This window comes from Phoenix dactylifera, chromosome 7, assembly GCF_051530095.1.
Source record: "Phoenix dactylifera cultivar Ajwa chromosome 7, Ajwa_hap1_PhDact_Kaust_v1.1, whole genome shotgun sequence".
NCBI lineage: Eukaryota > Viridiplantae > Streptophyta > Magnoliopsida > Arecales > Arecaceae > Phoenix > Phoenix dactylifera.
This window is the reverse complement of record NC_143196.1, coordinates 28,602,895-28,875,843: the sequence shown is the minus strand read 5'-3', so window position 1 is coordinate 28,875,843 and position 272,949 is coordinate 28,602,895. Positions and strand designations below refer to the sequence as shown.

The following is a 272,949-nucleotide window of genomic DNA, read 5'->3' as shown; positions in this document are numbered from 1 at the left end:
TACCATACCATACCAATTCGATATCGATATCAGTAGCGTATTGACTTTAAGTATATCAAAAAAAATTTATACCATACCGTACCGATATTATACTAGTATGGCATCCGTACGGAATCTAGTATCAGTACGGCGAATCTTTCTGATTCTGAAATATTGTTCGTATATATTTATCTTAAAACTTTTTTTGATGGTGGATAATATGATTCTTTATTTTTACTGGCGCTGTTTTTGTTAATTTTATTATAGTTATTATTCTTGAGGTAAATATTGGATGACGCTACGATGACAGCTTATTATCACTTGTTATGCTGGGCCGTCAACCAGCTAAAGGAGACAATAAAATATATATAGAACACTGTAATTCATGGGATAAAGCAGCTACCTCTAAAGACTGCAAATTCTTTCATGTGCTGGTGCCTTTTGAGAGTGTATCTAGGTTTGTCTGTGATGGAATAGTCAGCTCCAACATTCAATTATTGAGTTTAATAGAATGAAACAGCTCTTCTTGGTATTTTTCTGATAGGAAGGCCTTGCTGGTATGAGAAACAATGGCGTAGGGGACTCTCCCTGGGAGATGCTACCAAACAACTATTTAATTACAGCCTTTGTTTTTGAGAGCCCTATAGTTAGGCATATTTCGACAAATAAGCTGCAACCCGTCTGCCGACTTTGAAGCAAATGGCTCTCCTCTGAGATCAATATATTACAGTTATCTTCTTCTTTAGCTAGGCTACCAAAGAGAGCCCACACGGCATCCAACATATAGGTACATGCTAAAAAGACTAGATCCAATATTTTTAAAATCTTGGCGGGACATGGTGCATTCTAGTTGTTCCATTTCATTTTTGTGATAAAATAGGACTGATAAAGGTTAAGATACTGAACCCATTCATGCAAGAAAAAGTAGAAAAAGGAATAATAATAATAATAAAATTGTATGCCGGGTCATACTCAGAATAGCATGGTTATTCAGGCTAAATATGTATACAGAGAAACTAACAGAGCTGCAGATTAGGTGGCCTTGTATGTGATCAAAGTCTCAATGCCATCTGATGGCCAAAAGAGAAAAAAATAATAATAATATTAATAAAAAATAAAAAATATTAATTTTTTAATATTGAAAACCTCAATATTCTAATAAAAAACGAGCTTTAAGATTCACTCTCAAGGTGCATTGTGGGTTGAAGAGAAGAAGCTATCTAGAGTGTTCCGAAATGTATTGTCTTTTGATTTTTTTTTTAAATATGTTTGTACTAGAATTATATAAATTATCCGTTATAATAATAATAATAATAATAGAAAAAATAAAGGGAAAAAAAAAAGAAGAAAGGCCCGATGATTGTTATATAATTAAATTTAAAAGAAATGCTCTCATGAGGGCGGCTGCTGCTGCTGGTGGCGTGACCGAACAAAGCAAAGCGGGTGATAAACAGAGAAAGCAAACCCCAAAGCTCATAATTTTTTAGGGCTAGATATAGACTTGGAGGAGGAGAGGAAGGAAAGGAGGGCAGCAAGCGAAGGCCAACCAATTTGCGAAGCAGGAGGCTTCTCTCCTTGACAAAGAGGAAAGAAGAAATGGGAAGGCAGGAAAGACCCATTAATAGAAAGGTACAGAGGCTTCTCTCTCCTTCCATTTGTTTGGTCTTCTTTCTCTTCATTTCTAAAGCATGGCATTGCTTCAAAGGAGGCTCTTTTACCTTATCCCCTCTTCTATTGCCTGCAAGACCCACCTCTTCTCTTCCCCCTATCACCTTCTCTTTAGTCTCCTTCACTTCTCTACTACCACCATCCGCAATCCATCTCCCAATCCTCTATTTATTGTAGAATATCTCATCAATTCATGTGGCCTTTCGTCGGACATGGCGGCGCAAGCATCCAAACGCCTCTCCTACCTAAAATCCCTATCCAATCCTGATTCGGTCCTCCATTTCCTCCAACGGAGTGGTTTCGGCGATGCCCACATTGCAAAGCTCGTAACTTTGCACCCCAGATTTCTCTGCGCGAAGGTGGAGAAAAACTTGAGGCCAAAATTCAAGGCGTTGCGGGAAATGGGATTCTCCGAGTCTGATGTCATTGTGTTGGTCCTGGGATGCCCTAAAATCTTTTGGTACGGCGATCTGCAGCCCAAGGTCGAGTTCTGGAGGCGTATCTTTGGGACCAACGAGAACTTGCTTAAAGTCCTCAAGAGGAACTCTCACCTTCTCTCTAGCAGCCTTGGCAAGAAGATCATGCCCAAGATTGCTCTCCTACGAGATTGCGGCATTCCCGACAGCCGGATTGGTAAAATCTTGATGACTTCTACTAGATTCATTGGTCAGAGTGTGGATTCAGTGAAGGCCTACATAGAACGCGCTGAAAACTTGGAGGTGCTGCACTCCTCACGCATGTTCTGGCAGGCATTCATTGCAGTTGTCTGCCACAGCAAAGCCACAGTTGATGCCAAGTTCAGGCTTTACAAGAGCCTTGGATGGTCCGAAGCCGAGGCTTCCTCTGCAATCAGCAAGACTCCGAAGCTCTTGCATCTTTCGGACAAGGTGGTATATGAAAAGATGGATTTCTTGATGAAGGAAGTTGGTTGCAAGTTCTCATACGTCGCCCATCGACCTGCGCTCCTCATGTACAGTTTGGAAGGAGGTTGATTCCCATGTATCATGTACTGAGGATTCTGAAAAAGAATAATGTGCCCGAGGGAGAGCAAGAATTTTTCGCTGCTGTTATGGTGCTTGAGGTTTAGTTCTTAAATAAGTATGTTCTTCGTCATAAGGAGAAGATTCCAGGGATCCATGAAGCTTATGTTGCTGCTTGTGCTGGGAATGTTACAAATTGATGCAGGTTTTAAGGAGAGTCGGAGATGAAACTACCGCATTCTTTTTCTGAAATGATTTTATCAGTTCCTACCCTTTAGTTTCATTTTTACCTACTTTGTTGGATATTAGGAATGGAGCTAGGACGGTGTTAGGCTTCAACAGATAAGTTGAAAGGTTTCAACTGATCAAGCTAAGCAGTATCATGTTCAGTAGTAGTAACAAGATTCCATGAAAATATTCTGTAGATGACTGTGATTGTTTGCTGTTCGAGGGTGTTAAAAATCTGTACTAAAATAGAAATAGGATTTATTAGCAGTGTTCATGGAAAACATTTTCTATCTTTTAGTTTATGCTATCTTCGTTCATTAATTTCATAGTTTTGTAGCAAATCAAGGAGGTTAGTTTTCTCTCCTCACAACTCATATTGAGTTCTCCAACGGATGGATGTCCAAGATGTGGCATTTCCTATAATGATAACATCCTAAAAATGGTTTATTTTTTATAGCTTCTTTCTGTAAGTCATCCATCATTACTCCAAACCATCAATTTTGATGGAAATCCAGCAGCATTCATTGTTGCAGTACAACAAGGCCGTGGGTAGTAGGTTGATGTATGGCTCCTTCTCTGATTCGTCAAAGAAATCATAACTTGTGATAATGATGGACATTCTCCTACTGCAACCTTAGAGGGACATCAAGAAGTTGATTGAAACCCAATCATTTCTGTAACTAAAAAAAAATGACACTACCTGAGACCGCCTCACCAAGAAAATAGAGTGAGGATCTGATTATTCTATCATGGCTATCTCAGTAGATAGGTTTGTCCAATAATCCCATACACATACAATCCTTCCCAAAACAGATGATAAGCCATTTTGATGGGGTTTTTAGCATATTTGATCATTCACAATTACAAAATTGTGGTGCAATATAATAGATGTATAGTAACTTCTTGGTATATGGCTATACGTGGATCTTAAAGGAAAATTCATTCCTTTATCATGCTGCAATACCCTAGCTTTGACAACAACAGTGCTTTCCTATTGGAGGGCAAAATGATGTAGTTGGTTGACTGTCAAGAATAAAATAAAATCAGAAAAATCTTGTCACTATATTAAAAAAATATAGTACTTTTGAATCAAAAATTTTGTAAAGATGTGCAATCATGGTTCGCCGTACCGTTCCGAAACGTACGGTATAGGATGTATCATACCGATTCGGTACCGGTACCTGATATGGGTAGCGTACCGACATTCGATATGCTGAAAAAATTCCGTATTGTACCGTATCAATACAGTGTTAGTGTGGCACTAGTACGGAGTCCGGTATTGTGATGGCAAACTTTGCTTGCAATAGTTGAATATGTTTAAAATCTGTAAGCATAAGTTGTTGTTATGTTCTAGCATTGCAAGTAAATGCCTAACCATAGTTGTTCATGTGGCCTTGTTTTATTTTTCTCTCTCCATCTTGTTAAGATTTTAAGTTTCAGTTGGTGTTTCCCTTCATGTCTATGTGATAGAAAATTGCAGTTTTTATGCTTGCAAGAAAATGTTATCTGATGATACCACTAGTGGATAATGGATGTTCCAATGGAAGACAATATTATAAATATGTGGATGCTTAATTTTCTGTCCTGTAGCAAGTGTATACTTTACATCATCCAAATCTCATTTAGACATTTCCCTTGAGATTTGCTTGGACTCATTAGCTACATTTTCCCCAATTTCATGTCTGCACAATAGCCCACAATCATTTTTCTTGGTTTGGTGGTGGATTACGGGGTATAACTATCAAATGATGGTTCAAGGATAATTCCATCAAGGTGAAGGTTCTCGTATCTTTGATCGACTCCGTGTTCTATAACTCAGTAACAGATGAAAACTTAATCTAGACTCTATTTTAGTGTATTCCAGATTTTGTCTCTGAATTAAGGATTGGAATTTGCAGGCATGGAGTGGAAAGTTCATGACAGATGGGCAATGTATGCCACCTCGTTCAGATTAGTGGAAGAGGCTAAGATCTCCATAATGGCTTTCTACTGGATGAGGAAATAAAAAGAAACCAATACCACCCCCCCTTATACACACACACACACAAGTCCTCTCAATGAAATGGTAGTCAGCTACACATTACAAAGTTGTGATCAATGGAATGGCAGGATCATCATTAATAGCTTCTTGGTCTAGTATGCAGGTCGAAAGCAAACTTGTTTCTCAACACATGATATGTGATCTATGGGAGCCAGCTCAATAGCTGGACGATCCATACCAGTCTAAGGGCTCAGTATAAGTTTTATCTTGACATCATAAAATTTCTTCAATGATGCATATGCTTGTTGCTGCTTTCATGTTCTACTTTGAAAAAATTACCAGTCACTTAATCTAGCGGTCTACTTTATATAATCTGCCCTTTCCTCTGTTATACTCTTACCACTGAACTTTTGTGAAAGCTTTATGATTTTATTTCTGATTTTGTTAACTGTCAGAAGAATTTTATTAGAGAAGTGCAAACTAGCAATTAAAATCTTCAAATGTTATATTGTTTAGTATTGCTCTTTTTTCTTATAGGATCTAATCAGATTTTATTACAGAACTGAAAGATGGCATTATTCAAAATATCTTATAATTTCACTATAATGAGGGAAAACCTTTATTTTTGGTTTCATGTTTAAGTCAAGTGACTAATAATCGGATATATAATGAATATATAACCAGAATTTCAGAAGAATCTAGCTCAGGTGCTCACATAGGTGATTTTCTATATAGCACAGAATTAATATGTTTTGGAACATAAATACTATAGAGATTCACTTTCTAGTTCTTATGCATGCCCTAGATAACTTTATTCAAGAGTAGTGTTTAAAATGAGACACACTGAGTTGGCCATAGCTTTGTGTCATCAAGGATAGTTTTTGAGCATGTTTAACTTATTTTTCTTAATGATACTGTAAATCGAATCCTCTGGTAGATTAGCATTTATAAGAATGAGTCTTGGGGAAAATTGGAAGGTAAATCCCTTGGATCTTACTCTTTGCTATCACACAAAATACAATAAACTACAATTAGACCATATCTAATATGTTGCTTTTTTAAAAAAATAATTTAGATCATATTATCTTAGAGGGTGAGCCTTGGTGCAACAGTAAGGTTGCTCCATTGTGATCTGGAGGTCATGAGTTTGAAATATAGAAATAGTCTCTCTGCATGTGGGGGTAAGGCTGTGTACATCTAATCTTTCCTGGACTCCACAATGGTGGAAGCCTTGTGCACTAGGCCATTCTTTTAGTATCATATTATCTTACCATAAGATGGCAAGTTTAAATCTTTAAAGATATTATTGAGGATTTATCTATACATGTATGTAATCCTAATGAACGGTTTGTCTTGCTTTCATCCATTTGACTATCTTTACTGTACTATGTGTTTATAAATGGCGATGAGAATTAGGAAAATAATCTAGTAAATCTTGAGATTTACATTTTCTATTTGTCTCTTTAACCTGTTGCACAGAGCTGTAGGCCTAAGCTTGTGCATCTAATGAAATGAGATATACACCTATAACCCTTTAATTATATCTGTGCATTTCAATATCTACACCAATACAAAATATATGGTGTTATCAGATTGGCCCAACACTCGAGAAGACAGTGCTTTAAAATTTGCTAAAATCTCCAATGCTACTTTCCCATATTATTGTCATAAAATTGAGAAATTTCAAGCTTGAAGTTTTCAGTGGATTGGTTATTCTTTTTATTTTGACAAATTTTCTTTGTTCTGTGCAATCTTGACTTCTCTGGGTTAGTTGCATTGACATTATGGAATGAGTTCAGAACTTAAGTCATCGATCACCTAAAAGCAAGCAATTTATTGAGGATGTGAATTCCGTAGTTATTCACATGCTAGTTACTCCAAAAAGAAAGACAACAATTAATCTGCATCGATAACTTATGAGACTCCAGTTTTATCTTTGTATATTTCTAGGTTGTGAAGTTTTGTATTCACCTCATCAAACCTGTCATGCCTGTTCATAAACTCTTGACAAGAGTACTTTCACATTAGGCCTTTTCCTGTTAAAATTTAGGTAATTTATGTCAACACCACTTGTACATGAATGTGATGCTTGATCATATCTTCTGTTGGGAAGATGTCTGTTTATCATCTAAATGGTAGTATTGACACTGCCTTTCTTATTTGTAGTTTTCAATATTCTCAGAAGAATGCTTAACTCATCTTCTGTGTAAGCTTCAGTGATTTAAGAAGGGGTTTGGCTCTCAAGGGACATCATTCTTTGAACTTTGAAGATTATCCTGATGAGAAACTGTTCTGTGAGAGTTGATATCCTTCAAGGTAGATCAATTCCTGTGTTGTCTTGCAGAGTCCATCAACAATCACCAAATCCCTTGGTTTTGAAAGTTTTAGTTCAGAAAATATGAGGTAATGGAAAAGTCAGCTAACTTGGCTTTTAATTGTGCTAGAGCCATGAGTCCATTTCTCCGATGGCGCAAAGGTAACAAGGGTTACAGAAGTTTTAGCAAATGGGAATCTCAGGATTTGTTATGGAAGACTCCTAATGACTTCTTTTGTTCTTTTCTCCAATATAAGAAATTTTATAATTATTTATTGAGATCAACTTTGCATGATGAGCTAAAATAAAGCTTTGATGTTTATAAGTTCTAGTGCTCCCTGCTCATGTTGGCCTAATCTACTGGATTGAAAATTGAGCTTCCTTCTTGTTTGTTATTGATAAACTTTCCTTAGGGGTTCCAAGATCTTGATGGTGTTGAACTGTTGATGGAGTTCTCTCAACAGGATAGTTGCAGCCTAATAAGTGTAATATCTTCTAAATGTCCATTGTTTGGTTTTGGTTATGGCAGTGCTGATATTTTCTTTGCATAAACTTATTATCATTTTTTGGGTACAGATACTAGTAAATACAAGTGTAGCCTTCACTTTGGTGAACCTTCCTCCTGGATCACGCCTTTGGGCAAAGATACACACAACATGCTCGACAAAAATAATGCACGGGAAGAGGGGATCAACATTTCTGCGGACATTTGTAAGTTCGCATGCTCAGAATGAAACAGTCAATTGACTTTTGTTGACCTTTCCTCTTTTGAATTGTTGGCCTTCCTCTTTTCAGGAAAAAAAAAACAATTTAAAGAGTGTAGAACCGACTAAACTGGAGTTCTTTCACCTATTATCCAGTAAATGTGGTTGAATTTAAAAGTCTACCCTTTTTTCCCCTCCTTTTAACACGAGGAGGGAAGGGGCAAACCTGCTCCATCTGGACCTCAGTGTGCGTGTGTGTACACACACATATGTAACATACTAAAGTATACTGAACTAGCATATGTAGGCGAATCGGTGGTTTACTGGACCAGTTCAGCTTGTTCGGAACTGATATCGGGCTCATACTAAAACAAATCCAGCCGAAGATGAAGAAGGCGAAGGCCTAGAGAAAACAAGCAGAACAGGAAGGGAAGAGAGGCCTCTGTTGCTCGTGGAGGAGGCAGAGGCCGCATCCGCGTCCCAAAAGAAACAGAGGACGTAACTGCGGAAAAAAATTTGGAATTTTTTAAGTGAAGTAGGTAAATTATTTGTCAGCTTTTTTTTTGATTTTATTGGCACCTGTTGTGTGTTGTGTGGGCGCCGTTGTACCAAAAAAAAAAAAAATCTAAGTAAAACCCAAATAGCATTGACATGGGTTCTCAACTTCTCATCATTGTTAACTTGATTTTAATTTAAATAAAGAAATAAACAAATAGAAAGACAAACAAAGAGACAAAGTCGATCTTACCCCGGCCAAGCATCGGAAACCCTCGCCAAGCGCTTTGGGGGGTTTGTACCAAAGAAAACGCTTTAGGGGGTGGGGAAGAGAGAGAGAGAGAGAGAGAGCGGAAGGTGCCGTCCGTGTGTGTGAGAGATCGAAGGGGCAACAAACAGAGGAGAGAGAGAGCAAGGAAGAGAGAGAGAGCAAGGAAGAGAGAGAGAGAGAGAGAGAGAGAGAGAGAGAGCAAGGAAGGTGCCTTCCGTGTGTGTGAGAGATTAGAGAGGGCAACAAACGGAGGAAGGTGCATTTCAGAGAGAGAGAGAGAGAGAGAGAGGGCAACAAAGGGGAAGCCGACAAGGTGGAAGGCGCCTTCTCTCTTCGCAAAAACTTCTATTGATAACACACCAAGATGCTGCACCAAAGGAGGCTCTTTTACCTTCTCCCCTATTCCGCTCCCCGGATCACCACCCTTGCCCCTTTCTCCCATCACCTCCTCATCAGTATCCTTCGCTTCTCCGCTCCCACAACTCAAACCCCATCTCCTACACCCCCTTTCATCGTAGAATTCCTCCTCAACTCCTGTGGTCTCTCATCGAGCAAGGCGATTGAAGCTTCGAAGCACCTCGCCCACTTCAAATCCCCAGCCCAGCCAACCTCTGTGATCCAATTCTTACAACAGCTAGGTTTGAGTGATTCTCACATCAGAATCTCCATCTCTAAGTGCCCCAGGTTGCTCTGTGCCAACGTGGAGAAGACCCTGAGGCCAAAGATCAGATCTTTGCGAGAGATGGGCTTCTCCGAAGCCGAGCTCGGCCAGCTGATCTCAGCCAATCCCAATGTCCTCCGGGTTCGAAATCCGAGGCCCAAGATCGAATTTTGGAGAGACTTCTTTAGCTCCAACGAGGATTTATTCAAGGCGATCGGAAGAGATGCCTATCTCCTTAGTTCCAGCCTTAGCAAGAGAATAATTCCCAACATATCCCTTCTCAGGGAGTGCTGCATTCCCGATCACCGGATTGCCAAGATGATGCTGTCCACGCGATTCGTTGCTCGGAAGCCGAGTTTGATCCAGGCGGCCGTGAAACGGGCTGATGAATTGGGAGTCCCCCGCAGCTCAGGTTCGTTCCCGCATCTCCTCCAGACTGTCTTTAACATCAGTCAAAGCACTGTCGATGCTAAGCTCAAATTGTTTAAGAGCCTTGGATGGTCGGAAGCTGAGTTCTTGTCTGCAATGCCGAAGAACCCGGTTTTGCTGAGGCTATCCGAGAAGAATGTACGTGACAAAATGGATTTCTTCATGAAAGAAGTTGGATGCGAGCTTGGATATATAGTGCGCCGACCGGTACTTCTATCATACAGCTTGGAGAGGAGGCTGATACCGCGGCATCTCGTCTTGCGGACTCTGAAGCATGAGGGGTTGCCTGGGGGAACGCGCGACCTGTTGACTGCCATCTTATTTAGTGAGAAGTCATTCATTGAGAAGTTTGTGCTCCCATACAGGGAGAATGTTCCAGGGCTCCATGAAGCTTATGTTGTTGCTTGTGCTGGGAAAGCTCCAATTTGATGCAAGCTCAATGGAGGACCGAAGAAGAATTTGTGTGGTTCGTTCTTTCCTTAGGTTTAGCAAAGTAGATGCTTGACAAGTTTTTCCTTTTCCATTAGCTTCACAGAGTAATTGGACTAAATCTCTGGTCACAATTTACAAGTATGAAGGTGAGAAATGATATAATTGTCCCTTGAAGTTCAGATATTTGATGCTAACTTTGCCCGTACAGGCAACAATTTGATCAGCAAATTTTGCTCCAAGTACTTTTGATCTTTTTTGCTATTTTTATGTATGCTTTTACAGATTATTGCATCATTTAAAGTGTTTCTTGCATCTGTCTGTTAAATGTTTCCATGCACTTGTTGGGAATATCAGTAAAGTTTTTTTAACAGGCATTATCTTTATCTGTTTTTTTTTTTTCTTTTCTTACAATCACAAATAGCATATAATTAATGGCGAGCATGCAAGGAGAATAATCTATCTGCTAGCTATAGACCTGAGAATGCTTTAGATCTGTACAGATATTTTGCATTTGCTCTGTTCGCCATGTAATATCAGTTAACGGTACATTTTTACTTATTTTATTAGTTTAGGGGATCAGGATGAAGGATCCACCATATCATACCATAATCTAATGTGGAAAGAGCGATTAGTTGAATATTATCCAGCAAGCCAGAATTCATGTTTATTTTGAACATGCTTGGATCTATTATGATGGGAGGTGGTTTTCCATTTTTCTTCTCGAGAAGCAAAACAATTTGGGTGGCTGTTTGATCTATGTGAGCATTATACTGAAACTATTTATTTACTCTATAATTTTATTCATGAAATTTAAAATAAAATGTTTCAATTAGAAAGAATAGTTTTGTCATTCAAGTTTATAAGAAAGTTTAGACTATTTGCAAGATGAGTTGTATAAAACATTTAGCATCAGAATTTTATAAAAATTCATAAGGCATCAGCTTTATAGCTCTATTGTGGAGTGTCATGTTTGCAAGCTGACTCTCTGCAGTTCATCCCATGTTAGGATACTGAATATTCTCCTTTATGTTTTTCACCAAGGAGAAAGTCCTATGCATGTAACGAGATGCTGAATCAGAAAGAGAAACAGGTTATATTTAAAAGGGATAGCCACCAAAATCATTTAATTTTTAATATGTTGTTATTGGACCATTTTTATAAATTTCAAAATCTCATCCAACAGATGTGTATGAAAAACATAGAGGGTAATATTAATTAGGCATTGGACCAGGAAATTTATAAAATGGTTGGTGCTTTTTAACTATTAGAACGAATAATTGTCATAGCAGTCTTTTTAAGTAGAATTAGTCCTCATAGCTCAATTGTAGAGCATCAGTCTTTTATATCGAAGATCCATGGTTTTATCCTACTTGAGAGCAGTGGATTGTTATTTTGTAAAACCACACAGGGCCATGTAATATCCAATCATCTCCTTCTCATGTCCCTCTCTTTCCCTCTTCTTCTCTCACATTCCTCTTTTCCTTGCATTCTTCCATCTTCTTGTTTACTTTCATTCTTCAGGCGTAAAATCATAATATTTAGTCATGTTCCTACACACACAACTAAACAATAGTTCAGGTGCAATAAGTAGTTGCTAGTTTACTGACACACTTTATATTGTTGAATCCCCATATTTAACTAAATAGTTAGGAACTCTTCCTTGATTCTTCCTTGAATCTTTGAATTATATAGACATAAGCACACGTAAAAACAGTTTCACAAAATGTTGTACTAAAGGCCCTTGGATTTGTCTTATCAGATTTTGTCCCAAAAGCAAATGAATTTTTTGTCACTGAAATCATAGAATCAACTTTGAGAAGTTACTCCCACTAAAGTGTCTCTATAGTTTCTAATATGCTCACATAATAACTAGTCATCCTATAGAAATAACCCAGAGTGCATCCTTGATGTCAATAAAAACAAGATAGATGTAAATGTCTTGTGTTTAGAATATTTTCTCCCACACCTAGACTGGTCTTCTTGATGGATTTAGCTTCTTCTTTATCTTTTCAGAGGAACTAAAGAGATAAAAGGGATCTAATGAGATATTTTACTCATATGTTAAAATAAGTTTGACACCCCACCATCTCTTTTGATATTTCCTCCTTAGATTTCTTTTGCCATGTCTTAAGGCTGGCTATGGTAGCTTTGTAGATTGGAAGAGTTTTTCTGAGATACATTTGTTGGCTAAACTTCTTTGTAAAGTGGAAGCATGCTTTGAAAAGTTATATACGAAATCTTATTATTGTAATCAGTAGGTTGATGGAGCTCACTATATATTGTGGAAAGAATATCCAATTCTTCAAATTTCTCTCTCTGCACCTTCACTGCAAGTGCTTAAATAAGCTACTGCGAAGTTGCTAACTCTAAATAGAGCTCAGGGATTGCCCAACCATATGAGATGCATGTACATGTTTGCAGTCAAAAGCATTTTTTTGCCTGATTACAAATCTATTACTCCATACTTGCAGTTGAAGCATACTAGTCATAGCTCAGCCTCAAACCTTGGGTATGGGAAGACATGGACTTGAGAAGAATATCTCCACTTTAGGTAGTGGTTTGATGCTATACTCCCCTCACAATATACATTGTACATTGGTGTATTGCTGTGGGCTAATTACTGAACCGATGCTAATGCACCACGGCGATTAGTGGCATGCACCATAATTTCTCTTGGGTCTGTCAACTTTAATAAGCAATCAATAAAAAGATGGAAAGATTTTTTTTTTTATTTGAAGTAGCATGATCCACCTCTGGAGACCAACAGATCTCATGTGCCTTGTTTTCTTTTAGGTTTCAGCTCTATTACATCTTTCCAGGCATAATTCGTGTGAGATATTGTTACACAGAAGCCAACAATTTGATCAAGAAGACTTATATGAAGGTGTCAGCTTGTCAAGCTCGTAGAGTCCTTGGAAGTTGGATCAAATGACCCAAGATCACCTTCAACAAGGTTTGGAGAGTTATGAGTATCTGGAAAGGTGTACACCAATTATGTACCTCATTGCCTGTAGTCTTTTCTGTCAATTATGTACCAAACTATTGAATTGCTTTCAACATAAAAGGAGAAAGTCTTAGAGATCAAGTGCCATCTTCACTTTCTACACTGCATTAACAATAAAAGTTTCAAAGCAAGTACCAAGTTGCAACATATGAATTATTCAATTCGTCACCGGTTTTGCAACTCATGGGACAGGCATAGAAGATAAGAAATTGAATAAGGTACACAGATTCCCCATCATATGAGATCCATGCTCATATTTCCAGCAAAAATGATCACAGTCCTGTTACTTTTCTTGGAGTCACAACATGCTAAATCTTTCCTCAAACTTTAAGCCTGCCAAGACATTGTGTCTCCTTGATACTCCACTTTAGCTGCTGGCTTGATGTTATACTGCCTCCTAACGTCATATAGCACAAGAAGGGAAGAAATGGTGCCATCGCCTTGGCAGAACATGTTACAAAGAGAGGATTGTCCACTTTCATAATTTCAGGCAATCTGTAAAAGGCTGCCCAAAAAATACTTGTCACAGGGACTGCACTAACACTGCAAACCTCTGAAGGTTTGAAAAAGTGCAAATGCAGCTTACACCAATGACAGGCTTAAGATTTGGCTTGATCCAGTAGAATGTAGATCCATGAATTTTGGAGATAAGCAGTGGCCACGAGCTGTTTTTCTTTCAGTCTAAGATCCGTAAATCCTGTCAAACACAGTTAAAAATAAGAACTTGTTGCGAAGTAACCAGCCACTTAATCAGAAAATTTACAAGTTCCACATTCACTTAACTAGAATTACCATGAAATTCATGCAATCAATATAAAGTAAATCTAAGGATACTCTTCTTAGCATCACATCTCTTAGGAGCCAGTCCCTTCTTAATTGTCAAAGCTGAAGCACAAACAGGGGCAACTAAATAGGATGAACTTTCCAGCAAATAATCTTCATCCTCACATGGAGAATGCCAAGGGACCTAATTAGAGTCATTGCTGCCAATAGGTTTCCTACTTCCAAGCCTCCAGCATCACGATGAGCTAAAAGTTATAAATTTCTCAGCAGGTCTTATGATGTATTTGAGCACATACATAATGCATAAAACAAAGGTCTGAACCCCTATACGGACAAACCCCATCAATTATAACAATCAAATAATGATAAACCTAAAAATCTTCATAAATCTCAATCAACCTAATGAGTCTATGAGAGTGTCCAAGAGATTAACTGCTATCAAGTATAAAGTAACTACAGCACGAAATCAACATAACTAATTGATTTGCTTCAGCAGTATCATTCTGGAAAAGTTCCTGATTCGTGAAACAGAAAATTTATGCAGCTGAACCAGTCAATTATACTTATCCTCTACAATTGGAACTCACCAAATTTGTCACAATCACAATGCGACAACTGTAGACATGTAATCACAAGTAGGGTTATCAAACTCAATCTTATCTAATTGTAAGGTTCTGCTGAATATTAATTCTGGAGCATTCTAGATTTAGGGTAGTGTTTGCTGACTTCATCTTGACAGAACAAGGTTTGGTTGGTTTTACTATCATGCTCATGACTAGAGAGGTTTGATAATAACAACTACAATAAAATATTATCAGATAAGACATGATTTAAAGTTATCTAGACAGGATAGAAGGTCAAGTTCAAATATGTTGAGAGAAGAATCTAGATCAAGTGTTTAGCTTGCTACATGAGAATCCAGCAAAAAAGCAAGTACAGATAAAGGACTGGACACAAGCTTGTGAAGAAGAAGGATTAAATCATACTAAAATAAAAATTGGAAAAATTCAAAGTTCCCAAGACAATGCACATTTTGTTAGGTAGCTTTAAGCTCAAAGAAAGCAAAATGCAAGGGAAAAAAAATTCTTTTACAGAAATTTGCAGACAGACTCATAAGTTGTTCTTAGATGTTGGATTTGCTTTTGAAGATGGTAATTATGCCCTAAGGGAAAACCTGATTAATGAGGTACTTTAGGGCATTACCAAGATAAATAACTGAAGGCACTTTAAGGACAAGGTCCCATGGACAAAGATTTTTCTTGAAAAGTCAAAAAGTATTTCGTCTCAAGGACCTCTTAAATTATTAGTTTCTTCTACTATAGCCTTCTGGAGTTCTAACATTATTGCAAAGAGATGTGCAGGCTATCTTCATGTGGACAGACATGAGAACCTCCACAGAGTCATCCATTCAAAAAATTTATAATGAAACAACACATAAAAGTTGAACTACACCATATAAATTACTGGATACAATATTCTCAACAATCTTTTCACAGTTTAGTAATAACATTAAAAATTCATGAATGTCCGAAGACTGTTCTGATGGAAAGCTTGCATTTCATGAACAGCTCTCGAGCACGTAGCCATGGACAAATATTGTGGATGAAGAGGTTACCCACTGCATTAGTTAAAAGACTAATGGTCGACATCACATTGTCTAAGAACATAATCTTCAGACTCATGACCATCAGTGCAATCTACTAAGTAAAATTAATTTCTATCACACTTATCTGATGCAATCCTAGGCATAGTACAGTCGACGATCAATGAAAGAATAATTGGTAGAACATTTTTTTAACATGACATACCTCAGATTCATCAAGTTAGCTCATCTAATCTGGAACCGAAATGGGGACTCTGCCAGCACAAGCGGCAACGAACGCTTCCTGAAGCTCAGGGATTGCCTCCTTGTGAAGGAGTAAATATCTCTCAACAAACTTCTGGTCAGATATTGTCATGGCAGACAAAAGGTCCTGCCTTTTGCCCCTCAAACCCTTCAAGCCCAGAACTCGCAAAACATGGTACCTTGGCATCAACCTTTTCTCCAAGCTATACATCATGATCACTGGGTGGGAGGCAATGTAGGCCGGGCTGCACCCCGCTTCCCCAACCAAAAAATCCATTTTTGCGCGGAGATTATCCTTGGAGTTTATAACCATGTAGGGAGCACTCCGGACCGCAGAAAGAAAGTCCCTTTCCGACCACCCATAGCTCTTCAGCAGCTCCATTTTCTTCTCCAGCAACCCTCTGCCGACGTAGGTCAGGGCGACCAATCCATGCAGAAACATCCCCGAGTCTTGCCGGAACCCGAGCTCCTCGGTGCGCTCCACCAATTCTGCAATCGTTTCGATGCTCAGGGTGATCAACCGGCTAGCCTTCTGCACAAGGAAACCAATCTCCTCTGTCGACAGCCCTTGCCGCTGCAAAAGATCGATCTTTGGAGCTATGTTCCTATCGATGTCATGGGTGATGAGACCCTTGTTCTTTTTTAAGGCTCGGAGGAGGGACTTGTCGTTGCCGCCGAAGAAATCTCTCCAGAACTGGATCCTGGGCGCAGCAGAACGTAGGATAAGTGAGTGAGGGCTTGCAACGACGAGCTGGGCGAGGGTGGCATCGGAGAAGCCGATGGCTTTGAGAGCCTGGAAGTTGGGTTCGAGGGAGTTGTCGACGCTGGCGCAGAGCAGGGGAGGGTAAGAGGATATGAGGCGGCGGATGTGGACGTCGTCGAAGCCATGGCGTTTGAGGAAGCGGAGGACGGTGTCGGGATTCAGGGTGGATCTGAGCGTGGAGAGGTGTTTGGAGGCTTTCATGGCTTTGTCTATGGGGAAGCCGCAAGAGTTGACGAGGTACTCCACCATGAAATGGGGCTTGGGAGGTGGGTCCTCCCCCAAGAGGGCGGCGGCGGCGGCGGCGGCGGCTATGGAGAGGCGGCGGAGATGGAAGGAGGGAAGCAGGGACGGAGAAGGAGTGGTCTTGGGGAAAGGGAGGGGGTAAAAGAGGAGGGGGGGCTTGAACGCCAACATGCTTGGAGAGTTGGAGAGGGAGAGAGTGAGCTCGCGAGGTCTCGGCAGGGCTTTGTAGGATAATCTCCTCTTGTTTCTAGTTTTCCACGAGTCTACCAACACGATCCAGAGATTTTTTTTTAAAATCTTTTTGGTAGATGTAGTAATGGGACATGAATGGCTCGTTTGATAATATATTTTTTTAAAACATACTAATTGGATATATAATATCTAAAAAAAATAATTTTTATATATTTAGTCAATTATAGAAAAACAATATATTTCCTAATAACTTATATTTTGTTGAACATTTACTATTCTTAAAAATTAAGTAAAATATCAGCTATATTTTTAATTAAAAAATTTTATTTTATTCTATCTAAAAGTTTTAAAAAAAATTTAAAAAAATTACTCTAATTCTTAGCAGTTGAAAATTAGATTTTTTATATATCTCATATAATTTTTTTTTATGAAATGTAAGAATTTTATTTCTATGAAAAAACTATTTTTCTATTTTTTAAAAAAAATTCAACTTTTCTATTTTTTTTCTTAGCTATACTTTCTCTTTTTATCTTTCTGTGAACCAAAGGAGTCTGAAATTTAAATGACTTAGGAATATAAAAATTGATTAAGTTCATGATGGTTCCAGCAAAGGACATGATTCATAATTGTTCACATGATATATTGATTATGTTCAAATATTTCATGGAAATATCTAAAAGCTAGAGAAGAAGCAGAGATATGAGAATTGAAGAATTTACTTTCAGGCTCCTCTTGATCCTGGATTATCTAATTTAAAAGCAGCCAGGGATTCAGGCAACCACGAGCCAAGGGATTTAATGCTACTGGGAACTATGCAAGCACCAAACTGTAGTCACAGCATTGACCACAAGTATGTGGAATAATGAGTTGAGGCAGAGACAAGGTATCAACATTAAGAAGTATGATGTTCAAACTGTCAACTGAAAATTGCGAATCTTGACAAGATGAACAGAAAATAACAGATTATGTTTAGGACTGGGCCTAGATTTTAATGTTAACTACTTTTAAGAGGAACAGAAATAGAAGCAACAATTTGTTTTCCTAGTCTTATATCAGAAGTTCATGAGGACAGTCAAATATGAACTTTATACATAAAAACTTTTTGCAGAGAGAGAGAGAGAGGGTACAGGAATTTTTTTCATGAATTTTGATTAATACAAGCATGAAAGAACAAGAACTGTAAATTTTCATAGGCCCTTGTGCTGGAATATTTAAGAAGCTGTGAGCCTATAACCAAAAGTAGAAAGATAACAAACTGAAATTGATGAACAAGAGCATCACTAGTATGCAAGTACCCTGAAAAATTTAAGAGTATGAATTGATTACAAGAGAGAATAATTGCAGCCCCCATCCCAGTTAAAAATGCTGAGGAAAAATTCTCTGGAGACCGTAATAATACCCTACTTCCTTCTTACTACAGATATGACATATAAAACCTATCCTGTTTTCTTCCTCGATCTCTAGAAGTCATGAAATGGCCATCATAAACACATTCAGCCATGCAGTTCAAAGGCTTTCTAGCTGCAACATCCTGGAGTTTGGGACTTCCCCAACCCTCAAACTGCGACAAGGTGAATGGTGTTCTTTAAGAGGATTTCCAGCAACTACTTTGACTCTGAACCGGTCAATATGAACTCTCTCTCTCTCTGTGCACAAAATGTTGCTATAATAGTCACAACAAGAGTGGTGGCATTAACTATAAAAATCCTAAGCATGCAAACAATATGCAAATGATCTGTGTCCTGTTAATCTAAGCTGCCACCATCATTGATGATCATGTACAAGCAGCAGGCAACCAAGCCTAATTGTAGAATGAAACCAAGCATCAGAATTAATTAATGAATAATTTAAAAAAAGGAGCTTGGAGATGCAGAGTATCTTGTCAAATTATTGGAGCGAGATCACAAACACGGAAGAAGCAAATAGATGCATAGGCAGCCTGAAAAAACCCAGGCCAAGAAGATAAGAGGTGCTTCACATTAGTGAAGAAATATTCTGAAGACACTAGAACTATACATGCTAAGGTGGTGTGAATGCTACCATTTAGATGCAAAGAAATGTACCAAACCAACAGAAGAAAGTTCATGGTCAAGGATTTCTGTTCCAAGTTTTATAAGGTTACCTTAAAAACTACCAGGAAAAGATAACAGAGCAAAGGCAGCCTAGGCATGAGATTATGATCAGGGCAGTCATAGCATGGTCCATAGCAAACTTCAGAATCTGAGAAAATGCAGACTGCAGAGACGAAGCCAGACTGGAGCCATGAATCCAAGCCAATGAGACCACTCATGACACTAAACAAATTTTTAGTGTTGGCTAATGAAATAGTTAGCTTATAAGGTTTACCAAAAGCATTTCCCATAGAGTTTTTTTTTGATAGCCAGTTGCAAATTTCTGTCATATTGGATATTTAGGCCCTGTTTGGGGGAGCTGTTGGAAGTAGAGCTGTCTGAAATAGAGCTGTTATAAAAAGCTGTTTGCTGTTTGGTAACTACATTCGTAAAGTGTTGTGGTAGTTTGTTTTGTGTTTGGTAAACAAACTGAGAAAGTACTTTTGTATGACAAAATTACTATAAAGGACATTGCATAGTATTATACAACAGAACATAATAAAATATAACATAAATTAATACATAAATATACGATATAATATAATATTATTGTAATATAAAATAATATTATGTTAATATAGCATAATAGTAATATAATTATTAGAGTAAATTAATATTTGGTAATATAACATAATATTAAATTATTTAACATAACATATTAATGTATTATGATATAATGTAATATATATTATATTTATAGTATAATACAATAATAAAAATATAAAATATTATAATTATTAGTATAAATTAATTTCTCATAATATAACATAATATTAAATTATTTAAAATAACATATTAATGTATTATAATGTAATGTAATATAATACAATATTTATAGTATAATACAATAATAAAGGTATAAAATATTATAATTATTATTATAAATTAATTTTTCATAATATAACATAATATTAAATTATTTAAAATAATATATTAATGTATTATAATGTAATGTAATATAATATAATATTTATAGTATAATACAATAATAAAGATATAAAATATTATAATTATTAGTATAAATTAATTTTTCATAATATAACATAATATTAAATTATTTAACATAACATATTAATGTATTATGATATAATATAATATGATATTATATTTATAGTATAATACAAAAATAAAGGTATAAAATATTATAATTATTAGTATAAATTAATTTTCCATAATATAACATAATATTAAATTATTTAACATAACATATTAATGTATTATGATATAATATAATATGATATTATATTTATAGTATAATACAAAAATAAAAGGTATAAAATATTATAATTATTAGTATAAAATAATTTTTCATAATAATTTCCCATAATTTTTCATAAAATAATTTTCTGCGGTCCAGGGGCTCTTCTTCGTGGTCCACGCTCGAGGAGGACCTCAGCGTGGGCCGCGAGGTTGATGATAAAAAAAAACAATAGATTGATTTTGGAAGGTATGGAAAAGGATTAAAATTTTTTTCTTCTAAAATGTGGTTCAAGAGATGCATACAAAAATTGAAAAGAAAAATACCTTTTCTTACGGAAGGGAGTCTGACGGCTAGGGTTCTTGGCTCCAGCAGATTTTTAGGTTTATAATGGGACAAACTATGTAATTATGTTATTTTAATATGGGCATTTTTGTCAAAAATACAACTTTCCGAAAAAGCTGAAACAGCTTCCTCCCAAAAGCTCCAAATTGGAGCTTCCTCTCAAAAGCTGTTTTCAGCTTTCCGCAAAAGCTGAAACAGCTTTTTGAAAAATTTACCAAACACAGTTTTTCATCTAAAAGTACTTTTGAAGGGCCAGAAAGTGCTTTCTGACCCTCCAAAAGCTCCCCCAAACAGGGCCTTAAAGGCGAACGCATCTGTATTTATTGATGTCCAATAGTTCCAAACTCAGTTGGGCTTTGAAAAGAAAGCCCCCCACAAGCCTTTTAATTTCATTAAATTTTCTCTCTCTCTTATAAATTTTTGCACCCATGCTGTCCGACCATCATGAGACGCTAGTGCTTAGCAAGCCATTAAAGTCTTTATTGAGAGAGTCGTTGAATCTTTTATGAAGCTCTCCAGGTATAAAAAAGCTCCAGGTCATGGTCTACTAACCTTTCAATCTCACTAAGTTTTCTCTCTCTATTTTTAACTTGTTTTCTCTTTTTTTGAATTTTTCCTAAGCCTTTATTGCTTCTATTGCTTCCAAGCATCACTTCCTTTCAAATCACTTTTTTGCAATTTGTCTTGTTATTGAATTTTGAAATTATTTATAAATCTTATTTTATGCAATTATTTATCAATTTTATTTATGCAAAGAAATTTTTGAAGTATGAACAGATGAAAATTGAAGGCAAAAAATATCCTTAGGATTTACCCTAGATTTAGGTATTCACTAGCTTTTGGAGGTTCAGAAAAAAAAAAAAAATCCAAGTTACATATTCTAAATTTCATCTAAATATATCCATGCAAATAATCAAATTGAAACTTCTCTTCTAATAAGAAACACATTCAAGAATTGGGAGATGCAACTGCAGTTTGTTGGTCAAGAATATGACCTGAAAGATGAAAGAAATTAAGTTTCTTAGAGCTTTTGGAACTCTAGGCGCCATTCCATTGATTACAGAGTAAAATGTTTAATAAAAGAAGCTAGAACTGACTCAAAGAAGCAGGAGAAATCAAAACCCTTTTTTTTCCATTCATGCTACGTACTAACTAATTATAGAACCTGCAGCTTACTTGCATCAAGCTCCAACACCTCTGACCAATAGAAAATCTTAGTTTCCAGCAAGGTGACACTGATTTCCATTGAACTACCCTTGTTTTCTTGTTATAAACTCTGTATAGCTTGGCAAGAACATTAATACAATGATGCAACTCATTTGAGAGAGCTTCAGGCGATCGAAGCTCCATCTCAAACGTTCAATGAAGCTTGCAAAGCAAGCAATGATATGGTACTACAGCAAACCAATATATCAGCAAATGGAAGGAAACAGATATAAACCAATTTGCTAGCAGAACTCAAACATATCAATATATACAGGTCGGTAAATCCACTGCATACGTATAACAACAAAAAAGTCGCAAAACTGGCCCATTTTTTGTGAGAATCAGCCTAATTAGGCCCATCCCAGATTGAAGTCAGCAATGCCCATCAACGTCAATTGGAAAACTGCAAAAAAAAAAAAAGGTTCGGGGCCTGACATCCTTTACATAAAAAAAAGAAACTTTTCCATCACATGAATTCAATACACAAACACGAAATTATCTCTAATCATGCAAAACATTTCCAAAATAAATAACAGAATTACAAATTATATCAGGCACAACAATTTCATCCATCCTTTTCTCGTTACTACGAAACATGAGAATTTTATACTGCATCCATGCACACTCCAACAGCAAACTCTATTTTCCCCTATGCATAACCACTTCCTTCAAACTGTTAACCCCATAACTTCTTGTTGATTTTTGGGAGGATGATATATAAAAGATAAAATATTCAGAAGAAGATATGTCAGAACAGCAAGCATTTTGTTCATTCAACATATGAGTTTAAATACATAAACATGCCCTTTAGGCTTCTTACATTCAATGTATCTTGATTTCGAAAACATTAAAAGACAAATAATGTTGGGTATATGAATCAGTAGAACTTCCAACAGTTGCTCTCCCCAAGATACATCAACAGTCAACCTCCTTTAATTTCAGCATCTTCTGAATTCCAGCAAAAGGATCACAATTCAACACTCCTCCTTGATACTTTTGCTGGTAATACCCAACTGAAACCTCAAATACTCAAACCTTGCTTTTGGTAAAGCTTTTGTAAAAATATCTGCAAGTTGTTCTTCTGAACTGCAGTAGGTTAGACAAACTTCGTTTTCCTTCTTAGCTTCTCTCACCACATGAAATTTGATGTTGATATGTTTTGTTCTCCCATGACTAACTGGATTCTTGGCAATAGCAACTGTAGATTTGTTATCACAGAAAACTTTAGTAGCTTCCTTTTGCTGAACTCCCAAATCAGTGAAAATTTTCCGCAGCCAAATAGCTTGATTTACTGTTGCTGCTACTGCTAAGTATTTTGCTTCAACAGTAGACTGGGCCACTGTTTCTTGCTTCTTTGAATTCCATGAAAACACACTTGATCCAAGTATAAAAGCATATCCTGAAGTGCTCTTCATGTCATCAATTGAACCTGCCCAGTCGCTATCTGTAAAAGCAACTAATTTCTCTTCTGAACTTGGCTTAAAACATATCTCAAAATCAGTTGTTCCTCTCAAATACCTCAAGACTCTTTTTGCTGCACCCCAATGAGCTTCACTTGGTGCTTGCATGAACCTTGATAGTAGACTGGTTGCAAAGGTTAATTCTGGCCTAGTTGCAGTAAGATACATAAGACTCCCAACTAAGCTTCTGTACACTCTTCCATCAACTAGTTTTCCACCATCATCTTTCAAAAGCTTCACATTTTGCACAAGAGGTGTAGACGCAGGCTTCATTCATTCATTCGAAATTTTTTCAAAACATCTTTTGCATACTTCTCCTATGAGATGAAGATCCCCTCATTTTTCTACTGAATCTCCATGCCCAAAAAATAATTCATGATTCCCATATCAGTCATTTCAAATTGCTTTTGCATCTCCTGTTTAAACCTTTTGATCTCCTGTAAATTGTCTCCTGTAACCAGCAAATCATCAACATATAGAGAGACAATCACAAGACCTGAGCTGCTAGTGCCCTTCACATAAAGAGTTGCTTCATTTTGGCTCCTCCTAAAATCTTGCCTGATGAAGTACGCATCAATCCTACTGTACCAGGCTCTTGGGGCTTGCTTGAGCCCATACAAAACTTTCTTTAATTTATAAACACAATCTTCTTTGCCTTTAACAACAAATCCTTCCGGCTGCTCCACAAATATCTCTTCTTCAAGGTAACCATTAAGAAAGGCTAACTTGACGTCCATCTGAAAAATTTTTCATGCCTTTTGTGCTGCAAGGAAAATCAATAATCTAATGGTGTCATACCTTGCAACAGGAGCAAAAGTATCATTGAAATCAACTCCAGGTTGTTGAGCATAGCCTTTAACCACTAGTCGTACTTTATATTTGTGAACTGAGTTGTTAGGATTTACTTTAGTTCGGTAGACCCATTTTACTCCAACGACTTTCTTCTGTTGAGGCCTTTGAACAAGCTCCCATGTTTCATTTCTTTTGATCATGCGTATCTCCTCTTGCATCGCATCGTTCCATTCATCATACTTAGAGGCTTCAACAAAATCAGTAGGTTCAACTACTACAAAACTGCACCTTTCATATATATCCCCCAGAGACCTGGTTCCTCTGACGGTAGATATTTCTGATAAGCTACTAGAGGTAGCATCCTGCTCCTCTTCAGATGGCTCCTGAATTTCTTCCATCTCAGATTTTTCTGAAACTTCAGAAGGATAATGTGCAGTAAGCTTTCTTTCAACTTTTGAATTTTTCCAGTTTCAGTGAGCATTTTCATCAACCTCTACATCTCCGCTAATCACTATCTTTTGTATATTGAGGTTGAAAACTCTATAGCCTTTTGTTTGTGAGCTATAGCCAAGAAAAATTCCTTTTTCAGCCTTATCTTCCAACTTATGTCTTCTTTCAGCAGGAACATGAACATAGCAAATAGATCCAAACACCTTCAGATGCTCGACAGTAGGCTTATGACTGCTCCATGCTTCAATTGGAGTCACTTCTTTGACTGCTCTTGTAGGCAACTTGTTCAACAAATAAACTGTTGTGTAGACAGCTTCTGCCCAGAAATGCTTTGGCAAGTTCTTCTCTATTAACATACGTCTAGCCATCTCCATAATGATTCTATTTTTCCATTCTGAAACATCATTTTGCTGTGGAGTGTAGCTTGCAGTCAATTGATGTTCCACACCTTCTTCTTCACAGAATTTGTCAAATTCAATAGAGTTATACTCCTTACCTCTGTCAGATCTGATGGTTTTTATCCTGTATCCACTTTGGGTTTCAACAAAAACTTTGAATTTTTTAAAAATAGAAAATACTTCAGATTTTCTTTTCATAAAATAAACCCATGTCATCCTTGTAAAGTCATCAATAAACAGAATAAAGTACTTATTCTCACTAAATGATGGAGTCCTCATTGGTCCACACACATCTGTGTGCACCAGTTCAAGCTTTTTCTTTGCTCTCCAAGAACTTGCAGAAGGAAAAGACTGCCTGTGTTGTTTCCCCAACTTGCACGGCTCACATAACTCATCACAAATGCTGATGACTGGTAAGTCTCTCACCATATTCCTCTTTTTCATAAACTGCAGTGAGTGCAAGTTAAAATGCCCATATCTTTTGTGCCACAAATCAGTTTCATCTACACTACTTTTAAATGCATTAGCAGAAGAAATGTGACAGTTCAAAGGAAAACTATTATTTTGCATAACTATTTAGCAATTTCCACTCCTGAAGGATCATAAATCATGCAACAATTCTTTTGAAAATGCAAAAAATATCCCCTACTTATCATTTGTCCCACACTAAACAGGTTTTGATCTAGAATAGGAACCAACAGAACATCTTTGATGTATTTCGTACCTTTCTTTGTTTCTACTGAAATTGTACTTTTGCCTTCTGATTGAACAACTGCTCCATTCCCCATTTGAACTGAAACTTTGATTGACTTATCAAGTTCACAAAACAACTTGGGGTTGTTGGTCTTGTGACTGGTACAGCCACTGTCGATATACCACAAGTTTCTGCTGTCCGTGGTAGATGAATGATGGACCATGAACAAATAATTCCTTTGCGACTGGTTATCTAAAAAATTAACCTACTGGTTTTGTTCAGTTGGAGAACTCCGAGTCTGCTGCCACCGTTTGGCCCTATAGAATTTTTCAATGTGGCCAAACCTCTTGCAAGATCTACATTGCATTTTTTTTCCAACAATCCTTCTCTAGGTGATTAGTCTTTTGGCATGTTCCACAAGGTGGAAACTTTCCCTTATGTTCTGAAGCAGAATTATGCTTGGTTCCATCGCTTCTGTCACCATCATATCTTCTGTTGCCAAAAATTCTTTTGCCTCCCTTATATGCTGATGAAGATCCTTTATCTTTCTGTCGTGCCTGAAAGGCTCCTTCAGATTCACCTTTGAATCTCTTGTCCATCCGCTGCTCATGCACTAGCAATGATCCCCACAGCTCTATCGCAGTGAGTTTGGACAAATCCTTTGATTCTTCAATCGCAGCAGGAATAACAACATTGGACCTGTTTTGTAAAGTATTCAAAATCTTCAACACTTGATGATCTTCTGGAATTGATTCTCCATAGATCTTCATCTGATTCACAATTTCTGAAAAGCTTGTAGAATAATCTTTGATTGTTTCACCATCTTTCATTTTTAAATTTTCAAAATCTCTTCTCAAAGTTTGCAGTTTCAGAGATCTGACTTTCTCAGATCCTTGAAACTCCTCCTGTAATATATCCCAGGCTTGCTTGGCTGATTTGGCTCCAACAATTCTGGAAAAAATATTTTCTGATACTGCTGAAAAGAGGAATGAAAGAGCTTTGTATTTTTTCTTTGATTCATCCTTGTGAGCTTTTATTTCACCCACTATTGGATTCTCTCTCAAGGACTTTTCATCAAACCCTTTTTCAACAGATTCCCATAGATCACATGCCATCAAGAATGCCTTCATTTTAACTGACCAATAATCATAATTCTCTCCTTAGAATACAGGTGGTGCAGGGAGACCACTTGCTAAAGCCATACTCCAGCTGCTTTAAAGATCCCTTGAGATCAATAAAGCTCTAATACCATTTGTTGATTTTTGGGAGGATGATATATAAAAGATAAAATATTCAGAAGAAGATATGTCAGAACAGCAAGCATTTTGTTCATTCAACATATGAGTTTAAATACATAAACATGCCCTTTAGGCTTCTTACATTCAATGTATCTTGATTTCTAAAACATTAAAAAACAAATAATGCTGGGTATATGAATCAGTAGAACTTCTAACAGTTGCTCTCCCCAAGATACATCAACAGTCAATCTCCTTTAATTTCAGCATCTTCTGAATTCCAGCAAAAGGATCACAGTTCAACACTTCTGCAACAACGTATACATGGTCTAGTCGTTTAACTCTAATCAGCTTAACTGTGGTGGTGGAGGCACGCTTGTTATGTGGTTAGTGTTTGGCTGCGGCGAAGGAGGAAGATGCCCAGGGTCTCTAGATCCCAATCGCCGATGAAGCGCCACACCTCCATGGCTGCCGATGGACTGCCCAGATGTTCCAACAACCTCCCCTGAAAGAATTAATCAACTCTAAGAGAGATCTTCTAAGTAACTTCTACCATCACCTAAAGTTTTTACTAGCAAACTAGTTGGTAATAGGCACCTTCTCGTTAATGAAGGTTGAAAGTTTAATTGGTTACCTGCTACAGTAGCAGTTCTTGGAGAGGAAAGCAGCAGAAGCGAGGTGAAGAAGGTTGGTAGCAGAAGCCTTGAAGAGAGAGTCTCCATGAGTGAGATGAGGGAGATCAGAACTCAGAGAGCAGTATGGATTAAGGCTGCAGGAAGATAGCAATGCCGATCTATAAAACCAGCGAATATATAGATGAGGTCTTTTTTGGTGTGTGTACGGATTGATTAGGTGAAGTCAGTGCCAACAACTTATGTTGAACGTCGTCTAAGATTCATAGGAAACTTCCTTGGTCATGCTATTTATCATTATTTCTAACTCATAACCACTTCCCTTCAAAAAAACTAAATACTAACTGTACTTTTATCTCCCTGCACAAAGTATATTTATACTACCAAGATATATATATACTTTGAGACAATGAATATTACAACAGGAATAATTCTTTAACAAAGAAAATGAAGGTTTAGGATTTTATGAAAGAAATGATCAGGATGCTTGCCAAAGCATTTCATGGTTGTTGGTGGAATCGGAGGTTGCTACCGCAGTGAAAGTGTGAAAGAAATTTAGTTGTGATTTCTAGGTTGGTGTCCCACCTTGATTGGCTCCATAAGCTGTGAGGAGAATTTAGTTCTTTATCCAAGCTACCCTACCAACATCAGTCAGTCAATTCTAAGATCTGATAACAAATCTTATGCATGAGTTCTTCCTCGTGCCTTGATTTATATGACCGTGCTAGTCTTTTCTTGGTGAGACGGCTGGGGCACGGAAGTTTTAGCATATTCTTGGGGGTTGGAAGTCTAGCAACTTCCATGACTTTAAACAAGTCTTTTCGACTTACATGGCCATGTTTAGTTTTTTCGACTTACATAACAGCGTTGCTTTTCTTCTCTTTCTTTCCCTCCTCCTTCCTCTTTCTCTCTCTCTTTTTTTTTTTTTTCCCCCCATACTTTTCTAGCATGAGTACATTTAAAAAATATAAAAAAAAATAAAAAAAAAAAGGATAGAGAAGAGTCGTAGCCTTCGCACAGCTAGCCATCGAAGTGCTGCGCAACGAACGAGATGATCCAATCAACTACGTTATTCGTCTCACGATAAGCCTGAGTGATCTAGAAAGCCACACAGTCCCTCAAAAGATCTCTAATATCATATAGTAGCAAGTGTTTGTCCCTTGCTCTTATGTAATTTTTTATTCATTTGATCACAGTAGCCGAGTCATTGATGCAGGAGCAAGAGCCCGAGTCATCCTAGATGGGCGTCGTGTTTGGATCGTCGCTTGGGTGTGCCCGAATTACAGTGGGTCCAATATTTTCAACACCTAGTTACCTTGAATCCTTAATTTGGGTTTGTAATTTGCTGATTTGTGTTTGATGATTGAGTCCATTTAATTGAGTGCCAAGTGGCAATTAGATGGCATGAAGATTAAAGCATGATGTGAAGACTTTGACTTATTCAAAGTCGAGTTGTCCTAAGAGTCCTAGATTCTCTCTAATGTCAAGAGATTAGGAGGCGTCAAGAGTTCATGAAGAGAAGAACTCCACATGAAGGAAGGAAATTAGATGGCGTGAAGAATTTTTGAAGAGAAGCCTTAGCACAAGAAGGACTCCTCCTTTCACTAGGAAAGCTGCTCGTGTGATGATCAACCCTTGCTGATTTTTAGGGATCCTCATCTCCATGATTTGGCACCCTTTGAGGAGTTCTACTTGAAGAAGGACTCTCATCACGTGAAGAAAATTTAGCATGAAGCCTTGACATGAAATCTCTTGAAGACGTGAATCATCCAACGCATGAAGATCATCCAATGGTTGGGAATCTTAGAGGGCATATTTTCTTGGCATGAAGCCCTTGGAGATTACTTCTTTAGGCATGAAGACTCCTTGAAGATTTTCCTTGGCATGTGGAGTCTTTTGACTTGGTCAAATCCTATTTTGGTTAGAAATCCTATTAAGTCCCTAGTATTTAAATTTAGTCATGAGTCTAAATTTGAGTTTGAGTCATGTAATGAGTTTTCTATTTTGTTCCAACATCCCATCTATTTAAAGGGTGGACGTTGAAAAATAAAGGCAGAATTAATTTTGGTTTTCAATTGCCCTTGAGATTGAGAGGCGTGAGGCTTCTTCTTCCTTCTTTGGTGAGACTTCAAAGGTTTCTTTCTTCCTCGGTGAGACGCCGGAAAATCATTGGGTTTAGAATAGAGGTGAGACTCTTCTATTCAGCCCATAGTTATCATATACTACCCAAACCGCAACACCTTCTATTGATCCTTCTTCCATCCGCCCACTTTCTACACGCAATAGCTCTAATCCTTTGACGCCCTAATCATAACAAAGTCCTTTAAGTTTCAGATCTAAATCGCAGGCCTAATCCCTTTCTCTCACGTCCTAACTGAAATTAGCTTTGGGTCTAATCAATTTCAGCCATCAACCACAAAAATTCAGTAGCGCCCACCCCCATTCCGCATCAGTCACGTTCTAGATGGATGCTTTTCTACCTTGGCTGGCCTATTTTACTTTGTTATTTTTCATGGGCAAATCTAGAGTTTAACACACAAAGAAATTAGAATAACACTTAAGTCTTCCTAACAGCGTTCAAAACAACGGAATTGATATACCAACAAATAAAAAAAATCAAAGAAGTTTAGCAAACTTCTTTATCAGTTTCATTTCACGACTCGTCCATGATTTCACGATGTCATGACTCGTCCATGATTTCACGATGTCCAAGTTTCTTATATGTCTAATTCCATGACTTGAGAGACTTAAACGACCAATATAATGGGATTAAAACCACCCAGACTCACGAATATATTATGAGTGCACCCAAAAATATGTTGGAAATTTAAAAAGTGTCGGCTTTTCCAATAGCGTCGGCAAAAAAGTGTCGGCTTTTTCCAATTTTACTGTAGTGTCAAGAGTGTAGTACTAAAAACAAACTAGTTAAAGCACTACAGGCAATCTCCAAGGAGTCTCAATTGATAGTCAAGCACGAATATGCATTGATACCTACTCACAAGTACCCAAAGAGATCAAATATCTGCAATTTTAGGATGCACCTCTTTTTTTCTTTTCCTTTTTTTTTTAGATGGAGGATTCACATCTGACAAGTACGAATACATCCAATAAAATCTAAAAATAGAATATTTCGGAGTGCCCGAGGTAGCTCCCCATCTTCAGCCCACACGGTACTACCCATATGGCTGGCCACATAGGCGACCACCCAATTGCAGCCTCATTAGCTTCGCGGAAGACATGCTTAGCCTGAAAGGATATTTCAAGAATTCATAAAATACCGTAAAGATAGAACTTCAAGATGAAACCACTTCCACATATTTGTCATCCAGCAAATTTTTCCGATGCAACTTGAACCGCATCAATTGGAGGTTGGATAAGGAGGTTTGTTAGTTTATATAATTATTGCCAGGCACACGGCAGAAATATGTTGACGAAACAGGGAATAGTTACTGGCATGACCTAAAGTCAACGATGGAGAAGACAGCTGGTCAACGGTTACAAAAGGATGTAAATATTAGAATCTATTTCTAGTGAATAGAATCTCTCGGCCAATCAAGCACTTGTTGGTTTGTTTTACTCTATCTCCATCTCTGCCTTTATTTTTATCCTTAGCCCAAAGTTTGTTTAAAATGGCAATCAATGTTTAAAATACCATCTCTTAAGTTCCTCATTAGGTTTCCATCCACTCCATCTGCCATTGCCTGACCTGCTCCTACTTCAGAATAATTAGGGATTAGCTTGATTTTTCAAGAAAATGAACTGTTTCAACATTGGATACCAAAATATGATAGAAGAAAAGGGAGAAGGTCACTGGCTTCCCATCATTTGCAATTCGGCTTACTTTATCGCAGAGAAGAGGGAAGAATGAGGTAAATATTGATCGTTAATTCACCCTTCAAATCATTTCTTGCTACAACCGCTCTAATTTTTTGTTTATTCCTTCAAAATCTAACAGCCCTGATAAATCTGGCAAATATATATATTACCCCATGATTCAACAAGAGACAGGATGGTTTGCTGAAACAGTCCCCATGTACCCACTACAACTTCTCAAGTTCTCATGTCAACACAAATTCACTAATCGTTCTAATGCCCAACACCCGGAGAAGTTGCTTTTTTGGGCGATGGTGGAGCATACATTGGGCTTCTCAAAATTCTGCGCAACCGCCATGGAAGCACACCTCCACAGTTGGTGCAACTGGTAGAATTCATCGAGTTCCCAGGAACATCTCCTGAAAAAGTAAATCAATACGAGAGTCAAGCCAAAGCCAGTGATAAAGTAGGATATATATATATATATATATTGCAGTATAAAGGATTTTAGAGTACTTGCTGCTGCTTCGGCGTTATTCGGAGAGAAAACCAGCAGGCTGAGTAGCATGAGAAGTATTGCTAGCAGAAACCCTGGAGGTAAAGACTTCATGAAGGACAGAGGCAGGGAAGAGTATTGTGAATGAAGTTTTGAGAGTAACTACAAGGATATTTATAAGCAATGGTTGCTTGGAAGAAAGTCCTCTATCGTGTGAATCGTTATTATGACACTTGAAAATGTGAATCATGGACTGAGGAATACTCGTCCATAGGAAATTTCCATCCTCTGTTTTGTTGACTGGAATGCTTTTACTTGTTGACTATAATTAACTACTTTGATTATGAACTACTATGTGATAAGAATTTCTATGTTATGAACACTAATCTTATGCATTTGTTAATGGTCTTACCTTGACCAGTACGGCAAGCAAAACTTGGCAAAGATTCCTGAGACAAAAAAACCATGCAAAAGGACAAAATACCTCAATCAAAATAAAAAGGTTTAAAATCAGCAATATGATGCACGACAGAAGGAGAAAAGAGAAGAAGAGGGTGATGAAAGAGAAGAGAGAAAGGACGGAAAAAAAAGATAAAGATAGGGGTAACTTAATATTTTGTATTCTTAAATCTTAATAATATAAGTTGTATCTTAATTAATATAGTAATGAATTTATAAAGACCCAAAATCTCATAAAGATCTGCAAGGGCAAGGCTTAGCACACTACTACAACAATATCCCCTCATTTATGTTGTTGTTTTTGTTTTTACAAGAAAATATCATTTGATAATTACATACTGCATAACCACATTTTATTGGTGGTTGTAACATATCTATCTTTTTTTTATGAAATAAGATAGGAATTTATTGAATTAATTATCTATTAAATTTCCTAACCAAATTATTCTTACTTTTCCCAAAAAAAAAATAAATCATGTTAATAATGATATCTTCAGAAATTATGAAAAATAATGTGTTTGATTTATTGTTTTTCTTTTTATGAATCACATAATATATTTTTTTATTTTTTCTATCATCTAATTTAAATTTAAATATTTAGAATATTTTCTATAATCCATCAAGACCTTATTCAACTTTCTCCCCAACTTCTTTTTTTTTTTTTCGATTCATATATATATATGGTTACATATCACCAAGACGCTATCTCCAACATTTGCCAAAGCTTGCACTCGGACCAAACATCATCACCCAATTAATTTTAAATTTAAACATTTATTATCTCTTCTTAAACATCTCATCCACTGATTTTTCCACGTGGCTACCTATCATTCACTCAACAATTAGAGGCCGCCAGCCCTCCGGACTCTCAGATAATGCCCATCTCTTCCACCGTCCGATTATCCAGCCCCACAAAATCCCAACCGTCCAAATCTCCACAGAAAGTCCCCTCCCGTCCGTCCCCTCTCTCCACCCCCATAGCCAATCCCGCAATGGCCGCCTTCCTCACCTCTCCGGCCGCCCTCCGCCCCGCCGCCCCTCGCTCCGCTGCCCCCTCCGTCTCCGCCTCCCTCCGCAGACTCCACTTCCACCCCCGCCCCCGTACTCTCAAGCTCTCCTTTCCCCGCTCTTTCCCCTCCCTCCGCCACCCCCGCCGCGGTGCCTCCGGCGCCACTATGGCTGACACCGCCGCCTCCAGCTACGCCTCCGCCCTCTCCGACGTCGCCAAATCCAACGGTACCCTCGAGGCCACCATGGCCGACGTCGAGAAGGTCGAACGCATCTTCTCCGACCCCAACGTCCAGTCCTTCTTCGCCAACCCGACGATCTCGCCGGAGAAGAAGCTGGAGGTGGTGAAAGAGATCGCCTGCTCCTCTGAGCTCCAGAACCATACGGCCAACTTCCTCAACATCCTCGTCGACATGAAGCGGATCGACATCATCAAAGATATCGCCAAAGAGTTTGAGGTGTGCTACAATCGGATCACCGGCACGGAGGTGGCGGTGGTGTCGTCGGTGGTGCAGCTCGAGTCCCAGGACCTCGCCCAGATCGCCCAGGCGGTGCAAAGGCTCACAGGGGCCAAGAATGTGAGGATTAAGACTGTCATTGATCCCTCTCTCGTCGCCGGATTCACTATCCGCTACGGGTCCTCAGGGTCGAAGCTCATTGATATGAGCGTTAAGAAACAGCTCGACGAGATTGCGGCGCAGCTCGACTTCTCCTCCATTGCCCTCGCATGATTCTGAGGTCCATCTTCTTGAATTCCCCTTCTTTTTCTTTCTTGAAATATTCAATCTTGGTATGAATTGTAAGGCTATATGCTGGAATCATGTAATCTGGCGGAGGTTTTCTTTGAATTCTTCTGAAAGATTGCTTTTTGGGCAATTAGCTAGTCTTGGATTCTTTGAATCCTTCATCAAGATTGTTTTCTTCTCATCATCAATTGTGTAGATTATGTAGAGGATGCAAAGTGTGCTGTGTATTATAGAATTGTTGTAATTTTGCAAATCTGATCGAAAGTGTTGATTAAAACTTATGTTATTTATAGCTTAGCTTCTAGTTCATATAATTTAACCTCTAACTTGCTAACATAGCTAAGTTTATCACAAGTTAATAAACATAGAAAAGTCCATAAAGGATGCTCAAATGTGAATTTTACCATGTTGTCACAAGCTTTGTGGACATGATCAGGAGAATGGACTGATGATGATTGCATCTTTTGTTTTTTTTTTTGCTAATTATTTGGCGAATATATCGGTTGGTATACAAGCTGATAAGCACAGCACAATGCAGGAGTGAAGGAATGTGAATTTTACCATATTGTCACAAGCTTCATAGTGATTGTGAGGAGTATTAAGGTTATTGTTATATGATGAAATGCTGACTTTTCTGGCCAGTAATCATGATTTTTTTTGAGCAATTATTTGGTTAATGCAGTTTAAACTCAAGCCCTAAGACTAGTGGACTACTTTTTCGCAAACTGCAATTGTATCCGATTTTCTTAGTTTTCCACCACATTCACCAATTGTTATACTAACAAAATATATTATCAAAAGGGGTGCATATTGAAGTTCAATTATCATGGGTGTTATAGAACTAAGTATTCAGGAATGCAGGTCTGAAATGAGTTGCTGGGATGAGAAATATGTTTAATGTGAAACTAAAATGCAATTTAGAGGATGCCAAGTGAACCGATAAGCTAAATTTACTCATCAGTTGTGTAGTATTGAAGGCATTACGAATATACGTAGTACTTAGAGGATGCCAGGTGAGTTTTCTATTATCGCATTGTTTCATTTTGCGCAAAGATGATTCATAGTGTTGATAAAAAAGTATGCGGTTTGAGGCTTTCTCTAATTCATAGAATTTAGGCTGAAACTTGCAGAATTAGCTAATTTTATAACAAGTTTATAAGCATAACATAGTGCATAAGTGACACAAAGTGGACTTTACCATATTGTCACAAGTTTTGTGGAGATGGTGGGAATATACGTAGTATTTAGAGGATGCTAGGTGAGTTTTCTACTATGGCATTGTTTCATTTTGTGCAAATATGATCCATACTGTTGATAAAAGAGTATGCAGTTTGAGACTTGGTCTAATTCATAGAATTTCAGCTGAAACTTGCTGAATTAGCTAATTTTATAACAAGTTTAGAAGCATAACATAGTGCATAAGTGGCACAGTGTGAACTTTACCATATTGTCACAAGTTTTGTGGAGATGGTGGGAATGTTAAGTAAATGTTACTTGATGAATTCTGGGTTCTCTGGACTAGCAATTGTGACATTTTTTTGCCAATTATTTGGTGAAGCAGTTTAAACTCAAGCCCTAAGACTACCTTCTCACAAATTGCAGCTGTGTCTAATTTTCTTAATTTCAGACTGCATTCACCAAATTGGTTACTAGTAAAATATGTTATCAAAGGAGTGTGTATCAAAGTTAAATTCTTATGTGTTTTATAGAAGTCAGTATTCAAGAATGCAGGTCTGGATGAGTTGTTGGGATGAGAGATGGGCCTAATTTGTAACCAAGAGCTATATTGGGCTTGTTTGACTCATTGAAGGCTTCCTTTATGTTGTAATGCCATTTTCAAATTGATAACGAAGATGACAAAATTGAAGTTATAACATACAAGTAGCACAGAATTCAAAATTTATGTATTGGAGAAAACTTTGGGTGAAAATTTTGATGTATACTTCTAATTTCCAGGAATTTGGCCCAAAATAGAAACAATAGAAGTAACATCCCTCACTCAAACACAGATAAATATGTTAAGCCTCTTGGTTCACGTTTTTGTTTGACAAAAAGTGAAATTCTTCAGTGTCCTCTTTAGGTCACCTGGGTAAAGTTTGCATCATCCCACACCCTTATCTCTATGAAAAGGGCACATTCTTTCATCTATATATTTTTAAAAAGATCCTCTTTTGGCTTCCCTTAAAGAAGCATTTCCATGTATCAATCTACAATGACTACAAGAAGTTATATTTTTCTTACTTATTTCTTTTGTAGGAAATACCAAAAAGGGGAGAAAAATAAGAGAGTTCATTCCTAATTGCAAACATTACCTTATAAAATTTTAGATGGTTATATAGTCTAATATTGAACTTACTGTCTTTTTTTTTTCATTTATCAGAAAGTATTGGACTTTGCTAGGCAAACCTTCTAAGGTATCCTTCAGATGTTAGTCCAAGACATTCTTTTGGATTATGTTTTTACCTCGAGACCATATTGCTCCTAGGTTTGTCTTTGTTCTTCCCATGAAAGAGTACCCCAAGTGAAAATCATCAAGAGTGCAAACTCTCTATTCTATCAAAGAAACATATTCCAGGTCAACTGGACTGCCATACTTTGCTGCTATGTCAATGTTGGTGGAGACGAGTTCATAGTAACAACTGTTTTGCTTGTCATCTAAAATGAGAATTTGGTAAAACTGGCTCAAGGAACACAGGTCCCAAAGCTTATTTCTCTCATATCTTCTCCTCTCTGTTCAACCACTTGTTCTGAAGCTCATAGCTCCTGCTTAGAAAATGTTCTGTAAAAGAAAAGGTTTGTGGCAGCTGAGTTTTCGCACTACTTGTCTGAAATCCATGAAAGAGTACCAAAGAAAAGAATTTCAAGAGACTGCAAACTTTCTCTACTTCTATCAAAAAATATATTCCTGGTTAATTGGACTGCCATAATCTGCCACTCCTTCGATGTTGGTGGAGATGACATCATAGTAACAACTATTGTGCTTGTAATCTGCATTGAGAATTTGGTAATTGATTAAAGAAATACATGCCTCAAAGCTTATTTCTCTCGTATCTTCTCTCTGTTCAACCACTTGTTCTGAAGCTCATAACTCCTGCTTAGAAAATATTGTATGTAAAAGCAAAGGTCTGCGGCAGTTGTGTTCTTAATAGTCAATAGGCACTACTTGTCTGAAATCCAAGACTTCAGAGATTATTGATCAAAACGAGTTTGATACTTTTAAACACTCAAGAGTACTTAAGCCCTTATAGGCTAGCCTTAGTTACCCAAACAGTGACTTGGGCTGGAAATCCCAGTATTAATAATCAAAAACAACTATTCCTAAATCCCAATACCTCTGATTCACATTTCCAGCTTTGACAGGAATATGACCTTTGACTCCACCTGATGAATGGGTACAAATTACAATGGTCGATTTAAGCTAGCATGCTGAGAATGGATTATAGGTCTGATGAACATGGTAGCCTGACTAAGCTATGATCTTATGATTAATGCTTGAAGGGCAGTTGGCGAGCGCTGCTATTGGAAATGGTTTTCTTTTCCTTCGCATCCGAAAACTATTTGAGTTCCTCAAATTGTCATCTACATCCAACTAAATTTGGCTAAATTATTAGGTTGAGTTTCCTTCTCTTGAAAATATCTAAATGCACTTGGTGTATCTCTTTTTTTTTTCTTTTTCTTTTTTTTTTCTTTTTTTTTGTGTACAACGGCGGTTGGTATCTCATTGATGTTGGATATTCCTAAGCTTTCAATGATATATAAATTTAAAACAGGTCAGGTGAGTTTTGTGCTTACCATAAATGAGGAACCATCTTGCCATTTGATCCAAGATAGAGGACTATCATTTAAAAATCTTTCATGAAAATGCTATGAGTTGTTCACATAAAATGTACCTCGTGCTGATGTGGCACTGGCACTCTTTGTGACTATGGTCTATTGGTGCTACTCAACATTTACATGGGTAATCAAGAAGATTTTATTGAAGAGTGGAAGGCCACAGAGTTTTGGGGAAGGATTGGCAGGGTTGAAGGTGAGGAGCATGGGTGCTAACGGTCATGTCAACATGGTCCAAAGGGAGATGCCAGTGTTGATGCTTTTAGGGCTTTATTTTCTGGTCTTCACCCATGGCGTCAAAGAGAGGCCTGCCCAGGCCATCAGGGTAAGCTACATTCTCTACACTAACCTCATCTCAATGGAACAATGATCCAATCATCTAATGTTTAGGTTACATATTGCACTCTATGAGAGGGAGAGAGAGGATGGACAAATAGAGCTAATTGGCATGGAAGACAAGCCTGCACACAAGCATTCTGTAAAGGTCGTCAAGGTAAGCTTCATGCTTTACACCACCTGTCATCTGAGGAGAACAGTGATACAACCATGGGAGGGAGGGAGGGGGAGAGAGAGACCTATGAGTTTATGCATTGCTTAAAAGTTTATCATTAGGATGATTTGGACAGTTGCACTACTAATAGTTTATTTACAGCGGTCGAAATAGGGTTTTCATATAAGTATGTTAGGCATCGCTTCTATTTTCATTTTCTATTTTTTAAAAATAAAATTATAGAAATTATGACAAAAAATATTTTTGGTCATGCTATTTTATTTTTATTTAAAAAATCATTATTTTTTTAAAAAAAAAGTCAAAAATTTTTTTCTATATTTTTTAAAAACAAAGAGCTCATTATTTTTTTTATCAACAACGCCTCTACTACCACTGTCACCACCGCTAATACTGCCATTACTATCATCACTACTGCTACCATATCATTGATGCTATTGTCACTATCTCTACCACGTCGATAACATCTTCAGCGTCGCTAATATTGCAACCACTATCATTACTATCACCATTTTCACCATATCATTGTCATCACTTTTGATCATTGGTGCTATCACCACCATTGCTACCACTGCCCTGCTGTTATGATGACCTTATCCTTCATTGCTTTGTTATACCGCCATTATATCTGTTACTAAGGCCATCAACATTTTCATTATCTTTTGGTATGACAAAATAACCATAATGTTGCCCAGAGATGGTCACCCAAGAGGGGGGTGAATTGGGTGTCTTAAAAACTTTTGACTAAATAAAAATGAAACACACGAATATATGCACTAAAGTAAAGAAGGAGGAATGAGAAAGGTCAATCGCAAACACAAGGTTTTATAGTGGTTCGGAGCTTCCACTACTCCTACATCCACTCCCCAAATCACCTTTGGGAATTTCCACTATAATCCACGATTACAGTACGGTAGTTTTGCGAGTGCACTACCCAACTCGTTGTTTTACACCGGGCTCACAACAAACCCTAAAACCCCTAATTTCACTTAGGCTTGGGACGTCTTTCCCTTGTTCCAAGTCCCTTGACTGGAACAAGCACCACAATGAAAGAGTTTACAAAAGAAAATAAAAGCTCTAAAAAGCAAATATAACAATTATGAACAATTGAACCCGGAAGAATCGTTTTGCCGTTGGAAGCGTGGGAGATATTGATTCTTCCGATGTGGAGCGCGTAGGATTGAGTGTGAGCTTTGAATCCCAAGTGCACGAGAGTGGTTGAGCTTGAAATCACTTAGGAAGCTTGAAAACACTTGATTTCTTCACTTGAATGCACTCACTCCCTTGAACTTTTCTTTCTTACTTCTCTCTTGAATGATCTAGCTTTTGGGTTGGTGAAGAGTTGTTGAGAAGCACTTAAGAGGTCCCTTTTATAGCCCAAAAAGCAAATATAGCCGTTAGAGACAAAGTAAAAAGGATTTGAAATTCAAACCAAACCTGAAAAGCTGTCAGTCGCGTCCCAGGCGCTCCGGGGACGTCTCCGCTTCAACGAGAGACGTCTCGGCTACAAGATTTCACTTTTTACGTTGTCTGGGGTCGACTCGGCACTTTAAGGGGACGTCTCGGCTTGTTTGTACTTTTTGAATAGGGACGACTCCGCTGCTTTGGGGACGACTCCGCTTCTTTATCTCTGAAAAACATATCCTCTGGAATTCCCTGAGAGAGTCGACTCCGCTCCTTCAGGGGACGTCTCGGGTTGTCTGCACTTTATGCATGGGGACGACTCCGCTGTCTCAGGGTCGACTCCGCTTCCTTATCACCGAAAAAACCATTCTCTGGAAAACCCTGAGAGAGCCGTCTCCGCTATCTTGGGGACGACTCGGGAAGTCTCCTTTTTACTTGCGGGGACGACTCCGCGTACAGTGGGGACGTCTCGCGCATATCTCTTGAAAATTGCCTTTCTGCCGCCACTGAGAGAGTCGACTCCGCTACTGAGAGAGTCGACTCCGCTAGCGCGGGGACGACTCGGCAGGTGCCGGGGACGTCTCCAAGTGTCCCAGTTCTTCCTGTTTGTGCCAGAGACGTCTTTGAAACTATCCGGAGACGTCTCGGCTGTCCCTGATCTGTTTTCTTTAACTCAAAATATTCTTCAATAAATTCATAAAAATTATGGAAACTTGCCTAGACATTTCTTAACAATATTCTCAATTAATCACATGAATTCCTCAATTAAATTGTTAAGATAAATGGAATTATACTCTAGTGTTTTGTATTCATCAAAATCCATTAGGGGGTCAACAATCTCCCCCTTTTTGATGATGACAAAACACTGAGTATCTGCAAAAATTTGAAGTTTAAACATATACACAGTATTTGATCAGATGTACAAGTATAATGTTTTGATTAGAGCTAGATACAGTGTGCATAATTGCATGGGATTGAACTTTATAGCTCTTAAGCAATTTTAGCATATCAACTGAATTTGAATCAAGTTAAAATGAAATATTGATGCTGAATTTGAATCAAGTCAATGTTCTTCAATTTTATCTTTTCTAAATCAACTTTGGAGTATGATTATAAATTTTGCATTCCATATTCAATATCCATATTGGTTCTTTCTATATATCTACTCCCCCTTTCAATTATATCTCAATATCCATATTGGTTCTTTCTATATATCTACTCCCCCTTTTTGTCATCAACAATGAAGGGGACAAATTATCATTAGGTGCTTAAAACTCAATTCATAGTATAATATAATTAACCACTCAAGGATATTCAAGTTATCTTTATTAAAGAGTTCAGCATTCATTTTACTCCCCCTTTGATATTCAGGTTGTGCTCCCCCTGTTTCATATGCTTTGATAAGTTGTGCCAAATTTGAATACATAATGTATGTTATGAGATTCTTATGACACATCAAGAGGCACATTCACATTCATAGAAACATATACATAGAGTTGGCAATGTACACAGTTTTCAAAAGGGATTGTATTCATGTATCAGTGTGAACCTTTGAAGTCAGTACATAGTCAAAAAGAAGAAATCATTACAAGTAGTGATTTCTAATACAAAAGTGTTTCAAAAATAGCCTAGGATTTACAAAAGTGTTTCTAATACAAGTCGTCCCTCATCGGCGACGTTGCTCATGGGCCCTACCAGCTGCACTTTGTTCATAAGCCTTACAAGCTGCATCTATGAATGCATTGATGGAATCCATGAGGGTCTTAAATTGATCTCCCTGTGACTTGTGGAAACCTGCCACAAGTGCTTCAAATTCTATGGTTGCCATTTCAATTCTCCCTCTGAGTTGGGCAACCAAGGTGCCCACGTTGCCATCTGGTTTTGTCAGCTCTTTGAGACTCTTGGAAATGCTCTTCAAGCTGTCCTTGAGCTCTAATGATCTGATGGTTTGGGTGGCACCCATACCAATTATCTCTTGTGTTGTAGCTTCAATCTGACTTCTAATATCCTTCATCTCTTGTAGAAGCCCTTCATGTGAAGCTCTGATGGGGGCCAACTCTGTGGAGATCATGGATCTCATCTCCTCCCTCATCTGCTGGCAAATGGCAGATGCTAAGGTGCGCATCTGATCTTCTGACAGAAAGGAGGGCCCACTAACTGGAGGAGGTGGTGGCATGGATGTGGAAGGTCCAGCTGAGCTGGAGGGTATATCGGGGATATCCAAGTGGCTAGGTGGAGGAGAGTGATGGTCAGACTCATGATGTGGGTTCTCGGGCTCTAGGATTTGGGCTTTTCTCTTTGGTACCTTCACCCACGACCCATCTATCTTATGAAATTCCATTCTTCTCATTGTGCCCTCATTATAATAGTCGGTGTTTCTCAGGGGCTTTGCAGGTTCATTTGTTGGAATGGGAACTTTGAAGTGTTTGAAAACTAAGGTAAAGATCATGCCATAGGGTAAACTAAACCTAGAATACCTATGACATAGGGCAATGTAGTTTAGCATAAGTCTAGGGAGGTTTAGGGGTATCCCTAGTAGGATATGGTGCATTATAACTAAATCTCGCTCCGAAACAAAATCGAAGCGACCGGTTTTGGGAAATAGGACCCGGTTGACAATACTTAAAAGAAGTCTCATCTCTGCATTTAGGTCCTGGGAATTGACAACATCAAGAGGGCCGCAGTCCTCTCTTCCTAAAAGTAGATTTAGGGCTGATTCCCTTTGGGGATGTGAGGTTGGAGCCTCACCGTCCCTAGGAATTTGTAAGACAGTGGATAGGACATCTTCATTGACTTCTACTAATGTCCCTTGGACATATCCAGTGTACCCTTGGTCCCCTAAGGCCATATTGCTAAAAAGTTCTCTAACTAGGCCGGGGTAGGTCAAGGTATTTAGGGTACAAAGGTGCTCCCACCCTTGGGCTCGGAGTCTCTCTCCAATAGAGAACCCCTCATGATCTAAAAATGAGAAATCTATGTACTTTCCGGTCGTGACTGTGCGATTTGCACAGGAAATAGTCGTGGTTGGCGGAGCAACCGGAGGAGACGGCGCGGAGGGTTCTCACCGTCGTTCCTCACCGTCGGCCGCTACCCTAGGTCGCCTTCCACGGATCGTCCTAGCCTTCTTTGGTGCCATGGATGCTAGGGTTTGTGATGTAGAGCAAACGGAGGCTAAGATTTGAGGTGGAGAGCAAATGGAGGCTAGGGTTTTTCGTTTTGGTCGGGAATGAAGGAGAAAGCTCGAGTCGGCTCGAGCGATTTCGACCTATTTAAAAAGCCCTCCTTCGGTCCCCGAGACGTCTCCGTGACTAAGGCGAGACGTCTCCCCTGGGGGGACGTCTCTGCGATTTGCCAGAGACGTCTCCGGCACTGAAAAATTTCAGACTGAATTCTATCTTCTCCCAATTTTTGTTTAATCACCCTAATCAACATGTTTTTTTTTTTTTGATAAACTTAGAGTGAATTTGTTTGTGATCCTCCCCCTTAATGATACATCCTATAATAATTTGATAATGATTTTTGAATTATTAATATTGAAATGAGGAATGTTTGACCAAATTTCGAATACCTATGAAATAGGCTCTGAAAATATCTCCATGAAGAGTCCAAGGGAGGGTAACCATCCTCCGGAAAGTCAAACAGTTCGTCATTTAGCTTACATGAATTCATGTTTTCACTTATGTTTACCTTGAGGTTGATTACTAGTTTACGCAGCAAACAATGCAATACAAGTTCAATTCATTTGCTAGGATCATACAAGCTCAAAGCATTCCTTAAGAAGTTGAATCTATCTTTACAAAGGGGCTTTGTAAAGATATCAGCTAATTGATTTTCAGTGCATACATATTCAATCATCACATCATTTTTCAGCACATGATCCCTAATAAAATGATGCCTAATCTCTATATGCTTTGACTTAGAGTGTTGAACAGGATTTTTTGTTAAATTGATTGCACTTGTATTATCACACTTAATTGGTATATTATCCATTTTGATACCGAAGTCTTCAAGTTGTTGCTTAATCCAAAGAACTTGGGCACAACAGCTTCCAGCTGCAATGTACTCAGCCTCAGCTGTGGACAAGGCAACTGAATTTTGTTTCTTGCTAAACCAAGAAACCAAATTAGCACCCAAGAATTGACATGTGCCACTTGTGCTTTTTCTGTCGAGTTTGCACCCGGCAAAATCAGCATCGGAATAAGCAATTAAATTTATGTCAGATTGTTTAGAATACCATAAGCCTACATTAGATGTCCCTACTAGATATCTAAAAATTCTCTTAACAGCTTGCAAGTATGATTCCTTAGGACATGCTTGGTATCTAGCACACATACAAACACTAAATAATATATCTGGTCTACTAGCAGTAAGGTAAAGTAAAGAGCCTATCATACCTCTGTATAATTTGCAGTCTATACTTTTACCTTTTTCATCTTTGTCAAGCTTGCAACTTGAGCCCATGGGTGTGCTGATTTCTTTTGCATCCTTCATCTTGAATTTTTCCAGCATTTTCTTGATGTATTTGGACTGACTGATGAAGATGCCTTCGTCTGATTGTTTTATTTGTAGCCCAAGGAAGAAGTTGAGCTCACCCATCATGCTCATTTCAAATTCTCCCTGCATAAGCTTGGCAAACTCTTGACAAAGACTATCATTAGTAGCACCAAAAATTATATCATCCACATAAATTTGTACAAGCAATAAGTCATTTCCTTTTCTTTTAATAAAGAGGGTTTTGTCTACATTTCCTCTCTTAAATTTGTTCTCAATTAGGAAATTGCTTAATCTTTCATACCATGCCCTAGGAGCTTGCTTAAGTCCATACAATGCTTTATGCAATTTATACACATAATCTGGATGTAAGTGATTTTCAAAACCTGGAGGTTGTCCTACATAAACTTCCTCCATTATATAGCCATTTAAGAATGCACTTTTTACATCCATTTGATAGAGTTTAAAATCCATGAAGCATGCATATGCTAAAAGCAGTCTAATAGCCTCTAACCTAGCAACAGGAGCAAAAGTTTCATCAAAATCTATTCCTTCCTCCTGATTATATCCTTTGGCCACTAGCCTAGCTTTGTTTCTTATTACTATTCCATCTTCATCTAGTTTATTTCTATACACCCACTTGGTGCCTATAATTGAAACATTAGGGGGTCTTTTCATTAGAGTCCAAACTTCATTTCTTTCGAATTGGTTTAATTCCTCTTGCATAGCATTCATCCAATTATCATCTTTTTCAGCTTCTTCTAGTGATTTAGGCTCTATTTGCGAAACGAAGGCAAGATAATTACTAGTGTTTCTTAAAGAGGATCTAGTTCTTATACCTTGTGAAGGATCACCAAGGATTAGATCCTTTGGATGACCATGTGCATACCTCCATTCTTTAGGAAGATCTTGATTTCTTGATGGAGGTTGATCTCCTTCATCTCGCTGATTTGTATCTTCTTTGATCTCATCCTCATGTTGTTTGTCTTGAGTGGAGAGTTCCTTCATTTGGTCTTCAAGTATACCTACATCACCATCTTCTTCTTTTCTAGAAGAATCTCCATTAGTTTCATCAAAAACAACATGAATGGATTCTTCAACAACGAGAGTTCTCTTGTTGAAGACCCTGTATGCTCTACTAGATGAGGAGTAACCTAAGAAGATCCCCTCATCTGATTTAGCACTAAATTTACTGAGATTGTCCTTTCTATTGTTCAAAATAAAGCATCGACAACCGAAAACATGAAAATAACTTATATTTGGTTTCTTACCTTTTATCAACTCATACGGTGTTTTCTTTAAGATGGATCTAACTAAAGCACGATTTAAGATATAACATGAAGTATTTATTGCTTCAGCCCAAAAATACTTTGGTAGATCCGATTCGCACAACATGGTACGAGCCATATCTGCTAGTGTGCGATTCTTCCTTTCTACCACCCCATTTTGTTGAGGTGTCCTAGGTGCCGAGAAGTTGTGATTGATACCATTTTCTTCACAAAATTTTTCAAAATACTGATTTTCAAACTCGGTACCATGATCACTCCTAATTGCTTTTAGTTTAAGATTGAGTTCATTTGAAACCCTATTATGAAACTTGATAAAAGCGGGAAAGGACTCATCTTTGTGTGCAAGAAATGAAACCCATGTAAAACGTGAAAAATCATTAACAATTACAAGACCAAATTTCTTACCCCCTAGACTAGCAGTTCTAGTGGGTCCAAACAAATCCATGTGAATTAGTTCTAAGGGTTTTGATGTTGAAACTATGTTCTTAGACTTGAAAGAACTTCTTGTTTGTTTCCCTAATTGACATGCAGCACAAATTTTATTCTTTTCAAAGTCTATTTTTGGTAGTCCTTTGACTAGATCCTTTGTAATTAATTTTGAGATTAAATCCATGCTAGCATGCCCTAACCTACGATGCCATAACCAACTAGTCTCATTGACTTGGGATTCATGGCTACAAGACATTGGCCATCCTTCATGGTGAGATCATCAAGATCTACCATGTAAACATTTCCATGCCTATGTCCTGTGAGTATGATCTCATTGTCAAATGGACTACTAATTATGCATAGTGATGATTCAAATGATACTTTAAAGCCCTTGTCACAAAATTGACTTATACTTAACAAATTATGTTTTAGTCCATTAACTAACAATACATTGTCAATAAATGAGTAGGGTGATATGGAGATTTTACCAACACCAATAATTCGGCCTTTAGCATTGTCTCCAAATGTGACTACTCCTCCTTCTTTTGATTCCAAGGTGACGAAGAGACTCTTGTCACCGGTCATATGCCTTGAGCAACCACTATCAAGATACCACATTCTCTTTTTATTTCCGGCTGCAAGGCATACCTGCAAAATGATCATGTGAAGCTCTTAGGTACCCAAGTTTTCTTGGGTCCTTCGTGGTTAGTGTAGTTGGTTCCCTTAGGCACCCATACTTTAGTTATGTTTTTAGTTTTTACAAATGTACTCTTGTTAGTTTGGATTTTTCTTTGAATACAAGAGTAGGCTTTATGTCCATTCTTTCCACAAAGAAAGCATGTTGGTTTTTCAGTTTTTACGTCTTTTGCTTTTACAAAGAAATTCTTTAGATATTTTTGTTGCTTATTAGTTTTATATCCTAATCCGGCTTTATTAAAAACAGCTCTTTGATTTGAAAGAATAAGATTTAATTTTTCAGAGCTTTGTGTAAATTTTTCAACAATTGGTTTGTATTTATGTACCTCATTCTTAAGATTCAAATATTCTTTGACTAGTTCTTCCTTATCCTTTTTAAGAGATTCAACATTTTGTGCAAGTGAGGTATTGTTATCGAGTAGGGATTTTACTTTTAGATTTAATTCCTTAATTAGTGTTTTTGCCTTTTCATTTTCAATGCTCAGTTTTGAATTTTTGATTTCTAGGTTAGTAGTGTTAATATTTTTAATGCTCTCCTTTTCAATTAATAAGTTTTCAATATTTTCCTTTAGTTTTTGATTGGAGGCTTTTAATTCTTTATTCTTTGCTCCTAACATACTACAATCACCCATAAGTTCTTGAAAAGCCTCATATAATTCTTCTAAAGTAAAATTTATGATTGGGTTTTGACATACCTCGTCGTCTTCGAACGCCATGAAGCATAGATTGGCGGTCTCTTCCTTCTCTTCCTCGGAGGATGATGTGTCACTATCATCCCACGTTGCCTTCAATGCCTTCTTCTTCTTCTTTCCAAAATACCTCTTTTGTTGAGGGCATTCGGAACGAATGTGTCCCGGTCTCTTGCAATCATAGCATACGATTGGGTCTCTTTCTTTTTCCTTTTCTTTTTTCCAATCATTTCTCCCTCCAAATTTCTTTCTTGGGAAGGGTTTCTTTCTTCTCATGAATTTTTTAAACTTCCTTACTATCAAACCCAAGTCCTCATCTTGACTTTCTTCTTCACTCTCACTGCTCTCTTCTTCACATACACTTGAGGTAGCCTTGAGTGCGATTGTCTTTTTCTTTGGCAACTCTTCTTCATGCTGCTTCATCGTGAGCTCATGCGTCATCAATGAGCCCAAGAGTTGTTCTAGCCCCAAAGTGTTGAGGTCTTTGGCTTCTACAATCGCCGTGACCTTTGCTTCCCATGCTTTTGGCAGTGACCTGAGAATTTTACTCACAAGTTCAGGGTTAGTGTAAGATTTGCCCAAGCTTTTTAGGCCATTAATAATTTCGGTAAAACGTGTAAACATGCATGTGATGGTTTCATTAGGTTCCATCTTAAACAATTCATATTTGTGAACTAGAATGTTCACTTTGGACTCTTTGACTTGATTTGTACCCTCGTGGGTAACTTCAAGCCTATCCCATACTTCCTTAGCGGAACTACATGTAGAGACTCTATTGAACTCATTTACATCTAAGGAACAAAATAGTGAGTTCATGGCTCTAGAATTGAGTTGAGCCATCCTATCATCATTCTCATCCCAATCCTCCTCAGGTTTGGGAACTCGAATGCCATTAACCACATGTGATGGTTCTTGTGGTCCCTTGACTATAACTCTCCACAAGGCATAGTCTTGTGCTTGAATGAAGATTCTCATTCTAGTCTTCCAATAGGTATAATTTGTCCCATTGAAGAGTGGAGGTCTATTGGTTGCTTGCCCCTCGGCAGGAACATTGTTAAAGGGTGTTGCCATCTAGATCTTTAGCTAAGACGGTTAGGTCTTTCAAGAAATACACAGAGCACCGGCTCTGATACCACTTGTTGCCCAGAGATGGTCACCCAAGAGGGGGGTGAATTGGGTGTCTTAAAAACTTTTGACTAAATAAAAATGAAACACACGAATATATGCACTAAAGTAAAGAAGGAGGAATGAGAAAGGTCAATCGCAAATACAAGGTTTTATAGTGGTTCGGAGCTTCCACTGCTCCTACATCCACTCCCCAAATCACCTTTGGGAATTTCCACTATAATTCACGATTACAGTACGGTAGTTTTGCGAGTGCACTACCCAACTCGTTGTTTTACACCGGGCTCACAACAAACCCTAAAACCCCCAATTTCACTTAGGCTTGGGACGCCTTTCCCTTGTTCCAAGTCCCTTGACTGGAACAAGCACCACAATGAAAGAGTTTACAAAAGAAAATAAAAGCTCTAAAAAGCAAATATAACAATTATGAACAATTGAACCCGGAAGAATCGTTTTGCCGTTGGAAGCGTGGGAGATATTGATTCTTCCGATGTGGAGCGCGTAGGATTGAGTGTGAGCTTTGAATCCCAAGTGCACGAGAGTGGTTGAGCTTGAAATCACTTGGGAAGCTTGAAAACACTTGATTTCTTCACTTGAATGCACTCACTCCCTTGAACTTTTCTTTCTTACTTCTCTCTTGAATGATCTAGCTTTTGGGTTGGTGAAGAGTTGTTGAGAAGCACTTAAGAGGTCCCTTTTATAGCCCAAAAAGCAAATATAGCCGTTAGAGACAAAGTAAAAAGTATTTGAAATTCAAACCAAACCTGAAAAGCTGTCAGTCGCGTCCCAGGCGCTCCGGGGACGTCTCCGCTTCAACGAGAGACGTCTCGGCTATAAGATTTCACTTTTTACGTTGTCTGGGGTCGACTCGGCACTTTAAGGGGACGTCTCGGCTTGTTTGTACTTTTTGAATAGGGACGACTCCGCTGCTTTGGGGACGATTCCGCTTCTTTATCTCTGAAAAACATATCCTCTGGAATTCCCTGAGAGAGTCGACTCCGCTCCTTCAGGGGACGTCTCGGGTTGTCTGCACTTTATGCATGGGGACGACTCCGCTGTCTCAGGGTCGACTCCGCTTCCTTATCACCGAAAAAACCATTCTCTGGAAAACCCTGAGAGAGCCGTCTCCGCTATCTTGGGGACGACTCGGGAAGTCTCCTTTTTACTTGCGGGGACGACTCCGCGTACAGTGGGGACGTCTCGCGCATATCTCTTGAAAATTGCCTTTCTGCCGCCACTGAGAGAGTCGACTCCGCTACTGAGAGAGTCGACTCCGCTAGCGCGGGGACGACTCGGCAGGTGCCGGGGACGTCTCCAAGTGTCTCAGTTCTTCCTGTTTGTGCCAGAGACGTCTCTGAAACTATCCGGAGACGTCTCGGCTGTCCCTGATCTGTTTTCTTTAACTCAAAATATTCTTCAATAAATTCATAAAAATTATGGAAACTTGCCTAGACATTTCTTAACAATATTCTCAATTAATCACATGAATTCCTCAATTAAATTGTTAAAATAAATGGAATTATACTCTAGTGTTTTGTATTCATCAAAATCCATTAGGGGGTCAACACATAAAGAACATTGCAGAGTATTATACAACAGAGCATAATAAAATATAATATATATTAATCATTTGCTGCAATTATCATTATATTCATCACCATCAACATATTAAGTTTTTTAAAATTAATTTGACTATACCAAATATATTTATATTTAAAAAAATTTTAAAAATAAAAAAATATTTTTGAGAATGGAAGAAATGAAATTGATACCAAACAACATTTTAGATATTCAGAAATTACAAGTAAAAAAGTGTAAAATAATAATAATTTGATCGTCACATGACCTTTTATAATTTTGGCCCATTTTTGTTGCGGCAACCTCTATCAATATCCACAATTCTTGCATCTTCAAAATGTTGCTCGCAAGGCCAGCAGCCCTACTTGGTTAGGTATGTGATCATGATAAGTTACTATAACTAATCAAGGAGGTTGTGGAGTGATTGATTAAAACCCCATTTGATTTTGATGAGCTCAAAGCAATTGAGTATATCTTGTGATTACTAATGAATTCAATTGAGTGTTTCAGTGAAAATCCTGTCCAAGTGTTTCTAGACTTGGTTCATAGTATTTTGGATAAGTTAAGAAGTCTGCATGAACCAATGTCTGAGACTCGAGTCGACTCCCGAGTATCACGAGTCGACTCCAAGCGTATCAAGGTCACTGGCACGAGCTCGAGCCGACTCCTGATCAGTATGAGTCGACTCCGACTGAAAACAGACAGAAGGACAGAAGAGCAGTTTTTCAGGTCTGAGATTCGAGTCGACTCCAGTGGAACGCGAGTCGACTCCCAGCGGTACACAAAGAAAAAGTCAGAGAGCGTTTTATGGACTCTGAGATTCGAGTCGACTCCAGTGGAACGCGAGTCGACTCCCAGCGGTACACAAAGAAAAAGTCAGAGAGCGTTTTATGGACTCTGAGATTCGAGTCGACTCCCGCAGTACGCGAGTCGACTCCGAGACTGTGCGACCATCGACAGACAGAAGACCATGTTACTGCCTCTGAGATTCGAGTCGACTCACAGACAGCTCGAGTCGACTCCAAGACAAGCTTCACGTCAAAAGGCAGAAGACCAACTTTCGGAAACTGAGAGCCGAGTCGACTCCAAGGAAGTTCGAGTCGACTCCAAGACTGGATGAGCCAAAAGACAGAGAATCGGGAGTTCGGGCTCTGAGATTCGAGTCGACTCCCAGGACAGTCGAGTCGACTCGAGTGGATAAAATTCAAATTTGGATCCACGGACTACAGAGGATGAGCCGACTCCAAAATTGCCAGGTCAGCGCCAGAAGTTGGCGAGTCGACTCCGGGTCAAGACGAGTCGACTCCCAGTCAAGACGGCTACTTTAATTCAAACTGGGAACAGTTGCCGAGTCGACTCCGGAAAAGCTCGAGTCGACTCCTGCTACAGCCGAGTCGACTCCTGATCGCGCGAGTCGACTCCAACCCACCAACGGTCACATTGTCAGGCTGCGCAGAGTGTGCAGAACGGCCAGAAAAAGCAGAGTAACGGCTAGTTTCCGTGGGGGTTGGCTTAAATAGCCACAGAAGACTGTAGCAAGGTAGAGAACACACATTCCACTCCTAGCATTCAAGTCTTCAAGCTCTCTAAGTGCTCTTCAACGAGAAAAAGGGAAGATCTGCATTTACTGCTCCACCAACATCTTCCCAGCATTCAAAGCTTCCTCCTCCTGCTTTCAAGTCGATCACTCTTTCAAGAGGAGACCGGAGTTCCAGAAGCCACACCTCTTCACCATCTTAAAAGCGTTTGAGGGCTTCTAACTCCTTTACGATTATATTGTTTTAAATCTGCTTTTTGAGAAGCTATCTTCTGTTTTCTTCTATCTCGTGTATTTACTTGATTCAATCGGGGGATTGAATCAAGGGGATTAAGGTTGGTTGGTGAGCCGGTTTAAAACCAACGAGTGTAAGGGTTTGATTGTGAGCCCGGAAAAACAATCGGGGTTGGTTCTAGTCGGTGAGCCTGGGAAAACCGACCGAGTTCGTTGTGAGCTCGTAAAACAACAAGTTCGGTTGTGAGCTTGCAAAACAACCGGCTGTAATCCAAGGGGGTTATAGTGAAATTCCCAAGTGAGACTTGGGGAGTGGACGTAGGAGCAAGGGTTAGCTCCGAACCACTATAAAACTTTATGTTTGTAGTGCATTGTCTCTCATCTTCTTCCCCACACATTACTCACAGCACTTAGCTTTAATTAAATAACTGGCTATAGTATTTAGTTAATCATTCACAAAGTTTTAATTAGCTAAGTTAATTTAAAAACCCAATTCACCCCCCCCCCCTCTTGGGTTGTCTATCTGGGCAACAAGTGGTATCAGAGCCAAAAACTCTTCCACTCAAGAGTTAAAAGATCAAAATGACAACCCCATTTGGATCTTCTCACATTGAGGGTCAGTCCACTCAAAGACCCCCTTTCTTCAATGGATCTGACTACTCATACTGGAAGGCTAGGATGAGAATATTCATCCAAGCCCAAGACTATGAGATGTGGTCCATTGTAGTAAATGGGCCATACATCCCATCCATATACGTAGATGGTGTTAAGGTACCTAAACTTGAAATGGACTGGGATGAACATGACATGAGGAAGGCACAATTAAACTCTAAAGCAATGAATGTCTTCTATTGTGCCTTAGACCGTAATGAATTCAATAGGGTCTCTACTTGCAATTCTGCAAAAGAGATTTGGGACAGACTTGAAGTGACCCATGAGGGCACGAATCAAGTGAAAGAGTCCAAAATAAATATTTTGGTTCATAAATATGAACTATTTAAAATGGACTCTAACGAAACAATTACATGCATGTTCACTAGGTTTACTGATATTGTCAATGGCCTAAAAAGCCTTGGCAAGAACTATACTAACAGTGAACTTGTCAGGAAAATCCTTCGGTGTCTACCAAGGTCGTGGGAAGCTAAAGTGACGGCAATCCAAGAAGCTAAAGACTTGAACAAGCTTCCACTTGAAGAGCTCCTTGGATCCCTTATGACGCATGAGCTTACCATGAAACAACACAACGAGGAAGAGTCCTCCCATAAGAAAAAGGTAATAGCTTTAAAATCTACTTCTTCTAACAAGGACTTGTCTTGCAGCAGCAGCAGTGAAGAAGAAGAAGATGAGAAAGATGGTGGTGAGGCTCTTCTTGTGCACAAGTTCAAGAAATTCATCAACCACAAGAAGTCCTATCATCAAAGGAGAGGCCCCTCAAATTCCTACCGCAAGGACAAAGGTAAGGAAAGGGAAAGTGAGGGGACCGGCTGCTATGAGTGCAAAAAGCCGGGACACATCCGAGCTGAGTGTCCCTTACTAAAGAAGAGCAGCAAGTACAAGAAGAAGAAGAAAGCCCTTGTCACCACCCTATCGGACTCCGACGCATCATCTTCATCATCGGATGAAGAACAAGAAGAGAAGGCCAATTTTTGTTTCATGGCCAACGAAAATGAGGTAACTTCCGATACGCACTATGATTTTTCATTTGATGAACTTTATGATGCATTTAATGAATTAATGGTAGAATATAAGGCTATAAATCTTAAGAATAAAGAACTGAAAATAACTAATCAATCATACCTACATAAATACGATAAATTAGTTAAGGATAAGGATTTAATCACCAAAGAAAATATAGAACTTAAAACAAGCAACCAACTTTTAACTCAAAAGACCAACACCTTAACTAAAGAAAATGAAAAACTAACTAAGGAATTTTCAGAACTTAAAAAATATAAACAAACCTTAGATAAGGATCTTACTAAAGAACTTAATGATCTAAAAGCCGAAAATCAGACACTAACTAAAGAACTTAACAAATACAAACCCTTAGTTGAAAGATTTACCTATAGTTCTGAAAAATTAAACATGATACTAAATAGTCAACGTGCAGTGTTTAATAAAGCCGGTTTAGGATATAAACCAAGGAATAAGCAAAAACTTCTTAGTAACTTCTTTGTTAAAGCTGGAGAAACAAAAACTAAGAAAATAACCTGCTTTTGTTGTGGTACAGTAGGCCATAAAGCAAATGTATGTAATTTTAGGAAAAGTAAAACTAAAAGAAAAATTAAAAGGGTATGGGTTCCAAAAGGAACAAACTTGACTAACCATGAAGGACCCAAGAAAACTTGGGTACCTAAGATGACATGATTTGCTTGTGTAGGAGTGTCTTGCAGCCAAGGTCAACAAAAATTGCTGGTATTTGGATAGTGGCTGCTCAAGGCACATGACGGGTGATAAAGACCAATTTTTCACCCTTGAAGCTAAGAAGGGAGGTGCTGTGACGTTTGGAGACAACAACCAAGGTCACATCATTGGTATTGGTAAAGTTCAAATCACCCCTTCTACTTTTATAGATAATGTTAGATATGTTGATGGTCTTAAGCATAACTTGTTAAGCATTAGTCAATTATGTGATAAAGGATATGATGTTATGTTTAAACCATCACTGTGCATTATAACAAATACTAATGATAATAGTTTAGTTTTTAAAGGGATGAGACGTGGAAATGTATATGTGGTAGATCTAGAAGACCTTACAAAACATAACCAATGTCTAGTTGTTAATGAAACTAAAGAAAATGATGCTAGTTGGTTATGGCACCGTAAGTTAGGTCATGCAAGCATGGACACAATAACTAAACTAGTTAAAAGAGACTCCGTGATAGGTTTGCCAAAATTAAAATTTGAAAAGAACAAAATATGTGAAGCATGTCAATTTGGCAAACAATCTAGAAACTCTTTTAAATCCATAAAATGTGTCTCTACTTCTAGGCCTCTAGAATTACTACACATGGACCTATTTGGTCCAACTAGAACAACAAGCCTAGGTGGAAATAAATATGGTCTAGTTATAGTAGATGATTACTCTAGGTACACATGGGTCATGTTTCTAGCGCATAAGGATCAAGCATTTTCTATGTTTAAGAAGTTCCATAAGGAAGTAACAAATGCTAGAGAGTCCTCAGTTATAGCTATTAGAAGTGACCATGGTACCGAATTCGAAAATCAATTATTTGATGAATTTTGTAGTAAAAAGGGGATAACCCATAATTTCTCAGCACCTAGGACACCACAACAAAATGGAGTTGTGGAAAGGAAAAATAGAACCCTAGAGGAAATGGCTAGAACAATGTTATGTGAAAGTAACCTCCCTAAGTACTTTTGGGGAGAAGCCATTAATACTTCTTGCCATGTATTAAATAGAGTTCTATTAAGACCCATCATAAAGAAAACACCATATGAACTGTGGAAAAACAGAAAACCAAAGGTTAACTATTTTCATGTTTTCGGATGTAGGTGTTTTGTACATAATAATGGGAAAGATAATCTAGGAAAATTTGATCCAAAATCTGATGAAGGAATATTCCTAGGTTATTCTACAACTAGTAAAGCCTATAGAATATTTAATAAAAGAACCCTAGTTATAGAAGAATCTATACATGTTGTTTTTGATGACTCTAGTGATATCTCATCTAGTAAGAAGGTTAATTTTGATGATGATATTGAAATACTTGAAGAAAAGATAGATGAGATGGGATTACAAGATGATAATTAAAAGTTGATTGAAGAAGAATCATCAAACCAAGAGCCTATAGTGGATCATGGGCTAACTAAAGCTTGGAGGTATGCTCATGGGCATCCTAAGGAACTAATTCTAGATGATCCATCCCAACCCGTTAGGACTAGAGCATCCCTTAGAAATTTGAATAACCATCTAGCTTTTGTTTCACACTTTGAGCCCAAACATATAGAAGAAGCCGAAAATGATGTAAATTGGATAAATGCAATGCAAGAATAACTAAACCAATTTACTAGAAATAAAGTGTGGGATCTAGTAGAGAGACCTTCTGAATATCCAATTATAGGTACAAAATGGATATATAAAAATAAGCTAGATGAAAATGGAATTGTTATAAGGAATAAGGCTAGACTAGTAGCAAAGGGGTATAATCAAGAAGAAGGTATAGACTTTGATGAAACCTTTGCTCCCGTAGCTAGACTTGAGGCTATTAGACTATTATTAGCATATGCATGCTCTAAGGACTTCAAGCTATATCAAATGGATGTAAAAAGTGCTTTTCTAAATGGGTTTATTAATGAGGAGGTATATGTGGAACAACCTCCTGGTTTTGAAAATCATCAATACCCCAATCATGTGTATAAACTGAACAAAGCACTTTATGGTCTAAAACAAGCACCTAGAGCATGGTATGAGAGACTTAGTAAATTTCTATTAGAACATGGATTCTCTAGGGGAAATGTAGATACAACACTATTTCTGAAAAAGAAAAATAAGGATATGTTATTAGTACAGATTTATGTTGATGATATCATTTTCGGTGCTACTAACAATCGCCTCTGCGAGGAATTTGCTGATTTGATGCAGAGTGAGTTTGAGATGAGCATGATGGGAGAGCTGAACTACTTCCTCGGGCTTCAAATCAAACAATCTGAAGGAGGCATCTTCATCAATCAAGCCAAATATATCAAGGAGATGCTCAAGAAGTTCGATATGGAGGGAAACAAGTCAATCAGCACCCCCATGAGCTCATCGTGTAAGTTAGACCAAGATGAATCAGGTAAATCTGTAGATCAAAAACTTTATAGAGGTATGATAGGTTCTTTACTGTATCTTACTGCAAGTAGGCCTGATATTATGTTTAGTGTGTGCATGTGTGCTAGATATCAGGCTAATCCTAAAGAATCACACCTAGCTGCAGTTAAGAGAATCTTTAAATACTTAATAGGAACTAAGAACATAGGGCTGTGGTACTCTAAAGAATCTAGCCTAAACTTAATAGGGTACACAGATTCAGACTTCGCTGGATGTAAGCTTGATAGAAAAAGTACCAGCGGGTCTTGTCAATTTCTAGGAAAAAACCTAATCTCATGGTTTAGCAAGAAACAAAACTCGGTTGCATTATCCACTGCAGAAGCTGAATATGTTGCAGCCGGGAGTTGTTGTGCTCAAATCTTGTGGATTAAACAACAATTAGAAGATTATGGCATTAAACAAGATAAAATTCCCATTAATTGTGATAATACAAGTGCCATAAACCTAACTAAAAATCCAATTCAACACTCAAGAACTAAACACATTGAGATAAGACATCACTTCATAAGAGATCATGTATTGAATGGTGATGTGACTCTCCAATTTGTTTGTACTGATGATCAATTAGCAGATATTTTCACAAAACCCCTAAGTGAAGAGAGGTTCAGTGTACTTAGAAGGGGATTAGGAGTGATTGACCCATCCTAGTGGGAGTTTCCACTAGATTAATTGATTTTGATGGTTAAAATGAGGTTAAAATAGAGTTTCTATTCAATGATCATCAAATCAGATCCCAACTAGGTGATTTTCCCTCATTTGGCGCGGTTATAGCATGATTTTTAAGTGCGTGCCAAGGTTAGAGACGACTCGAGTAAGTTTCAGAGCCGGCTCCTAAGGGGGAGTCGACTCGCGCATTTGGGGGAGTCGACTCGCAAAGTTGGCAGCTAAGGGAGAGTCGACTCGCACATTGTCGGGAGTCGACTCGAAGTCTACAGGCGCATAAGGAGAGTCGACTCGCGCATTTTCTGGAGTCGACTCGAGGTCGAGTCGACTCGCGACTCAGGGGAGTCGACTCGCAGTCGGGATCCGACTTTTTAACCCTAGGTTTGTCGTTTCGCAAACACTTTTTTCTCAAGCCGCCACTGTTCACAAAGCCCTAGAGCCGACTCCTAGGTCATCCTCGATCGTCTCCAAGCCCTTTTCCCGTCGATTCTTCGCCGGACATTGAGTTTCCGTCCGTTCCTAGGTCTTTTCAGGTCAGTCCCGAGCTTCCTCTATCGATCCTTCTTCGTTCTCTAGGTTTTCATCTCGTTTAGGTCAAGATGCCTCGCAAGGGAGTTGTTAGAAAGAGGTCCCGTCCCGTGGCCGGTCCCGAGCGGCGCTCCAAGGCGCGGCACGATCCCGCGAGGCAACCTCCTCCGGATCGTTCCCCGCCTAGGGTGGTTCATGTTAGGCCGTTGGCCGGGAAGGCCGTCACCTCCGGGAGGTATGTCACTTTCGACTATCTCTCCCGGGAAGGATTCACCATAGGCGATAGGCTTAGAGCCCAGGGTCTAGAGTACTTCCTCACCTTGGACCTTCCCACCTATCCTGGCCTAGTTCAAGAGTTCTACAGTACCGTCCATCGGAGAGATGGAGGTATTGAGGGCACGGTATTAGGTGTCCCATTGCGTGTCACAGAGGACCTCATTGCCCATATCCTCCACCTTCCATTAGTAGGGGTGGCTCCTGCACATCCTGAGGATAGATTTGAGGCCCTTACGATCGTCTTAGGGCATCCACCTCAGTCTCCCCTAGATGAGGTATCTGCTAGCTCACTTCCTATTGAAGTGAGAATCCTTTTGAGCATTTTGTCCAGGTCCATCTTCCCTAAGACAGGGAGATTTGATTTTGTGAATGAGAGGGACCTAGCTATTATGTCTTACATTCTTCAGGACACCCCGGTCAACTTCCCCAAGCTCATTTATAGGTATATGTGTGAGCCCCTGGATAGACCTAGGCTCTCCCTCCCATACGGAATGATATTCACTCTTCTCTTTAGGCAGTACGAAATTTCCATTCCTGAGAAGGAACCCTCTCGTGCCTTGCGATGGACTGATCGCTTGGGTACGGGGATCATGCACAGGATGGGATTTCGGAAGAGAGAAGGGATCTGGGTTAGGAAGTCCACTCTCACCGCTCAGACCACCAGACCATCACCCAGTCCAGAGCCAGATTCTGACTACCCAGAGTCCCCAGACCATCCAGACCTTCCATCCACTCCTCCTGCTCCTACCACCTCTGCCGGACCTTCCTCCTCAGCTCCACCATCTATGGAGGTCCGTATTGATCCAGAGCAGCTCCGGGAGCTGCGGCAGGAGATCGTCCAAGATTTGAGGGACGAGCTGCTCCGGGAGCTCCGAGGTTCCGTGCCAGCTCCCACTCCTGCACCCACTCCATCCTCAGCATTGGTCCCATCTTTGACAGCCGTGACAGACATGACGGCTGAGGTGCGGCAGGAGATCTACAACATTAGGACCCTGGTGCAGGCCCAGTTCCACAGCATGAGCGAGGTCACGAGCACCACGAGGAGAATGCGGGATGACATCCGCCGTGACATGCACACCACCACCGAGGGGGCCGAGCGCTTGTCGAATGTGCTCATCGACAAGCTGGATGCACTTCAGACCTCGGTGACTGGGCTTCAGACGTCGGTGACTGAGCTCTCCACTACACATAGCAGAGCCACCACGTCTATTATCACGCAGCTGGGCCATGTTACAGAGGCAGTCGCCCTCCTCATGGAGCAGAGCCGATTGAGAGGAGGAGTCACATCCTCGAGAGGAGGAGCTACATCCTCCAGAGGAGGAGATGTATCCTCGAGAGGGGGAGCTACATCCTCCAGAGGAGGAGATGTATCCTCGAGAGGGGGAGCCACATCCTCGAGGAGGTCATAGATGATTTTGAGTTGTGTTTTGTCTTCTTTTGTATTGTTCTTGCTTTACCTATTGTATGCTCAAATGTATTCACCTTCATATCAATACAATGAGTAGACATCTTATCTTCATTTCTGTGCCATTTGATGATTGACTGTGCCATTTGTGTGTGATTATGACAAAAAGGGGGAGAAATGTGTAAGTATAAAATATGTAAAAGGGGAGAAATATTAAAAAAAATATGTAAAAGAAATCAATGGAAGTAAATAAAACGATAAACTCTTAAAAACACACATAAATTTGTTCTAAGTGGATTCGGTACCTCGAGGCTCATTATCTCTCTTTTGGGGCTCCTAATGGAGTAATCTCTAGAATCTATTCAAGGGATATTCGGAGATTAGCTGAATCCTACTCAAGAACAAATTGACAGATTTTCCCTCTAAAGATAAAATTCAGTTCAAAAAAACCTTCAAAGCATGAAGAGGAAATTCAGAAAATCAAAATATAGTTGAATGCATATGTTGAGGGGGAGAATCTGAATTTTAATCAAGCTAAAACATTAATGACATATAAGCCAAACAATTGATTGCAGAATATGAAGGCTTATATAATTCCAAATGAAAGGGGGAACTTTAACTCCCAAATTTAATGTTTCACTCCTTTCAAACTTGGATAAATTAAATTATCAGACATTTGAATTCATTTATGGAGTTTATTTCATTATTTACTGAGCAACTCATTTTACATATACTCAAAGTTTTGTCATCATCAAAAAGGGGGAGATTGTGGAGTGATTGATTAAAACCCCATTTGATTTTGATGAGCTCAAAGCAATTGAGTATATCTTGTGATTACTAATGAATTCAATTGAGTGTTTCAGTGAAAATCCTGTCCAAGTGTTTCTAGACTTGGTTCATAGTATTTTGGATAAGTTAAGAAGTCTGCATGAACCAATGTCTGAGACTCGAGTCGACTCTCGAGTATCACGAGTCGACTCCAAGCGTATCAAGGTCACTGGCACGAGCTCGAGCCGACTCCTGATCAGTATGAGTCGACTCCGACTGAAAACAGACAGAAGGACAGAAGAGCAGTTTTTCAGGTCTGAGATTCGAGTCGACTCCAGTGGAACGCGAGTCGACTCCCAGCGGTACACAAAGAAAAAGTCAGAGAGCGTTTTATGGACTCTGAGATTCGAGTCGACTCCAGTGGAACGCGAGTCGACTCCCAGCGGTACACAAAGAAAAAGTCAGAGAGCGTTTTATGGACTCTGAGATTCGAGTCGACTCCCGCAGTACGCGAGTCGACTCCGAGACTGTGCGACCATCGACAGACAGAAGACCATGTTACTGCCTCTGAGATTCGAGTCGACTCACAGACAGCTCGAGTCGACTCCAAGACAAGCTTCACGTCAAAAGGCAGAAGACCAACTTTCGGAAACTGAGAGCCGAGTCGACTCCAAGGAAGTTCGAGTCGACTCCAAGACTGGATGAGCCAAAAGACAGAGAATCGGGAGTTCGGGCTCTGAGATTCGAGTCGACTCCCAGGACAGTCGAGTCGACTCGAGTGGACAAAATTCAAATTTGGATCCACGGACTACAGAGGATGAGCCGACTCCAAAATTGCCAGGTCAGCGCCAGAAGTTGGCGAGTCGACTCCGGGTCAAGACGAGTCGACTCCGGGTCAAGACGGCTACTTTAATTCAAACTGGGAACAGTTGCCGAGTCGACTCCGGAAAAGCTCGAGTCGACTCCTGCTACAGCCGAGTCGACTCCTGATCGCGCGAGTCGACTCCAACCCACCAACGGTCACATTGTCAGGCTGCGCAGAGTGTGCAGAACGGCCAGAAAAAGCAGAGTAACGGCTAGTTTCCGTGGGGGTTGGCTTAAATAGCCACAGAAGACTGTAGCAAGGTAGAGAACACACATTCCACTCCTAGCATTCAAGTCTTCAAGCTCTCTAAGTGCTCTTCAACGAGAAAAAGGGAAGATCTGCATTTACTGCTCCACCAACATCTTTCCAGCATTCAAAGCTTCCTCCTCCTGCTTTCAAGTCGATCACTCTTTCAAGAGGAGACCGGAGTTCCAGAAGCCACACCTCTTCACCATCTTAAAAGCATTTGAGGGCTTCTAACTCCTTTACGATTATATTGTTTTAAATCTGCTTTTTGAGAAGCTATCTTCTGTTTTCTTCTATCTCGTGTATTTACTTGATTCAATCGGGGGATTGAATCAAGGGGATTAAGGTTGGTTGGTGAGCCGGTTTAAAACCAACGAGTGTAAGGGTTTGATTGTGAGCCCGGGAAAACAATCGGGGTTGGTTCTAGTCGGTGAGCCTGGGAAAACCGACCGAGTTCGTTGTGAGCTCGTAAAACAACAAGTTCGGTTGTGAGCTTGCAAAACAACCGGCTGTAATCCAAGGGGGTTATAGTGAAATTCCCAAGTGAGACTTGGGGAGTGGACGTAGGAGCAAGGGTTAGCTCCGAACCACTATAAAACTTTGTGTTTGTAGTGCATTGTCTCTCATCTTCTTCCCCACACATTACTCACAGCACTTAGCTTTAATTAAATAACTGGCTATAGTATTTAGTTAATCATCCACAAAGTTTTAATTAGCTAAGTTAATTTAAAAACCCAATTCACCCCCCCCCCCCTCTTGGGTTGTCTATCTGGGCAACAGAGGTGAATTACATCAACACAACATTGGCATTCAATCTGCATTTCAAGCATGAGGCGTGGCCTATTGGAATGCTTAGTATCATCCTCCTTGACTTCTATCATAAAAGGAGGTCATACTATAGCTTCAATTCTTCATCTAGTTGCAAGACTCTGCTATTCATTACAGCCTAGCATCTTTTTATGGACCAACCATTATATTGTTAAAATAACATCCCTTGCTATTTATTTTCCTAGAGCCCGATGGTTTACATGTTGAATTAGCAACATTGATAAACAAGTCAAGGAGATTTATAAATGTGTTTCTTTTTACAATACTAATGAGATAGCTTTCATTTTCTTGATGAAAACAAGAAAATTGCTTATGACTCTGTTTTGCCACATAATCATGCTTTTCAGACTTGTTATTCTCTGCAACAAATCATTGTTTACCAAGCATATCAAGCACTTACCAACTCTGGTAATACATTGCTTGATATGTCCTTTCATACCTCTTCATAATGCTAAGGGCCTATCCAGCGTCATCAAGAAAAGATAAGGCTGATAATAGTATTGTTATAGATCAATCTCCATAGATAAGGACTTGTGAATCGATAAATTCTAGTTCCAATTATGTGGGAGACTGTAAATGATTCAATACATGAAGATATTCCCTTGTGCCTTGCATTCTCAACTGGATCCGTGGCGCAATGGTAGCGCGTCTGACTCCAGATCAGAAGGTTGCGTGTTCGATTCACGTCGGGTTCAATCCCAAATCGCCACACGGATTTTTATTTTTTTTTTTTAAAAATAATTTTTTAAGTTTTAAAATTTTAAAAATCTTTTGCTTTTAATTTGTTTGAATTCTTTATTTTGAAAATCTTTTAATTTCCAATCACAGCCGTTCATTTACTGAAACAATCACGTAATTCCTTCTCGGCCATGGCAATGGAATCTCTTCGAACCGACAGCCCAACATCGAGGGAGCGACAGGGAAATCTCCACTCGATGCCGTCCAAATCCAACTCCACTGCAGCATCCTCTCCACCGCCAAATCGATTCTTCGACTTCGAACCACCACTCATCGCGATGCTCCCTAACCCCGCCCCTCCCCTTTTTTTCTCTCCATCTTTCATCCCCAACTCCATTCCCCTTCTCTGCTCCGAAATCTCAGCGCCCATCTTCCCCTCTTTTCCAAAAAATTACCATTCGAGCGGGGAGGCGGAGGCGGAGGCGGAGGCGCTTGTCCGGATGATACTTAGGAAGGCGGGAGATGGGAAGGAGCCGCTGGTGACGACGCTCAGTAAATACGTGAGGGTGGTCAGGACGGAACACGACTTCGTGCTGTTCGAGGAGCTCGGGAAGACGGATTCCTGGATTCAGTGCCTGGGGGTTCGTCTCTTTTATCCTTTGTGTTCATTTGGAGGTGTTGGATGCGAAATGCGGTGAATTTTTGTTAAAAAAGGTTGGATCTTGATGCTTATGTGAGACACGTTTTAGTTCAAGTTGTGATTTTGGTTGATTGATTTAGTTCTTGGCTAAGGTATCTGAATGGTTTTCACTAAAAGATCGGATGTTGATGCTCTTCTGATTTGCTTGAATTGTTGCTGTGAGTTATCTGACTGAAGTTTGGTCCCATATATATTTTGATAACTCTCTTCTCCTTTACCTTGCAGAGCTTCTATGATGCAGTTGTTTTGTTGCTCTATCTATATCCAATGGTTGAATTTGGCTAGTGTGCATATTAACTTATTTTTCCTGTTGAAAATTTTTTACCAGCTTCTATATTTCTAAACTTCCCATTTCAATGCGTCTGTGAAGGTTTGTCGGGATTGTTTCAGTGTTGTTTAGAACTTCTTCGATGATTGTTATTCACGGATTTGATTGCCTGTTTATTAGAAGCAGTGATTCCTGAGAGAGAAGCTTATCAATGTCGCGTGTTGCTCTAACATGCTTGCATTGTTTATGCTTAATATACATGCTTTGCATAAGTGATGATCATTTGCATTCATAGTAGTGGGTTATCTTCCTACGTATTTGAACTTATCAAATAAAGATACTGCAAGAAAGGCATCTCAAGGGACTTTGGATTGATGGAGTTCATGGTTCACTACAAAGTCTTTTCTAGTGGATGTTGATAAAAGAAACTAACACAACTGACATGCATCACAGGGCATCTCTACAATATCCACAATGAATCTCCATATAAGTAGTCTCTATCATCTATAAATGATGTGAATCATTTTCCAAAAGGCTGTTTATATATCCTTATATATGCCTCCTTTTTTTTTTCAAGTTGCAGTTAAATAAGCTTCGCCAAATTCTAATATAGCTGTCTAGGTTATCTATTCATTTTCTCTGCTTTAAAGAATTTCCTATGGTTTCTTAGGTGAGAAGACATTCTCATTAGGTGAACTTTCTGGCATGTAGCCAGATTGGTCTCCTAAAATTCTTGTCATTTTAGTCACTTTGTTGTGGTACCCTCTTCAAGGATTTATAGTAGGACCCATAGCTTTAATCTGCAGTAACTTGTGTAAGCACGGACATCTGTCATAGTCTTTCTTAAGTGAGAAGATATTCTCATTAGGTCAACTTTCTTGCATGTAGCCAAATTGTTCTTCTAAAATTCTTATCATTTTAGTCACTATGTTGTGGTACCCTCGTCACTGATTTATAGCATAACTCATCGCTTCGATCTGCAGTAGCTTGTGTAAGCTCGACATTTGTCATAGTGTCATCCTCAGTTTCAATGCAGCTGTGAAGTAGGACACGAATTTATTCATCTCTGTTCCTTGTGAGTCAGTTCTCAGTTCTATTTAAGCTACTTATCTCTATTTTTTTTTGAAAAGTTTTTTTGTTTAACTATCTGACAGATAACATGCATCATATCAGCTCCAATCAGGAAGCTTCAATCAATGGGAAGACAAATTAATCAAATATGAGCCTAGATACAAGTCTTTAAATTGTCTTTGTTGCTTTCCTACCCTGTTAACAGCTTTATGAGCCTCATAGAAGTTATGGGTAAATACACAATTTGCATATCTGACATAGATTTGCTTGATACATTCCACTAAAAACCTTATCTAGCATCGCGCCTCTCATTATCCTCTAATAGTGTTCATGAGTGCTAGAGAATCCACCTTCATATAAACCCGGAAAATTTTGTGGCCCTGCCTAGCAGCTTTCTGCATTGCATCCACACCAGCATTTTCATTAACAGAATGCTCATGTATTACATGACTATTAGTCTATAATTATGTTTTTATGTTCTTGCTTTAATGCCTGTGCACTGAGATCAACAATCAAGGAGATAATCAAATATGGTTCCTTAATAAAATGATTCAATATTCACACAAAATATACCTGCATAACACAATACACAATGTATATTTATATCTATATATTTGCACATGCACATATCTGCTAGACACACAAAAAACATATAACCATATCTATATATTTATGCATGCATGCACAGACAATACGCACTCAAAAACGTATTTCTATATGTAAATAATGTCACATGCAAATCCACCCAGATGGTATGACATATGCACATGTATCTATATGTCTAGGTATGCACTATATACACACACATATCTATATGTACATGCACAAACACATATATGCATGTATGTGCATGTAAACACACTTGTAGAAATGCACACACATATATTGGCAGGGTTTCTAAGGTCTTGGTTTGTGCCTTTTGTAGTCATATATTGAGATTAAGCTAAAATCATGGCTTTGATTTGAATCTCCAAGCACTAAAAAGGAAAATTCATTTTCGACTAATTCTTTTAAATTTCTAGACAAGAACGCAAAAGTACTTCTTTTTATTTTTGATCTAGTCTAAATACTTGTGGATACTTGCTGTCCCCACTAGCATAGCAAATCTTGTCATGAACCTTCTCAGGAATCAGCAATCATATTATAGTTTTTCTATTCCTCCACTTTGAATGCATGGTTATATTGACTTGAGTAAGTATTCAGATACCACGTATACTTGTCTAAAACCCTAAATAGACTGCCTTTTGCATTAACTTTATTTAATTTTACTTATTGTTAGGTATTCAGATTGATGCAGAGACATTGCCGATATATTGCTGATAATGCTGTTTACTCAAAGTTGATAACTGTCATGGGAAAGAAAGGCCAGACAAGGATGGCCATGTGGCTATTTTCTCAGATGCAGAACAGTACTGCAAATCTTCATTCATGAGATAAAGCTAAGGCTTTGGCAAAAGCTTTATGGTACTTTGAGAAGATGAAAGGCATTGAAAGATGCCAACCCAATGTTGTGACCTACAATATTTTTTTGATAGCATTTGATCAGGCTGGGGACGTAAAACAAGTGAATACATTATTCAAAGATCTTGATGAAAGCATCATATCTCCTGATATTTATACTTATAATGGTGTCATGGATGCATATGGGAAGAACAGCATGCTCAAAGAAATGGAGTCTGTACTTGTGCAAATGAAAAGCAATCAGTGCAAGCCGGACACAATCACATTCAATCTACTTATTGATGCATATGGGAGGCGGCAAGCATTCGATAATTGAAGCAAGTGTTTAAGAGCTTGTTGTGCTCAAAGGAGAAGCCTACTCTTCCTACATTCAATTCAATGAGAGCAAATTATGGGAAAGCTAGGCTTAGAGAGGGCAGAATTTGTTTGCAAAATGATGATTAGTTTAGGCTTGATACCCAGTTATGTGACATACGAATGTCTTATCACAACTTATGGATACTGTGTCTGTGTTTCAAGAGCCCAAGATATATTTGATGAGATGATAAATGCTGTGTCTGTGCATGTTGGCTTTGCATGTTCTCCACAGCAATTCCCAATCAACAGCTCAATCTTTTTTGTCCTTTTATTGGTATGTTAGGGGTAGCAATCAGGTCGGATCAGACATAAACGGGTCGGGTCACATGCAGGTCGGGTCAGAAAATTGTAAACCTGAACCCGACCTGTTTATTAAACAAGTCAGAAAATTGCAATCAGAACCCGACCTGTTTATTAAACGGGTAACCCGATCCGACCCGTTTAACCCATTTAATAAAAAAATAAAATTTAAACCGGGCGCTGGGGGGTGGGGAAGAACTGAAAAAGGTGCTGGCCCTCACGGTGGTGGGCATGGCAGTCCCCTTCGACATCAGCTCCGCGGGAATATCCTGCCATGCCCACGGGAAGACGGTGAAAGTAGGCTTCTCGTGGTGGTGGGCATGGCTGTCCAGCCTTCCCAGGAAGATGGTCAAGCCGCTCGTCTTTCACATCTTCGTCGATGTCACCGTTTTCATCAGCGGCTTCCCCGTCCTCGCCCGCATGATCACCGAGCTAAAGCTCCTCAACACCGGGGTCGGCCCCGTCGCCATGGCCTCTGCCATCATCAACGGCGTGCTTTCCTTCACCCTGCTCAACGTCGCCATGGCCTCCAGCGTGCGCTACGGGGAGGAGGCATCGATGGCGGCGGCGGTGTGGGTGACGCTTGCGAGTGCTGCCTTCGTCGCCGGGTGCTTCTTCGTGGTCCGACCGGCCGTCAAGTGGATGGTGCGGCGCAAGTTGGAGGTGGGCGAGCGGGTGAGCGACATCGAGATCAGCATCATCCACGGGGGTGCGGCGGCGGCCGGCTTTATCTCGGACGTGATCAGGATGAACTGGGTCTTCGGCGCCTTCGCGTATGGGCTCTGAGGGAAGGAGAACTCCCTCCCATAGCAGACATCGTCTATGGTGGAGCCGTGGAGCCGTAGAGGGCAAGAGGATTTGGGGATGGAGGAGGCCGGCGCGAGGAGCAAGGGGAATGAGGGGAGAAGCCGAGAACGGTTTTATTTTAGGGCTAGGGCTAGGGCTGAGGCTGACGCTGAGGCTTTGTATTTGATTTGGTTATTCAAACGATCCGTTGAGCTGAGGCTGTGACTTGTGAGGCACTTGTTCTTGATAATAAAAAAAGCCTGGCCCATATATTAAACGGGTTAAATGGGTCAGACGTTTAAAACCCATATCCGACCCAATTAATAAATAGGTTAAACGGGTCGACCTATTTACGATCCGAACCTGTTTAGGCTAAACCCAAACCTGTTTATGGCGGGTCGAACACGGGTCGGGTTGGCGGGTCGGATCATATTTTGCCACCCCTAGGTATGTATACCTTAACCTTTTATCACCATTATCGATTTTGTTTTACACTAGTTTAAATTAGATATTATAACTGAAGTTAAGCTGGCATTCGTGTTTACTTTTACAATGTCAATTCAGGCAATGCCCGTATTATATCTTGATCTTCTTTTGAATTGCTGAAGTCCTCCTTTATGCATCAGGAAGAAATATGGTAATGCAGAAGATGGAAGAGGAAAAAGAAAGAAGAGAAATTATTACACCTAGTTCCAGTTTCAGTATCCATCAAGCTAACTCCTAGTTGACGGGGTTGAGATTTCTTTCTCATATGTTGCAGTACCGCTCCAGCTAAAGCAACGGGAAGCGAGTTTATTGACAGCGGTTTCATTGGTAGTTTGTAATTATTAAGATTCGCACGGACGTATATTTAGTTCTACATCGGCTATGAACTGGATAAATTCTAAGTATTTATACAGGACCAAAAAATTTAAATAATACTTTCTAGCAAGCTTTTTTTTAATGAGGCTTGTGACAGTTGGTATCAGAATGAATCCAGCCCATAGTCTATTTGAACTAAGAAATACTGCAGTACATATTTAATAATTTTCTATATAAAATCCAAGGAAGCACCAAATTATTTGGAGTCTATTAAGATGTTACTTTATTAATAAATGCTTGAAAAGAAAAATTTGGAACCATGAATTTAAGGGATGCAGATGTGTTACTTCTTGCTAGAGCTGATCAAAATCCGGACCAGACCGGGCTCTACAGCAGAAATTAGGCCCGATGGCTATGCCCAGGCCTGGCCCGACTGTCGGACTTAAATTTTTGTCCAGGTCCGATCCGACAGGCTCGATTTTTTCTTTGTTTGGAGTCTGGAAATGGGTTAGAATGGCCCAATAGCTTAATGGGCTCTCTAAAACTTGATGTATTTTTTAGCTTTATATATAAAATACGGGTCAGGCCGGACCGGGTCGGGCCATTTTTAAAAGTTCCCAAGCTCCGCCCAATTGTTTTGGTGGGGCCGCTTTTCTTGCTCAGGCCCGACCCATGGACCTTTTCTTCAATGCCCAAACCTGAAAAATTCCGGGCTGGGCGGGTCTGAAGGCCCGTGATCAGCTCTACTCCTTGTACTTTTCAAGTAAGAAAAACCTGAGGCCTTTTAGCCTAAACATGTTGTAACTTTTCTTGAAAGGTTTCCTCAACATCACTATCATCATTTTATCATTTCCAGCCATCAATTTGTCATGGCATGTTTGGATATTCCATCATCATTGGAAGGTTGTGCTGGTAATAACATGTTAAAATCGAATTACTCGGTCTTTCTAAGATTTTCTTTTGTAAACAAAAACCTTTTATAAAATAAAAATTTGAGAGCAAGTTTTGGAACCATGAATTTTTTAGTATAGGAGATGTTTTCTTATTACTTGCTACAATCTCAAGTCCAAAGGCCTTGAGGCCCTCTAGTTTAAGGATGCCATGATATTGAATTCCTAATACTCATCATTTCAGCCCATCCATCCATGTGTGGTTGCATTTAGTCTCTGTCATCAAGAGGAAGGTTGCAGTGGTGAGAACGTGCTAAATTTTTAATGGTGGTCGTCTTTTTCCACCCCCAATCCTCGCATGAAACTTGGCGTGGTCAAGTGCCTAACGTGCATCCCTTTCTCGGTACCGGAAAGGAAGGGGAAAAAACTGTACAAAATGACTTCGACTCCTGGGTTTGGGCGCTCTTTAATTAATATTGTTATAGCTGTATGACAGTTTGATCCAAAACAATAATTAGTCATCCATTAACTGGCAAAGAAAAAATTTGGCCGCTTGATTTTTAACACTATTTCATTTTTGTGCTATAAAAAATAGATGATAGCCATTTTACTAGAATAAGAGGCAATAACAATAAAGTAACAGTATTATTTTAAATTTTTAACAATATTATAATACCGTAACTATATCATGATCTATATTCTATAATTAATAAATTAGGATTGCTTTGGGTTGTCCTACTTCTCAACTTAGCAATTAGAAGTTCTAGTTCAAATGTACAGAATTGAGAGCATTAAGCCTCCCTTCCAAAAGAAGATGACCTAAATTTAGATAAAAATATTAATTATAAATAATTATTATGTGAGCAATGATGAGATGTTGCCTGGCATCGCTTCTTTTTTTATTTTTTAAAAAATAAAAATATTTTTTTATTTTTAAATATGTTTGATATAGTCAATTATTTTTAAATTATAAATATAATATTAGTAGTGAAGATTATGGTGTTGTGCCGAAGGCGGTGGCAATAGTTATGGCGGGATACAAGCAATATAGCTTGGACAACAATAAAAGCAACGATGGTGTGAAGGCAATAGCAATGGTACTGTGGCAAAGATAATGGAGGTGGTGATGGTGGTGGCTGTATGATGATAATGCTGGTTGTGAAGATGGTATTGATGGCGGTGAAAAAAATATAATTTTTTATTTTTTAAAATAGTGAAAGTAAATTTCTTATTTTCACTTTTTAGTAATAATAAAAATAATTTTTGAAAACAAAAATAAAAACAAAAGTATCAAATATTTTTATCATGTAATTGTGTCGGATTGCGTACGGTTTTGCTTTCCCACTCTTGCATATAACACCAAAATGAAACATCATTTAACCATCCTCCATTCAAAAGCATACATATAATATAGATTGGAACATGATAGTATGTATATTGATTTGTATTATATAGTTGCGGGTATACTTAAATATAAACAGCTAAGTTATTATAATATTTCGCCAATGGGATCGCATCATTTCCCCAGAACCTGTTGTCGTCTTCAAGGAAGTGTTTTGAGGCGTGAAATGCGATGAGATGTGATACAATAAGTTATCAAATGAAAAGCTAACGTCTCAGCCTATAAATTTGAAGGGAAACAACCAATCACATTCAAAGGCAACTGGTACAAGAGCATTGCTCCAAAACTTCTGCTTTGGACCCGGTTTTTTGTTCTTAATGGACTCCAAAGCTACTTCTCAACACGCCAAGACCACCGGTGCACCACAATGCTATTTGATTCCTTTCTATTATGATGTCAAATAATAGCAATGCTTGATGTACCAAAAATAATAATAGCAATGTTTCAATAGTGGCATTATTTTATCCTAATGGACCCAGCTAAACCATTATTGAGATCTATAATGAAAGTTATTTGTCTCAAAGAATAATATTTCAATTTTTTAATGTTAAAATAATCACTAAAAATAACAAGCAATAAAAAAAATAGCAGCATTAAGGTTCCCATTTACTGTTTATTGGATTAGAAAAAGGTATTATTTTTCAAAGGGACATTTGATGTGAACATTAAAATTTTTCAGAAAAGTAACGTTTCATTAAAAAAAATAAAAAATAACAGCCATTGTTTGCATTGCAGTGGACCATGTTAATATTAAATAATGAATTATTACGTCCATTATCTTTTCTCCATTATTATATATAACCCAGAGGGGCTCTAAAAGTTTTAATACTTAAATTGCTACTATTTTTAACCTTGAATGGTATCCACTGCAACGGCTACTGTTCTATTGCAAGATAAACCGAGTAAAAGGAATAAAATGGAAAATTAACAGGAATCAAATTAGGTTGGATTAGATATGGACCGAGTTGGATATGGATCGGGTTAAAAATTCATCGTTCGAGCTCAATTTATTTATTAGATAAGTAACTCGATCCAATCCATATAATCTATTTATTAAATAGGTTATGTTAGATTAAATGGACTAAACATAGTTAAATCAGTTTTAAAAAGATTAAATAAATTTAAACGGTTAAACATGTTAAGTGGATCAAGTTATATGGGACAAAAATATGTTAAACAAATTTAAACAAATCAAACAGATGTTAACTTCTCTATGTCAAATTTAAAACTACTTAAAATGGACCTAGGGTTGACAGATTGGATCATAACTTGCTGCCTACGAAAACCATCATCAATTGTTCTAATGGCGGTATTTCAAATAGTAAGTATTGTATACCAAAACAATAGTTAGTATTAAATTAAATACTAAAAATAACAGATAATAATTAGAAATGAAATGTACCTATTCACTATTCACGGGATAAGGAAAGTATCATCAAGAGAAATGTAATCTTATTATGTTACTATAAGTATGCAAAAGAGGAGGCCTGAAACTGTTACTTTAATTCTTATTCATACACCTAATGTTCTATCGAATAAGGAGTAATTAAAAGAACAAAATGGGAAATTAACTGCAAATAACGGTCTCGGGTTTCCAAAAGATTCGAATTTGGGCCACCTTCAACGGTAAAAGGGGCGGAGAAGGCGAGGCATGCCCAACTCCTCTCTCTCTTTCGCTCTCTCTCTCTCTGTCCACTCCTCCTCCTAGCTCTCCAGTCTCCTCCTCTCCGACGCCATGGCCGGCGGCCCCTCCTCTCCCGACCTCTCACTCCTCTGGATAACCGTTGCTCTTCTCCTGGCCGCGCCATGGCTAGCTTCAAGCTGGAGCGGCCATCGGCCGGAGGTGATCATATCGAGGCACGGCGCAGTGGCCACCGACGACGGCCGGTGCTCCAGGGTCGGGAGGGACATCCTCCGGGAGGGAGGCCACGCCGTGGACGCCGCTGTCGCTGCTGCGCTCTGCTTGGGTGTTGTCAGCCCGGCTTCCAGCGGCCTGGGGGGCGGCGCCTTCATGCTCCTGAGGTTGGCGAATGGGAAAGCCCAGGCCTTTGATTCCAGGGAGACTGCTCCCTTGTCGGCTTCGCAGGTAAAACCCACCATCTTTTTTGTTTCTTCCTGTTTTTAGGTGTGTTTCCGTGGTTTGTTGTGGTTATTATATTTGTTATTATGTGAATGTTGTTTTTTGTTGTTATTGTTATTATTATTTTGAAAATTGGTTATGAAAAGTTGGTATTTTGGTGACAAAAGACTCATTAAAAATTGGAATTGCAGTTAATGATTTTTTTTTTTTTTTTGGAAATAGATTAGTGGTAATAAGTTTAGAAGCTTGTGGATGCGAAAAATTTAGCTCTTTTGAAGGTTAAATCTGTGGAATTTGCAGACTCCAAAGCATTGATTTGGAAAGTTAGTATCTTGGTGGCAACAGATTCAACGAATACTACAGTTTGTATTTGTGAAACATTTCCAGTTTTTTTCCCCCTCCATATGACGAAGCGTACTTGGTGGGAAGGTGGGGGAAAAAATGAAATTTGTCTTTATGAAGATTTTTTTTTAATTTTTTGACTTGTTGTGGAAATTACAGCTATTTATGATTTGCATGGTGGATTAGATATATGACTCAGATTTCACCGAAGCTCTTTATGCTTTTATTTGTTTTAGTTAAGGCCTTTCAGATAATTATAGAAAACAGAGAAATAAAGTAGATGTTTCAGTTTTGGTCTTTGGTATGTTATTTCTGTTGCTTAGAGATGAATGCTTGTTCTTATATTGATTTAACGTAGAGTTTGCAGAACCAATGAGGAAGCGTGATCTAAATGGTGACATCAGATTTACTGAGTCTAACATTCATTTTTTAAAAAAATTTCTTTGCTTGGGAGTTGTGACTTGATTTACCAATCTTAAGAAACAAACTTTTGACCTGGATTGATTAAGGAAAGAGGTCTATACTATCATAAATTACATGTGTATTCATAAACTGAACCTTCAAGAGGCAACCCCTCTAATCATTTGAGTTTGAATAGGGAAATTATTATTAAAGAACTATCCCTCCTCTAACCCCCTAAAGTTGTATGGAGATTTTTGAGGAAAATAGATTGGTGGTTCTTCAACTGTTTTTCCACAGTTTAGTGATAGTTCCAGCTCTAATTAAGCCAAGATCCATGCGCTACTAGTAGTTGTAAGAAATGGAGGTTGAAGACATTCAGTGGGTGCTGTCCATTCCTCACCACTGGGCAAGTTGCAGAACATGTGGAGTATCATAATGCTATTTTGAATTTTTGAGGACCACATACTTTAGATGAATGGCAAACTTTTTGGCCAGTGGACTTTTTGAAAGGTATGTATGTGATCAGTATTGGTCTGGGCTAGGGGTGGCAATCGGGTCGGGTCAGGCATAAACAGATCGGGTCAAATACAGGTCGGGTCAGAAAACTATAAATTTGAATCCGATCTGTTTATTAAACGGGTCAGAAATTACAAACCTGAACCTGACCTGTTTATTAAACAGGTAACCCGACCCGACCCGTTTAACCTGTTTAATAAACAGGTAATCTGTTTACCCAACCCGACCCGACCTGTTTAACCTGTTTGCCCAACCTGACCCGTTTAACCTGTTTAGACTTGTTTAATCTGTCCAACTCAACCTGTTTAACCTGCCCAACCCGACCTGTTTAGACCTGTTTAGACCCGTTTAACCTGTTTATACCTGTCTAACCTGTTTAACCCGTTTAACCCGTTTAGACCTGTTTAACCTGCCCAACAGTTAAACGGGTTAAACGGTTTAAACGGGTCCGACATCTAAAACCCGTATCCGACCCAATTAATAAACAGGTTAAACGAGTCGACCTGTTTACGACCCGAATCTGTTTAGGCCAAACCCAAACCTGTTTATGACGGGTCGAATACGGGTCGGGTTGGCGGATCGGATCATATTTTGCCACCCCTAGTCTGGGCTTCCCAGACCTCATTTCCTTCTTGTTTCTCAAAGCTTGACTTTGTTTCTTACAGTTTGTTTCAGCTTGAATACTTATGGCTAAGGATTCCCACTCTCCCACCTTTTGTGCTTTCTTCTGTCTTCTTTTCTTGCTGTTCCTTGCCTTACTGCTGTAGTCCTCATTTTCCTCATCTGAAGCAACCCATGACCTTAGTTTCATAATATTAATGGTAGTAACAATCATAATAAATGATGATTAGGACAAGAATGATAAAACAATAATTATAATTATAATGATAAAAATTCGGAATAATAATAGTAGATATTATAGCATATGATTTATGCAGAAAATCTAAACACTACTTGATAGTGCGTAGCACGGCATAGTCATTTATTAAATAAGATCGGCTAGCCAAGGATCACCTTGAACAAGCCCAATATAGTAAAAATATATTTGAGAAAAGAATAAAATTGGAGAGAATAAAAAAATTTATTAAATAAATAAGAGGGTTACAAAGCTCACCTGTCGAAGTGCTATTACTCTCTGCAATATATTCTATAATGAGCTACTAGACCTCACATATAGACTTCATTGAATGGGACCAAACCTCAATAACATTAAGCGGGCACATGAGCAATAATGGAGCCCGGCAACATGGAGCACTAAAGCTCAACAAGGTGCATCTCACCAATAGCATAACCAACCAAAAATGCTATATATGTACTTTCCTTACCAAGAACTCTACTCCTACTTAGACTAGAGATGGCAATTTATGATCCGTCCCATCAACCGAACCCACGAACGACCCGCTTTAAGTTGGTTTGGGTTTAACATAAATAGGTTTAGATCGTAATGGGTCAACCCGTCTAAACCTGTTTATTAAATAGGTAGGGTTTAGATTTAAACCTTTGATTCGTTTAACCTGTTTTGACCTATTTAATAATTGGGTCGGGTAATGACCTGACCTGTTTAATCTGTTTGAAACTTATCTAACCTGTTTGAAACCTGCTTAACCTATTTATGACCTGTTTAAAAGTTGTTTAACCCGACCTGCTTAACATGTTTAACCTATTTAAATCAATTTAACCCGTTTAAAACCCAACTAACCCATTTAACCCTTTTAACTTGTTTAATAAATGGGTTATGTGAATCCGGTCAGGTTACCTATTTAATAAATAAGTCAGATTTGGATTTGAAATTTTGGCATGTTTAATAAATAGGTCAGATTTGGGTTGATGAATTTTTCACCGACCTGCATCCAACCTACCTGTATCTGACCCAACCCGACCCAATTTCCATCCCTAACTTAGACTAACCAACAAAGCCACCTCTTCAGTCCTAGACAAAGTGAAATTCCTTTAAAAAAAATCAAAGCCCATACTCTAGTTGGTGTACTTGAGTGCTGCTCTTTGGCACTATAGGATAGCACACTAAAGTAATTATAGTCCAACCTATCTGTATCTGATCCAACCTGACCCAATTGCCACCCCTAACTTAGACTCACCAACAAAGCCACCTCTTCAGTCCTAGACAAAGTGAAATTCCTTTATAAAAAATCAAAGCCCATACTCTAGTTGGTGTACTTGAGTGCTGCTCTTTGGCACTATAGGATAGCACACTAAAGTAATTATAGTCCACAATTAAGAAGCTAAAACTCACTTAATTCTAAGATAATTAGGATTCATCTTTTGACTTGATAACCAGTTGAACTAAAATAAATATCCTACTAGAACTAGGACATGTAATGACCCTCAACAATTTATTTATATTTGGACCAGATAGCCAATGCCCTTTATTCAAAATTCCAATATCTCGATGATGTCTGCAGAACATGTATGCTGGCAATGCTGCATTAAAAGCAAGTGGCGTCCTCTCTGTAGCTGTTCCAGGGGAACTTGCAGGTCTCCATGAAGCCTGGAAGCAACATGGCAAGCTTCCATGGAAGAGGGTTGTAAAACCAGCTGCACGTATTGCTCGTAGAGGCTTCAGAATATCTCCTTATCTATATATGCAGATGGAAAGAACAAATTCAGGCATTTTTGCAGATAAAGGGCTGCATGACTTGTTTACATCAAATGGAAGCCTCCTGCAGCCAGGTGATACTTGCCATAATAAAAGGCTTGCACATACATTGGAAGATATCGCAAGCCTTGGACCACAAGCATTTTATAATGGCTCAGTTGGAATTAACTTACTTAGAGATATTCGGAACTCTGGAGGCATATTAACAATGAAAGACTTGCAGAAATATCAATTAAAGGTGAGGGAACCAATCTCTGCAGATTTCATGGGGCTAAAGATTTTGGGCATGCCACCCCCATCATCTGGTGGTCCAGGAATGACACTCGTAAGTTTTTTCTTAAATCATTCTTATTACATATTGTTTTTTACTGAGTCCCAAACAATAAATTATTTTGCTTTATGTGATGAACATAAGTTGCAGTTCTCTCCATTTCGTGCCATTTAAAATCCTCTAGTTTTATAATCCTTGTTCTGATTTCATATGGGAATATTTTTCTACAATTCAAACTGGCATGTATGTATAGGGGATAAAATAGGCATAGTTATCTGGCCTCACGTAGAATGATTCAGATTTGATGAATTGTGCAGTAAGCATAGCATCTAAACAAGTGACCCATCACATGATAATAATGTTTCCCTTGCATTAGTTCTTTGTCAAAAATCATAAATGGCTGTTTTGGACTTCTGAAATAACTATTATTGTTCATTTGGCAAACAAACCTCTAAAAATGACTGATCACGCAATAACTACGTTGTCTTCTCTTTAGTGCTATTTTTGTAAATGGCTGCTTTGAACTACCAAAAACACTAATATTATTTATTGGGATTGCATTTTATTTCCGGAATTAGATGGCCTAGCTCCTTTTGCCCCTTCCATTCCATAAACAGGGAACCAAAGCAGGATAATAGAGCATTTTCATGAAGCTCGAGCATTGCATTTTGATTCGATAATATGCTTTCTTAGCTGACCAACCTCGACTATCATTGTTAATAGAGTTACAACCTACCAGCCAAGCATCTTATATCTTTTGGTCCTGATCGTTGTTGTAGTGTTTTTTTTTTTAATTTCTGATATTCTTGTAAAATATTGAAGCAAGGTTCGTCGTCTCGGTACCGGACCTCGTATTGGTGCCACACTAGCATAGTATCGATACGGTACAGTATGAAGCTTTTTTGGCGTACCGAGTGTCGGTAAACCACTCGTACTGGATACTGATATGGTACGATACGCTTCATACTATCCGGTTTGGGTCGGTACGACGTACTTTGTATTGAAGTGCATGTTATATGTTGTCATTGAAGACCTTAATTTTTCTTCCTAGGTTGTGCATATGCATGCAGAAATTAAGTAAATTTTGTTGATATATATGCTAACTTTTGTTATGCTGTGAGGAGGAATAATTGCTAATATTTTTTTCTGGTATGATAAAATCAATATTAACATGTTTATAGGTAGTTTTCTGGCATAGGATTGCATGTCAAACTCAATTTAGGCTTAAAATAAAAATATATAATGAAAAAATAAAAATTCTGAATAGCTTGAGGTATAACTAAACAAGTAGGGGGAAGTCTCAATGGTTGCAGTTGGGTGAATTGTCTGAAAGTGGAAATAGCTTTTGGGTTTTTTTTTATGGGTAGTCTTTGGATATTTGATCTAACATATTTAAATAATATGGGGGAAAAGAGAGTTTTTGGCATATCCGTGCCCCTTTTCCAACCCAAACCCAAAACATCCTCTTTTCTTATAAAGGGCATCTAGGACCTTTTTCAAAAAAAATGTAATGAATGGGATTATCGCAAATGACAATTATAACCTTATTTATTCTAGTATTAAAACACAAACTCTAGCTATGATCTACTCTCAGCTCATATTCTTTATGATTATAACATTAGGATGGATTAAGGTTATGATCATGATTTAACATTATGAGATTATTGGAGTTAGATACCAGTTGAATGGCAGGGACTATTTTGTCATGTTCATAAGGAATTCAGGTCCTGAATGTCTTTATTTAAGAGAAGGCAACTGTTTCAGGGTTGAGTCATGGAAAGGGAGATAACACGTCAAAATCCTAAAAATAAACTCCTCAATATCTTTTTTTTTTTTTTTTTTTTGCATGTCTTAGCATGTGTTCAACACAAATATTCATGTTAGACTGACTTTATAACACATTTTTCCCTTTTTCTCTTCTCTTTTTTTGATGGCACAGATATTAAATATTCTTGCTCAATATGGAATTCCTTCAGGTGTTTCTGGCTCTCTTGGGCTTCATCGGCTTATTGAATCACTGAAACACATGTTTGCCATGAGAATGAATCTTGGTGATCCTGACTTTGTAAATGTCACAGAAGTTCTCTCTGATATGCTTTCCACCAAGTTTGCAGAAAATTTGAAGAAAACCATTTTTGACAATAGGACTTTTGATCCTAGTCATTATGGTGGGAGGTAAACAAAGATTTAACCTCCTAATATGGCCTCAATTAAATTAGAACTTACAGATCATAGCTTCCTGCATGCAGTTATAGTTGATCTAATATAGGAAACTAAAGGTTGAGTTTTACAAACTATGGGATTTACATATTCTATCTAATTTATTTATTTATTTTTTAACAGTGGCAACCACTTGATGTAGGTATCCAGGGAGATTCATTTGGAAGTAATTATTTCCTAGAGACAATAATTTTATTAATGACCCATTCTGGGAAAAGTAAGGATCATGCTAAAACTTTGAAACTTCAATCTAATTCTCTTCCTTGGTGGTCATATTATCTATATGTTTCCAAAGACTAACATCTTGAGTTTGCAGAACATTATATCTCACAACAACATTTTAAAATTGTGGTAAGATGAATTCATCCATTTCAATTACAGGAAAGGATTCACTGAAGTGAGACGTCTCTTTCATGCATGACACATGATCTGCTTTGAAGTATCCTGGTCAAATAGTTTTTTAGGCATGCAAATCCGTGGCTTGTTGAGATAAACATAATTTTAATATTAACACTCAAAGTAGTTAACATTATAATTCAGAAAATAAGAAGAAGAAATGATGTTTGCCTATCAATGCTTACTGTCTTGTAATTTAAAAAGGATGTAGTGTAATATTTATCATTTGGTTTAGCAGTACCTCATACATGAATTTCAAGAAAGGTGTTAATAGTAAGAACTGACGTGCTCAGGTGGAATATCATCCATGACCATGGAACCAGTCACTTGTGCATTGTTGATAGTGAACGAAATGCCATTTCAATGACTTCTACTGTCAACTCATACTTTGGAGCACGATTTCTCTCACCAAGCACTGGAATAGTGCTTAATAATGAGATGGATGACTTTTCTATCCCTGGTAATGCTTCTGCTAATGTTCCACCACCAGCTCCTGCAAACTTCATCAGCCCATTGAAAAGGCCATTATCCTCTATGGCACCTACAATTGTTCTTAAGGTACTTTCCCCTTTCATTCTAGCAATTATCTTTGATTCATAGTTTAAATTAAACCTGATGTTCGAAGACAGCATGCTAATTTTTAGATTGCTTGTACTTGAATACTTGTATGTACCATTCTTGTCCCATTTCATGATGATCCAGCACAGCAAATCAGTTACTTAGTACCGATGGAGGAAAGTAGGATCAAAAATCAATGGGGGTTATACAAACAGATATGCAAATATGCAATTTGAATAGTATTTTTTTTGTAAAGAAAAGGCGGTAAAAGCCTGCTTCTTCATATTATGATTGGAATTTCCAGTTCAAATAGTATCACAGGAAGAAAGCGGGTTATATGAGATTCGTACCGAACTAGTAAACCTTAATGGCTGTAGTTGTTGAACAAATGAAGAAAATTCTCCCTGAATCACAATAATCTTCCCATATAAGTGCTCTGGATTAAATGCTCATTTTTATTAGTGTCATCCTGATTGCTGCAAGCAACTACAATTATCAAACTCCTGCTCATTCTCATTTCTTTTGAGCAGCATAGACCCCTAAGATGGTAGAGGCACTTTGGAAAAGGTGAATGAAAACTGACTAGATAAAACAAACAATAACCATAAATCAGAGAAGCTGAGAACAAAATGCAAGATTGGTGAAGGGACAAAGGCAAGATTAGGAAATAAGATGCTTAAGAGTCTACATAGAGTGAAATCCAACAGATGATCCTTGATCCTCTCCAGGTGAATCATGCTATCCTTTGATAATGAGATTTACTTTTCTGATAAAAGCACTGGCTGCAAGTGATTTCTTCCGTAATTGAGACTTCTTAACAGATTCTTAAGTCAAAAGTAGATTATTTAGAAAAAAGAATATCAATGTGCATAATTTTCAGGAGGTAAATAATTCTAGATTTTGGATAATATTTGCATAATTAAACATACTATAGCTCAACAATTGTGAACTAATTATTGCTACTTTGCTATCCTTGTTTTCTACCTTTACAGGATGGACAATTGAAGGCTGTGGTAGGTGCAAGTGGAGGAGCTATGATTATAGCTGGGACTACTGAAGTATTTTTGAATCATTTTGCAAAGAGAATGGATCCATTGTCTTCTGTTATGGCTCCACGAACTTATCATCAGGTTTCATTACAGTCCCCTCACCCCAAAACATACACACAGATACCTTTTTTGCCATTTTCGGAGAGGATTTTCATCTAAATAACCAATCCAGACCAAAAAGATTTTCCGGTTACATTTAATGGTTATGTTTTGCTCTAGGATTTTTCTTAAAAGATCCTTAACTGACCTTCCGAAGATGAAGATTAGTATATTCTTCTTTTTCCTTGATTTAGTGTTCTTGGTGTTCAAATTCCATGATCTTTCAATTAAATTTACTTCTTTTTGTGCAGCTAATCCCAAATGTGGTTCAGTATGAGAATTGGACAACAGTAACAGGAGACCATTTTGAACTTCCTGCTACAACAAGAGCAGACTTACAGAAGAAGGGCCATGTCCTACAAGGCCTAGCTGGTGGTACCATATGCCAGTTTGTTGTCCATAGCCTGGAGAACTCGAAGATGCATGACGGGGTTAAGTTTGGCGACCTAACTGCTGTCAGTGACCCAAGAAAAGGTGGTCTTCCGGCTGGCTACTGAACTGCTGGTGTGATTCCTCAATGAAGTGAAGCAAGAAAAAGCTCCATTCTTTGATATTATTTCTGTTGATGCTGAACACTTAAGATGATGCTGAACACTTAATCTAATAGCAAACTGCCTAAACAAACATTTGTTCTGTCCATTTGCTTGCACCAATAAATCGAACCATAAGTTGAAGCTTCTGCAAACAAAAGTAAATTGATGAATTATATGGGGAATTGTGCACTTGGTCGCATTTTAAGGTTTTAAGATCATGGTTCTATATTTTATCCTTACATATAAGTTTTTCCAAATTTGATAGTTGAGATTTTGTAAGAGGTATTTGGCTGCTTAAATGAGAAGGTTGGTTCAAAGTTGTAGAGAATCTTGAGATCACAAGGAAAAAAGAATCTCAAAAATTCTATCAGGCACCCTGAAATATTTGCCCCCTCAGTAAGGTAAAATTAATAGCTTTAGTTTGAATTCTGAAAAGACTTCATAATCATAAATCTCATGATTCTGTAGTAATACGAAAGCATTTCAAATAAGGCAAATATTTAATGCAGAGAGGCCTATTACGAAAGAGTTCTCAAAACCTCAATCAGCATTTCATTATAGAAATTTTTCTCTGTAGGATATCTGGAAAAGGCTGTGGTTTGGGAAGGCTAAGCAACAGCTATATTTTGTTGTTCACTAAATATTCATCTGGTTGGTTCCTATTGATGTATAATGTCAACCAGCAGTGAAGCAGCGCTATGCTTCGATTTTTTAATAGATAGAGAAGATTAAGAGTGGGAGTGAGAGTGAGAGAGAGAAGGCACAAGAAGGATTGAAGTCGAGTGGGTTGGGCTGGATCAAAGATAGGGCTTTTGCATGTTACAACACACATAATCCAAGCCCGGCCTAATCTATCCACAACCCAATAAGTGTGGCCCAAGAGCAGCCCAATGAACTGTAGGTGAGCTCTTGCTGAAATTGGGCTAACCCAATAAGTATGGTCATCCCCCTCTGCAATCACAATTGTATTATTTCAAAAGTGCTTTAATGGCTTGATTGCAGCTTGTGATTGGAAAGATATTCCCTACAATGACCACTAATTATGAAAGCATTGTAAATAAGTACATTTACTATCTTATTGGGCTCACAGACTACTGGCCCATTTCCAACCCAGTTCTTAATCGGTCGGAAATTATGACCCGGCCTTAGCCTGGCCCAATGCGTGCTTCAAAAACAAACCAATGGGTGAGAGAAATTTTGGGACATGAAAGTAGATGAGGTTGCCACCGAGGTGGTAGCACGGTTGGAACGGGGCTTAGATTCTACCGGACTGACCCATGTTCGAAACACGCGGGCGTCGATTAAACGTGGGGACCGGATGCCCCCTACCTGGTTTGCCCGGTAGAATCACTATCTAGTCTGTCGATACCAAGGTTGTGCTGGAGTGACGTTCTCACATGTGGGTAATGAACTAGTTGAGGGATCCACAGGTCGGAAAGGATGCGCGGAAACTTGCGGCCTGCATTGAATATTCCCTAGTGGAAGGGAGGCCTAGTGGGGGCTGCTACGCGGGTGAGGTTTCCTCTTCCGTCTTATTTTTTATCAAAAAGAAGAAGAAGAAGTAGAAGAAGAAGAAGTAGATGAGGTTTCTTGCCATCTCAGCAACAAATTCTTCTACATTAATTTTTGAATACACTGTAGTTTAAGCCTTTTTTCTCTTACCAGATTTCAAATGATTCTAATGCCGGGACATATGAGCATACCTACTTAAGTTTGATATATATTGCTGATCGATTCTGTATCAATTTAAGTTATTGTGGTGTATATGTTTGAAGAGGGCAACGGGCCTGCATAACCCTCTACCTAAAATCCTATCTACCTCATTATGTAATTGTTGTATCAAAGTAATAATTCTCTAAGGGATATAATAATCTCACCTTCTTCCTAACCTTTTCTTTTGTATGTGGGAGCTGCATGGCTAAGATCTTATTAAAATCAAATGATTGGGCATGTATGGTCATAATGGGTTTTAGTAAATTTTCACAAGTTCAAACTATAAAAAGAAGAGGGAAAATAAATGAATGTGGATTTGGACCATATAGTAACAGAATCAATTGAAGTTATCAATGTCCCATATGTATTTGCATACAAAGAGAGAGAGAGGGAGAGAGAGAAGATGAGCCTTGGTGCGACAGTTAGGTTGCTTTATTATGTCTTGAGTGTTAGGAGTTCAAATCATGAAAATAGTCTCTACATATATAGACATAAGAGACTAGGTACCTCTAGGACTTCTAAATCCTGCAATGGTGAGAATCTCATACACTCGACTACGTAGAGAGAGAGAGAGAGAGAGAGAGAGAGAGAGAGAGAGAGAGAGAGAGAGAGGATAAGCCTTGCTGTTGGTAAAGTTGTTCTATTATATCTTGAGTATTAACAGTTCAAACCACGGAAATAGACTTTTCATACATAAGGATCAAACTGCATACCTCTAGCCTTTTCCAGATCCTACAATGGCGAGAATCTCATACACTCGACCGCTTTGATATAAAGAGAGGAGAGAGATGCCTGACTACCAACTTTATCTCTCATCAGACATAGAATTGGATTTAATGCAGCCAATAGAACTCCTCCAAACTTTATTACTCTAGCCTACAATGGGAATGCTAGTCTTTTTTATTTACCATGCAAGGTTGAAAAACTTTTAAGACTTGTTATCATACAGAGTCGGGCAATTTCCCTCGTCTTGATAATGTATTGTTGTTCGAAAATCTCTAGTAATATGAGGGTTAGTTGTAAATTTTAATGATTAAGATTTATCCACAAGCTCAAAAGGTTGCAAATAGCCTCTCTCTTTTTTTCGTTTTCCTTTTTCAGTAAAAGTTGGGTGACTTCCATCAATTCAATTCATGAGAAAGGCTGTCCTCTAGAGAAGTAAAAAAAAAATAATCCTGAGAAAGGTTACAGATAGCCTTGCCAACCAAGTTAGTTACTCTTCTAATTCTTTCCAACTCAAGATACTGGATGTTATTGCTTATTCCAAAGGGATAAGAACCCATGGTCTTCACATCTTCACTTTCTCATACTCTTCTCCACTGACTATATATTTTCCACAAAGCAAAATGTATATCTTATATAATCCTCAAGCATATTCTGTAAATTAGAAAAAAATTCTTTTCTGAAATCCTCTTTTATTAGATACACTCTCTTAACTAGCTCTTAACTAGAAAGAGAGAAAAACAAAAGAGATTCCAACATTCCAATCAAAAACAAGAGAATATTTATTAAATATTAATAGAAATTAAAATTGACAAATCATAGTTGTCTCTTCTTCCTACATGACAAATGCCAAAATACTTAATTATTATCACTTTCTTGGCTTGATTCATATTTTTACCATTAATGGCTCTACTAATAGTCATTAATGTGTGTTTGGTTTTAGAATTAAGTAAAGGTTGAATAGCAATAGTAGGTAAAAAGTTATCCTATTTCTGTTTGACTATAATTTCTAAAATAATTTTTAGCTGAGAATATTTATATTCAAAATAAAGAGAAATAAATATTAATGACGACTTTATATAAGGCATAGTTTATGGCAGTTTTTTTCATATAATAAGTATGTCTAACGTGAAAGCTTAACCAATAATTCGTTCATTGCTTATCATTCTCAGAAAATTTTGTCTAGGCTTCGTGCCAGCTTTTGTTTTTTTTCTGGCATCATCCCATCAACCGGATCGGATCTACTGATCCAACGTTCCCCTCCTCTGAGGCGACACCACAAGTGATTCCAGCCCGGCCGAAAAGATGCGGCGAGATTTGTGCTCGAGCTCGAGAGTATGTGGTCCTCATTGATGAGGGCCAAGTATGGCGCCTTGGTCCCCGGGGTGCGAGTTGGTCGGCACCACTCTCCGGTCTGAAGGGAGATGTGTGCTAGAGCCATGGTGGTGCTTCCGGAGATCAGATGGATCATAGATGACGGTCGTTCTATTGATGTGCTGGAGGACAGCTAGGCGACGGAGTTGCCTATTTGTCGTTTGCCGACCATGGTGGATTCGGCGAGATTAGCGGGCTGCAGGGTCAGTGAGTTGTTGACTTTAGAGGGGGGACGGTGGAGGGAGGAGTTGATCCGGGAGGTTTTTGGGGAGCAGTTAGCGGAGTCGGTTTTGTCTCTTCCGGTTCTCTCTGGGGGAGGGGCTGACAGACTAGTATGGTTGCCGTCGGGACGGTCGCGGATTCAAGCTAGAGATCTTCATGCCTTGATCAGGTCGGAGCCAGTTCGCCAGATTAAGGTTAGTTGGATATGTAGGTTGCGGATTCATCCCCGGGTGGCGCTATTCATCTGGAAGGTGACCTGGGGCTGCCTTCCAACTAGGAGCTTGTTAGTTCGACGTGGCATGATGGTGTCTCAGTGCTGTGAGGAGTGTGCTGAAATCGAGGAGACGACCGAGCATGTCCTTTTGCAGTGTCCTAGAGCCCGAGCGATATGGAGGAGGTCACCGGTCCCATTACCTGACTTGGTGGTTTCTGTGCAGGATATGATTCAGTTGTTGAGAGTTTCCATGCGGAGGCCCAGATTTGCCGAGGCAGGGATTTTTGTGGCATACTTGTCCTACTACATCTGGTTGGACAGGAATGCCAGTCTGTTTGAGGGGAGGAGATCGCTTCCGAGAATGGTGGTGGACAGAGCGTTGCTATAGCGAGGGAGGTTATTGCAGCTTCCGTTGGGTTTTCTTCTGGAATTGCCAGGGACATCTGGGGTACTCCTTACGCTGCTTCAGTGCCCCGGTTTGCCCATGTTTCTTGGGTACCCCCACCCCTTGGCTATCTCAAAGTAAACTTCGACGGTAGTCGATCTTTGGATGGTGTGACTGGAGGCGTTGGATTTGTGATCAGGGACCATCTTGGTAGGATGATAGCAGTAGGAGGCGTACGCCAGGACTTACAGCGGTCGGAGCAGAGCTTCGGGCAGCTTGGGAGGGCATATCTTATGTGTGGCAGGTGCTGGGTGTGGAGCGGGTTTGCCTCGAGGGAGACTCATCAGTGGTTATTGACTGGCTCCGAGGGGCGGATCGGTTTGGGGATGGTCATCCTCTCATCCGGGAGACCCGTAGGATGATCCAGTTGATGGGTGATTTTCAGATTGGACACGTGTTTATGGAGGCGAACAGGCCAGCAAACTGGGTCGCCTCCTTTGTTGCCCGGCACTCCGGAGATTTTCTCTGGACGGAGGCATCAGACGTCCCTCATCCTTTGTATCTTTTACTTTCCTGTGATATGGCTGGTTGTACTCACGTTAGAATTATATGAAATGAGTAGCCGCTTTTACCAAAAAAAAAAAAAATTGATGGGCAATTAGGTTTTAATCTTGCATTATCATTCGGCCTATTTTTTTTATATATACAACAAAAATGAAGTTGGTGAAGAGAAAAAAGAAAACCACTGTGGTGGTAGCCTAGTAGGAGCGTGGCCTTACTTCCAACCAAGTGATTCTGAGTTTGAAACGTACGAATGTCGATTAAATTGTGGAGACCGGATGCTCCCTACTCGGATACGGGGTCTGAAAGGGCATATAGCTCTGCTGGTAGCCTCGGTGGTGTTAGGTGTGACGTACTCACACGTGGTATTCGTGCCGGAGCCTAGAGGGGTAACCGAGCAGAGCCCATGGATGGAAAGGGTATAAGTAAAACCGACTGGGGTGCCCAACACACGGTCATTTTTGCCCGCATCGAATATTCTTCTGGCTGGTGGAGGCTGCTACGCGGGGTGGGCTTGTCCTTTCCTCCTTCTTTTCTTAAAAAAAAAAAAAAAAAAAAAATATAGATGCTTGATTCTCTCCAAAAAATATATATATTTTTTTAATAGTCTAAATATATTGTGAAATAATCACTGCCCGTCAATATTATTATAGTGGTATCGAATCCACTCGACCACCAAATTTTTTTTCAAAATAAATACAGAATATAGAGAGCGGAATCACCCTCTCGACCTTCTCCCGTGCCTTGCCGGTGTCGGGAAGGGATCCGGGCGAGCTGACGACGAAAGAGAAGATTAAGAAGAAAGAAGTGATTCGACTCCTCGGATCATTTGTGCTTCGAATTTGGGTTTTTCTTTTTTCCTGGTGAGAACGAATTTTTGAAAAAATTTCTTGGTTTCGATATTTTTTTTTTTTTTCCAATCCCGCGGGAAGCAGGCCCTGATTGGTTTTATTTGCCTATTGATTAGGATTTTCTTTTTGATATTTTTCCTACGTGGATTTCTGATCAGTTGGTGCTAGATGATCATAAAAGAGTTTGTTTTTTCTAGAACTGATGTGGAAAATTTCGATTGTAAGGCAGGATTCTTGAGCAGGGATCATGGATTCGATAAATGGATCGGAAGCACCTCAAGAATCTGATGTGAAATCCTTCTTCGACTCAGCCCCGCCTCTGAGAGATGGCGATCTAATCTGCCGGAAGTTGAAAGAGTTCATGGATGGGATCGCTCGATCCTCAGGCAAATTTTACATTTAATTTATTGTCGACCATTTAATTGCGTACTCTTTATTAGGTTATCAGTTCTTGGTCTGTCTAATTTGATTGTTTTAAAGACGTTTTTTTTTCCGATTCTGATTGGTTTTTGCTCTGATATTATTCAGAAAGTGGGAGCCCTGTTAGGGTTGTTTGTGTGACTTCCGGTGGCACTACTGTTCCCCTGGAGCAGAGATGTGTGCGATACATTGATAATTTCAGCTCAGGTTACAGAGGAGCAGCATCTACAGAGTATAAATTGCTTTTTTTATTATTTTTTACAACTATCTTTTGGTATATCTATCTAAGCTTGATCCATGTCATTCTATTTTAATTTAATTTATCTGAGTGTTTTGCAGGTATTTTGTGAAGGCTGGATATGCAGTTATCTTTGTTTATCGACGGTGAGATTGATGTTCAAATGTGTTGTGGCTCATACTTTTCTAAGTATCATATTATTGATTTTCTTAGAATATAATTTGTTTAGTTTTCATTTGTTATAGAATTGATTTGCATACTGTCTTAGATGGGTGCGTCATTGGTTTCTATCCCTATGTAACTAAGATCAGTGGCCTGTCCCTCTGCCCCTAAAAAAAGTATAAATCACAGTTATGTCTATTTTCAGGGGAAGCTGTCAACCTTACTGTAGTTATCTTCCGCAAGATTCATTTCTTGAGTTCTTCGATCTCACAGAGGACTCATCAATTCAAGGTTTGCAAATTCAATGACTATTTGTTTGCATTATCCAGGATTGAACTTGCAAAACAAGAAAAGAAAAAGAAAACAAGCTTATCTTTGCTTCTGTTCCCATTCTTATTTCAAGTGGCAGATAAGTCTGAACTAGGAAATTGCAAATTTTGCAATTGATTTCTTTTATTATTATTATTGTTACTATTACTATTATTGTTATTTTTATCGATATTATTGTGTTAGATAATTTGCTGGAACCTTTTTATTGATCCCATAATAGAATTCTGGGTTAGTTTAGCAAGGCAGAAATCCATAATAGATGGAGGATGACATGTTTATGAGCAAAAGATAAAATAAAATAAAATTATTGTGAATTATTTGTTTAAAGATTAGGACTTAGGGGAACTTCAAATATCTAAAATAACTCAGATCACCCACACAGAGCCCAAAAGTTAGGAATTTGTATTATGCTGCAATTTTCACAGTTAATGGATTTTCTTGTACTTAATTATATTGTCATTATTTACTTTGCTCAATTCTGACGTGAAGCTCAATTAATGAATAACACAACATGGAAACTAAGATTATCTGTTTCAAGGATATGGACTTTATGTATATGATAGTCTGATGCTACTAGTGGTTGATTGTTTTCATAATTCTTCGACCTGCCCCATTTATTTTATTAATTAACTTTTTAATTTTTCTCACTATAATTTGTTTTATGTTGCAAGTGTGCCAGTCACATGCTACGGTGGTCAAAAAGGCAATCAGAGATTACCGTAAGGTGACTATTTGTGCATACTCTTTATATTATTCAACCCCTGCTCCCCAAGCTGTTTTATTCGGTTCTTGGTCTTTATCTGTTAGGCAGGAGATGTGATTTGCAAGAAATAGTAATCAGCGAAAATTATCTCTTTTTGCAGGCAGTGGAAGAAGGCTTACTGCTGAAACTTCCTTTCACCACTATTTTTGAATATCTCCAGGTTTCCCACGTGTTCACTAGCTATTATGATATTAGCTTAATATTAGTGTATGAAGGACACATTTGTTTGTTAGGAATCTATTATTTGAACCAGACTATTAAGATTTGTTCTGCCACAACCGTTAGCATGTCACTATGAGCTAAAAGTATCATTTATAATTTATGTGCATCTCCCTAGATGCCAACTCAATGACTGTCGAGAAGATGAATGCAACTACCAAAAAAGGGAGTGCATTTATAATTATAAATCGTTTTAGACCTAATACTGCAAACAGCTTTGCACATATTGCATGCTATTTTATAATAGTTAATTGCTCAGTTTCTCAGAATTTGGAACTGATTCTACAAGGTTAAAATTTTGCGTACAATAGAATTTAGCATGTCCAAAAATATTTTATGAGCAACTCACAATTAGTTATGAACTTAAAAAAATAATTTTTCAATACTTACTGTTTTGGCAAGTAACACTTTGATGAGAAGTTCAATAACTATAGGATAGTTTTCTGAAAATTTGAAAATTTATTTGACTTGAAAAGTCATCATGTATTCAGAAGAAAAAAGAAATCTGTGTATCAAGCTAATGCATTGGACTTTGGCCGTCAATTTTATTCTGAAGTGTATCAAGTATTGATAACTGTGCAGAATTACAATGGAACTCGAAACTAAAGTTAATTATTCATTTTCATACATGTATTTTATATATCTAGACACAATGCACTGCTTAATTCAGAGTCGTTTTGCTGCATAGCAATAATCTGCAGTACCCACTGTAATAGCCTAAGCATGGATATAACTTTTCTTGTTTTTGATGGGAATGAGCATGCACATAGTCACATCATGTTCTAAGGAACTATTATAACTATTAATATGTGAGAACTCTGGATCTTTGTTCTATTTTAAGCCACTGTAAAAGACTGAGGAATTGTCTGGAATTGGAAAATGAAGTCAGCTCGAGAATTTTCCGAGATAAATATTTTATTACAGACCTTGAATTGGTGTCAGCCTTTACCTGACCAACGACCTAATACTACGCAGGCTCTAATCATGCCATCTGGTTAAATGATGCAAATAGCTTTTGGACAGTTTAGTATATAGAACATAGGCAATTTGTTAGAAGTGTCAGTATGCTGAAAATAACAACACTGGTTATGTTTATCTTAAAGAAGATGTATATTATGCTAGTATATCAGTGGTATCTCTGCAATTAATGAAATATACTGAAATATGCTTACATATATAAGAAATTGTTTGTCCTCACACTTGTATTTGTTTAGTATATATTTAGTTGGGAGTTTGTGAAGTAAGAAAAAACTGCCAATCAGTTATGCTCGCACTTATTATCTAGGAAGATTTTGAAGTTGAATGATAAATGGGTATTTTAGTAGATAAAGAATTGAGTCCATTCTAAGAAGTGGAGCACTAGCATATCTGAAAAACTGCCAAGTGATGAGATTCTTCATCATGCTTATACTGGAATCAGACAGTTGTATCATTGTAGAAATCACCTAGATTGTTCTCAGAATGTTTGTTTTGCCATCTTATTTTGACATAATTGCTCTTGATGTTCTTGCTATTTGAATGCCAGGTGGTTGGGGGGTTGGCAAGTTAAAACTAGATATTCAGTTCACCTTCTGTCAGTTGTAACTTAATTACTTCCTGTCCATCATTTTCGCTTTATGATTGATAATGAGATACTAGGTTGTGCTTCTGATCATCCTTACTGGCCTTCATATTTTGTTTATCTTCACTTCTCTTCTAATCTGTTGATACCTGCATTTTTTTTTTGTTCAAAAGGTGTCCGGTAGCTTTCCTGTAATGTACATAATTAGTTACATATAGTTAGTCCTTAAAGAATATGAAGACTTATTTTATAGAGATTGTTCATGAGCAATGGAGGGACTCCTCATTTTATAGACTTATTTTATTGATTTCTTAGAAGATTTGAGGATTCCTTATACTTCCATATAATACTCCAAGGAGAACCGGTCTCTGAATTGTGAAGTGGATAATTTTGAAGTCTTAAATGTTATGAAATAACTCTAAGGTGGAAATTGAAAAAAATGGAGGGAGTATATTTCCCTGATAAAGTCATCTTGTGAGTTTTTTTGATTCGGCTGTCCTTAGTATTTTTGGTGGCTATATGCATGACGCTTGCTTTGGATTCCATTTATTTCATCTCTTTAAGATATTTTGTGATTGTTGTGCAATCAATTGTAAACTTTTAGACATTGACTCCATCCTTCTTCACTGTCACATATCTGTTGCTTTGCTGCAAACTAAATTCTGGGCACCCTCATCTTTTTTGGGTTTTTATCTTTGTTAACAGATATTAAAGTTGGTGGCTACATCAATGAGTTGTACTGGCACACATGGGATGTTTTACCTTGCTGCTGCAGTGTCTGACTTTTATGTCCCATGGGAGAGCATGGTATGATTACGGCATTATTGCATGTGTTATCATTTTATCAGTTATAGAAGTTACAGGGTACCTTTCTGTCACTTTAACATTGGTAGTCAGTAGTGCATACTGCAAAGTCATGTCTACAATTTTAGTATTTTGAAACTCTCAAGTCAGGTCAAAAAGGAGAGCCAAGTGTGAGAATGTAGATAACCGAAGTTCTAAACTCTGAGACACTAATTTTGCTTAACACTTGTCATCTTACAGAGTTACTATTATCATTAAAACATAAGCCTTTACAGTTTCCTAGACTTTTACATGATACATTCAACTTCTTTTTTTACTTTCATAATTATTAACCACATGTACTGCAATGATGAAGACGGTTTTTCTTTTGCAAACAAAGACAACTAATTTAGCAATCAACTATTCTGATATTTGATTCATTGGTGATACCATGAAAGTTTGCAAGTGGATGAGTTAAGATTTCTGCATGTTTCTTAAAAGCTGGGGAGATAGTTTAGTCGAAAATCTGCAGTTTCAGTACTGGGTACTGTGCCCATACTTGAATTGTATGATACTATACCATACCGTATTGATACTCAGTATGCAAATGTGTACCAATTCGTACAGCTACAGCATTTTTTGGCTTTTTATATTTTTTTTATTTTTATGTATTATTTTAAGGTTTATGGATGCTTAGAAGTATTGCAGTGTACTTTTAAAGTTCTCAATTAAGCCTTAGTTACTTTTCAAAGAACCCATTAGGATTTTATAAACATTCAAATTACTTAAATTTTCTATTAGACAATTTGCAATTTTGAAATTGGAACAAAACTAGTAGTAATTAGAAATTCTAAGGAACACTTTATGGTATTATATATCTGTACTGTTCAAACCACAGTCATAGATAGCTGGTACCAAAAGCTTCTAAGAACAACCCAAAAGTAATACTATCTTAACTCTTAGATTACGCGGTCAACCATGCTAGTAAATACCAAGAAAATCATCAAGCTTGAAAAGTTCCAACCTTTTCCTTAGACATTGTCTCAAAAGACTTGTACAACATTGGTACTTGATGTCTCCTTCAAAAATAAACTAAAATAAAAATTAGACTTGGTAAGACTTGATTTATATGTCACCAAGTACTTTGATCATTCTCAAAATCATTTTCAAACTACAACCATTAGCCCTCAAAGAATTGCAATGGAATTAGAAAAAATAATACCATTAGCACTAAAACTACATGAAAGCACAAAATACTTATAAACTAGGTCTTTTAATGTAACAACCTATTAGAAAGAACAAATGGTGATACATCAACAGTAATTTGGAACATTCAAGTCCAGCAGTTTTGTATTTACTGATACATTGTTAGATGCTCAAAGTTATAATACTATCCTTATAGATCAATCAAGGCACATGATGCATTTAGATGATTAAGATTTATGATTGTTTGAAGTCTTCTAGCTAGAAAAAGGAGAAAAAGAAAAGAAGGAAAACAGAGGAAAAGGTAAGAAAGAAATGAAGGAAAGAAGAAGAAAAAAGAAAGAAAGAGAGGAAGGAAAGAAGAAAAAAAGGAAAGAGAGAAAGAAAGGGAAGTAGACATGGAAGAAAAAGGAAAGAAAAAAAGGAATGGAGGAGAAAAAGAAATAAAGGAAGGAAAAAAGGAAAGAAAGAAGAAGAAAAAGAAAGAAACGAAGGGAGAGGAAAAGACAGGAAAAAAGGAAATAAAGGAAAAAAAGGGATGAAAGAAGAAGGAAAAGAGGAAAAAAGTAGGGGCGAATCACTCTGAACCGAGCGGAAGCGGGTGGTCCTATTCAGTTCAGGCCAGTTTGCCCAGTTCAGACCCCTTACCGAGCCGAACCACCTAATATTGTGCTAGTTTGGGTCAGTTCGGCATGCCTTGGACTTTAGTCCCATAGAACCAACAAATCTAATAAGAGAACCCGTTGAGTTTAGATAATGTGATTAGGTTATTGAGTTTATTTTGTTTCTCCATTTCTGGTTTAACTTTTGGAATCACATATTTATTAGCAATCATGGACAGGAGTTGCGGAACATGCCTTCCCTTCAAAATGAAAGCTGTAGTGATCTTTCCTAAAGTTCAGAATTGTCTTTTATTTCCTTAAAACACAACTAAAGAAAAAGATCTCTTGCTTGCATGATGTAATTTATGCTAATTGTGTTGGCTGAGAGGTTATCAGCTGAGTCACTTATGGCAGAGATTGTTTATCATACAATCTTGTCAGAACTTGATTCTTTGATACTGTTGGCCAGTACTACCATAAGAGTGAGAACCATATGGTATGCCTTTTCATCCCATCCATTAGCATTAGCTTTCTGAATACTGCTTTATTTTTTATGCTCAACTGATTACACAGGCAGAACATAAGATCCAGTCAGCGATTGGTCCTTTGGACATGCGACTCACCCAAGTGCCTAAAATGCTCTCGGTGCTGAGAAGAGAATGGGCACCCTCAGCATTTTGCATATCATTCAAGGTTGGTTCCTTTTTACTACAATATAAACCAAAAGGAAATGACTCTATTAAGAAACTATCATATTTCCGTCCAAGCAAAAGAGGAAAGAAAAGAAACAAAGATGCCCTGTATGGTTATACTTTATAGAAATACATGAATATTCAATATCATTGGTGCAAATCGAGTTGCATTTGCAAGTTTTCTGTTGGGTGCAATCTCTAGTATCATATTTTCATTTCATGTTTTGAAGTTTGAGCAGAATTACTGTTAAGCAACATTTTGACACTTACTTGGAATGCTTAAATGTGCCGAGAGTACCTGTTTTTAGAAAGAAGACATTCTTTATGTTTTGGATGGTAACCCCTGGATCTTTGAAGTTGATGAGAAAATCTGATCACCTGAGATTTCTCCATGTTTAATTGTCGCGTAGGGCTGCTATTTTGCTTTTTTCTTATTTTTTTCCCTTTGTTGTGTTCTTCTGTATGGCCATGGTTTATATTTTTCACTCATGCATGCTGCATGATCACATTGAAAAAATTAATTTCTGTATTATATGACAGAAACTATATAGAGAGGGCTCTTTGTTAAGGAACTAGATGTTGTTTCTGTTCCTTCAATAAGAACCTGTGAGTTGGACAAAGAGATCATTTTTGCTTTTAAGTTATAAAGACAAAGTCTGGCATCTAGCTGAGTTCACAAGGTCTTGAGTCAGCTTTCATGCTGCTTTTGATGCCTATTCATATGAACTAACATTTTATCGGCTACAGTTGGAAACAGATCCAGATATCTTACTTCAAAAAGCTGACGCGGCTATGAGAAAGTATGGAATGCATGTTGTCATAGCTAACGCGTTGGCAACATACAAGGAGGAAGTTATCTTTGTCACAAAAGGTGGGAGGACTACTGTTCGCAGGCACAATAAGGACAGTGACTTGGAGGAACAACTTACTGATCTCCTTGTAGAGACGCACTCTGAGTACATCAAGCAGCCTGGAGTGGAGCTCTAATGGGGCATGGTCACCAGCTTGGCATTAGGGACCAATTTTGCTCGGTGCGAAACTTTGGAATTTGGAAAAGAAAAATGCATAGAAATTCCAAAAGTTTGGACAGATTTTAGATAATAAAAAAGGCTAATTATAAGTAACATATATAGCACAGAATTATTGATATGTTTGTACGTGTATTTGTCTAAAAACAAGCATGGGAGAGCTCATATTAGTGAAGGTCAGTGTACCTCTAAAAAAAGTCAAATAATATTGTTTTGGATAAATCATAAAATTCTTAAATAATTGAGTAAGTATTCATTGGTTTGATTAGCTCAGAACAATTCAGAGTATTATTCAGGCAATGGAAATATTGCTAATAATTCAATGATTTTTTAGTACTAAAAGAAGTCATGGTGACTCGGTTGCATGTATGATATGCTTGGTTTAGCACAAAACAGATTACATATTCTGGCATTTCGCGTCTGATGCTGCTGTTGAATTTGCGATGGTTAGTTGACAGTGTTCAAATGAAAAGCGTTTCGTTATGTTTTCATTACTTTTTGATGTTTGAACACAGTAGAACACCTTATCATTGCGCACTTCTCATTCTGCGCTAATGATGTAAACAGTGGTGAAGATGAGGTACCTATCTGCTGCAAAGGTAATTATGTTAATGCTATTTTAATTGACCAAACTCTTTTAAGGGAAAATTGGAGGAAAAAAAATGCAAAAAAAAACGAGTGCTTTTCTGTTCGTTGATTTTCTAGTTTGCAATTTGTTCACCGAGTTGGGCATTGGATGCGTCAACTATTGATCCATAGGGTTTGTCATATCCCAAATTACCATATCATATTGATTCAGAACCAGTATATAGAACGGAGGATATACCAATATTTGGTGCACTGAATTAGATCCCATCCAAATGTACCAATATAGTGATGGGATGACACCAACACAAAGCTCGATACTGAGATGATGTATTTTGGTCTACAGAAATTTAGGTAACATGGATATAGCCATGATGGACGCATCATATCCAGACATCCAATTCACCCTTAAACGTCATCACCATCTCCTCCAAAAGAGGTTCCACCTGAGCGAAAGAAAATAGCTTGACAGTAGCCGCCAACTTTAAAGGCACGAGCACCTGCCCGTCAGGTCCCAGAACGATTAAACAGCAGATCTTACGCTGAACCGCTAATGGATTGGTGCCGATCCGAAGTGGAAATTTTTTCAATTCAGTTCATCTGCGGGATTAGTAGGTATGGCAGTACCCATTCTTGTTATTATAGAGCTATTGGGCTCCGTTAGTTGATCAAGTTGCATGCACAAGCGATAATGAGATGGCACGCGGCCAGTTGTTCCCACCAGCGGTCACGACAACGTATATCTCACAACTGAAAATTTTGAACTGTAATTGAACTAATTAAAAAAAAATTATGGTGCTCTGATGCTTGCAGAGAAACGAATGCTTGATGCTGCAAATACTCCTTGAGTGAGAAGAAATTGATATAAAATCGATGTCAAGCGGGATCTAATAATATCAAGATCTGGAAGAAATTGTTTACATTTTTCGCTAACTAAAACCTCAAATGAGCACTCTAAAAATTTAAAAAGATGACCCAGAAGAAAGGGAAGTGCATGGGTCCAGGTGTGCTTGCAAAATCCACCTATATTATATATGTAACACTGATCAAATTCACGAGAAGATATTCAGCATTTAAACAAAAAGAAACCAGAAATACAAGCATGCATGATGACCAAAAATGAAAAGGGGACGACAGCACCGATGAAGCACCACATCAATCATTATCTGTCCCTTCCATTTAGATTGCTCAAAGATTCACTTTCGGCCACCAGTTCCTATACGCGGCTTCGCTTTAACCTCACTTTCCTGTTTCAAGGGAAAAGAAAAAAGAACTATATTAGCATCTAAGAATAGTTACGAGCAAGAAAAAGGAGCCATAAGAATAGCAACTGCCGCAAGACGATCAAAGTGTAGCATCGAACCAAAGTGGGTTGAGAAACCTCGAACAAGATCATTGATATGAGTGGAACAGGTGCATGGAACAATGAACACAAAGGTAAAATTGAAATATCAGAAGCTACTAGTTTCCCCGACCCTGATTCAACTAAAAATGGGAAGAAGAGATCTTAAACCTAGACTGACCTGTGGGCTATGAAGATAGATATACGTCTTTGCTGTAGCTGGATTATGATTTTCAGCACCTTTGCTCCAGTCATAGCAAACCTGTTTCATTATAAATTTGTAAATCTGTGAATGAAACAAAAAACTAATAAATCACAAATCACATGCGGTCATTAACATATATCAATTGTTAATCATAAAAAAAAAAGTTAGTAGTTTTAATAATGATGTCCTTGTGTCTGGATTGCAGCAGTTCACAGTTGCACCAGTGACAAGTGAATTATATATATATATTTCTGTTTCTCCTTTATCTAAACAACCAGTAATAGATAAAATTCTCTGCTGACTTGGTCATGTCTTTATTAGAATATTTTATAAGTATAAATTTTTTAACTATGTTTAACTCAGATGATTTTATGATTCCACAGTTATACCTAATTTTTCCAATTCTACTTTCAGCTTTCCGGTCCTAATTACTCGAAGGAGCAGGCGCAAAGCAGATTCAGATGGTTTGTGAAGAAGTGGATCTCTCAAAATAAGATACTTGTTCCATTTCAGATAGTGAATACCAATATGTGGATTTGTTTTAGTGTTGCAGCAATAGTAATCCAAACTGTAAAAATGTACATCCCATAATATTTTAACATTAAACAATTACAATAGTACCCAAAATATTCTATAAACAAAACATACTCGTGCCAGGGACCACTTATTTTATGTGTATGGTTTCATCCCGGTCCGTAGCATTGTAGAAATATTAGCAGTCTCCAGCTGCTGTAAAATCTTCACAACTGCGCTAGTCATACTGTCTTCAAGAAAATACATAAAGCTCTCACTTTCACTTTCTAGGATGTTTAGAGTCTATCAGGGTATAAATAAAGCCTAAGTAACATCACCATCACGATGGTGGGATGCCCACCATCCCACCAGCATTTAAAAACTTGCGTCAAAGGACTATTATGAGATAATACAGCAAAATCATCATATATAGGATAAGAATCTCACTGAATTAGTTGTAATGAGAACAACATATGGTTACAAATAAAAGCAAATAGGAGAGAAGTGCACGCCAAGAATCCAAGTGCAACCATTTCAAAACCAGGAGAGCGTGATCATTTGAAAACCAAAATTTTCTCTTTAGCAATAATTACAACATGAAGAAATACGACTCACTGCATATGCAAAAATTGATCCATCATGGTTGAAAGCGCTGCATGGGATAGGATGAGGGCACCTAGCCATTGCCTGTCAATTTGAAAAGGTTGGAGTAATTGAAATGATGCAGCCTGATATCTATAATAGAAAGAGGATTAAAAAGGATTCACAGTTTATCGTTGTAACTAGTAGCCACAGATTGAACAAGTATAGCATAAATATTACTTGCAAGAGGAAAATATCAATGCCCATTTTTTAGGGCATATTGTATAAATCAAAATCTGAGAGGAATTATAAACAATAATAATGGAGTTGCAGTACATTAGAATATACTTAACATTAATCCTAGTGAATTTTATACTATAACTAGAATTCAGATAAGCCTCCAAGTCCATCAAAAAAAAAAAAGTAGTAATGCATTGCCTCCAGAAATTTAAAATCAGCGCGCTCAACAATAGCCAGATACACTTAGAATCATCAAACAGGTCTTCCCAGTACAGATACTATTATTTCTGGAAACTAGCCAAGAAGTTTGATCTACTTAGGAAAGAAAGAAATCTAAGTATCAAAAAAGGAAAAAAAATGTGCTACCTACAAAAATGTTTTTTAAGACATTTTTTTGTGATGCATCACAAGATAACAGATGAATAAACGATCAACAAGATGCTTGCTAACTGATCTAAATATCTAATGAATATATTCTTCCTTTCAATTCTCAAAGAGAACATCGTAGCCGCGTTGCAAATGGGTGCATATTGAATACCAGCAACTGCATTGTGAGACAAACCATTTAGATGAATAACAAATGTGCAACAAATTGCTTGATGGCTGATGTAATCATCAGATACATCCTATTGGTTCTGTATGCAGAACTCAATCCATCTTCTATTAAATGGGAAAAAGTTTTCAATTTCCTTCACAAACATTAAATTCAAAATCATGAAAATCAAAATACAAGCATTAGAATTCATGGACCCAGTATGTTTGGGACAAGCGATAACTTCCATAAGGTAGTGCAAGTTTAAACATAATTTGAATTCCAAAAAGTTAAAAAGAGCATTCAGTGACCCTCCTAATACTTATGACCATATCCTCATCCCTCACCATTCTTAGAGTGAATCATTAGTTTCAGAACTTATCATCGATCTCTGTGGTTATGGGTGTCATCACAGAATGAGAGAAGGGAAAGTCTTTGTCAAAAGGAAATGACGGAAGTGGATTTATGTCCTACAAATAGCTAAGCTTACCCATATTGTTATAAACATACGATCAAGGTGATGCAGTGAGAATGTGATGCAACTGGCAAGGCCATCTTTTCTGTGATTTCATCGAATGGTGATGATAAAGAGACAAGAAGCTTAGTAAAACACGAAAAAGCAAAACTTCTAAAAAAATCACCATAGGGGAATAATTCATTTAAGAATCTAAATATATGTGGAAAGGTGGATATTCAGAAAAATGATAGAGAAAGCATCAAAAATAAAGAGCATGTAAATATTATTGTCTGCTGTCCTAAGCAGACCTTCAGTCTTTGTTTGCTGTCCTTGTCCCAAAAGTTGAAAGCACCATCAGATCCTGCAGTGGCAAACGTATGATGTACCTGTAACAAAGAACAACTAACTGAGATCCTAAATGTAAATATAAACATAAGTGGTTGAGAAGAAGGATATGGAGAAACTTAGAATGACATCAGATCTGGCCCTGAATAGAAATACTTGGCAAATAAGAATCCACAAAGCCAACCCAAAATAGTTGGGAAAAGGTGGATGGTTATGGTTATGCTTACAAATAGATGTATTCAAGTACATCACTGATTAGTAGGGCAGGTAAGTAATATCAAGAAGCAGAAATATATGAATTTTGGGTACATATCACACAGTATAACATCCAAATGGAAGATTGTGTCATTCATCATAATCTAAAATTTATAAAATTCCTCCTCAGAAATGAATCTCAATGTTTCTCACCTTCCCATCAAGCACTCAGAAAAAAAACAATATCTGACACATGCAATTAAATTGACGTAACACATATTTTGAGATTTTCTAAACAGCCCCGTATTGAACCAAATTGGTTTTAAAAATTGTATGCCACGTTAAATGGTGTAAACTCTCAATTTGGGTAGCATACCTAAAGAAAAAAGTGACCTACGAGTACTAAAATCACTGCAAAATACACATATATACAGTAGGCTTCCTAACAATAGAATATTAGCCCATGATCCTGTACTCACATAACCACACATTCTCCAGGTAAGATGTTCAGTGGCATTTTTCATAGATACGCTTTATGAACTTAGGAAGGCACATATCGTGTAAGTAAACTACTAGGTTTACATCATTTGTAACACAATCCCCCCCTTCAATATTTCTATCAAGAATCAGAGGAAAATGCCCCTGATCTCTTGATATAAAGAAGTAGCTTCACATAAATATGAAATATTGGAAATGGATATTATCCCCAGATGAGATTGCACCATTTGATCTGTTTATCTAGGCAAAAGTACGTCAATTGTCTGCTTATTTCCCTCACCTAATGGCAATGCATATTCCTCTCTGTTTCTCTAGCTCTGCAATTTGCCAAAAATTCTGAAAATGAAATGAAACAATTAAATTTCAGCAGAAATTGATCTAAATTTGGGCCAGCAACGATGTTTTGGCAGAAAATTACAGGGTTAAATTAAGGTGGCATTTGGAGTAATCAAATCCCCAATGATTTAAAATCATTATATTTGATATGCTATGTTCTAGTGATTAAAGATCCTCAAGTATCCATGATTAACCTGTTTGGTATGCCATGGGAATCCAAGATCACTGGCTATGTAATACCAAAACTAGCCCTAATATATTCCATTTATGTTGCAACTATTAAAAGGCATTCTCAAATAAATTATAGGAAAACACACATGAACATAAATCAAATTATCAAAACCTTTCATTCCAAACCAATTCAACAAGACCAAAAGCTAATCAAAACCTGTCAAAGTAACTCTTGGGGATTATCAAACCTTCCAACTAGAAGAAAAAAAATTTATTGGATTATCAAACCCTTCCCAGCTAGAAAAAGTTTCTCCAGAGATTGGCACTTGTGGAAACATTCTTTTCCTGCTGGACTAGGACATTTTTGTCCTCAAATTTTAGCCCAACATCACTGCCTTGGGGTGATCTTGGAAACCTTCCCTCAAGGATGGGTTTAGCATAATTAGATTGGATGGTGATTTTAAAAATGGGGGTAATTAGGGATTACTACCACATAGGATCACTGAGATGCAACCAAACATGATGATTTTGTCACCTCCGCTCACATCACCATTGATACTGGGGTCATCACCCCATACCAAACACCACCTAAGCGTACATAAGACCTATCTTGTCTATGTTTTTTAAGTGTTGGAAGCATTTTCTCCATATTAAACTTAGATTTCACTAGGTTTGGCAGGATTGGAAACACTGCAACATTGGGTTCCAAAAAGATTTGAGAGCAAATTTTGTCATAAATTCAGTTATCCCACAACCTGAATTTAATATGCATGAAGATTATGGTAGCGGAATCAAACAGGTGGAATTACATATTATGCTAAAAGCAGTTTTTAATGGTTATATTTTTAAAAAAATTTATAGTTTGTGCAAAACAAAAGGCTCCCAAACAATATCATATACTTTAAAATAATTTAATTGATATTTCTGGAACTATTATATTATTTTAAGAAAACTTTTTAGTAGTTTTAAATTTTTTTTGTAATTTTAAAATTCCAAAACTACAGCCAAAAATACCTAAACAGCTGAAACTGAAATTCATTTGGTCCTTGTTGAAACTAAAAGAAAAACTGAATGTTCTAACCTGTCTCCCTTCCAATCTGGAAAAGTTAATCATAGCAAATGAAGCAGCCACATGCCTCCGTTCTACCTTCCAAGTGATCATAAATAAGAGGCGAAAATACTACACCCCTCACAAGGAGCAGCAAGAAGCAAATTCTCTTACCATGGTAGCTTGGCTACATGTTTTGGAGTTTAACCAACACTAACCCAATTCAATTGCATTCCCACCACAATTGTTCATGACAAGCAAACTATAATTGCTTTTCTCCTTCAATTCTGTATGCACTTCCCAGTTCCAACCAATTCATTCCCCTGATGTACACAAATTCTTGGCAAAAATAGAACGCCAGCTTCACTCCTGGCCACCTTCAGCTTCCTTGTCCTCTACTCCCATGATCCCATGAACACTTTATGTTTCCTTGCTCGTGGCCATCCAACCCTGACCTTTTTTCTAATTCAATCCCATAGTTACAAACTCAATTTGGCAAGAGAAAACATATGACACTTAGAAAAAACTTTAACAATATTAAAACAAATAAAGAGGTGAATCCAAGATGAAAGAAATAAAATTAAAAAAAAATGAGGAAAGTTGATAAAATGTCATGCCCTATTAAAACAAGAAAGAATACCAAAATGTTCCTGAACACTAATTCAGTCATGCTGCTGAAAATTCAAAGAAAAAGAGTACATCACAATTAGTCATGGTTAAACTTCAGAAAATCTTTAGGTTATATGTATGCTGATCATGTAGTAACAACTGCTCTGTCGCGTATTTCCTGACCCATCTTTTCCTTCAATCCCTTCAACTAGAGAAAAAGTTTGCCCGCCTTCTTATTGTTTCATCCTGGCCTCTTGGGCAAGGATGACCAATTAAAGTTCTTGTTTTTTGTAAAAGCATTGAGATCCATTGTGGTCCAAGTAGGTGATAAACTTGTTGGTAATGCCAAATGTTATCCTTATGCAGGACGACAACCAAATCATAATCTACCATCTAACAATGTAACCAAAATGTAAAAAGGCCCTCATTTAATAAGAGTAGTAGGAATTATGGATATCTTCAGGCAAACCACATTAGGCTACAGCAATATATCCAAAATATCACCTTTCCAAACAACCAGGTCTGCCGATACAAGTAGAACACATGACCACTATTTTGTTGAATCGGGTGATCAGTAACATGGCCATGGAATTTTGATATGTCAAAAATCAGTCTCACAGCCACCCATATGATCAAAATTATAATATCCAGAATTTTAATATACCTAAAACATCTACATTGTCACCAAAATTATTTGGTATCACGGCCTCTGAAACCACTTAAGGAAAGTGCTAATTAGAAGCAAAAGATCATAGTAGTCAGGTTTAAAAGAGGGGAGGGCGCGGGGGGGGGGGGGGGGGGGGGGGGGGGGGGGATGTTCCATGTTACTTGAACTTGAGACATGATTTAATTGATAATAAAATGAAGAATTGTGCCAGACCTACATGTGAGAAGGTTTCCAGCAAAGACAAGCATCGTCTATCACAAACTACCCCTAACTACATTGATACCACAATCTCGTACCAGGGGCGAGAACCATCTAGATTTCAGGGAGATTCACAGTACACAGCACACGTAGGCACTAGAGACCATGCACCTGTAGGTTTAGCACACTTCCAAGAGATCTCAAATAGTCAATACTATGTCTCTTAGCACTTAACAAACAAATAATCAACAGGATTTTATTACAAGAAAAAAATAAAGGTATGGACATGATGTATGTTTCACTCAAAGGAGAAGGTAAATTGAATAATATTTGTAACTAGTAGCCTTGAAAAAGTGTGGTACTTTCTCTTAACAATAGTAACAATAACAAATGACATCAAATCATTACATGGCTGATGAGATAAAGCCAACCCATTCAGTCCGTTTGCAAGAACTAAAATGAAGTAAAAACTAAATTGGAAAGAAACACCACTGTGATCGAAAAGTAAATGTAGAAACTTACAGGATGAAAGTTCAAAGAATTCACAGAATAAATCTCATTGCCTTCTCTGTGGCATTTAAATGTGAAGTTTTTGCTCTGCTGTGCATCATCTAGATGGTGTACACCAACTCTTCCCTCTATCGATCCCACCTTGAAGAAGAGAAACACGGTTCATTAATATCCTTAAGGCACATAAAAGCTGTATTCAGACGAAAAACCATTTAAAAGTTCTGTTTCCTATTAATTGATAACATCAGAATTCAGGACTGAATTCAGCAAGTAACAAGAAGACTGCAAGCACGTGGCTGGGAGAAGGTAATTTGTCTGTGATCAGCAAGGGAGAACCAAACAAACCAACATAAGTATCAGATATGTTTCAAATGCACAAAAGTAAAAGGTTGAATTCAAATTTGTCAATTAGCACAGGACAAGATATATTTTATAAGCAAAAAACTCTAGCATAAGATATTCATAATCCATGTTACAAGAAAATACTTTAACAAGAATCCATGTTACATTTTATTAACTCGTTTGAGAAAATAAGAAAACAAATAGAAGGAAGAAGAAGCTTGTAACCTACAAAGAAAAGACTTAGGGACTCAACAGACCTCAAGCTACTAGGCTCCCAACCTCACCCATCACAGACCAGGCTCATAGGTAGTTTTTTCATTGGATTGAGGAAATACTGTTCTACCATGTCATAATGAGTAAAAGCTTGTACACTTATGTGTCTGTTCCATCTGCCTTGGGTGGGTTATTTTTTTAGATGTGAATATTTGTGGAAGCAGCTGATTGGGGCATGTGGAGCTGGCATTTTAGGCTAGAGAACAGAGTATTTGATAAAAGATTTAGCTTCTCTTGTCAACAGTAATTATCGTTTTTTATGAATCCACATATGTCATATTTTCTAGATCAGGCTCCAACTGTTGCACTTGAGAATATTGACCACTTGCAGAGATTTCCATAAAACAAGGAAATGTGAGAAATCCTGAATGAGTACTGCACATAAGAGATGACAGGAGAAAGAAAAATGGGAAGAAAACAACAGCTACAAAGAGGATTTCCATTGGCTTACATGCATGATGGATACCATTACATTGTTTACATAAGTCGCAAAGATTTAGCCAATTTATCTTTAGACCACACTATACTCCTAGAAACTATAAGAGACAATAGATACATAATCCTCAGATTCTACATAGAATCAAGCAACATTGGAACGAAATCCCAGATGATTGAGGTGACAAGAAAATATGAGGGCTGTATACGATACTCAGTACAGCTCTTTGAGAAAAAGCTATTAATTCATGCTTTCCGACTCCAATTAAGATCAGAGGGCTGTGTTTGAATAACAATAGAACCAAAATGTTAAAAATGTCTGAAAAAAGAATTGTGGATATAAATGTGTGCAAGCATGAGGGATATATCAATATATACCAAAAGACAATCAGCACAGCCACCATATAATAAGCACAATGTACAGAAAGTGAAATGCAAGCATACATGAATCTAAAGGACAAAACATTACCAAAAAACCTTGTTGATCAGGAAATGCAGCAAGGCATCTTGTCTGGTACTTCAACGGTGACGTGATTCTCTTGAACTCTGTCTGTTAGTCATAAGTGGCAAGTATTAGACTCATAATAACCTACATAAATAAGAGAAGAAAAGAAAAATAAGGAAGAGAAAAAAATAACAATACTTTTACTAGGTAGATAAACGACAAGCACATCCATTCTTTCTTTCTTTCCAATTAACTGGAATGCTGAAGTTCCCTCACTTGTCAGCATTCTGTTCTTTAACTGTAAGTGCCAATATTTGCCTTTTAAGTACATACACTGAAAAACTAGACTTACAACCCCTCAAATCCTCATCTCCAACCGACAATGTATGCATAAGAAATAGGGCCCATAATATTTTCTAAATCATTTATAAAATAAATTATTTATTTCATGTTATCACTGATAACGCTAGTAAACCAGTTCAACTAGTTCTCTTCTGTTATCATTTGAACTTCCTTACCTAAGATGGGAGCCATTTCAAATATGGGATCAGGGAGATAGAGCTTAACAAAAGAAAATGCTAGCTTATTCAGGCATGGCAACCTACATACAGGATTCCAACTACCGAGCTTCTGCATCTCTTTTGGTATAACCTATTCTTCTAAATATCTTCATTTCTTCCTTATAGTCTGAATAGATAGGCAAGTCTTTGCTTGAAAAGTTGTGATTATAATAACAGATAGGACATTTATGGTAAGTTAGTTTATGTGCTATACTTCCATAACAATGGGTATAACAGTCATCAACATGTAATGCAGACTATAAGCTCTGTTTGGAATTGTTATTGGTAGTAGAGCTTTTGTTAGCAGAGCTTTTGCTAGTCGAGCTTTTAACAAAAAGTTGTTTAATGTTTGGTAACTATATTTCTAAAATGTTGTGAAATATTAACATTTGTTTGGTAACCAAATTGAAAAAATGATTTTAGTATGAAAAAATGATAATAAAAGACATTATTCATTTTTTAAGTCCTTGTACTATCAAAAACTATAATAAAGTATTATTACTTTATAATTATTTATTTTCAATAGTACAATTATTAGAATAGTATAATATGTTAATATAGCAGTATAATATTATAGGAATATAACAATGTTATACTATTAAAATATGATTATTATGATATAATAATGACAATAACATAGTATTATCATAAAATATATTATATTATTGTATAGATAAAATAATATAATATAATATACACCATATTATACCAATGTAATAATATTTTATGATAATATAATATATTATTATATTATAATAACTATAATATAATATAATGTAATGTTTATTAGTGAATAATTATAGTACAATATATTTGATATAAAGTATTGCAATTATTATTACATTAAGATATTATTACATATTATAATATTATTTTCATATTAATATAATATAGCACAAAGTTTAGGGGTATTTTGGCCACATGAATAGCTTCCGACAGGCTTCAAAAAGAGCTTTTGGGGAGAAGCTCCAAATTAAAGCTTTTGCCAAGTAGAAGATTTTCAGCGTCTAGGATAATCATAAAGCTTTTAGGTTTTTTTTCCCAAACATCATATATCGTCTAGAAGTGTTTTTTAGGCTCCAAAAAGCGCTTTTGGCCCTCCTCCCAAAGTGATTCCAAACGCTCGTAGTACAAGTGTCAGAAAGCAAGAAAGGTACTGCTTAAGCCATCAAAATGAGACTTCACATGGATATATGCATGTTTTTGATACTCAACCATCATTCTTAAAAATTCATCAAGTTAAACAATTATGAGGGTGTTTAATTTTGGTATATGAATGTGTATATTGGCTAGAATTTTGATTTAGGAATGTCAAAATCCATTGTGTGCTTCTTCCGGTCCTACCTCACAAAATTGTTTTAGCTCATAGTTAACACACCGTAAGGTTCCTACAGAGCTTTTCAAGTGCAATTAAAATGTCAAATAAAGACTATAGCACTTTAAGAAAAGCCAAATCATGGCTAAGATTTGACCATACATATCCACTGACTAGGCGTCTCACAAGAATCTCATGCATGTAACTTATACATATGCATATGTAAAAATTACAATCTATAAAATGTTTTGACAATTGATTTCAACTTAGAAAGATTTCCTTGAGTATCTGACTGGATCAAGGGCTTTAATGAAGCCAGATAATACAAACAATTGAGACACATAACAATAGATATAAAACTGATGTATCATCAATTCATCACATATACAAGTAACAGCCATAATTAATATCATAAAGTGCATAATCAATTCCAACAAATCTGTGACTAAGATGTGACTTACCTCCATATGTCTTTACTGGGGAAAAAAAGGTAAAGGTGCAGCATCTTATTTCGCATTGCTTTTAATTTATATAAAAAATTGATATACCTCCTAACCTACGATCAGAAAAAACTGATCAGTAACATCCTAAGATGATGAGTATGAACTTTTTAGTGACAACTAATATACATATTGGATTCAGATGGGCCCTATTTCCAACTCCACCTCAGCCTAAACGACTCCTCTTTAGGTTGCCTCACAGCTTTGAAGACCAGAAGATCAAAGCATAAAATTTATACTAATATACCAAGATGTTTTGTTTTTCCTAAATTCTCCTCTTCTGACTATACTATAACAAGAATTCAGGATGCTAAGGAGGAGAGAGAGAGAGATTGTGCTTGTGAAGTAGAAAAATAAGCTTGAGAAAATGGAGCAGTAAAAGGTTGACATGGCTCAGGATGGTAACATGGACCATCAAAAAGAAATCAAGGAAGTGTCTCATTCACAAGTATAATATAGACTGATTGAGATTTATTAAGCAACCAATTTTTGTAACAATAACTACCATTAAAGTTTTGAAGCCTACATATTTTCTCAGTTTCACGCAATATAAACATGTCCATGGATACACATCAATCAATTATGATCACAAACTATAACGTATGATTCAAGTCTTGGATTTTACTACTTCAGGTACAGCGTAAATAACTTATCTATCATAAAATCCATTGTACAAGTCAACTTGTCTCATTTTTATCTGAATTACCTGAGGATTTTGCAAGTTATATATAATTAGATGTCGATCTGCAGTGCCAACAACCATCAGAGGATACTGCACTGTTAGAGCATAACAGCGCTCTGGAAGTTGCTGAGTATGAACTGGTTGTGCTTGTCTTGTATCCCAATACCTGAAAAGATTGCATAAGCATGAGATAAAATGAAAATTAAACAGAGTGTTGTATCCTCTGATGGTTGTATCATAAGATAATATATGAAACAGAGTGTTGTATCATAAGGAAAAAAAATGAATATAAGATGATGGTCAGCGTGCTTAGGGTTTTGTACCAACCAAAGAAGACAAAAATGAAAACATGATGATCTCGGAACCAAGATTGATATTTCTCTATGAAAAAGCTTAAAGGCCCGTGTTAATTCATACACAAAATGTCAATTCTGTAGTTATATGTCTTCCTACTCTGTCATGTTTCAATATAAAAAGAAGATTGCCATCCAAACTCTTGCTCCAGAAAAAAAACAAGAGCGCTTTAGAGCATTAACTGAGAACATAGGGCACAAAAGGAAGAGAAGGGAAAGACCATCAATGTGAGCAATATACATATATCATATATACATATATAAAAAGGACTACGAATTAGATTGCTCAATACAGTAATTAAGAAAAGACAGACTTTAAACTACTGAATAACTTAAATGCCAGGGCTCTAAAGAAACAACTACTTGGAAAACTTTCATATCCACCAGGGTGTTTATAAGATGAAATTCTCTACTTAAACTTACTGAGAAAGTCATAATACTAAGAAACATGTTGTGAGACCAAGCCAGCAGCACTCATAAATCAAGGAATCTCACAGATTTGAAATGAAGTCGGAAGACTGTAAACTGCTAATATATCTTCAAGATATTGAAATAGTAACAAAGCAAATTATGCATCAGAACGTAGAATTAAATGCTCTATATTGATTTTGCTACTTAATAAAACCCAGTTATTAAACAATTATGCATATCAAAAGAAATTTTTACCTACAAGAAATACGATAGAATAATAAAGTTACCAAAAATTGATACGGTGAATCAAGTTTCACATGCCTCAGTGTCTTGTCCAAGCTTCCTGTGACAAGGAGATTCATCTGTTGAATCCAAGCCATTTCTTTAATGGGTGCATCATGCGCAGCAACTTGGGTGGGTTGGCCACCAGACATCAAAGGCCACATTTTAACCAGCTTATCACAGCCTCCTGAAAACACAGTCGTCCCATCATCCTTCCATGTCGAGCACAGAACCTAATGTAGAAAACAGACTAATTAGTATAAGATCAACCAAACAGCAGCAAACAATGCCGTAGATTCTTCCACAAGTTCTAATTGCCACTTGACATGGAAACATCCACCATACTGGATGGTCATGTGATATCGATGCCTTTGGCTGACTGCTCCCTGCCAGAATTTCCCAACATCTGACCTATAGTTCACAAAAATAGTAGAAAGCATGAACTTTAATAACAGTGACCATGACATAACTGAAACCCTTTCAACAAAATCATCACAGAGCTACCGAAGATTATGTTCAGATAGGAATAGACCAGATACCTGATTATCCCAAGAAGTTGCCACCAGGTAATTACCCTTGGGACCGAAGCTAAGGCTGGAAACAGAGTCACTAGGAGCCGGAAGCACCTGTAGTAGATGTTATAAAAATAATTGAAGGCAACAGCAAAGCGAAAAAGAGTCAACTCTATGTGGTTACATGTCAATTTATATTCAAACAAATGGGAACAATATGGTACAGCACTAAAAAATTTGATCAAATAAGATAAGCAAATATAATACAGAGCCTTATACCTCGAATGATTTGTTAGGGTTTGGATTCACCGCTCCCGCATTTAGCCCAGAAAGATTGGCCATCGCTCTTTCCTAACTAAACTCTACAAACATGAACAAGTAAACAATAAATCACATTACAAAATAAAAAAAGAATCGATTCAATAACTAGTATATCTGCAAGAACCACAAGAAAAACTCTAAATTACTCACTAAACCTAGCAATATTCAACAATTTCCTTGCTCAAATGTCCACTGCGATTCATCAAATCAGAGTAAGAAATACCGTATTCCGTCAAAATTCTGGTTCTTTTACTTAATAGAACCGCATTTTTGGTAGAATGAAATCAAATCAATAAAAAAGCAAATATATCAAAGATGAACCAATTTAGCCAGCGAGTCCAGGCATAAACACTAACGATTCGGTGCAAAACCCTAAAGAAGAACGATATAACTGAGAAAACCCTAACAAGGAAAGAGATGTCTACCGCGTTTCTTCTGCTGCGATCGCGTTCACCGACGAGAGCTCTCAGAAGAAGAGAAGAGGCGAGAGGGTTCACAAGAGACTTACAGTAACATTGCGGAGAGGTGAGGGAGGGAAGTGGGAAGCACATATAGTGATATAGACATGGAGAGAAGAGGACGGAGGTACGTTCATCGGAGGGCTGAGGAGGCGCGATCGTTGAGGCGGAGATCAACGGTAGATAAGGCGTCAGCGGGTTCCACCGCGTGGCGTCGGATCCACGCTGCGATCCAAGTAGGCCGTCAGGCGCCACGTCGTCGGACGTCGTGGGAGAGGACTATCAGCTGGATGAGGCAAAACGCGAGACGCTGGAGCTAGCAAATAGGGCAACGCCAACTAAGGGAAGAGGAAATGGCTTCTGGATTTGTATATAACGTGGCATTTTATGGCTTCAAATGTGAAACCTTCCTTTGCACCCATCCACTATTGGATCATCCACTGCTCACATTGAGATTTGCACGTACTGATGAATGATGGAGTTCGGAGTGCTTTGAGAGATGTGCGGAGGATGATCCAATGGTAGATAAGCGCAAAGGAAGGAAATCCTTTTTTTAGCACATAAGATTCAACCACGGTCTATACATTCAAAATATATTTAAACTCTTAGGGTTCGTTTGGTTCGCGAGAAAAGGAGGAAAAATATGGTCAACGGAAAAGTAATAAGATGCATCCTGTTTGGTTGGAGTTTTCAAAGAAGAAAGATGGAAAAGTTGTATTTCCATGGGAATATAATTCTCACATTTCATGGAAAAGTCTTTCCCATGAGAAACATGGGAAAATTACTTTCCCATAAGCTGGAAATCACTCTATTTTTATTTTTTTCAAAAAGGCCCTTCAGCATTAAAAAGTTATTAAAGACCTAATTTTTATTAAGGGTATAATAGAAATTACACAACTTTTTCAGAAAAGTGGATGATCAACCAAACATAAGTACTCTGAAAATCTGTCACTTTTCCATGGTCAACCAAACATGCCAAAAGTACTTTTCCAAGCATTCTTTTTCTAAGAATCTGCTTCCCAGGAATCATATTTGTAGGAGGAAAAATGCTTCCCACGAACCAAACGAGCCCTTAGAGATATGCTCTGGATATTCTATTTCTCAATAGGTATGTGCCTCCGAAGAAGTGTGAAGTTCTAGTTCTTATACATGACTAGTAGATCCGCCATGTCATTGCACCAAATTCGGATACTCATTCTCAATGCCAAGCCAAGATCAACTCCTATCGACCTATCCTATTTCAGAATAAGTCGCTTGTTTTCTAGTTTCTCGTCATAAAATGTAGTCTTTTACTTGAGCCCTATTCTGATTAGAGAAGTAAGTGTTCTCCATATGACAAAGAGGGTATGGTTGTTCATTGAGTCGAAGTTATACATGGAACAGTGAGTTGCAAATAGTTAGTGCTATAGAGCAGTGCAAAAGGTATTCGATAGTGCTTGTGTTGGTAAGAGAGAGAGAAGAAGGGAGAGAGAGGAGTAGAGATGGAAGAGAAGAAAATTCTTTTCTTGAAGCTTTATACCTTCTTCTATGATAGATCTCCCGGTGAGATCTATTGTGGTAATATTTCTTGTATTTTCTCTAGATTGATTTCTCTTGGCGAACAATGTTGAGGATTATGTATAAGGTCCCACATGGAATAGTTAGTGAGAGGTAAATGGATTGATAAAGTTAATTGGGTCCAAAACTTAATGGCTTAAGCTTTCAAGTAGAACTAGGTCTGGCTTGTAAATGAAGGCTGAATTTGAACTTCTGTTGTCATGCATGAAGGGGAGAAAGTTGGGGATCTGTACTAGATTTAGTTCTCTAAGAAATAATTAGTGAGAGGTAGATAGATTAGTACCCATCAATACAATCCCAAAATAGTTAAATAAAATAATAAAAAATAATAGAAAAATAAAATGGACACAATGTACCAAGATTTAATATGATCCAGCTAAAAGCCAAGCTACATCCGAATCCACTAAAAAAATAAGAGTGCAAAGCCTTTTTCAAGACTTCACCGAGATGTCGAGACCGAGATAAAACCCAATGAATCTTGTTTCACACCTCATGTGGCGCCCAATCATGGCCCCTATATTTAAGGAAAGAGAGTACGTGTGTCTCTCTCTTTCTTGATCCGAGTCACAGAGGTCTTACCTCCCCCGCAATGGAGCCAAGTAACAGTCCTATTTGGACTCAACCAGTGGCTAAAGAAGCCACTTATCCCAATAAACACTTGTAAAAGCCTTGTTCACTATTTATTATAGTGGATTTCTCACCCCCTTAGTAGATCTAGCCTAGATCTCGAATGGTGCACATTAAATCTCAATGTGCCGTGACAATTTTATTTTCTATTAATTCTGTTATTTTATTCAGCTATTCTTGGGTTGTAACGATCGATATCATTGTTTACAGCCGAGGTCAAGAAAAATAGTAGATTGTTTGTTACATAGAGTAGGCAGTTCAACCAAATTCGAGATTCCAAGATCAAATGGCACCAACCTTACACTTCAGAAAATTAAAGATTCAAGCTGTATTGGTGATGCATGCTCCAATGTGGCACTTGAATGTCAAAAGAGAAACGCTACCATGAAATGAAGAGCTTGTTAAGAGGGATAAGATGGCAACGGTTGATTTTTATCTAGCTATAAACGAGCCAGTCCTGTTTAAAAGAAAAGTTGAGAAGCATGTACTTGGAAAAATCTGCATCAAATAATTTTTTTCTTAGGAGGCAGTCGTACATCTTGAAGATGCAGGAGAGAGCTTCATTACAAGAGCACATGAATCAGTTTAACACATTAATTAGCAAGTTAGCTGCAGCTGAGGTTGTGATCGAAGATAATGAGAAAATTCATGGATTCCATCTATATCTTGATGCACATAACTAGAATTTATATAAGCCTGCAACCACGAGCTTAGACACGGCATCGAACACCATATCAATTTGTCACAGAATATTACAAGACCAGTATGATCAAGATAGACCGACCGACAAAATCAATATGAATGAAAAGCAACCAGCAGGTAACCAATGTGATTAGTATGCATTGTCAATATGCATACACCTCTTGAAATTCTTTGCAAAATACCCCATTCAGATTTCTCAATGTAGGATTCATCAGATCATTGTATCAATATTAACGGTGCCGCTTTCCTTACATCAAAACAAACAGCTGTAATATATTGTCCAACATACATCACCATAAATAGATACAAGAGGCACTTCAGGCATGCTGTTCTCATGGAGCTTTGAAGAATATATACATATATCCACCCTCCTAAGGCTCCTGTTTCCAGTTTTTATGGGGCCAACAAATCGTATGTAATGTGGATAACACTAACAGCCATTTTGTTGCCACTGCATTTCCTTAGCTAGATGGTTGGTCACAGATTCACTTCAGAACATGAAGTTACCAAGTGATTGTTCCAAAAATTACTATGCTGGTTCATGAGGGCGAGCAGTCCATAGAGAACTCAGGGCTCGAAGTCGCTGGAAGTAATCACCTAAGACAAGGAGGCCTCGTGCTGCCTGGCGGGTTGTGAGTATCTTGTACATTTGCTGCAGGGTTTGCTGACGGAGGTGGTCTGCCTGTTTAATGAACAATGTCAAGGTCAGTAACATTATAAATAACCTCTTGCTCAACCCTCTATACATCAGCCAGGGGAGCATTCCAACAGAATAAGAGTATATGATCAAACTAGTCTCTTAATAGCAACAAATGCACATACCCAGATTTAAGAAACAGATATTATCAGCGAAAGCTCTAGGAAACCATCAAGGGATGGCAGTTGGTCGGGTCAAACCAGGGTCTGGTTGGGTCAGTTTAGAGGAATAACATATGCTAATTTGACTCATAGCCGACCTTGCCCGGTTGGGATTCCTCAGCCCCAAACCTGTGCAGAGGGCAATTCCCAATTTGACTCATAGCTGACTTGACCTGACATTGGGTAGGGATTCCTCAACCCAAAAACTGCCCACAGGGCAATTCCTTGCACCCAGCAATAGCTCAGAATACTCTCTCTGCACAACCTAATCCAACCCAGCCATCGTGACCCAACCTACCTTGCCTGAACTTTACCAGGCTTTTAAATACCTAACTTGATAAGGATTTAAACTGCACCCTCGTGACCTGAATCAAGTCAAAAACCCTAACATGCTTCTGACATTTATAATTTGGGTAAGAAATTTAACCTAAACCTGACTCAAGCTGAAAAATAAATAAATAACCCAAGCAGGATCTAGTCAACTTGGAAGTTATGCCAACCTAACATTTTTGAAAGTAATACTGAGCATGCTAAAGTACTACTGTAACATGAGGGCCTTACTAAGATCATGTTATGCAAAGTCAAATGAAAGCGGTTGTTTTAATATAACAGATATTGTATACTCTACAAAGCATGGTCGGCAGAACCGTCCTGAACCGAGTGGTTCGGGGTGTACCGAGCCGTACTGGCGGCGGACTGGGACGGTTCCAGCAACCGAAACGAAAAGCCGTTGACGGAGGGGAAGAAGGAAAGAGAGAAAAAGAGAGCAAGGGAGGGAGGGAGGAAGAGGGAGAGGAAGGAGGAGAGAGGGAGGTGGAGACCGGCCAATGGAGGACCACAGAAGCCCGTAAGCCGTGCGGAGGAGGGGCTCCGCCTCCAGGTCCCCTATTTCGAAGAGAGAGGGAGGTGAATGCCGGCCGGTGGAGGGCCACAAAGCCCCTCCTCCGCCTCCTTTGCACGGCTTGCGGGCCCTACGCCAGCTTCTGTCACCCTCCTCTCTCCCTTCTTATCTCCCCCTTCTTTCTCTCTCTTTTCCTCTGCCTTGTTCTCCCTCTCCCCTGCCTCCTTTACTGTTTCGATATGGGCTCGACACGGAACGGTACGAGGGCGTACCAACCCATACCGCCGGGCAACCAGTCCGGGCTCCGGTTCCGGCACAACAGACCTTGCTACAAAGTATTATAGAAGCTTAGAGACTACACTAGTGGAGAATTAAAGCAATTGATAACTAGTAGAGTCAACAAGATTTAGTGTTATTATTAATAACCATAAGGGACCCTATTTGGGAAAGACTTGGATATGTAATTTCAACTTTCAAGGGTCATAGATTGGACCTAAACCTCAAAAACACTCACAGACGATGATTACAAAGATATTTATATAGCCCATTATTGAAAACAACAGAGAAAATTATTAGCTTGGCCATACATATTTTTCCTTTATGGCCATTAGCTTAAAACATGAACTTAAATCCTCGAGAATTAGATGATAGCATTAACCAATTACTAATGGAGATCACTTTACTCGTCCCACAAATTACCATAATGTAACCTGATTTCTTGCCATCCCATCATTGACAAAGGGACTCAGACACCAAAAAGGCTGCCAATTAGAATCCTCGATCTTGCCAACTGATGGTAGCCATATATATCCCTATTGGGATCCCTTGGCTAATGCACTATTACCATTGAGAATTTCAAAGAAAGCAGGGGAGCTTTCCACATAAAATTGATTAAAATTATATTATTTATGTAAATAGGATTATCTTTTCAATAGCTTCACATGGGTGAATGAGCTACAGGAGTATCCAGTTCCAGAAGAAGGCATCACCAGCATGCTTGTAGAACTTTGCCATGGATTTCCACATCTACATACATAGGTTTTCTTTTTAGCCAATAAACCATTAAGAATGTAAAAGACGGGCTGCGAGGAAACTCCTGAATGTTAATTTAAGGAAATTTATAAAAATAAAGGAGATAAAAGAGGTTTTAAAAAGAACATTAATTCAGCAGAGAAAACATGAAATTGCCTATAGGAAGGGAAAAGGTATTGACCTGGTTCACAAAGTTTACAAGACCCTCCAACTTTCCCATTGCATTTGCCATTTGTCCCATGTAAGTTGCAACACCAGAGGCACCTAATGGATCTGATGTTAGCGTCTCTGCAAGAGTTTGTTGAAGTTTATCCATTCCTTGGGAAAGAGCATCCTCAGCTTGCTGAGAAGATTGTTGCAGGTTACAAACAGCTACAACTTGTTGCTCCGTCAGAGGCTCTAATTGTGGACTGAGAACCTGTAAACGACAAGAAGGAAAATAAAAGTAAGGATAATGCATGGAGCTGTACCCAAAGCCCCATAAAATATATCAACAAAATTTGACATGTTCTCCATGAAACAGTTTATTCTCTTTTTTGAGCGGAAGATGGGAGAAATCAGAGGGTCTAATTGTGGAGTGAGAACATATAAACCATTAGAAGGGAAACAAAATTAAGGATAACACACTTAGAGTGCATGGAGTTGTACTTAAGGCTCCATAAAATATACAACCAAAAATTGTCATGTTCTCCAAAACAGTTTATTCTCTATTTTCAAGTGGCCTAAAATGACCAAGTATGCACTGGTAACTGGTAAGTGGTGCAGTCAGCTGCCCTTTTGAAAGCAGAGGTGATTGATTCTGGTCGAGGAGGATAGAAGGAGGGGGATAGCATATGAAAAGAATACAGGGCAGAAAAATACATCCAAAGAAATAAAGGTATGAGTTCTGGACAAAGATTTCTAAAAATATCTTCCAAAATAAACAAAAAATGCAGCAACTTTTTAATAAAAAACACAAAAATCCTAGCAGTGAAATGAAGAATTTCCATTCGTAGCTATATCAGATGCTAAAAAGGGCATTGGATGAATAGATCCAAGGTTCGTCGGTACCGGATCCTGTACCGTTATCATTCTATTATAGTGTCAGTATGTGGTACGGTACGAGACAGCGAGACATACCGAGTATCAGTACCAGATCCCAAGGTACTGATATCAGATGCTAAAAAGGGCATTGGATGAATAGACCCAAGGTTCGCCAGTACCGGATCCCATACCGTTATCATTCTATTATAGTGTTAGTATGTGGTACGGTACGAGACAGCGAGACATACCGAGTATGTGGTACGGTACAAGACTACAAATCTTGAATAGACTATTTATAAAATTAACAACAAACTATTATCCTAGTTGTAGAAATAATACTTGGAATTGTCCTCACTCATTAAGTCACCTTTAAAAGCTCTGAAGGCCGAAATCCCCCAATCCATAGAAAAAACCGTTCTGCAGGTGTTTTCCACATGCCAGACATCAGATAGAAGACATCTGACTTTGCAGCAATTGCTTTTATATGGAAAAGATTATCATAGTGGCTCATTCCACTCTCTACAAGCATGCGGAGCTCTATGTCAGATACATGCGCTTGTAAAGCAGCTCTTAATTCGCCAGTTTGCCTGTTCTGCTCTTCAACCCAGTGCCCATATTCCATCTCAAAAGCAGCAACCCCTGCAAGAACCCGAGAAGTTGGAGCATTGGTAGCATAAGTAGCTAATATTAGATTATTCATTTTTGATAGAATCGGCAGATGAGAGGACTGGAATAGGAATGGTTAAAGCTAAAAGCATAAAGATTCAGAACTTGTCCTTATGTTATTACCGGTCAAGCTAGATAGAAGGGGAAAAATTTTTGTATCTTCCATTTTCTGAACAAAAGTAGGTTAGGATCTGCCTGACTCTCTCTCATTAAAAATAAAAAAATAAAAAACATAGAGGGGAGGGGGGAATCAAAGTAGCCTTACTAAGATGCGATGTGCCTAAGGTCAATAACATAAGCTTCCGTATTTTACATCCAAAGTATTATATATCAATAAAGCCAATATCTATTGTAAATCCAGAGTTATATCAGTCAAGAACTGTGACTGGACCTGTATGTATTACATACTATAGTTAGTTGAAGGTGAATTAGTCCTTGGATTCATGGTAGCAGATGTTTCCAGTTTGGAAGGATAAACTTACATGCCCATTGGTTTGGTAAATAGCAAGTGAGATCACACTTACTGAAACAGATACTTCTCAGAATGCAATATTCTTAGACATGCATGGAACAGAAGAAAATACTTTATGCTCCCCAATTTGCATAAATAACAAAGTATGATTCCCCAACTTGCACAAATAATCATGTCTGGTTCCGCAACATGCATAAATAAGCATGCTTGATTCCCCAACTTGAATAAGTAACCATTATGTCTGAATAATTGTGTGCAGTAACTTTATGTATTAAACCTTGTAGATTCACAATATTGTCATATTTGGCATCTCAAGACATCAACAACAATCAGAAACAGTAAATTTTGAGTAGTTTAAATCACATATTTGCAAAGCTGGAAACAACTAGTGCTTAAAACAGACATGAAGATGGATCTGTTGTTCTTTAAAATGCATTGGTTACGATCACAATATTTTTATATAACAGTACTACTTCATCCAAAGTTAATAAAGCCAGCATAAACAATGCAATGGACAAAATAAAATGGAGATCCATGTTTTACCTGAATTAACAGTTCCTGATAATCCAAGACTTGAATCCCCTAAATGCCCACCTACGTAAACACCCTGCAGCTCAGCAGAAACACTCGATTAGCTGATAAATGGAAATAAGATGTAACTTGCTTGTCCAAGAATTGGTACTTCCTGTACCTGTTGTTTGGCGTGCTCAAGCTCCTGCTCTAGCTGAGAAAGTTTTAGACGACTTGATTCTAGCTGCTGAACGTAAGCCTATGAAAGAAACGACAGATCAATATAACAATCTATCTCTATTCACTTGTTATCTGACGCTTTTCCTGTACTATAAAGATACCTTCTTCCTTAGACGACTCTTTCTAGCAGCTTCTCGATTCTGTGCAAGACGTCTTAATACCTACATATAGCCATTTAGTAAACCTTTAGTAAACCTTTAAAACTGCAGTCTCATCAAAGTATCCAGCATGCTGAATACTATACAGATACATAACTCACTGCCTCTGGTGCTATGCACAGATAATCATTGAGACTCAAGAGGAGCACAAAATATTATTACTATTTTTAATATGGAAGTGTAAATTATTTTCATAAATAAGAACATGAATTCATTAAGCCGAATAAAAACAAAGTTTATCAATATTGGAACCAAGATATAATCAAAAATATTAACTCTATTAGCTATTTTTTGTTTGATTGAATTGCATTCCAGAAACCTTGCATCACTTTAATTATTCTAGATTCTAATCTTTTTTGATCATCCAACCCCATTACAATCCCATCAAACAGAATTAAATCAATTATAAATTATCAAAAAAACCAAGGGAACTCCAAATTTTATGTCAAAAAGCAGCTGGCATATGTAAAATGAAAAGATGTAAAGGGTTTTAACTTAACTCCAGTGAGTTGCAGCTAAAGGTTTACTACCTCCATATTTTTTTTCAGACTTTCGAGTGGTCTCCTCTGGGTCTTTGATGTAAAACTTCCATCCCTAATGCCTTTTCTAACCCAGTGCATTCTAAATTAATTACCTTGTTTTGGTACACCGTGATAGGCTTCCAAGGAGGGTGAATCCTTTATATCTCATTTTTCCAATAAATTGTCAAGTACAATACTAGTCTCGATTGTTTGCCACTAAATTAGTTCTTGAAGTTCTCTATTAATTAACTATGAGCTTTGCTTCACCGCTGTCACTGTAGCATCATAGTTTGCCAAAGAAAAGGTCTGATTTCATGTATATTGGCAACTAAATCTGAAATATAATTACAGTTGATCCACACCCATTTGGTGCTTTTGTAAATAGAGCTTAACATCCCATTTCCTATATTGGCATTGTACATCTTATATTGGTTTTGTCCAAAATCTCCATTCCCGGCTCCAAATAAAATGTATGTGCAATTAATAGATATCTAGGGTACAATTGATTCACAAAACACGACAAAAGCATTATACAATGAGCAATTCTTAATCATGGTTAAGGGATGACAGTACGATATGATTTGACACAGCCATGCAATGCCCCTTGATTGTCCCTAAATTGCACATTAACTTTCAGGCACTAATTAAGCCTGCCAAGATCCAAAATGTTTAGTCAAATAACTTCAATTAGGGACAGGTAACTTGTGCCAGACTATGTTTCTTTGATTTGGTCAGAACATAATGATAGGTAGAGAGATTCTCTCAACGCATCAGATTTTTAAATCAACAAAAAATGCATGTAGACTTTAGGTAAAGTGCATAGACAAGGCCATAGCCAGACCTTTGAGAGAGGAAAAATATCAAAAGTAATTAAGTTCATGTTGTTTACCTTATCTGCAGGCTTGTTTGCCTCTTGGTCATATTTTTTTGATGGTCCTGGGCTCTCCAGAGGAATATCTCCTAACTATAAAAGCATTGTGAAATAAATATAAACGTGAGACAAACAGAAGAAGAATGCTGCAATCATCTATAACACCGTAACAAAACAAAAAATGCTGTATCATTATATCCCCACCCTATTGTCATGTTTCGCATCTGCTTCCACAATTGTAGATGCACCTGTATTTTGACTGCTGTCAGCTTTAAAGGAGTCACCCCACATGCTAATTTGGCGGTTTGGTTCATATATACCTATCCTTCTAGAAGTTGCAAACTGAGCTGATGCAGAACTCATACTATTTGGACTGAAAGAAGAAAAATGAAAAAATTATTACTTCACTTGCAACATAGAATAGCTACAACCATGCAACAGAATTAAAGAAGTAGAAAGTATAACAGAGAGGAAACAATAGCATACTGAAGTCAGAGAAGAGACCATCAGTATAAACCATCAGTATAAAAATTTCAGTCATGGTAGCATCACAAACCTCATGCAAAAGCTGCCAGCTCTACTACTATTGGAAATTGGAATTACCAACATGGAGTAGATGGTTCTTCGGCAAACTTGGAAATGCACTGTTAATTTGAAAAAGATGTTTGCCCGGTAAATTGTAACAAAAATCTCTTCAGAAAAGGCAAACCAATTGATGACAAGATGCATAGGAAAACTTTGTGCAACTTTAGAAGAAACTACAATTGAAAGCAGTTTACAGATAAATTAACCCCAGTTCTCGATGCTACATTGTTGAGTCTTAACAGCATAAAAAGTGACAACGGCACTTTACTTCCTCAATAACTTGCAAGTCTTCTTCACTCCCGAATCCCAACTATAACAATCAGATTATTCTATAACTCAAAGACCTTCATCTTGATTAGATAATCCAGTTATTATTCGAAAATTCTTTTTCTTAGCTCAAACTTTACACAAAACGTGATGAAACCACTTTTTCTTATCAAACTTTAGATCAGAAAGATAATTTTCTGCTTACTCTTTCTATCAAAAATTGTCCTCAAAATTAGCCAACTTTAAACAGTTACCTGTTTCATTTTATAAAATTCACCATTTAGTTATATCAGTTGTGCATTAAAAATTACGAACCAACCTTAAGAAGCAAAAGCTGGTGGTCTATCATTTTCAATCCAAAAATACCAAAGAAATTTTGCCTATCACATGCCCCAGCTTCCATCTCCACTCTGGCTAATGAGTTACTAACACCGACAACCCATGAATTCTCCATTATTTTACCTTGAACCCAAATACCCAGCAGCAGGACCATATCCACCTCGCCGTGAAAAAAAAATTAAAAAAAGCAACTGGCTTTCATCTATCCATTCTGCAACAAGTGAAATGACTGATTTGGGAGTATTTCCTCAAATTTCCTAAGATACAGGCAAAAGAAAGTTTGCGAAAGAATATCAATATTTCTTCTCAAAAGACTCCCCCCTCCTCATAGCACCGTAAAGCACAATAAAGCTACTGAAAACTTAAACCATAGTATCTGGCGTAAAACTTTCTCTAGTCCTCCTCTTCGACCAATACACGAGAAGGAGAACAAGAACTTCCACCCGTTTGCTCCTTCTAGATTTTCTCCAAATGAGTAACCGACAGCTTAACAACAAAGAATCCATTCGTTTTCTGAAGTGGGGAGAAGCTGCCAATCCCAAAGATGTCAGCTTTAGCTGCTTCCGTGATTGAAAGAGGAAACGAAGTAGCAAATAAAAACAATCCTTCATCAATAAAAATTTCCGTCTAGCTTCCTATAACCCGAAACCTCAAGAAAGAGAATCTGATCCACTCCTCTACCACCAAAATTAATTCCCAACCAGAATAGAATATCATCGGTTTCACTAAATCGGCCAAGGAATTCATAAATAAAAAACGGGGGAAAAGAGATTTTTAGATTCCCAGATGGTACAAACAATGAAAAAAAAAAAAAACCAAGTCAAAAACCAAAAATTTCCAAAAAAAGAAAAAGAAAAAAAAACCTTTTTTGTGGTGAAGGAATGATTGTTAGATTCCCAGTTAGCTGAAATCACAAAGGGAAGCACATCAATCAAGACAAAAATTAGGACAAAAAAAAATCGGGAAAGGAAAGGGAAGAATTCGAACCTCGAGATCACATGGGAAGCTCCCGCCTGGCCCTGTGACATTGAGATTCCATCAAACTAAACGAATCAACCATAAACCCTAGCTTCCGAGCGCCAAAACCCCCGCCCCTACGAAACCCTAGCGGCCCCATCGCCTCCCTCCTCCCGATGATTGCTTCGGAGCGAAAAATAAGAGGAAGAAGCCACGGAAAAATACAAAGCGAAAGTGGAATTTCCCGAAACCAACTTCGCTAGCTCTCTTTCCTCTCTCTCCTCTTTCTTTATTCTTTGTTATTTTATTCCCTTTATTTTATATTTTAAACTCTTTCTGGGCCGGTTCAGTCAACGGCCAAACGCCGTCAGTCCTCCGCTATCGAACGCGGGAAAGGGAAAGAAAATACGCAGGCGCGCGTTAGCGATCACCCTACGTGACGTCGGCGTCCGTCACTCAAGGTGCGGTGGAGTCTGGTCACCGCGCTAGTTTACTTACCTCAGGCATTCATGTAGTGGATGCGGCATCCCACTTTCTATTTCTTTTCCCCAAAAAAAAAAAACTTTTCCTATAATCCATCGTATCATACTCATAATTATGCTATACAGAGAAAATTTTCTTAGCTCATAACGAAAAAAAAAAAAGTGAGCTATGTATTTGAGCTCTATCTAAAATGTCCATAATATTGTCCGAATATTTAATTTTTTAATAAAATTTCTTTGTTGTTTCAGTTAAATTAAAAAATTTTACCATCTCAATTAAGTCATTTATAAAACATCTTTGATTGATAATTTTAACTTGAGACAGCGTATTACAAAAGAAAATTCAATCTAGCAATGACTAATAATAATTAGTTCGATTATTTACATAAGCTATTTGATCTATTTGACGAATCAAGGCGATATATGTTTAGTATATAATTTGACCTATTTAGTATTTCCACGACCATGACTAATCCAAATATTATTTATATCTAAAACTACTCTAAGCCATTCAAGCCCTTAGCAACAATATATTAGCTCTAAACTATTATGTAATTCGGACAAAATTATATATATTTTTTGGGTTTTTTCTCACCGACGGTGAATGCATACAACTTGTAGGTTTTTTTATTTTTTTGGGGATGGTTGATGCGGACAGCCACAATTTGGTAATTTGACCTATTTAGTATTTTCACGACCATGACTAATCCAAATATGATTTATATCTAAAACTATTTTAAACTATTCAAGCCCTTAGCAACAATATATTAGCTCTAAATTATTATGTAATTCAGACTAATTATATATATTTTTTTGGGTTTTTTCTCACCGGCGGTGGATGCATACGACTTGTAGGTTTTTTTAATTTTTTTGGATGGTTGATGCGGACAGCCACAATTTGGTATAATGGCTTATAATAAAGATTAAAATATATTATCTTGTGGAGGAGGGTGATGGTGATGTCAATTCACACGTCATCAGGGACGTCACAACCGACGAGTGACTGAGTGAGAAAGTCCAAGGAGCATGGGGGAGGTACGCGCACCGACCGGCCGCGATGCGATTCGTGTCTCTTGATTAGGTGCTGGGCCCCATGGAGGTGGGCCCCACATGGTGGGCCGAGACGATTGGAGCAATGATGGGAGTGGTGTTATTGAGTGTCACGGAATAGGGTGCAGCCTTTTTTGTGGTGACGGAGATGATTTGATGAGTGGTCTTTTTGTATCCGATCTAAGGCTAATGGGAGCAGTTAGTACCATGGAACTATGGAAGGCATCATCGACCACAGTGCAACATTCACACGTGTGAGTGGGAGGTTTTTTTTTTTTTTTTGGCTTGGATGTGTGGCCTGTGGGTCCCTTGCATTATGTATTTGATGTGGGTCCATCTCATGGGAAAAAAATAAATAAAAGAAAAATTCGTGGTTCATGTTAATTGTAGGCAAAAGTTTATATATTGAGCGTATCTCTTTAGCTGATGAATGATCTAGATAAGATACATGAGTATCTTGGAACAACTCTTGTGATAATATATACTATCATGCAACCTATAAAGACAGTTCTTTTTATCAAGTGCACCACTTTCGTGGCTTTTTTTTTTAATGCAAATAAGACTTTTGATTTCTTTGTTGGGTTTTACTTTGCATGAATATAGTGATGTAATTCGAACATCTAGCCTTACAATGAAGATTTTAGAAGATCGAATTTTTTATGATTCTATATTTTATATGATTGAGTTGCGAAAGGTTTCAGGTAGGCAACCTATGTCTGAATTAAATTTTTTTTATATTCGAAATCTTTTTGTAGTTGTTCTAGAACAATAAAGGGATTCTCTAAGAGGAATATTTCGTTTTGCTTCTAGTAGCAACATTCTATTGGGTGGTGATTTTGTTTAAGAATCCAATCAATACATACTCCAAAAGAAAATATTTGAATATCAATCTCATCAATCTAATAAGTACCATATTTAATCTTGGTGATTGAAAATCGAAACTATTATTTACCATGCAAACTGGTCTAGAAATGAATAAGGGGAAAACCAATAATGATAATGATTATAGATGGGATATGATTAAATAAGATTCTCCTCGACAACTTGTGAGGTGGATATTATGTTAAACACTGGTGACTATCAACAAAGAAGAAAGACAACAGGATAACATATAATAAATCAACAAAATATCTAATAAGATTCTATAGATGTAAACAATGTCGACATTACGGAGCAATGTTTTATGGATTCAATTAGAAAATAGGACCCATATGAATGGACAAAATAATGTATGTCATTTAACTATTTGCCCCAAACAATATAAAACTTTTGATCTTCTATAAGATATTTTTCAAACCGTAAAATTTATTTCTTAATTGTGCAAAATGTGTTCATGTAGGTGTGCATGTAGCAACATCTGATTCCTACTATTTGTCCAATGAGATTTCTGACTTCTTTGCTATCTTGTGGTGTTAATTCATCAATAAATTTTAATAGAATTTTCCCAAACCTATTCTTAATTTCTCGTGTTGAGAGATTCTTTAAGTTGATAATCTATGAATCTTATTTATTTGAGTAAAAAGATTCTGAAGATATATCTCTGTAATCACAAATGGTGTCTCATAATAATTTCCTGTTTGGTGTTAATTTGTTAAACATGATCAAGATGAGTCAACAATATTTTTGATTATCACACTTTAAAAGAGATCTGGGTTTTATAAGGGAGAAAAAGATGCTCACCTTGGCTTGAAGCGATAGAAGTTGTCTTCAAGATAACCCAGATAAAGCTCCATCATACCATATCAAAGTCCACTCCTATAACCATCACATGTTCTGTTATGTAATGAACATGATATTGCGATTAAATTCATGAGTTGTTTTCTTAATTTATAATCATTCATAAAATATTGAAACAAAGAAAATGAGCAGATTCTTATGATTATTGAAGATGGTTTTGAGAATTGACATGCATTCAAGAAAAGAAAATTGTTAAACATGCTAGAGAAATTTGGTGCCCTGTTAAAGAAGAAGAATAGATAAAGCACATGATAATGGCATGCATTATTTGGAACAATAGAATTATTTTGCATGAGGTAAAGGAGAAAGAAGTTAATTCTGCAGTAGTAAAGAAAATTTTTCATCATGCTTTTGCTACTCTATCTGTAATCGAGGAGGAATCTAGTAGCATTGCTAATAAGAATAAAGCAACAAAATGTTATGCTTAAACTGACTCCTATATTTACCTCAAAAAAAAAAAAGCTCCCATATTGTCTAAGTGTAAAGAGTTGAAAGATTGATTGTTGATATTTCGGAGATGAAATGTATCTGCCCACAATAATAACATGGGTGAGGTCTTTGGTGGCAAAGAAATCAGATCATCATGAGAGGAACAATGAAAAGTTATTGTTAATTGAAGATAACGATTGGTGATAAAGGAAGAGTGGGTTGTTTTATGTCTCAATTGCAGGAGAAAATGGGCATATATAAAGTGATTTGGTCCATTTAATTGAATATTTCATTCTTATTTTCAGAAGGTTTTATTCATAGGTTGGTTAACAAGAACTTTACATTGCACTCAGGTGCATAAACCAACCAGGGAGCAACACCAAGCATGCATAAAAAGTGCATGGTAGAAACTGTATATATACTCAGGGACTAGTCTGCTGCAATTAATCTAGGTTTTTAGCAGTTTGCATTCCATAATTTGGAATCTGACATCTTTACTCCTATATTTTTTTCCTTCATAGCAATGCAACCTTTACAAAACAAGTTCTAGTTGCTTGTATAATAACAGGATTTTAACACATGAAAAAAGATTATTAGATGAAAGAATGATTCTATCTAAATAACTTCCCATTATCTCAATCTTAGACTGCCCATCTGTGACTAAAAATAAAAGAGGTGCATCTCTAGCAGAGTCAGAAAACATGCACCTTTATTATGCTCAGGTTCCACTATTAAGTTACATAAAAAAAAAAAGAAGTTCCACTATTAAGATCCATCCACATGTCCAAAGTACAGAAAATTCCTTCAAGAAGGGTTGTACAGGCCCATCTTCTACTGTTGAAAACTCAAGGATATCCCTACTCTTGTCGTTCATTTCAAGAAGTCCATGCCCTTGTTGTTCAATGAATTGACTCTTTTATCAGCTATTTCCTTGTGTATGTTATGATGAATTGTGCTATCTCAACAACAACAAAAAAAAGGTGGTGAATATACTTAAAAACGAAGTAATCATGACTTCTTCCATAAAAGAATCACTAAGTAGTGTTTTAGGTAGGCTTATGGCCTTGCTGTTTAACACTCCATTTATATTAAGCACCTCAAGTTCATTATTTCCCATCCCTGAATTCCTAGTGTCATTGGTTCCTATAAAACCCTAGACATTTCCATCAAATAACCATCCATTCCCAATCAGACAGAGATGGAATTACATCCACTCCATATTACCTTCTTGACTTGAAGAGAAATAAAATCCATTAGCTTCATGTCAATTTCAAAAACCTGGTACAAAACCTATGTTAATATTGTGTAAAATAGAGCCTACTGTAGATCCATAAAAATGTTCCTTCAATGTGCTTTAGGTATTCAAAAGCTATAATATAAACAAGCATTTTTCTCATAGATAAATTTTAAGGATATTAATTTTAAAAGATATTATATATGCACTAATACTCACTCTGAACAGAGCATATTCATAGAACATACCATACTTCTAATGTAGTAAAATGTTATTATAATTTTCTACTTAATCCCAATTGACATAACAGCTACAATATCTTCATTAGAGAGTTACAAAGAACCTATTAAACTTAAAAGTTGACAATGATAATGAAAATAAACTACTATCAGTCTCAACAAACATCTGAAAAACTGCTTTGAGATAAGGCCATGTAGGATCTTCTTAGAAAAGAGAGAGCCATTTAGGAGAAAAGTTCTAAACTGCTTTGAGATATGGAGGAAGGATCGAGGACTAGTACCCGTCTGCGTTAATCTGGATTTGGAAGTCTGATTGGACATGAGAGGGGAGGAAGAGAGCTCCACTTAGAGCTGGGGAGGAGAAGATGCAGGCTTCCACAAGCGCACCGGCTAGTGTCAAGGTATGCTAAACCTAGTAAATTGATTACTTTATAATGTCCAAGGAAAGGATGCCAGCCATTAACTTTATAATAAAGTATCTGCAGTGGCTATTCCGGATCGATTTTGATGTCCAGCACACTAGCCTGATAAAAAGCCAATATGAATTAGTTGTAGTTTCGAAATTTATACGAGGATCTGACCTGTTTATTTGTCAAGCTTAGATTTGGATTGCACCTGCTGCATGATTGATGCATGTTAATCTGAAATTATTGGCTGCCATGAATTGCATCCAGACTTGCTCAACCCTGCACATAATTTTGGGTTTCGCCCTTCTGATAATTTTCGAATCCGACTTCGGCTAAGGGAGATCTTTTGGCATCCGTATCAATTATTTGGCTTGCAAGCTACAAAATATCGTCGTCGTGGCTCTGGCAGTGCGTGTAAAGTAATTCCATATCGATATTGTTACATAAGCTTTCATTTTAAAACTCAATTGCTATTACTTGGACTTGCAATTATTGATGATATTCCTCTAACCGACTACGTTAGGGTATTATAATATTAATTCTGGCTTATGCACGTTTAGTTCTATGTCGATTTTTCAAGAAATTGGGTTATATCAATTCCTTCGCATGCATGCGAGAAGCATGGGGTTCGATTCCCTGTGTCTCCATCGATTGCTTACTTAAGGAATTGAGTTATATCATCTGATATAATAGCATCAGATTCTGATTGCTTAATGTGTAGTTGGAATGAAGTCAAGGTGCCTAGTTTTCTAGTGAAATTATCTGCAAAGCACCCAATCAGCCAAGAGAGCGGCAAGGATAGGGGAAAACTACCACCTCTGTGTGGCGCACGACAAGTCTAGGTGCATCTTATCTACATTTGCATGTAGTTTTAGCGATATTATTTATTGCTTTATTGATAAATACATGTTGATTTCAAATAAAATGAGAGCTAAGATCAGATACTCACAAAATCCAAGTTTTCATAGGACTTGGCTAGCTGCCTTTACCAATGTGCAGCGCATGTATCTTCGATAATCCTCATCCATCAACATTATGTTACAAATTTAACTACATATTTTCTAGAAGCTTAAGCTAGAAAAAAGAGTTATCTTTCAAGGGTCGAAACTAAATGCATTAAAATATATTTTGGATATTATAATATATATATATATATATATATATATATATATATATATTTCACAAAGAAACCCATAAGGTTTTCATTTAGATTCCATGATGCAAAGAGCACTAGAGTCATGTTCAGATGGTCCTCTTAGGAAACTTTCCAAATAGATGCTACTCGCATGACCTATAAAGCTACAAGGAAGGCTTCTCTTCCAACCTCTTATACCTTCCATGTGTTATAAGGCCTTTTGTCTTCATCATCTTTTTGTCTTTGTTGGGTGGTATGGTGATGGTACTACCTTTCCCAACTCTTGATCAATTGCGTAAGATAGAAGTGTCTATGTGTTGGTCCTTCTTTACATAAAGGACCAAAGGATAATGGCCTCTAAAAGGCCACACATACTGCCCCAAGGAGGATAAGCTTAAAACCACCATTCTCTTTCTATCCATATATACTTGTTAGTGCACTAATGTGGGGTCTTGTGTTAATTATAGTCTAAGTAAAGCAGCCTCTGGCCACATATTCCTTCTGTTATGTGAATCCAACAATTATGATGTTCACTTTGGTTGGTTGATTCCTTGAGAGTGTTTTGGGTGGCTAAGCATACATCTTTTACACTTTTTGTCACATATCTGCCATTTTATATGGGACTGAAACCTAATTTACTTAGTGAGGAGGGTAGGCAACCCATTACCCCAAGCAAAGTGTAAAGCCACTTTAAGTTGCCAGACAGGTATGAAATGCTCGCAGAGTGACAAAGATTCTTAATAGTGATGACTTTTGCTTTTATGTTGAGGAATTAGATACAGAAAATGGTTGGTGCTGGTTTGGACTTGAAGTTGGAATGATGATGGATATAGATCACCCAGGAATCAAATCTGAGTTGGAGATTTTGGGTTGAATCTATTTTTATCAAAAAAATTAACAGATTGTAACAAGATTATAGAAATATTTTCTTTAAAAAATATTCATTAAATGAAATCACAACATTGTTTGCTAAAGAAGAATCAGTAGATTTTATTATGAAAAATACTGATATATCTTTCCCATATATGTCCAGCTAAAGAAAACAATTCATTAGTAATTATTAGGATCAGGAAAGAAAGACTGCTGATATACTAAATAGTTTGAGAAGACATAAGGAAAAACCATGTCAAATTGTGCAAAATTCTGATAAATACAGGGATTAGTCACAACCTCGCTTCCACTAGGAGTTTCTGTGTTTATTGAACCTTGGGGAGTGTTTTGGCATGGATAAAGTTTCCATGATATCTCTATGAAATGCTTGGTTGTACTCATGCTGTTATTCTACAAAGAAACAATTTCCTAGTAGTATCTCATGTTTTCTATTAAACAAAGCAGCATCGAGAGAGAAGTGAAAACCGATAATTTGTCAGCCTTTTGTCATTAATTTTACTATAGAAAAAGCCATGCATAGTTAACAAGTGGATGAGTCCTTTCCTTCCACTAATTATCAATATTTATTCATGTTTTCATCATCATAGGAGCTCACGCAAGGCGTTGTTGTTCCGTGTGAAATGCAACCATCTTTCAAGTTCTAATCATCCAAAAGGATGACTTTATCCAGTAATTAAGAATAATGGATGCCAAATATTATATAGAGCTCTTTGATGACTAGGGTCCCATGAGTTTGGTGTTTGATGATGCATCATCTCCATAAGTCTAGAGAAGATAAGATGATAATTTTGTTTTGTTAGAGAAAATTGGAACTCAGCTCAACTGAAAGGCACTTCTTAAAAGGCCCAGAAGTGCATCAGATGTGTGTGTGCACGAGAGAGAGACAGATAGACAGACAGACAGATAGACAGACAGAGAGAATGCACAACAATGATTGAGACATTGTGGCTGGAGGACTATGTTAAGCCTTTTCTGGTAAGATCCCCATATCATCTCATACATTATAATCAGCCCTTTTGGGGTATAATTAATAATCCATTAGTCATTCAATTGGACTACTTAAACAATTTGATGGTCCCTGGAAAGAGTGTCCAACCAACAAGGACACGTAGTGGCTTATAGAGACTTTTCTGCCCCAAACAAATACTCCACTACCTTTAGTTATGGCCTGTCTTTGTCTCCAAAGCCATGCAAGCCACTATGAATGGCATTCCTTTCTCCTCAGCCTTTTGAATGCCCTGTAAAGTGCATTACAAATTGGCAAGACATTCATAATTCTCATGAATGTGGACCAAAATTGAAAGTTTGATGTGAAGCATTTGGAACCAAACATCCAACTCGATGCAATTCAGACGCAAAAGGAGTGGTCTTGCAATTCAAACTGCATATAATTCTCCCCTCAAAAAACAAGAGCATGGAATTCCTTTTTCTTTCGAAAGAATTGCATGGAATCCTCGGTCACCTTCACCTTTGCAATGAAAAACTAGGATGGAGGCCTTGCCACACAGATATGTGATGAGCACCATCTTTCTAAGGCAAATCCATAGAAACAGTGTCGCTCTGTGAGCTAAACAAGCAAAGCTTCAGTATGAAGTGGGAATATGATAGAATGGCCCTCCACAACAAGTGGTTGAGACTTTATTTGGCTCTACAATGTTTAATTGCATCTCTGTCGAAACTAACACTTGCTCGCTATAACAGAGGACAGGCTTTGATTTGGTTAATAATACTGTCTTGTCTCTTATCTCTGGATGTCACATAAACCTGGACTCATTCAGAGCTCACCCCATTTGAACTGCATGGCTCTTAAAGAGTTGGCCCTGGTGGCTTAGCTTATATCTGAGGCTTGTTGAAATATGGTTGGTCGTCCCAACCAACATATCACATACGAGAAGATTAATTCAAATAATGACTGAAGAAAGTTGGATGCGTCCCAAAGTTCTAGAGCTGCGGAATTAGACTGAGCTCTTCGTTCATCTCATGCAGAAGTGTTTGCACTATGGTTCTTAGGGAGTCTCAGGCTTCAAAAATAGGAATATGACTGGGCTTTGGAATAGAAGTAGGAATGTGTGACTTCTATTCCAGTCATTTGGTTTGAGGAAGCTACATTTCTATTTGGGACTGGAATATGTCCCAATCTTCCAAAACCCAATCCTGACTCTCTTCTTGTATTCAAATTCCATTTTGATCCTGACCATCTTATTCTTATTTCAATCGATTCCGATTCTGATTTTGATTCCAATCGTGAACCAAATGCACTCTAAACTGATTTGTTGAGCCTTGGGACAAACACAAGAAGTTGAAGAAATTTCATGGATGCCTAATGTGAGAATGTGACTTGGGTAGCATGAGAAACTCCCCCTCTTCGGCCGCATAGGTTGTGGTTCTTTCTTCTCTGGATATCTCCACCCTCTGCTAGAATCATAGCACTGCTAACTAAGTTATAAGCAGGGGTGGCCCAATACATCTGGAGGCCTAAGGCGAATTTAGTAAATAGGGCCTCTTTTTTTTAAATAATAATTTTTTTTAATAAATATAAAATACTTAAAAAAATGTTATGGGAATGGATTGCTGTCAAGTACACTATTTCAACAAAAATGCATGAATCTAATAAAGATAGACAAAAAGCCTATTCAGTTTAATATAATTCTTGAATGAAAGTATTAAAAAAAATATTTTTTTAAAAAAAAGGGCCCATGAAACTGTTCTTGGCAATACTATTTACCATGTGAAGCAAGAGCAGAATAGGAAAAGGTCATCCCATGGCGCTTCACGATCAAAGAATTTATCCAGAAAGGACCTCTCTATAAGAGAAAGTAGGGTCATTATGGAAAATTCACTCCATCTAATTAATAAAAATCCCATCCCACCATCTCCTCTTCAAGTGAATACCCAAGCAGCCACTGCAACATCACGGCACAACAGCCATTCAACCCCCCCTCCCTCCTTCTCTTTCTCTACCCTCCTTTTCTTTTGCTAAAGACCATCTCCCCCTTCAAGTGAGCACCGAAGCTGCAACTGCAACATCACGGCACAGCAGCCATTCAACCCCCTCCCTCCTTTTCTCTCTCTACCACCCAAGAGGGGAGAAGAAACCGAGAGGAGAAAATTAAAAGAATCTCCACCCTCCAAGAAGTCCATCTCCAATCCCCCTATCTTTCTTCCTGATGGCCCAGCTGGATCAGGAGTAATGACTTGTGAGGAAAGGAAAACCAAGACCAAAACCAAAAAAGAGAAGGGATGAAAGATAAGAGTGGCTTCAGGCGTGTATCAAGCCAACCAAATCCCTTCTCTCTCTCTCTCTCTCTCCACCCAAAACAAAACTACTGTCCCCAACTTCCCCAATTGCCCCTCTGCAGGCCAGGAAACCCTCCACCTCCCTTCCATCAAGGGGGAAGACTCGTAGCCAGCTTCTACTCCCGGAGGCCTAGGCCTCGGGCCGGCCTTGGTTATAAGTCGCCCGAGCTGCCATAGTCTTGACCCCATTCAATGCATGCTTCTAATATTTGGCTACAAGATGGCTCTTGGATGGTTATATATAATTTTTATGATAACCGCCCCTCCTCTTGGATATAGGGACCAACCATCGACTAGAGGGGAGAGGTCGATGCTTGAGGCAAACATACAGAGGTTAGGTGGAGATCATGGAAAGGTTGGATGGAGAGGATGAGAGGGAGAAAAACTATTTTTAAAAAAAAATGGAAGTGAAAAATTATCAGTTTCACTTTTTCAAAAATAATAAAAATTATTTTAAAAAATAGAAATATGGTAGCCAAATATGTTTTATGTATTACATTATGTTAAGAAAAAAAAAGGGAAAAAAAATAGTACCAAATTTCTACTTCGTTTTGCCATATATTTGTGAATTGAGTGTTTGCAACCACAATTAATAGGAGATATTGATTATCTAGAGATAATAATTTATTTCGCTCCATCGGATACCTGATTAATTCTAATAGGATGGGTTTTAATTGATGCATAGGATCCGAGATGGGTATGGATAATCGTAAAACCCACTTCAAATTTGACCTAAATATATATAACTCTTCATAAATTTTCTCTTCGAAACAAAAAAAAATGATTTTTATGCAAAAAAATAATTTTTATAGTTTTATTCGCCCAATCTTTCCGAACCATTATGTCTAATTCTACTCACTTTGTCCCATCTTGAGACTCTGCCCGTCTAACCCTATCACGAGGCTAGTATAAGGGTGGATATAAGTATCAATCTCGATCATACTTGGCCCGTTGCCATCCTTAGTGTTATCTTCAGGCTAGGTCAGGTGACCCATGGATTTCGTTGGGTTGTGCCCAAGTCTTCCAAAATCACTAGAATTTTTTTGAAAGCATGTCAAACCTTTCCAAACCTAAATCCACTTAAGTTAGCTGCAGAGATCTCAAATGTGGATTCGTGCGAAGGAAAGTAAATCCTTATTTCCCGTGAAGGTTGTAGGTCGGCTTAGCTGGGATGAACCGGGCCGGATCCCATTGCCGAACGCTAGTTCCCGGTTCGAACCGGGGTTGCTCCGACCCCCGGCCCCCTTTGAAAGCCCCGCTCTCTCTCACTATCGCTCCTCCTCTTCTGCGGCAGTACTGAACGAAACCCTAGCTCCAAAATTTTCCAAACCGTAGCGCTAACCCCAATTCAACGCTTTCTCTTCTCCATCTGATGCCTCCTTAGATCATGATGTCGTCCGCCTCCTCACTCCTGCCCACGGGTAATTTTCCATCTCCATTGATCCGAACTTCACTTTCTCCTTTTTTTCGTTAAGATTGATTTGATTTCCGTCATGAAATTTGGTTTAATTAGCTTCGTCACGTCGATTTTCCCTTAATTTTTAAACTCTTTTTCTATCCGTGGCCATTCAGCTTTCTGATATTCTATAGGGTTGATTTGGGTCTATTTTTCGGTGAGAAACAGTTCAAGTTCTTGGTGTATTATATTTCCACCGGTTTTGAAGTTTTCTAAAGCCATGGACTCTTCATTTCTGTCCTTCCGCATACCTTATGTAAATTTCACATACAAGTGTTGCAAGTGGGAGCTCAAAAAATTTACTTTTTCTGTTTTTTTGAACATTGTTTGATTGATATGTACTTACGTAGTGGTTCTCATAAGTCATATTGCATTATTGAAAAATAGATCCCAATTAGTGGTACCTTAGCACCCAATCCGCTGGTTTAAGAAGATCTAAATGCTGCTGATTGAAATGGGCATAACATTATTGCATTATATATCTAAGGCTCAGTGAGCAAAATGTGCATAATACAATCGCTCAGTTGACGGCTTTTCTTTGACCATTACTTCACCAATTCCCACTGTAACATCCATTATTCAGCCCATATTTTTTTATTATGCTGGTGTTCTCTAGAATTTATTTTGCTTTTACTTCTTTTTACTCAATATAGTTGAATTTATGTGCTTACCTTTTTCTTTGATGTTAGGGGTTTTGAGCCAGCCTTATGACAGCACAGGCAATAATCCATTTGGTACTCATAGTGAAAGTGTGTTAGACGTGGGCAATTGTGATTCCATAAAATCAGTTCAGTATAAGAAAAGAAGAATGTCGGACAGTGTGGAGGTGGCAGTTTCTTTACCCACTTTGCATTCTTCTGAATATTTTATAAGACCCTCAATTGACGAGCTGGCGGCCAGTGAACTTGTTGATTCTGGTTACTGCAGCAGAGTTCCAAACGTTGTGGTTGGAAGAGTCGGTTATGGACATATTAAATTGTTTGGTTATACTGATGTTAGAGGATTGAATCTGGATCATATCATCAAGTTTGATAGGCATTCCGTGGTGGTGTATGAAAATGAGATCGACAAGCCTGAAGTGGGCCATGGTCTCAACAAAGCTGCTGAGGTGACCCTGATCCTTCAGTTGAGATCTTCGGGTTCAAAGGGCTTGGAATCTGAGAGACTTATTACCAAATTGCAGAAAAGTGCCGACAGACAGGGAGCCCACTTTCTTTCATTTAACTCGGTTAACAGTGAGTGGAAATTTCTAGTCCCTCATTTCAGTAGATTTGGATTGGACGAAGATGAAGAAGATGATATGGTCGTAGATGATGTTGATGCTCAACCGGCTGCTGAGATAAAAGAACCTCAAGTGCATTCTGATGGACTGGTTTTATCCCATTCACTTCCAGCTCATCTTGGGCTTGATCCTGTGAAGATGCAAGAAATGAGGATGTTGATGTTTTCTGTAGAAGAGGAAGATGAAGAATTTGATGGTTCCTTTCCACATGAGAATAGATATAATAGCAAGGAGTATATGAAGACAGGTTCACCAAGCTCCAGTGCCAAAAGTTTTAATAACAGAACTCCTTTACAAGGTTCTTCACGGAAGACAGATAGTAAAGTTAGTCCTCATACTGTGCGAAAAGCACCACAAGCTTTACTTGAATACAACATAAATAGTTCTGAGTTAAGCCCATCTAGAAACATTCTTATGACTGGGCAAAACAAGGGTATGCAACTGAGGCTGACAAAAATTGAAGGCTTTAAATTGGAGGAGAAGCATCCAACTCCATTATCTGGAGGATATTCTAAAAACATTGTTGATGCTGCGCTTTTTATGGGAAGATCATTTCGTGTTGGATGGGGACCAAACGGCGTCCTTGTTCATAGTGGTACACCGGTGGGCAGTTCTAGAAGTGGATTGTCTTCTGTAATTAGTGTACAGAAAGTTGCAATAGACAGGGCTGTGAGAGATGAAAACAATAAAGTCAAGGAAGAGCTTGTCGATTTGTGTTTTTCTACCCTGCTGGATCTACACAAGTCTCTAGACCATGAAGCCACCGACGTGGACCTTGGTTCTTGTAAAATAAAGCTTCTGAAGGTTGTATGCAATCGAATAACACTCTCAGAGATATGCCGGGCTTATATTGGAATAGTTGAGAAACAGCTAGAAGTTACTGGTTTATCTACATCTTCTCGTGTGCTTTTAATGCATCAAGTCGCAATTTGGGAATTGATAAAAGTTCTGTTCTCAGAGAGGGAAACAAGCGGGAACTCTAAACCTCTAATTGATGATGATGGTGAGGAAATGTTGGTTGATATGAAGGATAGTTCTGTCGACATAGACATTGAGGCAAGACCTTTTGTTCGCCGAGCAGAGTTCAGTTATTGGCTGCAAGATAGTGTTTGCCACCGGGTACAAGAAGAAGTGAGCTGTCTAAATGATTCAAGTTATTTGGAACACATACTTCTGCTTTTGACCGGACGGCAGCTGGATGCAGCAGTGGAACTTGCTGCTTCTAGAGGAGATGTACGGCTGTCTATACTGTTGAGTCAGGCTGGCGGGTCAATAGTGAATCGGTCTGACATGGCTCAACAACTGGATCTCTGGAGGATGAATGGGTTGGACTTTGAGTATATTGAGAATGACAGGTTAAGGTTGTACGAATTGCTTGCAGGTAATATCCAAGGTGCTCTTCAGGGTTCATCAGTTGATTGGAAAAGGTACCTGGGATTGGTGATGTGGTATCAACTACCGCCAGATACTTCGTTACCTATAATAATTCACACTTATCAGCAGCTTCTTGACAAAGGAAGGGCTCCACATCCTGTCCCAGCTTATATTGATGAAGGACCTCTTGAAGAAGCAGTGGACTGGAGTGTAGGTGATCGTTATGATATAGCATATTATCTCATGCTGCTTCATGCTAATGAAGACAAAACCTTCAGTCCACTGAAAACCATGTTCAGTGCCCTTTCTTCTACACATGATCCGCTTGACTACCACATGATTTGGCATCAACGTGCCATATTGGAAGCTATTGGTGCATTCAGTTCTAATGATCTTCACATTCTTGACATGAGCCTTGTTTCCCAATTGCTATGTCTTGGGCAGTGCCATTGGGCCATCTATGTTGTTATCCACATGCCTTATGATGATAATTTCCCCTATATCCAGGCCAATCTTATTAAGGAAATTTTGTTACAATATTGTGAAACTTGGAGCACACAGGAAATTCAGCGCCAATTCATTGAAGATCTTGGCATACCATCAGAATGGATGCATGAGGCTTTGGTAGGTAATATTGTTCGTGTTATTGCTTTCTTTATGAAACTTGGCATATCATGACTCCAGATTCTAATATAAATGCAGTTTATTCTGAATGTCTGTTAACTGGCAACCTAATAGAAAAGAAGCTATTATTTGATTTTAATGATTTATTATTTCAGAAAACAAATTCATTCCTCTCAATGATAATACATGAATGGATCATGTTGGTGCAGGCAATATATTTTCAATACATTGGAGATCTTCCAAAGGCCCTTGAACATTTTCTTAAGTCATCTGACTGGCAGAAAGCTCATTCAATTTTCATGACATCAGTTGCTCATTACTTATTTTTATCATGTAAGTGTGTGATTAAACTATATTTTTGCTATTTCTGTACCCATATTTGTTAGTCATGTCTCAAGTACTGCATTAACACTATTATCTTTCCTAATATTGTTCTGAGTAATGAACTTTTGCATCACTTGACTATTTAAACCCAAAAGGAAAATCAATTAAAAAGAAAAACCATTGAAAAATCTGAATTATAGCTCTGGAATGATAGAAGCATAAAGATATACCAAGCAAATTATAACCAAGAACCTGCAGAGGGGAGCAGTGTGGTTTACATGAAATTTAAATTTCATCTTATATATGACAGGATTGTAGGAAGGAACTAATTGTGGAGGAAGCTGGATCAAGATGGTATTAACAGGAGTATAAATTCTTAAGATGAACATAATTTCTTGATTCTCATATCCTCTTGATCTTCTCTATTGAAGAATTTATGCCTGGTTGACATGAGTGAGACTTAATCTTCATCTCTTGGCATTGTATACTTGCTCAAATCAATTTGATTAAAAAATTTATAAGGGATAGCTGAATGCTAGTGCTGATTCACCTGGAAACTGTTCTTTCCTCAGAAAGTACAGTGAATAGGGGCTTTAGGACTGTACAGTGTCGTTATATGGAGGGAGTCCAACCAGTTCTTGATTGAGTACTCGTGGTAAAACTTAGGGTTTTATTATTAGTAAGATTGATCCTCAGTAGCTGAAATTCTATGTATTGCATGATGACAGAGATGGTTTTATTATAAAATGATGCTTGACCTGACTGTTTTAGCATTTGCTATTAGTAGCAATCAATCCATCCTAGGTAACCAAATAGAAGGGAAAACAATCTTGATAATCTTTTATACACGCTGTCAGGAAAGAGGACATAAGATAGGATCATGCCCTTGTGCATGGATGAAGAGAAAACTTTATGTCATGTGACACATGGCTAAAGAAACATATACTAGCTTTGCAAAGCAATTATTGTGCTGAAGTTAATTTTTTTCAGCATGTGGTGTGCCTTTTTGTTAGTTGAAAGAAAGCAACTCAGGAGATAAAAATAAAAAAAAGAAGACTTGGCCTAAGATCAAAGATGCTCATATTTCTAACCAGGATTCTTTTGGGGACCCAATCTCTTAGACCTCCACCTTGAGGCCATACTTGATGTGGCTTTAGTCTGCAAAATGAAGCATCATTGGCTTCATATGTCCTGCTTCATTATTCCTTCTGACCTGATTCAGAGTCAAGTTTCTATGGTCTTGCACAGAAGTTGTTCTAACAAGGTAAGATAAACACTTTATGAGAGTAGAAAAGATTTAGCATGTTATTTAGTTATCCAAGTTAAAATTGTTAACATACGACGGTCCTAATAGATTCAGGTTATGAGATTTCTAATTTGGTGGACCTATGATCCATTTCTATTCTCCATGCTTGTCTTAAAAATGTAGTCTTACTCTTCTTATGGCATGCGTGACAGGTATACTAGTGTATCCATCACTATTCCGCGTTAGCTCCATGATATTGTGAATGATAGTTTCATACATTGCTTATGTAATTTCATTTCAGCTAAACATTCAGAGATTTGGAGGATCACAAGCTCGATGGAAGACCACAAGTCAGAAATTGCTGACTGGGACGTGGGTGCTGGAATTTATATTGATTTCTACGTTATAATAAGTTCTTTGCAAGAAGAGAACATCATGAGTGAATTGGTAAGATATTCAATAGCATACAAAATGTGTAAATGCTACAGATCTGATCATTGTTTCATCTGTAATCTCACATTATCATGGAAATTGGCAAATCAAAGCTAAAAGGAAATACCAAAATAGTGAAAGTAGCATGCTGCGATTCTTATCTGATAAAACATATCCCATCACTTTGCTGGATATGAGACCAAACACTTATTTATACTTTGTTAACTTGTTCTACCTGTTAATAATGGGAGTGAAGCCATTCGAGTACATTCTACTGATTTAGCAACCCTTCATTACAAAGAGAATAGCTTTGCTAAGAAAAAGGGAATAGCTTTGCTGAAAAAAAATAAATGACCAGACAAGATTGGTTAAGGCATTTCCTAATATAGTAGTTGGGATAAAGCTTGCTGATTGACCAAGACATTTTTGCTAGACAATGTCAACTGCCTTAGATTATCTCACTTTAAACAAAAACAAGTCACCAGAAAGCAAATTCAATTACAACATGCATGAGGACATGCTTTCTTTCTGGAAGCACCCAGTTTCATTCTTTACTGCATGGAAGCATGTCTTAGTATCATTGCAATGTTCTCTAGCTGAATTAGGCTTTGATAAGTTTTATCCCTCAGGTAATAACTATAATCATAAGCATTAAACCTTGTCTGTTCAGTCTTCATTTCTGCTTTAGGAATTCTTCATTATGTTCATTGCAATCAGGGCTATATCTTGTGGCGTAAGAAAGTGACGCAAAGAAATATTGGTGTGACATGTAATGTAAGGTGCCAATGGCTACATCCAAAGGATTACAAAGTTCTTTGGTCTATTCAAAGATACTTTATTGATTCCATGTGTGATCAATGTTAAGTAAATGCCTTACTGGAATCTGAAGTCAAGATACTGTCTAATTTTGATATACCTTGTGCTTAAATAGGCTCTGATCAATATACATTCAGTATCCAACAACACTCTTTTGCTGTAATTAGCTTTTTTTCCTTTACTTAAGGGCATAATTGAGAAAATCTATTTTCAGTTTCTTCGTTTTTTGGTATCTGATTTTGTCTGCATGCTTGTTTGCTGGTAGTAACCTGTCCACTCTGCTGCATTGGATATCTCTGGATTCAGAAGGACTAGGAAGTCATATTCATTCTTCCACATGATGCGATTTATCTTTCAATTCTTTGTGAGCGTACCTTATTGCTTCATTTGTATTTTCCATTAGGATCCCCTTGAGAAGAAAAAGGAAGCGTGCCAAAATTTCTTCAGTCGCTTAAATGGCTCGCTCTTAGTTTGGGGGAGTAGAATACCCGTCGACGCGAGGTATATAAACATTCCCTGGCCTGATCTATCTTTAGAATTTGAAGTTGAATTACCATAATGAGTACCTAAAGCTCACACAAGTCTTGCTCGTACTTGATGTTTATGCTTATAACTTGTCACACATAGCCACGTACGCTTGGGTTGGCATATTCTCATGCTGATTTTTGAAAGCTGGAATTTTGATATCTGTTCTGGTGATAGTTTGGATGGAATTATGTGCAGATTACTGAGTTTTTATGTTTCTTGATTTGTCATTTATCAAATATAGTGATATATGTCATTATTTCAAACAAATGGTTCCTAATAGCTCGTGCATATTGAACTTGAACTTATACAAACTAAATCTTTGGTGCCACAGGGCCACCTATTCAAAGATGTCTGAAGAGCTATGCAATCTGCTTGTGTCCACTCCTGGTGAGAGCTCCACTCCATCGGTTCATATGAGCTGCTTCAAGACAATGCTCGGTGCTCCTATTCCAGAAGACCTACGGTGTAGTCATCTGCAGAATGCTCTTTCAGTTTTTACCTACTTACTCTCGGAGTCTGAGACATGAAAAATTTTCCAAATGTTTTCTAAAGCATTTCATATTGTTGTTTTTGTAGTATCAGAAATGTAGTTCTGGGGATGTGCCCCATTGCTGTATTTTTTTTATCTCTTTTTAAGTTCAGTGATATCTTACCCTGATCCATGTGAATGTTTAGATCATGGTTCTCCACAGGCTTATTGAAAGTGAATGATCTATCAAAGTTCAAAGTATGCAGATGCATCACTTTAGGTTGGTTAACCTCCAAGACGTAATGTGGCAAAAACCTGTGTTTACCTTTGTTTAGACCATTTCTGATTTAATGTTAAAGTAATTTATAGCTATCTTGGGCTTGCTCGGATAATTGTTCACAGTTAAGTGCTCTTTGGTAAAAGTCTTCAGTTGCACTGCCCGCCTATCTCAGCGTCATCTTTCCCACAGGGCATATTGTCTGATTTTTAGGCCTTCGCCTTAGAGGAGTGGACATAAGAGCTGAGTTTGACTCTGAACTGCTCTAAAACCTTTGTGTTTGAGTTGTTTGTGATTCTTCTTGTCTTGTGTATTTATTAATCACTCATTTCGCCATGCATTCTTAAGTTTAAATTAGTTTTATTTAATCATTATTTAAGTTTGTAAAAAGTTTTGAAAAATCTAATTTACTACTCTTCCTTTTGGGTTGTCATCTTGGGTAACACTCATAAAAGTGGTTTTTCATTAGAATATAAGGTCTACAATATATGTGTATTATTGCAATAGAAAGTTTCTCATTACAACTCTGCCCGAGTTCCAATATTAATTTTTTATTATTTTTAACTTATATTTCATAAAAGTGGTTTTTGGTTGGAGAATGAGACTTAGAATAGCCTCATGTCGGTCAAGCATCCTTTGCAAAATGGGCATAGACTTGGAATAGACTATATCTACTTAAATCGCCTTATAGATAATTTTTTTTAAAGATGTAAACTATTCAATGTCCACCTTCGAATGGACTTATGCCCATTCTTTATACCCACTTCATTCTTTTAAATTACAACTGCAAAATTATTTTTATATTACATTAATATTATAATATGACAATTAATGCATCATAATAGCGTCGCCAAGGAAAAATGGTGTAATTATAATGTACTATATATTGGACTACTCATATAAAATATTGTAATATATTATAATACTATTATAAGATATCATAATGTAACAATATATAACATGATAACATTAAGGAGTTAACAATACTTATACTTCAGCTTAACTCCTTTTTCTTCAGGAGTTAATGATTTAAAATTAATAATGGACCGTCCAAATTTGAAATCTAAAATTTTTGAGCCAACATTTAAGACCTTTATGCATGAGTATTTTTTATTTTCATTAATTGAAAAATTTCAAACATTTTCTTGATATGATTTGTGTTATTAAAGTCTTGTTGTCCTTTTTATTTTCATCTTATGGAGCACTATACTGATGACAGTCTGCATCAACCATGAAAAAATACACATATATATTGATAGTGAGATACTGAGATTTGATTTATTTTGAAAAAAAAAATAATCAGATGATTTGTGAAAAATATAAACTAATGATTATTATTTCCATCAAATAACGTCCATTCTAACAGGAAGACGGTCGTAGTGATAGATAAGCATTCCAGGCAACGGCCGATATTTTTGAGCATGAATGAAAACAATTCTTTCACACTTGGACTTGGCCGGCATCGTTGGCCACATGATTTTATTAGACGCCCATCGTCTCGTGTTCAAGTCCCTCGCACTATTATTCTATTAGACGCCCGGAAGTCCACATTCTAAAACCCTAAAGCAAACTCTTTGCCGACGAGACGACGCCTCCGAAGCCTCCTCCCTCTCCCTCCATGGCCACCAAGAAGCGCAAGGTCGACCAAGAGGACGACCTCCTCTCCGCCCCCAACCACGACATCGACCCCCAATCCCTCGACTCCTCCGCTGCCGGCGCCGGCGCCGGTGGGACGACGGCACCGCTTCCAGATGCCGTGGAGGACGACGAGGCAGACGAAGAGGAGGAGGACGTCGGGAAGCTCCTGGAGCCCCTCTCGAAGGAGCAGCTGATCTCGCTCCTCCGCTCCGCCGCCGCTTCGGACCCGGCCACCCTCGCCGAGATCCACCGCCTCGCCGACCTGGACCCTGCCCACCGGAAGCTCTTCGTCCACGGCCTGGGCTGGGATACCACCTCCGACGGTCTCCGCGCCGCCTTCGCCCGCTACGGTGAGATCGAAGACTGCCGCGTCGTCGTCGACAAAGCCAGCGGCCGCTCTAAGGGCTACGGCTTCCTCCTCTTCCGCCACCGCCGCTCTGCCCGCCGCGCCCTCTGCCAGCCCCAGAAGCTCATCGACAACCGCATGACCGCCTGCCAGCTCGCATCTGCCGGCCCCCCCGGCGCCGCCTCCCACCCCCCGCCGCCCCATCACCACACCGCATCCTCCAACCCTAACCCTAACTTTAACCCTAGCGCGGTTCTCCAGGACAACCTCCCGAGGAAGATCTACGTTGGGAACGTCCACTCCAACGTCGACGGCGCCCGCCTCCATGCCTTCTTCTCCAAGTACGGGGAGATTGAGGAAGGCCCTATTGGCTTCGATCGCCAGACCGGAAAGCCTAAGGGATTCGCCCTCTTCGTCTATAAAACGGTGGAGGGCGCTCGAAGGGCCCTCGAGGAGCCCAATAAGAACTTCGAGGGCCACCTGCTCTACTGCCAGAAGGCCACCGATAGCAAGACTAAGGCAACAGCTGGGGCGGCGGCGGCCCCCCCGGCCCATGCTGCCAGCGCTCCAAATGTGCCGTCGAGCATGAGTGGTTTCAATGCGTCTGGATTTGGCGGCAACCCGCCAGATATGGGTTTGGCGCAACAAGCTGCGATTTTGGGGCAAGGATTTCTGGGTGTTGGCGGGACACAAGGCTTTGGACAAGGGGTGTCGCCAAATGCTGCAGCGCTCGCAATGCTGGCAGCAGCAGGGCAGAATCCTGGATCTTTCGCTATAAATCCTGCCGTCCTTGCATCACTGAACCCTGCTTTGGCGGCAGCATTGGGTGCCGGAGGCCAGCAGGCTGTGCCTCCTCCTGCAGCCCCTCAGACAGCTCCAGCACAGAGTTATGGAACGGGGAACATGGGGTACCAGAATGCTGGGTTTCAGGGGCCTCCAGGATTTCAAGGGCCTCCAGGGTTTCAGGGTCCTCCGGGATTTCAAGGCAATCAGCCAGTGCCTCAACAGGTTGTTGGTGGAAGTGGTGGTTCTTATCAGACAGGCCCTGGTGGACAGGGCCCTTTGCCAAGGCCATCAGTCGGGCACATGGGTGGATATGCACCACATTAAGGTATGCAATCTTGCAACATTTGTTATGCCGCTGAAACACTTTCTATATGTTTTTTTTTGATTATTTAGAAATGACCGTGATGTTTCCGCATTTGATTTTTATCTCCTGTTGTCAGTTTTTCTTGCTAATTGGAGTTTCCTCTGTTTTTAGTTCGATAACAAGATCGTGGTTATTCATGTGGTTTAAAGATTGGCTGGCTTTTGAATCTGTGTTCGCGCTCGGGGTGTTGGGAAAGCCTAGTGATGCAGCAATTATTCAGAAAAGGAACTGTGTTTTCTTTTAGTTTTGTCGTCTTTTATGAATGTATGGATTTTGGGTTTAACCTTTTAGTTGTGTTTTTTATCCGTTCTCTGTAACTGCCTTCACTGGTTATCTGCAACCGATGATGTTGTCTTTGCTAATAACTCTTTCTTTAATTTATGTCGTTTTGGATTTTTTGGTCTTCTGCAGATGGTTTTCATGAGAGCTTAATGGTTCACACCGTTTCTGTGATGTGGTGATGATACAATAATTCAATTGTTTTTGAATGGTGTTACATTTCCGAATTTATCATTACCAGGATATCCATATATTGGCTATGATCATTGTGGGCATGAGAAAACCACTTTCTCCTAAAACAGGACTGCTATCGGAGTCCCTCTTATTTGTATGTAAATGTGGTTAGTTTTTTCAACAATATAAGATACGTTCAGTGTGGTTCTTTGGTTGTCCAAGCTATGACTTTAGTTTTTCTGAAGAACCGTTAATCAATCTCTGCTTAAGCCTTTAATTGTGCTTGCGATATTGGCCCCTTGTTTCTCATGCGGTGGTCTTTCACTTTGACAACAATCAATAGGTTCAACTGTCCAGCATGGCATACTTTTCATCGTTTGATCTCTGAACTTGTACATTGATAGATGAGCTTCCATCAACATTATGTCATGCTGTAGACATACTCTCGCTGCATCACTTTGGCTGTAAGTTAAGCCTTCTGCACTTGTTACTTCTTTACGTATGTTTGCGTAGTTGATTTTCATATTATATTCTAAGTGTTCATTTATCATTAGTAATCCTCTTCACAAAAATGTGTTCTTTGCATGCTATCATCAGATCGTATTTACTACATGTTGAGAAAAATGAGTCAAATAAAGATAATAGAATCATGAATAAGCAAGTCAAGTTTAATAGCACTATTCTCATGCACATGGATACTAATGTCTTAGATCTGCTTTCTTGATGCGCTTATGTTATGTAGATAATCCATAAATTGTTAACGATATTTGATATATTAATTTCCAGGATGAACTTAAGTGATTATATAATATGATTATTAGTCTAAAGTCTTAAGAGGGCTGATCATTTCATCACAAGTGGATCAGCCAGGTGAAAAGGAAGCCCTCTGCCAGTTTCAGAACAAAAGTCCGCAATAGTAAGGTTTTGCATTTTTTTAAAAATTAAAATTCAAGGCATGAAGTGTCAAGAAACCTGTTCATAACTCTGGATATCACCCCTTATGATTGTCTTACCGTCCTAGTGCATTTGAAGATTCTTCTTTACAGAAATCATGTTATTCCTTTCACGAAGCTATGAACCTTTTCTGTAACCCTCTTGCTTCAAAAAATGAGCAATCCCTTTTGTCTAGAAGAAAATTTCTCTTCATTCAATTATCTATAGGTCAGCCATTAATATGTGAAATGTTGTTTTTTGCATGGTAAATTCTGCATATGTGCCACATCAGCACTAACAGAGGCACTGTAGAATGACCTGTTTTTGTGTGTCTTGTGTGGAGAAAACCATGTCATTGTTCTTATTCCAAATGTGTTGCTACTTTGCATATTATTAGTCCTATGATTTACTGCCACTTCCGTTATGTCATCTCTGTACTCCCTTCTATCTTGTCACATTTTCAAAGCATCGGGCTTTATATGATTGTCTCAGACTTCTGCCATGCTCATGCTGCTGACCCTGCTTTGGCAGTGGGGATGGGTGGCACCAAATCAGGGCTATAGGATGGGGAACATGGCATCTCCACTATCCTAGAATGTGGTCTTGGCAGTGGGGATGGGTGGTACCAAATCAGGGCTATAGGATGGGGAACATGGCATCTCCACTATCCTAGAATGTGGTCTCTTGGGGCTCTCTAATTTTCATGATCCCCCAACTTTGTTTTTTTTTTTTTGGGGGGGGGGGGGAGTTGGTGGATTGGAGTTGGTGGTTCATATCAGGGGCATCCTATGGGACTAAGCCCAAGGATGCACATGAACTAAATCGGTAAGTCTTGCAACAGTAACTTCTGGCTGCTGATTGGTGCTTTGTCTATTTTTTGTTTAATATTGAGTTTGTGTTTATTCATACAGTTTTGTTTGATATTGAGATTATGTTTATTCATGTGGTTTAAAGATCAGATAGCTTTAGAACTGTATTGGTACATGGGGTATTGACAAAATATTTTGATAACTGTTCAGAAATAGAACTTTTTCTTAAGTTTTATTCCCTTTTATAGATGCATGGATTTTAAGATTTATCTTTAGTTGTTTTCTTCCCTTCACTCAAATTGTCATCACCATTTCTCTGTAATGGACGATGCTGTCTTTGCTTGGATTTTTTGGACTTCTGCTAATGATTTTCAGTGAGCTTAATGAATAGATCACAGTGTGACGTTGGAGCGCCTAAGACGCATGTGACACTGCATGGGTTGCGGGTCTCGTACGTATGGTTTTCGGGACACGACTAGTTTTGATGATTAGTCATTTTTCTATTTTAGTTAGAAAAGTTTGTTGTTAGTTTTGATTTTTGTAAACTTTTTTTTTTTGAGAAATTTGATGTTATTAGTAAAGTTAGTAGCTAGGATTTTCGAGTTAGGCTAGGCCTTGGAATCCCACATTAGAAGGTTGAAAAGAGTCCCTTTGTACTACTTATAGATACCCCTATAGGGCTCCTTTTGTAATCATATTAGAGATACTTGAGTTATTGATTAGTGAAAATTTTTTTGTGGGAATTTTTCTTGTCTTCTTTCTATTTTCTGTTCATCTCTTTTGATGGATTTTAGACTCGCAGGGTTTTTGAGTGAACTTGTGAGAGCTGTATATTTGGAGTGGACTGCTAAGGTGGTGTTTTCGGCCTTAGAAGAGAGTGATCCATCCCTGCTCCTTTTCCAACTATCATCCATTCTTGTATCGTACGTGCTATAGTGGAGTTTCTACCTCGCCGTAATCAGCTGCATCGACATACTCTTTCTCCTTTGAGTTTTCAACCTAAGTTCAATATGTCGCCTCGCTACTGCAACGTCGAAAAGTGTGTTGAATGTGAGCAAGCTCTGCAAGACATCGAATGAGATGAATTGCGCCACCATCTTCAACAACTCCGACAAGAAAATCAGTGGCTTCATCAATGGCAAGAGTAACGTGAACGCCGATATCACAAGGATTCCAATCACTACTCTGATAGAGGGCCCTTTGATGATGAAAACGAATGTTCCAATAAATAAGTGGAAGATTTCCATCCGTTCTACAATAGAAAAGCATTTTCATTGAGAGAAGGTACCCATCACCAACGTGAGCGAGGAGCATATTTCAACCATCGTGACTTCGGTATCGAAATAGACATCTCCAACTTTGAAGGATGCATGCAACCTAATGAGTTCATTGATTAGCTTCACATCATTGAACGAGTCTGCAAGCTTAATGAAGTTTTTGACGATCGGCTTGTGAAGTAGTCACCATCAAGCTTAAGAAATATACATCAATTTGGTGGAAAAATTTGAAGCGATGACGTGAGCATGAAGGATGTGGCAAGATCCAAACGTGGGACGAGATGCATCGTGCACTCAAGCGTATCTTCTCCTTGAAGATTATCACTAGAATAAATTTTTTAAGCTCCACAATTTTCGCCAATGTGCCATGAACGTAGAAGAGCGCATAATGAATTTGAGCAGCTCGTCATGATATACAATATTAAGGAACCCAAAGTGCCTATAGCACAATATCTTGGGGGATTGAAGCCTGAAATTGAGCAAGCAATGCAACTTCAACCCTATTGGATGTTGAACAATGTGATACAATTGGCAACAAAGATCAAGAAGTAGCAACTAAGAACAAGTAGTTTGCGCTTTCCAAGGTATAGAGTTGAATTGTCCAATCGAGGAGTTCCATATTGAAAATGTCGGCACCCTCCAAAGTGAGCGCCTTCTAACCATCTCAGAGGAAGGACAAGGACGTCCTTAACAAACCCAACCATTCCAACACTGTCACCTCTAACCCTCATAATGTTTCAAGTGCCAAAGGTTTGGGCACTACAATGCCCAAATAGAAATCTATATCTTTGGTGCCAAAAGAATCGTGCGCAGAAGAGGAGGAAGAAGATCAACCAGTCAAATAAGACGAGGAAGGCTCGAGCGAGAAAAACCTAGTGCATGCCGATCAAGGTGATGCCTTGGTGGTTTGTTGCAGCCTGAATACGAACGTGGTAGTTGAAGATTGGTTGCGCCACATCTTCCATATTGAGTGCACCGTGTATGGCATGGTATGCAACGTCATCATAGACGGAGGTAGCTATGAGAATATCGCTGCAACATTGATGGTCGATAGGCTGAAATTGCCTATCGAAGATCACCCCTGTCCCTACAAGTTGCAATGGCTAAGGAAAGACGACGAAGTAAAGGTAACAAAGTGTTGTTTGATCCAATTCTGCATCGAAAAATGATATCAAGATGAGACATGGTGCAATGTCATTTCTATGGACGTCTATTATATATTGTTAGGACATCCATGGCAGTATGATCGCAGAGCTACTCATGATGGCTTCAAGAATACTTATACCTTTGAGAAAGATGGCATGAAGATCATCCTAGTACCTTTGAAGATGGATCATCACCCCAAGCCCCCCATTGGAGACCAGTGCCTTCACCTCCAAGTTTGAACTTCTCAATGCATGCAAGGAGTCTACTATTGTGTGTGCCCTGATCGTGCTAGAAGAGAATGAGGAGTCCATGAACCTTCCTAGGGCAATCAAACCACTCAAAGAGTTTGCTAATGTTGTGCTTGATGAGATCCCAGTCGCCCTGCCTTGTATGTGCAATATCCAAACATTACATTGACCTTGTACCTAGTGCCGTTATCCCTAACAAGCATGCTTGTTGTATAAGTCCCAAGGAACATGAAGAACTTCAATGTTAAGTGGATGAGCTCATGGAGGATGGCCTGGTCCAGGAAAGCATCAATCCATGTGCCCTGCTAGCATTGCTAGTTCTTAACAAGGACAGATCGTGGCGTATGTGCATCGATAGTCGAGCTATTAATAAGATCAAAATTAAGTACCGATTTCTCATCTCTCAACTTGATTTGTTCGATCAACTAGATGGCTTAGTTATTTTCTCTGAGATTGATCTCCGAATCGGCTATCATCAGATTCAACTATGCTCAGGTGATAAGTGGAAGACTGCTTTCAAGACTCGAGACGGCTAGTACGAGTGGACGGTTATGTCTTTTGTTCTCTCCAACATTCCAAACACTTTTATATGTTTTGAGTCAAGTCTTTAGGCCATACATTGGGAGATTTGTTGTCTTATATTTTTGATAACATCTTTGTCTATAGTAAAGGGAAGGAATAACACTTGACACATCTCTAACAAGTGTTACAGGCCTTAAGAGAGCAAAAGTTGTTTACCAACTTGAAGAAGTATCAATTCCTCACCAACAAGTTGGTATTCCTCGGATTTGTTGTATCAAGCCGTGGTATTGAAGTGGATCCTATTTAAGTTGACACCACCACCAGTTGGCCGATGCCCAAGATGTTTCATGAGGTGACAATTTTTCATGACTTAGCCTCTTTTTTATCGACGATTTATCAAGAATTTTAATTCTATTGCTGCACCAATGACTAAGTGCATGAAGAGAGATCAAATTCGGTGGACTAACAAAACATAATGGAGCATTGAAGAATTGAAGAAGAGGATTACTGAAGCACCAGTATTAGCCCTTCCAAACTTTGACCTAGTTTTTGAAGTTGATTGTGATGCTTCCAGTGTTGGTATTGGTGCTGTCCTCAGCCAAGAATGCTTTCTTCAGTGAGAAGTTGAATGACGCCAAGCTTAAATACTCAACACATAATAAGAAATTCTAGGCTATCGTACATGCTTTAGATCATTGGAGTCAAGGAGTTTATTCTCTACTCCGACCATGAGGCACTCAAGCACTTGAATTTTCAATCGAAAGAATTCTAGGCTATCGTATGTGCTTTGGATCATTGGAGTCAAGGAGTTTATTCTCTACTGCGACCATGAGGCACTCAAGCACCTAAATTTCCAATAGAAACTTTGCTGCTAGCATGCCATTTGGAGGGAGTTTCTTCAGCCTATTTCTTTCCTTCTCAAGCATAAATTAGTTATGCAGAATCGAGTAGCGGATGCTTTGAGTCAGCGATATGTATTCTTTTCCACTATGCAGCGGAAGTTGTCGGATTTGAAGTTGTTAAGGAATTGTAGAAGAAAGATTCAGTTTTTGGAAAGATTTGGAAGCTTAGTGCTGAAGGTTCATATCGACAATTTTGTTGTCAAAAGTGATTCCTATACAAGGGTAACCAGCTGTGCCTACGTCAATGTTTGTTGCATCATGCTATCTTTGAAGCCCGTGATGGTGGACTTGCTGGACATTTTGGATGAGATAAGATAGTGGCGCTTATTAAGAAAAATTTCTATTGGCCAAAGATGGAAAAGGGTGTAATTCATCATACTGAATGGTGTCAAGTTTGCCATATTGCCAAATCAAGAGAATAGAAGGCCAGACTCTACTTGCCATTGCTGGTTCCAGAGGCGCTATGGGAAGTTGTGAGCATGGATTTCATTGTGGGCTTACCCAGGACTCGGTGTAATAAGGATTCAGTCATGGTGGTTGTTGATCGATTCTCCAAGATGGCTCGCTTTGTGCCCTGTCAGAAGATGCATGATGCCTCACACTGCTAAACTCTACTTCTGTCAGATTGTGCACCTTCATGGTATTGCTAAGACGATTACATTAGATAGGGACGTGAAGTTTATAAATCATTTTTGGCGAATCTTATGGCGGAAGATGGGCACTTGACTCCAATTTTGCTCTGCTGGTCATCCCCATATAGACGGTTAGACTGAAGTTGTGAATTTTTAGGGAATCTATTAAGAAGTTTTGTTGGTACTATGTGCAACAGTAGAATCTTTTATCGATCGAAGCTGAATATTCTTACAACTATGAAGTATCCATTTGAAGTCGTATATGGGAGACAACCTTTGAGTTTGTTAGTACTTGCGCTCCTACCAACGATGCATGAATTCAGTGGAGATACTAATGCACGAGCTAAGAAGATCAAGAAGCTACATGAAGAGGTGCGAGAAAGGATTTTTCGACAAATAGTGAAATACCAACGTCATGCCAACAAGCATAGGAAACCTGTTATCTTTAAAGAAGGTGACCTTGTTTGGGTGCACTTAGGAAAAGAGCAATTCCCTTCCAAGAAGGCTAAGTTATCTCCTTGAGCAGAGGGCCCTTTCAAAGTTCTGAAATGCGTCAATAACGATGCCTATAAAATTGAACATTTTGGAGACTATGGAGTATCAGCAACGTTTAACATAGCTGACCTATCGTCTTACTATGAAGTTCAAAAAGACCAAGAAGACCTAGACTCGATGGAGAGTCTTCTTTAGTCAGGGGAGTATGATGCTAGAGCACCTAGAACGCACTTGATTCAGCATGGATCGTGAGTCCCAACTGCACGGTTCAGGTGTCTCGAATGCACGGGTCACGGGTCCTGTACACATGGTTCTCGGGACACGACTAGTTTTGGTGATTAGTTATTTTCTAGTCTCAATCAGAAAAGTGTGATGTTAGTTTTGATTTTTGTAAACTTTTTTTTTGAGAACTTTTGATGTTATTAGGAATGTTAGTAGTTCGGATTTTTTGAGTTAGACTAGGCTTTGGAATCCCATATTGGAAGGTTGAAGAAAAGAGTCCTCTTGTACAACTTATAACTACCCTTATTGGGGCTTCTTTTGTAATCATACTAGAGATACTTGTGAGTTATTGATTAGTGAGAATTTTCTTGTGGAAATTGTTCTTGCCTTCTCTCTATTCTTTATCTTCTCCCTTCTAGTGGATTTCTAGGGTTTGCGAGTGCGCGTGTGAGAGCTGTCATCTTGGAGTGGCCTGCCAAGGTGATGTTTTCAGCCTTAGAAGAGAGTGATCTGCCCCTGCTCCTCTTTTAACTACCATCTGCCCCTGTATCGTACTTGTCATAGTGAGGTTTGTCTTTCTGCACAATCAGTTACTTCGATTACCCTTCTTGAGTTTTTAACCCAAGTTCAACACCTCGCCGGCCTCACAATGTTACTGTGATGGGAGGATAGTACTATAGTATATTGTTTTTGAACAATATTTTGTTCACCATTTTATCATTACTATCATATTTATCTATTTCACATGATCAGCATGGGAATCAAAAAATCCTAACCTCTCCTTGAAGTCAACTGCTATTTAGCCTTTAAAAGAATGTACTTTTGGACTGGGCCTTGTAATGCAACTTCTTTTGCTTCAGTTTTATTGCCTTCTATGGGTAGTATGGATTTTGGGATTTCTCTTTAGTTGTATTCTTCCCTTCTCCCGAGCTGTCATCAACATTTCTCTATAATGTGCAACGCTGTCTTTGTGAGTTATCCTTTTTTTTATTTTTCTTTTTTTTTAATAGATGTGGCTTTGGATTTATGGAGTTCTTCTGCTAAAGGTTTTATCGCAATGTCATTATGATGTGAAGATTGCAAAATAGTACATTGTTTTTGGACAGTGTTTTGTTTACCACGTTATCATTTCTGGGATATTTATCTATTTCACATGATTATAATGGGCTTCAGAAAATTCTGCCTCTTCATGAAGTGAACTGCTATTTAGCGACTGAATGTATATACTTGTTGGATGGGGCCCTGTTGTTTTCGGCTTGTTTTACAATTCATCCACCAAGTTTTATTTCAGTGTCTGAATCTGGCATAGCTTATTCAGGTTTCCCTTTAATGGATCTTAGTTGTACTCTCTAGTCGCACTCGTCTGTCCTTTTCTTTGACCATGATTAACTGAGTTTGACTGTGCAGCATGGCTTACAATTCGTCAGTTGGTATTTGAACATGTGTAATGATGGAATGAGGTCTCATCAACAATGTTCATGTTGTGCATGTCGTGTGGAGTACTGCTATATACTTACACTGTAAGACTCTTGCATTTGTTGATTCTGTGTGCCTGTTTTGTGTTGCTATTTGTGCTATTTGCTTGGCATTCACTTCTAATTTGCAGTCCTCTGACTGTGATGTGATCTCAGCATTCAGTCATCCACATCATGCCTACTAGAAGTTTTAAAACTTGAGCAATAAATATAGAGGATATAAGCACAATTGATTTAGTTAACTCGCCATGAGTGCCACCACATGTGGATGGTGATGCGCGGCTCTTGTGTGTGATGCTGCACATTTCATACACCACACTCATCTGTGTGCAGACACCAAAGGCGGGCATCATGCATGGGGCTTGGCATCACTATCTGCATGCATGCGCTGCTTGCCACTGGTAGCAAGCTAAACCCATTCCTTCCTAGTAAGAATTAAAACAAATATGATTTCTAATTCTGCTCCAACTGTAGACTTGTTCTCAATGCGATGTGCTCAAGTCCCATTCTTTTAGATATTAATTGAGTTTTTCATGTAAATGGACCTTTTGATATTATTGTCGCTTTTTGCTCCAATGATCATATGTATGTCCAACGAATGCATTGTGTGGATCCTCTCGATCTAATAAGTTCTTTCAGTTTGATGGAAGTCTTGGTAAGCAGATTGGACTGGACATTGATAGCCAGGTTTAAAGTTGTCTCAAAAGAATGGAAGTAATTGAGATAGAATAACTCATTTAAGGTTTACATTACTTGTTACAATGATCTTTAGCATATCATTCTTTGTTGATTATTGGTGCAAACATGTTATCTAGATTATATACTGGCCATTATAATTTTATAAGTAGTTCACTACAGTGTGTTAAACAAGCTGCCATCTTAACAAATTTTTACCACATTCTCTACAATCTACTCTAAATGTGGCGAAGCTCTTATTGTCTAAGGTCAGCATGACCTTGACCTATTTTTTACCCCTTTTTTGCATAACTTGGATGGCTGTTTAAAAATTAATGCATCCAATAGTTTTTCTCCCTGTTCAAATGAGGTGTCTAGACAAATCAAATCTTGATTGCTAGTTTGTTACACTCTGACCGAAGAGAATTCATAAAGATACTGTCAGATTCCATCTTATTATTTTCTTGCCTTGACTTTTTCAAATAGCTTCCTAGGCTTGGCTCACAACAGAATTCCTTTGTACTTTGAACTTTGACCAACTTTTGAAGTTGTCATCCACCATACGTAAGATTTCTAAACCATTGACCCTTCCCCTTAGCTTTCAAGATTTGTGTACTTACACGATTGAGTGGAAAGACTCACTTTTGTGACTAATAACACCATCTTCCAATGCAAACTAGGACTCTTCTCCCAGTTCATCTGGGCATAAATGCTATAATATTTAAGTGCAAGTAATCCTCTGAAAAATGTTCTTGCTTTTTCGTAGATTTTTTTTTGTTCATATCATTCTAACCTATTACCATGTATTTTTTGGAAAGAAAAGGTTTTCATTGACAAGTCTTTTAGGTTATTTATTTATTTATTTTAATTCAAACAAGAATCAGGTTCATTTGGTGGCACCCCGTTTTTCAAGAGTTTGCTTTGGAGAGAGGTCCAGGGGTCAAATCTTGCATCTAATTGTCCTCTTCTCTTTCTTTGATCAATTGTGAGAATCTTGATCTTTGTTTTTTCTATAAAAAATTCTTGTTATTAGATTTTTGATAGTAACTTTGCATGGCTTTGATTTATCATTCATATATATCAAGATTTTAAATCTTGTGAAAATTTTGTGAGATGGTGGTGCTAAAGTTTCTCCATGGAACACGAGCCCTACTGTCTCCATTGGTTCCTGTCGAGCATCTTGGGAGTGGTAGGTATCCCCAATTCTTTTCCCTTCTTCGTTTCTTTGTTTCTTTCTTTTTTCTTTCTTTCTTTTTCTTCTTTCTTTCCTCTCTTTCTTTCCTTTTCTTTTCCTTTCCTTCCTTTCTTTCCATTTCCTCTGTTCTTTCTCTTCTTCTTTCTTCATTCCTTTCTTTTTGTTCCCCCTTCCTTTTATTACTTTCCTTTTTCTTTTTTCTTTCTTTCTTTCTTTTCCTCCTTTCATTCGTTCCTTTTTCTTCCTTTTTCTCCTTTCCTTTCATTCTTTCTTTCCTCTTTCTTCTTCTTTCCTCGCATTGATGGGTTTCGTAGTCTTGCCCTGCCCCGATCCTTTCTTCTCAGAGGAATAGGAAGGAACGGCTAGGATGCCCTCCATCCCGCTGGGATTTAAAACATCAGTTTGTATAAATGATGAAACTTATATTACTTAGGTTGAGAGTTCTGAAGACAACCACTTATTTTGTCTTTTTCAAGTAGTTAAAACCAACTTGCCATAACCAATTCATAGTGCCCATTTGGGTGATTTAGGAATCCCCTCATGCTGATCATTGCTGTAAACAATTTTCAGGCCTCCTAAATAGGGAAGTTAACATATGATATTTGCCTTTTATAACTCCAAAAGTTTTTTTTAAAATTTTTTAATTTGAAAAATTATAGTTTAAAATAATATTGCTGCCACGAATATGTAACTTAGTGTTGCCTTTTATTTATTCTTTTCCTATAGGACTTACTGGTGCATTTGGCTTCATTTAGTTAGCTTGTTGCAATTTGCTCCTAACTCTTCCATGCATTTTTTTTGTCAATTGAACAAGTGAGTTTTGATTTGGTTCTAGTTTGCTCTTCTACCATTTGTTTGGATCAAGGTCTGCCGTACTGTCTGGTATGGAGCATACCATACCGCGCCATACTAGGAGAAAACTGGTATGAAACATACCTTCAAGTCAGTACAAGCCTTATACCGCCCGTACCAATGTGTACTGCCTCGTATCGAGGCATATCGAGGTACGTATTGATCCATATTGAGGCATACCGAGATAATAATTGAGAAAATAGTTAGAGAGCTATTTTGGCATAGAGGTGTATCGTACCGAACCGTTACGATATCCGGTACCGAGATTGCGAACCTTGGTGTGGAAGGTGTCTACATCCACTTGAGTTGATACATGATTGTCGAATGATGACCTGAAGTCACATGGCACTTTTAATGATATGACGTACATAATAATTGGACAGTACCAAATCATAAATATTAGAGGGTCAATATTTGACATTGAGCAGTCCAACACTAATGGAGAGTGGACTAATCCTCTCTAATCTCTCTCTAATTGACTATAAGCCCATATTTCTCTCTTCTTTTCTTCTCTTTGATCGTTTATCTAATCTTGTTTTATCCTTTTATGTGCAAACTACCCTTTAGGGTTGTCAAACAAGCTTTGCTTGATAAAAGCTCAAGTCATGTTCAGTTTGAAGCTAAACAAACCAAGCTTAACCAGAAAAATAAGTTTGAAAATTATTTCAAGCTGAGTCAAAAATTGATCTAGTTTGATTAGGCTTGTCTCTACAAGACTTGAATATATCTAAGTTATAGATATAAAATATATTCAAATATAATGGGTCATTAGATTAAGGTTTTAATTGGTGTATCGTTTTTATTCTTTGGATCAATTAAATGCTAGTTTAGGTTCAATCCAAACCTTAAACCAAGCTTCAAATCAAGAATTGAACTTTCATTCAAGCTTAACCTAGCTTCATTATAGTCTTGAGTTGATTTCAGCTTGATTTGGGATCAAGCTAATCAAATAAGCTCATGTTCTGCTATATTTAAAATTAACCTCGAAATAATAGTAAACGTATCAAGCTTGATCTTGAAATCCAAGCTTGAAATTAACCAAACCTAGGCTCAGCGAATCACACTCCTATTACCTCCCTACCTTTTCTTTCGTGCATCTAGATAGCGTGGCCCTCCTTTTTTAGCTAGTATCCATTCTTGCTTTCTTTTTCCTTTTTGGCCATTTCAAGACTTCCCTTCCTCGCCCATTGTTTCTATTTGGAGTAGGTGTTGGATCCAAAGGTTGAGATAACATGAAGATTCATCATTTCTTTTATGAGGCATAGAATCCCTCATAGCCTTTTAAGGGCCTATTTTAGGAAGTCCCCATTGGATCTAGTGTGATTGGGAGGGGGAGGGGGAGGGGAAAGAGTGCGCACGTGCGCGGGGCGGGGGCGAGAAAGAAATAGGGCATGGGTTGTGGAGCCCAATCCTGTCGGATTAAAAAAAGGCCTCTTAAGTTTTTTTCCCATCTCGCTAGGATCTGGCCCATGACCCCATTGATTTCACTCCCCCTTCTCTGACTCTCTCCCTTTCTCCACCCCCTTGCACACTCTCATCTATGTTGCTAGATTTAAGAGGATTTTGCCAAACAAGCTTAAGTGATAGGTTTATCCTATTGACATCTTTTTTTCACTATTTTTTTCCCCACATACACAAATCATTGCATCCTTTAATTTCATTGTTCTACATCCAATCAGCATAAGTTCACTTGTGCCTTTTGTTTCAGATTCAACAACAGTTCTTTTCTCTTTTTTTAATGCTTTATTTATCACTATATTTTCTTTAGTCTAGGATTCTTTTTTTTTCTTGGTTACACCTTTTTATTTCTATTTTCTATGCATACTTATCTGCTGAAATGTTATATTTTCAGAGTGGAAAATTTCTATGGCGTAGTTATTGCTTGTTTGATTGATATTTAACTGTAAGCACTTTAATTGTTGGGTTGATCTTACTGTCAATATGGAATTACATATTGTCAAATATTTAACTGTTGTCCAATCAATTACAAAACTTGGTTGACTATCTAGGACCTAGATTTGCCATCCTGCTGGAACTCACCTGAGATTACTGAGTTGGATTGGTTTTGGGCGACTTTCAGGTTAACCAAAATTTACCCAACTATAATTAGACTTGATGTAGGTTTACCATGCATACCCTTTGAGCCATTTGGGATGGGTTGAGGGAATTGGCTTACAGTAGACTGGGTAGTTGTTCAGGAGACAGATTGAAAATATGAAATATAAGTCATGATTAGAATTTAAAACTTCCTCAAACATGGCAGAAGCATGCGCTCTCGGTAGGCTTTTCTTTCCCCCTTGAGTTCAAAGTTCAAACTGCTAACCCTACCTCCCTTGATTCTCTGTCTTGTTATACCATTACTCTCTCTCCGCTCTCTTTCCACCCCTCAAACCCATGTTTATGAACCCTCCTCTAGGCTTCTCTCGTGTTCTTACCCTTGGAACCTAGAACCTTCTTCCCACCGGTTTCCCTCTCCCTCTCTCTTATCCCTTCTACTACTGATTGTGCCATCACCTCAGCTAACTCCCCTCCCTACTCTAACCAAATCCCCTAGCAATCTACGTTCAAGTTGCGGCCTTGTGCCTACCGCCGACCCATCAGTAACTCCGCCTTATCCTTTGATGTGGATTGCACCAAGGCAGCAACTACAGGATCAACTATGGCTATGATAGTACTGGCTGCAACGGTAGTAATGCTAATGCCATTCTATTATCTCAGACCTTATCGTACTTCTTTTAGTTTTAATTAATTTATCAGGTGATCCATAGGGTGCATCTGCATATGATATGAATGGGTTTGTTCTGTTCTATTTTTTTCAACTTCATTGCTATTATTAGATTTGTGTTTGGGTCATGAGGTTTTTGACATGATTTAAGCCATTTTGTACCCTACTTACAATCTGACTTCTGTACTAATAAACTATTCAAAACAGAAATTAGAGATTCTACTGTTCTAGGGACCTTAGGATGTACCACAACCTCCTCATATATCATATGTATCTGGTACTAAACCTTGTTAATATGTTTGAACCTCTGAAGGTCTAGAAAAGTCAATTTAGTGCTTGATAACGATGAGGTGGTCAGTTTATGACTTTATCTACTTAAACTTTTCTCTACGAGACCAAAATTTTTTCTCCTTCTGATCATATTATGAAATAACTAAGCACATCAAAGATAATGAGTTGGTTCATCATCCTATTCCTTAGCAATCAATATAGTTTTTCCTGAGTTTGCCTCATGAGATCAAAGCATGAAAGCTTCTTTTCAAGGGTAGGAATCCTTTATTCAACCCGTCGACCGGATATGAACCAGACACAAAATAGCATGTTTGGGTTGGACATAATTGGATTTGAGGGCAGACAGCGTTCTTGCTGAAGTGTAACCTAGATTTTTTTGCTGTCTCTCCGCAGGCACTTGTTTTGTTTAATATCCACATTGGCTTCTACTGTTGAAGTCTTATTAAATAAGGTTAGAAAAAAGAGCTACTTTTCCCACCAAAAGAATGATATCTTTTCTTCGATGATCAAGGTTCTGTCTCATTTTTTGGTACTCGGTTTCGCATATAAATGCTCCCATATTTGAAACCAGCTTGAATGTGGAAGAGGTGCTCCCACAAGGATCCTAAGAAAAAGGATCGGCCTAGCCTAGTCGTATCCACATGGAAGCTAATAACCATGCGTCAAGTAATATTCAGTTCTTGAGAGCATTATCTGGAATACCATGAACATAGAAAAGGTGAGAGATGATTCATGGACTAGGGCCGGCTATCACCTTGGACCTTCTAGGTGCTCCTTGGAACATCAACATGCTACATTTCATTCACATTCCCAGCGAACTATCCATAACAACATTTATTCCAAGCCTTCGATTTGCAACCAAGGCCCATTCTCTATCGTAAGCTTTTGCCCTATTGATGTCATTTGCTGTAATATTATAAGCTCATAAATACTTCAATGAAGTGATTCACATCATAGCAGCAGAAATTAAATAAGGACTTATGGCCTATAGCTTAGTGATCGATTCATTCCTGCCACCTTTTATAGAATGTTCGCATTGTTGTTGGTTGATTGAGTTGTTTGTGTATGGTAAATACATGTTCCATGCTAATTTGTGCAGATATCTTAGTGTGACTATGAGTTGATGCTATTTATTGCAGTCATAACCTTACAAGGATAACAACTGAGCTTCTGGTTATTTGAATTACTAGTGAAAGGAGGCAGTAATTATTTGATGAAGGTGATATAATGACGGATGTTTCTGTAAGAAGCTTACTGGTGATACAGGAAAGTAAAAGGAGATGCCATGCAAAGAGATATAGCAAAATTCTGTAGGTGCCTAATGGAGATAAAGAATGTTATTAAAACCAATTCGAATGTTTTGAGAACAATAGGTACGTGGAGAAGGGGAAGACTGAAGAAGATTGGACATATGTAATAGGCTGGGATTGCACTCATGGATTAAGGGACTTGGCATGAGACTTGCTGCAACCTTCTATTTTAAGTTCTGCATCCTTGGCTAATACTGTTCCCCTTTGCGTGCTCATATTAGCTTATGCCTCTCATTTTTGGATTTGATTCAAGCTTTTTCACATATGCATATTGCTATTCGAAATTATTTCTTGTTTAATTATGACTATTCATCTCTTCTCCTGTTTCAACAAGATTGTATATATGTAGTTGGGGGCCAATATTAATCCTAACACGGACCAAGTGGAGGTCTCAGATGCAACCGTTAAATATTAGAAATGAGGTATCTTGAATTCTTGGAGACTACTTGATGCTTCCAGGCCACAATGGAAAAAGGGGAAACATAGAAAAAATGAAAATTAGCTGGACCATCTTATAATGTTGAAAAAAAATAAAAGAGAAAAACCTATAATAATTCCTCTTACGTTTTCTACTATGGATTCCAGTCTGTCAGGCGCTATGGGTGGCAACACCTCTGCCACAAAAGAATGACCTAGTAGGTCCTCTACTTACATCACTAACTGATGAGCCTATTTTACATTGCACACCTGATGGATTGAGTGAGTAACATGTATTTGAATCTGGTATTATCTTCTTCTTATTCTGTGTTAGGGTTCGTATTCTTCAATGGGAAATGTCTTATTGTACCCGCAGCATTGTCACATAATTTCAACCGACTGTTCTGTCTCCTTACTGCTCTTTATTGTAATCTTTGTCTAGCAGCCAATTGAGTGTTCCGTGGCAAAAGTCGCAACTGAGAAAGATGTCTGCTGAACCTCAGGCACGTGTGCTTGAAGATATGATGTAAGTATCAGATAATTGGCAGTTCCTTGACCTGTCTAAATTCAGCATCACTCGTAATCATTATCCCTGTGCTTAACTGATAAATGTGCTTCCAATATGTTATGCGTTATCTTTATTGTCTAATGACGGAACTGAATTTAGCTACTTATTAATCATCAGAAAACATCACTGCGAAGAAAGAAACCAATATGCCACATAGCATGTAACTAGGCAGGTTGTAAGTGCAGTTATAGCTCTTGTTTTTTAACAGGTTGTGGTGCTCAGATCAACTGGGCAGGTTGTAAGCACCTTACTGAATTCTGTTTTCCAGGCAATTTTACTGTACACGGATAATGGTGCATGTGGAGACATGGTTCTTGTTATTTATGCCAGCGCTCATTTTTTTCATGGGCATGCTGCCATGATTAACTCCATGCTAATATTTGTCAGGATCCATATCATAAGGTGGCTTGTATTTGTGCGCCTAGTTAATATGATTGGAATCTAATTGAATCGTGTTTGAACCTAAATCATAGGCTTAATTTAATACAAATAGAATATTATAAGGTAATTTATATAATATTTTCTATATTTTATGTTTGATTAAGGCATTATGTTAATTGCTTGAATCAGTTAAGCACTAATTCAAACTTGAATCAAGTTCCTACGTGAGCTTGAGTAGAGGAGTTGATTTCAACTTTGAGATTATCAAGCTGATCAATTAGGAAGGAGTTTGGTTTAGTTTAAAATTAAGTTCAAATTAGATTTTGACCAGATATGAACAATTCAAGCTCAGATCTTAAAATTTGGCTTGAATGAAATTTCAAGCCGAGCTTGCCCATGTCTTTTTTAATAAAATATATTTTGGCACATGGAAGGCACATGACAAATACTTTAAATACTTATGATTTCCACTCTCAGTTTATTAAGATCTGATGAAATGTGGTCACAACCTAGAGGGATGCCCTTTTCATGCATCTTTCCCTCAAATAACAACTGAAGTAGATATGATATATTAAAATTTAAAATAGAAGTGATTCTAGTAGCGTAAAGGAGAATGACTAGGGGTATGGGCCAATTCGGCAGGCTTTTGATCAATTTCTCATGGAGCAAAATACTTCTGAGCACGAGACAAGGGAGTAGCTCCTTGGCCAAGCATGAAATTGTGTGAAAGAATAATTCGTTCTTAGATAGGAAAAATAAATCGACATGTATTTCACTTGCATTGTGATTGCCGAAGTCTTGATTTTTGGAGATGCATCATCCAATAATTAAAACTAGAACATCTGATTGCTAAGCAGTGGGTTGTAACCATGAGGGGAGGTCCAAGATCACAATCTGCATTCTAGTTTAAGTAAAATGATTCCATCTTTTCTAGTTCACAACTCTAATGATGTAATTTCAGCCCAATGCAACTCCATTGACTCCGCAATTACAGTGTATTACCAGAACAAGAAGAGAGAGAACGTAAATATTTTTATTTTAAAAATAAAACTTTTGAAAAATTAGAATTCTTTTTGAGAAAGATTGGCGGTTACCTATCATACACTTCGTGAGGTGTTGAAATGAAAAGTTTACTAGAAACAAGCAAGGCACATAAAAATAAGAAATTTGCAATGGATGGAAAAGGATTTAAAAAAATCAAGACAAGATAACCAGACATCCCAACAACTATAGCCTAAGTGCTATTACAACCCATGTCCCTATTAGACAGAAATGACATTCAATAAAAAACTTGGACAATAGTGACAATTACTAAGGACATTTACATGAGAGCTAAATTCAAGTTTAAGAATTTCTAAAGCTAGAACTGGAACTGATCTTCCATCTCCAACATTCAGGAACCTTTCTCCTTCTTCAAACCTCTCACTGACTTGTAGCCCCTGCAATGAATTGCAAATATTAAAAGGACTACCGGTATCCAATACCCAGGTCGAATTATCACAAATAGAAAAATTGCAAGGTGTTATCATATAATTACCTTGATTGGCAACTGATTGCCCACTTTTCTTAAGCCGGTTCGGATCGAGAGATGCAATGTAAAGAGGACAGTTCCTCTTCCAATGTCCTTGCTTCTTGCAGAAGAAGCACTCCGCCTTGCTCTGATCAGCCTTTTTATTCTTTTTCTGACTAGGCTGAGCATGGTGCACTTGTTTCTTTTGGATTTTATTTTTCTTTTTTCCTTTTTTTAAAGGGGCGACCCTTGGATGAACCTTCCACAAAGTTCACCGTCTTCTTAAGAAGTTGGTGATCATTCTCAAACGTCTGTAGTAACCCCAACAATTGGTGATAATTCACTACAGGTTTCGTCATACGAAAATGAGTGAGAAAAGGATGGTATGATCCACAATGAGTTTAGTATGGCATCCTTTCCCAATTGATCATGAAGGGGAAAACCAAGAGAGCTTAGACGCTCGATCAACTCAATCATGTACAGTACATGATCAGTTACCGAGGTTCCATCTTTCATTCGGGCGCTGAAGATGGCACAACTAATTTTGTGCCTCTCAACGTTGTCAGGAACACCGAATGATTCATTCAACACTTGAATAATATCTTCCGGCTGCGTATTCTTAAAACGCCTACTAAACTCATCACTCATTGCTGCCAACATGATGCATCGAACAGTGATCCGGTCACTAAGCCACTTCTGATAAGTGTCTCTGGCCGATCTTGATGCATTAGCAGCGGGCTGCTCAGGTGCTGGATCCGTTATCACATAAAGGATCCTTTCATGCTCTAGCACTATTTTCAGTTTCCTATGCCAATTATTAAAATTTGGACCAGTCAACTTGTCATTGTCCAACAATGAGCGAAGTGACAAATTAGTGGCCATTTCTGCATAAAAAGAAAATTTGGCTATTAGTATATGAATTGACTAAACTCAATAGACTTGGACTTTAGTCTAAAAGTACTCTCACTATTTTATACAAATTGGTAGCCTCTACCTTCAATTCGAAAAATTACTCTTAATTCTTTAGTGAGCACTAGAACCCAATAGATCGCATATAGGCCCGAGTGTGGCTCGGCTAACCCATATGCACCTATTGGTAGGTTCTTAACCAATTGCTTCACCAAGCAACTTCTAGTGATAATTTTTCCTAGGTTCTTCGGCAGGCGTGTGGCGCCTCCACCGAATACCCTAGTCAGGTCCAACCATTAAATGATAGGGTTAAGTCTAATCAACTAATAGACGACCAAGCCCGAGTGTGGCTCGGCTCACCTGACCGCCTATTGAAGGTACACTTAACTCATCATATATTGAATGACAATTCCAATGCTTGATCAGTACCAGGCGTGTCGCGCCTCCAATAAATATCAAAACATTGGACTCATTATCGCCCAACTTAATGGGAGGCTATGACCTAGTTATCCCCATAATCATTTCATTTTAAGGACCTAATAATTTTAGAGGATTTCTTAATTAGGATAGATAAGAAGATCCGGTTAGTCTAATTTCTCCCACTGACTTCACCAAATCAGATTAGACTCAAATCGGTTAAGGAGGCGCCTAAATCAGTCAAACTGATTTTCCTTATAGGCATGGGCTAACTCGAATCATTAAGTGATCCAATCAAAATGTGATTGACCATGTCGGCCAGGTAAGTGAGATCGGTGGAAGGGATATGCCATTAATTCGACAAAGACGAATCAGTGCGAGTAGCTCCCAATTAAAAACCACCGGTCAAAACTGCCAAACTTACCTTAGACACCGACTGGTTAATCAATTTCGATTTGATTACTCAAATGACTCGGGCTACACCTCTGAGCCTAAATCAAGTTCCATCTTGGTCTAATCAAAGACATGGACTTGATCCATCTACAACTATTGTAAATTGACCTAGAATTTCCTTGACCTAATCTAGTTACTACTTAATTAGATTTGATCAATTAATTCTATTTGTCCATGTATGATTCTAACCTTAGGTCTAACCCAATCCTAGGAACTTGATTCAAGCTAACCCATATGCCCAAATAATTATGCAATGTCAATTAATTGAGTTACAATTCTATTTCATAACACTTAATTCTCAATTAAGTTTAGACTTATGAAAGTTTTGATCATTGCATATTTCTTTTTAATTACATATTAATTACAATCTTTCAGTTCTTAAAACATATTTTCAGATCTGAATTTTTGTAATTAATCACATGTAATCAGATTTAATTCATGTGTAAGTCATTATGTTTTATGTTCATGCATCACATATACACAACAACATGAATTAATTCAAACAACATACATCTTATGTATTTATTTTTTCACTTTTATTTTCAGATCTGATTTGTTCATTAAAATCAGAGATCATATAAATCATAAACTTTATTTAGATCTAATCTAAATAATATTATAATTTCAGATTTATTCATGTTACTAATCCTAACACAAACATGCATCATATGCATCCAAAATTTCAGATCTACTTAATCATGCATAATCAGCAATTAAATCAATCATAAAAAATACTTTAGATCTAATCTAAATATGTTAATGATTTCAGATTTAATTACAAGAATTAAAACATAAAAGTTTAAACATGAACCTGGCTCTGATACCACTGATAGGGGGAGTCTCCACTCTTACATGGGTTCGGTCCTATTAAAAATAGGGTGACACCCATGTATACCTATCATAGCACGCATCTCTATACGCCTCCGGACGGAGAGCTACGCTTCGTCACACGATCACGCGTGAGAGTTCCCGGAGATCGGTCACAACTCTTGGACCTTTGCTCTGATACCACTAAGGAAGGCACATAAAAATAAGACAAGATAACCAGACATCCCAGCAACTATAGCCTAAGTGCTATTACAACCCATGTCCCTATTAGACATTGTTGTTGTCGTTTATGAGTGTTGGTTGATACATCATATTCCGCAAGGAAGAAAAAAAAATCTACTCCTAATCCTACTTTTTCATTGGATACACGGACAAATAAATCAAGGATTTTTTCCCCTTCCATCAAGACCAATAAAAACAAATCAATGCCCGACCATTGCAGTGATCAGATTGATGCCTAATTCAAAATATTTGGATTTGAAACATGACTCAAAATCGATCAAGCTTTTAAAATTCAAGATTGAGCTCGATCTCAATCAAAAAATAATAATACTTGAGACTTGGCTCGAATATCAATCTAGCCAAACTTGGGTCCGAGCTCAAATTTGAGCTTTAGTCATAATTAAAAAATATGATTAAAACAAAATATAATAAAATATTATATTTTAAAATATTAAATTAATAATATATATTATAACTAAATTATAATATTATTAATATATATATATATACTTAGCTAAGCTCGTAAACCTTCGGGCTATATATTTTGCTACTTGAATTTGACTCGAAAAACTATTTGAGCTACTCGAGCTCGGTAATAATTAAGTCAAGTTAAGCTTGGATTTAAGTTGAGGTTGAACAGCTCACAAGTTGCTCGGCTCATTTGCACCCCTTAACGGGGTTGAAGCAAGGATTGGCGCCTTTTGAAGTCGAACCCTATCTCTTGCCACTTGTGACAAGGGCAATACCATCCAACTCAATGTTTGATGGAAGAAAAGCTCAAACTTGGATCTAAAGTCTAGACGTTTGCTCAAATGGGTTGGGTCGAGATCATGTTCAATGTGGAACTGACCGGTTAAGAGATGAATTGTGTTCTATTACATCAAAACAATTCAGTTGCTAAGACATTTCGACTATTGAACGACATATTCACTGATCTAATCTTTAAGTGCTCATGAAAGTATAGTTTAAGCTTCCTCACATCTCAAATGTGTAACATCCACGTAAGCAAAACTCTATGCGTGAACATTTATACTATCCACGTACTCTTATAGACCTGCGATCTTTTTGTACCTAAGACTCTTGGAGGTTTTTCGACTCACTCCCACTTCTATTCAACGTTTCCAACTTGGAATTTAACCTAACCCAGGCTAATGGAGCAAATGGACTCGTCTAACAGGAATTGGCACCTAATCCAGGCTAATTTGAACTTGGATCCATAGCCTAGCTAAATTTACTTCCTGTTGGGTTAGTTTTAGGCCAAGTATGACCGGAAGTTGACATTCAGCTCCAGAATCAAGCTTTTGCATAATTAAATATCTCATAGAGCTTGTCAAGTTAAAATTGTTATATTTTGCTAGGATGGAGCTCATGGTTAGCTGCTCCATTACTTGGCTTATTTTGGGTTTTGGTCTTAGTTCATATTCTACCTTTTCCCCCCATGAATAATCTAGATAACCACCGGAAAAATGAGAGATTTTATTTTTGTTAAGTTGTACATTTTATTTTTAGCTATTTTCTTATATAGATTATTTTTGGTAAATATTTGCATAAAGTATGTTGACCAAATGTTTTAGAAAAAAAAGGAGAAAAAAATTATAAAGAAGTGGATAGAAAGATTTTACATATATAATAACCTCGCTGCTTTTAGATAGAATTCTCAAACCCTAACATATTTTACGATACCACATCAGGAATCGACATAAACTGTATTTATATAACATCATTGATGATATGGTGAATTAGGTTAAGTTATTAAGAGGACAATCAGGTTAATTAAGTATCTAAGTGGTTCGTAGTAGATTTGAACTCATAGCCTCTTGATGATTACACTTGAAGAGATCAAGCTTCTATTGTCTGACTCTTTGTTCTTCGTATCATTGGGCATGATATTTGGATTTTCATGTCCATTACATTTTTTTAATGCAATGCTTTATAAATGGGAGGAGGTTTGCACACTATGGTATATAAAACTATCTAACAAAACCATTTTAGCTTCAGCATGCAAAGAATCAATATCATCATGTAGAAATATTTTTGATGAATCAAAAATCAAATAAGATATCAAAGTGAATCAATATGATAAATTTTTTTTTGAATTATCATTAACCAATCATTATATAAGGGGCACCTGCCTTTGCCAGCGTGCCAGAGTAGTTATCATGAATAACTAGAACTTATATAAGAAAACACTTATTAATTTCTTATGCAAAATGTTCTAGTAAAGTGCTCCAGAGGGACCATATTATCTTATTTATCTCATTGTGGGTTGCTATGATTTGTAATAACAAGCTCCTTACCATTCCTCTATCTTTTGCCTTTCTTTTTCAAACAAATATGTTTTTTTGAAAACATAAATATTGAAAATAATCAGTTGTTATTACGATGACCAAATCATCCGCTTTGATCTCCACAAGAACCATTGCTATTACTTCCACTTTTCCCCTCCATCTCACGGACTCTTGTTTCCACCACCACCCACAACACATAACCAATATCAGTACAGATTGGATCGTACAATGTTCATCTTTGAATTCTTGAACGATGGACATTCATGTCGCCCTTTCTTTTGTCTCGAACCTGCCTCATGCAAAAGAATGCGGCTCCAATCCTAGAATAATCCAATTGATGTGACATTTGCAAGCCTTTTGAACTCTTGTGCGAGTCAAAGTTCCGAGTTTTGCACGAATAATTTTTAATTGTCGAAATATTTTTTTTAAAAAAATTAATTTATAAAGATATGATGTCGCAAAAAAAATAGTTTTACTGTATTTGGTTAACCATGGAAAAGTAGCTATTTTAGATAGGGCAACAAATGGATCTGGTCGACCCATGACCCGACCCGCGTAAGATCCGATCCGATCTTAATTTTTAGGAATCCCAGATTGGGTCTTAAATTTGGACCCATTCTATTTTTTTGGGTCGAGTCGGGTCCACCCAATTTTGACTCGGATCCGAACCCAACCCGACCCATTTTAGGACATCATTTGGGCCTCGAAAGTTAGAGAGTAATAGTATTATTTGGGCCTACTTTTTAGGTCGGGTGTGGGTTATGCATGGACCCGACCCAACCCGAATGATTCGTCGGATCAAAATTTGTAGGCATGGACCCAACTCGATCCAATCCGATTTTCAACCAAGTCGGATCTGGGTCCAAAATTAGGATCCGAACAAAAAACGGGATCGGATCGGGGTTACTCAAGACTCGATCCGACCCGACCCATTTGCATCCTTAATTTTAGAGTGGCTTATATTTGGTTGAGCATCTATTTTTTAAGAAAAAATATGTGAAATATCTATTATACCCTTAATAAAAGTAGTTTTTCTATATTTCTCATAAAATTTTCTTTACCACAAAATATAAAAATCTTATTTCCATAAAAAATGCTACTTTTTTTATCATTATTCTTTTAAAACTCAATCCAAACAAAAGGACTTTCTTCATTTTTCTGTTTATCATACTTTTCTCTCTTCTTTTTTCGCGAACCAAACGTTGCTTGCATTTTAGTTAACAAGCTAAACGAATGTGGTCTACCGATTTATTATTAAATAAATAAGTAGGACCGGATTATCTATTTCACAATTTAGATTTAGATTTGAGGATTTTGACCTCTGATTGATAAATTTTCTTAGAGCATCCATGCGTAGTGTCAACCTGATACAATCCCAACTCATTGCGACAAATTGCGAGCTTTATAATATAACAGTAGACGACCAGATTCGGATCGTGTTCCAACTTAGCCCGTTACCAGCCGAATTACACTCCTCCTAGGTCAGTTGCCGCCACCTTCCACTAAAATGGCGACACGTCGACCGAACTCGATTCTTCAACCTCTCGTGAGAGTACATCTTACACTCCCCACCTATTTTGATGCGAAGCTCCCTCGCACACTTGCAGGGCCACATCCCGCATAAAGAAACTCTACGAGACCATTTAACTACCCGCCACGTGGACAGCTGTATCTCTCTGGAAGCTGCTTCGACTCACTCTCCCTCACGTGCACGTGGGACGAAATTTTTTAAAGGGAAAAAAAAAATTGCAGCCTATATCTCACTGACAACCAGATTTTTTTTTTCCGGCTTGGAAAAAATTCTCCCGACTTTAGATCTTAAATAGAAGGGCCTGCGAGAACTCGCATTGACTTGGACTTCCGGGTAATGGCTAGAGCCGGTGCGTGTAAGCGATCTATCACCCCCAAGTTGGTTAGCATTGAGGCCGAAGTAGAAGAAGAGATAGACCTCTCTTGGTCCAAAATCTGGTCTTGAGCTGAACCCATAATTAGGTTGGGTTAGTTTTTGTGCCTCATGTGATCGGAGCTGGATATCGATTTAAGATCAAATGGCAAGTTAAAATTGCTACAATTTGGTAGAATGAATGATTTTTTGAAATATCAGTCGATTGTTTGAGTTCATAGTTAATAAATCACTTGGTTTGTGTACTTTGGGATTTCGCGATCATAGTTTAATGATCCACTCTTCTTGAAACAAATTGGTGTTACGATAGATAGGATAAGAAATTTTGTTTTTATTGATGATTATCGCTGCAATGATCATGCCAAGTTTGTTTAGTTTGGGGTATACTTCGCTGATATAATGGTCAAAACATGTAAATAGAAAAAAGAGTCATAAAAAGTTAAAAAGGAATGATTGTGAAAGCCGTGCTAGGGCCTTAGATTTTCTTTGGTGACCTAGCAAGTTAGGGAAATATTCTAGGATGCATGGAACTTAACTTTGAGCTCTAATTTGGATGAGATCAACATCATGCTCAATGCGGCTTACTCGGCCTAAATAGAAGAAAGCTGTTCCATTCACTCTAGCCAAGATGGTCTAAAACTGGTCCTGTTTTGAAATTGGCTGTCTGAAGTCAAATTCCTAGTAGGTAAGCTTACATTGAAGGTGACTGCATGTGTTACTAAATCCTAATTAAATCTCCATCCACCTCTTTTAAGTCTTAACCTCACATCTTAACCATGGTTAACAAAGTAGTAAGCCCAACCCTAGCAACAGGGCGAATCCTATTCCCATCCACTCCTGGCCCCCCCAGCTTTTATTAGAGAACCTTCGATTAGAAGGTACCATTAAGACCTAAAACCATGGATTATTATTATAACCTTGGGCTAATTAATACCCCTTCCAATCCCCACTTGTCCTCCCTCACCTATTTCTACGGGCAGCTGAGAGCCACCCTTCAGCGAGCTCGCCGCGCCTGCCCGTCCTGCCCGTCCTGCCCGTCTCCCTCCTCTACTTCCAGTAAAAAAAAAAGCAAGGAAAAAAAAAAAAACCCCTTCGCTGCTCTCCCTCCTTCTTTTCTTCTCCTTCGTTCTCGGCCCTCATTCTCCGCTCGGATCTCTCTTCCAGGTACCGTCTCTGCCTCCGTTCTCGCTGTTTTCTTGCTGAAATTCCCGTTTTTCGCCCAAAACCTCGATATTCGCTTGTTTTCTGGTGTTTCCCGTTCTAATCCCGGGGTTTCAGGCATTTCTTTCTCCCTTTTCGAGTTTTCGGTCGATCTAACTTTCTCTGCCTGGATTCTCACTGGTTTCTTTTGATTTCGTTTTCCAATTTCGGGGAAGTCGGTGTCTTTTTTGTTTTTTTTCCAGAATTTGGTTTTCTTTTGAAAGATTTTTCTTCATTGCCGTTTTTTTTGAGATTCGTTGTTTAACGGTCTCCGTTAGATCTGACGGCTTCTGTTCCATCTCCCACCTCGTCCTCCCGCTTCCCAGGTTCACCGGGAGACGAGATCTCGGCCGTCCAAAAAAAAATGGAGCCGGTGATGCCAGCAAGGGTCCCCCTCTTCCCGCTAACGTGCGCCGCCGAGGCCCCCGCCGTGGATCTCCTCACCGCCGCCGTCGCCAAAGCCCCCCTCCCTTCCCCGGTAAGCTCAGTCCCTCCGTTAACCCCCCTTAATCCATTTAAATCCCTTTTCAGTTCATCCATGGATCCACTCTTAGCAAGAAATCCCAGTCTTGGTAAGGGCTCGGTTCTATCTTGCGCCGCGGTGGGTCCCATTCCGGACCCGAGGGGCAATATATTTCGGTTTTTGGTTATCTTTGGGTTCCGCGGTCGGTCCCGCCGCGGATAAAAGCATCGGTTTGTTTATATCTGGTGGGTGGTCTCCAGAATATTCGAATTCGGGGAAGCGAATATTCGCTGATTTTGTGTTGTATATGTATTTTTTTATTTGCACTCTTTTTTTTTGTGTGTGTGTAAGAACAAAACTGGTCCACGGCTTTGATGCTGAGGGTGGTACGTTTCGCGTCTAGAAATGGTGGTGGAAATATCATAGTTCCACGTGCGAGCGGGGCCATTGGCTTAACGGTCGCATGATACGTCCTTATCCTAAGTTTGGTGAAAAAATTGATTAAATAATGAGTTTCTAGATTGTAACGTCATTCACAAATAAACTACTCTTTTATGAATATTTACGTAGAGGGCCCTCCCCAAGCTTGACTTCGAACTTTTTCTATAGGTTTTTATGACTAATAAAAAAAAATGATTAAAATTAAATTATCTTGATTGAATTGTTTGACTTTTGAATAATGTTGCCACAAGTTAAAATAAATGTTTTTTTATTTGTTTCGATAACAGCACAAGTTATTAAAAATGTTGCATTTTTAACTATTGGTCAGCGTGAGATCTTTCTTGATGGTTGATACTGCCGTTTTGCGAGCTAAGGACTAGATTAAGTTATCAATTCTATACCTATCTTTTATACCAAAAAAAATCTCATACCTATCTGAATAAAGGAACAGTGAAAATATATATCACTTAGCTTTTGATGGCTTCTTGATGGGTACGCCATAATGGTGATCGTTAATTGATCAGGAGCACTTGTTTTTGGCCAATGGTATCTTAAGATGCCTTCATTGAAATTATTTTGATGGAATCATGTGGGAGGTCTACCAATGTGATGTTGGACATGGGCTGAAGGAATGTGGTACTTCTAGATTTCACTTCCAGAAATTTTCTATGTCAGTGCGTGAAAGACAGCATTGTCCTTTGTACTCTTTTTAATTGTTGCTGGATTGTCAAAGGTTTGGTAAGCTTTCTACTTAATCTAATTAACATAGAACTGTTAGAAGTTAAGACCATACCTTGGTGAACTAGGACAATGTGGTGATGGCTGCCTTTGAGTTAGGCAGAAAGTGGTTCTTCATTTCAGTGCTTAATTAATTTCATGAGAATGGAAATCTTGTAAACAAAACTGAAATCTCTTCCACTGTCAATGGCTTTAGGCTTTAGGTTCTTTTAAGCCTCCTTGTTTCATGTTCAGGTTTTTTGTTGGGATTTCTATTTGTTTCCATGTAGAAGCTGCTTGTTCGCATTTTGAAGTAGTTTTCTTATTGTCCAGGATCCGCTCTATATTATGCCTGATTTTCAAGTGAACAGACAGAACCATGACAAAAATGAGCCTGTTGATGCTGATGAGGAAGATGGTGGCGAAGATGGGGATGGGGATGGTGAAGATGGTGACCTTGGGGAGGGTGAAGAGGAGATCTCTGAGGAAGATGGGGAGGGATATGAGAACCCCAACAATAGCGGTAGCAAGAAGGCCCCAGGTGGCGATGCTGGAGGTGAAGAGAACGGAGAGGATGAAGAGGAAGAGCCTGAGGAGCAGGAGGGTGGTGACGACGACGACGATGGAGACGACGACGACGACGACGACAACGACGACGATGATGGTGGGGATGATGAGGAAGAGGTGGTCGAGGAGGAAGAAGATCAGGAAAATGAGGATGAGGAGGAAGACGATGAGGACGAGGCACTTCAGCCCCCAAAGAAGAGGAAGAAGTGAGCCTTTTTTAAGTTTAAGGTCTTTTTTTTTGTTAGAAGTTCCCTTTTCTTTCTTCTGTCCCTCTCCTATCTCCTAACTATGGTGTTATCTTATTTAGAGTGATGTCGACCCACCTTTCGGCATGGGTGGGCTATGTAGGACTACTGTTATCTAATGCGTTAAGAGAGCTTCACATAATTCTGAGATACATTGAGCCAAACTAGCCTAGCCAGTCAATACTTTCAAATTTGGCAATTCAAGAATGATGCTTAAAATTAGGAGATACTGATACTCCATTTAGATGGAAACTTGAATGAATGTGTAGGTCATATTTGGTGTTGCATGTAGGGAGATGTTTTCATGTGAATCATGTGGGGTCTGTTTGGTTGCATGTAGTTGAATTTATCGGAGTTTAATCGGTCCGACCGACGGAAATCTAATGGTTTTTTCTGGTAAATACTGCGATCAGCGAGTGGTTTGTGGGCAAAACCCTAGGCTGCCATGGGTTGAGAGGAATGGAGAAGGTTTTGGGTCAGGGAAAGAGATTGCCGCCCAAATGTTTGGTGAGGCATGGTATGATACTCTGTATGTCTGGTTGTGGTAGTCGGAGATGAAGGTGCGGCAATGTCTGATTTCACATAATTGCGATTATATACTGAATGGTTGGACTCGTTTCATCACATATTTTGGAGCAACATTTCAATTAGATACTAAAGATCATTTGCAGCATTTTGATCTCTGACCACAAGAAGCATGAGGCAAGCTACAGGAGATGGAACAGAAAGCCTGAGAGTTGTCGCATAAATTAACAAGAATTTTGCTGTTGTATGTTCAACAGTATTTCTGATACCTGTGGACATCATCAGGGGTCGGAAATTAGTGTAGAGAATAGTCTCTCATAATCAAAGGCAATTTTATACTTTTGCAAACCCAATATTTGGTGGAGTTAAAAAAAAAAAATTTGAAGGTTGTCAGCTAATTAGGTTGGTAAAATAGTTGATGATGATACCAAGAAAATGTTAGCTTGCCTTCTGTCTTCCCATAGAGTTGAAGGGTTGGGGATATTGGGAGAGGGCTTTGAGGGTTAGAGGTATTTAGAGAAGAGCAATCTCCATTGTATAGCCAAATGCCTTTGGCCTATCATACTCAAAAGAAGAGATGGAGATTTCAGAGTACTCATAGGATGCCAACATAGGCAGATGCATTCAGAATTTAGATCATAATCTTGCGCCTTTCCCAGGGTGTGCATCAAGCTAGGTAGTCCAGTCCCTGGGCTTGATAATATTTTGAGGTTTATAAAATGCATGTAGAATTTAATTTGTTCGCTTCTAAACTAAATATAGAAACAGGAAACAAAACATAGAATCTGTAACATCCAGAGGTTCTATTATATGATTAAATTCCAGCACATTTGCTATGCTATAGAACAAGGATTATACTTGTCCATGTAGTAGAGATGCTTGTGTCATGCATCCTTTAGAGGATCTCCTTACCTTTATTTCCTGTTATACTAATAACATGTCGAAAAGATGATCAAACATGATGGCACTTGGCGTTGCACTTGGTGTGTGCTTCGTCGCAGTCAAGGTGGCACCGATTGTGCTCATCGCCACGAGGAAGCTGGACGCAGTTCTCCGAGATGCACACACTCATCAGGTCTCCGCACCAATGCTCGCACCATAACTCTCCTTCGTCCAGGTCTGTCTCAGATTGTAGGTCACCACCAAGTGGCTGAGCCTCACCCTTGCTTGAGACCACCAGCAAAAGGAATATCATGCCAATGACCTTCTCCATCACCATTGCCATTTTTTTGGTTTGGTTTGGATGTCTTAATTGGTATTTCTTGTCTCCATACATATAGGAAGGTGTTTAAGTAGTTTCGTAATTATATTAGTATATCCACCAGCACCTCATGTGTGAGAATAACTGTTTTGGGTGGCCAGAAGGTGTGCGCCTAATTCTCCGTTTGGTTGGGTTCATGAGAGGGAGAATGGATTGGGTTGAAAGGATCGATGGAGCATCTGAGGGGTGGGTTTATAAGAGACTCATGCCCCATCTTTTATTTTTTAAAAGATAGTTTAGTAAAAATATCATACAAATATCATTCATTATTCTTTCCATTCCTTCTATACTAAAGAGGAGGGAATCATTCCTATCCATCTTTCCATATTTCACCACATACATAGAAAGGTAGATTCTATCCTTCTTTCAATCCATCCTTTGTGCCAAATAGAGATTAAGAGTTATAAGTTGCTGGGGAAGGTCATGAAGTGTGTGGCAATCTTAAGTAGAATATAGTATTATTGAAGGGTTTTTGCACGTTACGCTCAATATTTTCGATAATATTATGTATTAAATCTCTCTTTATCCCTATTTGCAAACTGATTAAAATAAAAAAAATATTGATTTGCATCACACACCTTGGATAAAAGTTCCATCGAGAAGCCATATTACCCTTGGTGTTAGTGGGGACCGTTGAGGATTTAGGGAGGAAGGGGGAGGACTAGCAGCAATGGAGGAGGTAGTGGGGGAGGAAGTCCAGTGAACCCTAAATGCTAAATGGGGGAATGGAAACCCTGTTCTTCAATGGAGGGGATCTTAAATTTTTTGTGTTTTATTGTTCATGGTTGACCCTGGTTGAGAATAACTAGGGATATAATCCTCATTCAGCATCTTTGGTGATCAACTTAACCATGGCCTCTGATTCACGTAGGAGATGACATTGTAACAAGAGGTTTTTGCAAATAAATATAATCTTTTTTCCTAGGTTGATTTGCAAATAGGAGTAAGAAAAGATTTAATGCACTATATTGGACAACAACTTGATATGTCTTTACATGTAGGGAAGGCAATTGAGGCCAGATCTAAATGGTGCATAGTTCCAGTTTATCATGTTAACAAATCCCATCCTTATTCTTGTTACTCAAATATTCTCATATTTGGAAATGGTGCAAAGTCGTCACCATTTCATTGAATTAATGAAATAATGAAGGAAAGAGGATTCAAATACAAGAGAAAACAGAACACTTCAACTAGATGTATCATCTGCAATTAGATGGATAAAATTTTCTCCCCCTCCCCTGTTTTCCTTCTTTATTTCTTGGAAAAGCAAGAGAAAGATTGGAATCTGTCAGTTCCCTTATGTTTAATAAGAGTGGATCTAGATGCTGACTTCCTTGTTGAGTTTATTGACCGGGCTTTGGATTACATTTCTTTATGGAGTTCACGGTTTTTTTTTTCACGCTTTTTTTCTTTTTTTTTGAGTTTTGCTCTTCTATCTGGTAATCAATTCCAAATTTGTTTATTTACCAGGGCCATTATTCCAGGAGGCGAGTTCTTGATTTAGTTGTATCACCAGGTGAACATAGTCATGAGACCCAACTATGGTTTTAATTTATGAGAGAATAGATACGCAAATTATGACTGGCCGACCCCAGAAGGCCGAGCTCAGAAAGCCGAGCCGATCTTAGAATGCCGATCTCGTCGTCCCCATGTTGCGGCCATGCCCTGCAGCAGCCTCAGCGTGCCATGTTTTGCTTGCTGGCCATGCCACGACATATTAATCAGGGACCACACCCTGTCACACCTATCAACACCTTACCGTTCACAGGAACGGCCTATGCCGTGCGCCTCAAGCAAGCTCTAGCTGCGCGCCATCTGTCTAAAATCAATCTCCTCCCATGATGAGGACGAGTCATACCTCAGCCACCTAGGCACTTCTATGTAAATAGCCCTATCGGATAACACCTAAGAGACTTTTGGACCAACTAAGATCCACTCTAACTTAAGAGTCGGAGAGCCCTCACCGGAACCATTGGTGAGGCTTTGTGCTGGTACGCCGTCGTACGGGAGGTGGCTCTCCTTCTTCCGCTCCAGCCGGCAGCTCCCTCGACTCCCTCGGCGTGGTCACCCTCGGGCCAAATTTGAACCACAACAACTATCTAGGATATATTTGGTATTGTAAGTACTTTTGGTGGACAACACATGTCTTAAGTCACTAAAAAATTACACACAAAGCAAAATTGAGATGAGATGCTTACCGTAGGTATGCATTAGATAGATAGAAAATGTTTGGTTTGCTGATAAAAGGAACGCAAACTACAGTATCATGCAGGAGAACCGAACTTAAACACCATATTGAAAATATTTATCTTGTTTACTCCCACCAAAAAAAAAATGTCGTTTGCTAGGGGCATTGTTGAAAAAAAAAGGGATAAAAAAGTGTGGTTCCACTTCCAACAACTATATCTTGTTAGGCAGTAAAAAGGGCAATCCATGAGGTTCACAAAGCATGCAGGTAACACAGCAATGAAGGCTTTATACCAGTTAGGCAAAAAAAATTCAAGTGGTCAGTCGAGGTTGAAGGTCTTTTAATCTTTAATAACAATTTACATTTCAAGTAAATTGGCATGATGAATAAGGAGGAGTTTGGAGATTTCCTCGCCGATTGAATTGCTTACAAATAACAACACTTCTGGCCAATAACTTTATGATTTACAGAATGTTGCAGCGAGCTATTAGAATTTAGAACATAAGTAGGCATTCAAACAACAAATTGGTTAAATATCAATATCACCTAAACGCTGACCATGGAGTGCAAATCATCTGGAAATTCTAGGCGAGGAGACTATGCATTGATTAAAAAATTGTCCTGATGATCTGATATGCCTCTTTTTCTGTTTTCTCATTTTTATTATTTTTTGAGAGTAAAACAGTGGATTATCCACCCCTTATTTCATTGAGAAATGAAATAAGAGATCAGCTGTGCAAATTGGATCATGATAAGCTAATTTTCTCCAACTACTCATTTGCTGTTCGACTAGAAAATGCCTCATCATTCTGCTTTTGTATAAAATTTTCTTTTTCCAGGCAATAATGCCTGAAAACCTAAAAATTTTTGGTCGTCTTTCGACTTATGCAGGCTATCAATTTCACCATAGCAAACCTTAGAGAGAACTAAAACTGAACATGCACTGTGTAAACCAATCCATGAGAGCATGCACTTCTTAAAATGCAGGTTCCAATACAATCAACATTGCCAACACAAGACCCAACCTTCACAACAATCTCAGTCTAAAAGCAGTTTCCAATATGCACTCTTGATAATGGACTTGTTAAAAAATATAGCCTCCAAACACATTAAAAATAAATAACTGAAAATAACTTCCTCCATTGTAGCCATGAGGGGGGTGGGGTGTTAAAGAACAATCTTGAGGCCTAATAACATTATCATTTATTAGATCTTGAAGCCTTACATTGTTGCTCAATTTGTTCATATGAAGGACAACAATAGAATGAATATAAAATGTGTTTCTTATTGTCTGCATTGTGGGTGGACACAGTCCTAAGCTTTCACATTATATAAATAGAGGATACATTAGCAAGTTGGAGAACCACTTAGGCCCGTGGCACTCCCATGCTCGATGCAGGAGGCTCAGCTTGGTCACCACCTGAGCCATCATCACCGCCAGGATAGTTGCAGGCTCCATGACACAATACGCTGGCTTGATCACAAGTTTGGTGACACTGGATATACTCTTCAACCGCATAGATCTAAGTGCACAGCTTGACGATGCACAGGCTCTGTCCGTGGTAGCACCGGCTGTGGCAAATCTCTGGTGCAGCAACCTGCACATCGTCATCGCCTCTCGGACAGGCAATGGTCGAGACAGCGAGCATAAGGATCAGCACTGCCACCGATTTGGGCTTCTCCATTGCCATTCTTCGTTTGCAGTGAAGAAGCTTGTGGTTGCTAAATGTATATATAGAGAGGAAAGACTCAGGCAAGTTCTGAATTAATCAGCTGTCTTGCTCCAGCACTTCTTGTGTGACCACACACATGGCCGTGATGTGTGGGATGTGGTAATTCCAAGGACGCAAGGCATATTAAATTTAACTTAAAACTCAGCTACACAGTTTAAGAAGTGAAAAGTGTCTCCCTTCTATAATTCCAATTAGCATATGGGTCTGATCAACTATAGCCCTTAACCTCGGTAACAATCTCCCACTCATCCTGGAAGATTTACAGAGGGACTCTTCCCAAGTTTTGGAAACCATCTCAAGATCATCTTCAAATTTTCCGAGTGTCAATAGCCATGATCAGCTGCAACGGTTTACAGCTGTTGCCGATGTTTAGAACACCAGTATCACTCAAATTACTGAAAGCTAGAAAGAAATTATGTCTCCATGCTCTTTGGGACCCTGAATCAGCTGAGCACGGAGTTCTTCATAGAGAGAGAGAGAGAGAGATAAACTACTGGCCTGGACATAGGTGCTTTGTTTTGAAGAAATTGGAAATAACTGCTATTTTGAAAGAACAAAATGAACAAATAATAGAGCAAATAAGAAACGTGATGCAAATTTCTCTTAAAAAAAAATATTGCAAATCAGGAACAGAAATTCAGCATGAGTTTCTCAAGCATCACCTGATTGGCTTGGGGGTAAATTTAATATTGCAAGGAAAGTCTTAACGAAATCTTCAGAGGAAACTGTGCATGAAGAAGAGCAGTCATGTACAGCAATATGAGTGCATCTACATGATTTTAGGTGTTATTCCATCCTCAAAGAGTCCTACCTAACTAACCAAGGATAGGCATTGAAATAGCTTTTTCATGACCCTCAAAAAAAAAAAAAAAGCAAGAGCTTTATCATGATGTTGATAAAACCATGAAGAATGCGATAATTTCCATTCTCTATCTTTAATTTTGGACATGTTCAGATTTAAAATTTAATTGCTCTTGGCATATTTATTTTTGTGATAAAACCAGCTTGCTGGGTTAGTTACAACCTCTACCATGATACAGGGCATTTCAATCCCTTCTTTGCCCCTGCTTGAGCAACCAACCAGTCAGCATACCTCTTCAGAAGATGTTGAATGCTTTCTGTGCTGACAATCTGTCCCCATGCTGTTTTGTTGCTGACAATCTGTGTCTGTGTCTTGGATTGTTCTTTAATCCTGCAAATGAACTGTCATACTAGAGAACATAAGTAACAGTGCCTCACTGGCTTTTAGAATGAGTCCATCATTGCGTTCACCATTGCCCAACATCAACATTCTTGACTGCAATCAACTTGACAGAGAACAGCATGGGGCAGAACACTCTGATTCCCACTGGATATCTCCACATACACTGAGAACAGTTGCATGAACAAAGTCATCGACATATAATCCTTCTTCCTGCATTCGATACATGAGCTTTAAAGCCTCTCTGCAGAGCCCATTTTTTGCATATCCTATGATCATTGATTTCCAAGAAACCAAGTTGCGTTCTGGCATGGTATCAAAAACTCTTAGTGCATCTGCAGTGCCGCCACACCTCATGTACATATCAATGAGTGCACTGCCAACAAAAACATTTGAAAGAGCTCTGGTCTTATTTACAGAAGCATGAATCAATTGTCCATGCCTCATAGCTTCTATCTTAGCGCAAGCTTTCAGAGCTGAAGAATAAGTGAATGGATTTGGCTCCAAACCTTCACATAACATATCATTCAAGAATCCAAGTGCCTCCGAACCGTGCCCAAGGCTGCTATAGCCTGAAATTATAGCAGTCCATGAGATGACATCTCTTGCAGGCATAGTTCCTAGAACTCTTGCAGCATAAGCATACTCTCCACATTTACAGTAGAACCAAATGAGCGTGCTCCCAATATGAACATTTTCCCGAATATAACATTTTAGTATCTGTCCATGAACTTCTTTTCCGAGGTATAAAGATCCAATAGAACCACAAGCACTAAGAACACTAACAATGGTCATATTATTAGCAAATACACGGCGCTGCTTCATTCTTTGGAACAACAAAATGGCCTTCTTCCCGAGACCCCTTTGAGAGTAACCTGAAATCATGGAGGTCCATGTAATTGTATTTCTCTTGGGCATCGAATCAAAGACTATCCGAGCATCCTTGACCTCACTGCATCTTACATACATAGTCACTAGGGAACTTCCCACATATACATCTTCTTTGAACATTCTTTTGAGTATAGCACCATGCAGCTGCTTCCCAAATCTCAAAGCTTTCACTTCCCCACAAGCCTTCAGAACACTACAAACGGTGAATTCATTTGGGCGAAACCCATTGTACTGCATCTGCGAGAACATCGAAAATGCCTCTTCTCCATGCCCATGCTGTGCATAAGCTGTGATCATCGAAGTCCAACTAATGACATCCCGCTTAGGCATCCTATCAAACATTCTAGATGCACCAAGAAGGTCGCCACATTGGGCATAGAAGTACACGAGAGCACTATCCACTATCAAATTGCTCCAATTTCCTTTTACAACACCAGCATGAATTTGCGTCCCAAGCTCATAATCCATTCTATTACCGCACGACTTCAATAGACACACAAATGTCAAGCTGTTAGCCTCGACATGGTCCTCAACCATCCCCTCGAACAGTCTCAGAACTTCATCCTCTAGACCTGCTTTGAGATACCCATTAAGCATCGCCGTCCAAGAAACAACATTTCGCTCGGGCATTCTATCAAACAACTTCCTCGCATGAAGCAACTCGTGGAACCTCACATAGGCACTGATCAGATTATTGATCACAAAAGTTACAGAGCTATCAAACAACCTAATCGCAACCGCGTGCAGACATTTAACTTCTGTCAGATAAAAGCACGACGTAAGGAGTGAAGACAGTGTTTTGAGATCCAATTGAGAAACCGGGAAGCATTCGGAAGAATTAGGACGTGGGTCTTTAACAGAGCATTCACGACTACGGATTGCTTGAATTTGGAAGGTAATGGAGGCATTCTTGGATGGAATTTTGAGGAAATTTTTGTGGGAACTCTTCCGAACAGCTCTTCTATCTGTTCCTTTGAGTGGGAATGGTGGAAGAAGTGCTGAGGGAAGAAAGCAGTGACGGATTTGGGTGTCGAGATTTGGGACGGAGAGAGACGCCAGCATCGGCGGGAGATTTTGTTAGAGACGTTGGCGAGAGAAAGGCCGCGGTAAAATTAAGTAATATAAAGAAGAAAGCTTGGAGGAATAGAAGACGAGCACCGGCCTTTGGCTGTCCTGATGCTCCCTCCTGATCCTCTATGATCTCTACACGTGGACCATCCCGAGATCTTAGATCTTGTGATTGAAGCAACTCGTACGAAACTTGTGCCTTAAATTAGATCCATATCTCGGCCCTACTTCTATGTGGGTTTGGAGAGATCCAACTGACCCAACCTAACGCTAGATACCATATAGACAAAAAAAAACATGAGGGAGCTCCTTGTCAATACTCACCCAATTATAGATAGAAGAATATGGACAAACAAAAAATTATACATACATACATACATACTTACATACATACATACATACATACATACATACATATGTATGCATGTATGTATGTATGTATGTATGTATGTATGTATGTATGTATTGTGAATTTGTATCAATGAGCAGTATTTAGCTACGATGTCCATGATGTAAAATGATCTAGCGACCTATATTTATTTTTTGGTATTTGCAATGCAATTATATAAAATTCGACTAGATTTTGCGAATGCGCAGGAGATCTTTTTGGTACCTAAGCTGTTTTTCATATCTTTTTATGAGTTTTCTAATCTACTATATATAATGTGAACTCTTTATGTCAAGGGTAAAGCTGAATTGATTTTTCTATTGATAGAATGAGGCCTAAATTCTCTCTCCTCTTTTCTTTGTATGCAGAACAATGCAATAAGAGAGCAGCATAATGTTCTCCCTCTACCAAAAAAAAAGCATAATTAAGCCCCAAATCCCAATAATCGGTTTTATCATGGAAGAATTCTTTTTATAGAAGGACTTTTATATGAGACATCTTTTAATTTATAGAAAATCTTGTCTCTTATTATTTATAGAAAATCCAAGTATCTCACCTCATTGAAAAAATAAAATAAGATATCATAAAAAGGGAGATATGTTTTTGTAGAAAGACTCTTATATGATACATCTTTTTATATGTTAAAAAATCTGAAAATTCTAATAGGAAAAACAAAATATGAGAATCTTGGAATGACGGATCTTTAAAGAGATGATATTGTATTTTTCAAATCAAAAGAATAAACCGGCATGGTAAACAAGTTTTTTTTTTTTTTTTGAAAAGAAAGGATTTTTTGACCATCTAAAAAGATCATAATGGATAGATATATTAGCAAATTAAATACCAAAAAAGACAAATAAGATAAAACAATATTCCCAATAGAGATGTCAAAATTGTTATGTGATGCATTAGATGAAGTAAGAGAGATCATAACATGCTCGAAAACAAAAGAAGCAACTGGCATGCGCATTTCTTGGTGATCTAGAATAAAGCATTTGTAGTATACGTTGTAATTCGATATCTAGATCTCATGACAAATATTAGGTCCTCATTGTATGCTCAAGGTTGACCAGCATAAAAAGTTTCCAAATAAAATCAGTAGCTTAATCTCATTCCTACAATATCAATCAACTTCTCATTTGCTTCACCATGTTTCTAGTTGATACATGAAGGTATTCATTCTTTAGTTGTCCACTAAGGTGGTGGAGATGTCAAGACTTTGAAAGCATTCAAAAACAAGTATGATACAACAAACTTTGGCTCAACTTGATGTGGCATATAAGTGACTGCATGAATCAAATTTGGATCTAAATTGTAACCTAAAGCCAATGTAGGTCAGACCCAGATCAAGTTTGACCATGTCAGGCCAACTTCCTGCAAGCCCTTGTTTCCTCCTAAATTCTGTGTTCCCCTTTTTGGAAATATGTAGCTCATCCAAAGTGCATCAATATCGATAAATAAATGACGGCATTTATCCATCTTCTTGAGACGGACTTGTCCATGCGCCTCCTCGTCGCCCAGGTTCTTCTTCGAACGTTCCCAAATGGCCGGATTCCTTCCACATCTCAGAGGAAACTCCTTTTTCAGTACACTCTGAATACTTCCACGTGGTGCGTTAATACTCGTGGTAGTAAACACGAATATCAAACCCTTACGCGCATCGTGTATAACGCCACTTAGGAAATAAACTTTCCGCCAGGCCGTGGACTTAACCCGCTGACTGGTCTAAATAAAGGGTTCGGTTCCGTGAGTCCCATGCGTTTCTCGCCCGCTGTTCCCGCTTTCGGATCTAGTCTCCGAAGCTCCTTCTTCTCCTCTTCGGTTCTGAGCGCTCTTTCTGATCTCCACCACATCCGTCTTCCGATCTCTCTCTACTCTTGTTGTCATTCTCCGTTTGATATCCTCTCGCCCTTCTCTTCTTTAGATCCGCGGGTTTGTGGATTTGGCTACTCGACCTTTCCGATTTTTTCGAATTTTTTTGCCCCCTTTTTCCGGTGAGATCCTGCTCCGAATGCCCTAAAGGACGTTTTTTTCTCTTTTTTTTATTGATCCATTTGTTGCAATGTTGGCACTGATTTGGTGGCCAGGTTCGTTTCTTGATCTCCGCTTCTGGGTAGCGAAACAGTGGATACTATTCTGATGCGTTTTGCTTCATTTGGTTAGGGTTTTAGACTTGATGTTGTTTCTGCCCATGAGACGTTGCAGAAGCTAATCCATGCAAGATTTATATGTTTGTTTCTTTTTTGTAAGTTCAAGCTGGAATCTTGTGATATAAAATAAAAATAATAATGCGACATCAGTGGTTTAGGGTTCTAAGAGATCTGTTTGTCTTTTTTAGGATCTTTTATTGGGCTTCGGTATTTTGATGATTGTAATTCCTCAATTGGACTAGGTGAAAATAAATTTTTTACTTTTGAACATGTTTCTAGCTGTATGAATCCATGAACTAAATGGGGTATTTGTAGAAAAATATCCATTTTAAGCTTCTTTGACTTTTCCTTATTTATAATCATTGGCTGAATGATGAATTTAGACATGTAAATGCTTCCATGACACTTTGAAAATTTGAATCAGAACGGTTCCTATGTCTTTGTTCTAATTGTTTGTCCTTTTTTTTTCTTTTGGTGTATATTAAAGTTTAGTCATTTGCTTGGGAATTACTAGCTCGACTAACAACACCAAGAAAAATGTCGTGCGGAACTTTAGTTCCATTATGTGTATGTGGGAAGCTAATAAAACCATGACTGGCAAGACTTATCGAATATCTTTTGGAGTCAGTCATGTCTTGTGTAGTTCTTGCTGACAATTTTGATTCTTGGGACTGTATTGTACAGAGTATATTATTTGGGATGATTTCTGCTCTTTATCCTTACTATCTATTTACATGATAAATGAGTGTTTAAACTTGTGTTATTACAGGCTTGTCCTCTAAAGACCGATAAGATTCAAACTATAAAAGCCCATTATTTGGAACATTGTTTACTCTTGCATATACTTTGCTGATACAATGGAAGGTGGAAAGAAAGATGAGAAAAATTCAGTCAGTGTCTCAGTTTCAGATAATACCACAGTAAACATCCTTGATGCTCAAGGTAAAGGTGAAGGGGAATTGTCAAGTGAACTGAAATCTTTAAATGTCAATGAGGAATCTCCAAAGGTCCACCATGAAAAAGAAGGTGAAGGCTCCGAACAGCAGGTGCACGAAAGTCAAAATCAAGGTGAATTTTCGAGACAGCAGGTGCATGCAAGTGAAAAACAAGATGAAGTCTTGAAACAGGACGTGCTTGAAGGTGAAAATCGTGGTGAAGTCTTCAAACATCAAGTGCTTGAAAGTGAAAAACAAGGTGAACCCTTGAAACAGCAGGTGCAGCAAAGTGAAAGTCAAGCTGAAGGCTTGAAATCTCAGGTGCATGAAAGTATAAATTTAGATTCTCAGGATTCAAAAGTAGCATACCAGAGTACAGAGGAAGTTCTTGCTGAAGAGGAGGCAGATCCTGTTTTTGATGGAACAGAGACTCCTGAACTGGAAGCAACCAGGAGTCTATCGGGTCAATCTTTGGAACTTGATCCAGAAGCACAGGGACGTGTGTGGCCTGAAAAAGCTGTTGCACTGAAAAACTTTGTTAAGGAGAAGGGAATAGTTGCAGTTTCAACCGTTCTTCGCCGGCTTTCTGGCAGAAAGGATGAAGATGGGCTTCCCGATGGTGATGAGAACAATGATAATTTTACAAAGGACAATGATGAGGAAGAGGATGCTAGCTCAGGTTCTAAACTAAAAGAGGTATCACAGAAGGGTGGGGAACGATCTACATGGAATCCTCTAAACTATATCAAAATTGGACGTGAATCAGATGTTCAAAGCAAACCTGAGCAGGTAGAGCATGTCCAAATTGAAAGCTCAGTTGATGAACCAGTTATGAAGGGAAGAATTATAGTATACACAAGATTGGGATGTCAGGATTGCAAAATGGTTAGGTTATTCATGCAGCTAAAAAGGCTCAAATATGTTGAAATCAATATTGATATCTTCCCTAGTAGGAAGATGGAGTTGGAGAAAAACACTGGATCTTCAGCTGTTCCTCGGGTGTACTTTAATGATTTCCTTGTTGGAGGACTTAGTGAACTGAGGACCATGGATGAGTCTGGGGAGGTTGATAAGAAGATAAAAAATCTTTTCAATGAGGAACCCTCACCTGCTGCTCCTTTGCCACCATTGCCTGGTGAAGATGATGAGTCTAGTAGTGGAAAGGTTGATGAGTTGGCTGCTATAGTTAGAAAGATGAGAGAATCAATTATTCCTAGGGATAGATTCTATAAGATGCGAAGATTTAGCAATTGTTTTCTTGGGTCTGAGGCCGTGGATTTCTTGGCAGAGGATCAGTACTTGGAGAGAGAAGAGGTTAGTTGCTTAATATTTATTCTGTTGTTCCTTTCCTCTGAATATTTTGCAGAAAGTATGGCCCTAACTTGACTGGAATGGAGGAAAACTGATTCATGTACCCGATCCCAACTAGTTTGGGATTAAGGCTTAGTTGAGTTGAGTTTAGTTCTTTCTACTAAATGAAGAGACATTATAGAATCATGTTAATTGGTCTTTCAGGAACTAGATGTTCATCACCTTTTCATTGCATTCTCTTTAATTAATTATTCTTTGAAAGCTGAAGTGGTCTTCGCTGCCTATTAAAATTATGGATATGCACTCCGCATTAGTTGTAGCATCAAATGGTACACACTTTCTGTAATAAAATTTTCCAGTGAACAAATAGCAGCAGTACCAAAAAATCTCTTTCCTATAGCATACATCATGAACTAAGCTTTTCTTTTTCCTGAGGCCTTAACAGCTTAACCTATTTCCAAAAGGCCATGTAGCATTCTTGATATTTAATGAATCTTCTAATTCTTCCACAGTCAGATTGTTATAAAGAATCATCACCCATTATCATTATTTTAAGAAAATTGGCACAAGATAGTATGATGCGTTCATATTAGTAAATTTATCATCTTTTTTGTTACCTTTTCCCTTTAAATGCAGGCAGTGGAATTTGCAAGAAAGCTTGTCAGGGAAAACTTTTTTTGGCATGTTATGGAGTAAGTATTCTGAAATCATATTGCATAATAATGTCATCCTATTCCATGTAGTTGATAACTTGATTGATCGTTGTTTAATCTTTATATCGACGAGGGTAACTTATATGTTTATCCTTTTCTCAAAAAATGGTCATCTGCTACATAATATCGTCATTGCAGTGAGAATATATTTGAAGATGGAAACCACTTGTATCGATTCTTGGATCACGATCCTGTTGTCATGACTCAATGCTACAACATCCCTAGGGGTACAATTGATGTACAACCTAAGCCTCTTTCAGAAATAGCATTGAGGTTAAAATTTCTTTCCTATGCAATTTTTGAAGCATATGTATCTGAAGATGGCAGACATGTTGATTATGGAAGCATTTATGGTTGCGAGGAGTTCAAAAGGTTAGTTACCGTCATAAACTAGAACATTTGTGCTCTCAGAGATTGTGATCCTTGACATGTTAGATAAATAGATTTTCCTCCTATTATCTCATTGCATCTGATGTGCTTTATACTGTGAGAACTCTGTTGGGTATTTCATATTATGGTGAAATTATTCCTATTACTTGTGGACAATGAAAATCTTGTACATCTATTATTTTTGCCAGTTTGCATATTTGAATTTTAGATTGTGTTCAGACAAGCATCCTTGAAAGGTGATGCATACGCATTAATTTATTTTGTACATCATACTAATGACGTGCATGCAAGTATAGTATCTATTATTGCATTTTATGCACAAAAAGAAAACTCATTTTCTTCCTTTTCTTTTCAGTATTTTTTTTTCTTTTTATTTTTGGCTTCTCTTGGCATATGTCAATAAATAGAAAACATTTCATAAATTCAGTTATATCAATGAGTTCATTGTCTTGTTATAGTTAGGTAGAACTTGACATAACTGGTAGTGTGTTAATGATTCATTTTGCTGCATATTCTGCAGGTACTTGAGAATAATAGAGGAGCTTCAAAGAGTTGAGTTGGATGGCTTGTCACGGGAAGAAAAGCTTGCTTTCTTCATAAACCTTTATAACATGATGGCTATTCATGCAATATTAACATGGGGTTATCCTACTCGAGCTTTGGACAGGAGAAAGTTTCTTGGTGATTTTAAGTATGTTATTGGTGGGTGCACCTATTCGCTGTCAGCTATCCACAATGGTATCTTACGGGGAAATCAACGGCCACCATACAATATCACGAGGCCATTTGGTCCAAGAGACAAACGCTTCAAGGTGAACAACAATCATCCTCTCTCTCTTCTCTCCTTCTCTCCCTCCCTCCTTCCCTCTCTCTCTCTCTCCCTCTCTCTCCCTCTCTCTCTCTCTCTCTCTAACAAGAAATATGTGATTACCCTTAGCATCCTAAAAAACTAGTTCTTTTCTTTCCTTTTGTTCAATTTAAACCTTTGAGACATGAAAAAAATAATATGGACCTTCTAGTCCAAGTTTATACTGACATGCATGCATGCATGCAAATGATGGCACACACATAGATAGAGAGAGTAAAAATTATGTTGAAAATATCAACTTGTTCAATGGAGAAAATGAAAAAATGCAGATATGTATGCATATGGTAAGAATAATTGCAAAATAATCGTACCTTAACCAAAATTCTCATCCCATCATTTATGGCGTTGGCTTTAGAAAACAAGTATGACCTCCTTACGCAGTCGGATGACTGAATTCAGCCTCTTTTAAAACATTATATGTCAGGTTCAAAGGTTGAAAAAAACAGGGAACACTATTGAGTTGATTCAAAGAATTCTATCTCATCTTAGCACTTTGCCATCTTGATGTGCCTTTGATTAGTTTGTGTCATGCATAAGAGCTGTAGTTTTACAATTCCACATCTCATACTTTACTACTTTTGCACATTGATAGTTTTTTGAACAAAACTATCTAAAGATCAAATGTGAATCAAAATTCTATTGGAATCCTTGATGACAGTTCATACCTCTTAATTAGTACAAGGTCTATTTTTATATCCTTTTTTTGACAATATCGGAGAAACAAGAAGGAAGTTTCGTAAAGTTTTATTTCTTCAATAGCAGAGATAATATATGGTCCTCCTTAAGCATCTCTTTGTATGTGTAAAAGTTGCCAAATCCTCACAACTCAGGAAAAATGATAACCATTTGAGCTTCACAACATTACACCTTACATGTTACTATGGTAAACCTTACCCCATAAAGTTACAATTTACAAAGACAGAATCCATTAATGGGTTATTGCCTCATAGAGATGGCATTCTCATATTATTTACACCAAATATTAATGTCATTTCTCAACTTTAAAAGTGGTCGATTACGTTGTGTCGACCAAGATCTAATTAATTGCTTATGCATGATAATTGGAGGGATAATGATTAGCCATTCGTCATTCATGCAAGGGTGTCACTTATGGGTAGTTTATTGTTGGAGTATACTACCTAAGGAAATTTGTATAAGGAGTTATTTAAGGAGAGAATTATCTACAACCACCATCCAAGGGGAATTATTTCTGGAATTACTTATTCTTTCATGATAAAAGGAAAAAAGAAGACTTCATTTGGAGACTCAATTTCAAGAACAACTATATTGTTTTCTAAATTGATGGGCTCTCTTAGCCTTTCATCATAGGATTAGATTTCATCTCTGAAGTGCAGGTTTGACTAACCCTAGAATCTATTGGTTTTATCAATAATATACATTACATGTTTCAATGTTGTATATCAGTTCGAATGAAGGTTGTTTTGTTCCTTTCTTTTAATGTACTTCGTCTCTTTGGTACTTCTCTTACTTCTCATTTTAATCACTCAGTAAATTGAGGTCCTCACATCAGAGGCAAGATAAAGTCTCTCATGACCTCTCCATCGACCACGGTGGACTACGAGTGGATAAAGTGTACAAACACAGACATAAATAATATAAAGAATGTCGGAAAGTTATTTCATATTTTTTATATTAATTAGTGTTTAATATGTTTTTCTTTTAAGAAACCCCTCAAGTGCCGTGTATAACGCCTTGAGGGAATTTTATGTTTGAAGAATATGCTGATGATGCTATTTTCTGGATTTTGCTAGAGTACTTCTAAAGTTCCATACACTTCTTTTTCAAATAATACTGGCCATCCATTGTGGGAGGGATGACTAAGATTGACCAGATTTGATCAGTGATAGCCAGTTTCAAATCAGGTGTGGATGGCAAGTACAATAATTTCAAGAAACGATGGGTGCTTTTATTTGGTAGATGACAGCAAAAGTAGTCCTTCTTCTTAAGTCTATGTCAGGTCAAAAAAAATTTATTAGTAATTTACAAGAAATCAGGTGGTAAAAAGAAAAGAACTTTTTTTCCTTCATCTCCATGTCCTCATTTTCTACCTTCCATCAAACTTCTCTGCCGTGCCCCATGTCCTCTGCTGATCGCTATTGTGCTCTCTTCTCTAACTGTGCCCTTGCCTCTTATCACCATGCAACCCTTGCTGTCATGTTGTAACATCAACCTCCACCACCATCCCACCCTCCTCCTATGTGCCCCACCTTCTCACTTCCCATTGCCACCATGCCACCTTCCTCGCTAGATAACCAAACAAAAGAGCTCATGAGGAGGGAAAGAGGCAGGATGTTAGATATAGCAAGAGGCATGGGTGGAGTGATGAAGCATAATTAAGAGAAGCATCTAAATAAGATGTAGATGAGAAAGCAAAAATGGAAGTGATGAGGGTTGCATCTTCCAAGTCATCGAAGGGGTGGGGGGGAATGGAGCTAGCATGAGAGAAAGAAACTAAAAGATAGATGGGGGGTGTGGAGCAGGCATGGTGGCAATGAGGCCTTGGATTTGGTGTCACTGGAGGGATGAGAGATGAAAGAAGGGGAGAGTAAACGAAGTAATAGAAAGGTCGACTAACCCTATCTTTTAAATTAAAAAAGGGAACAACTGGTTGCCAACCGGTTACTTATCAACTTATATTTATACCATTAATTTGCCAGTGGCTCAGCTCTCTCTTCGCATCCAAATAAAATATATTCAAAACGTACCATAACAAGACCCCTTTTTCCCATATGAATGACTTGACAGACTTTGTTATGAACATTAGTATATGAAGCACTGCAACCATAAGGCTAAGCATTTCATAGACAGTGTAATACAATGGGTAGCGTACAACCAATATGGCATCCTATTGAACATTAGACCAAATTGACAACAATCCCAAAAGAATAAGCTAGATCTAGTTATAATTCACGTGCAAGATACGCGAAGTGCAGATCAGCGAATTGCATGAAGCAAAGCGGTGCTAGCACAAACTATGGGACACTGCAGGAGCTGTCATTGTAAGTTGTGATTATAATGGTGGGTTGTGCTAGCATGGAGAGCAACATAAGAGATAGGATCAATTCTTTTCCCCCTGTTATTATTACATAATTTTTAAGATACATAAGCTACAGTTTACAGTCTAAGATTATGAGATCAGGCTTGATGGTTGTTGTCATATAGAACACTGGAAAAACACTAAAACAACACTTTCATTATAAATAAGACTGTGTGAAATGCTAGTTTGAGAATCCTTGACAGTTGTTAACAGAAAAAGTTCTGATAGTCATCCTGTAGTTTAATTGATTTTATTTTTATCTACTTTATGCTTGGTTGTAAAAAATTATATCTGAATCCATGAGCATAAACCATCAAAGCTTGTGTTAGCTTTAGAATCCTTATTAGCCAATTTCTTATTAACTCTGCATTATAGCAAGCTTGTATAAATGTTTTCCAACATTAATTCATGCCAGCTTTGGTCTTCTTGTTCATAATCTAGCGACTGGTTTTGAGTACCCCTCCTCTGCACAGCCTCCTTAGAATTTAGATCTTCATTCATATCATATTACTCAATACACCATTGCATGCATGTATTTGTTGATTTATCATTGTTATTATTATTCTCTAGTTTTTCATAATAAAGCTAAAGAACCATATGGGCTTGATTTAAATATTGAATATTTTCAGAAAAATCACTTCATTCTTTTATGGAAATCTGTGTCTAAGATAAAGTGATGGAGTCTCAAGATTGATTTATGATTTGGTTGGGGGGAAGTTTTCATATGCAAGGGTCTATAAAGCCTTATATTGTTTGTAATTAAATCAAACTAATTTCCAAGTTGCAGATTGAGCTTGTCTCAATTTACATTAAGAGTTTCCCAAATTGTATATAGATTAGCATCTTTAGTAGACCGATGCAGAAGAAGAGCTGACCACTTTACATGTTGATGCTTTATAATATTTATCTAGTGAAATCGTCAAATCTAGTTCCATGTTACATATCTAACTTTTCAAATATGGGTTCAGTTTCATATAAATTATCACGATCCCCAAACTGTAGCTGGATGAGTGTGTATAGTTTGGCCCTATGCAGAAGGGTTGGCCATTGCATGTTTCCTCTCAGGTAGCCAATAGTATAACTTTTATATTATTTATCAAATGAAATGATCAGATAAATTTCAAGTTATTGATTCACCTTTTCAATCATGTGTTTAAGTTTATTATATTAAGAAGCCCCCATATCTAGATGAATGTTAGATTAAAGATTTCCCATAGAGGAAGGGCTGGCTACTGTAGGGTTTCCCACAATTAACAAACTATATGTTAGATTAAGGATTCTTTTTTCGATTTTTTGGCTTTAAGGATCAAGAAACTTCTTTGGGAAATTTTAAAAATGCTCACTGGCAGCTTCTGTTGAGGACAAGAATTTCCCTTTTTGTATATTGGAAACAATAATTGAGATTTGTCTGCATCAGAAATTCCTAATACAAATGGTGACCTTTTTTGTGTGTTGAGTGTTTTTTTTTTTTTTTTTTTTTTTGTGGGGGGGGGGGGGTTGGTTGGGGTTGGGGGTGTTAGATTCAGATGAGAGTCAAGACCCTGTTCTCTGTATTGATTTTGTTGACCTTTTTATCATCCCCAAAATTTAACTTATTACTTGCCAATAAAAATACGACATTTCTTATCTGCTACATCTGGCAGTGGAAATGAAGAGGACATTATGGTGATTAATTTCAAAATGGGTGAGACCTCCTATGTTATGTCTCTAAAGCTTTTGCTAAAGAATAAAGACCTTGGCCACCAACACCTTGAAGAAGCTGGTGCTGAAGGAAATGTGCCATTATCTTACTTGGGGCAAAGAGAAGTCACACATACACAATGCCAGAGTTTTGTGATGTAAAAACATTCCCTTGCCACCACTATATCAACTTCTAATTCTGTTATATTCCAAAAAACATTTTTAATGTAACTTCAGAAAACCGGTTAAACCTGACCTTTTTTAAATTTTTTTTCCAATACTATTATTCAATGGGAATTTTATATTATTATAATTCCATTACCATTTTCTTTTGGCTTTCTTTTGAATGTACAACTCCTTGTTTTTTTATGGATCAGGTGGCTCTTCCATATCCAGAGCCACTGATTCACTTTGCCCTGGTATGTGGCACTGGATCTGGGCCTGCGCTTAGGTGCTACTCACCAGGAAATATTGATAAAGAACTGATGGAGGCCGCACGTGATTTTCTGAGGAATGGAGGGTTAATTGTTGATGCTGAAGCAAAGATTGCTTCCGCAAGCAAGATCTTGCAGTGGTAAGATTTCCTTCAGATTCAGAATACCTTTTGTTTGTATCCAAGAGGATAAAGTGGTACAGACTCAATATCAAACTCTATGTAATATGTTTTCGTGTGATTATCATTTTTGCTATTTTAAACCAACAACAATGATAATCTTTCCCTAATAACTGTCTTGTTTCTTGAAAATTAGTGAAATATGTTGAATTTATCTTATAATTTTTCAGGTATAAAGGGGATTTTGGGAGGAACGAGGTAGAGGTATTGAAGCATGCAGCAAACTACCTGGAGCCAGCAAAGTCAGAGGAGCTGTTAGAGTTGCTTGCAAGCACTCAGTTGAAGGTGACGTATCAGCCTTATGACTGGGGTCCGAACTGTTAGGCATACCCTAAAATTATGTAGTTATATACACCAGATGTTGATGAAGGTACACATCTTTTTCAGCAGATCACTATTTTCTTACTGGCAATAATGTTGAAAGATAGATTGTAATATCTCTCCTCACATCAAGTAATCATCTCATCAAATCTTCAGGGTACAGTGGTTGAGATTTTACCAACATATGATATCATAGCACTTGATCAGAGTACCAGGTTTTGGGCATTGGACAGTACTGATGGATTTATGTTGTTCATTTTGCTTCTTCCATCCCTCGGATTCATACCAATGCTTTTCAGCTGCCAAAAATTCTAAAGCAAGGAAGATGTCAAAATTCCTTCAAGAATAGTGTTCTAAAAAGAGTTCTGATGCATCCTCAGGCCCTTTTTCTTTTATGCGTTTTTCTGAAGTCGCACTGACAAATTGAAGCCATATATACCTTCATATTGAAATGAATATCTCATTGAGGCACCATGGTGCTGGATTGCTTATGACCTTTGTCCATTACATTGGATTCTGGCTTATTCAGCAAAGCATATACTTGGTTAAAAAATGCACACGGGGGAGAAAATTTCAAGTAGGGTAGTCTTTTTATTTGAGCCGATTAACTAGTAATATGATGCGAACACAAAGAGAAGATGCTGTTGGGCATGACTTGCAAGCAACTATATGAGGTTCCCCAACAGCCTCTTAATGGCAGGTTTTGATGAGGATGTTAGAAATATGTTGCTAAGAATTTGAAGATTGATATATCGGTTCTCCAGTAAACTACTGAACAATCTATCCTTGTTCGCTGCTCAACATCTATTATAGTTTTGATGGGCTTGAGCAGGCCATTCACAACTTACACGTCAAGGGGATGTACAAATTCATTGATCATGAGAAGAGATGCTCAGACTGAAGGTGGATTGCCAGTTATATGGTGATTGCTCCTAGTTCCATTGATTGGAATGGTTACTTCTTATCTAGTAGAGGTGGATTTTCAACCATTACCTAGCTCAATAATTAGAGTTTTAATAGAAGTCAGTGCAAGAAAAAGTAAAGAATTAACCATATAATATGCCCATGCAGAGAGACAGCATTGTGTTATGGCCATATTCTAGCATCAGCCTAGAATGGTGAGTTGGATGCTTGTTGGCTGAAACAGGGTTAAAATCATAGCAGCACTTGCTGGAGCAAGATTAATGGTGGTAGAGCATATGTCAGGATTCAGAAGGCTCATACAAAGGTCCAATAGATTACATTTTAGTCCCATCTTCGCTGAGGACTAGGCTTTTCTTAATCATAAAAAAGAAATTTTCTTCTCAATGAAAATAAATGTATAAACTCAGAACCGGCTAAGCATTTTTCTGAAGGAATTCACTTGTCCCTCTAGAGGAGTGAGTCTCGCTAAAATAGATATTTATAAAACATGGTTTTCTGTGAGAATAGGCTTTATCAAAAGCAAGGTGTGACCTCTGTTCAGGTTTTATGACTTGTTACTTTTGGCAAAACAAATTTTTATGAGAACTGCAAAGCAACCGTGTTTGTAAAACTCGTTTATTTTGATTTTTTTATATGGATGTTTTAATAAAACTTCTCAACCAACAGTTCCCTAGTGTATGAAGGGTTAAGGGTGGTTGCATAGACCCCACATGACTTCTCATTTGATAAAAACAAACTTTGAGTGTTCATAAATACGATCAAATTTAAATCACTTACATAGTTAGGTGCAACTCAACTTTTGTAATCTACTTTCGTTGGGCATGTATAAATGCACATATACTCCAAGGGCTTCTCATTTTACAAGTATAGACAGACATTTACCATTCAAAAAAATTATAAGACATTTAAAAAAAATATCAAATTTTTATTAGACATATAATATAATGCAACTCAAGTTAACATTTGTGATTTAAGAGTAGTAGCATGGGCACAGCAGACAAAATTTCGCTCTCTCACAAACACATACAGAAGGACAAAATTTATGATATTTGAGACTGAAATATATGAAATACATAATTGTAATATAGTAACTTCAAAGATGATCAATACTTCTCTAGTCCCTGCATAACATAATTTCTTTCTGAATATGAATCTCAGCGACCAATAAATATAGATGGACCTCTGCAACACCAAAAATCTATAATCCATGCATTTTCTCCTTTTGGTAGCATATAAAATACTTACAGTGACTAAATTCATCTGGCTGAGGGTGACCCTGAGAACAGTACTATGTTCAAATCAGCAACAGCTCCTCCAAATGGATTGCTATCCGTCTCCTTGAAAGGGGATATATTAATCCCGCTACACGTATAGTTCCTACCAATAATCTTTGCACGAGCAAAAGCCATCCCTGAAATGATGAAACCGAGTAGCATCTCGTACTATGATCTCCCTTCCAACAACCTTGGATATAAACTTTATTGCAGAATGACAGTCATTACAAACTCTTAGGTTCTTGATAATCCTCAGAGTTGTCTTTTCTGGAGTACTGATCAACCCAAAAGCAATAGCAAGCTTCTCACTGTGATGGCTAAGTAGTTGCTCCTTCAGCTCCTCGTCAATGTCATGCAGTACTGAATCAGTATCAGGAACAAAACCTGCTTTCTTGATCTCCTTCCAAATTTGTGCAGCCATCTCATATATTGCATCTCTTTGTGGATGCAGTGAATCCTCAACGCCGAACACATGAACCTTATCTTTTATCTGAACCCAACTGTACCCCTTCTCCTTCTTCACACACCTGTCTTTCATTTGCTTCCAAATCTTGGCAGCTTCACCCCATCTCCCACATGCAGAATAAACATTAGCCAGGGCAGAATAAGCACCACTATTTTCAGGATCAATGGCCAGTAGTTTTTCCGCAGCAATCTTTGCCAAGTCAGCATTTTTGTGAACCTTGCAAGCAGCTAGGAGTGATCCCCATGCTATAGCATCAGGTTCTACTGGCATCTCCTTTATGAACTCTTGGGCTTCATAAAGTAAACCAGCACGTGCGAGAAGATCGATCATGCAAGCATAATGGCTCAGTGTGGGTACTATCAAGTGCTTGCTCTGCATTAGTTCAAAATAACGTTTACCCTCTTCCACCAGCCCCGCATGTGTACATGCTGAAATCACACCGACATAAGTTATATGATCAGGCCTCACGCCAACATGAATCATCTCCTCAAATAAGCTGATAGCTTCTTCTCCTAATCCATGTTGACCTAAAGCTAAGATCATAGAAGTCCATGAAATTGTTTCTTTGTTCTGACATACCTGATCAAACACTTTCCTTGCCCCTGTGATGCTTCCAGACTTTGCATACATTGTTATAAGAGCATTGCTTACCGAGACAGATAGCCCTTCTCTTGATCTGATGGCTTTGCAGTGAAGCTCCTTGCCATGATTTAAGGATGCCAAGCTCGAGCAGACACTCAGTATCGCAGCAAGAGTGTAATTATTCGGCTTAGGACCCTTGTCGACCATCAACCTGAAGAGTTCCATCGCTTCATTGTTAAAACCATTTTGTACATACCCTACTATCATAGCTGTCCAAGCTACCACATCTTGGTATTTCATGGAGTCAAAGATTTTTCTAGCTGGTTCTAAGTCTCCGAGCTTGACATAACCCTCAAGTAGAGCGGTAAATGATATGACATTGAGATCAGAGGTCATTGTTTGTTCAACAACCCGTCGAGCAATTTCAACCCCGCCAGACTTGGAGTACATTGAGATCAAGGCATTTCCAACCTGTCCATTGCATGGCATTTCGGTTCTTATGATGTACGCATGGATTTGCTTCCCCACGCCCGGCATTCCAAGATTAGCACAAGCAGATAGAATGCTTGTCAGTGTGAAATTATCAGGTATCATGGAAGGCTCTTTCATCATCCACGAGAAGAACTCCAATGCCTGTAGATCTGAGCTGTTCTGGTTGAATCCTGCAATGATTGCATTCCAAGAAACAATGTTACGTTCAGTCATCTCCTCAAATAGGGCACAGGCAAGATCCATCCCTCCCAACTGAGCATACAAAGAGATCATAGAATTCCAACTTGATACACTCCTCACTTTCATCCTATCAAACACAACCTTTGCTGTGCCTGCATCTCCACATTTCCCATACATGTTGAGAAGGGAGTTAGCAACAGGAACACAACTACCATGCCCAAGCTTCACCACAAAAGAATGTACCTTCCTACCGACATCCAAAGCCTCCAGAGCTGCACAGGAGGAAAATATATTTGTAAATGTGAACTGAGTTGGCGCAATTCCAACTGATACCATATTCAAGAATGCTCTGACTGCCATTTCAAACAGGCCCATCTGATTGAAACCGGCAATCATCGTGGTCCATGAAACCGAGTCCCTTTCGGGCATTTTCTCAAATAAATCACATGCCCTGCCGATGCAACCGCCTTTTGCATACAAAGAGAGAATCGAATTCCATGAGAACATGTTCTTCAGAGGCATCTCATCAAAAAGACGGTGCGCGTCAGTGAAAAGCCCAACTTTTGCGTAGAAGTTAATGAGATTGTTAGTGAGGTAAACGCTGATGTGGAGAAGCCCAGCTTTGACGGCACGGGCATGGATGGATTTTCCGGCGAATGGGTTGTTGGCCTTCAGGCATGTCCGAAGGAGGGAAGCAAAATACTCAGCCGGAGAGGAAGGGGGTGGCGGGACCAGCGGCTGATTGAGAGACATTACGTTGAGAGGAAGAGGGAGAGCAATGGAGGGGGAACCCATGGAAGGGAACCAAGGGCTTTGGTTTACATTAGGCAGTGACCGAGCTTTCTCTCATTCTCTCGCTGTTGATGGGTTTCACAGGGGGTTTTATTCGAATTTTAAAAGAAGAGCGGGTGCTGAAGCTGGGTTGAGTCTCTAACGGTCGAATTGGGTCCGCCGGGGAGGTGGCGGCTTTTCTCGGTTGGAACGAGGAAAAATGGAGTTGGCTCTTGCTTGGGGCCTTTTTTAACTCTCTCTCCACCACAATCTAGGTAACCATCTTTCTATAATTTTCCAAAATTTAACTGTCCAAACTTCTCCGACACTTATATCATTCATTCCTTCATCCAAAACATCTATTGCATCATTTCAATTGATGTCATTGTTGGATAAATTTGGGAGCAAAATGTTACCTAAATCAGTTTATAGAGAACAATGATCAACTTAAAAAGGCTGAGGCATCTCATCTCAATTTATTCAAATCAGTGGGCACCCAACATCTTTGATCAACTCAAATCTTCCATCTCCTCTTCACAATCGTGCTAAAAAATCTGGAACTTGTGCAGCACTACGATGTTCAAACATGCTAAACAATTTTATACTCTTTTGGGTATGATTATATTGGCAATGGATTATATGAGGGCTTGTTTTGATGAAGGGCATAGGTTAATTTTGCATGACCTACGTCACTGGCAGATACTATAGGAAAAGGTAGGGAGAAAAGAGATTCACTCAAAAACATTTCCTAAATTCTAATTATTTTAGAATCTTGTGATCAATGGTAAAATTCTTTCGTCGCGCTATTTACCATTTCCAGCTAATTACTAGTGGAAACCATACCAAAAAAAAAATCTCATTTGTAGCTTATATTGGCATCCAAATAGTCCCTAAATGTTGTCTTCTTCATTTCGTCCACTTGGGAAATTTTCCTTTAAAAAAATGACGTATCAGTCACTAAAAGGGAGAAAATATATATTATTTATTTATAATCTAGTTTAGGGTGATTTCTATATAAACATTCTTGGAATACATAGAATTATTATTAGTTTTTTATTTCTTTATCTTTTACACTTTTTTGCCCTTTTAACAACATGAAAAGGGGCACGCAAACCGCACAAACTGTGAGAATAATATTTTCACCCTCCTTTTAGGAGGTAACGCAGCAATTCCTCGCTGATCCAGGGAAATCTACCTCGAGAAAATCTTGCTCACAACCCTGTAATTTTCGATTGCTCATCACCATACCACCCATGCAATAATGATGATGAATAAGACATGAAAATTGCGGCAATCACGATTTTAATTTGTCATCCCAATTATGCCTCAGTTCATATCCTTGTAGGTGGATAAATTAACATACCAGTGTGAGGCTGTTTCACAATGATAAGAATACAAAGAAAAGGAATTCGCATTAACTCGCTAGGCCTTCGAAACAAAGGCTATTCTTTTCAATGCTGAAGACGATCTTGCTCATCACTAATTTCTCATGCATGCCATGTCTTAATGCCGACTCTGTGAGGCGAAAAGTATGGTCAATTAAGATACTTCCTTTTGCTCTGCCTGCAAAAATCCATGTGTACTATAAGAACAGGACGTGAAGCCGTAGTGAATCTGCCCTCCATTGCCCCCCCCTAAGAAGTTAAATGTTCGCCATGATCCAGAGTTCATGCAATGTGATGTACAAATGCCTTAAAGTTCATCAAGGAAAGCTTTCTCACAATTTATGAGCTAAACAGATTCCAGTATGGAGCGACAAGTATAAACAAGTCATCATCAGAAAAAACTATAAAGACACTTGCCATGCAAAAGGAAAATTTTATGCTGGTCTGTAGATTTGTCTATGATTAATATTAGAGAACAAAACTGTCTACCAGGGCAAATCTAATAAAATCAAAACAAAATACATCAGCATCTAAACCAAGCGTAGAATGACCTGCGTTTTTTTTCTTAAAAAAAAAAGTACCAGACAGCATCAAAGGAGCAATTTTTCATTCGGACGTCCAAGACACGCACTTCATCGGAGATAAGATGCCTATAAACTCTCAAAGGAAGCACTCTAGGCAGCCAGTCCACCCACCATGCAAGAGAATTCCGGGACCTCCAGCAGTCCCAGCTGCAGAACTTGTAACACAAAAACTTTGGTGATGCGAAGGCAATAAATAATACACCAATACTTCAAGTTGAGCAGGGAAGATAAATGATATCAGAGTGTCTGACCTGACATAGTATACATTCAACAAGCACCATGCTTATAGGAAGCCAACTTATGGAGCCAAGAATGGGAAGCTCTTTGGCGCACTTTCACATATGCATACCAATTTAAACCATTCCCTTAATCCACTTGGCTGGCCTGCTTCTAAAAGTTTTGCTTCAAGGACTATTTGACAATCTGAAGCCAACTGCGGGAGCCATCTTCAGATTCCACTTGGAGGCACGAACATTGTTTTTTTTCACAATAACAGTTCAAAGCTTTTCAAGGACAATACACCAGTTGGATTTGTCATAAAACTGGTCCACAATAACTGCATTATCTATACCAGAAACTAAACTGCAAAAGAGAGCAGCAGAGAAGAGCTACATTATTTAATAATGAGAATTGTAAGTACACCCAAAAGGGTAAAACTAAGAAAATATGATAGTAGAAAGAAGTAAAAAAGAAACAAGATTTTGATGCAAAAATGAACCTGGAAAACAGACAAAGTATCACCAAACCACCAACCGTCCCCCCCACCCCCTAACAAAAAAAAAACCACCAAAAAACAAAAAACAAAAACAAAAATAAAATGATGAACATTTTTAGTTTCAGGCTTTCAGCATTTCTCCAAACAAATATTTATAAATAAATCATTTATCTGGGCTATCAGATGTGAACTTTGGTATTAAAATATGACTATTACTACACAGGCTCTACTAGTCTATTTTATTGAATGTTACCATGATAAACAAGAGAATTAAGATGAGCATAAATCCAAAAATGAATGTTTCTGGATATTTTGTAGGAAAAAACCAATTGCATCTCAATAAGAAAAAGTGATATCAACATAACCACATACCTATGACCAGGCATGTAGCCATGTTAGCACCATGAGGGGCCACTAGAATTGATTGTATTCTGTTTCATAATTAGTAATCATTCTCTGATCAGCTACATGTATTGATTTCCTACAAATCACTTGCTGCCTTTAATTTCTCCAGAATTTCAGAACTCTGTCAAAATTCAGCTCCCATTCTATGATCTTTTAGATGTAAATCCAAATAGAGTTCCAACCATGCTCCACTCTCATGTCACACGCTTCTGTATGGTACTGTGGTGTATAATGTTTGACCTTTTAGCTTTTCAGATTAAGCTATTAAATAATTAAATTACATGGATAAACAAATACAAGGACAGAGAAGCTTACAAATGCATGGAACCTTCCCATGATAAGACGTTCCTTATTCCTATGACATGGCCCAAATATCATGCCATTCAACACTTGACAAGATTTGGCTACTTTCCATTCTGTCCAACACACAAAGATCATTCAGTATAGAATTATCTTGTGGTTTATTTTGCACAAATACAAATTTAAGATCCATAAACTTGTAGTAGTCAATATGCCAGGGCAAGTGATGATGTTCAAGCTAGATTTTCTAAGAATAAATTCCATAAGGAGGGATGTCTCTCCTCTTTAGATTGTATTCTTCACTATAGTTTGTGTCACTCAAAAAAGTCATTACTAACAAGAATTGCTTCATCTGTCAAAACTCATAGTGATTCAACATATTAACAAACATCCAACATTCATAATCATCCCTGTAATCTTCAATATCGTCATAGGGATCTTGAGAAATTTCATCTTCAATGATAAACTTGGAGGGGGGAGGGGGTGGGAAAAATTACTATTGTCCAATAATTATCTAACACACTTTCCACCCAAATGTCAAAAGGTTTCTTACTCACCAATGAAATTATATAAGATAATGTTAACCAAGGTTCGCGTCTCGGTCTCGGTATCGGACCCTGCACTGATGCCACACTAGCACAGTGTCGATATAATACAGTACGAAATTTTATGCCTGCCAAGCGTCAGTATACCATCCGTATCGGATATTGATACAATACAATATATCCTGTGCCGCCCGGTTCACGCCGGTACAACATACCATGATGTTAACAAATTATAACACAAAACGCAGAGACATAATCTATAATCTATAACCTCCAAAATTCACTTCCATAATTTCCTTACATTTGCTGCTGAGTACTAAAGACTAAAGCTTCACCCTGTTTTTGATTATCCAACACAAAATTCAACAAGAACTGCAGCTATAAAAGAATAACAGGAAACAAAAATGTAAATACATACAAAAACTGAAATCCATCACATTGATCTGTCCTTTTCCAAGCATGTTTTCTTTATTGTTATAACAATTTATTGAAGAGTTAGCATGCCTCCATTAGAGTAGTTATCTGTTAGCTTCCTTAAATCAATCTTTTTTGTTAAATCTATTTTAACTAATGTATCAAACAGCAGTTGGAGGGAGTCGTCTTGGTGTCCTGAACAGTTAGTGAACAGCACTGCACTAAAAGTAAAAAGTCAAATAAATACGCTACACAAACAGCTTGCACAAAGTATGACTCTCTTAAAGGTTCAAGTACAGAACTATAGAAACTTTCAAAATTCTGCTATATGCCTCATAGTCATCATAATATAGTTTTCCCACACTTCTTATAGCCATAATGACAATTATAACCATAATCAACAAACCTGAATCGAAATAAATCTTTGCCATCATCCCTAAAAAGGGGCACATCCAGTGTGCCTGCAAACTAAAAGAACCTAATTACCATTTCATCAATTTCTACTATATTAGCAATCCCTCCCTAAGCTTTGAATTGCATGTTCTAACATTCAATGTGATAAAATGATTGACAAGCAACAAGCCAAGTTTTTCAGAATTCATGTTTGAAAGGAAATGCTTAATTTAAATTGAAACCAACATCGTTCTTCAAGTCAGAAAAGAAAATGTTTAAATTTATATAACTTGAAGTAGAAGATGGAATGTATTGACATGAATATTTCAGCAAATAGCATCTAGTGAGAGTGAGCAAGCATGTGTTCAGAGAGAGAGATGAATATAGAGTTATGACTGTTGTGCACAAATTCCACTAACCCAAAACCCATACCTCTGAAGCTCGCCTTCGACAAACACATGATAATAACGATTATACACCATAGCCCCCTTCTTATCATCTTTCTTTGCCAGCCCACTAGCAAGCGCTGAGGCTGATGCACCACTAATTTCAGCGCGATGATATGGTAAGTGCCAAGGAACAAAATATTCTTGCTGAGCTTCATTTTGGTCAATACTGGTAGAAAGGCAGTCTTCACTGATGCCTGGAGAAACAGAAGCAACCACCACGGCATCCTTTGATTCTTGTTCATCTTCTGTTGTTTGATTATGTACATGATTTGATTCTTTTGCACCCCGATGACAATTTTCATCTGCCTCTGGTATGCTTTCTAGCTTCATTGTTGAAGAATTTCGCAACAGAGAACTGCTTGGACTTATCCACTCTTCATCATACTTGTGACAAAGAGGGGTCCATTTTGTAAGCAATGACTTGTCCTCTTGCTCTCTCGCCCACACTGTAATTAAAACAAGACCACCTTTTCCAACAGCCCGAATTAGCTCTTCTATGGCTTTCCTCCTCCTCATTTCAGTGCTCAAATGATGTAACACGGCAATAGAAATAGCTGCATCCCCAAAGTTATCTCTGTAAGGAAGGTTAACAGCATCAGCAACCATTACTTCATGTCCTCTTCTCGCACATATATCAATCAAATGAGGGCTTATATCACAGCCTATGTCAAAACAATTAGGGTTAAAGCCCAGGTACTTTCCATTCCCACAACCTGCATCCAGAATGATTGACCCTGGCCTCAAGGAATTCAAAAACTCAGCAACTTTCGGCCACTTTGCAAATCGGGTAGCACTGAAATGGGGAGCAATAGCATCATAAACACGATGCACATACTTCTTTTCAATGTCTGGAGTGGACTGAACACTTAGAGAGCATGTACGGTCCTCACAAGAAGACATGGATTCCTTACTTTCAGGTTTTCCATTAGAATTTATAGAAGACAAGCTGGTGCCAGAATGAAATCCTTGAACACAATTAAGTGATTGCGAAGTAGACATGCTGTACGTATAAATGGGTACCAAGAAACCAATACTTGGGCTCACTTGCAAGACTTCTTTCGAGCAGAACTTTTTTGCATCAAGTGGATGGATACTGACTTCAAGGACTTCATGGACGTATCTTGCTACCCTTAAAACACTAAGGACCATAAAATTGGAGCCTTAATTCCAATGATGATCCTGAAGTGAACACAAACACAGAAATCAATATTTCCACTTGAATAAACATTTCTATTTCCTAATACTAACATGATAAACTTAAGAATACGAACAAAAACTACAAAATTTGAACATCATGCACCTTCTTACACATTACAGCTCAAAGAAAATGTGCGAGATTTACACCTTCAACTCCAGACTCAGCCATTAGAAGAATGGTTGGAGCTATTCCAGATAGAATGGCGCTTATAGCATTATAAGAGAGTTCAAGCTTATGAGTCATTATGCCAGTTATTAAAGCTAACGAAGGACTAAAATTCAAATATTCTGATATTACCCCCAAAAACAAAGAAAAGAAGCATGAAATGTAGCATACAAAATCATTGAGCACAAAAAACTAATGAACTTATATAACAAAACATGATATTGTTTATTTAAGTCATCATTTAACTAAAAAAACAAAAAAAGATCACAAAAACGAAACGAAAAGGCCAAAGCTTCCAACTTTGGATAACCCTAAATCGAGTATACGTCCTTTAATTATTCAGGAACATAATAGAGAAAACCTAAGCCGAGCTCGAGATAAGAGGAAATAATATTCATCAGATCAGCAACAGCACCCAAACGAAAACATAATTACAAAATATAATCATCAACGATCAAAGGATTGAAGGTAAAATAAGCATAAAATTGGAGCATTTCTAATCAAAAGTGCATAAAGATCAAAACTTTATCGCGTATAGTTCATTAAAATTCCCCGTACTTACCGTTGGAATCAATCCAATGGTAATCACCAGGGTGAGAGAGAGAGAGAGAGAGAGAGAGAGAGAGGGAGAGGGGGGGAGAGAGAGAGAGAGGGAGGGGGAGAGCGAGCGGAGAAGAGGGCTGAGGCGGATCTCAACGAGAGTTAGGGGCCTAGGGGTTAGGTTTTGTACGTACTCTAATCGTCGGACCGGGCCGACTTTTTTTTGTTTAAACAGGCCAGGCCAGGCCTAGGCCTAATTGGCGGAAATCGTAATTGACCCGGCCCGGCCTATGCCTAATCCAAGCAACTCCAACCCTAAATCTGAAATCTCAATGAACCGCAGTGTCCATGAACAGCACAGGCTCGGCTTGGTAATGGCCGTTTAAGTTTTGAACATTTTGTTTTCTGATTTCCAGAGATATATCTATACTCGAATAGTTTAATTTATCCTGGAAAAAAAAAAAGGATTTGATTTAGTCATCAACAGTACGTGCATTAGCCTATGGTGAGTGAGAAGAGGAAAGCCACCATTGGCAAATTGGGCAGCGATGGCGATAGAATTGAACCCTCTAATCACTACACTAACTAGAGAAAGTCTTGGCTCCAAATGAATTGGATTAAGGTCTTCCCGGGTTCCTATACAACCCACGAGAATCAAATACACAGATATAGAAAACACTTACACATGGTGTGAGCCGCACCACCTTCTTAACATGAACAGCGCATCCAATTCATAGTGGTTCCATAGAGTATCGCATGTAGGGGTGTAAATAATACTTAAAACCCCAACAACTCGTTGTGATTAGGTCATAATAATTAGATATGGATCCAAATTATGTTTTTGATAAATATATTCAATCAAAGTCGGATTATATATATATATATATATAAGATCACATTTCTTATCAAATCAAACTTGGGTATAGATATATTCGAACCCAAAAGCTTGATCAAACGAATACATATGTAAGCTATCTATAGTATATATAAATATAAGAATACAAGAGAATTGGCTAATTGACTTGTGTTAATCCTTTTTCTTCATGTTTGGATTTATATCCTTTCTCATGTATGTTTTTCTTAACTCTCGCCCACTGTTACTTAGCTACAAAATCCCGGTCAACATTTATAATTTGGGTTATGTTTCAATCAAATTAAATATAAATATAAATTTAAAGCTGTTTTAAAAGTTTTGATTTTTTTTCACAAAACCAATTATTCACTTTCCATATCATTCTTTTTCCACCGCAGTTTCTATGGAGGGCTATTGTGATAAAAGTCCTTTCAACTTTGGAAATTGTGAACTCTTGGCTAGTTAGCCCACTAAAATCAAGTACTAAATTGAACCTAAAAAATTAAGAATGATTATTAGTAAACTTTGGAAATGAGTTTAGAACTTGCTCATTTTGATGGACACAAACTCGAATTCCAAACTAGATTTTTCTTATCGAATACAGATATGATATGGATTCTACAAAATTCAACCTGTTTATAATTCTAATTGCAGGGACATATGGTTTAGGACTTCAAAGCCTTGTGCAAGCAGTTTTCAAGTACATGGTTTGAAGCCAAAAACTCATCAAAATTAAGGTATCTATTAGTAGCAAACATCACCTCAGTTGGTTGGCTCCTCACTTTTAAGGACCCGTCCTTGGAGAATCAGGGTTCAAACCTATGGCTATTGCTTCACAAACAAAAAGAAAAAAAGAAAAAAAAAAAGAAGAAAAGAAAGAAGAAGAAATATCTCCATCCATAACCAAATCTAGTGATCAGGTCCATGTCCAAAATTTTGAGCAGAGCTACATTCAATCAGTTCCAATCTGGTCGTTATACATTCCAATTCTACTCATACATCAACCCAGCAAAGTCCCAAATTGTTTTCAAAAGAAACTCATAGGACTTCTTCTGTTTCAGTTCCAAAATCTTATATCCAAAAAGGTTTACCGTCAAGGACTTAGCCAGGTCAAATTAAGCTAAATTAATTAAGCCTAGCCTGGGTTAGACTTGTTCTCCAGCCATCTGACCTTATCTTGAGTCCTCCCCAAATTCTCCACGTTTGAAATGCTGGAAAACGTTGGATGCATAAATAATTCAGGCTGACAATTTGGTCCAAATTGAGCATCTTATGGCATATCTATCTAGGCATATTTTTTGGGCATTCCAAAACCAAGTTTCCTTGGTGGCCAATGCAGCTAGCCTCCAAGGTTTCAGTCCTTATAAATCCTCCTCTTCATGGAATCATCACCACCACACAGTCTCGCCAAGTGCAAGGAAAGGGAGGGAGAAGAAGAAAGGAGGAAAAGTAGTCTTTTGGAAGCTCATATTCCTGCTGGTAATGACTTCCATGGGTGTCGACATAGCCGAAGCATATGCCCTCAAGAAGCTCCACAAAGAGGAGATGAAGAGAAGAGGAGAAAAGGGGTCCAAAGAGAAGAAGAAATCTAGACGGGGTATACTTCAAATGCTTGAGAAAGTTTACATCCGAGCACTGACCCAAGAGTAAAGAATGGCAAGTTGTGGAGTCAATTCATGCGCTGATTTGAATATATAAGTGTGGTTGCTCAAAGGAAGGCGGTGTAATTCACTTGCTTGTATGAAATGAATTGTTTATAAAATTCTATACAGTAGTTAATCATCAGTCACATTCTTCTTCTTGTCTATGAGTAAATGTATTCATCTGTTAAAAGATGCTTCAGTTGATGTAATTAGGTGCAGTGCCTACGAGATTGATGACCATTGGCTTGTTTTAGGATCAAGTTGCAGCTGGGAATGGTCAAGGACGTAATCAGAGTCCACCTATAACCAGTCTGCACCTTGGTATTGGAGTTATACTCACCTATCATTTTGAAGGGCCTATCACAGAGCTTTATCTCTCTCCACTGTGCATGGGATGTGTCTGAGCTTTCTACCTTGTGGAGATAGTAGGTAGCAGCACATCATGAAGGTGGGGAGGCAGTGGCCAAGCGCCACTAAGACATTTTACTTGTATATGGTAGGTGGGAGCATTTGGCAGCCACCATTTTTATATACTCAGTGCGTTGTTTTCAGATGCTTATCTAATCACTTTTATAGCACTGAGCATCAATGCCATCAACTGAGGGACATTGGATCATCAGATGAGTTGTTCTCAACCAAGCAGTCCTACGAACCTTATAATAATTTGCCGCCCCTTGAATAAAACTTCTTGTTTATGTCTATACAATCTTTCAGCACCCACCATGTCAAGGTTTCAGTCCAAAATGATAATTCTTGCTTCTGACTTTCAAGTTGCAGCTTGGATTTAACCCCTGTCCACCTATAAACAGTAATAGTAGAAAATCTTTGCTTTATTTGAATTGTCGAACCTTGTATAAGATTGAATCTATGGGTGTAAACAAGTGAGGTTGGTGCATAATCCAAATTGGTTTGTTTTTGAAATTGTAACGGTGCAAGGAAAGCTAGTTCTCTCTTGTCTGAAATTGTTTTATGTACTCTAAGATATATGAAGATAAAGGATGTGAATCAAGTTTTCCAGCAAATTGCTGAGGGTATATTATATATATTTAATCTTAGTAACATCTGATGTAGGAGATATCACGGATAAGTTTGAGTGGCACTTTGTTTAGTGAAGATATAGCTGAAGCAGACGTATTGTCAAATTAATATAGCTGACAATTGCAAGAATACCACTTGGTTTCTTGGGACTTTGGTTTCAATAGGAATTTGAGTTCTTATTTTTCAGTTGGTAATAGTGGGTTGGCAAGAGCAATAGACTCACAGTCAGCCATTGTGCTAGGTGATCTAAGGCTATTAGGAAATTTAGCCCTGAGAAAGTAGGGTTTTCTTTATTACCAAGAGTTTTTGTGCAGCAATAGGAGTCTATTGTTTATGTCAATTGAGGATTCTCAATTGTGAGTTATGTGGTTGGGAATTTAACAAGTGTCAAGAGGAGGCGCCAACATATGTATTATTATTAATAAAATATTCTATCCTTTATATCAGCTTTTTTTTTTTTTTTTACTTGGTAGGCTGTGCTTATGTAAGAGTAACATAAATGCCGTTTTCACCTTTTTTTTACTCTTTTTTTTTTTTGGCTCCAGTACATTCAAGAGAACATACTCTTTGGTTTATGAACTTCAAACTAACAAGATTTTTCTTGCAAGTCCACGGATTAAACGAAGTGAGGGCATTCTCTTTGTAGCCTTTTTTAGAAGACAATAATTTCTTCTTTCCACTATGCTTGAACTATGCTACATTAATACATAAAGCACTGCTCTCTTTTGTGCGTGCGTTTTTAGGGGGAAAAAAAAAGAAACCTAAGTTTTTAGACCTCGCAATCTTGAAACTTTGCTTTGAAGTAAAGAACAAAAACAAAACAAAAGAAAAAAAACCAATCGTAATTTATCATAAAATATATTTAAAAAAGAATCTCAAGGTTAGGGGGAAAATAAATCTTAAACCACAAAGCATAATATATCCAACTGCTCATGATTTAATTAGGACTTTGGACGTACAGCGGTACAGGTACTTAACTCTCTTTGAAGCCAAGTAATTGAAAATTGCAGCCTTGGGCGGCTGCATATAATAGCCTTGGTGATAGCGGCAGCACTACAAGTGTGAGCATGAATGTCAACTTGACTTAGTGCAATGGTTGGGTGGCTACGTTTATCTATTTCTTCACAACAAAATCATGACAAGCTGGAGAGAAACTAATAGCTGGCCTTGCAATCCAACCAAGAAGAAGACAAGACAGTTGGGAGTCCTATAAATAATACCCCTTGCCTCCATCTCTGAGTCCCACACTGAATTTTTACACCAATTAAGCTTCAAGCCTCCATTGCCACTCTATCACAGCATGGTTCCTCTTGGATTCAACTATGCCCGCATCAGTATACTGAGCGCACAAACCAAGGAGAAGATGGAGAGGAGGGGAGATGAGAAGGGCGCAGAGAAAGAGAAGGGATCGAAAAAGAAAGTTCACCCGAGTGGCTCTTCGATGCCGGTTTCCACCGGAGAAGAAGGCGGAGCAGCATTCCTGGAGGCCAGGAAGTAAAGTATGTCTACTGCTTGTTAAGTTTGTTCAACCTGTATAAAAATAAAAGTAAGGTGTGCTGGTTGTTGAATGAAGCTTGGTGCAACTGCAATATGTAATTTAGTTGCTTATAATATAGCGAACAAAAAGAAGGGATCGAAGAAGAAATATCTGGTTTGTTGGATTCTCTTAGTAGTTTCCAAAGAAACATCATTATGAGGGACGCAATAAGCCTTGGTTTTGTGCCAGAATAGAGCTTATTGAGGCACGCTATCAAAGATGCGAGTGTGATACGGCCTCTGATAACAGTCCTATAGTATTTAGAAGGAGGTGAAGGTTCACATATTCGTGTGTTCATTTGGTTCTTTGTCATGCCATAACGAACTTTCCTACACCTGGAGATCTAGATGTGGGTAGTGTTCAGATTAAGATTGGTACAAATGGAGAAGGTAGAAATAGAAACAATATACCTTTCATCAACTCGATCGCAGCTTCTTTCTTCTTCTACTTATTTTGTTGGAGAACGTCATTGAAGAGTTGTAATTATTTTTCTAATCTATGGTCATCCCAATTCATTCCTGAACTCTAAACAACTATATTTTCCCCCGATCCATGGAACAAAATATGCCTATAACTTCGTTGACAACGTCAGAGATAACATAAAATACATGCGAGAGCATTAATTTGGTGGCTAGCTAGCACCAACCCTATTAAGTCAGAAACTTTGTTCCGGTTACGAGTGAACGTACGTACGTGACTTTTCTCACCCAAGCATATGCATGCAATTCATACCTGCAGGCTAAAAGGTCGCATGCTTCTTCCAACAAGTTCTCGTTTAAAAACAAAACGATAAAAATAATACTATGAGAACGAAAATCACTACTTACGTTTGAACCAAGAGCCTCACCTCAGTTTAAGCAACCAACCGAGGCTAGTCCTCTGGCTCACACCACCAGCTTTCCCTAGGACAAAATTATATATATACAGTCTCTCTACATGCAGCTCAAAGTTGGTTATGCAACTTGCTTTACGTTCCACAAGTATAAATGACAGTGTGCTTGGATAGAAACTTCTTTATAGTGGGCACACTCAAGCACAATACTATATATATATATATATCTCCATTGAAGCCAGTCAGCCACCATTTTGGAACGTGTCACACACAAGAAATTAGTGACTCTGGATAAGGGTGGATGGAACACTTCGAATTCCACATGAATCTGCAACCCCACACACACACATAAAAAAACACACATACATATAAAAGAAATATAGGTCGCAAGTGGGTTGAGTCACATTTTGGCTAAACAAATTTTCTGAAGTCTTTGATCCAGATCCAAGTCTAACACATTAGATTGGTGGAGCAGGTTGAATTGGATTCCCTTTTCCATATAGCTGGCTGAAGAAATTAATATTTAGAAGCAAAACAATTGACTTGCAAACTAATTAACTTGCTATCATGTAGGATTAGATTTTGGCGCATGCCACGTGTATGCTATGTTGGAAATTAAAGGAACTTTGCTGCCGTCTAGCTGAGTTACAGCCATCCATTGGAGCATGAGATTTTGATTACGGTCGATTCTCTCTCTCTCTGTCTCTTTCTAAATTTATTGTTTATAATGAAAGAGAATGAGAAAAGGAAAGAAATTGGACAAGCCATTCAGCACTTTGAGTTAACATTTTTTAAGGTTCTTGTAAGACCCTATGAATTAGACATATCCATATATCCATGAGTGCTGGGTACAGGCATAATTTTTTTGAACCCAAGGACTAAAAAGATGAGATGAAATGTAGTGGAAGTAGCATCGACAATAATTGAAATCCATCAAGAAAGATGCTTGATCAATTCACCTCCTTGATTGCTTCAAGATCGCATCAGTCGATTTTTCAAATGAAGAATGACTTAAAAAGAAAGATAGCTTTCCAAGATAGCTTTAATCCGTCGTCATGCATGACACCATCCCAACCGCGGGAAGCGCCCGCGCTACGCCCCGCCAATCCCGAACGCGCAGGATCGGGTTATATCTTTGGCGCGAAAGAAGGATTAACCTTCCTTCGCGCGTATCACCATTGGATCACCCACCGCACATATCTCAAAGCGATCGTAAATCCATCGTTATCCGTTGACACAGATCTGAAAGCAGGCGGCTGATGATCCGACGGTGGTTTCGCTCGATAGAAGTTTGATCGTTCTTTCGCGCGAAACATGCACCCCCCCCCCCCGGTCCCACCACCCACTGCCTTGGCCGCCAAGCCATTCCCAAGCTCTATAAATCCGTCTCCATGCAGCGGCCGGAAACTCCACGCCACCAAGCTCCGAAAGAGGCGAAGAAGAGGAAGAGAGAGGAGAAGAACAAAGAAGAGAGTAGTTGGCTTTCTCCTCATCCAAGTCATGGCATCCTTGATGGGAGGAGACTTTGCCGAAGCCTATGTCATGAGGAAGCTCCACAAGGAGAAGATGAAGAGAACGGAAGAAGAGATGGGAGGAAAGAAGTCCGAAGAGAAGAAACCCAGCAAAGGTTTCTTCGGATTAAGAAAGAAAGTCCATCCCAATGGTTTGTGCAGCCTCGAGGATGCCTGCAACGCTGGAGATGCTGCAGGACACCGACAGGAGGATCAGAAGAGTAGAAATTAACCATTTGTAGCTATATCTATGAGTGCAATATCCAACCGATTGAAAGTTGGTTGGTTGGTTGTGACATTATGATGAACTTTTATATTATCTAGTAATTGTTTGTTTTATCTTTTTTGTGGCAATTGTTTTGTGTGCAGTTTATAAGGATTTTTAATTATGTAGTAATTCTTTATATTGATTCTTTATAATTGATGGAACCGGTGTTCAAACCACTACCTTTTGCAATAGAGGAGAAAAAATGTTGTTGAAGTCATCATCCAAAAAGACTAACTGAAAGGTGTTATTTGAGTTTTTTTTAATCCTATATAAGTATGCAAAATCTATTCAGTATATAGCCGATATAGTACTAAATCTATGCATGTATTATCCTCACATACTTCTTCAGTTTAAGCCATGGCATCCTTACTATAATAAGAGTTCAAATTCAATCACAAGTACCATGATCAACCTACGATCTGTCAACATAGTATTCTCTAGTCCACATAAGCTATGACCTAAATCCGCTCTGATACTATATATAACGATCCAGAATCTCACCCAAAATCTTCAGCCATAAGATATTATTTGAATTCCTAGATCTGTTATAAGTATCCAATATTTACTTAGCACATAGCTGATGTGGGACTAAATACATATCCGTATGGCCCGACTCGCTAGTTCTCTAGTAGCATGTGTCAAAAGAGAAGTACATGCATGGGTTTCGCTAACTTGGACCTGAACAGAGAAGTCTAGAAGCTCAATGTCTTCTCACCAAATTAATGATATTATGGTGGATCTGGTATATATGATCAAGAATAGATCCAAAGTTACGGCCTTAATGAGCCAGATTTAGATCAAAACCCAACACTCTAAACAACTGTAAGCTCGATTTGGCACTTTATACAGCCTAGATTATCCAAACTAAACTACATTGGCACCACTTGGTATCTTGTGTAACAAGACTGCAACATTCCCTTAGGAGTGACACCATCCTCGGAAGTGGAAGTATTGATGCTTCATGAATTGGATACTGAAATGCCTGGTCGAATAATGTCTCATCCAACTCTCTGAACATGAAGAAAAAGTCTAATCTTTTAAACAACTGGGTCACTAAACAAAGTTTTAAGAGGTGGTTCCAATGATATTACTACCTAGGAGTTCATTTGGAATCTTGGATATATATGCATCCCTCCAAGTGGCTGGATTGCCTGTGATACAGGTTGATTCGATATCTCATAGAGATAGATGATAAAGAAATATATATTTTTTTCGCCATTCTTAATAAGAGTAAACTATATCACTGCTGATTCTAGTGTCAAATCAGCTAAATTATAAGATGGAATTAGTGGAGCAAACTAGTCTGAAGCACTTATCAATTCCCTTCTTATTCTTTTTTTTTTTTGGTGGAGAAAAGAAGTACTTGTTGATTCATTAGATCAACAAATATGTGTGTCATTGCACAGAGTTATCTTCATGAAAAGGAAGAGGAGAATGACAGGTGAGATTCACAGGGGACCAATAAAATCTAATTCACAGCCCATCATGGGCTTTGCACAAGTGCTCGGTGGTGCGCAGAACCTCGAAATGAAATCTGACTCCAAAATTTCATGACTTTGTTGAAGCGTTGCCGTGGAACTGAGAATGAATTTTGGACAATCCTTACTTATTTACTGATCAATCAAAGCATATACCAGCTTCTCATATTTATATCCCTAAAATTTCTAGGAGAGATAAGTTTGCGTTAATATTTATATAGCTGAATCAAGTGGAAGTATAAAATAAGCCAATGAGTCCATCTATGTCTATTATATTTCTTTTCCAACTAGGAAGTCTCATGGTTGGCTCCAATGCAAATGACTTAACTGTTTGTTTGGAGACAGCAGCTAGCATGAGAGACCCTAGCCTCACGAATTCTTAGATCTTTGCATCTTTTACCTAATAATCGATAATTGATGAAAAGTTAGGCATAAAACAATGGATTATTAATGTGGGACTTCAAAAAGGACTGCATGAGAGAACTGTGTTGCTGAAGTCAGTATTACTAATTTCCTTCAAAGAAACTAAAGCTCTCTATTACTAAGTGTCATGCACTTTGGACCATCCTTGCATGCACGTATCTAAATCATTCTTGTGAGGCAGCTCACCAGCACACGAAAAATGTTTCAAGGAAAAATTATCATATACCATCATGCGTGACACCATCCAAACCCTGGCACTAATTATTATTCCATTTTGCCTTGGCCACCGATCGAACTTAAGTTTGCCCTATAAATCCCCGACTCTTATTGCTTAAATCTTGTATCATCCAAAAGAAGAGTAGCAGCAGCACAAGAAGAGTGTTTTGGACTTTCAAATTCTAAGTTATGGCATTCATGGGGGGTTACCTTGCCGAAGTCTACGTCATGAAGAAACTCTATGAGGAGAAGATGAAGATAGAAGAAGAGTTTGGGGAGAAGCGGCCTAAAGCGAAGAAGCCCTTACAAGAGGTTCTTTGGGATAAGAAGAAAGGTGCAACCAAGTGGTTTGGTGTCATTGATTTGTCCAGAGAAGACTCAAGGTGATTTTTGGTGGTGGACCAATGACAAGAGGAATGTAGTGGCTGTGACTATGGATTTGAATACAATTGGCGATTAGTATTTTGTCTGATAATATGGTGTGCCATAATATAGCATTGAATGATTTCTTCTGACTTGTTAGTGACTGATAATCTAAGAGTTTTTAAGGGGTAGAATTCAATTTCCACGGCCGACAGTTGCTCTGGACATCATTAACAAATGTTTCACTGGTTATGGAAGCACAAGCATTTGATAGGTGCTCTCCCTAAACCAATTGCATGCATCACATGTAATACAAGTATATACACATACATACATGGTGCGAGGCATCAAAATACTTCCAATAAAAATCTTAAAAGCACCTGGTGCATAACACATGAATTGTGATATAAACAGGCTGTTGCTTGGATCTCTGAACTCATGAGGCTAATCAATCAATGATCCCAACTACAAGGGGTTGGATTTACTCTAATATTTTCCAAATTTGCTTACCGCTTCTGCAAGAGGCTAATCCATGCAGTTTTTTGTCCTTGTTTTCGGGGGTCGAGCCTGAAACAAAATGAGGGGTTCTCATAAACTGAATTGATACTTCAAAAAGAATCATTCAATGAAACCAAGATCATAGCAAAGTAGCAACGAGTAGTTCTTTTTTAAAAAAAAAACTCCTATTTATACAACCACAACATGATTCCAATTCCTCCCGCACAATCAGATGTGCTGAACCCCAGAATCTTCGCAAAATTCTAGCCACAAAGAAAAGATGACCTATCGGCATCAGGTATAGGAGCTCCTTCCAGATCATGGACCAAGAGCAATGCCATTTGACTGAATTTTTGCAGCCAGCTAAACAATTAACAGTAAGGATATTTACTCCAAAGAGCCAACTGAAGATGATCTAGGGAACTATAATTTGGTATCACAGGATAGTGCATGCGCATCTGTTCTGCTTTGGGGCATTCGCAAGCTGTTTCTCTGTAGAAAACTATGATCCATGTTAGTATTATACAGAAATAATGATATCTTCAGGCTAGCATGATTACATGTAAGGCATCCATAATGAAACTCCTTAATAATATATAGCAACTATATTTGGTTAGAGATATTTTATATGAAGGTTTCAACTTAACAAGCTGATAGTCCTTGGCGGTTGGACCAAGCAACCTGGGAATGCTGCCTTCGCCAGGATTTGGAGCGTTAGGGATATTTGGGAGAGCATTAGGATTTAAAATTCTCTATCATTTAAAAAACAGAAAAAGATTCTAAATTGTAATCAAGTACTAAAAACTGTTGAACGAATAGCATCATAAGCATCTAAACCCAAACCATTTCCAAAGTTAATTAACAGATTAATAAAATCTTAGATCCAGATTTATATTAAAAATGTCAAAGCAAATAATAATAGATAATTAACATAGATTCCAATCATTTCCAAAATTAATCATATATCATTTGTGTTTATTACAAGCAGAAGTGGAGACAGCTTTAAAAATAAAAAATAAAAAATAAAAAATAAAAAATAAAGCAGAGACATAGCTATACATGGGTAGGTACATACCATGTGGTGCCATAAGTTACACTCTATATTCTCGTTTCTGAAGAGCATTACTAATCATGTAGCATAAACAATGAAGAGATCCAGGAATGACATGAACGGATCTCCGTAAGTACTTCAGTACAAAATTCTCTTGGTTTATTTTACTGTCAGCAATTCCAGGGCTGCTGAAGTCCACAGATGTGGCTTCATTCATATACCAAATAAGTTATCAAACAGGAATCCGACCAACAGTCTTCCAAGTTGAATTTAAAACAAGTTTGTAACACACGACAAATCTAATAACTGGTTTGTCAAGTGTTCATTAAACAAGCTTGAAGAAAAGAGAGAGATTTGTTCCAATTTTTCAAAGTCAGCAATGATGTTGTGCAGTGACAAAAAGTCAAGAAGATGATATCAAAGGGAGAACAGAAGCAGTTGAAAAGAAGTGGGGTAACTTTTATCCATTCACAATCAGACGTAGGCCTGAGATATGTGCCAACAAAGACATTTCTTGTAGCTTCCATGAACCAATTTTAGAAGAGGTGTGGGGAACAACATTTAGGCACTTATCTTTCAACTAAAGGTTCCTCACTCAGTTTCCTACCTTGACAACTAATCATGATTTCAAAAACCACCGGAACAGGACTGTACAACCACTACCATCCTATTCCAGCGAGCAACTGGCACCAGTTTAGGTGCTGGGACGCCTAAACAGCTATATCAGACATACTGGCTGCATCGGTCTGTACTGGTACATATCGGCAGTACCATACCGACCGTACCGGTCAGGTACCAATAGTTTTTTTATTTTTTGGGAAGCTATCAGTTTTCGTACGTACATACCACAACTATGCCATTCTAATGGAAAGGCGGTATGGAATGTGGTATCGATATTTAAAACCTTACAACTAATCATGTAAAAAACTACAAATACTACATAAATCAGAAATGAGACTAGTAGTTGAACATTTCTTAATGGTTACCTTGGTCTGATCTGACAATCTTAGAGGTTGTAAATATCCTTGTCAATTATCAGATATATAGGGCTGAACCCAACTATGTTTCAAATTTAAACAAAATACATACGTTTTGTTAACTCCTGATCATACAAGGTCCATTATGACAAGCCCAACTCAAACAAATCAATGTAAAGCACTGAAATTTGGTTGCTTGCCAGGCCTGCCAAACAAGTTTGCATGTAAAATTAAAAACTCTAGATAGCAACTGATATTGACTTGTTGCTCTGAAGTCCATGGAACTTTCCCTTAGAAAAGCTAGGCTCTAAATGCCTGAATTATCTTCCTTCTTCCTTAAGCTATGTTTAGTCAAAAATCTGTACCATCTCTAATAGAGCTGGGGGCCTACAGGCTTCTTAAAAAACTCATATGTCATTGATTTCAGTTCAGCCAACATAGGTTTTATCCTCAGTTTCATTCCTTAAGGAACCTATATTTTGTGACATGTCTATTCTTGCAAAGATTAAAGACTTGGTTATTCATTTTAGAAGAATCCAAGAATACTAGCATCACATAAACTGCTGGTTGAAATCTTAGGTTGTCCTTTATCAACTCATAATCCATAATTTGACTCTATCATTTGAAGGACTAAAGACTACAGTAGATATGCCTAAGGTATATTGTTTGTTCCTTAGAGGAGTCGAGTTTCAGGTATTCTGTCTTGAGTTTCAGGTATTCTGTCTTAAGAGATTAACGATCTAATCTTCCAAGCTTTGGGATCCCACATACTGGGGTCAAATTCAGCCTTCACTAGGACTAATCCTTAGTGTGTTCCTTAAGGAATGCATAATTTCTAATTTAGGTCCATCTCTAGTGAGATTAAGAACTCAACAACCCCCTACCTTACAAATTTATTAGGGTCCACTTATGTTGAATAATAGTCCACTTGAAGTCTTGTTTTATTAGGGTCCACTTATGTAGGTAGGGACTATCTGCCTAAAATAGTGAACAAATCATACAAGCATGGATGTATGCCTTTAGAACGATGCATCCTGAATGGCAAAGTTGTGATATGGTATGTGATCATCAATACTTTTTTCATAGACAGGTCTTCAATCAGATTTTCGGTTTTGCCCATGGATGATTTATCAACCCATTGGCTGTTAAGAGTCCACTGTCAGAAAGGATAGACAACATGTGAATTACATGAACTCGTTCGCTGCTCTCTTGCCTTCAAAACTCTTCTCCATGGCCTATCAAAAACATAGACAACACCAGTGTTGATCCCTTCAATCTAGGTTGAAGTAAATAAGTTGTTTCTTTCATAGAAGAAATCTATTTGCTTAGAAACCAGAGTCATTTCATCTACTACATAGGAACTAGTTTCTAAAGAATGAATAACTTGTTCGAACTTCCAATTATATCTCAAGTCTTCTTTATAAGCACTTAGAAAGCAAGCCTTAACCAAAGTTACAACAACATGAGCATGTAAGCAAAATGTTAGAGGCAACCTTACCCATAAAACTCTATATTATAATTCAGTAGCATAACCATACTTTTGATCTTACAGCTAGTCATGCTCCAACTACGATGACCGTTTCTCTGAAACAACAGCATGCCAATGTTATAAGCATACCATACAATTTACAATCAAGCCCAATTTTAATATCTTATCCAGTAGAATTGTAATTTCCATATTTAACTGCGCACCAATGTCAAAGTAACTCATCAAACTTAGTTGCCCTTGCAGGTCATTACCAATATTGGCTAGTGACTTGATTCAAAAAAGTTGGTAATTTCCTTGTAAACTCCTAGGGGCTGTTTGGAGTCCCATTGGTGGAGCTACACTGCAGCTCAAGCACCAATACAACTTGAGTTGCAAGTGCTAAATCTCCCCTTTTGGAAGGAAGATGAGGGGAAGTGATGTAGGGAGGAGGGAGAACAGGATGAGGAGGAATGGAGGAGGGAACAGTGAGGATGAGAAGGGAAAGGAGAGCAGATGGAGGGGCAAGGAGAAGGGGAACTCCCCAAGACCAAGTTCCCACTAACATTCCAAATGGGCTGCACCACCTTTGGGTTCCTCTCTGACGAGTTCAGCACCACCATTGAGCAAAGACATAACACTCTTGGTGGTGATATGCATCTCCCAACATGTCCTCGTGGTCTATTTTGTTGGTAGGGGGGCCACAGGGGTTGGGACGCTGGAGTGGGGAGTGGGAGGGGAGTGTGGATCAAGGCAGAGGTTGAATAAGAGGGGAAAGGGAGTGGGAGGGGAGTGTGGATCAAGGGGGAGGTTAAATAAGAGGGGAAACGGAGAAGAGATGGGGGTGAGGAAGGAGATGAGAGGGGGAGCAACAGGGGAGGAACCTCGTCCTCTAGCGCCAGCAAGGAGGATGAATGGTGAGTGGGAGACCAGTGTGGGGGCATGGTGGCTAGCATGTGAAATAGCCCCCTAGTTGAATTACAAATGATGCATCAAAATTCCAATCCAACGAGCTAATATTCACAAAATTTGAAGTTGGCTTCTCATAAACAAATGTAAGAGGGACTATGAATTAACTAAAGCCTATGAGCCATATGCCACGACTTGGTTAGTGCTAGCAAGCCAATATACAAGACATGGCAAAAGTTTGACCTCCTTTTCCAGAACAGGAAACAAATCCATTTCCCTTATCAGATTGTTCCAATATCATGTGACGAGGGTTTCATAATATAATCCACACAACTAGCACTATATGCTATTAATGCAATCACCAGGCTGAAAATTAGAGCTATAACCATCATTAACAATGGTTTTTACTTACAAGTTAAATTGCAAAATGTCATTTTATATTAACAAATTCGTTAACAAGGATGAGTTTCTGCAATATAAACCAACTCTTCAGCAAACTAGTCTGAAAACATATGAACAGAATTATAAATAATAAACAGGAAGAGAAAAAGATACCATTATTTTTGTCAAGCTGGGGAGGCCGCACAACAACATGCATAGTTATTACACCACCTGGGATCTCTCCCACTGATACCCTGGATTCAGCAAGAGTCCGGTTGTTCTCCAATATTTTCCCCGCATTGATGAGCTTCAAATCATTTATTGTTTTTGGAGCAATTTCTTTGTCTATCAGTATAACAATTTTTCAACAACAAAGCATTTAATCAATAATTGAAAGACAAAAAAAAATCAAGTTATAAGATATTGAATGCTTCATGAATTACACATATACATACTAAAAAGGAAAAATAATAACATAAGACATAATGAGAAAAAATGGTCATTGATGGGACTAAATAATACGAATATAGATTTTCATCAGCAGTCAAATAAGTAACTCAATGTACCTACTTAAGCAGACTGTATCATAAAAGATGTCCTCCCAAGAAAAAAAAAATCCTAATTCAACTCCTTCCTTTACAAATGAGGTATTTGATGGCAATATTGTTGCTGACCCATCAGAAATTAGGAATCAATATTTATATTGGACATATATTTGCAGCCTAAGCATATTATAATGACAAGACACTATCCATGTCCTGTTAAAGTCAAAAATGAGGCCCATAAGCACAATGATTCCATTTTATTATGGTTGTTTTACTATTCTTTGCTGATTTGTACTTCTCAGTGGCTAATCCTAGCACGCATTTGCTCATCCTCACAACCTCCATTCAGATTAACATTTATCTCTTATGTCTATTTTCTTCCAGTGGCGTATTACATTCCCAGACTACTGACCTTGGATTCTGGTCCTTAAAAAAAAAATCATTAGGGAAACCCAATTCAGTCAGGTGAGATTGTTGATAGGCCAATAGATTGTTGACAACTCGAATTAGATTATGAACCTTAACAACCTCAATTTGTATTTGTAGCAAAATCTACATCTAAACAGATAAATTGCAAAAGCTGCTTGTCTGTTTAATTATTATTTGAAATAGGTTTATAAATCATGCTGTCTTTTGACAAATATATGTGTTACAGTAGGAAAAAACAGTACTACCATGCAACCTCAGGACCACTGCATAGATCTCCCATTTTAACACCTTCCTCTAATATCCTAAGTTTGGAAGATCATGTTTCACACAATCTGGACAGAAGATTCACACATAAGCAAGTTGAAGAAATGGATATAGTAACCAAAGTGCTCATAATGTGATATAGCTTTTATGTCTTTAAAGGAAAAGGTAAACACTCGAGTAGGATAATTTAGATGATTGACTGCTAAAATATCAAGCAGGTAAATTTCTTTATCCCTAGGTTTATGCAGTTAGTGGTGCAACATAACATAATCTGAACATCTAAGAGCCGCTTGACAGGCCAATAGATGCATATAAATGGATAAGGCTAATGAGGTGAGATCAGAGAAGAGAGCAACAAAAAATAGGGACATGACCAATTAAGGAGTCATTCTACCATTTTTGGAATGTTACAATTGAAGTTGAAATAAGCTGAAGCAAAACGTGTTGAGAAAGAACTATTCATGATCCTCATATGGGGATTGTCCCAGCTTAACATAAACAAATCGAGGTCATAAAATGTGAACCGGGAACAGCTGGTCATGAAAGTTGGTGGAACTGCTAAGTAGAATACACTAAACAGGATAGAAAACCAGCTAAAGCAATCAATAAGAAGTAATCTCTTCCAAGAAAAGAAATGTCTATCATCTCTTCAGACAGACACTAGCAGCAGATGTCGAGGTTATCGATTCAACCACAAAATTTCTGCAAGGGGCATAGAAGGATGGGAGAAAGAAGAAAGTAAAGTCAGAGTGCTGCACCATGAATGGATTCCCCATTCTGAGTATATTTAGAAATCATATCAGAAATTATGCAGAGGAGGAAAAAAATCAAAGGGCAGTTTATATGCTTTAAATCAGAAAAACAAACAACGAAGGCATACATAAATGAATCGTATCCCTTGCGCATACAAGTCACTTGTAGAAATATAAAGATATCAGGGTAGTAAGACTGAAATCCATTCAGGTACCAAAAATATATGTAATTTGATTTACTGAATTGAAAAAAGAAAACTAAACAGCACGAGCTTCATGCTAAAGAAGAAACTAATTAACAGTATTCAATAAATATGCAAAAAAGCTATTAGAAGAAAGCAAATCAAATCGCAGAGAGAGGCGCCAGACACCATCAAATCTCACCTTGAGGCCATCGAGCCAGAATGGTTTCTTTGAGGGATGCTACAGTGGTCGAAGGATCATATTTGTTCGGCCCGAGGTCGGTGCCATCAAAGAGCCTAAATTTGAGCTCAATCAAATCCTCTCCAGCCATTGGAAAACCACTTTAGATGAAGAAAGAGAACCCTCCACTCAATTCCGCATGATCTCCTGCCTCCAACTCAAATCAATCCCCCAACAACTCACAAATCTCGATGAGTTCCGGTATCCACAAAGCCAAATCCCTCACAATTCAGATTAAATTCAACGATCCGGAGTGGGTCGTCAAAGAAAACGGCAATCACCAAAGCCCATGTCAAATTACAAGGCTCCTCGTCAACCAGCAACCAAATTCTTCACAAGTTTTCCGAAATCTCGTTCTACGAAAAAGGGCTTTCACGCTTCCAGACCAAATTTTGAACGATCTCGACGACGACTGAGAAGGAATTTCCGGATCCCAGCGGGAGAAGTCAAACCCAAACCCCTCCTACCACGCCATTTTTCGCATAAAAATTAGATCTTGAGGTATTCCAAGAGCTCAAAGAGGAAATCCCAATTGGGATTTCCCCTCCAAACGTCCTCGAAATCGGTAAGAGGGACGACCCGAAGAAGGGCTCGCTTCTTTCCCAAAATGCTGCCCTCCTCCGCCCTCTCTTTTTTTTAACGGAAAAGAAACCAAAGCCAAGCAAGCAATTTTCACACAGCGACGTATTTGACTCTATTCTCAAACCAAGAAACCAAAGAAATCCCACATTAGGTGGGCTTTATAATCAGAAGCCGGACAGTAGTTGCAGCTGACGGGTGCTAGACATTTGATGCTTTTCTTTTTGTGCAGAGTTGAAAGTAGCTTAGGCCGGTCTATACCAAGTTCAACGCATACTATAAGCCAACACAATCTTACTTGAAAATAATTTAGCTATGGTGTCGATTGGATCCAGAGATATACCAGTGGCATGGATGTCTGCTATCTATGCTCTACAATATTTGGGTCACGGTAGATAGAGACGTTGCCTTCCAATCCAAGCATATCTACAGAGAGGCCAATAGAGCTGTGAATTGGGTGGCCTCGTATATGGCAAATTACTCTAAAGAAGTTCTCTGAATTGGTGAAAGGGAGCTGCCTAGAGCACTTCAAAACTCGTTACTTTTTGATATTTTTAATGTATTCATACTAAGAGTGTATGAGCCTCCGTTGTAAAAAAAATAAAAAATAAAAGTATTAAATTTTTTTTAAAAAAAAATTATATTTTAGCATGAATTTTGTATAAAGAATTTACTAAAAGGATTTTTTTGATTATCATTAAAGATTTCTTGCACATAGCCATTGGACATATTCAATCCACAGTTAACTTCTACCTTTTGATTGAACTTGTAGGAGCCTCTTATGAACTAGGGTGGCTGTTATCTATTTCCAAATAACAACCAATTATCCCTTTATCAACGCAAATCATGAAGAAAGATCTTTGTAATTTATGAGAGAGGTTATCAACTGAAATACTAACTCTTAGGGTGTACCATGATCAAAATTCAAAACTAATTTAATGATGGCTACATAAGACTCATAAGGGTAGCACAGCGCAATGCAACGTAGCAATATGGAGCATCTAGATTTCCACTTTTTATTTTTACATACAACTAAGATGGTAGTTATCCATTCATAAATGGCACTCAATTGTTTCAATAGCATTTGACTATTGACAAATATCTCTATGATATAGGAGAGATTAGCAATCAGATCCCTAGCTCTTAGGTGGTGTTTGGTGACCTAAATGGAATTACCGAGGTGATCTTATATCACCGGTGATCCTATATTATTGTATGATCCTTATCCTAGGATAATCTGAATAAGTTTCAGCCTACTACTTTTGGTATGCTAAGTTTCAGTAATTAAATATTTCTAAATATCCACGAGTAACCTATTTGATATTTCATGAGAATCCAACATTCTCACCATATAATACCAAAGTTATCCGGGATATATTCCAAAAAATATATTTATTAATTATATAAAATATCTTATAATAAAATATTAATATATTCATCATTAATATATTCCATAAAAATATATTTATTATAAAGATAATAAAAATTGTTAATCCTATAAAGATATACCAATTATTATTATAGAAATAATATTTTTATTTATACTTATAATATATTATCTTTTTAATGCTAATAATTATTTTATTAGATAAATAAGGCAAATAGAAGTAATATATTAAATACTTTTATGCTATAAATATAAAATATAATAATATATTCCTACCATAATTTAAATTTATCATTGAATAATAATATGACAATAATATGATTAATAATATACTATAATATAATATATATCATAAATATAGTATATAGTATCAGTATTGTTACGGGGGAACTAAGCCGCCATGCTCCACGTGACCGGCACGCGCGCCCATGAAGACTACGGCTGTCCTTTGATCCAGCAATCCGACTCCGAGTCGGACATCTTCGGCTCCACAGCCCGACCTCGAGTCGGACATCTTCGGCTTCGCAGCCCGACCCCGAGTCGGCTGCCCCTTAATCTAGCAATCCGACCCCAAGTCGGATATCCTCAGCACCGCAGCCCGACCCCGAGTCGGCTGCCCCCTGATCCAGCACTCCGACCCCGAGTCGGAGATCTCTTGATAACGACAGGCTGCTTCCCAGAGGCACGCCGAGGCCTCCTGCTCCACTACTCCCTGCAACGGCTGTATCCGATGCAGTTCCACGATCTCCTGTATCAGCCGTACAAAGCGGAACTCCACTACGCCCTGTCATGGCCGTACCCAGCGCTGCTCCACAACGCCCTGTAACGGCCATGTCAGTGGCCACTCCATCGCGCCCCACGATGACAAACCCCCCTGAGAGACCCCCCAGCCAGGTATATATGCGGCTGGGGGGAGAAGGGGGGGTAAGCAATATCTTCCAGAGCACGCTCTTGCTTGCGATTATCATTTCTCCTCCTCCTCCAATCTCCTCTGACTTGATCGTCGGAGGGCCCCCACTACCCCAGTGGTGGTGCGAGGCTTGCTTGCAGGTCTCCCGGTGGAAGGTGGAGCACAATCGACATCGACCAAGGCAGCTCAGACGGAATCCCGTTCACACCGCTGTGCCAATCGTTCTCGGTTTGGACCACCAGCAACAGTTGGCGCTAGAGGAAGGGCCTGATCTCAGAGCGATCGTAATGGCACGGCGAGGTGGTCGTGGAGCTTCCAATGCCTCCGGTCGCGGGGCCTCTCGCGCCTCCGGCCGGGAGGCCGCTGCGTCTCCAACACATTCTCAGCAACACTCAACCGTTCCACCCCCGATTCAGATGGTCGAAGCCGCTCAGTTCGACCAGTTAGCCCAGCAGGTCCGCACCCTCGCGGAGGCAGTGCAGAACCTGCAGGGTGTGATGTCTCGGGCGCCGCAGCGGGCCCAGGAGCCGCTGCTCCCTGAGCGCTCACCTGTCCTCCTTAACCCGCGCTCCTTCCTCTCCCATGGGGAGGAGCGCCGGCGCGAGGAAGATTCTCGAGCACGGTCCATTCTGCCGGGACCGTCCCATCGAAGCTGCGCGGGGTACAAGAGGCGGGCCCGGGCGCGTTCCCAGACCCCCCAGTCCTCAAGGAACCCGCGCCCCAGTCGGTCCCCCTCTCGGTGCTCCTTGTCTCCCACCCACCGGTCGCGCTCCCTGGACCGGCGGGTGGACGATCTCCACCGACAACTCCAGGTCCTGAAGGGCCACTCTAAAGATCCCTTCGCCGACTTGGAGATCTCCTCCCAACCGGCGCTTGCCTCGAGGATCCTGCGGACCCCAAATCCGCCGGGATTCAAAATGCCGGCGATCGAGCCCTATGACGGGGCGGCGGACCCACGGGATCACGTGGAGAGTTTCAGGACTCTTATGCTCCTCCATGGAGCATCAGATCCCCTCCTCTGCAAGGCCTTCCCGGCGACCCTCCGTGGCCCAGCCAGGGCGTGGTTCGCCGGCCTGGAGGCTGACTCTATCCAGTCCTTTGACCAGTTCACTCGCCTCTTCATCAGCCATTTCGCCGTCAGTAGCCGACGGCGATTGGTTTCCGACTCCCTCTTTGATGTCCGGCAAAACGAGGGAGAAAGCCTGCGGGATTACCTTACCCGCTTCAACAAGGCTACATTGGAGGTCCGGAACCTGAGCCAGGAGGTGGCTCTCTCAGCCCTGAAGCGTGGCTTCCGGAAGGGCAGACTCACCTTCTTCCTGGACAAACGCCTGCCGCGGAGCTTCCAGGAGCTGTTGTCTCGGGCGAACCAGTATGCAGACGCCGAGGAGGCAGCCGCCCACCGGAACAAGGAGGCCGCCGAGGCCCCTCTAAAGCTCGGGAAGAAAAGGCGAAAAGAGGCACCCCAGAGGAGGAGCCCGACGCCTCAACATCGGCGCAGAAGCCCGTCACCGGCGAGGAACCACGGCGTCCCACGCCCTCGTTCTCCGCACCGACGCTTCAACCGGTACACCCCACTCCTGGCCCCCCGGGCCCAGATCCTTATGGAGGTCAAGGGGCGGGAGAACCTCCCGGTCCCGAGGCAGATGAAGAAAATCCCTGGGAGGAGGCCCTCTCGGGCGTACTGTGAGTACCACCGAGACCACGGCCACGATACCGAAGACTGCTTCCAGCTTCGGGACGAGATCGAGGCTCTCATCCGCCGAGGGCGTCTCGGTCGATATGTAAACGACCGACGTCCCCCCGCAGACCCGCGTCCGGCCGACCCGGCCCCTCAGGAGCCTCGGGAGCAGAATCGACCCGTCGCGGGCGTAATCCACACCATCACTGGGGGCTGCTCTCGGCCCGTGAGAAACGCAGAGGGCTCGGTGGAAGCATCAGGGGTGGCCGACGCGAAGAGGCAGCGGGTCGGAAATGTAATCACCTTTTGTGATGAGGATGTAAAGGGGGTTCAGACCCCCCATGATGATGCCATGGTGATCTCCCTCACTATGGCGAACTATGATGTAAGGCGTGTTCTTGTGGATAGTGGAAGCTCAGCTGATATTTTGTTTTACGAGGCCTTCCAAAAGATGAGCTTGTCCCGACAAGTGTTGCACAAAACATCCACCCCCCTCATAGGATTCACTGGAGACGCTATCTCGGCCGAAGGTGTCGTTGAGCTGCCTGTGACTGCGGGCGTTGCACCCGCAGAAGCCACGGTGCGGCTCGGGTTCTTGGTCGTCCGTGTTCCCTCGGCCTACAACGCTATCCTCGGACGACCCGGACTGAACGCCCTTCGCGCGGTAGTCTCTACATACCATTTGCTAATGCGGTTCCCCACGGCGGCCGGGATTGGAGAGGTCCGAGGTGACCAACCGACCGCACGGCAATGTTTCCTAGCAACTCTCAAAGGGAAGAAGCCCGTGGAGGCCCTAAGCGTCGAGTCCCTTGACGCCAGAGACGAGGTGGCTTTGCGGCACGGGGAGCCGGCCGAGGGTGTGATCGAAGTTCCCCTTGAGGAGGGTCGCCCGGACCGTACGGTCCGGGTCGGTGCCAACCTCGACTCGGAAGCTCGGCTCAGGTTAGTGGAATTCCTCCGAGCCAATGCTGATGTATTTGCCTGGTCGGCGGCCGATGTACCCGGGATCGACCCGGAGGTCATTTCTCACGCCCTCAACGTCGACCCGACCCACCGACCAGTAAAGCAGAAGAAGAGACACTGTGCCCCGGATCGGATCCGGGTGGTCGACCAGGAGGTAGACAAACTCTTGGATGCAGGCTTCATAAGGGAGGTGAGCTACCCCGAGTGGCTGGCAAACGTCGTACTTGTCCGGAAGGCGAGCGGGAAGTGGAGGATGTGCGTCGACTACACCGACCTGAACAAGGCGTGCCCCAAGGATAGCTTTCCGCTTTCACGGATAGACCAACTGGTCGACGCGACTTCCGGCTATCAGCTGCTGTCTTTCATGGACGCCTTCTCCGGCTACAACCAAATAATGATGGCTCCACAGGACGAGGAGAAAACTGCCTTTATAACAGACCGGGGGCTGTACTGTTACAAGGTAATGCCCTTTGGTCTGAAGAATGCTGGCGCCACTTACCAGCGCCTCGTCAATAAAATCTTCAAGGAACAGATTGGCCGGAACATGGAGGTGTACGTGGACGATATGCTGGTAAAGAGTCGCCATGCAGACCAGCACATTGCGGATCTGGAGGAGACTTTCACCACCTTGCGGAAGTTTCGCGTGAAGCTGAACCCAGCGAAGTGCGCCTTTGGTGCTTCGGCCGGGAGGTTCCTCGGTTTCATTGTCAACCAGCGGGGGATCGAGGCCAACCCGGACAAAATCAAGGCCATCCAAGATATGTCCCCTCCGACCAAAGTGAAGGAGGTTCAGGAGCTCGCTGGAAGGGTCGCCGCGCTCGGACGATTTGTGGCAAAATCGGCCGAACGCTGCCAACCGTTCTTCAAGGTGTTGAAGCATCCGAAAGACTTCCTTTGGACGGCCGAATGTCAAGTGGCATTCGACCAACTCAAGGAGTACTTGGCGTCTCCTCCCCTGCTGTCCAAGCCGCAAGAGGGGGAGATGCTCTACCTCTATCTGGCGGTCTCCCCAACCGCAGTCAGCGCAGTACTGGTTCGGGAAGAGGCAAAGCTCCAGAAGCCTGTGTACTACATCAGCCGGGTCCTACGGGATGCCGAGACGCGGTATGCGAAGGCGGAAAAGATCGCCTTCGCGCTGCTCACTGCGGCCAGGAGGCTTCGCCCCTATTTCCAGGCTCATCCTGTCACCCTCTTGACCGATCAACCACTGCGGCAGATCCTCAGCAATCCTGAGAATGCGGGACGGCTGGTGAAGTGGGCAGTAGAACTTGGTGAGTTCGACATCCGCTACCAGCCCCGACCCGCCATCAAGGCCCAGGTGCTCGCGGACTTCCTCGCTGAGTGCACTGTGCAGGAGGCGGAACCTAGGCCGCCGGAAACACCCAGCCTCGACCTCCCAATCTGGACGCTTCACATTGATGGGTCGTCGAACCCCGAAGGTGGAGGAGCCGGGCTGGTCCTTACCAGTCCCGATGGAGTGATAGCCGAGTATGCCTTGAGGTTCGGATTTCCAGTGACCAACAACGAGGCGGAATACGAGGCCCTAGTCACAGGACTCAAACTCACCAAGGAGCTCGGCATCCGGCGTTTGAAGGTCTTCACCGACTCCCAGCTGGTGGTCGGGCAGGTCCGAGGGAAGTTCGAGGCTCGGAGCCCGACCATGCAGAGCTATGTCTGGAAGGTGCAAGCACTCATTTCCGACCTCGGCAGTGTTGACATTCAGCAGGTCCCGAGAAGCGAAAATGCCAGGGCCGACAGGCTGTCCCGCTTGGTGGGCGCAGACGCGCACAACTTGTCGAGGGCAATCTACCTGGAGACCCTGGATGCCCCGAGCATCGGCGAGGCCGGAGCGGTGATGGCGATTGATCCGGAGCCATCTTGGATGGACCCGCTCGTCGCCTACCTCGCCGAAGGGATCCTCCCAGAGGACGAAGATCAAGCTCGGCGACTCGTCATGAAGTCCGCCCACTACGTACTCTATGAAGGGAGGCTGTATCGGACCTCGTTCACCGCCCCCCTCTTAAGGTGCCTCCGCCCCGCGGAAGCGGCCTACGCCCTCAGCGAAGTCCACGAAGGCATCTGCGGATCGCACCTGGGGGCTAGGTCCTTGGCGCATAAGATCATGAGGCAAGGCTATTATTGGCCTACCTTGTTGGAGGACTCAAAGGATCATGTGCGGAAATGCGACGCCTGCCAGCGCCACGCCAACGTCCAGAGAGTCCCTTCTATCCCCCTGGCGCCAATCACTGCACCCTGGCCCTTCGCCCAGTGGGGAATGGATATCCTCGGACCATTCTCCGTCGCTTCAGCTCAGCGGAAATTTTTGATTGTTGCAATCGACTACTTCACCAAGTGGGTGGAGGCAGAGCCGCTGGCCACTATCACGGAGGTGCAAGTCCGGAAGTTCGTGAAGAAGAACATCATTGTCCGATTTGGGGTACCTCGGGTCCTCATCTCGGATAATGGGCGACAGTTCGACAACAAGCATTTCCGTGACTTCTGCGAGGAGTTCGGGATCGAGCATCGGTTCACATCTGTGTCGCATCCCCAAACCAACGGCGAGGCCGAGGTCACAAATCGGACAATCCTCCAAGGAATCAAAGCGCGAATCGGTCGGACGGGGCAAGCTTGGGTCGAAGAACTCGAGAATGTCCTTTGGGCGTATCGGACCACGCATCGGACCCCTACCGGGGAGACGCCTTTCAGCCTAACCTATGGCACGGAAGCCGTTGTCCCCGTGGAGCTCGGACTCCCCTCACCTCGGGTGGCCGCGCACCGACCCGAGGCCAATTCGGAACAACTCCGAGGGAACCTGGATCTCTTGGAAGAAGCGAGGGAAATGGCGCAGGTTCGGATGGCGATGTATCAGCGGAGGGTGGCCCGATATTACAACTCCAAGGTCCGACCGAAGCTTTTCAGAATCGAAGATCTGGTGCTAAGGCGAGCTAAAGCATCTCGACCTGCGGAAGGTGGGAAGCTAGCGCCAAATTGGGAAGGCCCATATAAGGTTCGCTGGGTAAACCGACCTGGCTCCTACCAGCTGGAGGCCCTAGATGGTCGAGAAATTCTAAGGAGCTGGAATTCCGCTAACCTGCGGATGTATTACCAGTAGAACGACGATGCCAGGAAGACAGTTCAAAAATGTATAACGCTTTGCATTTCAATAATTTCTGGTTACAACGGCGTGCTCGTGTGATTACAAGGAATTCCCAGGGGGGAATTAGGGTGTAAAGAAAGTAAAGAAGAGGTGGAGACTCCGAGGAGCTGAAGATCTGGGATCCCGAAACCTCCATCTGAAGCGGTTGCAATCCCGTCGGAAGTGGGTGCTTCCAACCGGAGGCGCCATCGGCGTCTCACGAAAGAGACGAAGAGCCGGCGCGGATGAAGAAGAAGTGGACGAAGGAGAAGTCCACACTGCCTCCAACCGGAGGCGCCATCCACGCCCCACGAAGAGGATGAGGAGCCGCCGCCGACGAAGCTCCCGCTGCCTCCAGGGGAACGCCGCCTCCAAAGGATATTCCGATCCTCCCCAGTGTCAGAGGAGAGAAGGAATACGTGGGAGAAGAGCATATGGAGGCGCGGTCCCGGATCGAGCGTCTGGTGCAGAGCTCAATCGGGAGGCTGAACTTCAAGGAGGGGAGATGTGATCCCGGATGAAACGCCTAGAGCGGAGTTCCACCGGGGAGACCCTCCTTGCTGATCCCAGATGAAACGGCTAGTTGGCTGAAGTCGCGAGGGGCGCGCCTCCCGTTCCTTCGGCAGGAGTCTCTCAGCCGTGCGCCAGAGAGAAGGTCCACGATCCATGGCAACTTGAACAGCTCCGGCTTGGCAAACTCCATCGCACCTGCACCTGTATTTATAGCCAAACTGCAGCCCCCCGGTCGTCCCGATGCGGGTGGCTCCCATAAATGCGGGCGCATTGAATCCGGAGCCGATCCGGCTCTTAAGGCGTATCTTCCCGCGATTTCCTAAGCGTCATTCTCCTTAATCGCATTTTTTGTGCAGGACACTCCGGGTGCCCTGTACCCCTAGGTCCACGTATCTCCGCCCGCGCCCAGGCCGCATCCGCCTCGAAAAACGCGCGCATCGCGGCCGCTTAACTGACACTCCTCGCAAGCAGCAACTGGCGATCCGATTTCCCAGGTAACCCCTCAATTAGCATTTAATGCCCATCTGGTGTTCCCCAGGCGACGCTTGGAGAGGAGGAGAAACACGATCGCAGCTGGCCACGGAGAAATCCCGTCGGGCGGCAAGCGACAGGCGCACGACCAGCGAGCGGAATTTTCCGAGGCTCGGCCCTCGGATGCCAGGCTAACCCGATGATCATCCCGGGAGCAGACTAGCCTGAAGCCCCGACCGGTCGCCTCGGCTTGCGCCAGCCTTGGCCGACCAACGAGCGGAATCTCCCGAGGCTCGGCCCTCGGATGCCAGGCTAACCCGATGATCATCCCGGGAGCAGACTAGCCTGAAGTCCCGACCGGTCGCCTCGGCTTGCGCCAGCCTTGGCCGACCAACGAGCGGAATCTCCCGAGGCACGGCCCTCGGATGCCAGGCTAACCCGATGATCATCCCGGGAGCAGACTAGCCTGAAGCCCCGACCGGTCGCCTCGGCTTGCGCCAGCCTTGGCCGACCAACGAGCGGAATTTCCTGAGGCCTGACAACCCTCGGATGCCAGGCTAACCCGATGATCATCCCGGGAGCAGACTAGCCTGAAGCCCCGACCGGTCGCCTCGGCTTGCGCCAGCCTTGGCCGACCAACGAGCGGAATCTCCCGAGGCACGGCCCTCGGATGCCAGGCTAACCCGATGATCATCCCGGGAGCAGACTAGCCTGAAGCCCCGACCGGTCGCCTCGGCTTGCGCCAGCCTTGGCCGACCAACGAGTGGAATTTCCTGAGGCCTGACAACCCTCGGATGCCAGGCTAACCCGATGATCATCCCGGGAGCAGACTAGCCTGAAGCCCCGACCGGTCGCCTCGGCTTGCGCCAGCCTTGGCCGACCAACGAGCGGAATTTCCCGAGGCCCGGCCCTCGGATGCCAGGCTAACCCGATGATCATCCCGGGAGCAGACTAGCCTGAAGCCCCGACCGGTCACCTTGGCTTGCGCCAGCCTTGGCCGACCAACGAGCGGAATCTCCCGAGGCTCGGCCCTCGGATGCCAGGCTAACCCGATGACCATCCCGGGACCAGACTAGCCTGAAGCCCCGACCGGTCGCCTCGGCTTGCGCCAGCCTTGGCCGACCGACGAGCGGAAGAATTTCCTGAGGCCTAACCCTCGGATGCCTGGCTTAGCGCCGGAAGAATTTCCTGAGGCCTAACCCTCGGATGCCTGGCTTGGTGCCGGAAGAATTTCCTGAGGCCTAACCCTCGGATGCCTGGCTTAGCGCCGGAAGAATTTCCTGAGGCCTAACCCTCGGATGCCTGGCTTAGCGCCGGAAGAATTTCCTGAGGCCTAACCCTCGGATGCCTGGCTTCGTGCCGGAAGAATTTCCTGAGGCCTAACCCTCGGATGCCTGGCTTAGCGCCGGAAGAATTTCCTGAGGCCTAACCCTCGGATGCCTGGCTTAGCGCCGGAAGAATTTCCTGAGGCCTAACCCTCGGATGCCTGGCTTGGCGCCGGAAGAATTTCCTGAGGCCTAACCCTCGGATGCCTGGCTTAGCGCCGGAAGAATTTCCTGAGGCCTAACCCTCGGATGCCTGGCTTCGTGCCGGAAGAATTTCCTGAGGCCTAACCCTCGGATGCCTGGCTTAGCGCCGGAAGAATTTCCTGAGGCCTAACCCTCGGATGCCTGGCTTAGCGCCGGAAGAATTTCCTGAGGCCTAACCCTCGGATGCCTGGCTTAGGGCCGGAAGAACTTCGAGAGTCAGGAGTCGGCAAGACGCCGCCAAGAGTTAAAAAGAAAAAAAAGAGGAGGACGAAAGCGAGATGAAGAAACATTCGACTTGTATTAATTTTCATTGTTTCAGGGCCAAGGCCCATACAATTTGGCAAAATGCCGACATACAAAAAAGAGGACAACGAAAGGTACAAGAGGTCAGCTTGGAGGAACCCCCGGGTCGGGAGTGTCGGGCTCGTCCGCAGGGGGTAGGAAGGCGGTAGGAGAATCAGCAGGCGATGGCGCCGGAGAGGAGTCGAGAAGGGAAATCCCACTCAGGTCAACTTCGGGGTACTTAGCCGACACCCTTGCCAGGCCCTCCTCGAAGCCTAAGATGAAGGATTCGGACCCCGCGTCCGACGCGTCACGGACGAACTCGTCAGACTGACGATAGGCCCGTACCGCCTCCGACATATCACGGGTGAACTCGGCGGACTGACGATAAGCCTGTACCGCCTGGCGCCCGATCTCCGCACTCTTCTCGGCCAGCGCCGCCTCTGCTCGCTCCGTAATCTGAGCCTTAGCCTCCAAGACCTTCGCCACAATCCGGTCTTCAGCCTCGGAGGAGACCCTCAGCAGATTAGCCTGAGCCTCCTTACGCTCCGCCTCGGCAGCAGTGCGAGCGGCCTCAGCTTCCTCCAGGCGCGAACGGAGCTCTTGGTCGTTCGCGCGGGACCTCTCCAAGGCTGACTCCAATTCGCCCAGTTTGGCTTCAAGAGACCGGGTTCGGTTGCGGGCGCTGTCGGCAGACCGCTGAGCCTTCTCCCACCTCTCTCGATAGTCCGCGACCTTCCGGGACTGCTTTTCAGCTCGTTCCTCCGCCTTCTTAACCCTGCTTTCGAGGCCCGAGGCGGCTTTGAGTTGCTCCCGAGCTTCCAACAGTTGCTTCTCGAGGGCGGCGAAGCCGAGTGCCCGCTCTTCGGCCTCCCGGAGCCTCGCCTCGAGGTCCCCGGTCGTCCTGCCCGCCACGGCCTGGCCTCCCTCTTCCACTGCTTTCAGTCGGTCCTCGGCCTTCGCCAGAAGCCCCGCCTGTTCCTTGTAGCACTCCTCTAGACGGATCATGTACTGGGCGAGCTAAGAGATAGGAAAAGTGAGGGCGTCAGGCGGAGAACAACAGAGCTAATAAATGGTGAAAAGCGGCCAGAAGAACACTCACCGACATGAGACAGACGCAGCTGGCAGCCCCGACGTCAGAGACCCCCAACTCCCGGACCCGCCGACGGTCCTTCTCCAGCAGCACTGTTTCGATGAGGCTTCGGGCGCCATCGGTAGTGAAGGCCGACCCCGATTTCTCCCCGGAGTCGGATGGTGGTTCTGCAGCCTTACCCTTATCCATCGCCTGGGGAAGAGTCCTGCTGATTGTGCTCGGGGCGGGGGTCACTCCAGGAATTGATAGGGCCCCGCTCGGCCGGGGCCTCGGCGCGTCCCTCCTTGAATCATCAGGAGCCGGCTGAGTCGAAGGCCGGGCCGGGGACCGATCATGTCCGACCCGTCCGTCTTGAGCGGGCTCGGATGATACCTCCGGAATAGCGGCAGTCTCACCACCGGAGGGCTGATACAGCGTCAGCTGCCGGTCCGTGCCCACGGCGTCTCCCTGATCGGTGGGCCCGGACTCGTCGGTCGGCGTCGGAGGCACCTCCTTGCGGGACTTCTTCGCCGGCGGGGCCCCGATCGGAGGAGCTCGTTTCCTCCTCCGGACCGCATCCAGTAGGGACGACCTACCAACAGCCGGTCCCTTGTCCGACCGCATGACGTCGTCAATCTCTGCAACAAGAACGAGATGGTCGAGGGCTGAGAAACCGAAGGAAAGACCGGGACGACTGGGGTACACTAGTACAAAAGGAGAAAGTATGGAGAGCCCTAAGTAGAAGAATGGGGTAACTCACCGGAGGAGAAGGAAGAACGACTCCGAGAGCGTCAAAGGAGAAGCAAGCGAACAGTCCGACGGCAACAACGGCAGCGCAAAGGGGAAACTCGAAAATGTCTGTGAAGAGGAAGACGGACGGGGGAGGGCCCCCGGTTAAATAGGCGGAAAGGCGGGTGATGCCTCGATGACGCCAGAGGACGTCTGGCCGCCGAAGGGTCGCTCGCGCCCCAAAGGCGAATCGACACCATTAAGGAAGGATGTCCGCCGAAATCCTCAGACTGCCAGGTCAGCAACAACCGCCATACGCCATAAAGAAGGCGGGAAGCTCGAAGCGCGCGCGCCTCTCCGAGGGATGGCGGCAATCTTGAAGCATCACTCCCTTCACCCGTTCCCCTTCTGGTTCCAGGCTCGGAAGTGGGGGGCTACTGTTACGGGGGAACTAAGCCGCCATGCTCCACGTGACCGGCACGCGCGCCCATGAAGACTACGGCTGTCCTTTGATCCAGCAATCCGACCCCGAGTCGGACATCTTCGGCTCCACAGCCCGACCTCGAGTCGGACATCTTCGGCTTCGCAGCCCGACCCCGAGTCGGCTGCCCCTTAATCTAGCAATCCAACCCCAAGTCGGATATCCTCAGCACCGCAGCCCGACCCCGAGTCGGCTGCCCCCTGATCCAGCACTCCGACCCCGAGTCGGAGATCTCTTGATAACGACAGGCTGCTTCCCAGAGGCACGCCGAGGCCTCCTGCTCCACTACTCCCTGCAACGGCTGTATCCGACGCAGTTCCACGATCTCCTGTATCAGCCGTACAAAGCGGAACTCCACTACGCCCTGTCATGGCCGTACCCAGCGCTGCTCCACAACGCCCTGTAACGGCCATGTCAGTGGCCACTCCATCGCGCCCCACGATGACAAACCCCCCTGAGAGACCCCCCAGCCAGGTATATATGCGGCTGGGGGGAGAAGGGGGGGTAAGCAATATCTTCCAGAGCACGCTCTTGCTTGCGATTATCATTTCTCCTCCTCCTCCAATCTCCTCTGACTTGATCGTCGGAGGGCCCCCACTACCCCAGTGGTGGTGCGAGGCTTGCTTGCAGGTCTCCCGGTGGAAGGTGGAGCACAATCGACATCGACCAAGGCAGCTCAGACGGAATCCCGTTCACACCGCTGTGCCAATCGTTCTCGGTTTGGACCACCAGCAACAAGTATAATATAATATATATAATATTGACATAATATATTAATTGTATGTTGATATATCAATTTTTTTGCTCGATTGAGAGATATTTTTGTTCTCAACTTTCAGCCTAATATCACTGTCTTGGAGTGATCTTGGATTGACCTCAAGAACGGATATTCCATTACTGAGTTGGGTGGTCATTTGAGAAGTGGGGGTAAGTTGGGATCTTTCCCATGTAGGATCACCATAGTGCAACTAAATATGGTGATCTCATCATCTCCACCCACATCACTCTTAATCTTCGGATAATCACTCCATATTAAATGCCCCCTCAAAGTATAATGATGTTCAAAACTTATAACTAGAAAAAATTCATAGATAGAAATTATATAAATCTCCACCTTTTTTACATTTACATAGCGGCAATTATCCATCATAGACGACACGTAACTATCCGTACATCAGTCATGACCACTAGCGAATACTTCTATAATTTAATATCATTGTAATTTGTAAAATAGCAATTGGAACCCTATTTCTTAAAGTATATATGATGATCAAAACCAGTATGAAGATAGCTACCTACAACTTATAGGAGTGACAGCTCAATACTATTAACATTGATTATCTAAACCTCTGTTTCTATTAATTTTTTTTATTTATAATACCTATTAGTCCATTATGTGCTTTTAGAAGTAAGAAGTTTTGAAATCTATTAACAATTTGAATGATTCCAAGGACAGAACTTAGAAGAGGAAAAAATTAGTTAAAGTCTAAATAAAATAAAATCATATATATATTTCTGATCATTTGATGCATATGCTAGAGATCTTCAAATTATATGAGTATTTGTATATAAGCAATTTAGAGATAATGAATCATATCTAATGGCTCGGATTATCGATGTGGAATTCTCTATTGCCCAATCTAAATTTGACTGGATCTAAGTCGAGATCCACTTGAATATGGCTAAGTCCAACTTTTTCTATCTGTATATTGTATATATGTGTACGTATGTATGTGTGTGTGTGTGTAGATAGATAGATAGATAGGTAGATAGATGAATTAGAGGCTGCAATATCCAAATGCCCCTATTCATCGTCAAAAAGATGTAGTTGATGGTTATGAATAAATTTGGTAAGGTGAAAGATAAAAAAAGATGTCATTGAAAGATTTCAAGTAAAATAATCGTTTAAAACTTGGAGATGTGATTGTATGACCGTAAAGAACTGCTGAAATAGAAAAATCAGAGTATCTCATCATAGAAATGGAATAGAAGTGCTAAAGATAAATTAGGTAGGCCTTCAACTATGATATGTAGATACAACCAAATCAAATCTATCCAATCGGATTTATCAGAATTTGTGATGACTTATGAATATTGTTAACTTTGTCTTAAGGATTGTGTTCTTTGTGATTATATAGATTTTTTTTATATTTTTTTTGGTGTTACAATAACTCTAATATGCTGAATCTTAGTAAGATTATGGCCTAAAAAGAGAAAAAAAAAAATCAAATGATAGGTTAGAGCAATCATGGTGCCAGTAAATCTTATCATAAATTTGAAGGTAGGATAGCATTTTTTTTTTTTTTTTTGTTAAGGGCTAGAAGGAATATGACATACACGGACTGCAGCCCTTGGCATTCTTCTGTGAGAGAATATGTTGACAGAAAAAAAAAATGTTGGTATCATAATCACTTGGTGCTACAATAGTCCAAAGCCACCATTATTATAGGGTTAAATCAGACCATCAGATTGGTGGACCCTTCTAATGATTCCTGAGGCATCAACAATTCTGGGACCCTCACCAAGTGGAGAAATTATTTGATGCAAAGGCACATCTAGATCTCTCAGAATCCACACCAATCTTACAATCATATTATCAAACCGACATGTCCGGTCCCCCCACCGAAGTGCAAACTAGTGATCATGAACCAATAACAATGCAATCAGTCCACCACTTTTGCCTACAAAGCCATCGAATTCTTAGTTTTAATTGAAGTGAAACTATCTGGTGCATGTAAAAAAAATAAAAGATAGAACCAAAGCAAATCTTTGATGTCTTGGTGATTGTAGAATCCACTAGCTCTTTATTTTATTACAGGCAGGTAAGTGTCCAAAGTAATGCCACATCGTCGAGGATAAGTGCAAGTTCTCTTAACCTCAAATAACAAGTATTAGATATGAAGGTAAGTGTGGGCTATACAAATTTATTCATCTCTTACATCAGGTACACATTTTATGGCAGTAAAGTGGTGGTCATGACTATATATATACAAGTTTGGCCGGACTCACAAAGCCAGTTGATCAGTCATCATCTTTCAAGCCTTTTCTCATCATAAAAATGAAGCAGACTTCCTAAGTAGAAGCTGATTCAAAGGTTATACAAGAAGTATGATTTTGACACAAGATGCCAAGCGGCACGACCGATGGAAAAGCAACAATTGGCTTTTGGTGGCTCCGCCATCATGATCATACATAAAATGGCATTTGACTTGGTGACAGGAAATTGGAAAGAATCCTGAAATGGGAGTTATTCTTACAAGATAACACATCAGAAAGTAGAGCTTTAGATTCCTGGGTGCTGGTTCTGATGTCCACTTTGTTTGCCTCAAAACTAAAAGTATGATTCTTCCACAACCCCAACAAAATATCATGCCCTGTCCCAATACAATCAAGTATTTTTCACCACTGCCATCTCATTCATCTTGGTCGGGGACCGATATTCAGATTGAAATCTCGAAAATGACCAAGATGTATGTCTCGGCTATCCGAAGATTTTAGCCAATATACAGGAAGAACGATATCGGAATACTAGCCTGTACAGTAAAAAAAAAAAGATATTTTAGGTAACGAATCCGATAATCTAGTAAAATTCAAGCACAATTAGTAAAATAAAGGTTAAATAATCTCAACTTTGAAAGCATATACTCATTAAATACAGTATAAACAGAGGTGGTTGGGACATCAATAAGTACTGCAGTTCCAAACTCCTTTTGTTGATGAGCAGTCTTTGATGGTTGCCTGTGACTCACCAGACTCCACTACCATTCAAAAAATAAATAAACAAATAAAATAATTTGATCTGATGATAGGAGGTCCCCACAGCTTCACCCACCACTTCCTTGCTTGTATTCTACCACTGTTGTTGGGAATATCACATCAGCATCATCATTACCTTGAAGATGTCAATGTGCAATCTTGCCTTGAATGTAGTCCACCATTGCCATATTCCAAGTAACGCGAGCCCCAACTTAGCAAAGATTCAAACGACATAAATGCAAGCAATCCAATGGAATTTAACAGTGAGAAACTAACGACAGACAAAAGAACCCATCTCAATAAGCACTACACCACTTTCCTTGGACATTAAAATATTCAATGATTTTATTGTTGGTATTAACACAACAGGCTGGGTAGTGAGATCTTTGAGAAGGAACTTGAATGCTAATTAGCTTGATGCATCAGGATTTTGTTACCACAATTAAAGAAAAGAATCTTAAGCATTAGAATAGAGTACTAATATGATAGACATTAGAGTCATTATATGTGGGATCAAGTAGCAAAGAGATATTTCCTCGAACAATTAGACGATGAGGGGCAATCCCCTGGAATTTGAGATGTCATTGTAAATAATTTGGAACCTTTTAAGAATTCAGAAGCAGAAAACACAAACAAACTAAAAAATAATTCATCTCAAACATTAACCATACACACTCAGAACTGAACCTGCCATAGGTTTTCAGGTCTTAGTCAAGGCAGATAATTCTGATGTCAGTGCAACAGGAAGTCAGATATCGAGGTCAGATAATTCTGCAGTCAGTGCAACAGGAAGTCATATATCAAGCACAGATGCAGTAAATGCCTGCGATAGTGAAGTTTCGCTGCTTGCATTATTTCTCCATGCAGGGTGTAGTGAAGGCATGGACCAACCAAAAATATCCACTGTTGATATGGTGATTGAATCCAACAATTGATACCCCCATTCAACGGAAAAAAAAAGAAAAGTAAACCTCTCAAACTAAAATATTAATTTTAAAGAGATTTGATTCCGTCAAATTGTATCTAGTTCAACAATCCCTATTGTTTGCACATCGAATGATTTACAAACTTTTGAGATGCTGTCATGTGCAAGTGGTGAATAACTTTTTCACTGCAGGAACATAAGGAAGCATATACCTTTGAAACTATAACAAATGGCTTTCTTAAAGTTATGCGCATAAAAGTGAATGAAAAAGTTATAACATTCTCCTAGCAGCCACAGAGAGAGTGCTTCAACAATAAAAGAGAACCCCACCATCCATTTTTCTAAACACGTTCCATATCTTTAAAAGATAGTTATAAAGTGAACATAATGGAGAAAACATTTGTGGGGGATAACATGGATAATTACATGGCGCTGATCCTCGAACAACATGAAGAAACAAACAGAGGTTCAATAATACAAATAATTGCTTATTTTTATTCTGGGAATAATTCAATGGTGTGGAATGAAGTACTAAAACCATATACATGGAAGACATGCTGTCTAGGAACTAGATGCTGGCTTTCCAAAAATATATATGCAAGCAATTGGGATGGCAACCTGAGAAAGAGAACAAAGTGGAGTCTAATCTCAAATTAAATATACTTAACCTAACTGGCCATGATGTTGCCTATCTTAGCAGTATATAATAAAGGGCAACCTAGTCTAGGGAGGGTCAGATGTTTGCAGGATCACCCCTATGTGCTATGTTTATGTGTTTTGGATCTAAGACTTCTAGGTCATAATGGAGCAATCTTACCATTGCGCCAAGCTCACTCGCTGTGCATACATTCTATCCCAATATCCAAATAAATACCAAATTAATTGTAATGTTTCGCTTTAGAATTTCATGAATCAATCATCTAGGTCACAAATGTTTGGTCAGTGTACAGCCAGGAGGACTTACCAACACGTTGCAAGCTGATCAAACCTCGCATGAATGTAGAACTGGGAAAGCATTTCATTTCTTTGTTGATATTATGTCACTGCCTTAGCCAAAATACTTGCTAATGGAATGATATTCTCATATGGAACCTAAATAACTTTCCAAACCAAAATGCACAAGATGTCTGGAGAGTTCAAAAAATAGTATGTCCAAAGGCATTTTTGCACTTCTGCATCTCTTTTCTTATTCCATCAACAAAAGATATTCAATTCTGAATAAAGTATATAGGTTACCAAATTAATTGTAATGTTCGCTTTAGAATTTCATGAATCAATCATCTAGGTCACAAATCTTTGGTCAGTGTACAGCCAGGAGGACTTACCAACACGTTGCAAGCTGAACAAACCTCGTATGAATGTAGAACTGGGAAAGCATTTCATATGTCTTTGTTGATATTATGTCTCTGCCTTCGCCAAAATACTTGCTAATGGAATGATATTCTCATATAGAACCTTAACAACTTTCCAAACCAAAATGCACAAGATGTATGGAGAGTTCAAAAACCAGTATGTCCAGAGGCATTTTTGCACTTCTGTGTCTCTTTTCTTATTCCATCAACAAAAGATATTCAATTCCAAATAAAGTATATAGGTTAAAAGATTTTCAGTTATGAAGTTGCGACAATTAATGACCACATTGGACAAAACTTTAAGCACAACATTTCAAAATTTCATAACAAAAATAAACCTTCTTATATGATATCAAGCGGGAATATTAAGAATTCTCTGAAAGCAATATCAACATAGAGGTTGCTGAAACAACATTAGAAGCTCATGAATGGTTTTCTAACAACAGATATATATGTAGTTTGTTATGTATAAATAAACAATTGTTAATTCAGTTGGGAGGCATGTCTCTTCTAAGAGTTTGCCCTTAGCGGAGGTCCAGGGGTCAAATCCTGGGCATTGCTCAAGAAAAGAAAAGTTTGTGTATAAACACATTCCCTGAGAAATAATGAGATCACGTTCTAGTTTCTTTGCAATCAAGACAGACTGAAATGAAGAAGAAGCTTGTTAAGAAAATTAAATTGATGAAAAGGGGAAAATTGAATGTCCATGTTAAGGTTTATCTAATAAAAGGGTCGCAAAAATATATAACATTATGTTCCCTCTTTTCCTGTTTATATTCAGAAATTGTAAACAATAAATGAAGACAACTTCATTTCCTATCACCAATAAATGCATTAATTAAAGATGCTCGTTGGACTAACTAGGATTCCATTAACACTTCCTGTTATCCAATGTCCAAAATCTTAAATTGCCCATTAAGCATGCACTGATAAGAACTGAAAACACCTCTGTGATCATCTCATGGCAGTCTTTGCATTTGCCGGCCACTTTGTCACATGCTATGAGACAACGATAAGTTGAACGGATGCCACAATTCCTATCTATTACATTTCTAAAATATTGTGATTCTATACCATGGAATGATCTATTTGGCAATGATGGACCACATTATTGCATTTCATGTCAAGAACTTCGTAAACATATCTATTACTTCTTTTAACATATACTGTTAAAATTCTACTTAACGTCAAACTTCTATACAAAGTAATTGGCATTCACTTCACCAAGGAAATAAAAAATTATTCTTTTATACACAAATACCACAAATACCACAACCATGACAGTCAAGCCTTATCTCCACAGTTTGCTGAACCGTGCCAAACCAGTTGGTTCGGGATGTATCGAACCAGGGCTGTTGGTTACCGGCATGGTTTAGCCTATATAATCGGTTTGGTTTCAAACCTCCCTCCCGATCTTCGAATAAAAACCCTCATGTCCATAATGGCCCTCTCTCTCTCTCCTCGGTAAGTCAGTGGCCTCTCTCTTTCTTCAAAACAGACCTCCTCAACAACACGACCCCTCGGCCCCTTGCATGCCACTCTAGAGCACGAGCTAGAGAGCTTGGTGGACTTTGGGGTCCGCCTTAGCATCGTCGCCTGTTGCAACGTCTTTGCTGCCCTCAAAAAGTGGCACGGCCTCCACAAAACCCTCTACTGTGTCTTTGGTTAGCCTTCGCCTCCCCCCCGACTCCTAATGGCTTCAAAACCCTCACCTTCCCTCTCTCTCCTCAGTAAGTCCTCCATCTTCTCTTTCTCCCTCTCTGTCTCGCCCTCCCTCTCCGGACCTCTCCCTCCTTGTGGTTCTAGTACGCCGCAGTTTGGTACGGCACGTACCAGTCGCCAGCCAGCGTGCTTGTCAGCATCGATTCTACAATCCTTGCTTATCCTGACCATTTTGGGTTGGCTTCTTCTGTACACAAACACACATAATTTTACAATATTACATGTGTATCAAATGGTTATTAGTCTCTCTAAACTCTAGAATTAAAACAAGGCACGATACAAACTACTCATGATTATTATAATCATATTGTGCAAAAAAAATATAATAATGATAAAAGGGTGGGTATTAGAAGCCCTTTCCAAAGGAAAACAACTATTGTTCCTAACCTTGCAAACACATCAGATGAGTACCTTTCTTATTGATCGAAGATATGAAGTCAAGATAGAAGATGACCTCATCAACTAAAGCTAGAAACAAAGTCAAACTGAAGATGGGGTATAACAATCCAAAATCTCATAACTGAAATACAAGAAAGCAAGGCAGGTTTGCACAATGAACAAAAAGCATCATTAAGTAAAGGCAAAGGCTCTAAATCCATGGTAGACATAGTACAGGGTAAGTACCCCTGTATCATGTTATCTTTCCTTATCCATAGTTGCATGCCAGTCAGCTATCCACAGAAATTGAATAATTGGACCAACAGACCTACTTTGTTTTTCCATGAGCCCTAGCACATGGCTAGGCACATGACCAGCAGGGCATAGCACATACCAAGCCAGCCCATGATCAACATGCATACAGCATGATACTATAATCCTTCCATAGACAAATACTTGCAATAGACTACATACCCTCATGAGCAAAGCATGAAGACTATGAAATATGTGTTCATACAAATCTCTCACACTAACACTTGCTAGTAAATTGCTTCATATTCATCTTAACAATGCTTGCATCAACCTGCCCAGCTAGTAACTCTCCCTTGGAGCATTTCATGAGTCAAAACCTTACTTCACATGACAAACCATGTCAAAATTTAAATGGTAGAACTTTCTTGTATAAAGAGACCAATAGACCAGTGTTGCATGGACAAAGACAAGGGAATCAGATGTGAATATATATCAACGTGTCTGACTCAGCAAGAGAAAAAAATGGAGATATGGGGATATGTAGGATAGAATATAATTTTAATTAAATAATATATATTTATACACATTAAATTAGAAGACGTTGCCTCTAAGGTATTTCAATATACATGTTTCTTGTCCTATTCACTTCTAATGTCAAAATAAAATATATAACTAATTGATGGTAGAGTCTGCTCTCCACAAATCTCTAAAAGCTAAAGCAAAGAATTTTACAGGTATCCAAGTGTTTGACATGTATCCAATTCGGACATACATCGGACATAGTTTTTTGAAGCCAGATACAAATGCTGTCCAAATAACACTACAATAGACAAATACCTGAATCATACCATCAAGTTTTGGAAATTAGGGGAGCATGAAAAATGTATTCAGACTTCGGATTTACTTTTGAAACCGGGGGGTGGCATTTTGCACCTCTTGAAATCAGTATTAGGCATCTGGAATAATCATGATCAAAGTTGGCATGGTTAAGAGGCAGGATCGCATTCAAAGTTAAAGTTGTGACAAAATCAATGCATCTTCGTGCTCAGCCAGATAACTATGGACAGATCACTCCTGTGAGAATAGTTCAAACATTGAAAACAGGACACCCAATAAAGAGATGGATATAGCAACCAACCTTTCATCTCCAGGCAACCAATCCTACAAACGGGTTAACAGATGAAGTACATGAGAGCTCCATCCTGAAATGGAGGACAATCTGTATGCCAGCCATTGTTCCCTATTTTGCATGTCAAAGCTTTAAAGCCATTGATTCCATAAAACAACGCATACTCATCAAAAAGTACACTTATGATCTTCAGCCTCCTACTTGAGATGATTCCCTACCTTACAAATTCACAAGTGCTCAAAATGGCTCCAAGAGTCATAGGCTGGAAGACTGGTAGGATGCCCCAGGATCAAAACTTAAAAGAAATTGCCTAGTACCAAACAAAATAAAGAGCTAGAAAACAAACATATATTCCACAATATTTTACCATTCAGTCCCTTGAAATGATCCAGCATATGAATATTCTAACAGGTCCGCATCTACCAGCTGTCCCTAAATGCCCAAGGAAGTCATATCTGAATAATCTTCGATCTTTCCCCCTCTCTGAAACACTCTTACTAGACGCTCTCTGATGCAGCCTTGGATTACACGCACATAAATGTATACAAAGACAGCATGTATCCATGTTATCAATATCAATTAACTGCAGCAACAACTCAGCAATGCAAAACAGACACTAGAGAAGTGTGGACTTCAACAAAAGATAAGTTGATCCTTTGACTAAATCCTACTACGGGCCTGTTTTGAATTCCTGCAGGAATATCCTGCAGGATTCGGGTCTGTTGGCCCGCCAGCCCACAGTTTTCTAAAGGCCTGGCCAGCCCAACTCCCCAGCCCATGGGCCTATTGGTCTGTAGGAAGAAAAAAGGACCCTTGGAGATCCTTTTTTTTCTCCTCCAAAAGGACTCAAGCTAGGGGGGTTTGGGGTTGATATGGGCCACGCCCAAATTGCCCAATCCATGAATCCAGCAGAAAATCCAGCCCAATCCTGCGGGATTATTCAAAGAGGCCCTCCATAGCCTAAGAATAATCTAAAAACAGTTCACTGAAGCACAGCACCCACTACTCCATCTTCTGAAACAGGAAAAAGTAAAGAACTATTGAGATTGCAGGCTGTGATTTAAAGGTGACACAATAAAATTTTACTCCTAGTCATTCAAACAAGATACAACCCTCACTAATGGCAAAATTCTAATAAAGATATTGCATTTACTTTAGCACCATCTGATTCTCCATTTTGCCCAGTGCAGCCTTTTTTTTATGCCATCTAAATTTCCATATCCCTTGATAAGAAATTAACTATGCGCATATTTTAATCAAACTATTTTGCTACTGTCAGATGCCTTCATCTGACAATCAAATGTTCAGTAATTTCACTCTATGTAGAGGTTTATAAATAGCTCATTGCATCATGAAGGTTCAGATCCACGCGGAGATAACACCATGCATCATTCAAGTTCTTCTAAAGTTTACTTTCCAGCTCTAGAAAGCACAAGAACCCTTTTTCCAATCGCCATACCTCCCCTTTGTCTAAAATCAAATGTTAGAAGTTCTGTTAGGCTTCTAAGGATTGACAGGCTCGTTTTTTCCTCTTTTCACTCTTTTCCGCTTTAGCTGGAGTTTGACTAACCTGGATTTTAGGAATAAATAACTAGATTGTCTCGAGAGGGAGAGATAGTTTATGATCGAAGACCACGGACTTGAGGATGAGCTTTAGGTTCTTTGCACCCTGTTTTGGCATAGCAGTTATATTTCGATTCATCCTCTTCTTCACGCTTATTCTTTATAAGAGTATGCCCGTCCATTAGATATTGTGGAATTGTAAAAAAAAAAGATGGGTTGGGGGGGTCACACTAGATGTATGTAATCTCTATAAGTCTAGCCCCTGGCTGATATGAACTGAAAAAGAAAGAAGGCCCTCATCTTTAGCGTCGATATCGTTGGTATAAATGAATGAAACTGGAATATTGAAGGCTTGTTTCTGTCCATATATATGCAACTCTAACTCCATAAATTCTGGGCATAGACTGCCACCTCCAAGTCATTTCTTATAATTCTTAGAATTTTAGATAACTAAAGCTAAAAATCTAAGACACCACATCTATCATGTAATATGAAAAATAATTGTTTAAATGTCAGCTCATAATAACTAAACCACCATCTCATTCTCCACCCCTACGGGCAATAAACAGAAACAAAAGAGATTCTAAAAAAGTATTAACTTTTTAAAAAAGTTATAACTACTTGCATTCGACGACTGGACCATGTTAGAATTTGTCAACATGCATGCACTGTAAACATGCAGAATCTGGTCATGGAAAACGTTGAAATAGTTAGATGCCATGTTTAAACATGGCAAGGATCCTCAAAATTTTCAGAGGAAAATAGAGTATTAAACATCTTTGACAGTCCCACAACCCAAAACCTTTATAACCATCAGGTTAAGAAAGCCAAAGATTTCTCAACAACAAGCGAAAATATAAAAGAAAGACCGAGCCACAAAATTACCACAATCAGCATAACAAGGGGAGGAAAAGATGAAATATTAATAATTACTGAGGCAAACAAATAAGAGAAGTTCTTGGATATGTAAACAGATCTATCAAACATTTATAAAAATTCTAACATATAATAATTCTAGCATACTAAATGCATGAACAGATTTTGAAAGATAATGAACATCTGAACACCAAGTGAATTTGACATGACCCTCTATGAGTGTGACACCAATTCTATCATATAAATATAAGAGTCTCATATCATGCCATTTGGACAAATACTGTCCCAAACTCTCAGCTTGGTTATACAACTGCTTAGTTGATCAATTTGAACGTGTCAGCTGGAGGGTGGTCCCTTCACAGAGCATCATCCTTCTGTCTGCAGACTGTAGCTATCTAGGAAAAGCAGATTCTGTACTTTGGTATATGAACAAACATAAGCAACAGTCTAAACTGATACTAAGACTTCATTGGTGGTAAGATGGATAGGGGGAAAATTTGTGGCACCAATAGTTAGAGAAAATCACATTCAGAAAAGACACCATAACCAAATATCAGCACTAAATCCTGACGTCTTTTGGTTACTCTTGTAACAGTCTAGGACCTCACTCAGAAAGGCCAGCCAGTAGGTTGTAATTTAGGATCCTTAGCCCTATATACCCAATACCTTCGCAATATGCAGCCAATGTGAGAATAAACATATGCTTGCATGAATCCTCACACATTCCCCTATTTAAGCCCTAGCATCCTTGTCAACAAAGAGTCCAATCAAAAACAGAACACTATGACCAGCTCATGGTTAGCCCAAGAAGGGCCTGTGCTACAACTTCAGCACGCATATATTTTGATCTTGATATATCATTTTCTAGTCATGGGTGCTAAGAATTTATTTCTCAAAAAAATTGACATGGTTCCAGAGGTCATATTCGAAACTTTCTGTGTAACAAAAGTTGGATACATGTTTTAATATGTTAGATGAATCAATATAAAATTTTTAACATGCAGCGATGCTCGAAGAATGTGTATGTCGGACACATTTATACAAGTTTCAAAAGATGATATCAAGAGTAACTGCATTAAAGAAGAGCACTATAGCAGGAAGCCAAACTGTGCAGAAAATATACAATCTCTTCTCAAGTTTGGTAATTCTTGCAGGAAAATGATTGCATATATACACAGTATAACGACAGAGTAACTAATGCTGAAGATAACAAATTGTATTCCCCTGTAATTGAAGAACAAGTGGTTTCATTGTATTAAATCTAAACCTGATGAACCAACTTGGACAACACCAAGGTGTCTAAGGCAGATTAAGAGCACATGCCACCATGCACTACAACTATGAAACAGCCAGCATTATCAGGGCTTCCACAATAGGTGAGCAAGGTTTAAAACTTCATGTAGCTGCATTTCTCAGTGATACAGCTATAAGATTTCCAGGAGGTCCAACCTTCTAACGAGCCCTTGCTATTCATATTAGAAATGCTATCCCTGTACATGAAACATTCTATGCAGATCAAAGTCTTGGAAGAAATGGCTTTTCACCACCACCTAATGGACTTTCAGTTGCCTACTCCTCAAGTAAAGAAGCATCTATAAGATGGAACTGGATGGCATAACTCCTGAAGTTGTCAAACACCAAGGACCTGCCCGCTAACAAGTTCTGCTGCCCCAAAATTCTTAGAAGCAATTATCTTCCAGATGTCTGTTACTTCATCCACTACAGAAACAGGATCCTCAGGTCTGAAGTCGGCTGGAGGAGCTGAAGAAGTTGAAGGGGCAGATTGCTTATGTTTCTGCAAATCAGCCTGCAATATTGCAACATGATTCTCATCATCTTTTGTAATAACATGGAGCTTCCCAAGAAAACCAGCAAGCAAGTATGGGGACTCAGAATCAGTGAAATCATGAACAGGGACCCTTCGTATGACAACTTTCCAAACATCCTCCTGGTGGTCATATCTCTTTATATCACCACTATCCAAAGAGCTAGAAGGATCCAAGGCATATAGCTCCCTGTTAACTACTACACTCAACTTTGTCCCTGCCTGCCTTGCAGGCCAACCATCTCCCATACCAGCAGGCATTTCCGCCCATGAATCATTCTCAGGGTCATAGATCTCACCTCCAACATCAAAGAAGAACGGCCATGAGTATAAACTCTGAGGAACACATAACCTTCCCCTATATGAAGCCATCCCAGTGGCAATAGGCTTCAATATATCAGCTAAGAAAGCAGCAGGTATCACCTGGGCTTTGGAAAAAGGCATGCTCGGCAGCTGTGTCCACATGCCAGTTTGGGGATCAAATACTTCAGCAGATCGTAGAGGAGTTAAGCCATTTCTACCCCTATTTACGCCACCGACAGCATATAATTTATTGTTTAACAGGGCTGTCTTGCAAAAGGCCCTAGCAGTGGTCATGGAACTCACTTCCTGCCACAAATTGATGCAAGGGTCATATTTCCAAACAGACTTCATGGCTGAAGCTCTAGAAAAACCCCCTAACACATAGAGGCAGCCATCAACAGATCCAACAGCACAACCACAAAAAGGCATTTGATCCAAGGCATCCCTCCGCCAGAGCCAGCCTCTTATAAAATCAGCAATCTTGATGCTGGAACCAACCACATTCCATATCCGAACCCCAGACAACACCCTCTTAGGCTCTCCCTCATTAAGAACATAAGGCATCTGTGGCAACCTCTGCCATTTTCTCGACAAAGGGTCTAAGGCATGCCACAAAAGCTTATTCTCTTCAACTTTTGTCAGTATGTACAGCCACTCTTCAGTCGTCCCAAGTTCTCTTCTCAGATGATAAACTTCACGACTGGTGATAGCAGCCTTCCAACTCCGGCAAACCAGCTTCATGTTCAAGTAGTAAATTCTAGGCAATCTTGCCAGGATCTGCAGCGAAATCTCATCTGGGAGTCTGGGGATCAGTCCTGGGTTCCCATCATAGTAACTTGATAACATTTTCTGCCTCTTGCAGGCATCATTGTGAGATAACTCAGAAAGCTCCCCATCCTGAGTCTTGCTAATTGGCAAGCTCAATAATGATCCCATCAGAGAAGCAAAGGAGACAAGAGGGATTCAAGTTTTGTGCCAACCCTTCAATCTAGTCCTTGCTTTTGAATACTGATAGTAATACGAACATCAAATCTGGTAGGCATATGAAAACATTAACATTTACAATGACAAAAGTTTTAAATCAGTATTTTAAAGTGTTTCTGAAGGAAAGGCGATAACGAGGCATGGTCATCATAAACACAAATAAATTAGTTACGCACAAGATGTAATCTGAACAATTTCTAGTTAATTATACATGAACAAATCCCATTTTAGTTCATCAAAGGACATGCCTCAAAAATCTAATTTTGGATACGACATAGACCAAAATATATCCAATTTCTCCAAAATTTCGAGTTGATCAGCTCCAACCATTCCGCAGAATATAAAATCAGTAGAATCGTCGCATTATGATATCAAGCAAATGTAAATTTAAGAATCAACACTAGAGGGGCGAAAATGATGCAAATTTTAACCGGGAAAAAAAAATCTAATCTTTCGGCACCAAAAGCAACCAAAAACGAGACCATTCGAAAAATTCCGACCCCAGCATACAAATAATCCTAAATAGACGGAAATATCGAACGAAATTTCTCCAAAAACCAAATAAAAGAATGATATATAAAGGAGAAATCGATTGGTTCCTTCGGATATTGCGGACCACATCGATTAAATTTCCAAAATTCGAAGGAGATCACTAGGAAAGCGGAAAGATTACCTGAAGATAGAACTCCATTCAAGGAAAGAAACCCTAAATGTGTTTTTTTCCTTCTTAATATTATTATTTATTTCTGTTCGTGCGCAGAGAGAGACGGACCGCCGTGTTGTCAAAACTATCATATAGGATTTAGTTTTGTCGATTCATGTCACACGTGTTGGCCCAAGATACCCGTCGACAGCTAGATGGTACTTAGGCCCTGTTTGGAGAAGCTGTTGGCAGTAGAGCTGTTGGAAGTAGAGCTGTTATAAAAAGCTGTTTGCTGTTTAATAACTACATTCGTAAAGTGCTGTGGTACTTTATTTTGTGTTTGGTAAACAAACTGAGAAAGTACTTTTATATGACAAAATTACCATAAAGGACATTGCATAGTATTATACAACGAAACATAATAAAACATAACATAAACTAATACATAAATATACGATATAGTATAATATTATTGTAATATAAAATAATATTATGTTAATATAGCATAATAGTAATATAATTATTAGAGTAAATTAATATTTGGTAATATAACATAATATTAAATTATTTTAACATAATATATTAATGTATTATGATATAATGTAATATATATTATATTTATAGTATAATACAATAATAAAAGTATAAAATATTATAATGATTAGTATAAATTAATTTCTCATAATATAACATAATATTAAATTATTTAAAATAACATATTAATGTATTATAATGTAATGTAATATAATATAATATTTATAGTATAATACAATTATAAAGGTATAAAATATTATAATTATTATTATAAATTAATTTTTCATAATATAACATAATATTAAATTATTTAAAATAACATATTAATGTATTATAATGTAATGTAATATAATATAATATTTATAGTATAATACAATAATAAAGGTATAAAATATTATAATTATTAGTATAAATTAATTTTTCATAATATAACATAATATTAAATTATTTAACATAACATATTAATGTATTATGATATAATATAATATGATATTATATTTATAGTATAATACAAAAATAAAGGTATAAAATATTATAATTATTAGTATAAATTAAATTTCCATAATATAACATAATATTAAATTATTTAACATAACATATTAATGTATTATGATATAATATAATATGATATTATATTTATAGTATAATACAAAAATAAAGGTATAAAATATTATAATTATTAGTATAAAATAATTTTCCATAATAATTTCCCATAATTTTCCATAAAATAATTTTCTGCGGTTCAGGGGCTCTTCTTCGTGGTCCACGCTTGAGGAGGACCTCAGCGTAGGCCGTGAGGTTGATAAAAAAAAAAACAATAGATTGATTTTGGAAGGTATGGAAAAGGATTAAAAATTTTTTCTTCTAAAATGTGGTTCAAGAGATGCATACAAAAGTTGAAAAGAAAAATATCTTTTCTTATGGAAGGGAGTGTGACGGCTAGGGTTCTTGGCTCCAGCAGATTTTTAGATTTATAAAGGGACAAATTATGTAATTATGTTATTTTAATATAAGCATTTTTGTCAAAAATACAGCTTTCCGAAAAAGCTGAAACAGCTTCCTCCCAAAAGCTCCAAATTGGAGCTTCCTCCCAAAAGCTATTTTCAGCTTCCCGCAAAAGCTGAAACAGCTTTTTGAAAAATTTACCAAACATAGTTTTTCATTTAAAAGTACTTTTGGAGGGCTAAAAAGTGCTTTCTGGCCCTCCAAAAGCTCCCCCAAACAGGGCCTTAGCACAAGATAGCCCACGAAACTGGTTGTCAAACATTAGAGGCTCGCTTAGTCCACGAAAAGTACTTTTTTTTTAATATAATTTTTGAAAAGTAGATTCTTACAAAGAAGATGTCTAAAAAAATACTTTTAGCATGTTTAGATGGCCATAAAAAAGTAACAGATTTTTAAAGTACTTATATTTAATTGACTATCCACTTTTCTAGAAAAGTTATGTATAATTTCTATTATACCGTTAATAAAAATTAGGTTTTTAATATCTCTTTAATGCTGAAGGGCTTTTTTAGAAAAAATAAAAATTGAGTGATTTCCGACTCATGAAAAAGTAACTTTCCCATGTTTCTTATGAAAAAGACTTTTCCATGAAACGTGGAATCATATTTTTATGAGAATATAACTTTTTCATCTCTCTCCTTTGAAAACTTTAACTAAACAAGAGGCATCTTATTACTTTTTCGTTGGCCATACTTTCTCCCTTTTTTTTTCCGCGAAACAAACAAGCCCTAGGATGATTTAAGGACATTTATCTACATAAGTAATGGAGAAGGAGAAAAAAATACGAGGGGGAGAGAAGAATTTTTTTTCGAAAAAAAAATCCACATCATGCGCCTCCCATCTCTCTCTCTTGATTTCTATTGTCACTCCAGTTCCAGTCATATTATATATACATTACAATAATTTTAATAATAATTTTGACTGCTAGAACATTATATACATATTGCAATAATTTTAAAAATCATTGCTATATAAAATATAATATTCTATAGAGATCATAATGTACTGATAGAATATAATAATTTTATATGGAGCTCACCATTTGCTATGAGATATTTGGAGCTTTACCCATCCTTAGTTGCTTTTGAAGCAAAGCATGTTTATAAAGAGGCTTACGGTACTGCAGACTAGCTAATTCAATTTTCTTTTATTCCCAACCAGCTTTGTCATATTTTGATTGAAGATTCTAGTGGATATGTATATATACATACATACCAGGACTGGTTAATTCTAGCCATCTCAATAGAGAAAAAGAGAGACAAAACCATTATTGTTGGATCCACATGTGTGAAATTGTGATTCCTATTCCATTTCTAATTTTCAATCATTTTCCTATTAATTCCTTCAAACTAAGCATTAGCATAAAAAGTTTGAGTTCTTCCAGTACTTGTGAGTCAAGTACCATGCATAGTCATGCTTGGCCATCAATTTAGTCTCCCTAAGGGTTGCTTTGATGTTGCCCCTTCCGTCTTGGCATAAGACTTAGCACTTTTGCCCTGCATCACTTATATTATTAATTTAAAAAAATTTAAAGGAAAATAGGTTGGCTCGAATGGGCTAATGAATCTATGGAGCTTGGATTTGATCAAGCTGGGTTGAAAACATTTTTTAGCATAAACTCAATCAAGCTTAATTACTAGCAAAGCCTGATGCAAGCCTCTTTTAGTCAGAAAAAAAAAAACTTTAGTGCAACTATACGGTGCATATAAAAAGTGGATCTATAATTGTTGACTTAGCAACTCCATAATCACCTGATCCAATATATTTGGCTACAAATTCATGAGTTGCACTTTGCAATTTATAATTACTTTTCCGATCACCTTGATCAAATCACCATCTCTATTTTGCAACTTATATTTCCCTGGCTAGATCCTCCAAATCCTTTCCATACCAAGGGCATATTTTTTTGTTATTTTTTCCCCTATGAATTTGGATACACTCCCCATTAACATTTAAGGGGCGTTTGGTAACCCCAACAGGATCACCACGGTGATCTAAGATCTCTGGTGATCCGAATACTGGGGTGATTTGATCCCCAGTGATCTAAGATCAATATGTTTGGTAGGCCATGGTCCAGTGATTAAAAATCCCTGGGTATCCATAAGTAACTTATTTGGTATGGTACAAGGATCCAAAATAATTGACCACATAATACCACAAATACCCCTGATATATCTTAAATGAATTTTTTATGTATTTTTAATTCTCATGAATTAAAAATATAAGTCAATATGCTAATTTCTATAATAGCTTCCTAATTTTGTCACATATTCTACTTTTAGTAGCTCTTATCATATATTTATTAATCATATAAAATATATTATAATAAAATATTAATATATTTATCAATATATTAATTATTAATATATTCTATAAAAATATATTTATTACTCCTATAAATTATTAATCTTATAAAAATATGTTATTTTTCATTATATAATTAATATTTTTATTTATACTTAGAATAGATTTTTTAATACTAATAATTATTTTTATTAGATAAATTAGGTAAATAGGAGTAATATAGTAATATATTAAATATTTTTATTATATAAATATAAAATATAATAATATATTTCTACTATAATTTAAAATTTTCCTTCAATAATAATAGCATAATAATATGATTAGTAATATATTATAATATAATTTATATCATTAATATAATATATAATATCAACATAATATTGTTTATATATATATATAACATTGACATAATATATTGATGGTATAGTGATATATTAATTTTGCTGCTAACTTGAGGGATATTTTGTTTTAACTTTCAACCCAAGATCACTGCCCTGGGGTGATCTTGGATTCCCGACCTCAAGAATGGATATCCCATCACCGAGTTGGAGGGTAATTTGAGGAGTGGAGGTGATTTAAGATCACCGCCACGGAAGATCACTGTGGTGCAACCAAATGCGGTGATCTCATCACCTCTATCCATATCACCTTTGATCCTGGGACGATCACTCCATACCAAACGCCCCCTTACTATTGTAGATAGATGGGCAGAAATATAGCACTTTCATTGAAAGCAGGAGCCTTGTTCGCACTTTCCGCGGTAATGACCACTCTAATAAGAAATCTATATAAATTAAAAACTTTTGAGCTACTTTTCCGTGCCCGGGGTTTTTCATGCCGTGCCCAATAAACCAGGCCTTTTTCCAGAAGCGAACGCGTCTCAGGGGGGTTGCTCCTCCCTCACAGGTGTCTCCGATCACAGCCATTAAACATTAATTAAACGGCTGTGACTTGACCACTTCCCACGGACCCCCGTCAACCTTCCTTCCTTTTATTATTTTTCCAGCCCCAGTTATCCCATTCGCCGCCTGCGCCTCCCTCAATTACCGCACCAAATTTGACTTCGGATTCTGCGGGGCCTTTTAGAGGAAAGCCTTCTCTCGCTAGCTGGCACTGCCATTGCCCTTCCCCATGTCTCCTCGCCTCCCTTTCTTCCCCCTGAAACCACCCTTCAAGCCCCCCCTCTTATAATTTCCAGCCCCCTCCCCCCCATCTAAGTATCTAACCAAGTCCTTTCTTTCTCACCATCCCCTCTCTCTCTGTCTCTCTCTCCAATGCTCTCATCTTTCCTCTTTAGGAAGAAGAGAGACACCAACTCCTTCACCATGCTATCCCCCGCCGAGCCTCTGGGCCTCAAGACGATCGCCGTCGGAAGCCTCGACAACTCGCGACCGCCGAATTGCGTCAAGCGGAACTTCGTAGCCTCTACGTCCCCCTCCTCATCCCCTTCGTCTTCATCAGACGCGTCGAGCAGCGAGAAACCTGAAGATAAGGTGGTGGTGGTGGTGGAGGAGGAGGAGGAGGAGGAAGGAGAGGAGGGTGAGGTCGAAGACGAAGAAGAGGATGAGAGGGATGCATGCTGGGCCACGTACGGGAGGCGGAGCCACTGCCTTCGCCGGCTTCCGCCCCCCATCCCGTTGCTCGCGAGGACCGCGAACTTGTCCTGCCACATGCCGTGGATCCTCAAGCGCACCTACAAGGAAGATGGAAGCCTCGTTCTCAAAGAGGTCAGAGTCAGGCACCATGAGTACTTCCGCGCTTGCCGAGAGAACGGCCGGCTCACGCTGCACCTCGTCGAATTGGATGAAGACTCCCCCTTGTTCATGTCATGGCCGAAATGCTAGGAGGCGGCCGGAAAAGAGAAGGAGACGAACAGAGCGAGAGAGTCTGATGAAGAATGCCAACCATTAGCATCGCTGCAATCCTCCATGCTATCATCACCACCGCCGTCATGTCTTCCAGAAAGAGACGATTGCACCAGGGGGAAGGCTACGAGTCCAAACATCATCGACGCCAGATTGCAGAAGATCAAGGACGTGATTAGAGCAAGGGAGGTGGATGTGCCGAGAGTGCAGCCAAGGTTTGAAATGCCATCTATGATGATGCTATCTTCTTCAATGCCTGAGCCTGTGCGTGGAAAGGAGTGCATGGAACCCGCTGCACCGGATGCCAATCAGTATGGTGAGAATGGTTCATGTTTGGAGAGTAAGATATCATTGAAGGATTAGGACCTTAGAATTCGCTGTTCTTGCTTTAGTACTTTCAGTTCATGGGTCAGGGTTTAAGGGTTATAGAGGTCCTTCAGATGATCAATCTGTCGGTAAAAGAATTTCTTGTGGAGAAATATCTTTGCCATGTTTTGTTAATTTACTTGGTTTCTTCTTCCTATGTCCTTCACCGTTTGCAGTGTACATGAGGCTAGAGTTCTTTGTTTTCTAGATGAGGTTGAGGGAAATGGGTAGTCATAATTGCAGAACATATTTCATTAATTTTTTTTTTGAATTTGTTTTCTACTTTGGAATGGTGATAAGGTTAAGGGGAATTGGCAGTCATAGTTGCTGAATATATTTTTTTTATCTTTTTGAATCTTTTTTGGCTTTGAGCGGAAACAGTGTGTATGATATGAGATATCTTGTTAATATTCGCAAGCAAATTTTTCTTTGTTATTTATTCTTCAAATTTCAGATTCCTTTTCAAGAAAAAATTTCAGATTCCTTAAAATTCATTTTATTAATTTACATTTATATTTTGAAGCTTTATAGTAAATTTTAAGGAGCCAACATGTCATGAGAAATGCATTATAATTGATATTATCGCATTTATTCGTAGATTAATTGCCCATACTTCCAATTCTAGAATTTTTTTAGGGGAAACTCTTTGGCAATATTCTACATATCTGTAATTTAATGTATTCTTGCTGCCTGATCCAAAACTTTAAAACATGTAATTATTATTATTATTATTACTATTTTGATCATGCCTTGCCTTCTTCTATGCACAATTTTATTTTTGCTTCAGAAATTGTGCTGTTATTGCCTTTGTCAACGTTAAAAGTTTGGTTTGGCACTTTCCAAGGTTGCGGCGTTTTCAACATAAATGTGGTCTCCTGTACTTCACGAGTGCAAGTATCCGGACCATGATTAAGCTGCCAGGTGGTGTTTATTCTAGAAAGGACAATGACACCTAGCCGGGAAATCTCTTCATGGTTACAAAATATTCAGAAAAAAGATTGCGTAGGTCAACCGCACAAACGTTATCAGAGGAAGGCATCCCTTCTGGTTTGCAACCGAGTTAGGGAGGTCCTGCTCTCAATCACAGACCATTGCATAGTACATAATGATCAGAAAGATAAACCTCTTAGTAACTCGAGAAATTATTCCCCGCACTGCATTACACCAGATATTCCTGCATGCCATCAATTACAACTGCCCGTTCATGTAACGGTGTACCAAGATGCAAGCTTGATGACGTGGTCTATAAACGCAAGTTGTTATGGCTGCATGATGCATGCATTTAGAAAATTCAATAGGAGGGCAGCCTCTTTAGGTAGAATTCATATTAATAGCTACCATTTTAGCCCAGATTCTATGTAAAATATCTTTTTTTTTCTTTCTTAAGATTCGATCTGATTCCTGCAGAAAATTCTATCCAATCCCACTGAATTTTATAAACAAGTGCTTAAATCAGTTTTAACGTAGCATATCATGCACCGGAGCAGCCATTACTAGTTCAATCGTAATCATATTTGAATTCCCCTCCAACCAAAAAACTATTGATTAATGCCTGAAAAATATCGAACCTAGTGAAAGTCTCTACTTTTCCCTTGCTGTATCTGATCCACAAATATGAGAGTAGCCCGCAATTCAATTACAGGTGGACCAAAGTTGGTGCATAAAATGAACTGACATGCCTCCATCAAGATCAAAGGAGATATATGTTGAAGCTCCAAGTGATTGTTTGTTGTGTGATTTCAATGTTCACATGCAGCAGCAGCAGCTCTTCCAGGATGGGGATTAGCCTAATTTAGGTGGCCCAACGCCCAACTCTTCTGTGGCCCTCTTTCATACTTGCGTGATACTAGTCTTGGGAACATGCAACTAAAAGTGGTCTTCCATGGATGGTTTAGAGCAAAGCGTTAATTGCTGTGAATGATTGCAATGCATTTGTGACTCTCTTAGGGCTCGTTTGGTTCGCGGAAAGCATTTTCTCTCCTACGAATATGATTTCTGGAAAGAAGATTCCTAGGAAGAAAATGCTTGGGACTATATTTTTGGCATGTTTGGTTAAACATGGAAAAGTGACAGATTTTCAGAGTGCTTATGTTTGATTGACCATCCATTTTCCTAAAAAAGTTATGTGTAATTCATATTATATACTTAATAAAAATTAGGTCTTTAATGGCTCTTTAATGCTAAAGGGTCTTTTTGGGAAAAAATAAAGATGGAATGATTTCCGGTTACTTTTCCATGTTTTTCATGGGAAAAACTTTCCCATGAAATGTGGGAATCATATTCTTATGGGAATACAACTTTCTCATCTCTCTCTTTTGAAAACTCTAACCAAACAAGAGGCATTTTATTACTTTCCCGTTGACTACACTTTTCCTCCTTCTTTTCATGCGAACCAAACGAGCCCTTAAGAACGAAAAGAAAGTGGTACAATCCAATTCTTATAAACTGCAGATATAGCAGTAGTAAAAGAATTAGTCGTGTGGAGTGGAGACAGTCCCTCAAAGCCAAACATATTCAGTCTCAAAGTCGGCATTGTAATAGCAGAGATAGTGATTTACTTGATATTATTGTATATGATTGTGGATTTGTGAATCAATCTGGGGATAATGGCCTGGGTTATGTACCTGATTTCAGTCCAAGCTGATTCCGACCCAACCCATCTACACCCTTATGTTCTTTGTCTATGCCAAGTCCCAATGACCAAAACCAACATTTTGGGAATGGATAGAAGTGGTTAATTCTCATGATTGTGGAATATGAGAGTCAGACTTGGTCGACTTAATAATGGTCGAAGAGCTTAAGAGGATCTTTTGTGGAACAAAAGAGTGATAAGATTTATCAATTGCATGGATTCTATGAGGTTAAATGAGGTCTGAATAAACTCGTACCTAAATCTTGTTTGGATAATCCGGTAAAATTTTGGCTGAATCTCTTATGGATCGGAAAGTCCATTTGAGAATGGCTTATATCAACCTAATATATTTCAGTCCAAATTCTATATGAAGGAAAAAGAAAAGATCTCCATAGGTAGGATTTAGATTGGGATTTCGGTGGATTTTTAGAAGATGCGAAGATGAGTGGGCAAACAGGTCTGATTTCTTCGAGATAATCCTAAAGGAACATCCACGGCCTGATTCCTTCGAGATATTCCTAAAGGAATATCCACAGGATTTAAATGATTTTGGGTCTAAATTTTGTGGGGGAGGATCGGACCTAGTTAGTCAAATTTCATAAAATCCTTTGGATCCAGGGGCCAACGCAGGCATGTTTAGGTATCTACTTTATGTGCCGGTATACCTCGGAAATAATTTATTAATGCCATGGGTTCAAATATGGTTAACAAGTTTTCGTAAGAAACGTGAAGGGAATAAAATGGGTGACATAAAATATTTTTTCTCCTAAATGGGTGGTAGTTAAATATGGTTCAAATATGGTCTAATATTATTTTTTTTATTACACCCAGGTCGTGACATGTAATATTTTTTTTCTAAATACATCTTTGGATGCATATTTGTCTAGCCTCGAACAAATTATAACTAAAGTTTGAGTTTGCAGGCTTGGGTAGAGCTTTCTAAGGGAATGGTTTTTATATTTAATTAATATCACACTTATATTATAGCTCGTTTTAGAACTTCTTTTATGCTTCCCATATCTTGCAAGTTGGGGTGTCATTGGGAGAACCGGAAGTGAGAGCGGCGTCCGTTTCACTATTGCTTCTTCTGCTATAGATTAATGACTGTACTTCTCGCCCAGCCCAACCCCATTCAGGCTGACAAAATGTTCTAGGAGTAAGGGTGCAATTGGATCGAATTAGACCGCGAAATGAGTGATCCCAACCTAACCTGATTTTATATTTAAATAATAATTTTGAACCCAAACCTGATTCATTGACTGATTGGGTCAGATCAGGGTAGGGTGCACCGAAAGGATTTTAGATCTATTGGATTATTTGAGTTAGGTCAAGAACAAGTGCGACCCTTATCTAATCCGAAATGTTTGAATTTGGGTTGGGGTTGAGTCGGTTTTGTAGGTCAAAGCATCTAGCTACTATTTTATATTTAGAATATAATAATTGTTTTTGACCCCATTTTGGTTCATAATCCAATGTTTTATTCTATCATAACCAGATAATTGAATGATGTTCTATAGTTATCTTGATTAGTTTTTAAAAAACAAAAATAGAATGTTCATTAGTTATTCATTTTTATTTGTTTTGCGAATACCGCTTGTTCATCTTTATTATGTGGAGGGAGACCTGTAATATTTTTATTTAAGATTCTTTTTGGCCATAAATCCACCCACGCTTGCAAGTTTACAATTTAAGGCCCCGAGCTGGAAAGGGCAGTAGCACTGCTGCTAATTAATTCGAGAAATATATCTTTTCTTGAAAGTTTTCCTGCTTAAAATGAAAGAAAATGTTTGATGTAGATTAAAGTAGACAAAACTGCATAGAGAAAGTCACTGTAAATGAAAATTGTATACTTTGAGATCAAACAACGAAAAATTTAGCTTTTCGTGAAAGAAATTTACAAGTTATATGGTTGCTGAAAGAAGAATGTAACAGATAGGACTTATAAGCTAGCTTATGGATAGAAGCTAAAAGAAGTTTGCATTATAATATAGTTGCAGATAGAAATCCACTTAGGATAGTTTTGGTTACAAAAAACTAGTCATATTTAAGTTGGGTGGGTTGTTGGATTGATTAAAAGCTAATCCAATCCCAACAAAAAAAGTGGGAAGGTACATTATATTAAGTTGGATTATATTGAGATAATCAGGTTAGCTTCTTTTGTATAGGGATTTTAAGATTGAAAAAAAGTGTCAAACATTCTATTTAGTCAATATCATGTTGAATTGGGATTGAGAACTCTAAAACTTAATAACAGTGAAGGTATGCTTAAACTTATAAGTATTTAAAATAGAATATAAATTGATAAATATTGAGGTTATCTATTGAACAGGCTGGGCTGGTCCTCTTAGGTTGAGACGAGAGCAAGTTGCACCCCTTTGTATAATAATTCTTTCAAGATTTTAGCAGGAAATTTTTTCTTTTCCGAACTAGCCTCATTGACTATTCTCATTAAAACATGAATAAATCTTTTAATGGCCTGTCACATGAAAGCAAATATACTTTGTATCGCATGCCTGTGATGTTCCAGCTTGATACTATATATCATGGTAAACACAGTGCCATGGTAATACTTTAGCAAGTACAGCCTATCCAATACTAATGTTGTGCAACAAAAAGGCATAACTTGGTACACATCATGCATTGTGTTCTCAACTGCCCTGTTTGGCTAAGGATAAGTGGGAGATATCCTCCTAGTTTTCAAACACAAAAGTAAGGGTCGAAATCAAGTCTTAAACTATGTCGGATTAAATTATACCACAAAATAAGAGAAATTTATCTCCTTCAATTACCTTTTGCCCTTATCCACTCGATATATACATAAAAAAGTGGGAAGGTAGTTTCATCCTTTGTGACAAAATTTAAAGCATCTCAAAATCCATTGTGCTCGCTTATCTACTTCTCCTGTTCCTCCAACCATCAACCAAATACCAAATAGCTTCTATTCCATGGAGTAGGCGTATCCCTCTAAGAATACATGAGATATTCTTTCCAAAATTTATTCCGCAACCAAATGCAGCCAACAAGATTTTCAGTACCAATATTCTATTAGTACGATGTCATTTTCCGTACCAACACTTCAATATGAGGGATGCCCTAAATATCAGTTCATAGGAGTCCATGCAGTCCAGTACTAAAAAACAGGAATCTCATCCACCCTGAATTCTGATTCAGACACAGAAAAGCAGCCAGCATCCTACACATGCCACCTAATATTATACCAGTACAAATTAATACAAGAACAACAATTCATTTTTCCACAGCTCAATGTTGTATAAAGATGCCATATTTAAAATTCCCAGCTATAATAAGTTCACCTATAATGAGTAAAAACTCTGTAAGCTATAATGAGTGAAAACTGTGAGCTAGAAAAAGAGAAACAACATCCTGTTACTGGGTTTGAGGATTGTAAAATGCCATTCTGGGTGGCAGCAGTGGCCGATAACTAGGTGCCATTGGTTTTCGAATGCTGGACTGTGCTGGCTGCTGATTTATTGACACAGGCTGGTTAGTTGGCTGTCGATTTATTGGCAGCGGCTGGTACATAGGCGGCGGCGGCGGCTGTTGGAACAAAGCTACGGGCTGCTGCTGCTGATGTGTCAAAGACACAGGCATTGTCAGGTTCATCATCTGAGGCGGAGGCGACGGTGGTGGAGGTAGGGCATTGTAAGAGTCCAGCAGTCCAGTCATCACTCCTTCAGATGGTTGTAGGTACTGCATTGTGGAACTTTGATAGAGATTGAATTGGGGCTGGAATGACATTGTTTGGTTTTGTATAGGAGTTTGCTGCACTAGAACAGTTTGAGGTGGATGTGGTGCTGAAATAGCCATTTGTGGAACAGGCATAAAGGCTGTCGCAGTGGCACTGGGATTGGAAACTGGCATGGGATTCTCCAATTTCATCTTCTTAGCTGGTGGTTCAGAGTTAATTGAATCAGCTGATCTAACAAGATAAGCACTCTCCGCTTCTTCTGCAACAAATGCGGAGAGGACAGAGGTCTTTATCTTCAGGGAACGAGTAGAAGCAGCAAACTTGTTGGCTACCTCAGCAGCAATTGCAGCAGTACCCTTATTCTGTGGTTGAAGTGCAGGATAATTTGAGTTTGGTTTTGGAGGTTCTGCTGAAGGTGGCAGCTTTGCTGACATCACAACTGGTTCATCATGAACCTGCCTTTGCATGTCCTCAGCTTCCTCCAGCGTTCCTTGGGCCACCTGCCATTTAGAATGTATTTGTTAGATCGAACAAAACTCAAAATCATCACGATTGTCGGAGTATACCAAATGTAATTGTATTTGTCAGTCCCTGTTAACCGAAAACTGTATCGTGAGTCAAGAGGAGAGCTTTATCTTGCATATAGGAGATTTAGTCATCTAATTCACAAATTTTCATGCTAACATTAACTAGACTGTTGTCACTAACCTAAAATGATATTTGTAATGAATTTTAATAGATTGATACTCTGCTATGTCCCAAAGAGATGTCACTATGCCAGTTTCCTAAAATTCAGAATACAAGGGTGACAAACAATTTCTTGTCATATGAGATTGCCCTAGCAAGCATTGTACCCCAAGCTTGCTCCAATGGTGTAAGTATTCCTGTAATATATATGGAAATATAGATATGCACAAGATTGTTGATTGGTCAACCATGCAAAGTCATAAGCCTACGGGTTAGAGATCACACCTAGTGCATGACTGACAACTCTACCTTGTCACGACACTCCTGAAAAGTGGCTGAAATAGAAGTACAGCCTACCAAAGATGTACCGGTCTTCTCTCTCGCACTCTCCGACTTCAATAAGAAGATTGATGGATGTCAACCTAATGCTTGTTTTTCATATGTAGAGAAATACCAGAGCGCTGTATCTATAGCTGTTGTTGGACCTTCCATCACAGTCTTAGTTCTAATAGGATTTGTCTCCTTATATATGTAACCAGGACCAGTGTCCTAACTTGATCGTGAACCATTTAAGTTTGGTTAAAGTTTCACTAGAAAGAGGTCCTAAGAAGATGCTAAGTCTAACAATTTGGAGATCCAAGACAAGCATTAGATGATTTACACATTAAAGAAGACATCATGTTTAGAGAGAACAAGCTTGGAAACCAAATTACAAACCTGTATCTGAGTGCGAACATTCTCCAGAGTAGATTCCTGAATAACTTCGATAAGTGAGTACGCAGAACTCCATGCATATCTAAGTCAAGTGTGGTTACTAGCAATTACAAACTACAAAAATCAAACCTGTTCCTCCAGTGCTGCTTTTAACTGAGAAACAAGGGCTGCTCTGTTTGCCTCAACTGATATGAGCTTCTCAAGGCACTTGGTTAAAGTGATCTCATGCTTCTGTAACTCATTTGCTAAGGTCTCCTTCCGAGGGTCCCCTACCAAAACTAGAAATATTGAGAAATGCCATGCAGTATATGATGAAGGATTACGAGGAATGGCAGAACTTGTAAAAGAGAAACTGTTTTCTATAATGGCTAAAATATTTTTAGATCACCTCGACTGCAGGCATATTTAATTTTCTTTTCCAATTCCCAGACATGCCGAACAGCATTCATGCACTTGTTCATGTCCACATCCTCTTTAGGTTTTTCACTGATAACAATACGAAAGGCAGATAAAATCTTTTCTTCTTTGCCTCCAACAGATAATTTCTGGATTTAAGAGAATTGTTAATTCAATCAGTTCCCTTATTTCGTCATAGATATTTGTTTTTAAAAAAGTTAGGATCAAGAAAATGAATGGGGCTTTTACAGTCTGAGAGTCTCTTCTTACAATTCCAGCAGAACTACAAGAATAATTTTTGTTCAATTCCAATGCAGGTGAAGGTTCATTTCCAAGAATAAAGTCTTTAAGGTCTTGACCACGAGATCCAAAAACTCTTCTCTCTACCCAAATATTAACCTACAATAATAAATGAGCATCTCTCATATTAGAAGACTATAGCAATATTCTAAAAATGGCATTTATCATTCTACTCCAGAAGTCATCAATAAAATACCATTCAGATTCAAGACCTTGTAATCATACCACCACATATAGTAGATTATGAAGCTTTCTTCACTTCTTCAATGGAACTCAATGGAGAGTCACACATATAGCATTTTTCTTTTTTTTTTCTTTTCCTTTTTTTCCGAGGGTGGCGGTTGGGGGGAGGGGAGACAAGGATAGGCTCAAGAATCATTGCACCAAACAATACAAGATCACATATATCAAGCTTCATGATGCACAAGTCTAATCACAAACTGAAAAATTCATAGTCTAATTATCTCTAGAAATATTTTCGAGCAAGTATTAGTGAAGCTTAAGAAAACCACATATGCAAGTTACTGTGATAAATCTAATTTATGGTCAAGGTATGCTTAAATGTTATTAATGCTCCAACTAGTTAAAAAAAATAAATTAATGAACTTGGTCGAAGGCTTTATGGTGAAAACAACATGCAGATGGAGTTCTTAGGAATACCCAAAGATTTCACTAGGATAGAATTTAGTAAAATCTTAATTTAATTAGTAAGGTTAATCTAAATCTAGGCAAATGCACCTCAGGTATGATTCTTGACACAAATGCATAGGCAGCTTAAATCATGTGGAAGAATAGGCACATGCAACTGATGCCCTGATTGCTGATTGAGTACATTATCTGACATCAAGCTTTCTTTCTTTTCTTCCCTTTTCCTTTCCTTTTTCTTTTCTTTTCTTTCATGTCGGCAGGGCATGGAGGGTGAGAATGGGAGGGGAATGGATCATTGTTACAAAGGCAATTTACTACCTAGTCAAGTGCTCGGACAACTGTGATGAAGTTGAAAGGAAGAACCAGATTCACATGTTGCATATCTTATTGATGATTATCCAGAGCAGAAGCAGAGATCAAGCGAAGTGACAAGGTTGCTTAATTCCTATATAACAGAACACTAATAAGTAATTGAGTGGATAAATTGCTTTGATGGACTATGATGAAGCTGCTGGTAAAAGTTTGTGACAAGGTACACCATACCGTACTTGACTGAACCGTATGGGGCATACCGTACCATATTGGCTTAGTACCGGTACATGGCATGGGGGACATACCGACACTTGGTATGCT

The 272,949-nt window shown here is 38.9% G+C and overlaps 16 protein-coding genes, 1 long non-coding RNA gene, 1 other non-coding gene and 4 pseudogenes across 69 annotated transcripts; 11 read left to right on the top strand and 11 right to left on the bottom strand.

Annotated features, from left to right (window-relative positions):
• Window positions 1–1,667: 1,667 nt before the first annotated feature.
• On the top strand, window positions 1,668–7,865 carry LOC149753215 (transcription termination factor MTERF8, chloroplastic-like; annotated as a pseudogene). The gene is made up of 2 exons (XR_016396003.1): window positions 1,668–7,635; window positions 7,727–7,865. The product of XR_016396003.1 is annotated as a transcription termination factor MTERF8, chloroplastic-like (transcript).
• On the top strand, window positions 7,730–10,516 carry LOC103715238 (transcription termination factor MTERF8, chloroplastic-like). Its single transcript, XM_088701510.2, has 2 exons — window positions 7,730–7,861; window positions 7,946–10,516. Exon 2 carries the CDS (start codon window positions 8,985–8,987, stop codon window positions 10,137–10,139), a length of 1,155 nt encoding a protein of 384 aa, XP_088557636.2. The 5' UTR covers window positions 7,730–7,861; window positions 7,946–8,984; the 3' UTR covers window positions 10,140–10,516.
• Window positions 10,517–13,228: 2,712 nt separating this feature from the next.
• LOC103715237 (transcription termination factor MTERF8, chloroplastic-like) lies at window positions 13,229–17,081 on the bottom strand. Its single transcript, XM_008802806.6, has 2 exons — window positions 15,738–17,081; window positions 13,229–13,843 (listed from the first exon to the last, which is right to left on the bottom strand). Exon 1 carries the CDS (start codon window positions 16,950–16,952, stop codon window positions 15,762–15,764), a length of 1,191 nt encoding a protein of 396 aa, XP_008801028.5. The 5' UTR covers window positions 16,953–17,081; the 3' UTR covers window positions 13,229–13,843; window positions 15,738–15,761.
• Window positions 17,082–22,807: 5,726 nt separating this feature from the next.
• Window positions 22,808–23,566, bottom strand: LOC149753214 (secreted RxLR effector protein 161 pseudogene; annotated as a pseudogene).
• Window positions 23,567–26,903: 3,337 nt separating this feature from the next.
• On the bottom strand, window positions 26,904–28,141 carry LOC149753213 (uncharacterized). Its single transcript, XR_016395841.1, has 2 exons — window positions 27,497–28,141; window positions 26,904–27,367 (listed from the first exon to the last, which is right to left on the bottom strand). It is a non-coding gene; the product is annotated as an uncharacterized LOC149753213 (long non-coding RNA).
• Window positions 28,142–33,217: 5,076 nt separating this feature from the next.
• On the top strand, window positions 33,218–34,308 carry LOC103715263 (ATP synthase subunit delta, chloroplastic-like). The gene has a single exon (XM_008802834.4). The coding sequence runs from the start codon at window positions 33,255–33,257 to the stop codon at window positions 33,999–34,001; it is 747 nt and encodes a 248-aa protein (XP_008801056.3). The 5' UTR covers window positions 33,218–33,254; the 3' UTR covers window positions 34,002–34,308.
• A 28,555-nt stretch (window positions 34,309–62,863) lies between these two features.
• On the top strand, window positions 62,864–62,935 carry TRNAW-CCA (transfer RNA tryptophan (anticodon CCA)). The gene has a single exon. It is a non-coding gene; the product is annotated as a tRNA-Trp (tRNA).
• Window positions 62,865–69,033, top strand: LOC103715235 (uncharacterized; annotated as a pseudogene). The gene is made up of 3 exons (XR_015967464.2): window positions 62,865–63,559; window positions 66,237–67,049; window positions 68,426–69,033. The product of XR_015967464.2 is annotated as an uncharacterized LOC103715235 (transcript).
• Window positions 69,034–72,379: 3,346 nt separating this feature from the next.
• GGT1 (gamma-glutamyl transpeptidase 1) lies at window positions 72,380–82,247 on the top strand. Its single transcript, XM_017844739.5, has 6 exons — window positions 72,380–73,040; window positions 76,715–77,233; window positions 79,119–79,354; window positions 80,089–80,353; window positions 81,346–81,483; window positions 81,753–82,247. Exons 1-6 carry the CDS (start codon window positions 72,690–72,692, stop codon window positions 81,996–81,998), a joined length of 1,755 nt encoding a protein of 584 aa, XP_017700228.4. The 5' UTR covers window positions 72,380–72,689; the 3' UTR covers window positions 81,999–82,247.
• A 5,631-nt stretch (window positions 82,248–87,878) lies between these two features.
• LOC103715234 (phosphopantothenate--cysteine ligase 2) lies at window positions 87,879–96,346 on the top strand. 2 transcript variants are annotated; one of them, XM_008802804.6, is made up of 10 exons: window positions 87,879–88,089; window positions 88,307–88,463; window positions 88,606–88,729; window positions 88,837–88,881; window positions 89,103–89,188; window positions 89,899–89,951; window positions 90,091–90,150; window positions 92,476–92,577; window positions 94,932–95,051; window positions 95,798–96,346. In XM_008802804.6, exons 2-10 carry the CDS (start codon window positions 88,325–88,327, stop codon window positions 96,035–96,037), a joined length of 969 nt encoding a protein of 322 aa, XP_008801026.3. In that variant the 5' UTR covers window positions 87,879–88,089; window positions 88,307–88,324; the 3' UTR covers window positions 96,038–96,346. The 2 variants fall into 2 exon arrangements, with proteins under 2 accessions (XP_008801026.3, XP_008801027.3); XM_008802805.6 differs by having other exon boundaries at window positions 87,897–88,089; window positions 88,303–88,463.
• Window positions 96,347–97,522: 1,176 nt separating this feature from the next.
• Window positions 97,523–112,103, bottom strand: LOC103715233 (protein RAE1). Its single transcript, XM_008802803.5, has 12 exons — window positions 111,968–112,103; window positions 111,501–111,583; window positions 111,249–111,335; window positions 111,055–111,120; window positions 110,749–110,942; window positions 109,688–109,829; window positions 106,631–106,711; window positions 105,124–105,252; window positions 100,843–100,920; window positions 99,339–99,410; window positions 98,187–98,267; window positions 97,523–97,910 (listed from the first exon to the last, which is right to left on the bottom strand). Exons 2-12 carry the CDS (start codon window positions 111,561–111,563, stop codon window positions 97,860–97,862), a joined length of 1,044 nt encoding a protein of 347 aa, XP_008801025.3. The 5' UTR covers window positions 111,564–111,583; window positions 111,968–112,103; the 3' UTR covers window positions 97,523–97,859.
• A 2,953-nt stretch (window positions 112,104–115,056) lies between these two features.
• Window positions 115,057–130,220, bottom strand: LOC103715231 (transcription factor TGAL6-like). 10 transcript variants are annotated; one of them, XM_088701508.2, is made up of 13 exons: window positions 130,013–130,214; window positions 129,679–129,921; window positions 127,942–128,023; window positions 127,439–127,513; window positions 122,399–122,451; window positions 122,283–122,326; window positions 122,097–122,171; window positions 120,630–120,689; window positions 120,470–120,547; window positions 120,322–120,385; window positions 119,008–119,279; window positions 117,799–118,035; window positions 115,057–115,568 (listed from the first exon to the last, which is right to left on the bottom strand). In XM_088701508.2, exons 4-13 carry the CDS (start codon window positions 127,492–127,494, stop codon window positions 115,416–115,418), a joined length of 1,092 nt encoding a protein of 363 aa, XP_088557634.2. In that variant the 5' UTR covers window positions 127,495–127,513; window positions 127,942–128,023; window positions 129,679–129,921; window positions 130,013–130,214; the 3' UTR covers window positions 115,057–115,415. The 10 variants fall into 10 exon arrangements, with proteins under 10 accessions (XP_088557634.2, XP_038973146.3, XP_088557628.2 ...); XM_039117218.3 differs by lacking the exon at window positions 127,942–128,023 and having other exon boundaries at window positions 130,013–130,220; XM_088701502.2 differs by having other exon boundaries at window positions 122,283–122,451; window positions 130,013–130,133.
• A 6,015-nt stretch (window positions 130,221–136,235) lies between these two features.
• On the top strand, window positions 136,236–144,050 carry SAR3 (SUPPRESSOR OF AUXIN RESISTANCE 3). Of its 3 annotated transcripts, XM_008802794.6 has the most exons (6): window positions 136,236–136,548; window positions 137,273–139,863; window positions 140,073–140,196; window positions 141,735–141,880; window positions 143,085–143,182; window positions 143,541–144,050. In XM_008802794.6, the coding sequence occupies exons 1-6, from the start codon at window positions 136,515–136,517 to the stop codon at window positions 143,734–143,736; spliced, it is 3,189 nt and encodes a 1,062-aa protein (XP_008801016.4). In that variant the 5' UTR covers window positions 136,236–136,514; the 3' UTR covers window positions 143,737–144,050. The 3 variants fall into 3 exon arrangements, with proteins under 3 accessions (XP_008801016.4, XP_008801017.4, XP_088557624.2); XM_008802795.6 differs by lacking the exon at window positions 143,085–143,182 and having other exon boundaries at window positions 136,398–136,548; XM_088701498.2 differs by lacking the exons at window positions 141,735–141,880; window positions 143,085–143,182; window positions 143,541–144,050 and adding an exon at window positions 140,498–140,521 and having other exon boundaries at window positions 136,398–136,548.
• Window positions 144,051–145,372: 1,322 nt separating this feature from the next.
• On the top strand, window positions 145,373–164,605 carry LOC103715229 (uncharacterized). Of its 23 annotated transcripts, XR_016396000.1 has the most exons (7): window positions 145,373–147,050; window positions 147,886–148,006; window positions 156,136–156,248; window positions 163,586–163,770; window positions 163,837–163,950; window positions 164,111–164,194; window positions 164,354–164,605. XR_016396000.1 is itself a non-coding variant. In XM_088701499.2 (2 exons), exon 1 carries the CDS (start codon window positions 145,574–145,576, stop codon window positions 147,047–147,049), a length of 1,476 nt encoding a protein of 491 aa, XP_088557625.2. In that variant the 5' UTR covers window positions 145,373–145,573; the 3' UTR covers window position 147,050; window positions 147,886–153,526. The 23 variants fall into 23 exon arrangements, 2 of the variants coding, with proteins under 2 accessions (XP_088557625.2, XP_008801015.4); XR_016395999.1 differs by having other exon boundaries at window positions 164,114–164,605; XR_016395998.1 differs by having other exon boundaries at window positions 164,111–164,605.
• Window positions 164,606–174,090: 9,485 nt separating this feature from the next.
• LOC148702996 (uncharacterized) lies at window positions 174,091–176,930 on the top strand. Its single transcript, XM_088701497.2, has 3 exons — window positions 174,091–174,311; window positions 174,674–174,825; window positions 176,302–176,930. The coding sequence occupies exons 2-3, from the start codon at window positions 174,712–174,714 to the stop codon at window positions 176,743–176,745; spliced, it is 558 nt and encodes a 185-aa protein (XP_088557623.2). The 5' UTR covers window positions 174,091–174,311; window positions 174,674–174,711; the 3' UTR covers window positions 176,746–176,930.
• Window positions 176,931–183,383: 6,453 nt separating this feature from the next.
• LOC103715261 (Pentatricopeptide repeat (PPR) superfamily protein) lies at window positions 183,384–185,940 on the bottom strand. Its single transcript, XM_008802832.6, has one exon. The coding sequence runs from the start codon at window positions 185,639–185,641 to the stop codon at window positions 183,791–183,793; it is 1,851 nt and encodes a 616-aa protein (XP_008801054.4). The 5' UTR covers window positions 185,642–185,940; the 3' UTR covers window positions 183,384–183,790.
• Window positions 185,941–187,790: 1,850 nt separating this feature from the next.
• LOC103723548 (electron carrier/ protein disulfide oxidoreductase) lies at window positions 187,791–198,565 on the top strand. 4 transcript variants are annotated; one of them, XM_039117220.3, is made up of 8 exons: window positions 187,791–188,122; window positions 188,955–190,434; window positions 191,068–191,123; window positions 191,283–191,516; window positions 192,055–192,346; window positions 197,518–197,714; window positions 197,924–198,123; window positions 198,231–198,565. In XM_039117220.3, the coding sequence occupies exons 2-7, from the start codon at window positions 189,043–189,045 to the stop codon at window positions 198,075–198,077; spliced, it is 2,325 nt and encodes a 774-aa protein (XP_038973148.3). In that variant the 5' UTR covers window positions 187,791–188,122; window positions 188,955–189,042; the 3' UTR covers window positions 198,078–198,123; window positions 198,231–198,565. The 4 variants fall into 4 exon arrangements, with proteins under 4 accessions (XP_038973148.3, XP_088557619.2, XP_038973149.3 ...); XM_088701493.2 differs by having other exon boundaries at window positions 187,793–188,029; XM_088701494.2 differs by lacking the exon at window positions 187,791–188,122 and adding an exon at window positions 188,139–188,280.
• Window positions 198,566–200,026: 1,461 nt separating this feature from the next.
• Window positions 200,027–203,330, bottom strand: LOC103715225 (pentatricopeptide (PPR) repeat-containing protein). Its single transcript, XM_008802789.6, has one exon. The coding sequence runs from the start codon at window positions 202,785–202,787 to the stop codon at window positions 200,376–200,378; it is 2,412 nt and encodes an 803-aa protein (XP_008801011.4). The 5' UTR covers window positions 202,788–203,330; the 3' UTR covers window positions 200,027–200,375.
• A 1,237-nt stretch (window positions 203,331–204,567) lies between these two features.
• On the bottom strand, window positions 204,568–210,032 carry LOC103715224 (S-adenosyl-L-methionine-dependent methyltransferases superfamily protein). 11 transcript variants are annotated; one of them, XR_016395997.1, is made up of 6 exons: window positions 209,254–210,013; window positions 207,937–209,132; window positions 206,168–206,268; window positions 205,820–206,071; window positions 204,984–205,314; window positions 204,568–204,879 (listed from the first exon to the last, which is right to left on the bottom strand). XR_016395997.1 is itself a non-coding variant. In XM_088701496.2 (4 exons), exons 2-3 carry the CDS (start codon window positions 209,100–209,102, stop codon window positions 206,208–206,210), a joined length of 1,227 nt encoding a protein of 408 aa, XP_088557622.2. In that variant the 5' UTR covers window positions 209,103–209,132; window positions 209,879–210,029; the 3' UTR covers window positions 204,568–205,314; window positions 206,168–206,207. The 11 variants fall into 11 exon arrangements, 5 of the variants coding, with proteins under 5 accessions (XP_088557622.2, XP_008801009.4, XP_089780525.1 ...); XR_015967452.2 differs by having other exon boundaries at window positions 209,879–210,013; XR_016395995.1 differs by lacking the exons at window positions 205,820–206,071; window positions 206,168–206,268 and having other exon boundaries at window positions 209,254–210,032.
• Window positions 210,033–220,586: 10,554 nt separating this feature from the next.
• On the bottom strand, window positions 220,587–228,419 carry LOC103715223 (membrane-anchored ubiquitin-fold protein 3). Of its 2 annotated transcripts, none has more exons than XM_008802786.6 (3): window positions 227,674–228,419; window positions 225,474–225,644; window positions 220,587–221,008 (listed from the first exon to the last, which is right to left on the bottom strand). In XM_008802786.6, the coding sequence occupies exons 1-3, from the start codon at window positions 227,801–227,803 to the stop codon at window positions 220,953–220,955; spliced, it is 357 nt and encodes a 118-aa protein (XP_008801008.2). In that variant the 5' UTR covers window positions 227,804–228,419; the 3' UTR covers window positions 220,587–220,952. The 2 variants fall into 2 exon arrangements, with proteins under 2 accessions (XP_008801008.2, XP_038973152.2); XM_039117224.3 differs by lacking the exon at window positions 220,587–221,008 and adding an exon at window positions 224,024–224,128.
• A 26,034-nt stretch (window positions 228,420–254,453) lies between these two features.
• On the bottom strand, window positions 254,454–257,323 carry LOC120105101 (F-box/kelch-repeat protein At1g22040 pseudogene; annotated as a pseudogene). Its single transcript, XR_015967450.2, has 2 exons — window positions 257,184–257,323; window positions 254,454–256,558 (listed from the first exon to the last, which is right to left on the bottom strand). The product of XR_015967450.2 is annotated as an F-box/kelch-repeat protein At1g22040 pseudogene (transcript).
• Window positions 257,324–269,081: 11,758 nt separating this feature from the next.
• Window positions 269,082–271,901, bottom strand: LOC103723550 (uncharacterized). The gene is made up of 6 exons (XM_088724353.2): window positions 271,881–271,901; window positions 271,618–271,767; window positions 271,361–271,517; window positions 271,102–271,250; window positions 270,976–271,011; window positions 269,082–270,071 (listed from the first exon to the last, which is right to left on the bottom strand). Exons 1-6 carry the CDS (start codon window positions 271,899–271,901, stop codon window positions 269,250–269,252), a joined length of 1,335 nt encoding a protein of 444 aa, XP_088580479.2. The 3' UTR covers window positions 269,082–269,249.
• Window positions 271,902–272,949: the final 1,048 nt, after the last annotated feature.

Coding starts and splice junctions, on each gene's coding strand:
- LOC103715231 (XM_039117216.3), bottom strand. CDS start 127,494: ATGATGGAGCTTTATCTGGGTTATCTTGAAGACAACTTCTATCGCTTC. Junction 122,172..122,282: donor ATGCGAAACATGACAATAGG/GTGGGGATATAA, acceptor ATGCTTTTATAG/TTAGGAGATATTCCTCTGGA. Junction 120,548..120,629: donor AGAGTCGTCTAAGGAAGAAG/GTATCTTTATAG, acceptor TTTCTTTCATAG/GCTTACGTTCAGCAGCTAGA.
- LOC103723550 (XM_088724353.2), bottom strand. CDS start 271,901: ATGTGGTGGTATGATTACAAG. Junction 271,518..271,617: donor TAAGAAGAGACTCTCAGACT/GTAAAAGCCCCA, acceptor TCTTAAATCCAG/AAATTATCTGTTGGAGGCAA. Junction 270,072..270,975: donor ATGTTCGCACTCAGATACAG/GTTTGTAATTTG, acceptor TCTAAATGGCAG/GTGGCCCAAGGAACGCTGGA.
- LOC103715261 (XM_008802832.6), bottom strand. CDS start 185,641: ATGCTGGCGTCTCTCTCCGTCCCAAATCTCGACACCCAAATCCGTCAC.
- LOC103715263 (XM_008802834.4), top strand. CDS start 33,255: ATGGCCGCCTTCCTCACCTCTCCGGCCGCCCTCCGCCCCGCCGCCCCT.
- LOC103723548 (XM_039117220.3), top strand. CDS start 189,043: ATGGAAGGTGGAAAGAAAGATGAGAAAAATTCAGTCAGTGTCTCAGTT. Junction 190,435..191,067: donor AGTACTTGGAGAGAGAAGAG/GTTAGTTGCTTA, acceptor CTTTAAATGCAG/GCAGTGGAATTTGCAAGAAA. Junction 191,517..192,054: donor GGTTGCGAGGAGTTCAAAAG/GTTAGTTACCGT, acceptor CATATTCTGCAG/GTACTTGAGAATAATAGAGG.
- LOC103715233 (XM_008802803.5), bottom strand. CDS start 111,563: ATGGCCAATCTTTCTGGGCTAAATGCGGGAGCGGTGAATCCAAACCCT. Junction 98,268..99,338: donor GATCAATTTTTGCATATGCA/GTGAGTCGTATT, acceptor ATAATGAAACAG/GTTTGCTATGACTGGAGCAA. Junction 97,911..98,186: donor TCTATCTTCATAGCCCACAG/GTCAGTCTAGGT, acceptor CCCTTGAAACAG/GAAAGTGAGGTTAAAGCGAA.
- LOC103715237 (XM_008802806.6), bottom strand. CDS start 16,952: ATGTTGGCGTTCAAGCCCCCCCTCCTCTTTTACCCCCTCCCTTTCCCC.
- LOC148702996 (XM_088701497.2), top strand. CDS start 174,712: ATGGAGCCGGTGATGCCAGCAAGGGTCCCCCTCTTCCCGCTAACGTGC. Junction 174,826..176,301: donor AAGCCCCCCTCCCTTCCCCG/GTAAGCTCAGTC, acceptor CTTATTGTCCAG/GATCCGCTCTATATTATGCC.
- LOC103715238 (XM_088701510.2), top strand. CDS start 8,985: ATGCTGCACCAAAGGAGGCTCTTTTACCTTCTCCCCTATTCCGCTCCC.
- LOC103715224 (XM_008802787.6), bottom strand. CDS start 209,102: ATGGTCCTTAGTGTTTTAAGGGTAGCAAGATACGTCCATGAAGTCCTT. Junction 205,315..207,936: donor GTCGAAGGCGAGCTTCAGAG/GTATGGGTTTTG, acceptor TCTCTTTTGCAG/TTTAGTTTCTGGTATAGATA.
- SAR3 (XM_008802794.6), top strand. CDS start 136,515: ATGATGTCGTCCGCCTCCTCACTCCTGCCCACGG. Junction 136,549..137,272: donor CTCCTCACTCCTGCCCACGG/GTAATTTTCCAT, acceptor CTTTGATGTTAG/GGGTTTTGAGCCAGCCTTAT. Junction 140,197..141,734: donor TCATTACTTATTTTTATCAT/GTAAGTGTGTGA, acceptor ATTTCATTTCAG/CTAAACATTCAGAGATTTGG.
- LOC103715225 (XM_008802789.6), bottom strand. CDS start 202,787: ATGGGTTCCCCCTCCATTGCTCTCCCTCTTCCTCTCAACGTAATGTCT.
- LOC103715223 (XM_008802786.6), bottom strand. CDS start 227,803: ATGGCTGGAGAGGATTTGATTGAGCTCAAATTTAGGCTCTTTGATGGC. Junction 225,645..227,673: donor TCTGGCTCGATGGCCTCAAG/GTGAGATTTGAT, acceptor TTATACTGATAG/ACAAAGAAATTGCTCCAAAA. Junction 221,009..225,473: donor CCAGCTTGACAAAAATAATG/GTATCTTTTTCT, acceptor AGTTTTCTACAG/AGAAACAGCTTGCGAATGCC.
- GGT1 (XM_017844739.5), top strand. CDS start 72,690: ATGGCCGGCGGCCCCTCCTCTCCCGACCTCTCACTCCTCTGGATAACC. Junction 73,041..76,714: donor CTCCCTTGTCGGCTTCGCAG/GTAAAACCCACC, acceptor TGATGTCTGCAG/AACATGTATGCTGGCAATGC. Junction 80,354..81,345: donor CACCTACAATTGTTCTTAAG/GTACTTTCCCCT, acceptor CTACCTTTACAG/GATGGACAATTGAAGGCTGT.
- LOC103715229 (XM_088701499.2), top strand. CDS start 145,574: ATGGCCACCAAGAAGCGCAAGGTCGACCAAGAGGACGACCTCCTCTCC.
- LOC103715234 (XM_008802804.6), top strand. CDS start 88,325: ATGGATTCGATAAATGGATCGGAAGCACCTCAAGAATCTGATGTGAAA. Junction 90,151..92,475: donor CTATTTTTGAATATCTCCAG/GTTTCCCACGTG, acceptor CTTTGTTAACAG/ATATTAAAGTTGGTGGCTAC. Junction 92,578..94,931: donor ATGTCCCATGGGAGAGCATG/GTATGATTACGG, acceptor CTGATTACACAG/GCAGAACATAAGATCCAGTC.